This window comes from Meriones unguiculatus, chromosome 2, assembly GCF_030254825.1.
Source record: "Meriones unguiculatus strain TT.TT164.6M chromosome 2, Bangor_MerUng_6.1, whole genome shotgun sequence".
Classification (NCBI taxonomy): domain Eukaryota; kingdom Metazoa; phylum Chordata; class Mammalia; order Rodentia; family Muridae; genus Meriones; species Meriones unguiculatus.
The window spans coordinates 77,131,853-77,364,278 of NC_083350.1; the positions used below are offsets into that span (position 1 = coordinate 77,131,853).

General features: G+C 48.8%; 11 protein-coding genes and 1 non-coding gene across 28 annotated transcripts; 5 read left to right on the forward strand and 7 right to left on the reverse strand.

The window, feature by feature from the left end:
- Positions 1–14,397: 14,397 nt before the first annotated feature.
- Tsacc (TSSK6 activating cochaperone) lies at positions 14,398–20,356 on the reverse strand. Of its 2 annotated transcripts, XM_060377699.1 has the most exons (4): positions 20,273–20,356; positions 18,385–18,526; positions 17,624–17,746; positions 14,398–14,616 (listed from the first exon to the last, which is right to left on the reverse strand). In XM_060377699.1, the coding sequence occupies exons 3-4, from the start codon at positions 17,724–17,726 to the stop codon at positions 14,399–14,401; spliced, it is 321 nt and encodes a 106-aa protein (XP_060233682.1). In that variant the 5' UTR covers positions 17,727–17,746; positions 18,385–18,526; positions 20,273–20,356; the 3' UTR covers position 14,398. The 2 variants fall into 2 exon arrangements, with proteins under 2 accessions (XP_060233682.1, XP_060233683.1); XM_060377700.1 differs by lacking the exons at positions 18,385–18,526; positions 20,273–20,356 and having other exon boundaries at positions 17,624–18,074.
- A 486-nt stretch (positions 20,357–20,842) lies between these two features.
- Positions 20,843–20,949, forward strand: LOC132652681 (U6 spliceosomal RNA). Its single transcript, XR_009590258.1, has one exon. It is a non-coding gene; the product is annotated as a U6 spliceosomal RNA (small nuclear RNA).
- A 4,320-nt stretch (positions 20,950–25,269) lies between these two features.
- Cct3 (chaperonin containing TCP1 subunit 3) lies at positions 25,270–44,943 on the forward strand. Its single transcript, XM_021637727.2, has 14 exons — positions 25,270–25,426; positions 27,676–27,737; positions 28,757–28,807; positions 28,886–28,948; positions 30,404–30,500; positions 31,221–31,338; positions 35,382–35,568; positions 36,947–37,096; positions 37,895–38,027; positions 38,175–38,256; positions 41,721–41,901; positions 43,532–43,777; positions 44,145–44,276; positions 44,620–44,943. The coding sequence occupies exons 1-14, from the start codon at positions 25,396–25,398 to the stop codon at positions 44,722–44,724; spliced, it is 1,638 nt and encodes a 545-aa protein (XP_021493402.1). The 5' UTR covers positions 25,270–25,395; the 3' UTR covers positions 44,725–44,943.
- Positions 44,944–48,495: 3,552 nt separating this feature from the next.
- Positions 48,496–52,024, forward strand: Glmp (glycosylated lysosomal membrane protein). Its single transcript, XM_021637728.2, has 6 exons — positions 48,496–48,667; positions 49,162–49,416; positions 49,601–49,798; positions 49,896–50,114; positions 51,170–51,426; positions 51,540–52,024. The coding sequence occupies exons 1-6, from the start codon at positions 48,548–48,550 to the stop codon at positions 51,703–51,705; spliced, it is 1,215 nt and encodes a 404-aa protein (XP_021493403.1). The 5' UTR covers positions 48,496–48,547; the 3' UTR covers positions 51,706–52,024.
- A 456-nt stretch (positions 52,025–52,480) lies between these two features.
- Tmem79 (transmembrane protein 79) lies at positions 52,481–57,183 on the reverse strand. Of its 2 annotated transcripts, none has more exons than XM_021637693.2 (4): positions 57,077–57,183; positions 55,611–56,579; positions 55,181–55,394; positions 52,481–53,400 (listed from the first exon to the last, which is right to left on the reverse strand). In XM_021637693.2, exons 2-4 carry the CDS (start codon positions 56,368–56,370, stop codon positions 53,187–53,189), a joined length of 1,188 nt encoding a protein of 395 aa, XP_021493368.1. In that variant the 5' UTR covers positions 56,371–56,579; positions 57,077–57,183; the 3' UTR covers positions 52,481–53,186. The 2 variants fall into 2 exon arrangements, with proteins under 2 accessions (XP_021493368.1, XP_021493369.1); XM_021637694.2 differs by lacking the exon at positions 57,077–57,183 and adding an exon at positions 56,937–57,035.
- A 2,188-nt stretch (positions 57,184–59,371) lies between these two features.
- Positions 59,372–87,401, forward strand: Smg5 (SMG5 nonsense mediated mRNA decay factor). 4 transcript variants are annotated; one of them, XM_021637709.2, is made up of 22 exons: positions 59,373–59,617; positions 65,509–65,607; positions 66,098–66,221; positions 66,567–66,723; positions 67,881–67,970; positions 69,353–69,442; positions 70,339–70,417; positions 72,446–72,571; positions 72,677–72,745; positions 74,118–74,326; positions 74,834–74,971; positions 75,131–75,757; positions 77,412–77,587; positions 78,581–78,656; positions 79,258–79,433; positions 80,548–80,706; positions 83,604–83,663; positions 84,013–84,172; positions 84,476–84,566; positions 85,324–85,398; positions 85,745–85,883; positions 86,049–87,401. In XM_021637709.2, the coding sequence occupies exons 1-22, from the start codon at positions 59,544–59,546 to the stop codon at positions 86,130–86,132; spliced, it is 3,078 nt and encodes a 1,025-aa protein (XP_021493384.1). In that variant the 5' UTR covers positions 59,373–59,543; the 3' UTR covers positions 86,133–87,401. The 4 variants fall into 4 exon arrangements, with proteins under 4 accessions (XP_060233686.1, XP_021493384.1, XP_060233685.1 ...); XM_021637710.2 differs by lacking the exon at positions 59,373–59,617 and adding an exon at positions 59,982–60,002; XM_060377703.1 differs by lacking the exon at positions 80,548–80,706 and having other exon boundaries at positions 59,372–59,617.
- Positions 87,402–89,174: 1,773 nt separating this feature from the next.
- Paqr6 (progestin and adipoQ receptor family member 6) lies at positions 89,175–93,836 on the forward strand. Of its 2 annotated transcripts, XM_021637792.2 has the most exons (8): positions 89,175–89,498; positions 90,358–90,433; positions 91,022–91,149; positions 91,250–91,452; positions 91,526–91,652; positions 92,293–92,389; positions 92,582–92,732; positions 93,052–93,836. In XM_021637792.2, exons 1-8 carry the CDS (start codon positions 89,479–89,481, stop codon positions 93,324–93,326), a joined length of 1,077 nt encoding a protein of 358 aa, XP_021493467.2. In that variant the 5' UTR covers positions 89,175–89,478; the 3' UTR covers positions 93,327–93,836. The 2 variants fall into 2 exon arrangements, with proteins under 2 accessions (XP_021493467.2, XP_060233687.1); XM_060377704.1 differs by lacking the exon at positions 90,358–90,433.
- Positions 93,837–93,915: 79 nt separating this feature from the next.
- Positions 93,916–94,897, reverse strand: Bglap (bone gamma-carboxyglutamate protein). The gene is made up of 4 exons (XM_021637801.2): positions 94,739–94,897; positions 94,573–94,605; positions 94,363–94,432; positions 93,916–94,165 (listed from the first exon to the last, which is right to left on the reverse strand). The coding sequence occupies exons 1-4, from the start codon at positions 94,800–94,802 to the stop codon at positions 94,042–94,044; spliced, it is 291 nt and encodes a 96-aa protein (XP_021493476.1). The 5' UTR covers positions 94,803–94,897; the 3' UTR covers positions 93,916–94,041.
- A 1,472-nt stretch (positions 94,898–96,369) lies between these two features.
- Pmf1 (polyamine modulated factor 1) lies at positions 96,370–112,646 on the reverse strand. 2 transcript variants are annotated; one of them, XM_021637791.2, is made up of 5 exons: positions 112,394–112,646; positions 101,944–102,049; positions 100,989–101,089; positions 98,461–98,595; positions 96,370–97,118 (listed from the first exon to the last, which is right to left on the reverse strand). In XM_021637791.2, exons 1-5 carry the CDS (start codon positions 112,543–112,545, stop codon positions 97,079–97,081), a joined length of 534 nt encoding a protein of 177 aa, XP_021493466.1. In that variant the 5' UTR covers positions 112,546–112,646; the 3' UTR covers positions 96,370–97,078. The 2 variants fall into 2 exon arrangements, with proteins under 2 accessions (XP_021493466.1, XP_021493465.1); XM_021637790.2 differs by having other exon boundaries at positions 96,372–97,118; positions 98,461–98,656; positions 112,394–112,635.
- A 61-nt stretch (positions 112,647–112,707) lies between these two features.
- Slc25a44 (solute carrier family 25 member 44) lies at positions 112,708–127,709 on the reverse strand. 5 transcript variants are annotated; one of them, XM_021637748.2, is made up of 4 exons: positions 127,554–127,709; positions 123,386–124,023; positions 117,819–117,946; positions 112,708–115,101 (listed from the first exon to the last, which is right to left on the reverse strand). In XM_021637748.2, the coding sequence occupies exons 2-4, from the start codon at positions 124,008–124,010 to the stop codon at positions 114,910–114,912; spliced, it is 945 nt and encodes a 314-aa protein (XP_021493423.1). In that variant the 5' UTR covers positions 124,011–124,023; positions 127,554–127,709; the 3' UTR covers positions 112,708–114,909. The 5 variants fall into 5 exon arrangements, with proteins under 5 accessions (XP_021493423.1, XP_021493425.1, XP_021493422.1 ...); XM_021637750.2 differs by having other exon boundaries at positions 112,708–114,058; positions 127,303–127,705; XM_021637747.2 differs by having other exon boundaries at positions 127,303–127,705.
- A 13,321-nt stretch (positions 127,710–141,030) lies between these two features.
- Sema4a (semaphorin 4A) lies at positions 141,031–164,989 on the reverse strand. 6 transcript variants are annotated; one of them, XM_021637754.2, is made up of 15 exons: positions 164,874–164,989; positions 158,695–158,862; positions 157,076–157,236; positions 156,186–156,248; positions 155,860–155,958; positions 155,529–155,634; positions 154,714–154,830; positions 154,146–154,270; positions 153,858–154,030; positions 152,353–152,503; positions 146,277–146,457; positions 143,524–143,642; positions 143,272–143,429; positions 142,883–142,983; positions 141,031–142,333 (listed from the first exon to the last, which is right to left on the reverse strand). In XM_021637754.2, exons 2-15 carry the CDS (start codon positions 158,831–158,833, stop codon positions 141,741–141,743), a joined length of 2,286 nt encoding a protein of 761 aa, XP_021493429.1. In that variant the 5' UTR covers positions 158,834–158,862; positions 164,874–164,989; the 3' UTR covers positions 141,031–141,740. The 6 variants fall into 6 exon arrangements, with proteins under 6 accessions (XP_021493429.1, XP_021493430.1, XP_021493431.1 ...); XM_021637755.2 differs by lacking the exon at positions 164,874–164,989 and adding an exon at positions 162,893–163,040; XM_021637756.2 differs by lacking the exon at positions 164,874–164,989 and adding an exon at positions 162,724–162,747.
- Positions 164,990–188,989: 24,000 nt separating this feature from the next.
- Lmna (lamin A/C) lies at positions 188,990–210,051 on the reverse strand. The gene is made up of 12 exons (XM_021637724.2): positions 209,104–210,051; positions 196,331–196,487; positions 194,572–194,697; positions 194,270–194,440; positions 193,983–194,108; positions 192,710–192,930; positions 192,402–192,624; positions 191,840–191,947; positions 191,630–191,749; positions 191,148–191,240; positions 190,181–190,447; positions 188,990–189,944 (listed from the first exon to the last, which is right to left on the reverse strand). The coding sequence occupies exons 1-12, from the start codon at positions 209,457–209,459 to the stop codon at positions 189,918–189,920; spliced, it is 1,995 nt and encodes a 664-aa protein (XP_021493399.1). The 5' UTR covers positions 209,460–210,051; the 3' UTR covers positions 188,990–189,917.
- Between the last annotated feature and the right edge of the window lie 22,375 nt (positions 210,052–232,426).

Genomic DNA, 232,426 nt, shown 5'->3' on the forward strand with positions numbered 1-232,426 from the left:
ATAGACAGATGGTCTTCAAACACTTTAGAGATCTAGGGAATATGGCATTTAAGTTGTCTTAATAATTGAAGGCTTTTCTGACAGAGAGACACATTAGCTCCTAGCAGCACCCTCAATCTACCTCAAAGAAGATGATGGGCACTGAAGAACCTCCACATGGAGTTTGCTTCAAATGTGGCAAAGCTAGCCACTGAGCAAAAAACCTGCCCTTATCTTGACTGCTGACAGCATTCTCTCCAAGCTGTGGACAAGAAGAACACTGGGAAATCAACTGTCTAACTTTGCAGAGACAAGGTAGGACAGTTTTCAAAATTCCTGCTTCGCAGATGTCTGTCAGATATTCTGGGCCTAAAAGCCAAAGATTGGATGCCCCGGTGTTACAAAGGAATCTTGTATGACTGTCTAAGCAGCCAGCAGTCTCTGTCATTTCTGTAGATTTTAAAGCTGCTTGCTCTGCACTTCCTGTTTAACCTAGGTAATACTTATCCTTCTCAGGTCTCTGATAGGATTAAAACTATAGTTATAGTCTTACAGTTTTCCTTATTAAGATCTAAAACATAGAGCCTTGCACAGTGACACATCCCTGTAATCCCAGCACTTGGAAAGCCAGAGGCAGGCGGATCTCTGTGAGTTCAAGGCCAGCTTGGTCTACAAAACAAGTTGGAAGCTTAGCTGATGGAGTTTTGCCCTGAGGGTTCCCTCCCTTTATCCCCGTATGGATCAGGCTTAGTCCTTTATCTTTCAGCACTTAAAACTTATGTTTTAAGTTTAAATTACTGTGCTTAAGAGATCTATAAAATGGGACTGGAGAGATGGCTTGCAGTTAAGAGCACTGGCTGCTCTTCCAGAGGACCTGAGTTCAATTCCTGGCAAGCACATGGTGGTTCACAACCTCTATAATGAGATCTGGTGCCCTCTTCTGGGGTGCAGCTGTATTCACAGATAAGGCTCTCATATACATAAAATAAATAAACAAATTTTTAAAAATTGAAAAAGAAAAAAGATCTATAAAACAAAAAATGTCGGGGGCTGGAGAGATGGCTCAGAGGTTAAGAGCACTGACTGCTCTTCTGAAGGTCCTGAGTTCAATTCCCAGCAACCACATGGTGGCTCACAGCCATCTATAATGAGTTCTGGTGCATAATAAGATCGGGTGTATACATAATAAATAAATAAATAAAATCTTAAAAAAAAAACTACTTTGAAAAAAAAAATGTCTCTAACCTAAAAACTTCACTTGCCCAAGGACAGATAACTTCCTGGGATGCTGAGAACTGTGGTTTGTGTAAGATAACAAGCCACATGTTTTCAATTCTGTTGATAAGGCTGGTTGCCCTAACTGCACAGGAGGTGCTTGATCACACGTAGGCGGGAGGTACACAGGCAGGAAGCACATCAGGATGCATGCTTGCTCCTGATTGGACAAGGGCAGGAATTACATAGTCTTGTGGGGTTTGCCTTTATAAGCCTCTGAATATAATTCGTGGCCATTCTCTGGGAATTCTGAGTGTGTACCTAGCCAGTGTCCATCATCCTGGCCAGTATGTAATAAGGCCTCAAAGTTTGCAGCAGTGGTCTTATTCTCATCTTGTGGGATTAACAGAGAGCTGCACACAAGGAGTAAAACCAGCCTGTATTAGCTAGGCTTACCATTGTGATGAAACACCATGACCAAAAGCAAACTGGAGAAAGGGCTTACACTTCCACATCACTGTTTATCAAAGGAAGAAGTCAGGACAGGAACTCAAGGCAGGAGCTGACACAGAGGCCAAGGAATGTTGTTTACTAGCTTGCTCAGCCTGCTTTCTTATAGAACCCAGGACCACCGGCCCAGGGATGACACCATCCACAATGGGCTGGGCCCTACCCCATCATTAAGAAAATGTCCTACAGGTTGCCTTAATGCCTGAACTTACATTCTCTCAACTGAGGTTCCCTCCTCTGTTGACTCTAGTTTGTGTCAAGTTGATGTAAAAGTAGCCAATACAACAGGGCATTTTCTTTTTTTCACAGCTGAGATTTTATTGGTTGATGATACATACAGACATTTCAGCTCATATATTACTCTTAACACATGCACGAAACTCTAAGAAGCTGCCTGCTTCTTAAAACAGTTATTCCAGTGATGTTCCAGCCTCAAACTTGGTGACAGATTTTCCTCAAGAGAATCTCATGTTACATTGTCAAACTCTCAGACTCTTTCCTTCCATGGATCCACAGTTTTAGCTACATACAGTTACATATTCAATTTTTCCATCTTTCACCACACAAGAGAATGTTAGTGAAAAGAACCACCATGACCAGCCCTGACAGGGCAAGATTGGAGTGGATTTGTAGAAAACTAGAAACACGAACCCAGAAGAAACTTAAAATATCTCAGACACAAATGCACAACTGAGACTCCAAATTGCCATTTAGTATGCTTTGCGTTTCCATAGGACATAAAACTAGGTCCCTCCGTGAAATGTTAACTGACAGTCATGAACTGCCTCTCCTGATTTAGTATCCTACTGGCTTTACCAAAAAATAACAATTATTTCACCTCTTTTTTTTTTTCTTTCCCAAGACAGGGTGTTATGCCCAGTTTGTGAGACTCCCAAAGACCACCAGGAATTGACTCTGCTGCAAAACACATAAGGGTTTATTGGATACAAGCTCAAGCCCAGGTTGTAAGCTCCCTGAAGAAACAGAGAGGTATGTAGCCCAGAGGTCTAGGGGAACAAGGTTTTTAAAGGGCAAAACCGCAAGTGGTATAGTGGTGTGTGTGTGTGTGTGTATTGCTCAAAGCCTTGGTGTTACATGATTGTGTAAGGGAAATTGACTTTTGAAATAATTGGTTTACTTTAGGCACCAAGTTCATAAACTCTTCTGGCCTGGCCATCTGGGTGGGTTGCCAGGAGACAGTGTCTCTTTAAGTGGTTCTGGCCAGGCCATCTGGGCCAGTTTCCTAGCAACTGTATCTCCAGTGGGCAGGAAAAGAATGCTGTAGGGTGGTTCCTCCCACAGGTAGCTGGACATTCTCCACCTGTCTGGCCTTCAGGCTTGTGCTTTAAACTTTAATTCAATAACCCAAAAAAACTAATTTTAAATTCTTTGGTCTTTCAAGGGTTTCTCTGTGTAGCCCTGTCTGTCCAGGAACTCACTTTGAACTGAGGTCTGCCTTTCTCTGTCCCACCAAGTGCTGGAATTAAAGGCACACACCACCACATCTGGCTCATTTCATCCTTAAAAACCATTACACTAAAAGGGGGAGGGGTGAGGTGTGATTTCCTCCTTTTAAAATGTTTCTAGATCTATTAAAAACACTTGTATTATGAAATAGTTGAAAAAATATTCTTCTGGATTGCTCAAGGGGGAGAGGGCACACAGTCAGACATGGCTGCATGGCTGCTCAGACCCAGCTTCTCTGCCTCAGAGGCTCTCATTCTCTGTTTTCTGTAGGCACATCTTCTGAAGTGTCCTTCAGCCTGTTTTTCCTTTGGCTCCCTCTTCCCTTTTGTTAGCACAGTTTACCCTGTGGCCTTTTTGCCTTTGCCTGCACCTGGGTGGGGGTGGGTATGATTATTAATTGATGTAGGAGGGCCCAGCCTACTTTGGACAGTGCCGTCCCTGAGTAAGCCAGGAGGAGCAAGCCAGTGAGCAGCATTCCTCCAAGGCCTGTTTCATTTCCTGCCTTGGCATTGGTGACAGACTAACCTGAAAGCCACATAAACCCTTTCTCCGTTCAAGTTGTTTCTGGTCTGTAGTTTACAAGAACAGAAAGCAAACCAGAATAAGAATAATTAAGTGTTAGGTGCAGTAATCATGCAGGCCAGAGAAAGGCACAAGATCCTCTGGAACTGAAGTTAGAGACTGATGCCATGTAGGTGCTGAGAACCAAACCCAGGTCCTCTGTGAGAGCAGCCAGTGCTCTTAACTACTGAGCCATCTCCTCAGACCTGTTTTTATTAAAAAAAAAAAAATTTTTTTTCTTAAACTAGCCATTGATCAAACTAACTTTTTTTTCTTTTTAAGGCTTAACTTTAAGATTTAATTTGTCCCAATTTTTTAAAATATATCTTAGAGGAAATAAATGTGAATAAAAAGAGAACATTGATGGGGAACCAGAAGATCCAGTGTTACTTCAGTTGGCAGGTTTCCTTACCATTGCAATCTAGGACCCAGAAGTTGCCTGGGAAGCATCAGCTGCATGTAGCTTTCAATTTGGGAAATGGAATGACATGTTCCTGCAGTTCAGGAGAGATGTATTTGTCAGGGCCACTTTTCTAACCAGCAAACTGCCTTGTCAGGGATCATGCCTTTGGGGAGCTAGACTGAACCAAGATTTCCTCACAGACCCTGATAAAAGGACAAAGAGAACTTTGATTGTGTCATTTTCCAGGAAGAGACTTGGCAAAGCTGATCTGATCCTGGAGCTAGTGCTTCAAAAGAGTCAAGGTTGTGGCTTCTGGGGACCCTACTCTTGGCCCTAGGCCATGGTTATCATGTCTGAGGTATTCTGTGTTCTCATTGCCAGCATCGAATGACTCAGCTCTCTGCTGACCTTGGCCAGCCCCCTCCACCCCAAATAGTATGTAAGATGCTATACATCTTAAAAAACTTGCTTGGCATCAGTCATCAGCTTATGCAAGACCTTCTGGTCCCAGCTATTGCTTTTGTCTTCTTTATTTCTTATCTCCTCCTGGTGTATCTCCTGATACACCATTACAAGTATTTCTGACAAATTTTTCTGACCTATCCCCAACATGACCTCTATTCTTTCACCAGGACAGCCAGAAAGGAGAGAAACATAGGTCTTTTGCGATTTATTATGTGAGGGCTGAGCTAACACTGATACTCATGGATTTGAAATGTCATTTAAAAATATGTGGTTAGAGTGGGAACCTACGGGATTACAGGATTGAAATTCTTTGGTTGTTGCTGTGCTTAACAGTAACAGCTGGCTGGGAGCAAGGTGCAGGCCTGTTGTCCCAGGATTCAGGAGGGAGGATGACTGCTGCTGCAAGTTCAGGGTTACATAGCAAAATTCTGTCTCAAACTAAAAAATGAAATAAAAAAAGTAACAGCAAATATAAAAAATATTAAACACAGAATTCAAGTCTTTTTTATTTTCTCCACCTTGTGAGATTTTTTTTTTTTTTTTTTTGCAAATCTTTTTTATCCCCTCCACTTGGTAAAACTCCTATGCAATTACATTTTTTAACATTTTATTTTTACTTTATGTGTATGGGTGCTTTGCCTGCATGTGTGTCTGTGTACCATTTGTGTTCAGTGCTCTTGAAGGCCAGAAAAAGAGTTGATTCCTATGAAACCAGTTCCAGAGTAAGCCATGTGGGTGCTGGGAATGGAAACTAGATCCTCTGGAAGAGCACACAGCTCTCCAGCCCCAGCCCCTGCTCTTGATCAAAAGTTACGTTTTCTTTGGTTGGTACTTCAGTGGGAGTAGTCATCTTTTTCTTTGTGACCCTGAACTTCTTTATTTCTTTTTTGGGGGGGGTAATTTTGTTTTATTTTGTTTTGAGACAGGGTCTCATTATGTAGTTCTGGCTGCCCTAGAACTCACTGTGTTGACCAGGCTAGCCTCAAACTCACAGAGCTCCTCCTGCCTCTGCATCCAGAGTGCCTCCAGAGTGCTACAACTGAAGGCATGTGCAAACCACACCCACCTGACCTTGAACTTATAAACAACTGGAAATGATAGAAATGTGAGTCAGTCAGGAGCTAGGTATATACTCTACCACACTGTCACACTATACATATACATGCCAAATGAAGGTGGTAAGCCTGCATGTGCAGATTTGTAAGCATTACTAAGTCATATTAAGTAGGCAATAAAAGGACAAAGTAAAAGCGGGGGGGGGGGCTGTAGCTATAGCTTAGTTGGCAGAGTCCTAGTTTAGAATGCATGAGGCCTTGGGTTGGATCCCAGCACTTCACAAATGCATAAACTGGGTAGGGACACACATCCTGTAATTCCTGCAAGAAGTGAAAGCAGGAGGATCAGAAGTTCAAGATTTTATACATATATATATATATATATATATATATATATATATATGAAAGATACAGAAAAGTGTGTATGCACCTATAGTATACCATCATCTTTGGTACTTAGAAACTAACATTCTCCTCCAAGATGTTCACATTCTAGGTCCCAGAGTAGATAACTAGCTCTTGCCACTTAAAAATTACCTGGCAAAGGTAAATTAAGGTTATATGTGGAATTAAGGTGGCTATAAAACTAACTTAATAAAGAGAGATTATGAGAGTAGGCTCAGCATAATTACAACAGCCCTTAAAAGCTGAAGAGATGCAGCCAGGCATGGTGGCGCATGCCTTTAATGGCAGAACTCAGGAGCAGAGGCAGGATCTCTGTGAGTTCCAGGCCATCCGAAGCTTGTTGAGCTCATTTTTAAACTATTTTATTTGTGGTATTTAAGCCTTTACCTCCCTTACACCAACCTTTTAACCCTAGGTAAGAGAGAGAAGGGTAGTGGGGAGAGGGGACGCAGACCTCTTTACTTCTCCTGGCTGTTTAGGGTCGATGGGTTTTTTTGGGGCTATTCCAATCTCTGTCAAGAGCAAATGCAGCAAGCAGTCTCCTCCAAGCCCCTGTGCTGAAACATTTCTCTGGATCAGTCTCTGATTCCACCAAACTGCCACACCTTCTCTTTCTGCATTCTCGTATTTATCTCTCTTAGAGTCCTAGATCACGACCCTCTCCGTGCTGCAGGAGGCAGGCCATTACCAGCTGGCAAAGACCACACCCTGCAGGAAAGCAATTATCAGCTGTGGACAAACTAAAGCCCAAACTAAAATTCCACACTTGAAATTAAAACAAAAACATCTTAACATAATATAACTGAGTTTTTAAAGAAACCAAAACTTCTATTACAAGAGCTACATAGTGAGACCTTATCTCAAAACAGACAAAATGATGAAGAGGCCAGACAAAGGTGGCTCATGCTTGTTTTTGTTTGTTGAGACAAGGCTTCTCTATGTAGCCCTGGCTGTCCTGGAATTCACTCTGTAAACCCAGCCTGACACAACTATTTAAAAAAGCAAAGGCAATCTAATGGAGAAAGGGTGGTCCTTTCAACAAATAGTTCTGGGTATCACAAGGTGGAGGTGGTGACGCTCTCAAAAGTAGTCATCAGTTTACTAATACCAAAAACCCCTAGAATTCTGACTCAGGAAGCCAGAATCCCAAAATGGTTATTCCAGGCTTCAGAGACAATACAAGATGAGCCCGGAGCATCTGACCTCACTAGACAGAAGGAGCTGATGAAGCCTGTGGAAGTGTGTCAAGGAAGGAGTTAAGGATCTGCAGCACTCATTACTCTTGCAGAGAACCTGGGACTGATCCCCACTACCCACATGCTGGCTCTTGTGTAACCAGGAGGAGGAGGTGGTGACAGGGCTTAATGCTTAATACCAGTTGACCCTCCAGCTGGCCAGTCTGACTCCATGAGTTTCAGTTTTGGTTTCTAGGAACGTGTGATGGGCAGCCAATCAGCATCAGCCCCGGCACATGGATTGGGTCAGATATCGTTACTTAATAATCGCTTTGGAAAGTCCCTAAACCCCTGACCAATCCCAATTGACCCCATACCCCTTGGCTAGCTGCCCACCAATCAAAGTAAACGTTACCTAATCATTCCTGGAATTCCCTGTCTATAAATAGGGCCTAGGAGCCTGCTTCTGGGTAGTCGCCATTTTGTGAAGGTGGTGACCTCTGCATGCTGGAACTCTCTGCAGATTAAACAGTCTTTGCTTTTATATACCATCTGAGTCTGGAGTCTGTCTTCAACAATTCATGGACCCTAACAGAGGAGGAGGAGCAGCTGACATAGCCTCCACTGCCACTGCTGCAGCTCCTCTTGGGGCTCTAGCATTTACCTAATCCTCTGACAAGTTCCCAGAATTCCAAATGTCCCACACTCACAGAAACTATCTACAGCTGCCAAGACCAGACTCTTGCTAGAGCAGAAAGCAAATCATAGTCATGCTATGAAACAGGCTCTTATCCTCACACCTGGGATTAAAACAAAAACATGTTCCCATAACATTTCTGTGTTTTTTGTATGTGTGTTTGTTTTTGTTGTTTGTTGTTTGGTTGGTTTTTGGTTTTTCAAGACAGGGTTTCTCTGTGTAACCTCTACTGTTCTGGACTCACTCTGTAGACCAGCTTGCCTCAAACTCAAAGATCCACCTGCTTCTGCCTCCCAGAATGCTGGGATTACAGGCATGCGCCACCATGCCTAGCTTCATTTGCGTATTTTTTTAAAGAAAGCAATAACACAAAATTCCCACTATAGAGATCTGCCTGCTCTGCCTCCTGAGTGCTGGGATTAAAGGCCCCACCCCAGCACTGCTTTAAATGTGTTGTTAGCCTACAGTACTTACACATGATAACGGATTTCACTATGACATTTTCACACAAGTGGATAACTTTTTATTATATCCACTCCATTGTCCTCTTTTGTCCCCCTTACCTCATCCCTATTTTCTGCTTCCTAATCAGTCCCCTTCTGTTTTTATTTGTGTGTGTGTAACCAAATGGGTTAGTGTTGCTTACAGGACCGTGGATGGGGTTATTCACAGGATCAAGAGTACTTCCCAGTGGTTATACTACTGAAGAACGCAGTCTTTCCCCAGGCTTTATTTCTGCTTCTTTGAACTAGATCTACTCTTCTGTGTTTTTTTTTTTCCCCAGTCTGTTTTCTTTCACCAACACCACAGTGTCTTTATTGGTGGTGTTGAAGTTATATCAGTCCTCTAGCTTTATTCTGCTTTAATAGAGTATTCTGGGTCTTTTTCTTTTTATATAAACTTTCGAAACAAATTGTTAATGTCCACAGTATAGTTTTCTGGAGTTTTGGTTGAGATTGGATTGACTCTGTAGGCTTGTGAAGAACTGAAAGCTTAACAGTACCAAGTCCTCCTGTCCATGAACACACACTATCTCTCCATTGTAATTTACTTTAAGACATAGTGTGAATGGAGAAATCATTGGCCAAGTAGAGGAATTTAATTAATATCTTATTAAAATACTGATTTTTTTAATAATAATGACCTGGGGGAACAAAAAATAAACTTCTAGATAAAATTTCTCTTTCTTCATGCATCAAAACAGTCAGGTTCATGCTTAAAAGTATGGGACTTCTAGAGCTGAATTACCACATTCTCTTTCTCTATGTAACAGCCTAGATTGTCAGAGCTTATTAACACAGAATTATAAATCCTCAAGTTTATCTGCCAATCTTATTCTTACTCTGCTCTCCTTAATTGTGTAGAATAAAGAATTCTAAAAAAACCTTCAAAGACTTGAAGGCCAATGTGAAGGGCCCCTTCCCCCCATGCCTCTGCACTCAAGCTTACTCCCCTCTCTTTCTCTTTTATAGACAGGGTCTCAACGTGACTTTGAAGCTGGCCTGGCCTAGGTATCCCAGGTGGGGCTCCTCAGCCTTCTAAGTACTTTGAATGAGGTTGTGCCACCATGCTCAGCTATAATCCATCTCTTCCACATTCCACACAAAAACGGCTTTGTGGAAAGAGAATGGTCCAAGAGTGACTGGAGTGGAAGTTTGTGTTTCCTTAAAAACTCAGTTATGTTATATACATGGGTTTTTGTTTTAATCTGTGTGGGATATGGAGTTGGTTTTAAGTTTGTCCACAGCTGATAAACAAAGAGGAACAAAGGCTTTGAGGGGAAGCGTGGAGGAGACAGACGGAGAGAATGCTTTGACAACACCTTGAAGAAGGAAGACTGCTTACTGTGTTTGCTACTTATCACTGCTGGATATCCTGATGACTGAGGATATTGCCCCAAAAAGAACCTGACGACCCTACTCAGCCAGAAGAAGTAAGAGGACTATGTCCCATTTCCCTTCTAACCTTCTTTCTCTCCTCCCTAGGGTTGGGAGGTTGGAAGGGAGGTAGAGGTTTTAGGAACCCCAAATAACGAAGAGTTTAAAAAACAGCACCTACAAGTGACATCTCCAAAAGCCTTCAGGGAAAGACAGTGTTCTAACACAGACTAAACCAACCCTAGCTGTGTTCTCAAATGTTGGGAACTTTTAGATAGACTTTAACCCTCATTAAAGCTAATCTGACAAATTTTAGGACATTGCTTCTCGGTGTTTTGAGACTAATCCTCCACAAAAGAGCTCCACTGCCCACTGCCTGCGTCCTTGTGAGCTTGTTACCCAGACTGCAGCAAGTCCACACTAGCTATGGAGGTCTTTCAGCTCCTGTCCACACTTCACACCGAAATGCTCTGCCTATGACCTCTGTTATCACCTGTGTGTCTCGCTACCCTCTCAAAGTCACCAACAGCTCTCAGGTTTTAATAAGTGTTAACCAGAATAACCCCACAAGGAAAGTAGCTTGTCTGTCCTCCCTTCCTCTACATTCTACCTTGCATCATATATTTGGTGAGAGGGAGAAGAGGAGTGGGAGAGAAAAAAGATGGGGATTTTTGTTTGTTTTTGTTAACACACAAACTAGGGTCATCTGGGAAGAGGAAGCTTCAGCTAAGAAGGCCCGTGGCAAGAGTGGGGCATTTTCCTGATTGATGTAGATAGGCCCCACTCACTATGGTAGCTGGTCCTGAAGTGTATAGAAAAGCAGGATGAGCAAGCTGTAGGAAGCAACCAAATATAACAGGTATTTATAAGATTATGGATGGAAGATAGCCCAGATAGGAATGATTAAGGTGGATGGCATGGATGGGGGCTGGGAGATGGATGGTGAGGTTATTGAGCTAATGTAGGTAAAAATATCTGCCTGGCCCAAGGAAAATAAGGCAATTATAAAATCTAACAGGTGTCTTATTATTTGTGATAGCAGGTTAGATAATACAGCCGTGAGAATCATAGGGAAAAAATAAATAATATTTAGCCCAACACTCATTTTTATAAACACAGTTATACCATGTTTTATATTTTGATATTAATATTAATGACATCATGGGGACAAATGAAAAAGGAAAGGTTATAATTGAAAATTTTTGTGTCATGTTGACAAAGGGTCAATTGTGTTAGCTAGTTTTTTGTCAATTTGACATAAGCTAGGGCCATTTGGAAAGAGTAACCTCAACTGAGAAAATATCTCCACCTCAGTGGCCTGTGGGCAAGCAAGGCTGTGGGGCATTTCCAAGGAATGGACCTGACTGGGAAAGGTGAAGGGACAGAGAAAAAAACAATTACAGACAGATACACAGACCAGCAGCTGTGTGAACAGAGAGGGAGGGTTATTGCACACAGCTGAACAAGGAGATGGTGTTATCACATACAGATGCACAAGGCAGCGTTTACAGGGTACCCCTGGACCAAGGAGGGCGGTTTATCTAATCTTGATAGGCCCAGTCTCCATAGGGGAGCAATCTTCAGGCCATACTCATCCAGTAAGGGAGAAAGCTATGGTGGGTTTTCCATAGAGTGTCAGTTTGGCTCTTGTAGCGTGAGAGTGCCAGTGACAATGGAATCTTGGGTGCCCCAGAGCCTATGGTGATACCTAAGTGTTGCAGCTCTTGACTGAGCTGCTGTGAGGCCAGAGACTGACCAGAAGGTAGGGGTGAGACACAGGTCAACAGCTGGCTGCTGAGGCAGTGCCATGGGCTGGTGAATGGTGGAAGCCCACCACAGCTGGAGGCTCAAGAACTCACAGTGGGGGGCATATAGTTGCCTGGACAGGCAATCCAAGTTCGGGTGTTCAGCAGTGATCTTCCCTTGTAATTTATGAGTCTTAGGTGGTATTGAAGTGAGAAAGTGCAAACCTTTATTCACGTGAAATCAAGGGCAATATAAACCGTGGGCAGAGGGCAAGATTTCGAGGGTGAACATGTTTGATTCACTGGGGTCTGGGGGTCAGGGACAGTTAAGGGTCTTATCACAAGAAGGAAAATACAGTACTTAATTATCCTGTGGGTGGGGGGCCAGGATCTCCAAGTACGATTGAAGGTCACTGCTAGCCTAAGGTACTTAGCAGGGTGGGGCATTTCTAGGAATTCCTTATCAGGGAAGGGTCTGGCCTGTAACCTGAGGGCTATGTGACCTTCTTACCAGACCTGGAATTGCCCAGATCAGGGAGACATCAGAACCCCGCTGAGAAAAAGGAGTATCATCATAGACCAAGCACAAATGATTGGCTATCCGGAGATGAGTGACTTTAGCCTCACCCAGCAGAGCTCCACACTATCAACATCCACACACGGACCAGAAGAGAAGGCGGCTTTGCCACTTCCTTCTGAGCCCCTGAGAAGGCAGTGCCCATGTCAAGAGAACACACTAAAACTTCCTTCGCCCAAGGCTTTCTCTCCTTCCCACAGTGATGGATTCCAGGGGGTGCAGCCCATTGTGGGTAGTGCCACCCCAGGCTGGGTGGCCCTGGATTCTGTACAAAAGCAGGATGGGCAAGCATTCCTTCTTGGTCTCTACTTCTGCCACTAGGTTTCTACCTTGGGTTTGTTATGCCTGGTTCTCGAACCTTAAAAGACCAGGAATAAGTAGATTCCGCCATAAATACATGAGGTTTCTGTGGAAACAGAAGAGGAATGAGGCCCCGAGGTCTACGGGTACAGAGTTTTTAAGGGAAAAAAACATAAGCAGTGATGTACATGCTTTGGCAATACATGATTGGGTAAAGGAAATTGACTTTTGAAATGACTTTATGCACCAAGACCACAAACAGTTCTGGCCTGTCATATGGGTTGGTTTCCTAACAACTGTATATTAGAGGACAGGGACAGAATGCAGTAAAACAAGACGAGTTCTTCCCCTCAGGACATTACTGAACAAGTCTGCACCCAGGTAGCCTTAGATCAGGCCTTAACCTTTAATAATAGCCACTGATTTTTAATCTTTTGGTCTCTCAAGTTCCTTCTCAGGCTTTCCTTCATGATGGACTACAACTTTATAAAACCTTTTCTAACCAAGTTGTTAATCACAGCAAGAGAGATAAAATAACACATACACACATATTGTGTGTATTTGCATTTGTGAGCACATGTGTGAAGCTATACACACACATGTGGATGACAGAAACTAATGCTGGATGTCTTCTTTGATGACTAGATTTATATCTGGGGGTGGGGGCTTTGAGACAGGGTTTCTCTGTGTAGTCTCAGCTGTCCTGGACTCACTTTGTAGACCAGGCTGGTCTCAAATTCATAAAGATCCACTTTCCCCTGCCTCTCTGGGTGCTGGGATCACAGGCGTGTGCTACTGTGCCCAGCTTGATGACTATATTTCTAATGATTTCTTTCTTTCTTCTAGGTTTTTGTCTAAACTACCTGCCAAGGACCTATCTGCCCATGCCATCTCTTTACTCCTTGTCTTCATACAGCATCACAAAGTTAGTCTCTCCACTGAGGTCAAGATTGGTCTAGTTGTACCCTATAAATATCCAATGTGTCCCTCAACCTCCATGCTCTCCTCAGAATACCTCTCAATTTGGCAATGAATTATCTTGTCTCACCTGTCTTGGTAGAAGACACAACCCCTGAGCTGTGTCTTCTGTGATGGTTGTTTTTTGTTTTTGTTGTTGTTTTTTGGGTTTTGGTGGGGGGGGTTGTTGTTGTTTTTGTTGTTTTGTTTCCAGACAGGGTTTCTCTGTGTAGCCTAGGCTGTCCTGGACATGCTTTGTAGACCATGATGGTCTTGAACTCACAGAGATCGGCCTGCATCAACCTGCCACAAATTAGAATCACTCGATTAGGAAGTCTCACCTGAGAAATTGTCCTTGTTAGCTTAATAGATGTGGCTGGCACCTTCTGGCAGCAGCCCAGGTTCAGAAAGGGCAGAGCAAGAGGAAGATTATTCAACCTCTGCTTGTAGAATTGATTTCTCCTTCTGCTGCCACCATCAATTCCTTCACTGACGTTAGAACCATCATTTTCCGGTTGCCAAAACTAAGGACCAGCACCTGCAGGCTGCCATCACTAGGGCCCAGCATCTCCCCAGAAACCTTCCAGATAGCTGAGGCACCTGACCTCAAGGAGTAGGCTGTGACTGGGTTTGCAGTCACGCCTAAGTCACTATTTCAGTGTGAACCGGCTTAATCAGTTCTCTCTATAGGTATACACGTGTACACAAACATACATACCTGCACCCTATTGGTTCTGTCCCTCTTGAAAACAGTAATACACGTGGTGTTTATCTTCTAGTACCTTGTGTGATTATTTACATTCAGTGGGTGCCTATTGGAAAAGTGTAAACTACATTCGTAGAATATACATGCTTAGGGGCTAGGAGTGTTAGTGGCATGGCAAATGTTTGGCATGCAGAAGGCACTGGGTTCATTTCCTGAGTGCACACACACACACAGACTACAACAACAGATTCCACCAACAGCCTGAAGAGAAAAGAAAGCATACTCCATATCTTTGTTCCACAGTTCATTTATGGAGTTGGAGCGGGTGATTTAACAGCAGATTGCAATATATGGAAGGCAGAGAACAGCTCTTGGTCTCCGTCCCTGGATCCAGCTGTGATAGGAACACCTGCAAGTTTTCCAAAATAGCCATCTGTCGCTGGGTAAGCTGGGTCTGGAGCTGGAGGTTGGCATACATACATTCTAAGAGTCCTATGTATTTCTTGGGCTTCTGACCAGCTCCTGAAGGAAGTGGTGGAGGTGCGAAAGGACAAAGGAAAAAGGCTTTGTAACTGCAGTGAGGTCTGAGGACTCTGTAGGAGGCTGTCTTCCCAGATACATGGGAGCTCAGCACTCACCTCAGAGGCTCACTGGCCAGTTCCATCTTAATCTAAACCAGTCGCCACCCCCCACCCCGCCCCCGTTATACTTGTAGTATTTATGGTCGTCTGGCATACTCAGTGACAGCTCCTGTTTGTCTAAGCTCCTGCCAGAAGGCATGCTCATGGACTTGTCTGAACTGATCTAGTATCTCCAGAATGTAGAGAAGCCCCTGTTCGTAAGCATTCAAAACACATCTTAAAAAGCTGGGCGTGGGGGCACACGCCTCCCAGCAGTGGGCGACAGAGGCAGGTGAATTCCTACGAGCTCAAGACAAGCTCAGTCTACATACCGAAGTTCCAGGATAGGCAGAGCTGCATAGTGGGACCCCCTGGATAAAACCACTGGCTACTCTTGCAGAGGACCAGGGTTCAGCATCTAGAACCCACATGGTGGCTAATAACTGCCTGTGACTCCACCTACAGGGGATCATAGTCCTCCTCTGGCCTCCACAAGCATCGCATGTATGCAGTGCACAGACATGCGTGTGGACAAACACTCATGCACATAAAAAGGATATTTTAAAAATTATGGTGGCACAGCCAGCACACTGGAGGCAGAGGCCAGTGGCTCTGTGAGTTGGAGGCCAGACTGGTCTATAAAGTAAGTCCAGGACAGCCAGTGCTGTTACACAGAGAGACCCTGTTTTGGAAAGAGAGACAGAGACAGACAGAGACAGAGAGAGATAGACAGACAGAGAGACTAACTAAATATTACCTAGTGTTTGCCTATTCCAAGCTACATCCCCTTTTTTCAGTTTTATCTTATTTTATGTGCAAAGGTGTTTCGCCTGCATGTATATGTGTGAGGAACTAGAGCTACACACGATGTAACTCTATGCAGCCGTGTGGTTGCTGTAATTGAACCCGTGTCCTCTGGAAGAGCCTTCAGTGCTCTTAACCAACTGAGCTTCTCTCCAGCCAACTGAACGCTTTTTTTTTTTTTAGTTTTTGAAAGAGTCTGGAGTAGCCATATAGCTCATGCTGGCCTCTAATGTGCCATCTAAATGAAAATAGGTTTTTTAAGATTATTTATTTTTAAGATTATTATTATTTTTAAGATTATTTATTTCGTGGTACAGGTGTTTTGCCTGTACATATGGCCATGTACTATGCACTCACAGTGCCTGGGGAGGCCACAAGAGGGTGGTAAATCCTCTGGAACTGAGTCAGACACAGTGATACACGCCTGTAATCCCAGCACTCAGGAGGCAGAGGCAGGCAGATCTCTGTGAGTTCACGGCCAGCCTGGTCTACAAAGGGAGTCCAGAACAACAAAGGCTACACAGAGAAACTCTGTATCAAAAACAAAAACAAAATTCCTCTGGAACTGGAATTACAAAATAGTTGTTAGCTGCATGTAGGTTCTGGGAATTGAGCCATCTTCTCAAATAGCAGCCAATGCCTTTAGCTTCTAGCTACCTTTCCAGCTCTGATAGCCTTCCTGAACCTGCTCTCTTCCAAGTGCTGGCCTCACAGGTGTGCATCACATCTGGCTCCCAAGCTTTTCGTTGGTAGTGTTCCTGTTTTTAATTGTTTGTTTTTAGATTTTTTCATTTTATATGCATGAGTGTTTTGTCTGTGTACCCTGTTCATGTCTGATGGCCAAGGAGTTAGAAGAGGAGTTTGAATCCCCTGGCACTGGAGTTAACAGACGGTTGTGAGCCACCTGGGAGTGCTGGGAAACTAACCCAAGTCCACTGCAAGAACAACGAACGCCCTTTCTGGTTCTTTTTTTGTTTGTTTGTTTCTTTGTTTTGTTTTTCAAGACAGGGTTTCTCTGTGTAGCCTTGTCCATCCTGGAACTTGATTTGTAGACCAGGCTGTCCTTGAAACCAGAGATTCACCTGCCTCTACCTCCAAATGCTAGGATTAAAGGCGTGCACCACCACCAAGAAACTGCTATTTTCTTTTTAAGACAGGGTCTCACTGTGTAGCCTTGGCTGGCCTGGACTCACCAGGCTGAACTCAAACGCACAGAGATCCTCTTGCCCCTGTGGCCCTGAGAGCTAGGACAAAAAAGCATGTGCCACCATGCCCGGCCAAATCTGAGTTCTTGAGAGAGTTCTAATACAGTGAGTTCCAGGCTATAGACTAACTAAAAAAAAAAAAAAAAAAAAAAAAAAGTCCGATCTTTATAGCCCCATGCTGGCCTTGAGCACCCTGTGTAGCTGAACTCCTCCTGCTCCTCATGCTTCCTCATCCCAGGTGCTGGGATTACAGGCATAGGCCACTGCACCAGCTTGTGTGGTTCTGGGCCTTGTGCACATCAGGAAGCACTCTACCAGCTGTGCTATATTCCCAGCCTGACTTTTTAGTTTTGTTTTCTTTTTCTGACTGGGTGAAACCTAAGTCCCTTTAAGGGGCCCAAAGCTCTTCCCATTGGCTAGTTCCAGCTGGTCATGATAATCAGCTTATTTTTTAAATGTTTTCAACTACAACCACAATAGGTGGCATAGATAACCTCAGGAATTACACTGTCTGAGGCTGCGGGTTATGGCTATCTTGAGTTGACCTCAACTCAACTATCCACTGACTTCCCCAGGAGAAGACGAGAGAAACTCAAAAACGCTGAATCCAAGCTAACAGTTAACTATCTTTTTCCCTTGGTCCCTTTCAACTATCAGGAGCAGGGAGCGAAAAGACTGTGGTCTCACCCCAGCCTACTGAGTCAAGTGAGCCGAGAACACAGATTGATGGAACTGGGGAATAAAGTGAAATTAGCAGAACTAAACAATCAGCAAGTTACCCTGAACGTGGTAATAAGCAGCAGAGGCCTGAGAGGAGGGAGGAGGCACTGCGGGGGAGGCTGAGGCCTTAGCACCTGTGGGAGGCTGGAGCTGCTGGGGAAACCTTCCCCACAGCCTTACCTGAAGGCAGCTTTGTTGTCTGCATGTTCAAAAAAGTGGCTGACAGGGAGTCTGCTTGAAGATTTATATAACTGGGGGAGGATTTTGCTGGACAAAAACACATAGCGTTTTCTTCCTCTTTGGCTGAAAATCAAGTGACTAAATCAAAACTCATTCTAACAAGGATTAGCCTGCCTTGCTCTGTCCCTTTCTCTTGATCTTTCTCCTCTTTTCATTGCAAGACAATAACCCAGGCTAGCCTTGAACCCAAGATCCTCCTACCTTAGCCTCTCAAAGGTGGGATTGCAGAGGTAAGACTGTTGGGATCAATAAGCAGCTTCTCTACAGCCTGACAAATGGGACATCAGGCGTCTGAGAAGCCACCTCCAGAAACAGCGGCGACTTGACCACCTGTGGACCACCTGCAACCACCTGTTCATCCTGCGCATGTGCTGGGTCACCTTATAAGAGTACTCGCCCCTCCCTCCTTCTCTTCCTCTCTCTCTCCCTCCCTCCATGCCCAGAGACAGTCTATGTGACCCCCCCTTCCCCTAATAAAACCTCCCACGTGGAACCTGTGGCATGATTTATGAACCCAACTTATAACTCCGCTGATCCTAACAAACACTACTGTTCAAATGAAGTAGCTGCAACTGGCCTAGGAAAGTAGATGCCAGGTTCCTACCCAAGTATCCTTATGTATAAGAAAAGATACAGAAAGCAGAAATCAGTGTGCGCCAAGGGAAACGAGGCAGGGCAGGAGTAAAATTTCATTCACTTACTTGATGTGCACTACATGCCTAGCACCATATTAGACACTGAGAAATGCACGGACGGCTCGCACAACATGAGTTTCTTAGCCGCTCATCAATTTAGGGAGGCAAACTGAGTCAGGTGAACAGTCTCTTCAGGCACCGTGTTGCACTTCGGTAATCCCAGCATTTAGGAGATAGGCAAAAGAACCAGAGGTTTAAGGTCAACTCAGCTACACAAGCAGCAGCTCAAGAAGCCTGGCTGACGTGAGGACTCTTTCTGGACAACTAAAGAATCCGTACAGTGAGTCTTAAGACCTGGATAAAAGTAAGGTTTTTATTGTGATGTGCATGCGCAGTGTGTGACCAAATAAATGTAAAAGGAAGGGCTTAAAAGGGGAAAGAGAACACAATAAAATGAACACAATTAGAGGAGGCTCCATGTGGGGATATTTACTGGACTCTGGCGACCTGGAAAGCTTTTAAGGAGCAGAGCAGGAGAAAGGATAGTATAACATGAACACGGGCTGAGGTGAGAAGTCCTGGCCAGCGTAGGAGAGGAGGAGAAGGAAAGCAAGGCGGCCCGCAGAAGCCCCTCTGGATGCTAAGCTGGCTGGTGGCGCATACTTTACTCCTAACACCCAGATGGCCGAGGCCAGCGCGATCTGTGAGCATGGCGCAGCACTCACGCCCACTCAGCACTAAGAACGGACACACGTCCCAGCCTGGTCTACACCGGGAGTTCTAAGCCAGCCGGGAGCACGCAGTGATATTCGCCTAGAAGAGACTATGAATTGGCTGCTAACCTTAAAATTTTTATTTCATGGGCTGGAGACATATAGCTCAGCTATGTAACTGAGACTGGCTCTCTCTCTCTATATATGGTGACTTTGAACTCATGACAATCCAGCAGCCTCCTAAGTGTTGGAATTCTAAGAGTGAGTCATACCTTGCTCTAGAGCAGATTGTTACTTTTGGCCAAAAGAAAAAAAAGTGAAATTAGAAGGAAAACTGATTTTGAAGAGCTGGTGAGCTCCATCACAGACATCTGTTCTTTTTATCTACTGAGTAATTGTTCTTCTGGGAAATTATTCTTTTCCCAAAGCCCAGCTGGACTGGTGAGACAGAACTCAAGCCTTTCACCACTAAAAATAGGCATGTGTCCCAGCACAGGCCAATCCTGACATCTAGCTCTTTCTGCAACTGTGATGGCCAGCTGGGAAGCACAACTAAAGAAGGTTGGGCCAGTCATGTCACAGGGTCAACAGACAATGGTGCGTGTGACAGAGCATTCCTAGGCAAACACAGTAGCACGCCCACCTATAATCCCAACAGCTGGGAGGTAAATAGAGGACTGCAAGTTCCAGGCTAACCTGGGCTACGTAGGAAGACTGTCTCAGTAAATAAGCAAAGGCAACCCCCCCACAAAAGATGAAACCCACTTTCTTTGGTTTATTGTGCTGGGAGGACATAAAGTTGGGCCTAACAGAACTACTGAATTTGGCCAGCATACCATAAGAAGCAGGTACAAGCAAGGCTAGCAACAAGGGAGGAGGAAGACAGGTAGATGGACAGATTTCAACAGTCAGAATCCCCAGTCCCAGATGCTCTGGAATCCACAGCTCTTGAGATCTCATAACCCAGTACACAAGCTCTTAAGTTACCTTTGTACTGAAGGCAGCTTGAGTTGGGTTTCCATCATTTAATCACAATCACATTTAGATGAGCTAAAGGTTCTAAGGTGAAAGTAGGAAGTCAAACAGAAAATAAGAACAAGAGGTAGCACTAAGGTTAGGGGAAAAGTCAAATTGCTAGTCAGCCTCAAAAAGGGAATGAGGAAACTACAAAAATAAAAACCAAGCAATGGTGGCACACGGCTCTAACCCCAGCACATGGGAGGCAGAGGCAGGTGGCTTACCTGTGAGTTGGAGGCCAGCCTGGTCTACAGAGTGAGTTCCAGGGCAGCCAGGGCTACACGGAGAAATCCGGTCTTGAACACCACCCCCTTCACAAAAAAAAAAGAAAGAAAGAAAGAGAAAGAAAAATGTTAGCTCCCTATAGCAAAAAAAGAAAGTCTGAGTGACTCCTCAAGCATCTGAAGGATGTAAAGGAAGTGACAGAGTAGAATGAATGATCAACGAATGGCAAGCAGAAAAGCTAGGACCAGGAGAGACTGTGACCAAGAAATACAAGAGAGACACAGGTAAGGGCCAAGGTGTAGCTCAAGTGGGTGTTTGCCTACCATGCACAATGCACTGGACCCCAGAGCCACATAAAATAGGTAACATGGTACATGCATATAATCCCAGTATTTGGGAGGTGGAGGCAGGAGCAGCAGGACTTCCTTCAACTCTTGGCTCCATTTTGAGTTCCAGGCTATGAGACTATGGAAGGAGAAAGAAGCAAACAGCAGCATGGTTAAGAAACAGGCTAGCAAAGCCAATGCTACAGAATGAGACTCTTCTCTAAAAAAAAAAAAAAAAGAAGGGTGCTCGCTTCCGCAGCACATATACTAAAATTGGAACGATACAGAGAAGATTAGCATGGCCCCTGCACAAGGATGACACGCAAATTCATGAAGCATTCCATAGTAAAAAAAACAAAAAAAGAAAAGAAGGGACTGGCAAGATGGCTCAGAGAGTAAAAGCAATTTGAGCCAAACCTGAGGACTTGAGTTCAGTCCCTAAACTCACATGGTAGGAGAGAACCGACTCCAGCAAACTGACCTCTGACATGCACATACACCTCTGGCAGCACATACACCCTAGCTCTGGAGTGTACACACAAACAGATATGCATTTAGAAGTTTTTTGTTTTTGTTTTTGTTTTTTAAGATAAAGAAAAGATAGGGTTGGGAATTAGCTCAATGGAAGAATTTATTCACCTAACTTGTGTAAAACCCTGGGTTTGATCCCCAGTACTGAGGGGGGAACAGACAGAAAAAGTAACCTTTATACAGGCAGAAGATAGCTAAGTGCCTCTACTGTGTCACCTGAGCTGTGGACAATGTTCTGATGAATTACCTCCGGCAGGCGTCAAGGATGAAGAGGCCTCTTGTTACAGAGCAAGCCTGGGTCAGAGGTGGGACAAGTTGTAGGAACACTTTCCCTTTTTTAGACGGGGTCTCATGTGGCTGGTCTTGTACTCCTTGACCCTCCTTACGTCTATTTCCCAAGTGCTGGGATTACAGGTGTGTGCCACACATCTGCCATGTAAGATGACTTATTGTCTGTTTTTCAAAGTGCCACAGGGGGAAAAAAATGGCCTGTAATGTCCATTTCACAATATGCATGTCAAGCTGCACACGATCTAAACATCACTAATCTTATAAAATAGAGGTCTGCTCTTTGATCCCTGTCAGCTTCTTTTGTGTTTGTTTTTCTGTTTTTCAAAATAGGGTTTCTCTGTGTAGCTCTGGCTGTCCTGGAACTTACTCTGTAGACCAGGCTGGCCTCAAACTCACAAGAGATCCTTTGGTCTCTGCCTCCTGAGTGCTGGGATCAAAGGTATGTACCACTGATGCCTGGGGCTCTCTCTCTTCTTCTTTTTAATCAGATCATTTGTTATTTTTATATCTTTTGAGTGTTTTTCCTGCATGTATGTATGTGTATTAGAGAGCATTGGAAACTGGAGTTACAGACCACCGTGAGCTGACATGTGGGTGTTAGGAACTGAAGCCCAGTCATCTGGAAAAGCTGTCCTGGAACTTACTTTGTATCCCAGGCTGGTTTTGAACATGTGACTATCCCCTTGCCTTTGCAATATCACACATACCTACAGATTTCGTTTTTTAGACAGGGTCTCTATAACTCAGGCTGCCCTGGAATTCTCAGCAATCCTCAGACTTCTGAGGGCTGGGTTTACAGGTGAGGGTCACCATGTTCAGCCTCTGATACCTATGTATATATCATACATATACACACATACATATTTCTTTTGTGTTTGTGTATGTACATGTGTGTGGAGGCCAGAGGGCTCTATCTGGTATCTTCCTCAATTGCTCTCCACTTATGTATGTGTATGGTGCACTTGGAGGCCAGATGAAGGCATCAGATCCTCTGAAACTGGAGTTATAGTTGTGAGCTCTCACGCAGGTGCTGGAAATTGACCTTGTGTCCTCTGGAAGAGTGACCAATGCTCTCTCCCGTCCCCTTCAGTTTATTTTTTACTTTTGTTTGTTTGTTTGGAGGGAAGCAGGCGTTTTCTATGTAGCTCTTGCTGTCCCGGAACTCATCATGTTGACCGAGCTGTAAAAAGTCACAGGAATGCACCTGCATCCGCTTCCTCAGGCTAGCATCAAAAGTGTGCACCACCACACCCAGCCTCACTTTGTTTTTTGAGACAGGGTCTCTCACCAAACTTACTGATTCAGTTAGGCTGTTTGCCCAACGGCCTTCGGGGATCCACCTGTTTACGTTCCCCACCTCCACAACTACCGGGATACAGACCTAAGCCACCACCTTTTTATATGACCGGTGGGATCCAAGCTCAGTCCTCATGTTTGCACAGCAAGAACTTTAGCCACTGAGCCATCTCCCCAGTCCTCTTGATATATCTTTCGTAATGATCCTAAGAAGTAGGTAGTATTAGCAGCACTGAACTTGAGGAATACCATGTTAGGAAAATTTGGTCAGGATTCCACAACTGGCACATGGCAGTGCTGGGATTAAACCAGGGTCTCTAGACTGCAAAGCTGTGCTCTATAAAAATTATCTATCAAAGCTGGGTGTGGTAGTACATGCCCATCACCTCAGCAGCTGGGAGGATATGGCAAGACTCTTGAGTCTGAGCCCATGTTGGGCTATGTACCAACTCGCAAACAAACAAACAATCTGAATAGGCCAGGACTGTAATCCCAGCAGTTGGGATGGTGTGTGTGTGTGGGGGGGGGTGCTCTGGCAAGAGGGTTGTCTGCAGTGTGAGGCCAGCTACATGGTGAGTTCCAGGCCAGCTAATGGCAGCAAAGTGAGATTTCCCTCCTCCTTCACACTCCCCCCTCAAAAAAAATCCCACAAGTACTTTCCAAGTAAACAAGGAGCAGGCAAGAGATACACAAAACCAGAATAGGGCTAGTCTTTGAGGAAGCGGTGTAGGGCCTGTGACACACCTTTTTTGTTAGTAGGATTACTAGTATGCTGCTCCATCTCAACAGCAACAGTTATGGTGCCTGGGAAAGAATCACAGGACCAAAAGGTCAGAGAACACTGCTTTGCTTCCTAAGCTCTCCTCGGCAGATCCAAACTGGCTGCAGCTGCTCTAGTGTTGGGAGGTCGTGACAGCGTGCTCCCTCACACAGGTGCCTGTTTTTAAATTTAAGTATCTTTATTTTTAATTATGTGTATGTATGTATGTATGTATGTATGTGCATGCATGAGTAGATTCCCCAGCTTGAGTTGTAGGTGGCTGTGAGCAGCCAGACATTGGTGTTGGAAACTAGACTGAGGTTCTCTGCAAGAGCAATATATATATATATATATATATGCATATGCGTGTATATATATACATACATATATATGTATATATACATACATATATATATAACCACTGAAGCCTTCCTCCAGCCCACTCCTGGATGTGGTCCAGGCTCACAGAAGTCACTGACATTGCCATCCTCCTGACTCAAGTTCAGGAGCTCTTCATTACAGGAGTGTGCTACCAGACCAAGCAAATGATGGTCTTAAATTATTCATTTTCTCCAGTTGCCTTCAACAGAGTTATTTCTGTTACTGCCTTTTCACCAAAGACAGCAAAACAAAGCAAATCCAAACCTTAATCACAAACATGTCATGACTCTGTCTCCTAAGTGTTCAATTTCTACTTTTTTTATTTTTCTATAGAGTAGTCTGGCAAGATGGCTGTATTCAGTTTGAGCCAGCCTGGGCTACATGGTGAGTTCCTTGGGACTCTAATACAGTAATCAAAAAACTCTAGCTCCCTTTCCGTTCCGTTGTCACTAACCGGCTAGAAGATGGGTGGTCAGGGTGAGCGGTGGAAAAAAAAAAAAAGGCTCAAAACACTGAAACACTCGACTTAGAATATTTGGAAAAAATGTAAGCGATCCTCCTTTACATCTTACTGCCACAGGTTAAAAGTGCTTTTCTAAGCAGTAAAAACTTAGGGCGGGAGAGAAAGCTCAAGAGATAAGAGCACTAGCTGTTTCCCGCGGACACCGTGGGGTTCAGTTCCCAGCACCCACATGGTGGTTCACAACCATCCTCAACTCCAGTTCCAGGGAATGAGACTCACTCTTCTTAACTCCTCGGACACCAGGCACGCATGTGGTGCACCTACACACGCATAGGCAAAACAATCGTACACATAAAGTTTAAAAATAGAAACATATATAAAAAGGTTTCTTTCTTTCTTTAAAAAGAAAAACAGCGAGTCTAGAGGAGGTAAACTACAACTCCCAGCGTTCTCCGCGGCGGAGGGCCGTCGCCCCACCACCACCTCCCGAGGGTAACTTCCACTTCCACCCTGCCTCAACCCTTCCGGCCACCGGCCGCTTTTCCCGGCTCCTCTATTTCTCCCTGCTGCTAAAGCTAGAATAACAATTGGAAAACTGTCATGCCTTACTTGACCTTCATGGTCAAGAGAACCGATGGACAGAACAGCGCTTCGTGACCTCACCTGCAGCATTAATCCAAAGCCTCCACCCCAGCACCCACCCTGTAGTTGGCACGCATGCGCTCTAGCGAGCCAGCCAACCACCCGGGCCTCAGCGCATGCGCAGACTCTCCGTCCGCACGCGGTAGGGAGCGGCCACGCTACTACGCAGGCGCTTGCGTCTCCCAGTCTCCTTATCGCGTCCTCTCCATCTAACTTGCCTTACCTTTCTTGCGTGGAGGGCGGGGCTAATGCTGACGATTGGCCTGTGTTTGTGCCAATCAATGAAATCGGCTTAGTGATTGGCGGCCCTTCAGACGGTAGCATGTTTCGGTGTCAGCCCTGAGGAGGCAGCGTCTTCTCCGCTGCTCCTCTCTCCAGAAGCTTCTGCCGGTTCCCCCCAGCTCTGGATAGTCGGCTCTGCATCGTGCCGCCATGATGGGCCACCGTCCTGTGCTCGTGCTCAGTGAGTTCAGGGAGGCCCCGGTTCCCTCCGCCCCTCTCTCCCCGCGCTGGCCAGCGTTGCCCAGCTCCGTCCCGCCATGACTCGGCCCCATGCTTTCCAGTCGCCTCTTGGTCTCAGAAGCGCCTTCCTCGGTTTTCTTCTTCTGTCTTTTCCTGTCGCCCTCCTTTGCCAGAAATGACTATCCGTTCTTGGCAGTCGCCAGTCTTGACGTGTGCTTCATCCCACACGTGTTCCGTTCTTTAACCGCTGCCCTCCACGCCCCCGTGGCCTTCCCAGCGTGATTTCCAGCGTGTAGCTAGCGGAAGATGGTTCTTAACGCTAGGCCTTGCTTTATATCCTGGGTCCATCCCTTAGGAGCGGCGTGACTTAGGGCAAATCGCTTCATTTATGCCTTAACATCAGTGTTTAGGAGGCTGTAGTAGTTGTTTAGGGAATTGTGAGTTAAGTTGATAAAGCTGCCCTTACTAGCAGTCATTAGCGGTCATTCCGCGACCCTTGTTCTGAAATGAAATGCCATTCCTTGTCTCTCCGATCTTGGATGTGATCTTTCCCATCAGCCAGTTAAGTTCTCCCAGCTTCCTCTCCTGGTTTTTTTTTCCCCTTTAGGGAATGCCACTCATCTCTTGAGAAAAGAGCGCCAGTTCTTGTCTGTTTTCGGAGGATAACTCAGTAAGGCAGGTTCGAACAGTTAGAAACAGTAAATAGAAAAAAAGGGAAAAGGTTATTATTTGGTAAGGCCACACTGGGAGGAGGGACATAGGGGTTCAGGGACAGTACCCCTCCTACCCACGCACAGACAAATGCATGACATTTTGCTTAAAGTAGCAGGCCAGAGGCATAAGGAGTCCGTCATTGTCTCCTATAATCTGGGAGACAAGTTTACTGTCTGGCTCCCTGGCTTTGTCTTTTTCTTATTCTAGCATGAGATTCCTGGGGAATGCAGTTATTTGGGCACATTACGATTGATTTGTTTTTTGTTTTTGTCTATAGTCTGGGTTTTTTTGTTTGTTTGTTTGTTTTGTTTTTTGTTTTGTTTTGTTTATTGCCTGAATATATGTCTGTGTGCCACATATGTCCATGGGGAGGCCCTGGAACTCCTAGGTGGGGACAGCTGGGGGTTGACTCTGGATCCTGGCTAAACAGCCGAACCATCTTTCCACCCTTAAAATCAGACTTTCTTGGTCACTAATTAAGACTTCCCAGGGGAGTGTAAGGGATATGCACTTGCCTCTTCTACTCTTGAGAAGAATCACCATCTTGCTGAGGCCCATTCAGGGATCTCAGGATATGAACCCCTGCAGGAAGTATGTGACCATACAAGGCAAGCATTGATCAAGGTTCTTAGTTTCAAGCAGTTCAGGTTCTCTCTCAGTGCACTGGGGGCTAAAATAAAATGGAGGAGCAAGGACTACGCGTAAGCAGTTTTTGGTTTGGAGTGTTTCTTTTGTTTTTTAGTTATTTTTCCTCATTTTATGTGTTTGTGTGTGTATGTATGTCTTTGTGCCTTCAGGCGTCAGATCCCATGGAACTGTAGTTATTGATGATTGTGAGCTGACATGTTGGTGCTGGGAATAGAACCAGGGTTCTCTGCAACAGCTTCCAATGCTTTTAACTGTTGAACCATCTCTCTTGCCCCTAAACATGTTTTATTTGAGACAGGGTCTCACTTTGTAGCTCTGGTTGGCCTGCAACTCACTTTATAGACCAGGCTGGCCTTGAATTCATAGAAATCCATCTGTTTCTCCAGTGCTGCGATTAGAGGCATGTGCTACCGTGCCCAGCCCTAGACAGTTTTCTGAGATGTAATTGACAGCTGGTTATACACTGTTCGCTTCTATTTTCAAAAGTTGATAAATACTGGGTTGGTGAGATGGCTCAGCAGGTAAAAAGCACCTGCCACTGAACGTGATAACTGGAGGTGTCTTTTTGTTGTTGTTTGGTTTAGTTTCATGTGAGGCACATTCCCAGGCTGGCACCCAACTTACGGAGGTTCTCCGGACTGCCTCCAAAGCACTGGAGTCAAAGGCTTGTGCCACCACACCTGGCATGAATTGCCAGGTTTAATCCCTGGCACCCATGTGGTAGAAAGAAAATCAACTTCTGAAGGTTGTCTGCGACTTCCACAGTTGTGCCAAGCATTTGTGCACCTGACATACCACACGTAAACTTTTTTTTTTTTTAAGTTAGGAAATAAGTTGCTTGTGTAAATTGGTCTGTTGACATGTGTTCTGTGTTCTTATCTGTTTCAGGTCAGAATACAAAGCGTGAATCCGGAAGAAAAGTTCAATCTGGAAATATCAATGCTGCTAAGGTAGTACATATTAAGTGTTAATAGCAGTTTTTTCTGGCTGATTTTCCTAATACTTTATATTTGTAATAGTGTAATATGGATCTGTACTTCATAGTATATACTTGAGCAAAGGAAATACTGCTTTTCCAAGGCATTTCCTTCATGGTGGTACAGGAAGGGTATTTTGGTTTTTGTTTGTATTTAAGAGTTACTTATTTTACTTTATGTGTTTGAGTGTTTTGCCTGTCTGCATGCATGTATACATACCATGTGCATTCCTTGTACACAAGAAGGCTAGAAGAGGTTGTCAGATTCCGCTAGAACTGGAGTTACAGACTGCTGTGAAAGTTATCGTATAGGTGATAGGACTTGGGCTGGGTTCTCTGGAAGAGCCTCTGCCCCTCTTTGGAGACAAGAGTCTTGTCTGGTTAGCCTAGAACTTGATAGGTAGACCATACTGTTCTTGAACTCACAGAGATCTGTCTCCTAAGTGCTGGGATTAAAATCATGCACAACCACTTCAACCTTAGTAAATCTTTTGAATGAAAGGCTTGAGTTCATGTGGCTTAGAGGCCACTGTGTGAAACTGTCAAGGCTAGACTCATGTGTCTAAAGTAGTTGCCATTCTTAGTCAGGTGTCAGTGTTAAACCCTGACTCTGGCTAGAGAGATGGCTCTGCAGTTACTTGCTCCTTTTGCAGAAGACAGATTTGGTTCCCCACAACCTTCAGTAACTCCAGTTCCAGGTTATCCAACATGCTCTTCAGGCCTCTGTGGCCACCAGGCATGTATCTGGTGCACAAAGATGTACACTGGCAAAACACTCAAGCCTATAAAAACATCTTGAAGGCACTGGCTTTGAACTGGGCATGGTAGAGCCTGCCTTTATGTCCTATCACTTAGAGAAGCAGATGCTTCTGAGGTCAAGCCAGCCAGAGCTACCTAGTGAAATCCTATTTAGAACAAAACGAAACAATGGTATTCTCCAAAATACATTGTTCTCTGATGTGTACGCCTTGCTTTGTATTTCTTTACTAACAGACAATTGCAGACATTATCCGGACCTGTTTGGGACCTAAATCTATGATGAAGGTTGGATTATATTTCTTTTGAAACTCAGATTGCATGGCCTCCTTTTTTGTTATCTATAATACTTTTTTTTTTTCTTAGATGCTTTTGGATCCAATGGGAGGCATCGTGATGACCAATGATGGCAATGCCATTCTTCGAGAGGTGTGTGGTTTTGTTTTTGTGTGTGTGTGTGCTTTTTTTCCTCACCTCCTTTTGTAACGGTTTTATAAATGCCAAGAGCCTGTTCCAACATATTTGGATAATCTTGGTATGGTGTTTTGTACCTCCCAGCACTTTGGGGGCAGAGCCAGAACTAGGATCATGAGTTAAAGGTCAGCCTAGGCTGAATAACAGAACCCTGTCTCTGAAATCCAAGAGCTATCAAGGCATGATGGCAGTGTACTTCTAATCTCAGCATTTAGTGGGTGAATGTAGGAGGATTGGGAGTTCAGGGTTGAGTGCTGGAATTACAGGTGTGACCCATTACGCCTGGCTGGTCTTCTGTGGTTGGGTTAGAGATGGAAACTCCAGATGTGGATAGCCGTTATCTCAGCATTCAGGAACTGAGGAGATTGGAGAACAGCCTGGGCCACGTACCAGTAACTTGTCTCACAAACAAAAAACTGAAGTCTGGGGGAACATGTACCTCTGTGTTGGAATGTGTCTCTTGTTTGGAAGATCCTAGATTCAATTCCCAGCACCAGAAAGAAGAGGGAGCCAGGGAAGCACCAGAAATTTTCCCATGAGCTGAGACTGTAAGCCTGAAATCAAGGTATCAACAGGGCCTGATTCTGAAGACTAAGGAAGAATTTCTTGTTGCTTGTAGCTTTTAATAGTGTTTCTCATTACTTTGTAAGCCGGGGGTCTGTTTCATCATATGTAGTTAAAATTCTGTGTTCTTTATATGTAAAAGAGTGATAGGACTCACCTTAAACCAGTGTGACATCATTTTAACTTGAACACATCTACAAAGACCTACTTTCAAGTTAAGACATTCACAGGTCTGAGGGTTTAGGCTTTCGTGTCTGTCTTCAGAGGACACAATTCAGCCACTCTGGTGCTTGAATACTAAGTTGAAGAAACTGTTCCGTTCTCAAGAAGCTTCAATGGTTGAGTGATACTTTTTCCCACAGAAGTGATCCACTTAAGAGAATTGGGGAGGGGTCACTATGGGCTAGGATGTAGAATCTTCTAGAGGTAGAGTTTCAGAAGGTTGTGAACTTTCCAATGCTAGTGCTAGGAACTGAACTTGGGTGAGTCTTCTGAAAGAGCAACAAGCAGTTAGAATCACTGAGGCAACTCTCCAGGCCATGGAGTTTGGGGTTTTGTTTTGTTTTTTGAGACAGAGTCACTTTGTAGCTTTGGCTGACTTAGAGTGTGCTAGGTATGGGTGGCCTTGAACTAGAACTTAGAGAGATCCACCAGCCTCTGTCTGTCTCTTCTGGGATTAAAAAGCAGGAGCTACCATACCTGGCCTGGGGCTGGTTTTAATTTAATCTTAAAGATACAGTAAAGCAAAATGGAAAGGGAATATGTATGGGAGTAGAAGCTCAAGAGTTGGGGCTGAGCTAAGAGGCCTTTGAAGTCTTTGAGTACTCTTGGTTAATCTTTTTTCAGATACAAGTCCAGCATCCAGCAGCGAAATCCATGATTGAAATAAGCAGGACCCAGGATGAGGAGGTTGGAGATGGGACCACATCAGTAATCATTCTTGGTAAGAGGAAAGTGGAATGTTGAAAAAACCTTGTCTCATGTTTTTGGTCTCTCAGTCTTTAATGGCTGAGCTACCTCTCCAGCCCAAAACCTTGTCTTTGAAGAAAAAATAAAAGAACAGTAGCCAAAAGGTATCTTAAGGCTGGCCTTGAGTTCCTATTCTGCCTGCTCTGCCTCCCAGTGCTGGGGTTATGGTGATCTTCGCTTCTGTGTTTTGTTTTCACTGCCAGCAGTTTGGCTGTATCCCAAGGTATAGGGTTAATAAATGGTTCTGCTTTGTATTTTTCTTTCTTGGTGAAGAATATTTTCTTTTTAGGAAATTGTAGCACATATTTAGTTAGGTTAAAAAGAAGCCTGGTACAGTGATGCACACCTGTAACCCAGGAGAGGCCAAGCCTGGTCTACACAGAGAAAACCAAACAACAAACCCCAGCAGAGGCCAGCCTGGTCTACAACAGAGAAAACCAAAAAACAAAGATAGGTTAAAAGAAAAGGGAAAGCCCATAAGATCAATCTTTCATAATTTAAAATGTGTCTAATAAAGTTCTGATATGAAGTGTTTATGGAAGGTGTAAATTTTGGAACAGTATTTGCAGCTAAATGTATATTTTTAGTGAAATCTGTTTTAGGAAAAACTTTTTAGGAGCAAAAGGAAATTAAATTGCCTTTACATCCTGGTACTTTCCAATGCATTACTATGATGCCTGTGTTCTTTTTACAGCAGGAGAAATGCTATCTGTGGCTGAGCACTTCCTAGAGCAGCAGATGCACCCAACAGTGGTGATCAGTGCTTACCGCATGGCACTGGACGATATGATCAGCACTCTGAAGAAAATCAGGTATGGAGTCAGGCCTGGAAATGGGTAGTTGATCTGGCCCCAATGAAAGAAAGCCAACCACACGGGTTAAGAGCAATTAGAGGAAGATGCCCAGCATCACCCTCTCCTTCCACACTCACAAGCGCGAGGTGCTTTCCATTCTGGCTTTATTTAGTAAGGAGAAAGGAAATCTAAGTAGAGGAAAGAATTGAAAATTTTTCATTTTAGAAAATATTTCAAAATATAGAAATACTAAAAGAAGTAGCAGTGACCTGAGTTTGCTACTTGGAACCCATGTAAAGGTAGGCTCCATAAAGTTGTCCTAACACATGCTCTATGCACACACATACACAGCTTTAGAGGGAACAAAAGACAGTCACCAAAACATAGTATCTGTCATCCCAGTTGGGAAAGGTGAGACAGGGAGGATTCCTAGGACTTGGTGGATAGTCTTTTAGAACTGGCAAACTGTTTAGTGAGAGTCCAAAACCTTTAATAATATGTAGATACCAGATGTTAACCTCTGTCCCTGTCCTTTACAGATGCACTACATGCACATACCAAGAAAAAAAATTATTTTTGGTTTTCAAGACAGGGTTTCTCTATGTAGTCCTTGCTATCCTCAACTCACTTTGTAGACCAAGCTAGCCTGGAACTCACAGAGATCCTCCAGCCTCTGCCTCCAAAAGTGCTGGGATTACAGAGATGCACCATTGCACCCAGCTTGGGGGGGGACTTTCAGGTACATACTATCTGCAAGTTTTCCTGTTAGGTGCTGCCGTAGAAAATGTATTCTAAGTAAGATAGGTCTGTATTCTTAAATATTAAAATCCAGTAAGGAGCATAAGGAGTGAGATGGCTATAGTTACTCAAGGCTTAGTGTTAAGTTATCCTACTATTATGTATGTGTATAGCTAATTCAGCGCTCTGCTGTGAGGATAGTAGCCAGCAGTTTTCCACTAAAATGAAGAGGACCATACCTGAAAATGCTGCTTGAATGTAGAAAGCTACTTATTAGATTAAATTTGCTTGGTGCTAATAGTGCAGTAGAGGGAGTATAAAAGTGCCTTTAATTCCAGCACTTAGGGTGCAAACCCAGACACAAGAGAAGCAGAGGCAGGCGGGTCTCTGAGCTTGAAGCCAGTCTGGTTTATATAGTTCCAGGGCAGCCAGAGCTGCATAGTTAGACTGTCAGAAAAACAAAAACAAATTCCATGCTGTGATTAAAGGCATAGCCGTAATTCTCAGCTTACATATCCTCCCCCCTCTACCCCAGACCCTGCCTCAAAACGTCACCCTCTCAACTGTTTTCTGTTTTGAAAGATTTTATTTATTTTATATATGAGTGCTCTATCTGCATGTAAACCTGCATGCCAGAAGAGGGCATCAGATACTAGTATAGATGGTTGTGAGCTATCCTGTGGTTGCTGGGAATTGAACTCGGGTCCTCTGGAAGAGCAGACAGTGCTCTTAACCTGCTAAGCCATCTCTCTAGCCCTCAACTTTTTTTTTAAGTTGTTTGTTCCTGTTCGTACAGCCCCAGCAGGTCCGGAACTGGATATGTAGACCAAGTAGACAAACCTGCCTCTTGAGTGCTTAGATTAAAGACCTGGCTTCCCTCTACCCAAATGACCTGCTGGTTCCAGCTAGTGCTGCCCATATGGGTACAGGGTCATCCACCAGAGCATGCTCAGTCAGTGGCCACAACCCAAAAAAAATGACCGTCCCTCCTCCAGCAACTCCCAGTAGCTCTTCAGCTAAGTGCTGGGCCCTGGGGAGTCCTCCCCAGTATGTGTGGACTTGACTGGCTTGAGCTTGAACAGGTCACCACAGCTGCTGTGAGATGAGGATAGCAACATTGTCTTGTCCAGAAGATGGTGTTTCACATCCACCAGCTCTTGCAGCCTTTTTTGTCCACTGTTCTGACATGTCCATGAGTTTTGGGTGGGGTTTGATGCAGATACTGCATTTCCAGCCAAACACTCACAGACGCTTAGTGACTGTTAGACTTTGACCAGTGTCTGTATAACTGTTGCCCACAATGGAAAGAAGCTTTTCCGACTGAGACTGAAGGTAGCACACATCTGTAGACCCAGACACAATCTATGTCCTGCAGTCCACAGTAAGAGTCCTGCAGTGTCCTCGGTAGTAGGCTTTTATCATCCAGTTATGGTAGGCAGCCAAGAACAGTGGTTTCTGTTTGGGAGGCCTGTGGAACTTCCTGACCAATGGCTCATTGGGATAACTCCTATGCTTAGTACTGACTGTCTTCTGCAAGCAGCATTGTCCACCAGGCAGGGTACCTTCAGAAACACACCTCCCTCCTTTTTTCTTTCTTCCTCTTTGTTGTTTTTTTTTTTCCACAGCAGTCCACCTGCCTCTGCCACCTGAGCGTTGGAATTAAAGGCGTGTACCACCATGCCTGCTCCCTTTAGATTCTTAAGGGGGAGATTGAGAGAGGGTCTCTTAGTATGATCTGGCAGGCCTGTGTGAACCAGGCTTTAGAGACCATCCTGCCTCTGTCTTCAGAGTGCTAGGATCTAAAGGTGTGTTCTTCCGTGCTTACACTTTTGTTTAATCTATAAATTTTCACTTTATGTACATTCGTGTTTTGTCTGTATGTTGTATATCTATGTGAAAGTGTCAGATCTTGGAGTTGCAGACAGCTGTGAACTGCCATGTGGGTGCTGAGAACTGAACCAGTGTCTTCTGGAAGAGCCATTAGTGCTCTTAACCACTGAGAAATCTCTGTAGCCCTGTTTGTGTGTATTCTGTGTGCATATATATGAGTGCAGTTCCCCAAGGGGACCAGAAGTGTTGACTTCCCTGGAGCTGGAGTTATAGTTGATGCCACCTGATTGGGGCCTGAAAACCGGATTCAAGTCCTCTAGAAGAACAGCAAGTGTTCTTAACTGCTTAGTCATATCTTCATCCCCCACCTTTAGATTTGTTTGTTTTTTGGTTTTTCAAGATAGTTTCTGTGTAGTGTTGGCCGTCCTGGACTTTGGAGACAGGGCCGGCTTCAAACTCAGATCTGCTCGCCTCTGCCTGTGCCTCCCTGAGTGCACAGCTGTATGTCACTGTGCCTGGCTTGGATTTATTTTTATAAATTTTAAAATATGGGGTTTGAGGGCAGGTTATATTGAATATATGCCAACCACTGTACCACTGAGTTAGCCTCCAGCCCCGGAAGCTATTGTTTTGAGGCATGGGCTATTGTAGCACTGAAGATAACCTTAAACTTCTTTTTTTATTATTATAAACACTTTTATTATTATCACTTATTACAATTTATTCAATAACCTTAAACTTCTGATTCTCCTGTTTTGGCCTCCCAAGTGCTGGAATTACAGGCATTTACCACACATGAATTGCGCAGTGTTTCGGGTCAAACCTGGGATTATTAATTTTATCAAGCAAGAACTGCCTATCTAGAAAATTTACCGTAGATAATGCTTTTGGAAGTTGTGTTTTAGGAATTTTAGTAGTATGTGTATGAAGTTTAGCAAGGTCTCTTGTCACTTATTGTATGTATGGTGTAAGTGTGTTTTTAAAAACTTTTAATTATATTTCTTTTATCTCTTTGTCCCTACTCTACCCCAGTTCCTTTCAACACCCCTATACCTGTTAGGAGAGAGAAAGGGTTAGCTGGGAGAGGCGCCATAGTTCTTTCTTAGCTGCTTCCTGCTGGTTAGAGTTCCTTGGAGCCAGTCTAATCCTCGTTTCAGAAAATCTCCAACTTCTTGTCTCACCACAGCAACCAGGAGCAGCAAGGGGAAAGCAGGAGCAGCCTTGTTCTTTCTCAGACCTCCACACTCTCTGGGCTCTGGCATTTATTCTCTCTCCAGAGTCCTCAGGTTTAAACTATCTGCAGCTGGCAAAGAGCTCCTCTCAGAACCCACATGAGGCAAATAGTCTGCTGCTGTGGACCATCTGATTCAGTCCCACATCCCACACCTGGGACCAAAACAAAAACATGTTTATATCCACAAGTGTGGGTTTGTGTGTTCCAAGAAGTTTTATTGTGACTGCTGAACTATATTTATCTGGGTTTCTTTTTCCAGTACCCCTGTTGATGTCAACAACCGTGAGGTGATGTTGAACATCATCAATAGCTCTATTACTACAAAAGTCATCAGTCGGTGGTCCTCATTGGCATGCAACATTGCCCTGGATGCTGTCAAGACTGTGCAGTTTGAAGAGAATGGCAGAAAGGAAATTGACATCAAGAAGTATGCAAGGGTGGAAAAAGTAAGCTGGTCCAGTGTGTGCTTGAAAGTTAACTATCTGGCATGGTCATTCCGCTTCAGAGTGGAGTATCTTTAGTTAGAACTAGAAAGGAGAACTGGATTGACCTAGAGCCTGGAAAACAAAAGCCTGAAAGAGTATCAAGCAAGAATTCCTGAAATAATTTTTGTTGCTTTCATTGCCTTCCAAGTACTGGGGCTGAAGAAATGGCTCAGTAGTTAGTTACTGCTTGTGTAGAGGGCCCACTTGTCTCACAGCCATCTGTAACTTCAGTTTTAGAGAACGTAATTCCCTCTTTGACCTCTAAGGTCACCAGGTATATGTGTATTGCACATATGTGCAGGCAAAACACTGTATTAATTAGGGTTCTCTATACAATAGAAGTGATAAAAATTAATATTAAACGGGCTTTATGAGTGACGGTTGCAACAGTGGCTGCCTCCTGACAAAACACAAAATTCTTATAGTCACTCAGTCCCCTAGGCTGGTTGTCTCAGCTGCTCTTCAGTCCACTTGGAATCCCAAGGAAGTAGGCTCTAGTGCCTCAGTAGCAGGACAGATGAGATCGCCAGTGAGAATAAGCAGGCAAAGAGCAAAAGCTTTCTTCTTTGTCCCTTTATGTGGCCCAGATTTAAGGTATGCCAGCCGCTTGGGTTTTTTAGTTGATTCCAGATGTCAAGTTGACAACCAAGATTATCCATCGCATAAAAATAAAATATGTATAGGTGGTGGTGGTACACACCTTTAATCCCAGCATATGAGGTAGAAGCGGGTCTCTCTTGAGTTTGAGGCCAGCTTGGCTACACAGAAAACCCTGTCCTGAAAACACACACACACACACACACACACACACACAAGCTTTTCTAATGTAATAGCTTATAGCCAGCAGATGGAGCCCAAGTCTGAAAATCTAGGAATATCTTAACGAAATAGATCCTTTCAGATCTTTGTCAAGAAAATGAATTTCTGTCAGCTTAATCATCCTTCAAGTTGAATGTTTTGGCCCAAGATTAATATGCTTCCTAAGGGGATCAGACACTGGGTGGTGAACGCCTTTAATCTCAGCATTTGGTAGAACCACTTAGGCGGATCTTTTTTTTTTTTTTGGCTCACACTGTTTTCCTAAAGGACATGGAACTCTGTCTAGCTTAGGCTTGCCTGGAGCTTACATCACATGCCTGTTACTGCCTACTCACTATTTTGTTTTTTTAGCTTCATGAAAATTCATGGAATTTTGAAATAGTTGTCATTTGGGAAAGAAGCATATGGGGATGGATTTCAGATTGATTTGGCTTGGACCCAGGGAAGCAAGTGCTGTATGATATATAATCAGTCCCAGTTGTTGCCTCTTGATTATGTATTAAAGTAAGTCTTTTCTTAGATACCTGGGGGCATCATTGAAGACTCCTGTGTCTTACGTGGAGTCATGATTAATAAGGACGTGACTCATCCACGAATGCGCCGCTATATCAAGAACCCTCGTATTGTGCTGCTGGATTCTTCTCTGGAGTACAAGAAAGGAGAAAGCCAGGTAAGATTTCTATCCTCGTGGGGCATTTTGTTTTTGTGAGGTAAGTTCTCTTTACTTAACCCTGGCTATCTTGGAATTCACTATGCAGACCAGGATGGGAGATACATGTGCTTCTTCCCCCCGAGTGCTGGGATTAGAATGTCTGCGCCATTACCCCTGGTGTGGGCACAGTCCTGTCTGCTTAGGAAGGTGAAGGAGGCAGGGAGATCACTTGGTTCAAGACCAGCCTGAACACGTATTTATTTACTCACTTTTCTCTTTGTTTGACTTTGGCATATTTTAAACCAGCTCCTTTGACGTGAGTTTGAGGAATTTTTACGGGTTGGGTTAAGAAGGTTCAGACAGTGTTATTGTGTAGCTTCAGTGGTCTAGAAGTAGGCTATGTGCCCAGGCTAGCAGTGTGCCTGCCTCAGCCTCCTAAGTGCTGGGATTACAGTTATGACCCGCCTTTTCTAACGTATCAGCAGCACCCAGAGTCTGAGTTCCTATAACTTTGCTGCTGAAGGGAATTTGTAGAGTATAGGGACTTACAGGTTTGAAACCAGTGGATCCTGTTAAAAATGATTGGGAACCAGAATCCGTTCTGGAAATGGTCGCTTACACCTGTAATCCCAGCATGGAGGGGGCTGAAAATGAGATTAGCCTGGATAGAGAATACAGGAATGTGTCTATGCGTGCAGTCCAGAAGAGGGTGTTGGATTCCTTGGAGCTAGAATTCCTGGCAGCTGTGAGCAGTACCTGCTCTTGACTGCTGAACCATCTCTCCAGCCTTAGTCAGTGCCTTTTCTTCATTCACAGACGGACATTGAGATTACACGAGAGGAGGATTTCACCCGAATCCTGCAAATGGAAGAAGAGTACATTCAGCAGTTGTGTGAGGATATCATTCAGATGAAGCCTGATGTGGTCATCACAGAGAAGGGCATCTCAGGTAGGGCTCTGTCTGCTTTCTAAGCCTGCCTGTGAGTGGTATGGTTTGGTTTTGCCCCTTGGGTTGCAAAAAATACTTTGAGGATAAAACCAGTTCAGAGGCCAGGAGTTTGGGCATCCAGCTAACGCAGCTACTCTTGAATTTCAGATTTAGCTCAGCACTACCTCATGCGGGCCAATGTTACAGCAATTCGTAGAGTCCGGAAGACAGACAATAATCGCATTGCTAGGTAAGTAAACCAGTTAAAGGTTTATTCATTTAGTTTTGGAGACAATATCTTGCGCTGTACCCCTCAGTGGCGACCAGTCGGACCTTGAATTTGTAGTAATTCTCCCACCTTTCCCTCCCAGTTCTAGGCTTACAAGTGTTTTACCACTCAGTGCTGGTAATACGTATACTGATTCTGAATATAATAGAAGCATTAGTTTTCTGCTAGTGAATCCAACTCTATAAATGTCAGCAGTTGTTTCTCCACTGATGTCTACATTTTATTGCTGGCCATGGTGGTGCGTATTCATAACTCCAGCCCTCGGGTCACAAACACAGGAGAATCGGGGATTCAAAGTGATCCTTAGAGGCTATATGGGACCTTGTCTCAACATTGAAAAAAGAAAAAAAAAAATATTTAATGTGCCTATGTGAGTGCAGGTGACACAAGGGACCAAAAGAGGGCATTTGTCTCTTTGAGTTGGAGTTAACAGACAGTTGTGAGACAAATAAGTGCTGGGAATGGAGCTGAGGTCCTCTGGAAGAGCACTCTTGACCATTAAGCTGTCTTTTTAGCCAGTCCCCCTCCTGTTACAGCTGGCTGTGGTGATACACATTTGGAGGCAAAGATGAACTATTTGGGTTTGAGGCCAGCCTGATCTACATAGTGAGTTTGAGGCTAGAAACAGTGTCAGAAAATAGCAACAAAATTTATTTAAAAAGTAAATACTTAGGGATGGAGAGATGGCTCAGGATAAGCGCACTGGTTGTTCTCCCAGACATCCTGAGTTCAATTCCCAGCAACTACATGGTAGGTCATGACCATCTATAATGTGATCGCATGCAGGCAGAACACTGATAATAAATCTTTAAAACAAATAAAATAAAGACTTGGGGCTGCAGAGGTGGCTCAGTCATTAAGAGCACTGTCTGCTCTTCCAGAGATCCTGAGTTCAATTTCCAGCAACCACATTGTGCCTCACCGTCTATAATGGGATCTGACGCCCTCTTTTAGCATGTAGGCATACATGCAGACAATACTCATTAGAAAAAGTACATAAATAAATTTTATTTTAAAAGACAAACTTGATGCTGGATATGGTGACGTACACCTTTGGTCCTAACCCTTTGGAGGTAGAAGCAGGCTGATTTCTTTAGTTTAACGCCAGCCTGGTCTACAGAGCAAGTTCCAAGACAGCCAGGGCTGCACAGAGAAACCCTGTGTCAAAAAGTAATATAAAAATAAAATGATATAGGAGTGGTTAAATGGCTCAGGTTATAGAGACACTTGCCTCCAAGTCTGAGTTCAGTCCCTGAGACTCAAATAAAAGTAAAGAACTAACTCCTGACCCACACATGTGTACCCTGACAAATAACTAAACGTAACTCTTAAAAAAGTTAATACTGGGCCTGCAGTTCAGAGCACTAACTGCTGTTGCGGAGGATACATGAGAACCAGTGTGATATGGTATACACCTATAATCCCAGCACTGGAAATGGCTGAGGCAGGAGGAGCTCCATGAGTTTGAGGCCAGCTTTTGCTGTATAGTGAATTAAAGGCAGCCTAAAATAAGTGAAAATCCTGTTGGGTCTGGACATTCACAAAGTCCAGACCTGGTAAAGTATCTTTACCTTGGTACTTGCCTGAAAAACCGAAAAAACTTGCCTGATCCCAGAACCTATATAAAGGAGAAAAGGGAGAACAGACTCCAAAAAGTTGTCCTCTGGTTCCACATGTGCATCCTGATTATTCACATGTCACCATGCACATGGTATACATGCGTGTACTTTTTTTTTTTCTAAGCTGCCTTGGGATATGTATCTGTCATGTCTTCACTGGGGAGGCCAAAGCAAGAAGCTCTCAGGAGTTCAAGAGTTGAATGTAATTTTCAGTTAAGTAGGGAGGTTTCCACAAAGCTTGAGCTACATGAGGCATCTCAAAACACCAAGACTCAAGATTAATCTCAGCACTCTAGACTTCAGGAAGAGGATTGATTACCTTCTTCAGTTTGAAGCCAACTTGGGCAACTTAGTTCCAGGTTATCCTTTGCAACCGAATAAGATTGATGGAACTGTCTCAAGAAAAAGAGAGAAAACAAAATACTATCTGATGACTCTGTGGGTAAAGGCACCTGTTGTTAGTTAAGCCTAGGACCTGAGTTAGATCCTTGGTACCCACATGGTGGATAGAACTGACTTCCACAAGTTGTCCTCCATATACACACACAAAGTAAATAACTAATTTTTAAAAAAGCAAAAAAAAAAAAAAAAAACCTTCTGGATTAGTCAGTTCTCATCACTAAATAAATACCTGAGAAAAGGTTTACTTTTTTTTCTCAGTTGAGAAGGGTCTAATCTTGGGGTAGTTGATTTGGATCCTGAAAACCTCTTTCTACTGGACCAAAATCCTAAAGGCTCTATTATGCAAGTAGAAACACATTAGAATGTTGGAGCTTTGGAAGATACATGAGAATCAGCTATACCATCTACCAGGCACATAGCACAAATCCAAGTTGTGTTTTATGTCTGCTTGCTCCAGAATGGTTCTAGACATACATATTTATGCTTAGTGTTTTCCTTCCCGTAAGTTTAGACAAAGGATGATTAAGAAATGTCTGTGTAAGCTGGGCACACCTTTAATCTCAGCATTCAGGAGGCAGAAATGGGGAATCTGAGTTTGAGAGCAGTCTGGTATACAAATTGAGTTCCAGGGCAGCCAAAGCTACACAGAGAAACCCTGTCTTGGGTTAAAAAACAAAAAGAAATGCCATCCTAAGTTGGGTGTAGTGCTGTGGGCCTTTAATTCCAGCATTTGGGAGGCAGGGGCAGATGGATCTCTGTGAGCCTGGTCTACAGTCTACATAGTGAGCTCAAGGACAGCCAGGGATATATAGAGAAATCCTGAAACAAAAACCATGGTCCTGCTGAGTGCTCAGACACACCTGTTATCTTACTCTTGGGTGGTGGAGTCAACAGGATTAGAAGTTGGAAGCCAGCCTGGATTAAATGAGACTCTTATCTCAAAAGGAAAAAATGTTTTACATTAATTGAAATTGGGTGATGTTTGAGCTAGAAGAAATGGCTGAGGTTAAAAGCACTGGCTGCTCTTCCAGAGGTCCTGAGTTCAATTCCCAGCAACCACATGGCAGCTCAAAACCATCTATAATGAGATCTGGTGCCCTCTTCTGACCTGCAGGCAGAACAGTGTATGCATAATAAATAGTCTTTTAAAAAAAGAAAGAAAGAAAAAGTAATTGGGTGATGTTTATAATCTGGACTTGTTTGCAATTCCAAGCTGTACATAAACCCACAATCCTTCTGTTCTGCCTCCTGTGTTATAATTGTAGATGATTACCTCAGTTCGTTCTCAGTTTCTTGCTCCAGCCTTGGAGTGATTCTAGTAGCGTGCTTTAGTCTAACCTCTAAGCACAGACTGCCCTACTAGATGTGTGAAAGCACCTGAAATCACATCTTCTCCACCCATAGAGCCTGTGGGGCGCGGATAGTCAGCCGACCCGAGGAGCTGAGAGAAGAAGATGTTGGCACCGGGGCAGGCCTTTTGGAGATCAAGAAGATTGGAGATGAGTACTTCACATTCATCACTGACTGCAGAGACCCAAAGGCCTGCACCATTCTTCTTAGAGGAGCGAGCAAAGAGATACTCTCAGTGAGTGAGCCTGCTTTTGTGTCCAGGGGAAGACGTCATTCCATCCTAGTATTGATGGAATACTTTTCACCATAGTAACAAACTTAATGTGTGGACTTTAAAAGAAAAAAGATTTGTTTTAGCAGTTTGTATTTCAGTCCATGATTGTTTGGGCTATGGCTGCATGTCTGCATAAGTGTGTGAAGGAGCAGAACACTTGGTGGGGAGGTTAAAGGGAGCACTAAGTGCTGTGTTCTGTCCCTAACCCCACATACTCGAGCCTGGTGGCAGATAGAGAGGATGAGGCCAGCCTTGGCTTAAGGGAGGGTGTGGGAGACAGGCACAGCCTAGAAACTGCTGTGAGTTAAAGCTTATAGCTGTGATCCCAGCTGAGGCAGGGTCACTGCAGGTTGGAAATCGTGAGGCTCTGTTTTTTTAAAGATGAAAACACAAGTCGCAAAATGAAAATATGAGCAGGGTGGTGGTGATGGTGGTACAGGCTCACACCTTTAATCCCAGTGCTCAGGGGAGAGAAGCAGATCTCTGTGAGGTCAAGGCCAGCCAGAGCTATATAGAGACCATGTCTTAAAAAAACTACAACAGCAAATAAAAACAGGCTAGATGTGGTAGTGAATGCCTCTAATCCCAGCACTAAAGGCAGAGACAGGTGGCTCTCTTGAGTTTGAAGCAAGCTTGGTCTACATGAAGAGTTTCAGGCCAGCAGAGGATATACAGCGAGATGCTGTCTCAAAACAAAACGAAAACAGCTGGAGAAAGGCTCAGTAGTTGAGCGCGCACTGTTCTCCAGGGGATCCTCTGGCCTCCTGTGGCACCAACTGAGCAATATTCTTGGTGTGCTGTTGTGCGTGCACATGTGTGTGTATGTGTGCGCACAGCTGTGGATATGTAGAGATCTCACTTCTGTAGCTCAGTGTAGACTCACTTGTGGCAGTCCTGCCTCAACCTCCATTGTGCTGAGGTTAACAGATCCAGCATCACCACTCTTCCCTGCTTTTGTTATCCTCCTTTACCACATGGGTCCCAGGAATCAAACTGAGGTGCTCAGGCTTGTTGGCCTTGAACCACTAAACTACCTCTGCAGCCCCTCTTTGGTTTTTCCAGACAGGGTTTCTCTGTGGAGCCTCGGCTGTCGTTGACTCACTTTGTAGACTAGGCTGGCCTCAGACTCACAGAGAACCACCTGCTTCTGCCTCCCAGAGTGCTGGGATTACAGATGTGTAATTTTTAATTTTAAAATTGAGATTATAACCCTATTCCTACCCCAGAGAGAGTAACTTTCCCAAAATACATAGCTGGTGAGCAGTAGACAGTTTGTAGTACATCACGCAGTCTCCTGGAGGGAGCAACTGGGGAGGGGAGGCAGGCAGGCAGGTATATAATGTGTTCTCTCTGGGTGCAGACATAAAGATCTAACCTCATAGTTGAGGTGTAACATCCCTAATCCTCTTTTAGACCCTTTCCAGTGCCCATTACATTCCTCAGTTATGCTTCATAGAACATAACTTTGCCCTTTACCAGTAGCACTGATCTGCCTTATTGTTCCCCTTTGCAGTTTGCTAAAAGCTTGGCAGTAAGGAAATCTTTTGATGCCTCTGATTTTTTAATTTCTGAATTTCTGTGCTTCCCCAAGGAAGTAGAACGCAACCTCCAGGATGCCATGCAAGTATGCCGAAATGTTTTCCTGGACCCTCAGCTGGTGCCCGGTGGTGGGGCCTCAGAAATGGCTGTGGCCCATGCCTTGACAGAAAAATCTAAGGCCATGACTGGTGTGGAACAATGGCCATACAGAGCTGTGGCTCAAGCTTTAGAGGTCATCCCTCGCACCTTGATCCAGAACTGTGGGGCCAGTACCATTCGTCTACTTACCTCCCTTCGGGTAAGTTCTTTTCTATGCTTATACCTTGCCAGGGAAAGGCAAGCTGTGTTTGGCCTGAGGATATGTTTTTTTCCTGTTAGTCTGTGTGTAAGCTCATAAGCACACATATGCTTATGCTCATGTACACATTTGTGTAGGTGTGGCTTGTGTGTGTGTGGCTTGTGTGTGTCAACCTTCTGTGTCCTTCCTCAGCAGCCATCAACCCTAACTTCGTGCCCCAAGATTTTCTTACAGGTCATTTCTTTAAAATCTTTTAGTCTTTGCCCTGTTTGCTGTCAGTATTTAGTGTTTTTGTTTTGTTTTGTCTATTTTCTGACACTAGCATGCTTCATTGTATTCTCCTTACTTTTGTGTGCTCCACCTGCAGGCCAAGCACACACAGGAGAATTGTGAAACCTGGGGTGTGAATGGGGAGACTGGTACCTTGGTGGATATGAAAGAGCTGGGTATATGGGAGCCATTGGCTGTGAAGCTACAAACATACAAAACAGCAGTGGAGGTAAGATACCTGAAGGTGTGCATATGTTTCTGTCCAGATAACCAGCTATTAACACTTTGTCTAAAACAGAGGGGTCATAAAAGGCAGAATGTTCCCCAAAGACCTCCCAAGGAATTGCATTTCCCTACTTACCTTTAACTTATTTAAAAAAAAAAAAAATAGTGTAACAGGGGCAAGTTGTCTCCCTTGCTTAGGAGAAATGCATTCATTGTTCATTCAAGACTCTGAAAAGGAAGATTCCAGATAAAATGGTAATTTTGTAGGAGGAGCTAGGAGAGACTGCTAAAAGAAAGCAGTGTCTCTCCCTTCCCTGCTGACCTCTTTGGAACTGTTTTTCTCTTAGACTGCAGTTCTACTTCTTCGGATTGATGACATTGTCTCTGGCCACAAGAAGAAGGGTGATGACCAGAACCGGCAAAGCAGTGCTCCAGATGCTGGCCAGGAGTGAGTGCTGAGCGAGGCGACTTCAACACACAGAACCAGCAATCTCCCCTTTCCTGAGACGAGTTCAGGAACACTGTGGACATCTTTGTTTGCAACGGATCAGGTTGAGGGGCAGCCCTCAGTCTGTCCCATCTCAGTTTGCAAAAAGCACTGACATGTATCTCTTCTCTATTGTAAGCTTTCCATTTAGTTTGCTTCCAATGATTAAATCTAAGTCATTTGAGACGTTGTCATGTGTTTGTTTTTTCAACCTTAGGTCACATCTCTACCTCCTAGCAATGCAAGAAAAGGCAGAAAACCTTACTGGGAGCAAAGGAGATAATTGAAGTCACTATTTGCTGACTTTTTTTTTTTTTGTCTCACTGTAGACCTGGATGTGGTGTTTTCACTGTCTCTGCCTGCACGATGCTCCTAGTGCTGGTGTCGAGATTTAAAAGAAGGGTTCCATCACACCTGGCCTGGGTAGGATTTTTTTGTTTGTTTTGTTTTTGTGTAGGGAGTTATTTTTGTTTTTAAGAGGGTTTCTCTGTGTAACAAGACCCCTGGCAGTCCTGACCTCAATTTGCTCAATTTGTAGACCAGGCTAGCCTCTGACTGTTGGGATCACAGCGTGCAGCTTGGGTGGGTTTTCTTAATCAAGACCATCCCTTGCTCCAAATCCTGTCAGGTTGACCATCCACTAACCATCATAGCTAGCTACACAGCAAGTAGGAGACTAGTTGATCTTGTCTCAAAGACGAAAAAAAGACAATATATACAGAGCGAGTAAGACTGTCGAGTGGGCCAAGTGTTGGCAGCTAAAGCCAGTGGCGTTCACTCACTCCTCAGATCCCATCATGTGCACATTGGGTGTGTGCACCTACATCCACAGACCTCATACTAATTTAAAATAAGCTGGGCATGAAAGCCCAGCGTTTAGAAAGCGGAGACGGGGCCCAGTCTGGACTACAGAATAATGCCCTTGTCTCGGTGGGTAAGAGCTTGCTCTCCAGAGGCAGCAAACTCAATTCCTTGGTGGTTCATTGCTAACTCCAGCTCAGGGGATCCAAGTCCCTCTTAGCCTCCTCAGATGCTCTCACACATATAGTGTACACACAAAAATAAAAAATAATCCTCAAAACAGGAGTTCCCACCCTGCTCTACATAGCAAGTTCCAGGCTAGCCAGGGCTACGTATATTTTTTTTTTCTCCCACATGACCTCAGTTTGATAAGATACTTGAAAAGATATGGAAATGGGTTCTCAAACATGTAAATATAAACTGGCAAGCTTCATGAAGGTAAACTTGATCTAGCAAGGTTCTGCATAAAAATATACAAGAGAGCTAGGCATGGTGGTGCATGCAGGCCTATCTCTTGGGTACAAGGCCAGCTTGTTATAGCTGAGTGAGTTCCAGAGCTATATAGAGAAACCCAGTCTACAAAAGCCAAATTGTGGTGGGGATGGGACAGGGTTGCTAGAGTGCTCAGTGCCCTTCAAAAGGACCCAGATTCAGTTCCCAACACCCACATGGTAGCTTATAATCACCTGTAACTGCATTTCCATGGACTATGATACCCTCTTCTGGCCTTTTTAGGTACCCAAGTTCACGTGTCCATACAGACAGATGGACTTTGTTTAAAAAGTTTAATGTGTATACTGCTTGCTCCTTCAATTCCATGCACCTGCATGGTTACAACGTTTTGTAATTTGTAATCCCAGCAATTAGAAAGCTAAGAGTACATAGTAGAGCTGGAGAGATAGCTCAGCTCTTTACTGCTCTGAAATTGCTCTTTCAGAGGATTTGGGTTCAATTTTTAGCACCCCTATGGCAGCTTACAGCTCTCTGTAACTCAAATATCTGAAACCCTCAGACATACATGCAAGTAAAACACGAATGCACATAAAATAAAACTTTTTTTAAAAGTACATGGTAAACTCTAGGATAGCCAGGGCCACAATTGTAAAACCTGGTTTCAAAAGCAAAGTGTCCTGACTGTGGTGTCACATGTCTTTAATCCCAGCACTCCGGAGGCAGAGGCAGGTAGATCTGAGTTTGAGGCCAAGAAGGTTCCAGGATAGCCAGGGAGGGCTACACAGAAACTTCTTGAAAAGAAGTTTCTGTGTAGCCCTCCAAAAAGAAAGAAAAAGTGGTACTAGGTTGGGGTTGTAAGCTCTGTCAAATCACTTGCTTATTCTCAAGTAGCTTATTCTCTGATAGCTTTTTTGTTATTTATTTATTTATTTATTTTTGAGACAAGGTTTTCTATGTATCCCTGGATAGCTAGGATTAAAGGCTGGTGCCAAGACATCTGGTTCAAATTTGTACCATGTATATTTTATTAGTCTAATAGTTAAGACTTAAGTTGATGCTGAAGAGATGGCTCCTGCAGAGGACTCAGGTTCCAGCACCCACCTGGTGGCACCTCTGTAACCAGCCTCAGGGGATCCAACATCCTCCTCTGGTTTCTGAGGACACCAGGCACAGACATGCATGCAGGCAAAACATCAGAGAGGCAGAGGCAGGCAGATCTCTGTGAATTCAAGGCCACCCTGATCACCCTGATCTACAAATCCAGGATAGCCAAGGACAAGAGAAACCCTGTCTCAAAAAAAAAAAAAAAAAAAAAAAGAAAGGAAAAAAGTACATTTAGTCAAGTATTTGACTAATTGTAATTTTTTTTATCTGTGATAACTTCACAATAAAATTGTGAGTTCTTCCAGTAAGAAACCTTCAGACCTGAGAATCCAATAAATATTGCATCATCAAAGGAACTCTCTGGAGTGTTTTCATTTTATGTGTGTGTGTGTGTGTGTGTGTGTGGTATGCACACACGCCATAGCCAGAGAACAACTTTGAGGAAGAGTTGGTTCTCTCTTTCCATCAGGTAGGTCCTTGTGTTGAACTCTGATGTCAGGCTTGTTTATCAAGTACGTTTATCTGCTGAGCATCTCACTGGCCTCACCTTGAATTCCCGACCCTCCTACCTTCTTTCTTTCACCTCCTGGCTGAGATTAGGCTGTCTTGGCTCCATACCCACTTTTTTTATGGTGCTGAGCTAGAGATTGAGCCCAGGACTTCATGGATGCCAGGCAAGCAACCACCAACTGAGCTACATCTCTCTCTCTCTCTTTTTTTTTTTTTTTTTTGGTTTTCTTTTTTTTAAGGCAGTTCTTCATTCTAGCTGGAGCTGGCTGTGATCCAGGCTGGCCTCAAACTCATGGTGTTCTTCCTACCCCAGTCTTTCAAAAGCTGGGATTACAGAAGCAAGCCATCACTCCTGGCTTGGTTCTGTTTTTTAAGACCACCATGCCTGAGCATCCTTTCTTCTTATTATGTTATATTTTATTTTACTCATTTTATGTTGGCAGTGGGTGACACATGCCACAGAATGCATGTGTTAGGGTATAGCCTCTGGGAATTATGTTTCTCCTTCCACCCTGTTGGTCCTGAGTATCCAATACCAAGCTTGGGTCAAACACATTTACCACTGAGCATCTTGCTGACCCGGTTCTTTTATTTCAAACTAACACTCCAGTTCCATGCCTTTCTACCACAGAATAGTAATGCAGAGTTTAAATCTGGCCGTACTCACCAGAAAGTGTGGTGGGGCTGGCAGGGTATCTGAGGAGAGGCAGGGTTATGTTTGCACAGTTTGTCTGGAATGCCTTGCAGGTCAGCCTGTTGACCTTCAGCCATCCTGATGCTATTCCAACTTGTACTGAGATCTGGGTTAAATGGGAGCTGTCTCTTTAAGAACTGGTTAGTGGCCCGCCCTCTAAAGGGATCAGCAGGAAGGGAGTCATGTGACTGACGCTCCTCCACTGAATTAAACTTGCTGTGGCTGTATGTTCTGTTGTTGGGGCCCTCGCTGGGGCTGGGTCCCCTGTGCCCCAACCCCATGGCTCCTTTTGGGTCTACTTGTGTGTGTAGCTCCATTTGGCCTGCTGGGAGAAGAGACTCGCCAGGTAAGGGCTCGGGAACCAGAGTCATAGATGTTTCCGGAAATACTACCTTTCTAGGATGACTGGAATCTGGGGCAATGGGTGGAAGGTGAATGCAAGAGAAGTATCCACCCAGCGAGCCCAGTTTGGAGCCATGAGTGGTGGGAAGGATTGTGGAGGGCAGGCATGACTGCTTCCTGCTTTCTGGCGATGCCCGAATCATGGCTCAGATATTGCAGGAACAGGCAAGCCTGGGGACTTAAAAAGCCTACGTAGCCCCATGCCTTGCCCTCTTTGCCAGTGTGAGGGTAATTCTGGACCCGCCCCACCTCTTCTCAAACCTACGTCTGCCCCTGATTTCAACACCCCCTCAGTTTCTACACATCCCTCTTGCCTAGGCCTCAAGAACCCTTGCCATCCCTGGTGTGGTCCAGGGCCTGTCTTCCACCCATAAGCTGCTTCTGTGCCTGTGATCATCCCTGATCTTGCTCTCTGCATCCCACTACCTCATGTTCCAGGTGTCTATGAAGGTTATTTCTGGCTGGCCAAATCCCCAAAACCTGCTTCATATCCAGGCGGTGGGTAGCAACTCTACCCTGCACTACGTGTGGAGCAGCCTAGGGCCTCCAGCTGTGGTGATGGTGGCCACCAACACCACTCAGAGTGTGCTGAGTGTCAACTGGAGTCTCCTGCTCTCTCCGGATCCTGCTGGGGGTCTGATGGTGCTCCCCAAGAACAGCATCCAGTTTTCTTCTGCTCTTGTCTTCACCAGGGTGAGGGTCTTGGAGGAGCTCAGAGAGAAGAGCACAGGAAGAGAGTCCATCTACCCTGAGGGAGAGGGAAGGGTTTAAGACAGGGTGGGTGAAGTGGATGAAGTTTTGGGTGGGGTGACTGGGAGGGATATGCAAGAGAAGGCCAGAGGGAGGCAAGCCTCACCCCACTCCACCCTGTCCCCAGCTGCTTGAGTTTAACAGCACCAACGTGTCGGAAGGGGCACAACCCCCAGGAAAACCATACTCTCCATACTCCTTGGCCAAGTTCTCCTGGAACAATATCACCGACTCACTGGATCTTGCTACCCTGAGCACCATTTTTCAAGGCCACCCTGTAGAGGACCCCACTGGTGCATTCGCCAATGGCAGCCTGGCCTTCAAGGTGAGGGTATGGGGAAGGTACTCAAAAGGCTGAGTCATGAGCGTGGGAGGATCCCTCAAGCACCATTCTCCCCACATGGCTTCCTCTTTCTTCCTAGGTCCAGGCCTTTTCTGGATCTGGTCGGCCCGCTCAGCCCCCTCGCCTCCTGCATACAGCAGATGTCTGCCAGCTAGAAGTGGCCCTAGTTGGAGCTTCTCCTCGTGGAAACCACTCCCTATTTGGCCTAGAGGTAGCCACCTTGGGTCATGGCCCTGACTGCCCCTCAATGAAAGAGCAACACTCCATCGATGATGAATATGCGCCTGCCGTCTTCCAGGTCAGGTTTGCAGTGGGAGACAGATCGCTGGGAATATAAAGTGGGATCCTAGTAGCACCCCAGAAAATCCACCAACCACTTATTACTTTTTAAAAAGATTTGTGTTTCCTTGTTTGTTTTACGATTTATTTATTTATTTTTTTATGTATTTGGTGTTTTGCCTTCATGTATGTCTGTATGAGGGTGTCAGATCCCCAAGAACTGGAGTTACAGATAGTTGTGAGCTGCCACGTGGATGGTGGGAATTGAACCAGGGTCCTCTGGAAGAGCAGCCAGTGCTCCTAAACACTGAGCCATCTCTCCAGCCCGAAAAGATTTGTTTTTTTATGTGTGTGTGTTTGTGTGCATGTGTGTATAGGTTTCTATGAAAGCAAAAAGAGGGTATCATGTACCCTGGAGCTGGAATTATAAAGGGTTATAAGCCTCCTGACATGGGTGCTAGGAACTAAACTTTTTTTTTTTTTTTTTTTTGCAAGAGCAGTAAGCTCTCAGCTACTGAACCATCAGTCCAACCACCAACACCTATTTTTAAAAGGTTTTTATTTTGTTTTGTTTTGTTTTGTTTTGTTTTCTAAGACAGGATCTCCCTATATATCCCTGGCTGGCCTTGCACTCTTGGCTATGCAGACCAGGCTGATCTTGAACTCACAAAGATTCATCTGCTGCTGCCTCCTGAGAACTGGGAATAAATGCATGCACCACCACACATGGTCCCCGTTTTTTTATTTAACAACTTCTCTGGCTCCTCTTAGTGTTGGGTTGTACTAATTTGCTGCCTTCCAAGGAAGCAGACAAAACCAGTGCTTCATGATCTTTGGCTGAGATTCTCCTTAACCTGGAGCCCAGGGGGAGCAAAGGCAGGGTGGCAGCTCTGCTCCTCTCACCTTCTCTATAGAGTAGAGACCGGGCCCTGCTACAACTAGCATGTCAATTCTACAGCTGCTCTCGTTGGCCTTATTGCCTGCACTGTTAATGGTGGATAACTGTTAATGGCAGTCTGGGCGAGATGGCACAGGTTGCTCCACTCACCCTGCCTTCTTTGCCTTTCTCTCCAGTTGAACCAGTTGCTGTGGGGCTCGTCACCATCTGGCTTCATGCAATGGCGACCGGTGGCTTTCTCTCAGAAGCAACGGGCCCGGGAATCAGCCCTCCCCTGCCAGATTTCCTCTTTTAACCCTACCTTGGGATATTCTCTCCCTCACTCACCAATTGTCCAAGCCTTCTTTGGGTCCCAGAACAACTTCTGTGCCTTCAATCTGACCTTTGGGACTCCCACAGGCCCTGGCTACTGGGACCAACACTACCTCTCCTGGTAAGAACCAAGGGTCTGGGGAGGTCAGAGTGGAGAAAGGCTGAGCCCCTCAGCCTTCCTTTCTAAGCTTGCTAACCTCTCCTATTTTTATTTTTTTAACCTTCTTGTTCCAGGTCAATGCTTCTGGGCGTGGGCTTCCCTCCAGTGGACACCTTATCTCCACTAGTCCTTGGAGTCATGGCGGTGGCCCTGGGAGCTCCAGGCCTCATGTTGTTGGGGGGAGGCCTGTTTCTGCTGCTGCGCCACAATCAGTATTCTGAGTATCAGTCCATAAATTGAAACCTGCTCTCCAGAGGGAAGGGCAGGACCACATCTGCCTTGCTGTGCCTCAAACTGTCAGAGCGTGGAGGATCAGCATTGTGAACTGCTTTTCTGCAGCCCCTCAGAAGCCCGCCTCAACGTACTGGGGCCCCTGAGTACATTGTCCTTCCTAACCCAAGGAGAGGTAGAATAGCTGGGAGAAGGAAGGTCCCCACTGGCCCTTCCTCCTTTTGTCATTCGCCATTCCCATTTTCCTTGGATGAAACTTGAAGGCCTAAGTGAGAGTGACTGTTGTCTTCCCTAAGGGGAATAAAATAGACTTTTTTTTTATACAAGAGTCCAATCTGTCTAAAGTATTTTATTACATTTGAGAGTGTTTTGCTTGCTTGTGTGGCTATGCACAGTGTGTGTGTGTGTGTGTGTGTGTGTGTGTGTGTGTGTGATACCTGCGGAGATCACTAGATCCCAGTTCGAGGATGTGGTTAATGGAAACGGAACCAGAGTCCTTCGCAAGGGCAACAAATACTCTTACTTGCTAAGCCATCTTTCTAGCCCAGATTCCAGTCTTAATGTGTGAATGCCGTAGGACTGGTTTGGGATGGTTTCAGTAAACAGGAAGACCCAAAGATAGGCGTGGAAGGCAGTTTCTCTCTGAGGGCCTGTTTTCTCACCAGTCCTAGTGGTCTCTCTCCAAGGCTCCTGACAACCACCCTCCACTCTTTGGTGCTAAGAGGTGACTTGTGCCCTGGGGCAGCAGGGCATGGGGATGTAGCAGAAAGAAAGAGCCACGGGAGACTGGCAGTGATTTATTACATTCTCACATACATACCCTGGGCTAACAGCCACTCCACCATCCCAGCCACCATGTAAGTACATACAGTTCTTCTGCAGGTTTCATCTCTCTGCCCCTTCCCGCCTTTACAGTACGACAGTGGGACTTCTCTGAAGTTTGAAAAGTGGAAGGATACAGAGACCCATGAAGGTTGGGAGAGGGAAGGCAGTAGCTATAATAGTCTTGACTGAGGCAAAGAGTCTTGAGGCCAGTGGTACAGGGTCTTGAACTCAGGCCCCCTAGGAAGGTTTTCACCAAATGTCAAAGTCTTTATATGATGTGATACCAACCTCTACCCTTGGCCTTTGGCAGTTTTTCCATCTCCTTGACTCTCACCTAGACAGCTGGCAAGGATAGTTCACGAGTGTGGCTCTAGCTCTTCACCCCTGACCCACAGGAAGCTGGGGAGTGAGGTAGCTGTCCAGCTTAGCTCCTGGGGCATGGTGTGAAGCTGCAAAGGAAGGGTGCTTCTCCAGTCTCTCCCTGGGGCACTCATGCTCTAGGCATAAAGCAGCAGCTAGGAGAGAATAGGGGTACCTGGGTCCCCCTGGGTGGGGACCCTATGGGGAAGGTTCCTCACATCAAAGGTCCATTGCCTGGGCAAAGGCCAGGCCTGCAACTGTTTCAGGGAAGTGCTTAAAAGCCCCCTGCACAGCTCTAGGATGGTTCAGCCCCATGAGCGGGGCCTGTAGTCAGAGATAGATCGAACATGGTCCGGATAGTCCAAGCGGCTCTCGGAGGCAGTGAGCATGCGTTCTGGCTCCACCATGAACATGTAATAGAGGTTCCACACCAGCATGGCCAACAGAGGCAAGAAAGTCAGCCCATAGCCAAAACCTCGGAATGAGCGGCCCACCGCAAAGGTCAGCCAGTATATCAGCCTGTGGAAACATGACAAGGGCCCAGCCCATTGGTCAGTAGACAGCAAGAGGCAGATGGGAATGGCTGCCAAGGCTGGTTCTGCCACAAAAGCCCAGTTTATATGTTTGTTTACAACGTAAACTGAGCTACACCAATGCCTCACCTTACTCTCAACTGTTTTGTTTGTGACTTTTTGGTTGGTTTTTGAGTCAGAGTCTCACTGTGTAGCCCTGAATGGCCTCCAACATACACTGATTCTTCTGCCTTAGCTCCCTAGTACTGCTGGGGTTACAGGTCTTCGTGAAGGCTGGTCTCATTCTAAGACATGGCCAGTGTGTTCCGTATTTACCCTTTGCAGATAAGAAACCAAGATTCTGATGGGTGTCCTAATCCCAGCACTCAGGAGCCAAAGGCAGGCGAATCCATGAGGTTGAGGCCATCCTGGTCTACACAGTGTTTTCCGGGCCAGCCAGGGCTGTCTATGTACAGATTCTGTCTCAAACAAAACAAAAGCTCACTTTTAATATTCAACAGGCTGAGGCAAGCCTGATTTACACATCTTAAGGCTACTGTCTCTGTGAAATAAAATCAAATTCCCTGATAACTCCAAACCAAATGAGAAGAAGAAAGCCATGAGACTGCCATGAGAGTGAACTGGCCTCTTTGTAAAGAGGTCAGTGATCTTAACCCAGGCTCTGTTCAAGCCCATTTCCTCTCCAGAGAGCAAAGGGATCAGAGCCATTCAACCTCTAGAGGAGGCTGTTTTCCTTGCAGGACCTGATCTGTTGTCCAGTGTCTGAATCAAGAAGGTCAATGTCAGGGCAGTTCATTTATTTGTCTCATTTCGTGCCCTGAGACAAGGTCATAGTTCCGCCGTGCTGTGCTGGTTGAACACGCTATGCAGTTCGGGCCAGCGTGAACTCTTGGCAGCTTTTTGCCTCAGCTTCCCAAGTACTGTGATTGCAGGCCTGCGTGAGCCACTACATCAGATTTTAGCACTGTCTAAGGAAGAACTTCCTAGTCGTTAAAACTCAACACTGATGAGGGAGGGGACTACAGCTGGGATAGAAAGTGAATAAACTGTAACTTACACAAAAAAATAAAATTAAAAAAACAAACAAACCTCAAAACAGGAAAGGGGTGTGATGGCACTTGAGCAGCTGAGACAGGAGGATTGCCAAGAGTTTCTCTCTAGGCTGCACGGTTGAGATGGTGACTGTCTCAAACAAAATAAAACAGAAAATGCTCCACATTTTGTGTTCAGCAAATTTTTTTTGTTTGTTTTTGGGTTTGGTTTTGGCTTCTCTGTGTTATAGTCCTGGCTGTCCTGAAACTCACTCTAGACCAGGCTGGCCTTGAACTCACAGATCCACCTGCCTCTGCATCCCGAGTGCTGGGGTTACAGGCACGCTCCACCGCACCCCACTGCTTTCACCAATTTTTAAAGCTACTTGAATGGAATGTTGTAAGCTAGGTGTTGCCTCAGTGGACACACTAAATGACAAATGAGGTTAGGGTGGTTGGTGCTGTGCTTAGATGTGTGAAGCAATGGATTCAGTCCTCTGTACTAGAAGAAATTACAGTCAAAAGCGCCCCACTGCCATGCCTCTGAAACCAACTTCTGAAAGAGAGGAAGACAGGGGCCACCACCACCACCCAGTGAAGCTCAAGAGACAGAGTGGACTCATTGCGACATGGTACACAGCCAGAACCAGCCCCTACGCCACACTCCCATCCCCGACCTCAGGCCTTCAGAGGCCATGGAGAGGTACCCCCATGCCTACCCTCGCCCCAACTCACCGAGATATGGCGAACAGACCGGTGAGCAGGGGGAGCAGCTTGAGCGTGTCCTGCGGCAGGTAGGTGGACAGCACGGCCAGGTTGAAGAAGTAGAGGATGAAGAGCTGCACGGACTGAGCCACGTACTGCCGGTGAATCTCCACTTCCCGCCTTGGCTCCCCGAACGGTCGAAGAGCGGAAAAGCACAGCAGGCTCAGCCCATACACAAGGAGCCCTGGCAGGGAGGAAGCACGCAGGGTCACAAAAGGCAGGAGGGCTGGGATGGGTCTCTCAGAAGATGGCTCTTGGGTCAGGGCTACAGAGAGGACACAAGTGCTCCCTGGAGAAGAGGCAGAGAGTGGCAGATTGGGGATGCCCCGAGTGGTTCCAGCAGAATGAAGAGAAACCATCCCTATCCTCTCTAGTCCATTTCTTCACAGCCCAGACTTACCTAACACGATGGGGAAGGTGGCAAAGACCCCACAGCGTAGGGTGTAGACCAGGCGGGAACTCATGGTGGGCAGCCTCGGGGCATCGAAGGGCAGGAAGGCGTAGGCTCCGTACAGCAGGCAGGGGAAGAAGACGAGGGCGGCCACCACGGAGGCTACGGCTCTCAGCACCTCGCGGCCCCCACAGCTCCCACAGCCCCCGCAGGACCGGCTAGGTGGTCTCACGACTACCTCAGCCCACTTACGCTCTGGGGGCTCAGGGTGGCTGAGTCGGGCCGGCAGGAAATTCCTGTGCTCCCCCGGCGCCTTCTCCCGATGCACGATTCGCTCCTCCTGGGGCTCCCGCTCGATGCAGTGCAGGTCAATGGGCACGAAGGCCCTAACCGTCTTCTCAAGGAGCAGGTTGGTGTCATCTTTGAATGGTTCCTCCGACTTAGTGGGTGCTTCCGACTCCAGGGGCTCTGGTTCAATGTCTCGCCAACCCGGGGGATCCGGAAGTGGGGCGCTGGGATGAGGGTCAGTTCCCCAGGGCAGAGTGGCGGCCTCACTTATTGTACTGTCTGGACCATCCTCCGGCCCCTCTCTGACTATAGGAGAACCAACTGAAGACCCCACTCTGAGGGACTCGGCTCCAGGGGACTCAGTCCTGCCCTCTTCCTCTGACTGCCGGCCAGGGGCCACTAAAGCCTGCGGTGGGCTCTTCTCTGCAGCCTCCTCCGGTTCCTTCATTTCCAGCAGGGCCAGTGTCTCCGGTTCTGTCATTGTGAAGCTTCAGTTCTGAGGTCTACCACAAGGCGAAATCATCCTAAAGGGAGTGGGGGAAGCTCTGGGAAAATACCTTGTCTTCTGGCCTTAGGACAGTTTCTCAGACGTAGAACTGGCCAGAGCAGCCGAGCAGCCGTCCTTGTGGGACTCTTGGGAGCACGCAGTGTGGAGGAAGGTGTTGAAACAGAGAGGCGGGCAGCAGAGGACTGAAATGGAGGCACACTTTCAAAATAAATGTCATCCAGCAGGACAAGGGTGAAGCAGGGGCCACAAGCCCTGGCAGCTGTGGCCACACCTGCCTTTACTTTCTCCACCAAAACTCCTGGATTCATGGCCACCCTAGCTAAGAGCTTCTTTACAAGGGAGGATCATCCTACAGAGAAACTGTCCCTTCACCCTTCCACCTGCCCTTTGCCCTGCAGCACCCTGCCTGGAACTCTTGGCGGCTGATACCAGTTGCCAGACGCTGGGTTCCTTCGTCTTCATTCCAGGAGCCAGTCCTTTTCTAAACCTCCCCCCTTGCCAGTCTCCCGCAATTCAACCCGGCCAGGCTTCACTCAGACCGTCAGTCTACCGTGGCTGTCCTCTTGTCTTTCTTCCCCACCAACCCTCCAGCTCAGTGCTTCTGGATAGGGCTCTTTCTCTTGGTCTGCCTCTAGGGCCCCTCCTCCCCCTGCCCTTTGGACCCATGATACCCTCTTACTTTACATCAGCAGAGAGGTGGAGGATCCCCGGAAAGGAACTGCCTAGCTCCTGGCTGGCTCTGCAAGTATTTCCCAGTCTCCCTCCTCTTACCTGTGTCTCCAAACCTGTCTGACCAGAGCAGGTGGGGCCCAGATTAAAGGCGCAGGCCCTGCCCTACAGAATCTGCCTACTGGGAGAACTCTACATGAGGACGTCATCCTTTTTGAAAGTAAAGGTGCAGCTGGCCATAGAGGTGTGGACTTGAGGTATTCCGGGATGTGTAAGAGCTTCCAGCTCGGGAAAGCATCAGGGTAAAAGTGGGTTTGTGTGCCAAAAGAGTGTTTCGAGTAAATTGGGAAAAAGATGACATCTGCAAGTTTGTTCATTCAGGAAATGTTTATTGAGTATCTGTTATTAATAACAAGCTATTTTTGTGGTGGCACATGACTTTAATCCCAGCACAGGAGGCAGAAGCAGGTGGATCTCTGTGAGTCTGAGGCCAGGCTGGTCTAGCAGCTAGAGTTTAGAACAGCCAAAGCTGCATAGAGAGACCCCGTCCCCAAAACAAAAAAATTCCAATGGACTAAAAAGTGCTAGTCTAAGCCAGGTAAGGTGGTGTGTGTGTACCTCTGTGAGACAGAGGCAAGTGGATGGCTATGAGTTCAGGGCCAGCTGTCTACCAAGTCCAGGACAGCCAAAGCTACACAGAGAAACCCTGTCTGAAAAAAACAAAAACAAAAGTGCTATCCTACTATCCTAGGCAGAAGAGAGCAAAGTGAAAATCAAAGTTTCTAGAGGTTGGGGTAACAGACATTAAAAGTTCACACTAAATCAGTAAAATAACTTCAGCAGGGAAAGCCTCTTTAAGGTGATATTGAAGCTGAAATCCAGTGGGAGTTCCTTGTAGAATGCAAGTCAAAGGGCAACAGAGAGAAAAGAGTTCAGGCTGCTTTAGGAAGCGTGGTGGCTGGAGCCAGGAGGATAGTGGTCTATACATTGCCATTATAATGTGCATCCATACAGGACCCCGAACACCCTTTTACCTGACGTTTATGTTTAAGAAAGCAATAGGGCTGGCAGGAGGCTCAACAGGTACTTAGTACCAAGCCCGATTTCCCCCCCAAGGAACCACACTTCGAAAGAGGAAAACGGATTCCCAAGTTCTCTGACCACCACATGTGTCGTGCAATACACGCACCCACAAATGCACACACATAATAAATAAATCGTCTCTGGCGAGGAATTCCTTTAAAAAACAAACAAAACAAAAAACCACCTAAAACCCGGCTTTCCCCCAGTAGCCATCAACTTCTTGTAGCTGCTCAAAGTGGAGTACCAGTCTTCATGAGCCCTACCCACATCCACGCTGGAATTTCGGCTCATTTAATACTGTCCATGCAGTAATGTGCAACAGTTGTCATGTCTCGCAAATACTGTTCTGATGCAGATCTCCATTAAAATCTTTTTTGCTGCCCCTCTGAGTGTTGGGAGTAGCTGTCCCATTTATTTTATGTATTCTTATTTTATGTGCACTGGTGTTTATTTTTTTAGGTGTGGTGATAGATCCCTTGAAACTGTCATTACAGACAGTTGTGAGTCACCATGTGGGTGCTGGGAAATGAACCCAGGTCCTTTGGAAGAGCAGATAGTGTTCTTAACCACTGAGCCATCTCTCCAGCCCGTGCAGTGGTGTTTTGCCTGAATATGTCTGTATGAGGGTGTCCGATCCCCTGGAACTGGAGTTACTGGTTGTGAGCTGCCACGTGGGTGCTGGTGTTTGAACCAGCGCTCTCTGGAAGAGTAGCCAGTGTTCTTAACCGCTGTCCCATTTAGGGCGAGCATTCTACAGTTTCTTTTTCTCTCCCCTGAAAACTTTAATTTTTTAAAAATTAACTCTGAGTGTGTGTGCCGTGGGACGCGTGGCGCGGAGGTCAGGCCAACTTGGCTGGAGTCGATTCACCTTACGCCACGTGAGTTCCAGGGGTCGAGCTAAGGTTGGCGGCCAGCGCCTTTACCCGCCGAGCCACCTCGCTAGCGCGCCCTTTTTAAGTTTCCGTATTATTTGAGACAGGGTCTCGCTGTGTAGCGGGCTGGGGACCTGGCGCAGGCTGCCCCGCTCCTGACGTGCTAGGTGGCTAAGCCTGCGCCAGGACGCCCGGCTCCTCTGACGTCATTGACAATGAAGTTCTCCTCAAGGACTTAAGAATAGCCCGGCGGAGCGCAGAGTTAGTTCCTGTAACTTCCCGGAGAGAAAACAATCCTTCGCGAGACTTGGTGGCTTGGTCACTCGTCCGGGGCTTGGCGGCAGCTATCGCGAGATTTGGTAGGTGGAGGAGGGGCCATCTCAGGCAGGCGCCTCACAGCGATGGCGGCCGAGCAGGGCCGGCGGCGGTGGCGGCTCCGGGTACCGCTGGAGACGGCAGTGGAGGAGCCAGTGGTGGGTGGCGGGGGCCTGTGACCAGGCGGTGCCCCCAGGCCCAGGCACCATGAGCCAAGGCCCCTCTCCAGTGGAGAGCAGCGAACCCGAAGCAAAGGTCCTCCACACCAAGCGGCTTTACAGGTGAGAGGGCCGGGGCGTGTGTGCAGCCGCGGCGGGGAAGCGGGGCCGGCGAGGGGCGGGGCCTGCGGCGGGCGGGCCGGACGGGGGCGGGGGTGCAGCCCGGAGCGGGCGGGCGAGCCGGGAGGAGCTCCGGAGAATTGGGTGGGTGGGAGGTTTGAAGCATGGAGCACCTTGCCGCCGTGAGCGTGGCGCGGCGCGGCGCGGTGCGGCGCGGCGCGGGGCTTTGCGGAATTGGAGAGATCCGGTGGGAATGGGAGGCTAGAAGGGTTGGCTAGGCGAGGATGGGGGTCACAGGTGGAAAAAGCCGGAAGGGGCTAGTGCTCAGAACCCTACTGAGCACCAGTGGGTTACTAGAAACAGCATTGACTGAAGGCCACCACAACAGGTTCGTGTCCTTGATTTGCCCCTCTCGCTCTGTGACCTTGGGCCTCAGTTTCTTCTTCCTTAAAAGGAAGGATTTGAGTTTGGAGATGTGGCTTGGCCATTCAGAGCACCAGCTCGTCTTCTAGAGGACCTGTTTCAATTCCCAGCATCCGCATGGCAGCTCATAACTGTAACTACAGTTCCAGAAGGTCTGAAACTCTGACACAGACATATATGCAAGCAAAACACCAGTGCACAAAAAATAAATCTCTTAAAAAAAGGAATTTCAGTTTATATTTTAAAAAAAAAGATTTTATTTGAATACACTCTGAAGCCCTTTGTGGCTCAAATATTGTGGACCCTGAAATGATAAAAAGGGCCAAAGACTGGTGTGTTGGCTAGGAAGAGCCATGAAGGATTTTGGGTCCCTAGTGTTCAAAGCACCCAGTGACTCAGTTCTTCCTTCCTTACAATCTATGTCCACAGTCTCTTGTGTAGGTAGAACATAGATCCAGGAGCTGAGTCACAGTAAGATGAAGAGACCAAGCTGAGTTTTCTGCCTTCTAGTAGGAAGTGGAGCTTGGGAGTTCCCGTTTCCCTCAGGCCCTGCTGAATGAAGGGTGTTTGCCTGAGAAGAGAGCTGGCACAGTACTTGGTAGTGAAAGAATCAAGAGCTGGTTGTGTTCATGTGCCCTGCCTGTTCTGGCCTTGTAAGCCAGAAGGTGAAAGGGAGGACAGGCTCTTCCGGAAGAAGAAAGGTGATCCCCTGCCAGCAGCCCCTGGCCTCCCGCTGTGGGTCCCCAAGCAGACATCCCCAGGCTGAGGAGTTCCCTGGAGATGGCTTGTGTAACTAGTAATGCTAAGTGCAGAGCTGCCTGTCAGGCACAGCGTGGGCAGTGTATGTGGTATTTCTTACTTGTCTCCAGCCTGGGGGTGGCTCTGGACAGTCTTCTGATTGTGTCAAGCCAGCTTTCTCACACCTTTCTTTCACAGGACTGACAGGTTGAGCTGGTGTGTTTGCAGTATGTGGCTTAAATGTATGTATGTGTGTGAATGGCTTATCTGTGATTGTACTGGTTTTGAGTTGGGTAAATAATTGAGCCAGTTTGGGGTTTTTTGGTGTTTTGTTAGGCACTGTTAATGACAGTGGTGTGTGTATGTCACTGGTGATGACAGTCTGACTTCTGATAAATATGTGTGGACTGTGGAACTGACATTGAGCTTCAGTAAACTGGGAAAGCCCCAAAGCTAGCTGTCTACAAATAGAGCATTTTCATATCTTTTAAGGCTGTCAGAAAAAAAAAAAAAAGAAGAAGAAGAAGCAGGAAAAGGGTTGCTGGGAAATCTACAAACGCCAATAAACTTATTAGGTAGTTAATTCTGTAGTTGTTTTAAAAATAATTTCTTTATACAACAGTGATTTGAGTCAAGACTAATTTCCATGGCTTTTCAAGGGGAGATTATAGTTTCTTGAGGAAGCTTATGGTCTGAATGGAGAATGGGAAAGGGGTGCAAGGTACTCTCAGATTTAAGCATTTGTCCTTGGAGCTTTCTGAGACAGGGTCTCTCTGTGTAACCTTGGCTGTCCTGGACTCACTGTATAGACCAGGCTGGATTCTAACTCACAGATCTGCCTGCCTCTGCCTCCCTGACTGCTGGGATTACAGGCATGCACCATCATGCCCGGTGTCCTCGGAGCTTTTTAAAGTGCTAAATATTAAGGTTTCTTTAAAAGTTGATAATGTAAGGAAATCTCTGGAACCTGTTCATAAAGATACAATACTTGGACTGAGGGTATAGTTTAGTGGAGACCCTGGGTTCAGTTTTTTTTTTTTTTTCCTCTTTTCATTTTCCTGGGTTCAGTCTTACAGCAACATCAACAAAAAATAAAACACCTACACTCTTATTACATCTTTCTGTGGCACTGAAGCCCCTTTGGGCTCAGGAGATGTAGATAGGACGATCACTTGAGCCCAAGTGTCTGATGACAGCAAGATTCTGTTCCCAAGAAACAAACTCACCCTATCCATAGGACTAAGCTGCTGCCCTTGGCATTGACGTCCAGCTTGGCAGGAAAGGCTTGGCTCTCCCCTTTAGGTAGCCTGAAAGGTGACTGAATTCCAGAATACTGAGTTATCAAGCTTGCCTGTGAGAAGGCTTTGATTTCCAACCCCCACATTCAATGAGTCACCTGTCCCTGTATAGGTCACCTTCTAGCAGTGTGCTGCTGGGTCATACCGAGTGTAAGCCTGCTGTGGGCCGCTTTCTCTGGCCTAAGAGCACATCTTGGTTTGTTCTGGCATCATCAGTCTGTTTTTAGATTGCCTCTGTGTCCACAGCGGCAGAGCTTACTCTCCCTGCCTCCACAGCTGCTACCTGTCATCATGTGTTCCCCTTCTACAGAAGAGCCTACTTCTGGGGCTTTTTGGCCATGGGTTTGTTGTAGTTTTTGTGGCTTTGTCTTTGCCATGATGACCGACTTGCCTCTTAGCTTCTGGTATCAAACACCTCAGTTATGTAACAAAAAGGAGGGAGATTAATTCTTACAGAACGCTTACCAAGCATTGTCAAGCATTTTATTTATTAATAAAAGTAGGTAATTATCACATTCCCATTTTATAGCAGGGTGAGCTTTTGCAGCACCACAGCTGTTATAAATGGAGATGAAATTGAACCCATGTAGTGTGGTTCCAAACCTACAATCTTTGTGGGGTTTTGTTTTGAGGCAGGGTTTCTCTTTGTAGCCTTGGCTGTTCGAGAACTAGGAGATCCACCTGCCTCTGTCTTCAAGTGCTGGGATTAAAGGCATGCCACCACTGCCCAGCTGTTTTTGTTTGTTTTGAGACAGGGTCTCATTGTGTTTCCTTGGCAGGCCTGGACATGGCCTTGATATAACTGCCTCAACTCGTGAGTGCTGGGATGAAAGGTGTGTATCATAATGCCTGGCTAAGCCTACAGACTTTGATGGTGGACTTGCTCTATAACCTGGGCTGGCACAGAACTTGCTATAACCCAGGGTATTCTGGAATTCAAAGAATACAGTTGTAGTGCTGGGATCCCATGGGCCTACACTCATTCCGAAGTGTCTTTTCATTTGTTTTTTGTTTTTCAAGACAGGGAACTCACTCTGTAGACCAGGCTGGCCTTAAATTCAGAGATCCACCTGCCTCTGCCTTCAGAGTGTGGTATTAAAGGTATGAACCATCAAACCCGGCCTCTGAAGTGCTTTTTTAAAAAGTTCTGTTTGTTTTTTGTTTGTTTGTTTTTGTTCTTTGTGTGTGTGTGTGTGTGTGTGTGTATGGGAATACTTGTGCTATAAATACCAGAGCCTGTGGAGGTTAAAGGACAACTTCTGGGAGTCAGTTTTTTAATTTTTTAACCATGTGGGTTTCAGGGATAGAATTCAGGTCATTTAGGCTTAATGACCCATAACTGAGTCATCATGTCATGCTTCCTTCTCCCCTTTTTGAGACAGTTTTTTGTACTTCATGAATGCTGGGATGCTCAGTTTTCTTTGCAGGTTTTTACATTTATTTATTTATTTGTGTATATGCACACTCTTGGCATGCTTCACATTAAATTTATACACTGTCAAAACAAAACAAACTCAGAATTAGAACTAGAAAAATACTTACCTTTATATTCTCTTTGATAACTTATTACCTGTGCTTGGTAATGAGTTCCTCGTTCCCTCATATTTAACTTTTCTTGTTCTTTTTTTATTTTTAATTTTATATTGTGCCCACAGGTACATTTGTTTACATGTACACACACACACACACACACACACACACACTCAGATTTCCAATGAGAGAGAATGTGTGTTTTGTTTATTTTCTGAGCTTGTCACTTCATTTAGTAGTCTGAGTCCATTTTCCTGAGAATTTAACTTCATTTTTCTTTAGAACTAAATAATATTTCTTTTGGGGAGGAAGTTGGTTTTTTAAGACAGGGTTTTTCTGGGTAACAGAGCACTAGCTGCCCTGTACTGCCTGTAGGCTGGCCTTGAACTCAGAGATTCTCCTGCCTCTGCCTCCCTATTAAAGGCACGTGCCACCATGCCCAGTGGTATTCCATTTTATTTGTGTACCTAATTTTAGTTACCTGTTCATCTGTTGGTGGACAATGAAGCTGATTCCAGTTCTTTGGAATAATGAATAAAGTACCAATAAACATGTACAAGTATGTATGTGTGTCTGTGAACCAAGAGATAAGTGTACATATTTTTCTTCCAGAGGATCTTGATTATAGAGTTTGATTCCTTAGAACCATACCTCAGAATTGGCTGTAATAGCTCCATCCTCTTCTTGCCTCCAAGGGGGTGCGTGTGTGCGTGCATGCGTGCGTGCATGCATAATGGCCATGACACCTGGAGTCATGGACAACTTGTGGGAGTCTGTTCTCTCCTTCCACCATGTGGGTCGCCAGGGTCAGACTCAGGTTATCAGGCTTGACAGCAAGTATCCCATGTGCCAGCACCAAATGCCTGATTTAATTAAGATGTTTTTAACTTATGTATACATACGTGTATTTATGTGGGTTTGTCATGTGTGGGTTACAGTCATTCGTAGTCGTGCCCACTTTATATGTGTGCTTGCCATTCAAACTCAGATCCTCATATTTGCACAGTAATTGTTTTTATCCATTGAGCCATCTTCCCAGCCCGAGAATGTCAGAGATAATGAACACTTATATAATAGTCCATTCCACCATTCCTTATTGAATGTTTACTGAATGCTAAAGCTGTAAATAGATTGTTACATCTAAATCTTATAAAACTATTCTAAGTATCTGTATTATGAGAGCCATTTTTATTAATATGGCGACCTTTAAGAGGCTAGGTAATTTGTCAGGCATTCTGTGTCTGGTAGCCTGTACTCTTTGCATTGGGAGGGTTTCTCTACTTAACACTGTTGACATTGTGGGTAGGGTAATTTTCTTAAACGGGGCCTTGCTACTTTGCTCTGGCTGGTTTTGAAGTCCTCAATGTAAGTAAGCGTCCTGCTTCAACCTTTGAAGTCCTGGGATTACAAGTATACCATATACCCCAGGGGGTAGTTTTTCTCATTTGTGCATCAAAAGATTTCTAGCAGCATCCACTAAATGCCAGTAGTACCTCTCTCAACTCAGACAACAGATAGTGGCTCCATCGTTGCCATTAGTCCCTTGAGTGGGACTGCTGTATCAGAATGAAGTCTGCCTTTGTGTTTTACACAGCCTGCCTTTTCATTTTCCTAACCCTCTGTCTCCCTTCCCTTTTTCTCCCCTCCCCTTCCCATTTCATGTTTTGTTGTTTGTTTGTTTTTCAGTAGGGTTTCTCTGTGTAATAGGCTGTACTGGACTCCACAGCGATTTGTACCTTTGACTGGTCTTGCACTTACAAGAGTTCTGCCTGCCTTTGCCTCCCAAGCTTTATAAGTGAAGGTGTGCATCACCACACCTGGCTTTCAGTGTTCTCTTTAGAATCAGTATCCCAGCACCCAAAGTGAACTATGCATCAGGCTCAGGGGCTCTTTCTTTCCCTGCAGGGCTGTGGTGGAGGCTGTGCATCGGCTAGACCTCATCCTTTGCAACAAAACTGCTTATCAAGAAGTGTTCAAACCAGAGAATGTTAGCCTGAGAAACAAGTAAGCGGGAGGCTCCGAACTACAGAGTCTTACTGTTTCCCTGCCTGTTTCTCCCAGGAGCTGTGCTGGGTATAAATAGATATACATTACCTTTAACCTCCTGACCTCATGGTACACTAATGATCCATGAAGTCTCTGGCCTTCCTAAGAGATGGGAGTTCTTCATTTCATCAGCAGCTTGTTCATCCACTAGATTGATGCTATAAAAATGGCATTTGAGGTGAAGGGGGGTTGGCCGTGTGACAGGAAAAAAGGAAATACAACGGAGAAGAGAATATAGCTGTAATGAAAACTGTTAAAATTGTAATTACTTCCTGCTGCTGTCTTTTGGAGATCTTGCCTTCCTAGGCTATGTTCTGAGTCATTGATACTGATGTCTCTTGGGAGGCAGAGATCTGTTGGTGTTGGTAATAGCCCATGCCTTGCCTTGGCTCTTGTATGTTCTTTTTCAAGGGATGACAGTGCCTCATGCTTGCTTATCCCTCCCCAGGCTGCGTGAGCTCTGTGTGAAGCTTATGTTCTTGCATCCAGTAGACTATGGAAGGAAGGCTGAGGAACTGCTGTGGAGAAAGGTATACTATGAAGTTATCCAGCTTATCAAGACTAACAAAAAGGTAAGGGGAGGCCCTAGGACTTGGAATGAAACTTACCTAAAGAGGTGAAGTTGAGGAACTAAGAGAGAACTAGAAAATTAGGTCCAGATCGTGCTTGGAGGTAGAGGAGCGGGGGGGGGGGTGGGGGGGAGACAGCAGAGAAGAAAGAGGGAGTTATGCAAAATTGAAATGGGAGCTTGTCACATGAGAGGTTCTGAGAGGTAGCTTTAAGGCTGTAAGGGTACCTTGGGGAAGAAAGATGTGCTTGAGATCTAGAGCCAAGAACGGAAGCTTATGTCCTCAGATGAACAGGTTGGGGTAGAGGGAGTAGTACTTTGAGCTTATTTCTTTATTCCCTGATCTCAGCACATCCACAGCCGGAGCACCTTGGAATGTGCCTACAGGACTCATCTGGTCGCTGGCATTGGCTTCTACCAGCATCTCCTTCTTTATATCCAGTCCCACTACCAGCTGGAACTACAGTGCTGCATTGACTGGACTCATGTCACTGACCCCCTCATAGGTCAGTGACACTTAGAAGGACTGAGGAGTAGGTTCTTGTGCCTCATTGTCTTCAACTTTGAATAAAGTAACCAGCCAGGGAAATGGAACACCTTCAGATACACTTTGCCCAGCCATGTGTCAGGGAACCCGTGAGTGAGGAAACCCTCAGTGTAGCATGCCTCTTTGAATATTTTTGTTTGTTTTGAGATGGAGTTTCTCCGTGTAGCCCTGGCTGTCCTGGAACTTACTCTGTAGACCAGGCTAGTCTTAAACTCGCAGAGATCCACCTGCCTCATAAGCGCTGGGATTAAAGACCATCATCCTGCTGCCTCTTTGAATCTTAAACTTAACTTTGTACCATCGTAGCTAGACTTTTCTACTTTGTGGGTTCCTTTTTTTCACCCTTTATTCCCCCAGTTTTACCCCCATCACTAGATAGGAAAGGGGTGGGAGAGAGGGTAAAAGGATAGAGATCTGTGAATCTAATTTCCTCATTTCTTCTTTGAACATGACTACTCAAAAACTACAACCAACCCTACTGAGCATCCAACAACCACCTATTGGGGCGTTAGCATTTATGTTCCCAGAATTCCAGATAGCACACAGTTGCAGAAACTATCTGCAGCTGGCAAAACCTCTGCTAGAACAAGAGGCAAATCATAGTCAGCTGCTGTGAACAGTCCAAAGCAGCCTCATATCCCCATACCTAGGATTAAGGCGAAAACCTATTCCTTTTTTTTTTTTTTAAAGATTTGTTTATTAATAGTGTTCTGTCTGCATGTATGCTTATACGCCAGAAGAAGGCACCAGATCTTATTCTAGATGGTTGTGAGCCACTGTGTGGTTGCTGGGAATTAAACTCATGACCTTTGGAAGAATAGCCAGTGTCCTTAACCCCTGAGCCATCTCTCCAGCCCCCACAAAAACCTATTCTAGTCTAGTCTCTTCTCTTAACGCTGGAGCCTCATCTTTTCCTATGTTGACCTTCCAGGTAGCCTTCCTCAGGCTGTCCTGTTTTGAGGGCCTTTCCTTTGTGTCTCTGTGTCTCTACTTGCTTGCTAAATAAGTGTCTTTTCATCTCTTCTTTTCTTCACTTAGAAGGCATTTCTTCCTAGGTGGGATAGAGGAATGGGTTCATAAATTAATATCTATCTTTCTGCCCCTGACCTCTTTTAGGATGCAAGAAGCCAGTATCTGCTTCAGGAAAGGAGATGGATTGGGCACAGATGGCATGCCACCGATGTCTGGTGTACCTGGGGGATCTGTGTAAGAATCTTCACCTTTCATTTCCTCTGCTTTGGGCTATGGAAAAAGTCCATTGTAAACTACCAGGGTTTTTTTACGTCCACCCTAGCTCCCAAATAATGACACAGAGACTTATTATTTTTAATAAATAAGCTTCAGGTACTATAGTTGGGCAGATACCGAGCTGTTCTAACCCAATTATGCTGGCCTGGCCTACTTCCTAGCCATGTGCCATCTTGGTCTCGCTCTGGCATCTGCTTCTTTATCGGTATCCTGATGTCAACTCCTCTCTGTCTCTCTGTGGTCTCCCCTGAGACCCTCTCCCTGTATTGGAAGTCCTACTTTATCTTTCCTGTCCAGCTATTGGCTGTTCAGCTCTTTATTAACCAATCAGAAGGTGATGGAAAACAGTTTTTAGGAAACATTGAGACAGGAGATGCTTCATAAAAATGACAGTGCCAAAGTCTGGACTGCAACAAGGTCTCTGGGTACAGAAATCAGCATTTGAATATACAGTGTACAGAAGCATCCTCTGACAGTCCCGACTGCTTCAGTTATCGGTACCATCTTTTACATATTGGAGTGCTGAAGAAACAGTTGGTAGGTAACAGTGCTCTGTCTTTCACTGCCTGTGAGTCCCTATCTCCATAGGGATGGGGAAATACCTTTGATATTTGCTGGGAATTGACCTTTGGAAGAGCAGCCAGTGCTCTTAACCTCTGAGCCATCTCTCCAGCCCTACCTTTGATATTTGAAGTAGTCAGGATGATCACTATTTCAGGAGCTCAGGAAAATTCTAACCTGGGTCCATCTCCTTCTTGGAGGCTTTCTATTATCTCTCTGGACTCCTAGGTGAATAGGAGCTTGAGCATCAAGAAGCTCAGAGAGCACTTCCTGCATGGTATATGTTGCTGAGACTGGAAAGGTGTGCTCCTGCTTTTCAGCCGTGCATCTCTATAGCCTTGCTAGAGTGGACTTGCTGGAAACATTACATTTCACTGCTCCTCTGGCTCTGTTCCCACTGTACTCCTGGTGTACTCACTGTCACTAGTGTGCAGAGAGTTCACTGTTTTACATTAGCTAGACTGGTGTCTTTCCGTAGAATCATCCAGTTGCATTTCAGGACCAAATACCAAAGGTCTTTGCAAGCATTTATATTTGCAGCAGCTCCCTGCATTAGGAAGACAATCAAGATGACCTGCTCTCTTTACAGATGCTGATTCTTTACATTGTGAATCGTCAGCAAGGAAGAGAGTCAGGCACTGTATGTAGTCACACAGACTTAGGACTCTGTCAGAGACTCTGCAGCCTGTGCCTTAGTTCATGTCCCTGCCTCCCAGGCTCTGATATGGGGAAGAACTTTCAAAAACAGAATCGTTGAATTTCTCTTCTTTCTCATATAGCACGATATCAGAATGAATTGGCTGGTGTGGACACTGAGCTGCTGGCTGAGAGATTTTACTATCAAGCCTTGTCAGTAGCTCCCCAGATTGGTAAGTACTAACCAGAGCGTTTTGGAAAGGTAGACAGTTCTGTTGGTCATAGACAGACCTTGTGATCATTTCTCCCGGCCATTGATTCTCCTGCTGTCATGTTTCACCGTGTGTGTGTGTGTGTGTGTGTGTGTGTTCTCCCCTTTGTGAAACACACAAGGAAAGAAAAATGAAAACAAGTCTTAACTGAGAAGGAAATGTCTGCCCTATCTGTGGGATCGCTGTAGAAAGAAGAAATCATGCATCAGCTTGCCCACAGAAGATGTAGTGGGAGAAGGGATAAGATTCTGTCTCAAGGGCTGGAGACATAGCTTAGCTGGTAAAGTGCTTGCCAAGCACGCATACAGGCCCTGTGTGACCCTTAGCACTGCAGAAGCCAGGCCTGGTGGTATATACCTAACAGTCCTAGTGCTTGAGATAGAGAATCTGGAAGATCACAACTTCAAGGTCATCCTTGGCGATATGCCACGTTTGAGACCAGCCTGAGCTATAAGATCCTATCTGGGGGGAGGGAGGGAATATATATATGATGGCATTACAGATAGGAATGGGGATTGACATGTAGGCTGTAGTAAGGAACTTACTTGATGTTGAACAAACGTACTGAACTGGAAGAAAAAAGAGGGGCCCCACTGAAGAGCTGCGGTATGACTGAAAGGGTGCAGCCCAGGGTTCAGGAAAGTACTGGAAAACCAAAATGGAATGATAGGGGAATAGGCTAGTGATTCCTTGGAGGAGTGAGACTGACGTGCCAGTCAGCTGGAACTGAGGTTCCAGTTTTTCCTGCAGGCCCAGCATTTTCCCCCTGGAGTTGTCTGATGCTTTAGTGTTGGTTGGGCTTGACAACCTTGACTAGGGATTGTGGACTTAAATTGATGAATTCTCTTTGACTCCAGGAATGCCATTCAACCAGCTGGGCACCCTTGCAGGCAGCAAGTATTACAGTGTGGAAGCCATGTATTGCTACTTGCGCTGGTAAGTGTTTACCAGCTCTTTCCCAAGCCCTGTAGTCCTGCTTTCACATTTATTTCATCCGTGCTTTCTCTCTTCCCCATCTTTATTTTTTCCATCTTTCGCCAGTTTCTGGCTAACATAAAGGCATGCTAGATTGAGGGTCTCTTCATTCAAGGGTATCTTGACAATAGTCCTTCTTAATTTTGCAGAGCCACGTGGATTTATAGTCCTTTGAGATGTTAAAATATGATAAATGTTTTTATTTTGTTGTTCCTGTGTTGGGTTTTTCTGAGACAAGGTCTTGCTATGTCCCTGTGGCTGGCCTAGAGTTCACTGTGTAGCCAAAGCTGAAGTCAAGCTTGCAATGGTCCTCTTTCCTCCATCTCTCAAATGCTGGGTTATAAGTGTATAGACCATAATAGCCAGAACTGCTGGCTTTCTATAGAAGGAAATTTGTTTTTGTTTTTTTTTTTTTTTTTTTTAAATTTATTTTATTTTTATTTTATGTGCATTAGTGTGAAGATCCCTTGGAATTTGTGTTACAGACAGTTGTGACCTGTGGGTGCTGGGAATTGAACCTGGGTCCTTTGGAAGAGCAGACAGTGCTCTTTACCACTGAGCCATCTCTCTAGCCCTTTTGTTTTGTTTTTTAATTCATTATTATTATTATTACTGTTATTTTAGGTTTTCTTATTTTATGTGTGTGAGTCTTTTGCCTGCATGTATGTTTTTTTTTAAATGTATTTTATTTAATGTACATGATTTCTCTATCTGCATGTACACCCATATGCCAGAAAAGAGCAACAGAGCCTAGTATAGATGGCCCAGAGGTACCATGTGGTTGTTGGGAATTGAACTCAGGACCTCTAGAAGAACAGACAGTGCTCTTAGCCACTGAGCCATCTCTCTAGCCCCTGCATGTATGTTTTTACCTCTCATGTAAACCTGGTGCTGAAGGATGTCAGAAGAGGGCATTAGATCCCTGAATCTGGAGTTACAAATGATTGTGAGCTACCTTGTAGGTACTAGGAATCAGAAACAGGAGGATCAAAAGTTCAAGGCCAGCCTTAGCTACATGAGACCCTATCTCAAGAAAGCAAAAACAAACCACAAAGACAAACACATCCCAGCTGGAGAAATGGCTCAGTGGTTAAGAGTGATTAATTCCTCTTCCAGAGGTCCTGAGTTCAATTCCTGGCGACCACATGTTGGCTCTCAGCCATTCATAATGGGATCTGGTATCTGCTTCTTGTGTCCAGATGTACATGAAGACAGAGCACTCATATACATCAATAAATCTTTAAAAAAAAAAAAAAAAGACATGTTATGGAGTGCCCAAGTTGTTGGTTTTGTAATGAAATAGGTTTGCATTGAAGATTCAGCACTACCATGTGCCAGCTGTGTAACGTGGGTAGCTCATTCTTACAGGCTCTTTTATTATAATATAGTCTTATGTGCCTAACCCAGGTTAAGTGTAGAAGCATTAATAAATAATGCTTGTAAACACACTTGGTTGCAGGAAATGTTTGTACAGTGCTACCCACTGCAAGTTAAGATTGTGTATTTCAGGGAGAAGTTAAGCTTGTAACAAAGTACCCCTTTTACACAGAGAGGAGAGTACAGATGATACCGTCTTTACTTGGATGCATCTGTGTGTGTGTGTCTGTGTGTGTGTGTCCCTCCCTCCCTTCCCAGGAAAGATGGCTCAATAGTCTTTACCCTGAGTTTGTACAAAGAAATTGAGACTGGAACACCCCTTATTTAATAGTAATGTTTTTTTTGTTGTTTTTGTTTTTGTTCGTTTGTTTGTTTCGGATTTTCGAGATAGCGTTTCTTTGTACAGCCTTGGCTGTTCTGGACTTTCTTTGTAGACCAGGCTGGCCTCGAAATCACAGAGATCCACCTGCCCCTGCTTCCCTGAGTGCTGGGATTAGAGATGTGTGTCACTCTCCCCAGCTGTAACAGTTTCTTTAAGCCCCAGCAGGTGACCTTTCCCATTTCCTCCTATTCCCCTGTTCAGATGTAGTAGCTTACCCGTTTCTCCTTCAGCATCCAGTCAGAGGTATCCTTTGAGGGAGCCTATGGAAACCTCAAGAGGCTATATGACAAGGCAGCCAAAATGTACCACCAGCTGAAGAAGTCTGAGACCAGGAAGTTGTCCCCTAGCAAAAAGCGGTAAGTGGGGCTGATGGGGAGGAAGGCTCTTTTTGCAGTGGCTGCAGTGGTACCACAGGGACTTTAGAGCCATTCCACACGTACCCTGTGTTTCTTTCATTTCAGATGCAAAGACATTAAGAGGTTGTTGGTGAACTTCATGTACCTACAAAGCCTGTTACAGCCCAAAAGTAGGTGAGTGTGAACAGGAATGGTATCAGGCAAGCCCTATTCCTTAGGCGCCTTATATGGGTCAGGGAAAGAGCATTTGCTAAACTGTGCTTTCTGTGGAAAGGGCCACTACCTGGTTATCCTTGGCATCCCTTACAACTGTGTCTGGGCCGTCCTGGCTAACACAAGGTGAGTGCTTACTGGATGCAGAAGGAGCGACTGACCCACTGAAGAGACACCCACATTCTTTCTTGTGGGTTTTTTTCTTTCTTTCTTTCTTTCTTTCTATCTTTCTTTTTTTTTTTTTTTCTGTTTCATGTTGAGGCTGAAACACACTCAACCATTATTATTTTGTTTGTTGTTTTTGTCAGTTGAAGAAGAGCCTTGTTTATACTAGGCAACCTCATTGACATCAGCACCACCCCCCGCCCCCACCCCACCTCCTGCAAATTCTACACAGTCTGCTTGTAGTGGAAGGCCACCTGTAGCGGTCTTTTTTAAAATTATACTTTATTTGGGGGTGTTTAGGCCTCTACCTCTCTACCTCCCTTCTACCAATCCCCAGCCTTAAGCAGGAAAAAAGGTTAGTGAGAAGAGGGGCCCAGACCCCTTTACTTCTCCCGGCTAGTTAGGGTCAAGAGGTTCTTTTAGGGCTGTATACCAATCTCCATCAACTGCAAACCAGGCTAGCAGGCCCCTCCATGCTGTTGCTCCCCGAAGCGGTTCTCTGTCTCTCTGCTCTAAACCATCACACTCTCTGGTCACTGCAAACTACTGAACATCACCGAATGCCACCTAACATCACACCAACTAGGTCTCATATTGAGTCCTAGAACACGCCTCTCTCTGTGTGGCACGTAGAAGGCTGTTACCAGCTGGCAGAGATCATGCCTTGAATGTGACAGTTAACAGGTGTGGACAAACTACAGCCCAACTAAAATCTCACACTTTGGATTAAAATGAGCATTTTTACATAACACACAAAGAAACCAAAGCTTTCATTACAGGCTCTATTCTAGGGTCCCTTAGTATTTCCTTTTTTGTTTGTTTGTTTGTTTGTTTGTTTTTGAAACATGGTCTTACTGTATGACCCTTGCTGGCCTGAAACTCTGTGTAGCTATGTGGATCATGCTAGCCTTGAATTCACAGAGATCTTCCTGCCTCTGCCTCATAAGTGCTGGGATTAAAGACATATGCCATCAGCTGATTCGTTTGTTTGCTTGCTTGCTTGCTTGCTTGCTTATTTAATGTGCTAGGGGTTGAACCCAAGGCTTATGCATGCTTGGCGAACACTTTACCCTTGAACTACATTCCTAGTCTCTGACTTTTGAATTGTCAGTTATTTACCGTTCCCACCTCGTCGCTGACATCCCTTGTTCTTCCTGCCTTTCCACAGCTCCATGGACTCAGAACTGACCTCACTTTGCCAGTCAGTCCTAGAGGATTTCAACCTCTGCCTCTTCTACCTACCCTCCTCACCCAACCTTGGCCTAACAAATGAGGATGAGGAGGAATGTGAAAGTGGATATGCTTTCCTCCCTGACCTACTCATTTTTCAGATGGCCATCATCTGCCTCATGGGTGTGCATAGTCTAAAGAGAGCAGGTAGGCTTTACCATGTTCCTTTGCTCCCGTGTGTCCACAAGACTTCCTTCCACAAGTAATCCCTTCCTGCCTAGGGAACTGGGAGGACTAGGAAAGCTATTAATAGGACCTTCTGTGAAGAAGCCAAGGCAGCTGTGGGTTCCTACTTCTCCCCAAACCCCCTCCACAGGCAACCATATAGTCTCCAGGGTCCAGGCTTTGGTATCTGAGCCCTTAAGCAGTTGGGAACCCTTTTTGGCAGAGATTGTGGGAGGCTAGGTTCCAAGGCTCTTGGGTTACCAAAGCCCAAGAAAGATGAGTTAGGATAAGAGGGTACACCTACATGAAAAAGTGTAGGATGAGCTGGTACATTCTAATTTTTGGGAAGGTAGATACTATTCTAAAACCTCAAGGAACCTTTTTTTATCATAGAAACAGCTTTGAAGAGTAGTTGGGTCATTGGATGAGTTGAGAGCAGGTAAAACAGGTTGGAATTGATGATGCTTACTCCTGCTCTTCTGGTTTTAGGATCCAAGCAGTATAGTGCAGCCATTGCTTTCACCCTGGCCCTCTTCTCCCACCTTATTAATCATGTCAACATACGGCTGCAGGCGGAGCTGGAAGAGGGCGAGAACCCTGTCTCTGCTTTTCAGAGTGATGGCACAGGTTTGAGGCTGGGGTTGGTTATGATTGGAAAGTGTGCATGGAACTTGGGGGATAAGGAAGGAAATTCATACCTAGTGGGAGGTGTTGTGAAAGGACATGTTTCAGCTTACAAGCCATAGTTTTTTCCATTTCTCACCCATGGCTTTCCTTCTTACACAGATGAGCCAGAGTCAAAAGAACCACTAGAAAAAGAGGAGCTGGAGCCTGAGCCTCCCACTGTGGTGCCCCAAGCTGATGAGGCCAGAAAGAGCCGTAAGCACTCCCGACTCTCTTGTCTCCGTCGCCGTCGCCGCCGCCGCTGCCGCCGTCGCCGCCGCCACCATCCTCCTAAAGCTGGTGATGACAGTGACCTGAGTGAAGGTTTTGAATCAGACTCAAGCCATAACTCTGCCCAGGCCAGTGAAGGCTCAGACAGTGGCTCTGACAAGAGTCTAGAAGGCAGGGGTACTGCTTTTGATGCAGAGACAGACTCAGAAATGAACAGCCAGGAGTCCCGGTCAGACTTGGAAGATATGGAGGATGAAGAAGGGACACGGTTGCCAGCCTTGGAGGCCCCTCAGGCCAGATCAGAGGCTCCTGATTCCCTCAATGGCCCTCTTGGCCCCAGTGAGGCAAGCATTGCCAGCAATTTACAAGCCATGTCCACCCAGATGTTCCAGACCAAGCGCTGCTTCCGACTGGCTCCCACTTTCAGCAACCTGCTCCTACAGCCCACCACGGAGCCTAACAATGTAGCCAGTCACAGGTCTTGTGTCAATGGGGATGTGGACAAGCCTTTAGAACCAGGTATGTGGGTCTCTGTGTCCTGCTTGAATACATGAGAGACTACTTTCTCTTAGAAAGTAGTCCTTGGTGCTTCACTGTCACCCTGGATCCTTTCCCTGTGGACATACTCATTTCCAGATTACGAGACATTTGTTGTCTTGCTGCTTTGGGTTCTTGCCTCCTCACACTGGCGGTAGTAGACTTCCCTTACGGTGTCCAGCTCCCCCCAGGGCTCCAAGAAGCTGGGCATACTCTTTTGTTAGAGCAGTAGGTTTGAATGACACTCAGGTGTCATCACTGTGGAGCCTTTTTTAAAAATTTATTTATTTTGTGTATAGGAGTGCTCTGGCTGCATGTACACGTGCATGCCAGAAGACGGCATCAGATCCCAGTATAGATGGTTTTAAGCTACCATGTGGTTGATGGGAATTGAACTCATGACCTCTGGAAGAGCAGATAATTGCTGAGCCACCTCTCCAGCCCCCTGTGGAGCCTATTTTATATCAAGTACTAGGCTAGATTGTTCTAGAGTGTTGTCTTCTCTTTTGCTACTACTGGGGAGCCAACCTAGGGACTCAGGCAGGCTGCCCAAGTGTTACACCACTGAGCTGCATCCTCAGTGGTTAGGGTGTTGTCTTACCTTCAGCAGTCTGTAGTGGAGGAGCTGCCTTCCCTGTTCTAACTCCTGTTTTTAACCTCAGACTTTGTACAGGGTGTTCCCCTTGTCTGGAGCATGCAGAAGCGTGTCCTTTCTTGCCTTAGTAAGCCTACCACTTGTTTGTTTTTTGTTTTGTTTGGTTTTTTGTTTGGTTTTTGAATTTTCAAGACGTGGTTTCTCTGTGTACTCCTGGCTGTCCTGGACTCACTTATAGACCAGCCTCTGTAATCCCAATGCTTTGGGATTATAGACGTGCCCCACCGTGCCTGGTTCCCGTTTGTGTTTTTGAGACAAGTTCTTTCTGTGTAGTCTTGGCTGTCTTGGAACTTGCTCTGCACACCAGGCCTCAAACTCAGAGATCTGCCTGCCTCTGCCTCCCGAGTGCTGAGATTAAATTTGTAAACCAGGCCTCAAACCCAAACTCCGGGATCTGCCGCTCTGTTTCCTGAGTGCTGAGATTTCCTTGTAGGTTACATGTGCCATCTGTCCCACTGCAGCCTCCACCTTTTGCTGTCTGACTTACTTGTCTTGAGACTAGACTGAGCTTTAGGAGAGCGAAATAATATGTCTTCTCTCTTTGTATTCCTAGTGCTTAACACAGTGCCTGGCATGGGAGTGGAACTTTTGAGATTTAAGAAATTTTAAGTGGCCGGACACGGTGGCACACACCTGTAATGCCAGCACTCGGAAAGGCAGAGGCAGGTGGATCTCTGCGAGTTTGAGGCCAGCCTGGTCTGCAAAGTGAGTCCAGGACAGCCAGGCTACACAGAGAACGTTGTCTCAAAAAAAAAAAAAAAATTTAGGTGAAGTCAGGTGTTGTGGTACATGTCTTTAACCCCAGCCTGAAGCTCTTGGTTTAAAAGTTAGTGGGCCTGGAGCAGTGGGGCAGAGGGCTGACCATGAATGATATCAGAGTCTAGGTCAGCTGGAATGGGTGGGTAATGCTCCCTGAAAGCACTGGAGCCTGTTGCCAAATGCTGTTCAGTGCTTACTCCTGTTTTCTCTCCTTTACCCCAGCCTCTGAGGATGGCTCTGAGTCAGAGGGGAGTGAGTCCAGCAGCCGCTCCTGTCGCAATGAGCGCAGCCTTCAGGAAAAGCTGCAGGCCCTGATGGCCGAGGGCCTCCTTCCTGCTGTGAAGGTCTTCCTGGACTGGCTTCGGACCAACCCTGATCTCATCATCGTGTGTGCTCAGGTGTTTACCCATGCCCTACGTCTTCAGGTCCCACAAGGTTGGGAGGGAGATGACATAGGAAGGGGCCGAAGCAGCCCATTTGGTGGTCTGTCAAGAACCCAGTTGCCTTGTAGGCATGACCTTTTTCCTCTAAATGCTATGGCCAGGAGACAGAGAGGAAGCTGCTCATTCTGCTTTGTTTTCCCAAAGCTGACTTAACAACTGACATTCTGAGTAATGTTGGGGACCAGACTCGGTACACATGGAAGAATACAGAGAAGAGAGACAGCAAAGTGGAAGGCAGCAGCAGAGATGGAAACTTAGGTCATATTTGAGGCTTTCCAGTCAGAGCCTGGGGCTTCAGGAGAGGTACTCTTAGAAGCCAGTATTGTCAGGCTTGCTGCAATAGGGCCTGGCTGGGGCCATGCCTGTACCACCTTGGGATCAGAGCCTCAGTCTTAAGCTTTTTTTTCTTTTAAAAAAAACAGGGTTTCTCTGTGTAGCCTTGGCTTTCCTGGACTCTCTCTGTAGACCAGGCTGGCCTCAGAGTTCCGTCTGCCTCTGCCTCCCCAAGTGCTGGGATTACAGGAGTGAGCCAATGCACCCAGCTCAGTCTTGAGCTTCTTGTTGTAGGCTCTTGTTCAGTGTTGCAGTCTTGTTCTGCTGTGTTCACCCTTACGAGTTTCTATTAGATAAGAGAAGCCGGCTCCTGGCTTTCACTTTCGAAGTCCAGAAAGCCTTTTCTGGGGCCATACTATGTTTTCTTTTATGTTTTTTGTTTGTTTGTTTTTATTTTTGTTTCTGTTTTTTAAGACAGGATTTCTATGTAACAGAGCCCTGGCCACCATACCTCATCCAGGTCCCATTTTTCAAGTCGTCTGTGAACTCTTCCTTTTTCTAATCTGCCTATCAAGTCCCTCTGGGTCTCATAACATAAGGTCCCAGGTACACCTGCTTTGATGGCTGCTGTTCTGCATTGTCTGTAGCTGGAGGACTTCTCCTTTTTCTCCCCAGAGCTCTCAAAGTTTGTGGAACCGCCTGTCTGTGTTACTGAATCTGTTGCCAGCAGCTGGTGAGCTTCAGGATTCTGGTGAGTGGGGACCTAAGACTATTCTCTCTTACTGGCCCACCAAACTGGTTAGACCCCCTCATGTAACTTAGCTTTTGGGCAAGGAGCCTCCCAAGCATGTAGCACATATGGTCCAGGCCTCTTCAGTCTCCACACCAACACTGCTGCTTCTGAGCTGCTGTCCTGTGTGTAAGGAGGTGCGCTTCCCGAGGAAGAATGGAATGGCTAAGAACAGAGAGGAGTCTCAGAGCCAGGCTTGTCACTGTCTTCACTGTGCTGCCTGCAGGCTTTGAGGATTGACATACAGATTTCATCATCGGCTCGGCCCATCTACCACCTTCCAACTAGTAAGGTGGAAGGTGTTCTTCCTCCTGAGACTAACCAAGAGCCTGCCTGGGTTGACTATCTTTGTTCTCCTTCCCTGCTTTCTCCAGCTTCCAAGTCAGATGTCCTAAAGCTCTGCCTTCTTGGCTCCTTGTGCTGTCTCTCTTCCTTCCCTTTCTGTCCATCTGTCATAGGGCTGTGTCCTGTTTCATCAGCCTAGTAATTCGCTTATAGGAGGTTTTTATCTCCTGGTCATTCATTCCCCAGGGCAGTGGTCTGATATTTTCCTTCTGCCTAGGCCTGGCCCTCTGTCCTGAAGTACAGGGTCTCCTTGAAGGCTGCGAGCTGCCCGACCTCCCTGCTAGCCTGCTGCTCCCAGAAGACATGGCACTTCGTAACCTACCTCCTCTCCGGGCTGCTCATAGACGCTTTAACTTCGATGCAGATCGGCCCCTGCTCAGTGCTTTAGATGAGGTAAGGGACTTGCTCCCTGACACGAGAGCCAGGCCTTCACACATGGCAGCGTTTCTTGGCTGGGGCAGGACACCCTCATGCAAACAGGGGGCACCCTCAAGGCTACAGGCTTATCTTGACAGGTGCCCCTCCAAAGGGGTGCTATTCGTAGTGGCTCCTCCTGCTGAGGGCAGAGCAAGCTAATCAGGACTTGGAATTCTCAGCTTCTCTAGGCCGGAACTGAACATCAGTCTGGCTTGCAGAGCTAGAAAACATATGGTACGCTTTGGTCAGCAGCTTTCTCCATTGAGTCTATCACCATATAGGCCACCTGGGGGCAGCAGAGGAAAGCCAGGCTGGAAGGCTGCTGAATTGCCTTCAGCCTTCTTCCTGGCTGTTTCCTTTACAGCAGAGAGGCTTGGCTGTTTTTGTTTTATTTTGGGTTTTTTGTTGGGGGAGGTTTTTTTTGTTTTTTTTTTTTTGTTTTGTTTTGTTTTGTTTTGTTGTTTTTTTTTTCCAGACAGGGTTTCTCTGTGTAGCCTTGGCTCTCCTGGGCTCAACTTGTAGACTAGGCTGGCCTTGAACTCCCAGAGATCTGCCTTCCTGAGTGCTGGGATTACAGGCATGGACTGCTGCGCCCAGCTTTGGTTTTATATTTTAGAGTTTTAGGTCAAATTTCTCTTTGTGGGGAGGAGGAAGGGTTTTACTGGCTAAAAAAAGTTGAGAAGTATGATCCTAGTAAGTTGCTCTTATTTTACAAGTGAGAGCTAAGAGCCTGAGGAGAGATGGCATAAGAACACAAGTCTCCTCTCTTGGACCAGTGCTCTTTGTCCTTTTTTGCAGTACTGGGGATTAAACCCATGGACCCTTACCTGCTGGGCAAATGCTGTACCACTGAGCTACATTCAGCGCTCTCTGTTCTCTCTCTCCAGCCTAAGACAGGGCCTTCTGCTCCTTCTAGGAATCTCTGCCCCCACTAGCTGCAGTTAGGGGGACTGCATCTTGGTGCCCTTTCCCACTCTGTAAACCACATGCCTTTCTAAGGAGCCCTTGGTCCTGTGAGGGGCTGGGTTAAGCATGGTGGCAGGAGGGCAAGAGCATCTGCTCAGATCGGCTCGGTTTCCACTCTCCCCAGTCGGTGGTCCGCATCTGCTACATCCGCAGCTTCGGGCACTTTGTTGCTCGCTTACAAGGCAGCATCCTGCAGTTCAACCCAGAGGTTGGCATCTTCGTCAGCATTGCTCAGTCTGAGCAGGAGAGCCTGCTGCAGCAAGCCCAGGCCCAGTTTCGTATGGTGAGTCAGCCTTCCCTTCCCTGGAAACTCCTTCCGTTGGTCTCTCTGAAGAACCAGAGTCAGCTGCACAGGTGGATCTCCCCTGAAGAAGTAGGAAGCCAGTTTGAAGGCCCAGCAAGGCCTAAGAGGTGGTGCTGCTAGTCAGGGTGTGAGAGGTACTTTGAGCAGAGGCAGTATGGCTCAGGACCTCTCCTCAGACTAACTTAGTCTTGAGGCCATCTCTGTCACCACTGAGTCTGTGAAATAGACAAGTCACTGAACCTCGCTTGGCTAGCTTCCTCTCACTTACAAGTACAGGGATACACAGAATCAGCTTTGGGTAGGTGAGAAGATAGAATGACAGTACCTGTCAGTCACCTTGCACACTGTCCTGGAGAGGGATGCTTACCAGGTGTTCCCGTGCTTTCCTTTTACAGAGGTTAAGACTGGGGAATGGAATAGACTGTGGGGCTTAAACATGGAGGAACTTTCTTGTTTGAGACATGGTCCCATCTAAGAGCAAGCTGTGTCCTGTGCTGCCCAGCACAAGCACTGACAGTTGACTCTGTCCTGCCTGTCAGGAGCTTGGACACTGGAGTTAAGGAGTAAAGGAGGCACTCTCTTCCCTTGTTGGCCTCTTCTGGGCAATAGTTGCTTCTCTGTGTGCACCACAGGAGTCACAGCCCTTGTGTGTCAGCCAGCCTCAGGCCCCTTCTCCCACACCAGTCTCTTCCTTGATGCACTTCTTTTCTCCCAGCCATGAGCCATCAGCTTCCTGATTTCTGAGTCCATTGGTGTGAACGTTTTGACAGGTATATGAAGGGCACATATACCCTTCCTTGCTGCCTTACAAACAAGCACATTCTGTTAAAAACGAAGCTTTGTGTTAAGGGTAGAGCTACAAAAATAGTGATGGGGAAGTGACGTAGCTTCAAAATAAAATTTTAGAATTTTTTAGAATTTTTGCAGGCCTTTTCTCTAACTCACAGCTCTCAAAGAGGTAGGGACAGAGGACAGTGAGTGCCTGCTCATGTGCTTGATGCTACAGGCCACACTACTTTCTGTTCTGCCGAGGTCACAGACTTACCCCAAGTAGCTCACTCCCAACTGCCGTCTCCTGTCATGCACTGGAGCATGCTGTGCTTAGTCTGTTTTTGCAAGTGCCCTGACATTCATCGACAGCCTCTCTGTGGCATTGGGTGTTCATGTCCTCATTTCATGTCTGAGGAAACAAAGGAAGGTTCCAAGACACCAAGTCAAATTGGAAGACAGGGCTCTGATGTTGTTGGGAAAACCTCAGTAACTTGATTTTAGTCTTTTTAAACAATGATTGGATTACAGGCATATGCACCATGCTTGGTACCAACCTTGAACACTCATCCCAATTGTTCTGTGCTGCTTTGGGGACTTAATTTCTGTGTAGCCCATGTGATCGCCAGGAGCTGCTGACCCACTACTAAGAACTCTCTCACATGTACTTCTGAAGAAGGATGTCTCTCTGAGGCCAACAGACCCACACCTGTCTGAGCTGCTAGACTGCTGGTGCCTTAGCCTTCAGCTGGCATGGCTCTCTCCTTCCTTTGTTCAGGTGGACTCCACACACTTGCACTGATCCCTGAAGGGAATTACAGAGGGGCCTTGATCACCTCTTTGGATCTTGGAATTTCATAGTGACGATTTAGCATAAAAACTCAGGTTCATAGGCTCAGTTTCTTCAGAGAGAAAAGAGGGAGACTACTTTGCATTCTACGTTTCTGTAAGGGTGTGACCTTCATCAACTCTGCTTTTCTGTTCTTTCCTTCTCTGCCAGTGCTCCACAAAGGGGATGGGTTGGCATTTGGGGCAGGGCAGTTCTTAACTGTGCAGGAGTTTGCAGGGGAGAAGTGGGTCTTGCCTAACCTTGGGATAATTATCAAACTGAGCAACTGGAATTAGTTTATACTGTGGACTGTCCATTTTCACCAATTCTGTGTGACACCCTGTGTTACATTTGGTTAAGTCTCTTATTTGACAGCTCCTCAGCTTTTCCATATTTTTCACCTCTGACTACTTTGAAGAGAACCAAGCAGTCGCTTTATAGAGTTGTCTGGTTTGGTCTCATTAGCGTGACATCTGAAGAAATACTTGGCTCAGCTAAGAGCCTTCAGTAGTACCAGTTACTTCACAGGACAAAGTCTATGAAGGGCTTGGAACTTCATTTTGAAAACTGAAAACATTCCAGATAAGGTGATGATGGATGCTGGACAGTTTTGGAAAACTGTGGCTCTAGTTAGAGAGCAGGAATGAGTCAGGGAAACAAGAGGTGTGTATTAGAGCTACCTGAAGGGTTCTTGGGCTAAGCCCAAGAAATAAGGGAAGGATGCTGGTGTGCTGATTAGAGGATTCACTTGACAAGGCTGGCCAGGTGACGTGCAGAGAGGGGAGACAGGACCAACTCTGAGCATTCCAACTGTGGCACTTGGTGGTTCATTTACAAGTAGAGGAAGGCTAGGTGAAGGAGGAAGTGGATAGGGCTGCCGAGTAAGCAGGCGCACATGTGCCTGGACAGGATGGCGGGTCTAGGCTAGGTCTGCCATGGGAAGACACTGGCAGGTTGAAAGCAGGCCAGGGTGTGTATGGTTGTTTTCCCCTGAAGGGGACCAGCTAGGAGGAACAGAGGATCAGAGGTGAGGGCCTAACACACGACAGGTAGTGTCCTACATGGTAAAAATGCTCGCTGTCTTCTCCCCATAAGGCTGTGCCAGGCATGACCTATCATTTCAGTCATGGGGGTTGTAGAGTGAATCACAAAAGAGTTACTTTCCATGTCTCCCTCCCGTCCTGTAGCAGGGGGACTTCACTCACACAAACCACACCTCGTTCTCTGGCTCCATAAGAGGTCCCTAGTCCTGCTTCTTGTGACTGTGGTTTCCTTGTAGGCAGAGGAGGAGGCGCGGCGGAACAGGCTCATGAGAGACATGGCCCAGCTGCGATTACAGGTGGGCCGCGTGCACATCCTCCTGTTCTTCATCTGGCTTTTGCTTAAGCTGCTTTCAGACACTACGTGCTAGGATTTTGCACCACTCTTGTGAGAACCCTTTCTTGGCCTCAGCCTGTTCTCCCTGATGCTTCCTTCTGCTTTCCATGTCTAGTTACCCCAAGCTTTATGTTCACCCACTTTTTCCCCAAGGTTGCTGGTGGAAAGACTCCTCTGTCCTCATAGCAGTAGGAGGATCCCTGTCCTTTAAGAACTACCTTGGCACTGGCTGCTTAGTGTCTTCTTGCTGTCCCTTTAACCCATACTGCTGAGCTCTGTGCAGCTTCAGCCACTCAGCCTTTTCTTACCAGCTCGAGGTCTCTCAGCTAGAAGGGAGCCTGCAGCAGCCCAAGGCCCAGTCAGCCATGTCTCCCTACCTCATCCCTGACACCCAGGCCCTCTGCTACCACCTTCCTCTCATCCGCCAGCTTGCCAGCAGTGGCCGCTTCATCATCATCATTCCGAGGACAGGTAAGTTTATCAGGAGGTTAGGTGCTTGGCATTGAGAAACCTTATTTGATATCCAGAATATATGTGGTCTTAGTCAAGTCCTACCACTGTAGACTACAGCCTCAACAAAGGCTGTAAACACTTCTGCAGAAAACATAGGGAAGTGGATGAGAAACTTTAGTGGAAGTGCTTGGGGAGCTGCTAAGTTTATTGCTGTCTGGTCACATTTTTGACATCACAGTCCTGCCTACATCTCCCGTACCATGTAGACCTGCAGTCTGAGCTTACTGTCTTGTCCTTACCTACTCCTGCTCTGCCCACCAGTGATTGATGGCCTGGATTTGCTGAAGAAGGAACAGCCAGGGGCCCGGGATGGGATCCGGTACCTGGAGGCAGAGTTTAAAAAAGGAAACAGGTGAGAGTCCAGCCTTGGCTGGGACCTTTGTGCAGCCTGGGTCCATTATCCAGCATACTTAGGTGCTCTCTGCCCCCTTCAAGTGAGAGGCTGCCTGAGACGTCACTCACATTCACGTGCCTCTTTGGGTCCCAGTTGCTGGGGCAAGGAGGTTGTCTAAAGCCCTGGAGATCTGAGCCACTGCCCCGTGTCCCTGAGGCAGACCTGGGCAGCACCTGCCGGGAGAAAGTAACAGATGGGGCCTACCCCTAGGCCGGGGCTCCCTTGAAGGACCTGTCTTGCTTCATGTGGTAACCAAGGACCAGGCTTCTTGTCTGCCCACTAAGGAAGCTGTTGAAGCTATCCATGGAGAAGCAAGAGCGCACCCTTACCTACCCCCTTCTAGCCTTTAGGACTGAGGGAGCAAGAGAGGAAGAATGAGCTCCCCTCTACCCTCTTCTGGCCTGCCTGGTCAGGAAGCTAGCTGCACAAGGCCTGCTTTGTTTGGAGGTCACCTCCAGAAGCTCCAGTTTGAAAGTATCTGCTTCTGCTGCCTACCTAGCTCGTCCCTTAGGAAAAACCAGAAACTTGATGTTATCAGCAGAGAAAGCCAGCCCAGTACCCAGGAAGCTACTTTAAAATGGCTCCCAGCAGCCTGATGGGAGGGATGCAGTTACCCTGTCTCCCTGAGCTGACACACTCTGCCCAACCACAATGGCCTGCTCAGTGTAAAGCATCCTCCCTGTCTCCTGTCCCACCTTCGTCATCTCCTTTGCAGATACATTCGGTGCCAGAAGGAGGTGGGAAAGAGCTTTGAGCGGCATAAACTGAAGAGGCAAGATGCAGATGCCTGGTAAAGTGTCAGCCCCCCTGAAACCTGTCAGGAGCAGACTCTGCCAGCACCTCTGTGAACTGCCCCTACCCTTGGAGCAGCATGGGCCAGCATAGCCTACCAAGACCCTCCCATAATTCCAAAGTTGCTTTAGTCCAGAGCCCTTTCCTACCTTGGCCAAAGATACCTAGGCTCAACATCTGTGTCTACATCTAGCACCAAGGCCAGCTTCTAGAGCCCATTCCCAGCTGCCTGTCTTCTCTGTCTCCTAGCACTCTCCTAGGCTCTAGCCTGCCCTGTCCCCTGAGAGTCTTATGTTCAAATTATTGAAGTGCTTGGCCTTGTTCCCTTTACCTCATATTCCCAGGACCCTCTATAAGATCCTGGACAGCTGTAGACAGCTAACTCTGGCCCAGGGGGCAGGGGAGGAGGACCCAAGTGGCATGGTGACCATCATCACAGGCCTTCATTTGGACAACCCCAGTGCTCTCTCTGGGCCCATGCAGGTGAGTCTCAGGTGAGGTGGGGGTGTGTGGACAGCTGGGAAGAGGTACCAGGGAGTACTCAATTTCAGAACCTCCAGACAAGCCACTCTTCCCACTGTTACCCTTCCCCAGCCTGCTATTTCAGATTAGGCCCTGCTTCATCTTTTCTCCCCTGTCATTCCACAGGCTGCCCTGCAAGCTGCTGCCCATGCCAGTGTTGACGTCAAGAATGTTCTGGAGTTCTACAGGCAGTGGAAGGAGATTGGTTGAGACTGGCCGCAGGCTGTGCCGTGGGGCTGACTCCAGATTTCTCCTGTTCTCCCTGGCTACCAGGACCACCACCTGTAGTCCCCCACCACATGCAGATTCAAGCACGCAAACAGGAAGGAAGGCCAGCTGCACTGAGGCTGCAAGGAGGGCCCAGGAGCCAGCTGGGAGGATGGGGGCCCCCTGTTGCCAAGGCGAAATCAGGAAAGTGAGGGAAGTGCTTGGTGTGGGAATGAATGGCTTGTGGACCCCTGGCCAGCCTTCCACCTTAACCCTTCTGCCGTCCCCAGGGGCAGGGGCAGGAGCAGGCATGGCGTCTGCATTTCATGGGAGCAGTTCCTGGACTGTGAGAGGAAAGGATGCCAGAAGGGCCCGGTCCTCACCCAAGATTAAGGGTGGGTAGGGCTGGGAGTTTGGACCCCCTAGCTCTCAGGGAAGAGTTGGGAGATATTGAGTGTCTGCATGGTTCTCTGCAGACCCCACCATCCTCAAAGACCCCTCCCCCATCTCCCATGGGGGATAGGGCAGCTCTGTAGCCAGCTGTGGGGGTTCTTAGGAAAGGAAGGCCTCAAATGGCCAGTACCACAGAGCAGGGCCTGCACACTCCAAGGCCCCATTTACTTTCTGCTGTTGCTCAGCTGCCAGGCCACTTAGGGTGTGGTCTGGCTGGCTGTATGCCAGCAGTCATCCCTTCCCCACCAGTTCAGTCACTGTGCTTTGTGCTCTTGGATGCTATGCTGGGGTAAGGGGTGCCAAGGAGCAATCGAAAGCCAAGGCCACCCCTCTCACTCTCCAGGGAGGGCTGGAGAAAGAGTGGCAGAGAGGCAAGATCCCTGGAAGCTGCTTACTCTGCCCTCTGTCCTGGCCTACCCCCCTTTTTGCCCATCCTCAGGACTAGAGCCCTGGTGGGCTGGGCACGGGCTAGGTTTTGGAGTGTCAAATGACACTAGAGCAGAGATCATGAATAGCTGGGGGCGGGGCCAGAATGGTACCCTGAGAGCAGAGCTATAGGGGAGGCTCTGACCAGGGCTACCCCTGTTCCACCCCTCAGGCCGGAAGCAGAGCATAGCCGGGGCTGGGTTCTTTTCTTCTTCCCTCTCCTTTCCCCGACTGGCCTAGCTGCTTTGGCTGTGCTTAGAGGAGCTGGCTTCCTGCCTTCCACTAAGACAGAAGGTCTGGGAAAACCAGGGGACAGTTGGTGTTACCACATTTCCAATTCTGGCAGACTTGAGACTCAAGCATCACTTAATAAAGATCCCCTCCCCAAGCCCACTCTGTCTACTGTGCTTTCTGTGCAGGAGCTTTGCCGGGGTGAGCCTTGATGTGCTAGGCAAGCACAACATGGTTGGAGAAATAACACGCCTTTTCAGTGAAAAATAAAGAAAGCCACTTGAAGCTAAGGCTCAAATAAGACCTTGATGAGGCTGGAGAAACAGAGTTCAATTTCCAGCACCCATGTGGTGCCTCACAACCATCCATAGCTCCAGATCCAGGAAACACATCTCTCACTTCTGACTTCCGCATTGGTGTGGACTCATCAAAACAAAGCACTCACAAAACCTTGAATATTTAGCTGACATTTTATGCTTTTGAATGCCACAAAGAAAGAACACATACTGCCAAGAATTGTTTGAAGGACACCCAGGTGTTAGGTTTCATTTGGTTTTGGGGTTTTGTTATTGTTTTTCTTTTTTTGTTTGTTTTTGGTTTTTTGAGAGGGCTTCTCTGTATAGCTTTGGCTGTCCTGACTTCGCTTTGTAAACCAGGCTGGCCTCAAACTCTCAGAGATCCACCTGCCTCTTTACTCCCAAGTGCTGGGATTACAGGAATATGCCACCATGCCGAGCAGATAGACCTTAAACTCTGACCTTTTGAGTGATGGGGAGTAAAGGCATGTGCCACTATGCCTTGCCAGTGTTCTTTTGAATAGTTACTTGATTTTGCCCACCTGGCAAATTCTGCTTTTCCTGATAAGAGTGCAGTGGATATAATGGTGCTTGTGACTGACCCTACATTGTCCCTCTGAGCTGCCTGTAAGAGCTTTGCCTTCGGTTGGCCATAAGAAGTCACTGTCTCCTTTGTTAAGAGAATCAGCTTGGGGGGCAGGAGGGATGGCTCAGAGGTTAAGAGCACTGACTGCTCTTCCAGAGGACCCGAGTGCAGTCAGAGCACCTACATGGCAGCTCTCAACACACAGACACGGTCAAAACACCAATGAACATAAAAAAAGATCTTCTAAAACAGCTTACTGGCATGTTCGTCTTGGTATGTAGTAAATATTTACACCCTAGCACCCACTTGCCTCCAACAGGCCTGGTTAGACAACTTACCTTTGTGGTATTACGGAAGCATGCTTAGTTAAATTCTACTCATGTGACCTGATGTCTCCTAAGTCCTTTGTAACGTCAGTTCTGAGTTTCACTACAACTGAACTCATCACCAGCACATGCAGTTGAGCAAGTTCAGGAACTCAAGCAGGCTTTCAAATTGCTATTGTAGCCAACCTGGCCTCGGACCTTGGTGGTTCCTTCCATCTCTGCAGGGTTGAGATTTCAGGAAGCACCACCACATCTGGTTTACAGAACAGTGTTCAAGGAATATGCCTGTGGCTGGTTTGGTGTTCCCAGCAGGGTGGTGTTCCTCCGGGAGGAATGGGGCTTGAAGCCAAGGTTTTTAATACTGGCCTCCTGGACTGGCAATTCAGTCAGACTGTTGCATCCTTCTCAGGCCGGCCAACATTCATTCACCAAGGGCGAAAGAGGGTTGCTTGTGAGATGGAGCTAAAATTGGTTTTGGAGCCTCCTGCTTAGCAACCTTGGATCCTGGGAGACTTGGACCAGGTGTCCTTGTCAAGGGAGATTAGATCCCAGCTTGGGCCCCTAACTTAGTCTAGACAACACAGAGAAGTGGGCCCAGACACCCTAAAGGGCTGGCTGTGTGCTGGAGGCCAAGTGAGCTGCCTGCTAATGGGACTGGGCCACCCTGCGCTGCCCCGTGACAGCCACACAAGGCTAAGGATTGTTCCCCAGCTCCTCCAGTCTCTCTATTCTGCCAGGCCTGGTGCACGTCCCCTGCCACTTTTCTCTCTGTCAATCTGACTGGCAGGAACCAGACTGCCTGTTGAGTCTAGTCAACATGGCTGGGAGTGTGGCCATGGAGTAATGCAGCCTACACCTGGGCAAATGGAGGTGGATCATCTGCAGAGCCTTACATTCCTCACTGCAGCAGAAATCTCCAGGCCGTGTTGCTGAGAGCAGAGGGACCCCTTCCCGGCTCATCTCAGCCCTTCCCGGGGCAGCTGGACAGCAATCACTGCAGGCACCTTTCCTACACCGCTTCTTCACCTGGGATGAAGGGTCTGGGGACCAGGTTTGTGTTGTCAAGCTGGGCAAGGCCCTCAGCACCAAGCTCAGAGGAGAGACTAATAGTGAAGTTTCCTACCTCCCTGGAGGACAGGCGGGGCTAGAGGCAGGAGTTGCTGGGATGTTTTAGTCTACAGAGAAGAATCGGTTCTATAGGTCCAGGTCAGTGGCCTTGCCCATCTCATTTACCCTGCCCTCGCCGTGTTTTCCCCCCAACTCCTACCTGTGCCAAGGAATGTGCTGGGCGAGGCAGCTGAGAGTTGGTCGAGGCCACCCAGGATGCAGCGCACAGGTCTGGACTGAGGGGCACTGGACCCAGGAGGCTCCAAGTGCCCCCAAGGACACAAATGGTGTCCTTCGACAAGAGGAGGGCAGCCCCTAATTCCTTGCCCCTTTTAAGCAATTTCCTCAAGGGCCCCCATTTTCTTTTGTTTTGGTTTTTCCAGACAGGGTCTTGCTGTGTAGCCTTGGCTGTCCTGGACTCCCTTTGTGGACCAGGATGGCCTTGAACTCACAGAGATCCGACTGCCCCTGCCTCCCTGCCTGCCCCCAAGTGTTGGGATTATAGGCCCAGCGAGGGCACAGCGAGGGCACCAATTTTGTGTCTCCGTCCTCTGCTGGGACCCTTCTGCAGTAACGGTTCTGGCTGAAGCCCAAATGGGGTTACTACCATGAGGCAGTCTCCCTGCTTCACTACAGACCCACAGAGACCTCCGACCTTTCCTCAAACCGGATGCCCAAGCTAGGGCCAGGAGGGGAAAGGGGCCACCCATGTGGGAGCCCATCGTGGGCTCAGAGGCTCACTCTAGCCTAAGTCTGGTCATAGGAAACTGGATGGGTGCCAATCCCTGACCTTCTGTCTCCAGGTCAACGTGGAGGTATCCAGCTACAATGCCCAGCTTCAAGCTGCCTCGACTCCTTCAAGTCCATCAGGTTCCCCGGGTGAGGACTGGGCCCCAACCAATCAATCTTGGCCCTCTCCAGAGTACTCACTGGGTCAGAGATTTTCCTCATGTTAGCTATTGGGGAAGTTCCTCCTGCAAGCTAACTTTATCTTTCCATTGCAGTAAAGAACCTGTGACCTCTCCACAGCTCCAAATATCCGTTCATGCAGACTCCCTTTCTGCAGAACACTGTGTGTGAGTGTGCGTGAGAGAGAGAGTGCGTGTGTTCTCCCATCTTATCTGATCCCACTGCTCTGGTTCTGTTGTTTGCGCTGTGGCTTTGGAAGACTTGGTAAGAAAGGGCTTGGCTTGGGGCCACTGTGATCTCCAGTGCATCTTCTATCTTATTCCCAGACACTTTTTCTTTTCTTTTCTTTTTCAAGACAGGGTTTCTCTGTGTAGACCCAGCTGTCCTGGGAACTCCATATGTAGACCAGGCGGGCCTCAAACTCAAGAGATCCACCTGCCTCTGCCTCCCAAGTGCTGGACTTGAAGACACCCCCAGCTGTTAGGAGACACTTTTCACGGGGGGCGGGGGGGGGAAGGCCTGCATACCATGACGCCTCTGCTCCCCGACTACCCACAGGTGTTCTGGGAAGATGGCATCATCTCTGGCTACCGATGCCCCACAAGCTCCGCCTTAGACTGTGTCCTCAGCTCCTTCCAGATGACCAATGAGACGGTCAACATCTGGACTCACTTCCTGCCCACTTGGTGAGCGAAGGCTCTGCCTTTGGTTCAGATGGGGTTGCCAGGTGGGGGCCAGGAACGGGCCAGGCACTGCTTCCGGGCGTCTGATAGGTGCCTGGCCCAGGTACTTCCTGTGGCGCCTCCTGGTGTTGGGGAGCCCCGGCTTCCGCGCAGAGCCCTACCGCCTTCCGCTTCTGGTCTTCCTCCTGCCCGTCTGTCTCTATCCCTTCGCCTCTTGCTGCGCGCACACCTTTAGCTCCATGTCGCCCTGTGCGCGCCACATCTGCTTCTTCCTGGACTACGGGGCGCTCAGCCTCTACAGCCTGGGTGAGCTGAGGGCAGTGGGGTGAGTGGGGGTGCAGAGGGCGAGTCCCAAGCCTCAGCTCGCACCTCGCCGCAGGCTGCGCCTTCCCCTATGCTGCCTACTCCATGCCGGCCTCCTGGCTGCACAGCCATCTGCACCAGCTCTTCGTGCCCGCTGCTGTGCTCAACTCCTTCCTGTGCACCGGCCTCTCCTGCTACTCACGGTGGGTTGTGGGCCTTCCCAGGGCTGGAAAGGTTAGGCAGGGCTCAGGGTTACCCCACTGCTCAGGAGCCACCCAGTACCTTATCCAGTACCAGGCCTTACTGTTATGACATTGTCTTTATGGACACTTAACAGATGTGGCATTTACATGGGGGAGGGGGGAATCCTGTGTCCTGAGGGCCTTCCCTTTTTTCTTTTTTATTACATGTATTTATTGTGTGAGTGCCATACTGCTGAGCCACCAGCCCCTATTCCTTTCCCTCTCCCTTTCCTCCTTGATTCCCCTCCCTCCCTCCCTCCCTCCCTCCCTCCCTCCTTCCTTTTGTTTTGTTTCCCAAACAAGGTTTCTTTGTGTAGTCCTTGAACTCATTCTATAGAGCAGGCTTCAAACGCAGAGATCCGCCAGCTCTGTCTCTGCAGTGCTGGGAGTAAAGGAGAGTGCAGGCAGACGCCACCATCTTGAGTTGCATGGCTGATCTTCCTGCGTGCACCTCGGGGGTCACAGGCACGCCTCAAGACACCTGTCTCCTGAGCGCTCTCTTTGCCACTGAGTTCCTTCACCCCTTTTGGCCCAAGATAACTTCTTCTTGACCTATACTCGCCCCAGGGGAGGAGACCAACCTGCTTTTCTTGCCCCTCAGGTTCCCAGAGCTAGAAAGCCCCGGGTTCAGCAAGGCTCTCCGCGCAGCCGCCTTTGCCTACCCATTCTTGTTTGACAGCCTCCCGCTGTTCTACAGAGTAAGGCTACCAGGGCCTTACTCCTCAGACCCCCCTCTACCTGCCTTCTTGACCTCATGGTGTCCCTCAGGCTCCAACCTCAGCTCTCTGGCTACTCTCCAGGCACAGGCCCCCTGCCCCCACCAGTCCTAGATGTCCCCCTTGTTTCTTCTCCCAAAGATGCTCCCTGGCAGCTCTCTCTTCTCTTACCAGCTGTGGCTGTGTTGGGGCAGGGCCCACAGCTGTGGGCAGGACATGCTGAGCTCCAGCCACGCCTACCACCTTCTCTGTGCTCTGCTCGCAGGCTTCCTTTTTGCAGCCCGTCTGCCAGAGCGCCTGGCACCTGGGCGCTTCGACTATATTGGTGAGCACAGCCTGGCTCAGACTGGCCTGGCAGAGCAGGAAGACTGATTCCCCAAGTGCAGAGTGAGCTGGGAACAAGGGGTATTCTAGCCTGTGGGTGGATGATAAAGCCAAGAGGGCTATCCCAGCCCCCAGCCCCTCGGTAATGACAGAATTTAGGGCTCCATGCAACTCAGTCCAGTCACTGCTTCAGAACCTCTAGGGGGTCAGGTTTTCTCCTTCTTAGGCCCAAAGGACAGGTGGCCGACTGCCTTGCGCCACAGGTGAATCTGTTCAAAACTGGGACAGGTCTGTGCCTGACCAGTCTGCCCTCCCTTCAGGCCACAGCCACCAGCTGTTCCATATCTGTGCAGTGCTGGGCACCCACTTCCAGCTGGAGGCAGTGCTGGTTGACATGGGAGCCCGCAGAGCCTGGTTGGCCGCGCAGGAACCCATGCTGGGCCTGGAGGCCGCAGTGGCCACACTGAGCCTGGCAGTCATTGGGAACCTGCTCATCATCGCCACTTTCACAGCCCTCTTGCTTCGGAGCCCGGGAACCTGCACCCTGCTGCGGGGGAGCCCACTAGAGGAGGGACTGCAGACCAAACAACAGTGAGGTCCGGCTCTGCTACTGGCATGGAGGGGGCAGAGGCCAGGCCTCAGAACTCTGGAGGAGCCCTGACATGGGCCTGAGCCTAAATGGAGTGGCTAAAGAGACTGTGGGGAACTGGTGGAAGAACAGAGAACCCAAGAGACACGTGGTGAAGGCCTGTGAGTGGAGACAGCTACCCAGGCAGAGGCGGAGAGGAAGGTGTGAGCCCCCACATAGCCTCACCCCGCTGCTCTGGAATCGGCTCAGTTCAGGTCATCCTTAGTGCTTGCTCCATCAGGCCACACGCCTGCCCTGCCCCAGGGCCAGCCACTCTGTGTCCACACACCAGCTGCCTGCCGTGCTCACCACTGTGACCAGGCCTTTCTGGTTTGTATGTCTGGATATATCCCCAGTGAGAGAATGGCTGCGGTGGGGGTTGCTGTGGGGAGGGGGCCCTGCAGGACTTTAGGAAGCCACCTCCAGTGCTGTCCCTCACAAAACAGTCTAATAAACAAGCAAATGACCTGGACCGTAGCTTTCTGGGACTGAGTGTGAAGCCTTCCCCCGCCCCTATCCCCACCACAATGGACAGACTCGAGCCCAGAGCTTCCTCATCTGGACTTTATTTTGGAGCAGCTGTGCCACCCATACTCGGAGGGCAGAGGGAGGGAACAGGGAAGGTTGAATCTTGGGGAGGGGCCATAGCTGAGGCTGCTGTTTGCTCCAGGCCACACGTGCCCTAAGCAGTGGTGCCGTAGAAGCGGTTGTAGGCATCCTGGAAGCCAACTTGGTCCGCTAGTTCATCACAGCTGGGGTCGAGCTCGCATATCTCCCTCTTGGGCTCCAGGGTATTGGCTGAGGCTCTGTGAAACATCGTGCAGCGGCATCAGCCAACACGGGGTACACACCCCCTCTTCCCGGGCACAAGAGGCTGCGGGGCCCAGGTCACAGGGCCGCTCTGCACCGCACAGCCCTCAGCAGTTCACGGGGCCACCTCGGCACGACTCCTCCCTGCCAACAGGGAAGGCAAAGGACCCTAGCCCAGCATCTTCCCACTCACCCAAGCCCTTGGTCCAGGTAGCGGCGGACTCGATTCACCACCTTACTGCCCTCCTGCTTGGACATGAAGGCTGTGGAGCAGAGGGACAGGATCAGATAACTTGGGGTTTGGGAGGAAATATGGGGAGAAGGCAGAAGGCAGGGGGACCTGGGGGCTTATGGGACAGGGTGAAGGGCAGGGCTGAGACTCTGCCATGCTCCCTTTTAGTACCTTTGTCAGACTCGGGGCCACTGGGCTTTGCATCTATAAAGAAACAGTTCGTTAGTTCTGATCTCTCCCACCCTGCCTTTGTCCCTTCCCCTCTACTGTCCCTAAGCAAAGCTTGGGACCTTCAGGAGGGTGGCTATCCAAAGAAATGAACAAGGAGGACACGCACCTGCTGGGCCAGAGAGGCACAAGGCAGCCAGTGCCAGGAGAGTGAGCAGAGAGAGGGTCCTCATGGTGTCAGCTCTGCACCAGGTTGCTGTGTGGGACTTATCTGCTCTGTGCCCTTCAGCCTCCAGTTTATATCAGCTGCCTGGGCCCCAATATGAGCAGGCGGGGCAGGGGATGTGGCCAGGGCTAATTGGGGGTCATGTGCCCTGGCTCAGTAGGTCAAACCCAAAGGATGCTGTGGTTGGTGACTGCAGCTGTCTGGGTTGGGCCTTGGGAGAGTGGAGGGTGGGGCGCAATCAGTGCCAGGCTCTGACACGGCCCTAGACCTTTTTTCCCCCCAGGGGATGTTCCACCTCCCCTAGTGTCTGCTACCTCCCTCAGCCTCAGCTGGAGCACTGGCTGGGCCCTATGAGTACCCTAGAGATTGCACAGAGATCTAAAATAGGTTTGAGACAAACTGGGCTCCAGCTCTCATAGCCTGTGATTTTCAATGTCTGCCACGAGGGCAGGAGCCAAACCCCAGGGATGGAGTGGTCAGTAATGTCCTCATTTGCCCAGGGCAGGGCATTTCAGCTCATCAAGTGGGGAGAAGGGTGGGGTAGTGTGCTAGTCAGTTTTATGTCAACTTGAAAGGAGAAAACCTCAATTGAGGAAGTCCCACCATAAAATCTTTTTAATTAGTGATGTCTGAGGGCCTAGGTCACTGTGAGAGGTACCATCCCTGGACTGGTGGTCCTGGGTTCTACAAGAAAGCAGGCCGAGCAAGGCAGTAAGCAGCCAGTGAGCAGCACTCTTCTATGGCCTCTGCATCAGCTCCTGCTTCAAGTTCTGCCCTGCCTGAGTTCCTGCCCCGACTTCCTTTGATGAAGTGATATGGGAGTATAAGGCAAATAATCCCTTTCCTCAAGTTGCTTTGGTCATGGTGCTTCATCTCAGCAATAGTAACCCTAACTTGGACAGCATGAGAACAAAGAGCCAAAAGCTCACAGACATGAGGCTGCCTCTTGAGTTCCGGGACAGTGCCAAACAGAGGAGCACAGGTCAGGAAGGGCACTGGTGGGCAGACCTGCAGGAACCAAGGGTCCTGGCCCTGTGGTTCTCCTCCTGCCGGGGCCACCTCCTAGTGGAAGCCTTAGAAAGGGGCCTGCTCCCCAGCCAGGTGCACAAAGGCCTGTCTTCACCGGACCGAAGAGCACTGTAGCTGAGCCCGAGTCAGAAGGCGACCTGATATTATGACCTGTCTGACCCTGACCATTTTGTTGTTATTGTTTGTTTCAGACAGGGTGGTTCTGTGTAGCCACAGCTCCTCTAGAACTTGATCTTTAGACCAGGGTGGCCTTGAACTCACAGATCCACCTGCCTCTGCTTCCTGAGTGCTGGGATTACAGGTTTGTGTCACTGTGCCTGGCAAGGCAACTTTTTTTTTTTTTTTCCTGAGATGGTCTCAGAATGTAGACCAGGCTGGCCTCAAACTCAGAGATCTGCCTGCCTTTGCCTCCAGAGAGCTGGGATTAAAGACCTGTTCCACTACACCTCACCGTGGCTTGTCTTTGGTCACCCACCCACCAATCTGAATTCAGAATGGTTACAGATGACAGCACTAGATGACATGAGCCAGGTAGACAGGAAGCAAGGCATCCAGAGGCATACACTTTCTTTTTTGTTGTTGTTTTTTATTTTTTGAGACAGGGTTTCTCTGCCCCAACGAGCTGCACAGGGGCAGCGCCAGCCACACAGTGACGGCTCACCCTGACCTCAGGGAACCCAACGACCCTGGTTCCTGCTGCCGTCTGCACAGGGTGATCAAAACAACCCACTCCTGGCCTGTAGGCTTCCAGAGTCCTCAGACTGCCTTAACTGCAGACAGAGCTCGGGAGCCCAGAAGTGGTCTTGACTCCAGACGTCTGGCGAGGAAGCATCCTCACAGATTACAGTGCAGTAGAGGAAGTTTATTTACAGATGTGGGGAGAGCATGGCAAGGGCCCTTAGGCCAGTCAACAAGGCGGCAATCAGTTGGGGAGAACATGGCAAGGGCCTGTGAGCTGGCCAGCAAAGCAGCAATCAGTAAAGACCGATTCTCCAGCTTGGTCCAGGGAGGGCTGGGGAACCAGGAGGGTGTGGGGCAGTGCTGGCTGCAACTCCAGGAGACAAAGCCTGGTTTCTGATGCCCAGGGTGGGAGTTCCAGGCAGAAGATGGCGGCAGGGATCTGAAGATGGTGTATGGGTGACCCTACCAGAACCTAACTGGTTGAGGGGGGCCTCGATTACTGCCTGGGAACTGCCTCCACAGGACCATGACGTCTTCTGCTCTAGGGCCCAGTGGCTCCTCACTCAGGTGCCCTCAGCACTGACAGTAGCTCCCTCTGCTCTCTGTGCAGAGCCTAAAACCAAAGGAAGAGAATAGTCGTGTGGGTGTGAGAAGAGCAAACCCTATGTGCCAGCCATTGCAGCCCTGGTTCCCCTAGAACCCTGTGGAGGGGTCAGTGGCTCGTGTCACGGTCCTAGCAGGATGTGCCAGGTCAAAGACAAGCAGGAAGTCCCTACCACCCAGTAGGTATTTATGGCACATCTGAATGCCCTAGCCACCTCTGCTGGGCCTTTCCACATTCAACCAGGAGTCCCAAAAGTAGCTCCAGATCCTTTGACGGCCCTGAAGAAACTTATCCCCCCCAGAGCTGAAAGTGGAACCCAGGACTTAGGCATGCTGGGTAAGTGCTTACTCAGTCACTGAGCACCGAGAGTGAAGAGAGGCTTGGAAGCTCCCACAGAGGTCAAGACTGAACACCAGTCCAGCTGATAGTTCAGGGGAGCATGGTTTGGACAATTTGTTATCCATGGAGATGGGAGTGCTAAGGAGCCTCATGGGGATGGATGGGCTGAGGATCGAGAGTGGCTCCACGCACCAGCGCTGGGAGACTGGCTGCTGCCACCTCTCTGAGACCGGGGCAGGTTGCTGCTAACTGGTCACAGGAAGAGAAAGCCAGAATGAACCTGGGAACCACGATCCTCAGAAGCAGGCTGGGCATCCATGTGACAGATGAAAAGGGCCTGGCAGTAACCCTGCCCCTTGGGCCTTCCTGAGACCCTTGGAACTGTATCTGGAGCCACTAAGAAGCCATCTCACTACTCCAGTCACTCCTACCACCCGCACTCCCCAGCTCCAGTACCTCAAAGTCCCTTGGGAGCAATTTCAGACATTGACTTTTCCCTCAAGGGACACAAACTTGCTGACACCTGTCCCATGCGTCAGAGGCTCTAGAGCCCTTTATTTTATTTTTGAAATGTGCAGAGGCCAGAGGAGGGTGTCAGGTTCCTTGGAACTGGAGTTACGACAGTTGTGAGCCCCCATGTGAGTGCTAGGAACCAACCCATGTCCTGGAGAACAGGGGTGACCTCTGGGGTCATTCTGATGCATGCTACTGAAGGACTCTGGCCGTGCCTGCACGCAGCAGTAGCTGCAGTACTGCATTCAGGGGGTGGGCTCCACTTGGACAGAGGCCCAGGCTCGGTACTCTCTGTTTACACTCTCTCAGCAGCTGCACGGGAACACATGCAGTGACTGACTTCAGCTCTGAGAAGCCAACCTAACACGTCCCAGCAAAGGTGCTGAGGGACTGCACTGCTGTGGACACAGCCTGCCCCCAGTGGGCTCCCTCAGGCTGGGAGAGAAAGCCACCGGCCTGGGCCGGAGACAAGAGAAAGCAGGCAGAGCCAAGCACTTGCCTGCCATGCCTGCTGGAGGACCTGAACCTGCTGCTCCAGCTCTTCCACCCGCCTGCGCCCGACCACGACAGCGTCAGCCAGTTCCTGGTTCTTGGCCTCCTGTTTCCGCACTCGGCGACATAGGGTGTCCTGTTGCTTCAGGAGGTAGGGTGCCATGACACTGCACAGGTCCATCTCTGGGATTCCACTGGGTCGCCTTGGGGGGAGAGGCACACATGGGCCCAGGGGACAAAAAGGGAGGAACGTGAGTGGACAGGAGGCTTTACCTCTAAACCAAATCAGTAACAGTACCTTCAAGTCCTGAGCTAGGCTAGGACTCTTCTTGGATCCTGTTTACCTCCCAAACCTGTTCCTGATGCAAACTCAGGCTTCCTGCCCCATGAGCCTCCCTGCCTAAAGGCGTATGTCCATGCCTCCTCAGTCAGTGCCTCCACACTCATCCATCTTCAGCACCCTAGAACTTTCTAGCACTCACCTCTGTCCTTATGACCATGTGTGTCCAGGCTAGCACAGTACCCCAACAGACTGAGTTAGGGAGATCAGGGATGGAGGCAGAGTGACCTTTCCCAGATTGGGTGGCTCCTCAGAGAGGGCCCAGACTCTCACAGAGCCCTGTGAGAGCTAGTAGGTATGGATGGATGTTTTAGAGAACAAGGTTAGTCAATGAGCAAATATTACTGTAGGTTCTACAAATTTCAGTTATAAAACTTCAGCTCTCCTCTGGCCCCTACACATGTACTGTGACACACACACACCCCAAGAATAAATAAATGTAATTTCAAAATTTGAGTGGTGTCCCCAGCAGAGGACCCTGAGCTTGGAGCTGCTGTGCTGGCTGCTTGGGGGTTCTCTGGGCTGAGTGAGCCAGAGGACCCTTAGCCAAGCATCCTACATAGAGCTACTTGCCTGGAAAGTGAGTTCACTCTGCTGATGAGCCCATCACAGGGGAAAGGCCTACAGACACTTTAGTCCCAGGCCCAGGCCACCTACTGATCCCCAGTCTTCTTCCCTTCCTGCTTGTGGGCTGGCTGCCTGTGGGCTCCATCCTGAGCCATGTCATTAGCATTAATTTTTTTAAGGTCAATCACAAAAAAGGATATCCACAGTGGGCCTGGTAATCTAAGTACCCTATAGTACCTGAGAGGCAGAGGTGGAAGGTCGAGGTTCACAGCCTAGAGGCCAGGTGTGCTAGTGCACACATTCACCCTAGACACATCTCTGTGAGATCTTGTCTACACAGCAAGCTCCAGCCAGCCAACATGACACAATGTGTTGTCTCAGGGGAAGGAAGCAGTGGTGGCCCACACCTTTAATTCCAGCACTCAGGAGGCAGAGGCAGGCAGATCTCTGAGTTTGAGGCCAGCCTGGTTTACAGAGTGAGTTCCAGGACAGCCAGGCTTATACAGAGAAACCCTGTCTCAGAAAGCCAAAAAGAAAAAAAAAAAAACCTTTTATTAGCTGGGCAGTGGTGGTGCACACCTTTAATCCCAGCACTTGGGAGGCGGAGACAGGCACATCTCTGTGAATTTGAGGCCAGCTTGATGTACAGAAGAGAATTCCAGGACAGCCAGGGTTACAGAGAGAAATCCTGTCTTGAAAAACCAAAAACCAACCAAACAAACAAAAAATCAAACCAAAAAAACCAAACCAAACAAACAAAATACTATATTTTGTATTTTATGTGTATAGAGCTTTGCCTGAGTGTGCATGTGCGTGCACGTGAGTGCCTGGTGCTGACAGACTCACAGAGGACACTGACCCTCCTAGAACTGGAGTGAAGAGTGCTTAGAGTGCTTATGAGCAGTTACATGGCTGCTAGGAGCCAAACCCTGGTCCTGTAACAGGACCAGGAGTAACAGCCAGTATTCTTGACCTCTGAGCCATCTCTATAGCCCCTGGCTGAGGGAAACTCAGTGAAGAAAGAGGGCTAAGGACATAGCTCACCAGTAAAATCCTGTCTAGCATGCCCGAGGCCCTACACTCAGTGCCTAATAGAATAAAATACTATTATTACTAATAATAACAATAATAACAGAAAATAAAAGGTATATGCCAATTCTAGCCTGGGAGCTATAAGGTAATGTAAGGGCAGGAAGTGGAAGGTTCCTGGAGCCCAGGCCACCCTGGTCACTCCTTAACCCACCTCCACTTCCTTCTCCTGCACACAGCAGCTCAGGTGACCATGGTGTCCAGTGAAATGCCAGCTGCAGAGGGCAGCCTGTTCATTACTGAATCTCCAGCCTCTGCTACCACACTGAGCAGATAGTACGGGCTTCCTGATTATTTGTTGAATAAACAAATTACTCAGGCCATGTGTCTGGTCACCTAATCTGTCCACGAAACCAAATCTCACTATCTGGCACCTCCCTGAGCTCTCCCTTCTACTTGCCCTTATAAAGCACCATGGGTCCCAGGAAGGCCTCAGGAAGTGCTCTTTTAGAGGCCAGGGTCCAGGAGCTCAGCTACAGGTGAGAATCCGTCTCTGTTCACACCCTGATGCGCCCTGAAGTACCCTCTACTGCTCTTACCAGGCTGGCTCTCCGTGAGCTTTGCCTTCTTCTACAATCTCATCCAGGGAGTTCAGGACAGCTTCCAGGTTCCCCTCCTGTTTTATTTCTGAGATTTCCTCCTGAGTAGAAAGGAAGAGAGAGCTGTGATGACTTCATGCTTGCCCTCAGTGGAAGTATGCAGAACTGCTAACAGCATTTAGGAAGATTTAGTCTAATTTCGATCAGCCTCCTGAGTAGTCTACAGTATGTGATTTTTACAATTAAAACAATAAAATATATATATAAAAAAAAATCAAACACTGAAAAAGAGCCTACACGCTAGAAATGGTAGCAGATGCCTTTAATCGCAGCCCTCCAGAAGCAGGGGTGGGCCAGAGGCAGACAAGTCTCTGAGTTCAGGGCAGCCAGGGTTACAAAGAGTAACTTGGGAGAGAACGGGGCAGGCCTGTTGCTGACTGGAACAAGACCGCCCTGCTGCAGGAACACAGACAACTGACTCTCTAGGAACAGCACGGAAGCTTTTTTAAAGAAGGCTCTCACTGTGTAATCGTGGCTGGCCTTGACCTCCCACAGATCCACCTGCCTCCTGAGTCCTGGAATTAAAGCTGTGAGCTACCACACTGGGCAATCATCTCGGTGACTGTGGAGCCCTGTCCTTTTTGGCATTTCCAGGAATACTCAGTTTTTAAAATGTCTCTTCTGAAGCTGGGGTACAAAAGTCAGTCATGTCTTGCCCTGATTGAGCTCCCAGGCTGGCAGACAATGAATAAACACATATTACAGGGCAGTGAGAGAAGGGGCACTCAGGGCTCACCCTGTTTGGAGGGCAGGGGTGCCTGGAGCTGCAGCCACTGCCCTGGGTGACCGTCTAGGAACCCAGCAACAGCGACGGCCCACAGGCTGCCACCTCTAAGGAACTGAATGTACAGAGAGACCTACACAAAAAGGACCTTCTGGCCGCTGTGCCACTCACCCGGATGGATGTCTGCAACTGAGCCACAAACTTGTCATAGACCTGCCGTGTCACCTCAGGGTTCAGCTGGTAGAAGTGTTTGTAACAGCTGGTGAATCTCTCGTAGCTGTCAGGAAGGAGACAGGCAAAGGCAGAGGATTAGCACCCAGCCACTCCTCTCTGTTTTATTACAAGACTCAGTTTTGTCATTGAAACCCAGATGATGTCGGTGGGTGCAGATCTGCCCCCAAGTCACATGCTATTCTCAACTAGAGCTCTAGCAGCATTCACAGACAGGTTATGGGGCTGCAGATGGAGTTCAGTTGGCAGAGTGCTTGCCTAACATGGATGAAGTCATAGTTTCATTCCCAGTGCTGCATAAAACCAGGAATACACTTGCAATCCCAGTACTTGGGAGATGGAGGCCAGAAGATCAGGAGTTCAAGGTCACCCTCAGCAACATAGTAAGTTTAAGACCAGCCTAAGTTACAAGAGACCCTGTTGAATAAGCACAATTAAAAAAAAAAAAAAGCAGGTTATTGGGTGCTTTGAATGGTATCTTTGTTAGTGTTTTATTGCTGTGAAGAGACACAATGACCAAGGCAAGCCTGAGAAAGTATTTAATTTGGGGCTCATGGTTTCAGAGGGTAGTAGAGTCCATGACCATCATGGCTAGAAGCAGACAGTCATGACACTGGAGCAGTAGCTGAGCGCTTTACATCCTGATCCAAGGACAGCAGAGAAAGAAACCTCAAAGCCCACTCCTAGTGACACACCTCCAACAAAGCCTCACCTTCCAATCCTTAACAGTTCCACTAGCTAGGGCCCAAGCATTCAAACCACCATGACTGAGAATGACCCCCACAGGCTCCTGTTTGGATACCTAGCTGGTGCAGCTGTCTGAGAGGATTAGGAGGATTAGGAGGTCTTGTTGCAGGAGGTCACTGGGGGTGGGCTTGAGGTTTTAAAAGGTTCTCTCATTCCCAGGTTCTCTCTCCTGCTTCCTGTTTGTGGATTAGAGTGTAGGCTTTCAGCCACAGCTATAGCAACATGCTAACAATTGCCACACTTCCTGTCTTGATGGCCATGGACTCTCACCCTCTGGAACCATGAGCCCCAAATTAAATTCTTTCTTTTATCAGTTGCTTTGTCACAGCAACAGGAAAGTAACTAAGATATCACTCAAAACCACAATGACCTGCTTTTATTAGGAGTTTTATTGTTTACTGATTTCAACAGGGTCTTGGGTAGCTTAGGCTGTTTTCCCCCGCCCACATATGAGGGAGAACATATATACAACATCTATGTTTCTTGATCTGGTTTATCTCATTCAGTACTGTCTCATAGGAACAAATCCTAATGGCTAGTTCCCGCTGCTGGATTGTTTCTTTCCACGGAGTTGCAACCAAAGCACCTTCCTTCCAAAGGGAAGAAACTTCTAAGCCCCGAGAAGCCAGCTGGCTGACTCTTCTAGGTCCCTGCAGCAGTGGGGGCTATTTGGGGAGGTGTCTATGTGTGAGGCAGGCATTCGTACTTCAGAGATGTAGTGGCATTTAATCCTTAGAGCAATTTAGGCAGTACCGATGCTGTTAAGTGCTTGAGAAAGGAGGAAACCAAGGCTTATGGTAGCAACAAAGCTAACAATGATCCGTGAAGGCAGGTCTTGAACCCAAGCAGAGTGTCCTTAAGAGTTGGCATGCTTTCCCAGTACAGAGCTGGCTGGCCTCCTATGAGGGCAAGGCCAGAGCCTGCTCTGTCATGAGGAGAAAGGAAGCATAGACAGAGAGACCATGGGAGGCTCTAGTGGAAAGGCTTCGTCACCCAACCTGAGGCCCTCAGTGGGAGAGGCAGCTAGAGTGGAACAGGCCTACAGCTTGGAACCCACCTCCATCCTAGCTGCCTGCTTTGCTTAGATTCCATGCTGTTTTGTCCCTAACACTGCTGTGGGGTATTTGGGTTCCGGCATCCCTTTCCACAAGGATATTACAGCCTTTACAAGAAAGCATAAGTTTACATTTGGCCAACATATGGCTATGGGAGTTTTCTAAAGCATCATTTTCCTTTCCTAAGTATAGCTCTCAAGAAATCCACAAAGCATTCAAGCCATTCCCACACTGGCACTGGCTGACTGACATAGCCAACATCAACCTCTGGCCTCCACAGGCACATATGCACACATAAACAGGCACGCCCGCGTGCACGGTACGCGTGCACACGTGCGCGAACACGAACACACACACACACACACACACACACACACACACACACTACAAAACAGTATTCCAGTATCTTCCTGTTCTGTGAGTGCTGGTGCCTGGCCTAACTACCTTTCTGCCTACTAGGCTACCTGGGACTCTGTAGAAAGTGTCTCTTCTTGTGAAATGTGCATATTTTGTTTCTGGGGTCCTTCACATTTATAGGATTCTCAGCAACGGGAACCCCAGGAGGGCTCTTAAGGGACACTTGTGGGCAGAGTCGGCTTCACCCTGGGTCCTGCCCATTCCTGGAGCTGAGACAAGATGTTCCTGGCTTGAACCGGATGCCTGAGTGGGCTGTGAAGATAACAGGATCTCTGATGTTTAAGCCACAGTTATCCCCATTTCGACTCCAGCCCACTCGGGCAGGCATCATATATCCTTCCACATTCCTCTTCATGGCCACAGACTGAGTGGTGGCTGGAGCAGGAACAAAGCAAGATGCCTGGTACTCTGCTGTGGGTTGTGGATTGGAAGGGCTCCCAGCATCTGCCCTTTGAATTGTCCTTTTGATATCTGAGTGTAGCCACCCAAGTATACGAAGACAAAATGTTTATGCTTAGATGGGGGGAGTCTGTCACACTGCTCACTGGCACAGTCATGTGAGCATCTGTGTTTGCTGCCATCTTTCCCTCCCTATTGGGAGCTGCAGTGCCTACTGGGCTACCAATTTACAGCGAACATCCAGAGAAGAAATACACCTTGAAGGAAAATGTCTGAGAAGAAACAAAGAAAAGACTTTGGATGTAGCTCAGTAGTAGAGTGTGCTTAACATGCTTGAGGCCCTGGCTTCACTGCCCTGCACTGAAAAGTAAATAAGTAAGTAAATAAATAAGGGCATGACAGTGTATGACTATAATCCCAGCACTCAGTGGATTTCTGTGAGTTCGAGGGCAGCCTGGTCTACAAAGTGACTCCAGAACAGCCAAGGCTACACAGAGAAACCCTATGTCAAATAAATAAATAAATAAATAAATAAATAAATAAATAAATAAATAAATGGAAAAAAGTTGGGGGGAGTTGGGTAGGGAAGGGAGGTGAGACTTCCTAGCCAAGCCCAGGAAGCCTCGGAGAATGTACTGGGTAGTCTTTGTGTGTGCACATGCGATGTGCGTCTGCTTCTATCACTCCCCCCGCCTCTTTTTTTGAGATTTTATTATTTTCATTTTAGTATGTGTATTTTGCCTGCATGTATGTGTTGAAATGAAACTAATTTGCTATTAGTAGAGCCCAACATGTATGTGTGTGCATTATGTCCATGCCTCCTACAAAAAGAGGCCAAAAGAGGATATTGGATCCCCTGGAACTGGAGTTTCAGATGGCTGTGAGCTGCCATATGGTGCTGGGAACCAGGCTTGGGTCCTCTGCAAGAGCAACAAGCCATTTCTCCAGCTCTGGTTGGTTTGTTTTCTATACAAAGTCTTTGTAGCCTTTCTGGTCTCAAGCTTCCGGGCTCCCAGTACTCCTCTGGCTCAGTCTGAGGAGCAGGAACTGCAGGTGATGCTATGGGACTTTGCTTCCCAGGCCTGTTACTTCAGTTGGTAGAGTGATCGTGTGGCATGCATAAAGCCAGGTTCAATACCCAGATTACAAGATCCTGCTGTGCTGGTACAGGCATGTAATCCCAGCAACCAGGAGTTAGGAGCTGGAGGATCAGAGGTTCCAGGTTATCCTCAGCCACCTAAGAAGCCTGAGGTCAATCTGGGGTAGATGTCACCCCTTTGAACGAGCAAGAGAGAAAAAAAGGCTCTCCTAGCAACGTCCTCTAGGAAATATCGCATTTATTTAGTTTAGAAATTACTAAAAGTTTAGTAATTTCTAAACTAAATAAATGTTTAGTAAAAAAAATAGAGACAATTTCCCTGTGATTATGTAAACGGTCACCTCTCCCCTATGGCTTTTACCCAATCCTGTAATATCAAGGCATGAACCCCCTGCTTGCTGTCATGGAAACATGTATCCCCCACCCCACTTGCTGTCATGGAAACCCCCTGCTTACAGTCTTTCCCTTTAAAAACCATGCTCACTCAGGGCTCAGGGTCCCACTTCTCTGCTGCTGTGTCAGTGAGTCTTAGGTCCCGAGTTCGATCGCTCTTGTAATAAAGCTCTCTTGCGCTTGCATCGAGTCATCTCCTGGTGGTCTCTGAGGATCCCATGATCCTGGTATTACAGGCACAGTTGCTGTTTGTTCTCTTTCCTTGGACTCAACTTTATAAACCACACCCTGCTCAGAATATCCCAGGCCACAAGACTGATCAGGACATGGTAAGACCTCAACTCCCTCAGTTCTCCTCTCATGGGACCTACTGTCCTGTGCCGAACTGAGGAAGCACGGGAGGGAGACCTGGCTTCTCTCTGAACAGTGCTAATTACCTCAGCCTGGGCTCCACTAACACCGCAGGTTCAGACTCACAAAACACAGAAGAGAAGCCCCTTGCTTGCTGCAGCTAAAGAAATCGGCTGTTTCAGAAGGTCCAGGGGGCTGTGAGGACAGAAAAGATTTCACTTTCAGAGAACAAGGCAGGAGAGTACAACAAATAGCAGGGCCACAGGTAGCTAAATTTCTACAGTATGAAGCCCAAGAAGGACAGATCTGGCAGCTGGGCCTCAGCCAGGCCAACGAAATGAAGGACAGCAGGTCCCGGAAGCCCAGCACGTCCAGTCTTCCTCTACTCACTGTGGACCTAACACACAACCTGTTCTCCTGTTCAACCTAATATTTACATTAAGAATATGTAAGTGGTGGGGCTGGAGAGACGGCAGGCTCGAGCTACATGAAAGCCAGGCACAATGTGCACACACTGCAACTCAGTGCTGAGAAGGTCAGGACTCCTGGGGCTTACTGATTGCAGGCCAAGCTGAGAAACCACAAGCTCCTGGTTCAACAAGAGAACCTGCTTGGAAGCTCAAGGCAGAACTATAGAGAGTATAGGACACCTGATGTCCTCTGGTACCCAAACATGCATATGCACATAAACCCTTGTACACATATACACATTTTTTTTAAACCTGTTGTGGATATAAATATGTTTTTGTTTCGGTCCCAGGTGTGGGATGTGGGACTGATTCAGATGGTCCACAGCAGCAGACTAGTTGCCTCAGAGCTCCAGCTGCAAATAATTTAAACTTGAGGACTTTGGAGAGAAAATAAATGCCAGAGCCCAGAGAGTGTGGAGGTCGAAGAAAGAACACGGCTGCTCCTTCCTTGCTGCTCCTAGTTGCTGTTGTGGAAAAAGAAGATGGAGATCTCCCGAAACGAGGATTAGACTAGCTCCAAGGAACCCGACCACGACCAGGAAGCAGCTAATATAGAGATCTGCAGCCCCTATCCCATTAACTCTTTTTTCTCCTATCTGGTATTGGGGTGTTGGACAGGATTGGGGTGGAGGAGGGAGAAAAAGATAAAAAATGTAAATAAAAGAGTTCTTAAGAAAGTAACACCAACAGTAGGGAAAAGCAGTCTGGGCTTTAAGGAATACACTGTTAAGGGCCTGGAAAGACAGCTCAGTTGAGGAAGGGCTGGTCCAGCCAGCATGACGATAAAGGGGTTTGGGGGTATAATTATTATTTTTTCTGGTTTTTCAAGACAGGGTTTCTCTGTGCAGCCCTGGATGTCCGGAACTCACTTTGTAGACCAGGATGGCCTCAAACTCAGAGATCCTCCTGCCTCTGCCTCCTTAGTGCTTGCGCCACCACACCTAGCTTGGTTATGTATAATTATTTTTATTTCTCACTTTATGCGTATGTGTGTTTTGCCTATATGTATATGTATGCATCACACACATGCCTGGCGCTAGTGGAGGCCAAAAGAAGGTGCTGGATTCCCTGGAAGTGGAGTTACTAATGGTTGGGAGCCATTACTTGATGGTGGAAATGGAGCTAGGGGAGGGCCTGAGTTTGATGCCTAGAACACATGTAAAAAAGCCTGGTGTGATGGTATGTGCTTGTTATACCAGCACAGCGAGATGAGGGAAGCCACTGGCCACACAGTCAAGCCTAACAAGTCTCATGCCCTGGTGATGAGGAACCCTGTTTCAAAGAACATGGTGGAAAGTTCCTGAGGAAAGACACTGGAGGATGACCTCTGGATACACACACACACACACACACACACACACACACACACAGATGTGGTAACTCACACTTGTCATCTCAGCAGTGCTAGGCTGTCAGAGGAGTTCAATGAGTCCCAGGGCAGCCTGTGCTACGTGGTGAGTTCCAAGCTAGTCTGAGCAATGGAACCAACGAAAATTGTTTCAAAACAAACACAAACCAACCACCCCATAACCTTTAGATGACTGACATATGAATAAAGAAACAATATCTGTGTAATAAGTTTGGGAGGAGAGGTAGCCAGGAAACCAAATAACTGCATCCTCCTTATATATCTGGAGCACAGCATTCAGGAGGCTGAAGCTTGAGAATTTTGAGTCTGTGGCCAGCCTGAGCTATACAGCAAGACTCTGTCTCAAAAATAAAGTCTGTATTTGCAAAGGACTTGCGCTTGCCAGGAAGTGTCTAACTCATTCTCCAACCTCACTGTTCCAAAGTAGTGCAGTCCTAACCTCACCTTTCAATAAATACGGAGACCAACTGATGTGCATACTTAACCAATGAAGGGAAGAATGTTCTAGTGAAAAGTAACAGGAAAAGGCATCAAGTTTTAGGCTTTCACCTTTGCATGCAAGGTGTATGCTTTGTACCCAGAAGCAGGCCTGAGGTTAAAGATGTGGGCAGAGCAGGGAGTGAGGCAGCCCCAATTGTAGACTGGTGAGTGGGCAAGACTGAAGTACAAGAGGGGTTTGAAGACTGACGCTGCATCTGTGACTAACAGTGGTGTCAAGGCTGGAAATAAGATCAGAAAGGAGAGATGCAGGAAGGGAGTCAGGTGAACTCCCAAATAGAATTGGAAGGTACTTAGAAAGCAGCTGCTCCCAACCATGAAAAGGACCCAGGAAAAGAGGGTAATTCACGTATAAGTTGACTGTTCTGTGGGATACAATTGTAGTAATAAGTTGTTGGATATAGGTCTGACATTCAGGCGATGACCTGGGGCTTGTTTATTCCGGAACTACTTATTGAGTATGCAAATGTGCTGGTTGATGCTGTGAACACCATAAGCCAGACCATATGTGCCATATGAGAACTTCACATCGTTTGTGAGGGAGACGGACCGTCATAGTTTAAACAGCAAATGACCCCTAAATGTCCATGTACTGAAAGTTTGGCCCGGTCTTTGCTACTCGAAGGTGTTGGACCCTCTAGGGTGGAAGCCTAACAAGGAAGTTAGTGTACTGGGGCTGGATGGCTGAAGGGTATCTTGGACTCTGGCTCCTCTTCTTTCTGCTAGCTAAGAGGTGACCTGCTTTTGTGCTTGAAGCCAAAGCAACTGTGGACTAAAACCTTTAAACAGTGAGTGACAATAAGCCCAGGTATTTATGAGAGACAGAAAGCTAATACAACTACAGGCCACGTGGAATGACAGGACGCTGAGTCTTCAGTGTTCCGGTGCTGGGCTTTCTGACCTTGGTTAGGGGCTTTCTGACAACACATTGGTAGACATCACCTTCTTCAGAGATTGAAAAGCTTTCAGATTCTTCCAGCTCCTTTAGAGCCCAGCTGCTAAGACGCAGTAGTACCTGTGAGTCCAGAAATCTCTTTTATTTTTACAATAGCCAAGTTGAGGACACTCAGATTGGCATCCACAATGCATCTGCCAACAGACTTGTATTTCCTCTCCCCAGTTTTCCTTGTTCTATAACAGGAACACCCGTGATGCAACAAGAGCACTCTGCTGTGGAGTCAAAGACACCTTGCTCCACGGGAAAGCCTTGTGGTTCCTAGCACCAACTGGACCACACAACTCTTCACTCTTCACTCCTGCCTCCAGTCCCCAAGTGCTGGGATTACAAGTACCTGCCACCATGCCAGGCCTGGAGTTTTTCTTTATATTAATACCAAGTCTACTCCACCAGGGCAGGGGCCTTGTGGGTCTCCGCAACTGCTGTATCTCCAACAACTCTAACAGTCTAGATACCATCACTAACCAATGATTATTTCTATTATAAATACCTTGAAGACCTACAGCCAACAGAGAGGCTTTGAGAAGACCAAAGTTTGGAAAACTAAAGGGGAGGGGAGCAACGATACTAGTTGGAAAGAGTGAGAGTGTGTGATGACTTGCACAAAAAAATATTTACAAATTATTTTATCAAACTGCCATAAGGACTGGGGCTGGAAAGATGGCTCAGCCATTAAGAACACTGGCTGCAAGCCAGGCACAGTGACAAACAGCTGACAAGCCCACCACTCAGGGAGGCAGAGGCAGGCGGATCTCTGTAAGTTCAAGGACAGCCTGGTCTGCAAAGTAAGTCCAGAATAGCCAAGGCTAAACAGAGAAACCCTGTCTCAAGAAAGGAACACTGGTTGCTCTTGCAGAGAGAACCCAGGTTTGGTTCCTAGAACCAACATGGAGGCTCACAATCATCTGTAACTCCAGTTCCATGAGACCTTGAAACCCTCTCTGGCTTCTGATAGCATCAGGAACACACGTGGTGCACACACACATACAGGTTAACCACTCATACCTCTGGGGGAAAAGAAAATCCTTTTTAAAAACTTCATCATGCAAAACTGGGCTCTAATTGAGAAAATCAGCCTATCCTGGATTTACTCTCCCTTTGATCACTATATTATAGCCAAGGATACATCTACCACAAAGACCGGATCATCCCAGGGCCTGTATACTTTTTTTTTCAAAAGCCAGTTCCTTCCCATTTTTCAAACTTCAGCTCGGTTATCACTTCCTCAGAGTAGATCCCTCTAGCCATCTTACTTAGTTCTCTGCACATCACCAGTCTATTAACTGTGGCTTTTAATTTGTTTTCTTATCTGTGTTCATTATGCTATCAAGTCCTGTGGTTATCTTGTTTATTGTATGCTACCCACTCAATAGTAACTTGGCTGCTTTATCATATCTGTAGCGCCAAATACTGGGAAGGCAGGAAGGTGTTTGTTAGGAGGGAAGCCAAGAGCCACAAGGTCCATGGTCACAAGGTCCATGAGAAGCAAGCACTGCGGGTGTCATGCTGTGCACCCATAATCCCACAGCCCCTTAACAGGCTGACCATCAGTCCAAGTCAAGCCTTATGGACCACTCATTGAGACCCTGCCTCAAAAAGGTCAAACAAGTGTTTTTTTAAGACTATGTACGCTGTGAAACCTGAGTCCTAGGAACTGAATCGAGGTCCTCTGGGAAAGTATAGAGTACTCTTACCCACAGGGCCACTTCTCCAAGCCCAAAATTTATCTTTTAAATTCTATCAGCGGGGAGGGGGAGTATGTGTGCATGTGTGAGGAAAAGCAGGTCTCCCAACAGTTGGAAATCGCTCCTAGATCGAGGGGTCACAGGTAGACAGACGTGAACTCCCTGACTTGGGCACGGGGTCTCTAACTGCAGTCCTCCGCCAAGTGCAGTGTGTGCTCTTAACCTGTCCATCCCCCCATCCCCCTCCAGACAAAAAAGCTTTAAAAAGGCCTGGCGATGCAGCGCAGTGGTGGAGCAGTTGCCTAGCACACAGAGGCTGTAGGTTCAATCCTCGGTTCTGCAACACAGACACACGAACTGGAAGCCAAGATGGCCAGGCTGCAAAAAGGGACGGTCTCTTGGGTTTTGGTATCTCACTGTTATCCAGGCTCCCTCAGCCTCCAGGGTGGCTGTCGTTACAGGTGAGGTTCAGGGCTGGCTCGGCAGTTAGGGGCACCTGTTGATTTTGCAGAGGATCCAGATGGTGTTTCACAACCATCCATAACTCCAGTTCCAGGGGAATCTGAAACCTCTGACCTCTGTGGGCATTAGGTACGTCTGTGCTCGGGAGAGCATAAGTTTCTCCTCAGGACCGCAGGGTTAGCCCTGGCAGTATCTTTCCACCACAGCGCTGTGTGTACACACTGGCGCCCGGCGCCCCTTCAGGAGGCTGCCCCACCCCACGGCTGCCGAGCAGCTCCCAGGCGGGTTCTCGCCACTCCGCTATTCCCCTCATGCCCTGCAGCCTAGCCACGGGACGACCCACTGGAGAGCTTCTGCGAAGCCGCAGAGCTCAACCGCACCTGGCTGCCCCAAGTGACCGAGCCGACCCGGCCGATCTCGCGGGATTTGCGGCCGCGCCCGGCGACAACCCCTCCCGCCCCTTCTCGCTCTCGCTGCCTCCACCTACCTCCTGGCCGCGACTAGTTTCTGGAGAAAAGTGTCCACTATGGTGTCGAGGAGCTTCACCCTGGAGACGGTCGCGTCAACTGGCACAGATTCCGGAGAGGTACCCTCAGGCCCCTTTTCCACAGTTTCATTATCACGGCTTACCTCAGCCATGTTGAAATTTAACCGCCAAAATGAACAGCCCTGCAGCCCCTCCTACCAGGACCTCCGATTGGAGGCAAAGGAAATCCGTCACCGAGCCGGAAGGGGCGGGTCAGTTTCCGGAAGACGTAGTTAGTTTGCAGCTCATGGGAGAAAAACATTCGCGAGCCGAAGTTTAGGGACTCAATAAAAACTTTTAATTACATTTCAAAGATTTCGTACAGTGCAACAGTGAATATTCGCAGCTACGATCCTCAAGAGTCCATTTTTATCAAATGATGAATGTGCATTTTCTTCCCAGGTTCCTCCAGCTTTCCTGTCTTGCCAGAGTTTCTAATTTAGATCACGATCAACAGGTGAAATTTTCTAGCCGTTTTGGTCTCCAGTCTTGGAAAATCAGGCGCCCTCTGGCTCATCCTCACCAAGGCAAATGGCTAGGGGGTCAGGGCAGGCAGGCGTTGTCCATTCAAACAAGAAGGAAAAGGAGGAGAAAGGACAGGAGAGGGAGACACAAGTACACAGTACAAGAAAATGAAGTCTGGAGGAAGAAATAGCCTAAGGCATGAAAGGCAGGAACCTCCTGTGGTGTCCACACTCTGCCCAGTAAGGAAAGACCAAAGATGGAAGAGACAAGTCAGGGTCGCGAAAACCAATCGCAAGGGTCTTGAGAAGAAAAGCTTGAGGGGCCCTTGCTTCCATTGTATTGGTAGTTCTTATGGTAGAGGTGAGGAGCAAAAAGGTTTAAAATGTTCTGTGGGCTCCACCCTTCAGATGACTATGGACAAAATTGAAGGGCTCTCTCAATAAAGTGCAGGAAGTGAGGCCTGTAAACCCAGAACTCAGGAGGTGGGGGAGGATCAAGAGTTCAAGGTCATCCTCTGCTACATACGGAATTCAAACCCAGCCTGGGATATGTTTGAGACCCTGTCTCAAAAACAGCCAAAATGCTGAGACAAATAAAAGGGCTCAAAAGGAAACAAGTAGAGACTACGATGAGCAGTGAGAGAGGTAAGTACAGGGACAGGGTCTAGTCAGGATGGAAGAATGTGGAGCAGCTGTGAGAAGCATGAAGGCTTCAGTTAGCTAGCACCTTCCAAATTGGCACCATGGCATTTTCCCAAAGCATGGGACCACTAAAAAAGGTTGAAAGTATCACCCAGGCCAGACATCTTAAGTAGGAAGGCAAGATTTGACTGCCTTCTTCCCATCCATGAGCTGTGCCTCTCTGCCTCCATCACAGGCTTAGTGGAGGCAGGGAAGAAGGAAGCTCCTGAGGGGAGCATCAACGATTTTGGCAGTATGAGGCTGGTGACCAGGTGGCCCTGGCCTTGGGTGCCTTCCTGACTCCTTTTTTCTGCTGCCAGCACAGGGTACCATGACTGGGGTGACACTTCACAACCAAGGACAGGAAAAACAAAGGCAGTTCATATTCCAGGGTCCAGCTGTTGCTATTCCTCTGAGTGGCAGGTATGTGTGCGGCATTGCTTCCTGGGGCTCAGAACCTCCTGGGCGTGGCTCAGCTGGCCTGAGGAGATGACAGTGAGGAACACACACCCTCTCATTACTTTCGAAGCCCACTGTACTCCGGTAAGCCTGATCCACTTAGAACTGTGCCCTCGACTGTAGTTACCTGGGCCGGTGAAGCCCAGCAGTCCATTCTGTTTGAAGGTTCCCAGGCCTGAGGGACAGGGAGGGGATAAAGAATTGGGATTGATGTCACAGTTTTCCACTTCTCCAAGGAGTGGGTTCTGACAGCAGGACTAATGCTAGTTGCCTGATTCACAGATGTCCAACCACAAACACAAGTAAAGCCTTAGGATTCCTCCCTCCTAATAACTCCCAGAGAAAATGAACACTCTGCAGAGTGTTTGCTGCTCCGATTTATCCCCAAAAGGCAGGGCAAGGCAGAGCTGTCCAATGAGCAACTCGGTCCCAAATTTAAAATAAGCAAGCATAAAAATAAATCACAGGCAGCTACTTAGAGCCTTGGCCTAAAGACTCAAGAGCAACAAGCAAGGGGGTAGGCAATCTATGAGCAGCTCTTTTCCAGGCCTGAGGGATGGACAGAGGGAAAGGGGCACTAATGAGGGGCCAACAGAATCCTGTGGAGGGTGATCCTCAGGCCATAACTGAGTACAAGCACTGAGTGAGGGGCCCAGATCTGCAGGAGAAATAAAATTACAGGGAACAGGGAAGCCAGGCACAGAACCTCTGCAGCGAGGGCAAAGTCTCTTCTCTTGTCCCTGATAGGCCATCTGGCCTGGAGCAGGATGGGTGTGTGGAGGTGGCATTCACAAAGGTAACTATCCTCCCTGCTCTGCCCTGGCCTAAAGTAATGTGTGAAACCACAGCCTCTCTCTCTCTGTCCACCGCTCGCTACCAGTGTCTTGAGTCCACCAGCTCAGGTCGGAGGCTGAGTTTCTTGAGGCTCTCGTAGCCCACCACGATGACGATAGTGGAGGGTGTGGCTGAGATGATTCGGGCTGAGAGGCCCTTCATTAGGCCCCAAGGCCCCTCTTCTGCCATCAGCTGTCTGAAGGTCAGGATGATGGAGCTCTTGCCTTCAACCTGGAAAAGTCACCACAGTGAAGGGGCACCAACTATCTTCAGTCACAACTATCTGCTCACCCTTATAGTGCTGCAGGCTCAAGTGGGGACGCCAGAGCTACACTCCGCTTCTGGAGACAGCACAGTGACTTCCTCCAAGCTCTGGTGACAGACTACCTGAGTTTACTTAACCCCTCCTACCCCAGTTTTCTCAAATAGAAAATGGTAACAAGAGTCCCTATGCCACAGGTTGTTACAGGCAAGAAGAAAATAATACTTAATAAGTGCCAACAATAGACCTGGGCGTGGTGGCACACATCTTTAATCCCAACACTGAGAAGGCCAGCCTGCTCTATGTAGCTGGTTCCAGGCCAGTTGGAGTTACCAGATGAAACCCTGCCACAGACTGCCAACAGCACTGCCTGGCAAGATGGTGCTCACTGCACATCAGCTCTCACCACCCTCAGGCAAGCTAGCCAGCTGGGAGGTTTTGGATTAGGTGCTTTTCTCTGTCTCAGGAAGGCTACAGTCAATTCCCGAAGAGGCCCTCAAGCAGCTCTGCCCATCCAGGGGCTGGGCTCTGATTATCTCAGTCCCTCTAAGGCTTCAGGGCTAGAAGCCTCTCCTCTGTCCTTGCTGGTCACATACCCAGTAGTCCTTTTCTCTCAATAGTCCTGCCTCCTTCCCCCTACTCCCAAACCACAAATACAGAGCCCACATCAAAGCACCTCTACCAATGCAAGGCAAAGGACTTCTTATTCACATCCTCCTGTCTGGTGCAGCCTCCACAAGGTGATGCTGGCTCTACCTTCCATAGCTCCCTACTCTACCCTGTTTTCTTCAGCACATCCTCTTCAGCTCTTCTTCCCTCTAACATCTTCTGACTGCTCTGCTTCCACAAGCTCCTTTAGCCATGTCAAGGGCATTTTCAGTTTAGCCATAGCCTCTGGCCTACAAGCTCCTCAAAGCAGAGATCTGTCATTTCCCTAGGCCTGCCTCCTAAGACACCCAGGCAAGGGTAAGGAAAGAATGGGGCCTACCCTGGTTCTCCACAATAAAGACATTACAGGTCCAACCGCATCCCAGTGAGATGCCAGAGTATTTATTTCAAATGTTGGAAGAAGCACTCTTTCCTAGGGAGGAAAATGCCTGTATCTGTTGCTCCTCTCGTTTAGAATCTCCAGTGGCACAAACCCAACTTTACTTCAACCTGTTAAGGTTCCTTTTCTTCCTTCCTGTCCTCACCAGACCCCAGTGACCCTTCTCCCATATATCTTTCTTGATTGTCCACCTTTCTTCCTGGGTTACCCTATTAACTTTACACATTAAAAGTCCCCCTTGCTGCACACCTAAGACTTGATACAGCAAGACCTGCCCTCTGCATACCATGTACCACATTCAGATCCCATTCCTCAGTGCTAGCTAACTGTCTTCAAAGCTGACTGTAGACAGGGACTGCAGTTTCTGAGCAACACCAAGAGCTGTCAGTGTTGTGGATGAGTCTACACAGCATAACCTGTGAAACCTATTTAAAAACTACTTCAAGTTAACCCCTGACTTCCACAGGCACACACACACACACACAAACAAAACCCATTTAAGTTTCTCAGCTGGCATGGTGGCATGCACCGTTATCACAGTACCTGGAGGGTGGAGGCAGGAAAATCAAGAATTCAAGGTCATCCTCAGCTACACAGGGAATCTTAAGGCCAGCCTTGCTCAACTATGACACTTTGTCTCAAAAACAACAAAAGACGAAACACCAGGTACCTTCCTGTGACCCCAGCACTCCGGAGGATCGATCAGGAAGTTAAGCATCGGCTACAACAGCAGCTTTGAGGCCAGACTGGACTAGACACCCAGTCTCAAAAGTAAACTTGCTTGGAAGTCCAGCACCTTTAAAACCAGGTGTAAAAGTGCATGCCTCTAACCCCGTTACTCTAGAGGGACAAGAGGGTCAGGAGCTCAAGGCCATCATTATGGAGCTCAAATCCAGCCTGGGATACATGAGAAGGTGTCTTTAAGGGGGGAAAAAAGGACCAGCAAGATGGCTCAGCAAATAAAAGCTCCCACTGCCAAGCCTGACAACCTGAGTTTGTCAAAGCCCAGAGAGTGCAAGGAAAGAAACTCACCTACTCACAGTTTTCTTCTAGTTTCTGCTCAGACCATGTCAATCATGCCCACTCATACACACACAATAAATAAATGTAATGATTTTGAAGGGAACATTTTGTCTCTCTTTTCCCATTTTTCTTCACTGTCCTCTTGCTCCTCTCTACTCTGAGATCACATTTTTAGAGACCACCTCTCTGATTTCAGGCTTTCATTCTGTGTGGATTTATGGCCTAGTGGGAAAAAAATCATCGACTTCTGAAACTAATAGGAAATAAATCATTCTAACCACCCCACAAGCCTGGAGGGTGAGGAAGGAAGATGGCTTAAGGCTAACAGAGTACAGATTCCAGCTGAAGGCTAGAAGAGAGCAGTAAGAGTTCCTGTAGGCAATGGGTGGATATGCAAGGTGCAGACAGAGGAAGAAAAAACAATGTAGAGACTTCCAAGTGCTCAGCTGGTATCTGCAGAGATAAGCACAGCAAGGAACTTGGCCAATCACAAGGCTGACTAAATACCACGTCATGTACTGAGGTCACGAGGACACTACAGGCCTACAGGTCTAGCTTCTAGTGTCATCTCTGAGTCAAGGGTGGGGAGGGGACTAGGAGGGAGGCCAGTATTACCTGCACTCGGGTTCTGATGACATCCATGGGATTGGTGAGGATGGAGGCAGTGGCTGCAGCCAGGGGCCCAGAGACGGCTTGAAAGACAATGTGAGGGCACTCCTGAGGACACAGGTACGACAGTTGCTCTGGAATCCAGGGAAAGACAACACCTCAAGATACAGGGTACCACCCATCTAACCCTCATGATGCCTTTCCAACCACACCAAGCCCTCTGCCCTTTGCCATCTTCGACCTTTATACTTATACCTTCCTCTTCTCTGCTTCTACTGCATTCACTAAAGATTCATATTATTTATCTCTGGAGCTTTCCCTGAAGTCGTTCTGGTCATATCGTTTGTTTAAAAAGGACAAGACTTAGGAAGGGATTTAAAAACACCTTTACCTGCTGTATCCTTTAAGCTGATGGACAGAAAACCATTTCTGATATAAAAACAATGGCACATACTGCATGTTTCCTATGTGGCATTCTTGTAGGATACATTTAAAACCATATGATTAGCCAGGGCACCTGTAACCTGTAATCTCAACACCCTGGAGACTGAGGCATGATTGCTATGAGTGTGTTACCTGGTGGGCTACAGAGTAAATTCCAGGTCAGCTCGAGCTTCAGTGGGAGACCCTGTCTCAAATTATTTAAAAAAAAAAAAAAAAAAAAAAAAAGCCGGGATACAAAGTGAATAAATTATAATAAATAAATAAATACCTTAAAAAATTGACACCATACACAATGGTCTCTATGGAAGGGACTGCATGAGTGCTGTGGGTAAGAAGGCTGATCACTGCATACTACACACCAGGGCTGGGGGAAGACAAAGTGTCATGTAGCCCACACTGGCCTTGAACTTAGTATGTGGCAGAGGATGACCCCTGATCCTCCTGCATCATCTCCAAGTTCTGGGATTACGGACATGTGGCACCACAGCTGGACCACACACTAGAGATGGCTCCCAGGGCTTCATTCACGCAGGGAAGCACCTACCAATTCAGCCACATTCCTAGCCCTTTAAAATTCATTTGGACCTTTAGAGTATTTAAATATTTTTATAAGTAAAAGCAATTAATATTAAAGTAGGCAGTCTTATCCTATAGTGAAGACCGGCTTATACCAATAAAGAAAAATGGGTAGGCACGGTGGAACGTGTCTTTAATCCCAAGAGACAGGCAGATCCCTGAGTTCAAGGCCAGTTTTGAGACAGCCAGGGCTACACAGAGAAATCCTATCTCAAAAAATGAAATAAACAAACAAACAAAAAATGCAGTTATGCATAGTGATGCATTGGAAAGATGAAGGTAGGAGGGTCTGGGGTCTAAGGTCAGCTACATAATGAGTTCCAGGCCAGTTTAGACTAAATGAGACTCAGTCTCAAGAAAATAAAAAGGAGCTAGGCATGGTGCACACGCCTGTAATCCCAGGACCCAGGGAGGCAGAGGCAGGAGGATCTCTGTGAGTTTGAGGCCAGCCTGGTCTACAAATCAGGTCCAAGACAGCCAAGGCTACACAGAGAAACCCTGTCTCAAAACCTAAAAATAAAAAGGGTTTCAGTTAGCTGAGTGCTCACCTAGCATGCATGGAGCCTAGAATGCATAAAGCCTAGCATGCATGGAGCTTTGGATTTGATACCCAGCACATAAAACCAGGCATGGTGGTACACATCTGTAATTCCAGCACTCTGGAAGTAGACACAGGAGGAGCAGAAGTTCAAGGTCAGCATCAGCTACACAGTGACTTCAAGAAATACATGGCATTCTGTTAAATGTTAGAAAAGAGAAAAAGCCAGACACAGTGGTGCATGCTTGTAATTTTTATAAGGCCAACCATGTCTCACAAAACAACCACAAAAAGTCAAATATAAAAGGACTAGGGGTATAGTTCAGTGATAGCACTTCCTTAGCCTGTGTGAGTCTCTAGACTCAATCACTAGCACAAGAGAAGAGAACCCTGGATTTCAAAATGCTAATGACTGTGGAATGCTAGGCACCAAGGCCTATTTTCTCACAGTGCCACTGGGAAGTGTGCCTGTAAATAAATTCTCTGTTTTACTCTCTTTTGAGGTACAAAACAAGAGTTCATTCATTTAGTCAACAAAGATTCAGTGAGTACTATGAGCTAGCTACCCTGGGTCCTGAGGTACGTACAGTGAATTTCAAAAAGGTGCCTCACGTTCCTTTCCTCAGGAAGTGTGGACATTCTAGTAGAAGAGAAGGGACAATAAGAAGTAAAACACATAGCCACGTCAGAAGGTTCATACTAAAGTTAAACAGGGAAAGCCAAGGGTAGGGGTGAAGCAAGTTGTGATCTTAAACAAAGCAATCATGGCACTTCCCAAGAAAGTGAAGTTCAGAAATAACCTGATGCTGAGAACATAAGCTGCACGTGCCTGGGCAAAGTGCTTTCCAAGCACAAGATAACATCTATCAAAAGAATTGAGGCAGCAGCATGCCTCAGTCACTGGCATGTCACTGGCAGCAAGAGCAGGGACTTAGAACACAACAAGCGAAAGGAGCAGTAAGTGAGATTTGAGGGGAGTAGCCAAGGGCCTTGAGGATACTATGCAAATGTAGGCCAAGATAGGAGGTCACACTGACTCAAAATCTCCCAGGTTTCCACTCAGAGAATAAGAGAATAAGCTGAGAGTGGTGGTGGGAACCTGTAATTCCAGCAGCAGAAGACACAAAATAAAACTTAAGCTGGGTGTCCCCACTTGTATCCTGGTGCTTGAGAGCCTGAAGTCCTTAGGAATTCTCTTTCATGCGCTTAGTTTTGGTAGTCTGTGATCAGGGAAGTAAAAACTAGAGATTTAGAAGATGGGGTTGGCAAGGCAGAAGTCACACCTTCAAATGCCCAGTTCCATGGCAGAATTCAGTACTTGGGGCAGAACCACCTTCCCCTCAGTTCCTAACTATGCTCCTCCCTGGAGTCAAGAATGTCAGTTGAAGCAGGGTGAGCTGCCGTTTGCCTCGTGGGTGCCCTTTTTCTCCTGAAGAAGGCATTTTGCAATCAGACTGCAGCCTTGGGACGGGCACTGCCTGCCTCTTGGGCCTGGATGCACTGGCCCCGGGCCTGCAAGCTGCACAGACCCAGAGTCCAACTCTACAACTGTACCGCTTTCCTGGAGCGCAGAGTGGGAACAAAGAAAGGTGAGGGGGTAGGACAAACAGCCCATGTCTTTCTTCCCTCTTCACTGTTCTTTCAACAGGCAGAAGATAAACCCAGACTGACCCAGACTATCTTCCAGCTGAGTGACTGTGGACACCAGCAACATGAATATTTATTAATATTTTCTATATGCCAGGCATTATGATAAACATTAGACTTGTCCAGAGAAAAGAGCCAAGCATGGTGGTGGACACCTCCAATCCCAGCACTCAGGAAACTGAGGCAGGTGGATCGCTTAAAGTTTAAGGCCAGCCTGGCCTACATAGAAAGTTTCAGGCCAGGGGTTCTACAAAGAGAGATTCTGTCTCAAAAATAAAAAAAACAGAGAAAGAGACAGAAATATCTTCATGGATATTATGATTCCAATTAAGGAGCTAGAAGTTGGGGGTAAAATAATTGCAAATTGTGCTGAGAAAGAATAAAGGAGCTAAAACAGAAAGCAGAGACAGCCTTCTTTCCAAAAGGGTAAAGAAGCTCTTGCCGGGTGCAGTGGCACACATCCTTAATCCCAGCAGAAGCAGGCGAGTCTCTGTGAGTGCGAGGCCAGCCTGTACTAGATAGTGAGTTCCTAGACAGCCAGGGCTATACAGATAAACTCTGTTGGGGCGGGGGGGGGGGGCAAGGTTCTTTTTACAAAGGTCACATATAAGCTGAGGCCGGAAGCATGAGAGGTCAGCCACATAAAGAACAGAGGAAAAGGTATCCCAGGCAGAGAGCGCTGTCACTGGGCTTTTTACCCAGCTCTGTACCTAGAACTTCACAGACTAATCCATTAGGAACAAGGCATGATAACACACACCTATAAACCCGGCTCTTTGGCAGCAGAGGCAGGAGGATCACAAATTCAAGGCCTGCATGGACAAGTTCAAGTCCAATGTAGCAGTGAGACACTGTCTCAAAATCAAACATATGAATGGGAGCTAGAGATGTGGCTCAGTTGGTAGAGCTTATCTAGCATAGCTCAAACACTGGATCTGATCCCTAGCACTGCATAAACCCAGACATGGTTCAAGCCTTTAATCCCAGCACTCAGGAGGCAGAGGAAGGAGGATTAGAAATTCAACGTCAAGTAGCCCTGGCCCACATATCAGGCAAGCCAGGGCTGTATCTCAAAGAGAAAGGGAGAGAGAGACAGGCAGAGGGAGATGCAGAGGAGAAGCAAGGTCATCCTCAAGGACATAGAGTTGGAGGTTAAGTGTAGGATACACCTTGAGAGAGTGACAAAAACAAGCTGGGCACAGTGACATGCACTTGCCATCCTGGCACTGGATGAACGGTAGAGGTAAGGGGATCATGAGTTGAAGTCACTCTTGGCTGCATAGAAAGCTCGGGGCCAGACTCAAATAAAAAATTAAAAGGTACTCAGTGGTGGGCACATGCTGTAACCCCAGCACCAGGCAGGCAGAGGCAGCGGGAGCAGTAGTTTAAGGCTAGTCTGAGTGCCAATCTCAAAAACACACGAACAAACAGAGAATAAGCTGAGAGTGGTGGTGGGAACCTGTAATTCCAGCAGCAGAAGACACAAAATAAAACTTAAGCTGGGCGTCCCCACTTGTATCCTGGTGCTTAAGAGCCTGAAGAAAACTGCTGAGAGTTCAAGGTCAGCCTGAGCTACACACTGTGTCTCCCGCTAGCGTGGGCTATAGAATAAGATCCTGTTTTAAAAACAAAACACAACTAATCTTTAAGTTTTAAAGAGCTGGTGGTGCAGCTCCACAGCCATGAAGCTGCCTGTGTGTAAGCTGGGTGCTCCATGCCTGGGCCCCCCTAGTGCTTCAGGTGAAACCTCTGGGTGCAGAGAGCCACAGTCAGAATGTCGCTGAGACCTCTGGACAGGTTTGGCTGGCATTGCTGCAGAATGTGGGCATGAGGGGAAACACAAATCTCAGTATTCATGAGACCAAGTGAGGGCAGAGGCAAACTGGAGAAAATGCCCTCCTGGGAGCTTGCCTTAGCTTTATTTAGTTTGGCCTTTCTGCAGTGCTACGGATTAAACCTCAGGTCTCACGCATGCTAGCTAAGAGCTAACTGAGCTTCACCCTCAGCTTTCCCAAGAAGTGTTTGCATGGAGTAGAAGCATTGCTGTTAGTTCTAGGTTGTGTTGGCTACAGTGAGTTTAAAGCCAGTCTATGCTATACAGGGAGACCCTGTCTCACAAAGATTGCCAGAATGTACTCTCAGAGGGTCAGGGTGACAGTACGGGGTCCAATTTTACCACAAAGTCTAGATGAAATACTGCGCAAAGTAGGAGAAACAGAGCTAGCAAAACTAGGGTTGAGCCGGGCTCAGCGGGGCATGCATCTGTGATCCCAGCACTCAAGTGGGGCCAGTTTGATCCCCTCTCTGTACTCATCTCCACACAGAAAGAAACAACCGTGTCCCTGCCCCCTTCCCAGCCCCTGCTTACCTGCATAGAAGTGATAAAAGGGCCACCACACAGCACTGTTTGGGATATAGGTTAGCAGCGAGGCCACATAGCCTCGGTAGAAGCCTCGAAGCCCATCAGCCCGGAGGATCTGTCTGATGATGTCCTTAGTTTGACCAAAGGCAATCAGCCCTTGTCCCTCTAGGTTCCCGCGAACTTGGAAGCGCCCCATTTTCTCACCCTTGCGCTGCATCATCAGGTGCTGGGAGACAACGTCAATCGGCACCGTGATGCTTTGGGCCACGAGGGAAGCGGAGCCACCGGCTACCAGGGATTTGACTGTGTTACTCTGGCTGTAGTCAGCTACAAACTTCCGGGTAAGCTCATAGGTGGTGACGTAGCACTGGCCAGAGATGAGGGTGAAGGTGTTGACCAGGAAGCCCCGGTAGAGGCCAGCCACTCCGTCTGCTCGAAGGATCTTGACGAAGGCGTCGAAGGTCCCATGGTAGAGGCTCCTACCCTTCTGAACCTGCAGCCGGGTGCGGATGAGGGTGAATGGGTACACGCTAACCCGGATCATCATGGTCATTGCCACACCAAACACGTAGAACTTCTTCTTGTCCAGGTGCTCCCACTCGATGATCTGGATGTTCCGCTTGTCCTCCATAGTGCCCGAAGACCTGGGATTTGGGCAGGCAGGGAGATGTGAGTCCACTTCACAGGCTGCATCAATGGGGTGCTCACCTCAGCAAAGCCTAGCCTTGAGCCTGACACTCCGCCACAACCCAGAGCATGCCCTCTGCACTTCTGTCTCTGACAGCCCTTTCCAACTCAGATTCCTTCCTCCAGAAGTCATTCCTCAGGCGACGGTGCTAGACCACCCCGACCTCAGCCCTACCCAGCTTGTGGGACTGTCCGTCCTGAATCTTGTCTCTTCCTAGGTCTTGGCATCACAGTCCTGAACAGGGACCACGCTCTATGTCTTCCTTGCCTGGGTATGTTTAGAATGCTGTGGACAATCCATGCGCCAGCATGATTCAAGGCCCATGAGGCTAATGGGATGTCCCTAAGTGACATGGAGGAGCTTCCTGGAGGCTTGGCTGCTCCTGGCGCTCTGAAGAAGCAACCACCTGTGTCTTTTCATCCTTACAAACCTTTGCTGTCTGCTGACCTCACTTCTGTTCCCTATGCTGGCTGCTCTGACTACCTCTGCCCCGCCCCCACCATAATTTATATTTTCTCCAGTCTACATTAGAAAGGAAATGTAGGGAAAAGTGCAGACAGAGATTTCATCCCACATGGCATCCCCACCCACTGCCCCATTCTCCAGGGAATGGAGTCTAAAAGTCAGGAGCAGGCCAAAAGGTCAGAGTCCTCTTTGGCCATAGCTAACCCCTGAGAGAGAAAAGAGCTACCTGAGCTGGTTTCCCTGAAGAACTTACTGCACCAGGACCTGCTTGAATTTGGGCTAACTTAACAAACCACAAAACAACAGGAATACTTCTGGAAAATGAGCAAACTGAGGTCTGTGCAGGTGCAATGTAACCAGTCCAGAGTCATGCAACTGCCCAGCAGTGAAGGCAAGACTCCACAATGCCTTCTGTGCCAGCGAGCTGGGAATGTCAGCACAGCTTTCACTGTTCAACCTAAAACTAAGCCCTCCCATGCCAGGCAAATACCCTTGCACCTGCCATTCTTTCAGCTTCATTCCAGAGAAAGCTAGGACTGCCTCCTCTTTCTCAGTGTTTTTGGGGAGTGACTGGGCATATTGGCTGGGCAGGCATGTTGTCATCACAAGACAAACACAGCAGGGCTCAAGCAGGGGCCTCCTGCTGGCCACACACAAACCCACTGACAGGGCAGAAGGGCAGAGCAATGGAGTACTCTGTTCCAAGACCTAGTTTTCTGGACACCTTCTTAACCTGTGAAGCTGAGTCACCCATCACAGACATCTCTACTGAAAAATGCTGAGGCAGGAGGCACCACTAAACTTCCCCTCCCACCTGCATCTCTCACATGTGTTCATCTTCCGTACATCCCCTGAAGGAAGCCAGAGTTCCCCAAGGCAGGTAACTCAAAGGCAGGTAACTCCTACCAATACATGGTAACAGGAGGCGCCTCTAATGGTCATGACTCAATCAATAAGGCACCATATTAGAAGGCTGAGAGGGTGCTACACCCTTGGAAAAAGATAAGTTTCTTCCTGAAAGTGGGATTTCAGTTTGTTCACTGTCCTATAACACCCAGAGGGCCTGCTGAAATAATTCAGCTTCTCTTGTTTCATCTGCTACAAAGTCTTCTTTGTAGAAAGGTGAATAGAAACAATGCTCAGCCTTTGTCTTGGTTCAGCCAGTCCAACTTCCTTATGGTCCTTTGTTAGACCCTTGAGTACCTGCCTCCAATTCTGGATTTTCTGACACCTTTAAAACTGTTCATGGGGCCAGGGATGTAGCTCGGTTGACAGAATGCCTGCCTCCCATGTACCCAGCCCTAAATCCAATCCCCAGCACAGCATTTAAAACAACAGGTGTGCTGGCTCATGCCTATAGTCCCAGCATTTGGGAGGTAGAAGATCACAAGTCTACAGTCATCTTTGGCTATATCACAAGTTCAAGGCCAGCCAAGGTTACAAGAAATCCTGCTTTAAAAACAAAACATTGTTTGTGAATTGCTAAGCACTTTCTGTGCATCCCAACAGATCACCCAGATCAGGGAGCATTTTATGCTCGAAGTTATCAAATGATATGGAGAACAGACTACCCCAATTATGCCGTCTGTCACTTCCACTCTGCTCCACACATAAACAAAACTCTCAACTAGACTATTCTCTTGGTTTTGGTATTGCTGCTGTTTTTGTTGTCTGTTTGTCTGAATTTCATGTGGCCCAAGCTGGCCTTGAACTCTTGATCTTCTTGCCTTTACCACTTCCTAAATGCTGGGATTACAGATGTGAGCCACCATACCCTTGCCCAGTTTACTCAGCACTGGGACCAAGCCTAAGGCTTCCTGCATGCTATGCAAGCATTCTACCAACCGAGCTAGATCATCAGCCCTTAGAACATTAGGTATTATTAGTATTTTGTTAACAGTGAAGCATCTCTCTTACTGCATAAAGTTCTACGGAGCAGCGATGCTCTAGGTCCTCAGTGCCCAGAGTGGTCCACAGATTAGCAATGTATGCATGACCTGGAGCTGCCGATAAGGAGCAGAGCCAGGTGTGGTAGCCAAGTGTGTCACCTCAGCACAAGGGGGCTGAGGAAAGAGAAACAGGAGTTTAAGGTCAGCCTTGGCCACACAGCAAGGCCCTGTCTTGGTGGGGGATGGGGACTTAGGGCCATACTGTTAAACCTGCTGATTAAGAAATAACACTCTATCATCTCTAGATGGTTTATATGGATTGTCAAAATGTAGGAAGCATGGCATTAACTATTAGAGATTGTCAGTTTTGTAAGAGCTGTAACCATTCTCAGAGTCCGACATCACTAGGACCAGGTAAGGGGCCCTCTGACCCCATCTTGGGCCTGGACATAATGATGACCAGCTCATCCATTCAGTCTTTCCTGCCGACCACTCCCACATCAGCTCACCTTGTGCTCAACACCTGATCCAGGCGCTGCAATTCTCACACAGAGACGAATCCTAGCCAGCACCCTCTCCTCTTTCTGCTCTCTCTCCCCACCACATCAGGCTCTGCACTCTGGGAGCTGTCACCCACCCATTATTCACATGAAGTGAACGTATCTGTATGCTGGAACACCTGTCCTGCTCACCATTCACTGCTCTTCGCTAGTCCTGGCGACGCCTCCTCTCAAACCAAGCCAGCTCCTCTCTCCGGCATGGTGAGATTCCCCCGTCCCCAGTCTTTATTGGTCTTCAATAGGTTTCCACGTGATCCCTCATCACAGACACCACATGACAATGCCCTCCACACACTCCACGTGACACCCTCCTTTATGCACCTTCCGTCCGGCTCTTGCAAGGCCAATTCTGGGTCCTCGGGCATGCCCCTCGCCATGCTTCTAGTTGTCAGCCTCTCATGCTCCTCTGCCAGGACGAGATGCCTCGCCGAATTTGCCTTTCGTTGCCAAAATTGCAGGGCGGCCTCCCATAGCGATGCAGCCCCGCAGAACTGACATCCGCTGTCTCCTCGACAAGTCGGTCCTCAGGTACCTCCGATCCCTCAAGGCACCCTAGCACCGTGGTCGCTTACCTTCTCAGACCCCGGCGGTTCAGCCGCGGCTGAGAACTCCAACCCCGGACTCCTAGACCGCAGCCTCCGCACTACCCTCCATTCCCAGCGACAGCCACACTCGGTTGGCATCTTCCTCCATCTCGACTGGGATCCCGGTACTGCCGGAACCGGAAACGGGGGAGCTGTCATTCCCTCCCACTGCGAAGCTGCAACTCCACCAATGGTATTCTCAGCCTTTGCGCCTCCCTCTTCGAGCGCCTCCTCGGCCATCTTGGGTTAGGGAAGTAGCCTCGCCTACTTTAGCTTCGCTTGCCCTCAAGCCGACCACGCGTGCGTGTCCTGCGTGGGACTCGTGATTGGCTGGCACACAAACCGGAGTCCGCGGCCGCCGCTTCCTCCGTTGCTTCTGCGCACTTTCTTCCTTTCTCTTTTTTCTTTCTTACTTTACTGTTATCTTACTTCTCTTTTCTTATTTTTTTTCTCCTCTCTTATTTTATTTTCCGCCTGGGACAAGTCCCGCCACGAAGGCCACTAATCCCCCTGCGCTAGGACTTCCAATGAGCTCGGATACATTCTCCGGAACTCTTCTTGACAATACAGTTAAAATGAGTCACCTTTTGTTTAAAGATCTGGTAGAATCTTTATATTCAAATCTAAATTTTAGAATTCGATATTCAATAGAGAGAGGAGTGGAATCTAATCTTTGATTTTTCCGTTTTTCCATTTTTGGAGCCCAAACAGTGGAGGTCAAAGTGCCACAGAAAGGGAGGATAAGATAGCTGATTTTCAGACATAGGAACTCAGGTTGGAGAAACAGAATCTGGTTTTACCCATATATAGGTTTTCAAAAGTTGTTCATTTATTCTGTGCGTTCAGTCTATGCTGGTTAGTTGGTTTTTGGTTTTGTTTTTGTCAACTTGACACTGGCTAGATTCGTCTGGGAAGAGGGAATGTGAACTGAATAATCGTTTTCAGTGGACTGGCCTGTAAACTAGTCGGCTGGCATTTTATTGGTTGATGATTGAAGTGGAAAGGCCCAGCCCACTGTGGGTTCTGCTTCTCTTGGGCAGGCCAAGCAAGAGCCTAGTCTCATAGTTTCTGCTTCACTTCTGTCCTCTAGGTTCCTGCCTTGAGTTCCAGCCCTGATTTTCTTTTATTATGAACTGTAATCTTTAAGACTAAGTAAATCCAGGTTGGGTGTGGTTGCACTTAGGAGGCAGGAAGGAGAATCTGTGCATTCAAAGGCCAGACTGGTCTACACAGTGAGTTCCAGGACAGCCAGGAATACATAAAGAGACTCTGTAGAAGAAAAGAAGACAAGAAATCCTTTCTTTCCCAAGTTGTTTTTGGTCCTGATGTTTCTCACAACAATGGAAAGCAAACTAGAGCAGTTTCCTTTTTATCTTTGTTTGCAATCTTACTGATACATAAAGACAAACTTTGAGTGTGAGTGCCGTGTGGTTTGGTTTTGAGATAGGGTCTCACACTGTAGCCCAAGCTATTGAAACTTATGGTCCTAGGGTGGCATCAGATTTACAGCAGTAATCCTACCTCATCCTTGCATGTTCTGGGATCACAGGCCTTCAAATGTTCACTTCTTTCTTCTCTCTCTCTTTCCTTCCTTTTATTTTTCTTGGTTTATTGAGACAGGGTTTCTCTATGTAGGCCTGGCTGTCCTGGACTCGATCTGTAGTCCAGACTGGCCTCAAACTCACATTGATCAACCACCTTTGCCTCCCTGCATGCTGGGATTAAAAGGGTGCACCACTGCCCCTGGCTAGAACATTGATTTCTTCATGGGGGAAACTCAGACCCCCTCCTAGCTCTGGGGAATATACAGCATATCATTGCTGTCCCTAATGACCTTTCTGTGCACAGAGTTCCTTACTCCCCTCTCTAACTCTCTCTACCCTTCCCTCCCCACCTCTTCACAGCCTCCTGTGCACTGTTCTCTCAGCTTCCAACGTTCATTCCAAGCACCTGTATCAGTTGACTCACAAACACCTGTAACCCCAGCTGCAACTCTCTTCTAACCTCTGTGGGCACCAAGATACATGAGCACATGACAAACACCAAGACATAAAACACTAACACACATGCACATATACACAAATAAAAATAATCTTTAAAAGCAATAAAAAGGCCCTTAACCTCTCACCATCTCTTTAGACCCCCACTGTTTCTTTGAATTTTATGGGTGTGTTGTTTTGATTTGGTTTGGCTTTGGTTTTCAAGACATGATTTCTATAACTAGCCCTGGCTATTGTGGAACTCATTCAATAGAACAGGCTGGCCTCAAACTCAGGAATCCCCCTGACTCTGTCTCTTGAATGCCAGGATTAAAGGTGTGCACAATCACCACTTGGCAACTTTGAATTTTTTAAATACTTTTTTTGAGACTATAGTATAATTACATCATTTTCTCCCTTCTGTTTCCTCACTTTAACCTCTTGTATGCACCTTGATTTCATTCAAATCCATAGACTCTTTGTGTGTGTGTGTGTGTGTGTGTGTGTGTGTGTGTGTGTGGTGTGTAAAATGCCTGCTCAGTTCATATAAAGTTACTCGTGTATTTTTTTCAGGGCTGACCATTTGGTTCTGGATAAGCAGTTGTGTACTGTTTCCTGGGGAGACTGAATTGGTTGATTTTGAAGCCAGAGTGTCAGTGTGTAGCAAAGGCAAAGCCAATCTTATCCCAAGCACAAGCCAATCTTACCTCCTTCTTGGTTGAACTTGGTCAACATTGTTCAGACTTTTTTTTTTACCAGTGAGTTCTAGCCCAGAATCATGTTCTACTCCCAAACTCTTTCTTCAGATCTTTTTGTTTTGTTTTTCAAGACAGGGATTCTCTTTAGCCTTGGCTGTCCTGGACTTGATTTGTAGACCAGACTGGCCTCGAACTCACAGCAATTTGCCTGCCTCTGCCTCCCAAGTGCTGGGATTAAATGCAAGCACTGCCACACTCAGCTTTCCTCACATTTTATTTACCACATTTCACCATTGTAATGAGCCTGTAAGACAGCAGAGCTGTCAGGAGCAAAATTAAGAGACACTTTTGGTGATAGTGACTGGGTAACACCCTTAAGGCATTGAGAGCTTGTAAGACAGCAGAGCTGTCAGGGTTAGATTAGAAAATATTCTTAGTAAAGTAACTAAGTAGCACCCTTAAGGCATTAAGTAGTGAAATTAAATAATGTCAGCTGATGAGCAGCTGGTGTGTGTGTGTGAAAGAGTAGTAGGCTAAGCGATGTTTTAGAATAAAGTATAGAAATTAAAGTAACACCCTTAAGGCACTAAGTAATGAAATTAGGTAATGCCAGCCGATTAGCAGCTGGTGCGTGTGAATGAGTGATAAGTCAAAGCTATGCCCTGAAAAATGTATAAAAACTGGAGCCTGAGCCCATGTGGACTTGGCTGGCTAGACTTTGGTGAGTAAGCCAAGAGACCACCAATAACCAGCCAATTCCCAAACGGCTGTTTGAAAATCCCAGACCACCTTAACAAACTGGCCCTGTAAGGACCACCTTATCAGACCAGCCCTGGAAGGCAGATTCCAAGCAACTGCAGCTTCCTTTGCATCCCAGGCCTGGCCAGACTCCGAGGCCTATCAAGTCATCAGAAGACACAAGAGGTCCGACTGGAACCTCGAAGTTGCGGGACCTAGAAGATACCGACATCAGGGACAAAAGTGTCCGAGCCCATACCTGTGGCCAGGTTGTGTTCCCCGTAAGATTTAATTCTTAGATATCTGTGTGATTTGTGTGATTAAAGCAGCATTCAAAAATCATTCTGGCGTTGGCTTTTATCACTACCTTGCTGCCCTTTGTGGCGTCTCGGTTAAAGTCCTCCGGCATAATCAAACGCTCGTGACAACCATCTATCTGTCCTATTGTCAAAAGGCAAAACTACAACAAAGTTAGCTTAAAGAGCTCTGATTGGCTTTAATTCTAGCATCAAATGCTGCTCAGAACAGAACAAAGGCTACAGACGGGGCTGTGCTCAGGCAAGATCTTCTAGCAGAAGAGAGTGCTGCAGACAGCCTCACTGCAGCAGTGCTGGGGCTTGGTCTTGTTTTCATCAGCTGCTTGTGCTTGGCAGTGCTTGTGTTGATGACTCAGCTGTGTCGCACAGGGACTCAAGCAGGACGTGTCCTTGTGCCCACCTGAACTGCATGCTGTTCTGTCTGTGTGTGCTCTATGTCTTTCGTGGTCCACAAAGGCAGGAATGGGATCCGGTTGCTCATTGATAGTACTCAGAACCTCCCAAACGCTGGCCGTATTATAGTCCTCAGTAACTCCCAGTGACTAACTGAATGGATTTCCACGATGGGAGAGCTCCCTCCCGGCTCACAAAGCAGCACTGTATCAAAAGGTGTCGGGATACTAACTCCATGGGGGCACTGGAAAAGCACCTGTGGAGGACAATGGTCAAAGCGTAAGATGCTGCATGCCCACAGCACCCTCCACACTCGTTCACTAAGGCCAGCTGCCTGTTCCTGTTTGCATCACCACGGAACAGGACTCAAGGAAGGCGGAAGAGAGTAGCCAGTGGGCCATTTGCAAAGGAGCTGGAAGCAAAACACACAGTCCCTGAGGCTCTTTTCATTTTATTGTGAATTTAATGAGAAGATGCTTGGGCACTGATTGGAAATTGTGTTTAGAATGCTCCTCTTATTCCAGCATAGCTGGGAAGGTGCTGTCTGGGCCCACCCCTTCCTGAGGAGCTATTGGCAGCTCACAGCCTCTGAAAAAGACAGAATTGTATGCACAGTTTCTCTCTCTCACTCTCAAAGATTTATTTATTTAATGTAGGTGAGTGCTCTATCTGCATGCCAGGAGAGGGCATCAATGTCAGTATAGATGGTTGTGAGCCACCATGTAGTTGCCGGGAATTGAACTCAGGACCTCTGGAAGAGCAGACAGTGCTCTTATCTGCTGGCCATCTCTCCAGGACTACCCTCCTTAAAAAACAAAACAAAACAAAACAAAAACATGTAACCACTGATCAATTTCCCATGTCCTAGTGGATTGCCACACAACCGTGGGCACTGCCCATGGTTACCAAAAACAGGACATAAAGTTGAGAGGGGGCATTTTGGAAGTAATTTAGGGAAGCTGGAGAGAGAAATGGACGTAGATATGATCATGTTGTATTAAATTCTTAAGAGTGAAGAAAAATTAACAAGAAAGAAGTCTAAATTTGTGATTGGTTTGAACACATTGATTCAAAACAAAACAAAATAAAACAAAAATGATGTAAATCACCAATAATGAGTTGGTGTCATATTAAGGAACTTAAGTACTTCTGTGCTGGCTAAAGGAACTCCATCTCATGCTAGGGACCCATCTTGGTACTCACTAGCTGTTTGTCTCTGATAAGTCCCCAGTTACCCTGACCCAATGATCCCCACCCAAAAATGTACGGTTGTGACCATCTACTTGTGATGCTATGACTAACTGCAGTTTTCCCTCTGTAATTTGCTCACACAGATACCCAAAGATTGTTTTGAGTTGCCTTAGCCACTTAACTATGTAGAACAGAAGAGTTTTTGCTTGCTTGCATAGATACTGAAGGTCTTCTGGTGGTTTTCCCCTTTAAAATCTCTTCCTTCTGGGCTGGAGAGATGGCTCAGAGGTTAAGAACACTGCCTTCAAAGATCCTGAGTTCAATTCCCAGCAACCGCATGGTGGCTCACAGCCATCTATAGATGAGATCTGGTGCACAGGCACACATGCAGGCAGGATGCTGTATAAACTAGAAATAAATAAATAAATCTTTAAAAAAATTTCTTCCTTCAACCCCATTCTCACAGCAATCTCAAATTTGGCTCAGAGACTGTTCACCCTGCTAGCAGCTAGTTAATAAATCTTGTAATAATAATTGGATTGTGTCTATGCCATAAACTCTATGGGGTTACAAATTCCATAACACTTCCTCTTGGTGACACTTAATGAAGAGCAAGCCCATATTTGTATTCTCTGAGTAATATTCACTGTGTCTTTAGTCTTTCTGTCTGTCTGTTGCCTGAGTCTGAACCTGTGCCTGCCTGAAGGCTGCCCTGTGAATCTATTCGTTTATCTGTGTCTAAGTCTGAATGAATATGTCTGTGTGTATTTGTCCCTGGCAAAGGGCTTTGCTCTGTCTTCATTGAACAACACAGAAAGCATCCCATGGGGAAGGAATGGGATGCTTTTGTTGGGATTGGTCTGGTGCTATGTATGCAAATGCTAAATTCTGGATCCAAAGATCTGGTTGCAGTCAAGATGAGTGAATTCTCAGTACACCAGTCTTTATTGTCTGGACTTTGCTCCCCAATTATCTCTGATTGGTTAATGAAAAAGGCTGGACAGAAGAGAAGTAACTGGGCAGAAGAGAAATAGGAGGAGCTTTGTTTTCCAGGCTTGGGGTCTTGGGTAGGGACCATGAGACCAGGAGGAAGAGAGAGAGAAGAGAAGAGAGGGAAAAAAAGGAAGAAGAGGGAGAAAAGGGATATAAGCTGATGGAGCAGATCCAGCCCAGACCAGACCCATATTGGCAAGTAATTTGGGAAGTGTGGCTGGGAGGTAAAAGACTAGCTTAGAAAATGAGTTTAAATCTTTCCTGCCCAGTTATTGTGCTTAAAGCTTGTTTATCTAAATCATAGGTCTCTGTCTCTGTTATTGGGGAGCTAGCCAAGTCATAAAAAAAGCCCTCTAGAATTCACACATATTTAACAGCACTTCACAGAAATCTTCAACAGAGTTTTACAAGGGATTAAGTCACCGACTCCAACTGACCCAATGGCAAACAAGACTACCAACATCACTGTTTATCAAGCAGTATCCACATGTTGTGTGCAACATTTACGGTGGGTATTCACTCTACAAGATTGCTTCCAACCTCTGTTTTTGCTGTACTCAGCAAATAATTATTAGAACACACAAACATATTACTCTAGGCCAGGGACATGGAGGACTACGTAATTTAAGATTACAGCTATGCATTAGCTCAGGGTGTAAATGTTGATTACATGGAAATCCAAGCTAAGCAAAGCTGATTGTTAGGTTATTCTCTTAAAGGCGGGTTAAACCAACAGGCTGAGGGCGCAGCAGGTTATCAGTGTTGAGTCTTAAGTGACTTCAAGGTGTATTATTAACTTGCTGTGAGGTCCAGAAAAACTCCAGTCTCTTAGATGGTAAGACATGTTGTTATCATAATACATCACCACATAGCTCCTCTTTTCAGGAGTGATGGTGCAAGCCTGTAATCATGGGTACTTGGGAGGCTGAGGCAGGAAGGTTACAAGTTCAAGGCCTGCTGGGCCTACAGAGTGAGTTCAGGGATAGATTTAGTGAGACGCAGTCTCAAAAGTATAAATTGCCTGGTGATCTAGTTCTGTGGTAGAGCACTGACTGGCCTAGCATGCGCCATGAGGTCTTAGGTTTACTCTAACTAGAGAGAGGTGTAATCTCACTTGGAACACTGAAGCAGGTCATTTTAATGGGTCTGAGGCCAGCCTGGGTTCCAGAATACATAAAAAAATAAAACAAGATGGGAGTTTGTTCCTGGTGTTTGGATTAGCATCAAATTCTATGTTTTGGCCTCTTATTCAAAGAATTGGAAACATGAGCTGGAGATGGCTCAGCAGTTAAGAATGTTTATGGTTCTTGCAGAAGGCCTGAGTTTGGTTCCCAGCACCCAGACTGCATAGTTTATAATCCCCTGCACCTCCAGCTCCTAGAGAGTCAACTACCTTTCCTGGACTCCTCAGACACCTGCCCTCATACATGTATATACCCAAACACAAAACTAAAAATAAAATAAGTAAGGTTTTTGTTCTGTTTTTTGAAACAAGGATTCTCTATGTAACAGCCTTGGCTGTCCTGGAACTCACTCTGTAGACCTGACTGGCCTTGAACCCACAGAGATCCGCCTGCCTCTGCCTCCCAAGTGCATGTGCCACCACACCCGGCTAAAATAGTTTTAAAGGGGACTGGAGAGATGGCTCATCAGTTAAGAGCACTTGTGTTTGCAGAGGGCCCCAGATACATTCCCCACACCACATGGTAGCCCACAGTAGTCCTTGACTCCAGTTCCAAGAAATCCCAGGCCTCCTTCTGGGTCCATTGGGCATGGGGCATGCACATGGTGCGCCCACATATGTGTGAGCAAAATGCTCACACACAAAGAACAAAACAAACAAAATGACTAAAAAGGCGGCTAGAGCCATAGCTCAGTAGATAAGAGCACTGTCTGCTCCTCCAGAGGTCCTGAGTTCAATTCCCAGCAACCACACGGTGGCTCACAAACATCTATACTGGAATCTCATGCCGCTTCCGGCATGCGGGCATACAGGCAGATAGAGCATCCAGACATAAAATAAATAAATAAATAAATCTTTTTAAAAAGATTTCTAAAATGACAAAAAGAACTGAGGCTCTGGGGAGACGCCTCAGTGGTTAAGAGTGTATCGCTCCTGCAGACGCTGGAGTTTGGGTCACAGAGCCACAGGCGCTGACTCACTAACATCTGACTCCTTTGGCCTCTGTGGGCACTTACAGGCACACACGCAGGTACACACAACACACAGGCACAATAGACACAGGCACACAAATACACACTTAATTAAAGAAAAAAAAGATGCCTGTTCCCCAAGCCTGATGAGTTTGCGCCCCCCGATCCACATGGTGGAGAAAGAGAATGGCTCTCCCGTAAGTCCTCTGACTTCCGCTTACGTGGTGGCACTCACCCCCACACACACTCAGACTTAAATCAATAGATGTAATAAAGAGCAAAGCAGTAGAACATACAAGAAAGAACTATGCTGTGAAGAGTGAGCAAAGGCCACACGGCGGAGAAGTGCTCAAAGGCCCTGGGGACTGTTTGAAGATTTTTTTTAATGGAGTTTAAAAGACAGGTGTTTGGTGGTGGTTCTGTTGTTTCCTAAGCTTTTTAAAAAGGTGTGTGTGTGTGTGTGTGTGTGTGTGTGTGTGTGTGTCTGTGTGTCTGTGTGTATGTCTGTGTGTGTGAGCGTGCCTGTGTGTGTGTGTCTGTGTGTGTCTAAGTGTGTGTGTGTGTGTGTGTGTGTGTGTGTGTGTGTGTGTGTACAAGTATGTGCACACGTAAGTGAAGGTCCCAAACAAACTGGAAGAGAGAGTCAGATCCCCTTGACATACGTGCCAAATCTGGGTTCTCTGCGAGAGCGGCACATGTAAATAACTGAAGGGGACAATGGAGCTGGGGCTGAAGAAGTGGCTCAGCTTCAAGCACCCACATGGTGGCTCACAGCTACCTGTAACTCTAGTTTCAAGGGATCTGACACCCTCGTGAACTCCGCAGGCACCTGACATACATGTCTGATACATGTAAGCAGAACAGTCCTGCCCATAAAAAAAAAAATTAAATCTTAAAAGCCTGCAATGAAGCACCTTATGACACTTACTAGAATGGCTCTGAGAAATTAAAAAAATAATAATAACAAGTTTTGGCATAAACGGATGTGGAGATACTGGAGCCCGCGTTAAGTGGTGGGAACACAGGGCAGTCCTTCTAAAGACAAACAGTTGCTACTGTATGACCCATTAGGTCTGTTTCTGGGAGCATTTGTAGTTCTGTGTTCATAGCAGCATTGTTCACAGTATCTGAAACATGAGAGCAGTGAACAGACAAGCAAAGTCATCATGCAGGGGTGAGGGCAGTCAGAGGGGTTTATTAGGTATGGATCTCCACAGCGGAAAAAAAAGGATGGATGGATGAATAGATAGATAGATCCACTGGTAGACAGACAGACATACAGACACATACATACATACAGATACATACGTACATACATACATACATACATACATACATATATGATAGACAATGATAGATGATTGATACATACATACATAGATGATAGATACATACATATAAACATAGCTCATAGATGATAGATAGATAGATAGATAGATAGATAGATAGATAGATGATAGATGGATGGCTAGATAGATAGATGATAGATGGATGGATAGATGGATAGATAGATGGATAGATAGGCAGCAGGAGACAGGTGGATAGGGGATTATTGGAGAAAATGGTTCACATGATTATAGAAGCTGAGGCATCATCCCATGATAGGCCGCTTGCAAGCTGGAGGCCCCAGGATGCAGCCAGGGTGGGTAAGCACAAGTCCTAAAACCTAAGGACAAGTGTGACTCTCCACTTGAGTCTGAGAAGCTGGGGCACTGGTGTGAATACTGGTGTCCGGAAGGTTAGCTAGATGGTGCCCGCCACAGCCACCCAAGGATGGGCCAGCCAATGTGCTGTCTGTCTGCTCTAGAGACAGCCTCGCAGAAGCAATGCTCTGCCAGCTTTCGAGGTATTCCCTAGCTCAGCCCAGTTGGCCCCTGGAATTATCCACAATTATCCACGACAGAAAATGGTTCAAGAAGCCTCTGGGTGAGTCACGTAATGATGAGCAGCAGTGTGAGGGCCTGCTGGGGCAGGAGAGGAGGCTAGGCTCTGGGGTGGTGAGGGATCCACGATACTGAAAAGCATGACCGTTTCCTTACCCATGCCTTCAACAGCTGGAGAAACTGGGGTCAACCAAGAAAGGCTGCCCAGGTGCCCAAGCAGCACAGGACAGCCCCTGGAGCCCTCCTCTCCAGGCTCCACGAGAAAAGCACCTTGTTCTAGCACCTTGGGAGCAGCAAGACCAGCTGGGGAAAGGCCAGGGTGGAGAAGGCATGGCCCTCAGCTAAGTTGCTGTCAGGGTATGAGGAAGAAAAAGAGTACACAGTGAGAAAAGAAATGGAAAAAGCCAAATTGCTCCAATAAAAAATAAACAGCTGGACAGTGGTGGCGCACACCTTTAATCCCAGCACTTCAGAGGCAGAAGCAGGTGGATCTCTGACTTTGAGGCCAGCCTGGTCTACAGAGTGAGTTCAGGACAGCCAGGGATGCACAGAGAAACGCTATCTGGAAAAACAAAACAACAGCAACAACAACAACAAACAGCTGGAACACCTGGAATCCCAGCTCTGGGGAGGCAGAGGCAGGCTGATCTCAGTGAGTTTGAGGCCAGCCTGTTCTACATTGTCGGTGCCATGACAGCCAAGGCTACACAGAGAAATACTGTCTTAAAAAAACAAAACAAGGGGGCTGGAGAGATTGGCTCAGAGGTTAAGAGCACTGGCTGCTCGTCCAGAGGTCCTGAGTTCAATTCCCAGCAACCACATGGTGGCTCACAACCATCTGTAACGAGATCTCTTCTGATGTGAAAGCATAATGCAGCTATTGTATACATAATAAATTAAAACAAACAAACAAAGAAAACAACGAGGGGCTGGAGAGATGGTTAAGAGCGCTTGCTGTTCTGGCTGAGGACCCATATCAAGCAGCTCACAACCGCCCATAACAGGTCCAGGGGATCTGACACCTTCTGGCCGACTCGGGCACCTGAGCATGTGTGGCATGCACGCACCGTAGACCATATTCTCATACACACTTGCAAATGCATCCAACACCGGAGCACAGTGAGCAGGATCGGAAAGTCCTGCAACTGTCTGTTCAGTGCGGCAGCGTTGCTCGCAATAACCAGGGGCAAACGCAACCCGGATACTCTCTGTGGATAACTGGAGCCTGAAGAGGCGGCAGATGCACATAGTGGAATATGATTCAGCTTTCACAAAAGAATCCTGTGTGGTCGCTCGCTGCCCAGCCTGACAACCTGACTTCAAAGACACACACAGCGGAAGGGAACTGACTCCATGATTGTGTCATGATTGTGTCATAGCACAGGCATGCCCCTTGCTGCACACAGAAAGTCAATAAAATTAAACTGAAAAAGAAAAAGCAGCAGCAGAGTAGTAAATGCCAGGGAGAGGGTGGGGGGAGCCATGAGCCACTGCTGTTTTTTGTTTTGTTTTTAAAGATTTATTTATTAATTATGTACACAGGGTCCTGCTTGCATGTGTGCTTGCATGCCAGAAGAGGGCATCAGATCTCATGATAGATGGTTGTGAGCCACCATGTGGCTGTTGGGAATTGAACTCAGGACCTCTGGAAGAGCAGCCAGTGCTCTTGACCTCTGAGCCATCTCTCCAGCCCCAACCACTGATGTTTGCATGTAAAGTTTCCAAGATGAAAAGGGCATAGAGCTGTCACACAACAGTGTGAGTGGTGTCATACAATAGCTAGCGTCACCTAATATTAGTATCACACAATAGTGTGAGTGAATAACGCCGAATCCCATGTGAAAAGTGGCTGAGGTGGGCTTGCCACAATTTAAAACAAAACAACAAACCCTTATTTTTTTTTCTGTGTATGTATGTTTTGCCTATGTGTATGTGACTGCAGAGGCCAGAAGAGGGCTTCAGGTCTCCTAGAACTGGACTTCCTGGCTGTTGAGAGTCACCATGTGGGCACTGGGATTTAACCTGGGTAGTCTGCGGTACAGAAGCAGGCAGACAGTGCTCTTCACTGCTGAGCCATCACCCCAGCTCTCACAGTTAAAAACTTAACAAGCTTCTAAATTACGCCTATTCGTGTATGTGTGTGGACACGCAAGTGCTACAGCACATGTGTAGATCTCAGGTTTCAGTCCAGCGTGTGGGTCCCGGGAATTAAACCCGGGTCAGGCTGGGTGGCAAGTGCACCTCTCCGGCTCCATAGTCAAAGACTGGTGAGGAAGGGTACCCGTGGTGGCTGAGCAGAGGCCAGCGAGGCCGCTGTTAGAAACTTCATGGTGATCTTAGTGAGGCCATGGAGCAGCGAGGTGGGGAGAGCTAGCCCATAGGGGCTTAAGGAGAGCTAGAGAAGGGGACAGAGAGAGGCCCAGTGGACCCTCTTTGCTGTTCTTGGCAATAGGAAAGGGGAGCCAAGCACAGACTGGATAGGCACAGACTGGGAAGGTGACTGGCTTTTTGGTTTTGGTGTTTTGAGACATTCTTATAGTCCTGGTTGGCCTCTGTCTTACTATATAGCCACGGCTAGTTTTCATCTCTGTGTTCTCTTGCCTCTGCCTCCTGTGTGCTGGGATTACAGATGGCTACCCCTAAATTTGTGTGTTCTGTTTTGCATGGCATGAGCACTCCTGTGCTCAGGAGGAGGGAGCCAGGTAGGTGAGGTGGAGCCCTGATGAGGGACAGGGGGCTGATGTGCGCCTCCTGGCAGAGAGAGGAGAAGGCAGTGCAGGGAGGTGTGGATAGAGCCTGCCTTTTCAGCTGTGTAGACAGACAGGGCCAGATTGGGGGTGGCTGTGGAACACCTCCAGAAACTCTGCTGCTGGGGCCAGAGCCGAACTGGAGTCACGATGAACGTGGGCGTGCCGGGGACAGCAGGTGTGGCAGCCAGAGTCTCTGGAAGGCACAGCTGAGGCTGGTCCACACGATCCTACCCCTACCCGGGACACAGGGAAGGGCTGCCTGGGGCAGGCTGGGGCTGGCAGAGGCAGCAGGGCGCCACCACAGACCTGGTTCTCCACACAGACCCTCCTGTGGGAACTTGGCCACAGAGGAAACAGCACACAGTAAGCTTTGCTTAAAGCTTATGTCTTTTTTAATAAAAAATAAATTGTCTGTGACAAGCAGTTTTCTGACTCCCAAAACAAAGGGAAGAGGAAGGAAGAGTTCAAGAAGGGGTCAGCCACACTAGACAAGTGAACAAGGCTCAGATTATGCCCCCCATTCCAGCCAGGGCAGACACGACAACAATCTGTCCAAACTGAAGCAAGAAGGAAGGTGATCAGACTTCAGAAAAGACTTCCCAAACAGTAGGGCATGATTGGTAAGGGAAGCACAAGGGGCCAACTCCCTAAGGAGTCCTGGAGACCCCGGGAGAAGGAAGGGCTGGTGTTCGAAGCAACAGCTGCTTCCAGAGCAGCAGCTGTGAGGATGGAGTCTGCAGGAACAGCCCCGGCTTGGTCTGATGCTTGGGTCTGTCGTCGCAGAATCCTGGGCAGCCACACCTTTCAGGGTCTTCTGGAGTGGGTAGGTTGCCAGAGGGCTCTTGGGGTTGATCAAACCTGAAGAATCCTGTCTGGCTCTTCCTGTCATGGCCTGGGTGCAGGTGAGGAGACAGCCCACGTGCCTGCAGAAGAGAGCCCCTCAGGGGAGGCCCTCCGGGGTGCTGTAGGTGCCACAGGCAGCAGGAGAGCCTCCTACCCTGGTCAGAGCGGCACTGTGCCTGCCCCAGCCAACATTGCCGGGTGACCGCTCCGCTCAGCTCCCCATCTGCGCTCTCACTTTAAGCCACTTCAGTGCCTACATGGTTGTTGTCAGCATCTACGTCACTGGCAGAGGTGCTGCGGTCCTTGGAGGTCTGGAGGTTCTTCTCCCTACTCAGCGGGGCCTTCTCCAAGGTGGGCAGCATCCCACAGCCCTGAACCTTGCCCCGAGCCCGAAGCGCTCCCAGGGGGGAAGCCAGGAGGAGAGTGAGCACTCCTAAGAGCACTATGGCCAGGAGGACAGTGACGATGAGAAAGTGGGGCCAGTAAGAGCGCTGGGCAGCCGCAGAAGCGCCACCGCTGACCCTGGTCAGTGGGACCTGCACGCGCTCCCTGGGAATGCCGGCCAGCTCAGGATCCAGGGCCAGGGGCTGGTCCTGGCTGTCTACCCAGTAGGAGACCACAGGGTACGAGTAGCCGTTCTCAGTGGCCACACACTGGTAGAGGCCCCCAACGCCATCCTGAGGCAGCAGCAAGAGGGAGCCGTTGTAGACAGTGGAAGCGGCTTCTGGGATCGTGGCTCCGCCGTGACTCCAGTGGTAAGAGGCCAGTGCGGACAGGTGCGGGCAGGGCAACTCCAGGATGGAGTTGGGGACTGCCAGGACTTCTTTAACTGGTGGGCAGCAAAGACATGACACAGTCAGTCCGGGGCGGGGGGGGGGGGGCAGCCTTACTTGCATCCAGTCTCACTTTGTAGCCCAGGCTGGCCTTGCTTTCTCAGCAGTCCTGGTGTCTGGGATGAGTAGCATGGACCACCATGCCTGTCTGTCTTCTGATTCTATTTCAACTCCCAAGCTCAAGCTCAACCCTTCTCCATCTCCAAGCTAGACCCCAAACAAGCCCCCGATCTTTCTCCCATCTAACTTCTAACCAGGTCAACCCTCAGCTTCTGATATCAGCCAACATGGGGCCTGCTCAAAGAGGCATGGCTATAGGCAGCCTCCAGTATTTCTAATTTCAACTCAGACACCAAACCCACATTGACCTCAACCTGAACCCAGCTCAAAATTCCTCGGAGCTGTCCACAGGCCGCTTCTGATCCATCCTGACTCAGAGACTTAGGTCTCAGCCTAGGCAGGTGCTGCAGAAGCCATGGGGCAGAAAAGCCAGCCCTGCCGGAAGCCCCCCAGTGCCTTGGCACCTCCTCTGACCCCACACTCACTAAGTTGAGGTGGACTCTGACGCCGGGGGCTCCTGGCCTTGGGGCCTCGGGCACATGCCCACTCCGGGTTGCCGCGTTCCATGTCCTGCTTCCAGGAGGTCCTGAGAAGACAAAGCAAGCAAATGCAGCTCTTAAAACAGACTGAAGTGTGTGTGTGGGGGGGGGGGAATAAAGGGAAGAGGATGGGCTAGCAAGACCAGATAGAGGAAAAAACAAGGGCAGCTTCAAAACTGCCCTGCAGAAGGTCATGTGCGAGAACTAGACCCAGAAGGGTGGAATCTGGAAGTGAATGTGTTGGTGCCCTTTGAGGGAGGAAAAATAGAGGCAGAAGCCGGGGAAGGGGAAGCCTGGCAGACTGTCTTCAGCTGCCCCCCAGGACCGGCGCTCACAGGGGGGAGCCAGGCAGAAGGCTGCAGACGCTTGACTCGGGGTCCCAGGCGCAGTGGGGATCCCTGGCAAGGACACAGTCCACGCAGCTCTCATAAACACCGCAACTGGCCCGGGGAACTCTCCAGACGCCTCCCGAGAAGCCTGCAAACACTGCGCCCTGGGAGAGAGATGGATGGTGTCAGGAGGGTGTTACCCTGGCCCCCGCTCCCCAGGTCCTCCCCACAGAAAGACCATGAACTGTCCCTTCTCACCTGGGTGGGGGCCAGCTGCAGGTTCCGAACAGGCTCAGGGGCAGGGCTCAGCTGGATCTCCTCCACGAGATAAGCACTGCCGTTCTCAGGCACCACAGCCTTGTGCAGGGACCCCGTGGCTGCAGAGACAGGGTAGAGCTTACTGCCCTCACACACCTCCCCGGCCAGCTGGGCACACGCTCTGTCCCTTCACAGACAGGGGTGGAGGGCTCCGACAGCCAGCTTTCTTCCCTTGTGCGTGTGATGTGTGTGCCTCTCAGGTGTCTGGGCCCGCACCCGTGTGGAGGACAAGGCCACTCTACTGTATCTGCTGAGGCGGGTCTCTCTCTCTCTCTGATTGAACTTGGGGCTCATCGGTCATCTAGACTGGCTGCCCGGTAAATAAGCACCGGGAGCCTGTCTGGCCCTGCCTTCTACCCCTCAGTGCTGGGTTTAGAGATGCCCAGTGCAGACCCAGCTTTTACGTGGGTTTTGAGCATCTGAATTCTCCCCAGCCTCTCTAGGGAAGTGCTCTCCCCTCCAGCCATGCTCCCAGTCCTCTTTTTACTTTCTTGAGACTTTGTAGCTACTCGGGACTAACATGTGCCCCTCCTGACTCAGTTTCCCGAGTAACCAGGGTTACAGGCCTGCAATACCAAAGCCCTGCTTCCGACCACCCTTTTAACAGTTGCAACTTCCCAGCACCCAGCAATCTGAGGCAGGAGAATTACAAGTTCCAGGCCAGCCTGGTCTATAGAATGACACCCTGTCTCAAGAAAAACAAAACAAAACAAAACAAAACCCAAAAAAATCCCAGCACTAGGGAGGCAGAGGCAGGCAGATCTCTATAAGTTCTGGGTCAGCCTGGTCTACAGAGTGAGGGTCAGACCAGCCAAGGGTGACACAGTGAGACCCTATCTCAAAAATAAAATATTTTACAAAGTTGGCACCTAGCCTGAGGAACAGAATGAGAGACCTTGTCACTAAAGAAGGCAGACTCCCCTGGCAGGATCCCCTCCCTCTGCTCTACTTGGCTTTCTAATCATGTAGCTAATGCATTGTGCAGTTTTCTCATTCAGAAAAGTTATACTCTGCATCCGCCAACCCCGCAAGCCTGGGAATTTTGGTCTGTGTTTTTCCTACTGCACGCTCAGCAAAGGCACGGCAGAGATACACCTCCTAGCAGGGTCTGGAGGAGCGAATGAACCCAGTGGCTCCCTCCAGTAAAGCACAAGCCCTTAGTCTGCTCAACAATCTACCCACATTCCCCAGCTGACCGTCCCTCTCTTTCCAGAACAACTGTTAGATCCACTCCTGTTGGTATAATGTTCTTGTGGAATGTATACAATTTACCCTTGTTCATTCAAATGCTGATTTCTCTGGTTTCAATCTGGACATTGCATTGTGATGTTTATTCAAAGCATCACCAGTCTCGAGTTTGTGTAAACATGCCACCATTTGTTCTCCGTGTTATCAATAAACAACCAGCCAGTGCTGAGCAATGGAGAGATAAGGTGGGACATCCTGGTCCAGAGGGAAGGAGAAAGAAGCAAGTGGGAGGAGTTAGGGAGGAGAGATCCGCAGGACAGGACTTGGAACCATGAGGAGAGATGAACTGGACCTGTGAGATATGACTAAAAGCAAGCATAGTGTGGGAAATCTGAATGGGAGGAAACCATGCGGGCTTGGAGGTTTAGGATGGAGTAACTATTGCCCAGCATTGTACTCTAGGTTAATTAAATAAATCCCAGTCTCTGTGTGGTGATTTGGGTATACAGATGATTTAGGAATAACTACAGCTTAACTAAAAGATAAATCAATAATAAACATTAATAACCCATAACACAAACCCTTCTTCCTGAGCCCACCCTTATTCTTGGCTTGTGACCCTGATCCTCCTGCTTTCTAGAAGACACAAAGGCCTGAGGACAGGAGCTCCCTGGATGGCCCAGCCTCCTGTTCCCTTCACAGCTTGACCTGCTGAGGGCCTTCTCTCTTGCCATCTTTGCATCACCCTCTTTACTGGCTCCTTTCCTGTATATTGAATGGTCTTTTCTGTCTATTGAAACATGGTGGGGCTAAGGTGGTAAAGTCTTGCTGGCAGCATGTGCAGTCCCGAGTTCAATCCCCAGAACCACATAAAACCAGGCTTGAGGCATGGTGTCGTGTACTTGTGATCCAAGCACTTGGGAGGTAGAGGCAGGTGGATCAGAAGTTTAAAGTCAGGGAGGGAGGGTGGGACTGGGAGGGAATAAGGGAAGGGGCGACAGCTGGGATACAGAGTGAATAAACTGTAAGTAATATAAAAAAGAAAAAGTAAAATTAACCCCCCCAAAAAAAAAGAAGTTTAAGGTCAGTCTTAGCTACACAGTAAGTATGAGATCAGTTATGGGCTGCATGAGGCTGTCAGGGCGAGGACGGGGGTGGGAAGCCTGGCCCTACCCCTTCTCCAGGTGACCCTTGATGGCCCCTTCAGTCATGCTGCCCTGTCTATCCAGTCATCCCTGCTCTGCTATGCCTTCCCTCAGGAGGCAGAGCCTTCTGAGATCTGAAAAGGTCCAGCATGTGTTCCCCAGCAGACAGAAAGCTCAGGAAGCTGGAGCCTGGATTGTCCTGCTGCTTCACTGTCTCCTGAGCCCTTCAGGGGCTCCCCCGCTAAACAGCTGTTAAAGGAGTGAACTGAACAAGTGGATGAGCTCACAGGCTTTCTGCCTCAGCCTGGCTTCAGTCCCTGTTCTGCTCCTCCCAGGTAGAGTCTGGAAGCCCATACTCACATGTGCCCAGGTACATGACCACGTGGCTGCTCCCATCAAGGCCACGAGCTGGCTCCACGGCAAGCTGTGTGTACTCGACCCCAGACTTCACCAGCAGCGGTGTGCCTGCCACGTGCTCATCCATCAGGAAATGGTCCTTCATGAAGGTCAAGGCTTTGTCAGAGGAGGGGCCTGCGGAGCACTGGAGGAAGAGGGGAGCAGATTGTACCACCTGGCTCATACATGGGTGCACCCCTCCCTCTCCATCTCCACCCTTCTTTGCCCTCTTTCCTCAGGGCAGACATCAGTTCAAGGTGGTGGGTAAAACTCAGACCCAGGGCTCCTAGGCTCTCTGTGACACTGAAATGCACTAAGACATGAAAAGTAACTGGTAGGAGAAGGGCCGTCGTGCCCTGTGCAAGTGTGAGCTGTTTCACTGCCCTGCCCTCCCATGCCCACATCGATGCCAGGACAGGGCATGCTGAAGGCTCCTTCAGGCAGGCACTCGGCTTTGCTGTGTCTGCGGTTCCTGGCGAGGCACAGGCCCCAGTACAGCCAGCGCTGAATCAGTACCGAATGGAGGTGTGACAGGACGGGACGGTGTGGCAGTTCGACATGAACTTGCTGTGTGACTTGGGGGAGTTCTTCCGTTCTGAGCCCTCTTTCCTCACTCATACTCGAGGGTATTGGACAGGCTGTTCTGTCAAGGCCCTGTCAACTGGAGAATGGCTTTGCTCAAAATAACTGTCCTTCCTATCCAGCAGCGTCATCCTGAAGCCACTCCCAGCTGTCACCTACAAGCTCTGTGGTGTGGTCACTGCAAGGTGTGGTAACACAAGTTACCTCACCTCTTCGAGCCACAGATTCAACTGTGAGAGGACATCTATATCCAGGGCCAGCAAAGAACATGTGCACCTACTTTTTGCCTCCTTCTATGGAGATTTTTTTAAATGTATTTTTAAATATTTAATTTTACTACCTTTTCTCTATGTATATATGTGTAGAAGCCAGAGGGATCAGAATCCCTGGAGCTGCCTGACACGGATGCTGGGAACTAAATTCAGGTCCTTTACACAACCAGTAAGCACTCTTAACCACTGAGCCACATCTCCAGCCCCTCCTACGCCACAATTCCACACATGACCTTGTTGTGTAGCCAAGGCTGGCCTTGAACTCTCAATCTGCCTCAGTCTCCTGTGTACTGGAATTATAGGTGTGAGCCACCTATGTACATTCTATGTACATAGCCAAGGACACCAGATTCCTGGGTCCAACTGTGAACAATACAAACTAAACCACACAGAAAGAAAAGAAACACAACCCCAAGATGAAGCCAAGTGTGGTGGCACATGCTTCTAATCCAGGACTGGGAAGACAGGCTCTGTGCGTTTGAGGCCAGCCTGGTTTACCTAACAACTTCCAGGTCAGCCAGGGCTACACGATAGAGAGACCTGTCTCCAACTCCCCTGTCCCCCAACAATATGTTTTATTTAAATTTCTTTTTTGCATATGGGTGTTTTTCCTGTGTTCGTTGGTCAGTGTACTCTGTGCATGCCTGATGCCTAGGGAAATGAGAAGAGGATGTTGGGGTCCCTGGAACTGGAGGTACAGACTGTTATGAGCCACCATGTGAGTGCTAGGATCAAATCCATGTCCTCTGGAGGAGCAGCCAGTGCTTTTAACCACTGAGACATATTTCCAGGCCCTGATTTTTTTTTAAACTAGAGAGAGAGAGATAAGAGAGAGTGAGGGGAGGAGGGAAAAACAAAATGAGCACCTATGAAGAAACAAAAACAATTCAAAAAGAAGAAAATGTCACAGAAAATCCCATTCCTCTCCTGAAAGGGCAGGGGAGAGGGAGCTGCCTCCTTCCTGAAACTAGAGGAGTCCTCACCACACAGGAAGAGAACAGGCAGGAACCACACTCTTATCCTAAGGGAGGAGCCGCCGACCACAATAAAGCAGCCAGCTCACCTTCAAATCCCAGCCGACTCTGACCAAGTCTCCAGTCTAACAAGTGCGTATTTACAAGAGTGCTGACCTGGACGTGGTGACCCAAGCCTGTAAACTCAGCACTTGGGTAGTAAAAGCAAGAGGTTCAGGAATTCAAGGTCAGCCTTAGCTAAGACAGAGTCCCAGGACAGCTCAGGCTATGTCGAAACCCTGTCTCAATACACATGCACACACTCACAGACACAGACACACACACATCCCAGGTAAACTACCTCACAAAAACAGGATCTAGAAACAAGGATCTAGACTAGACAACGATGTAAGACATAGAGGTAAATTGCGAGACAAAAGGGGATGGGGGAGGGAATGGCTCATCGGTTGAGAATGCTCGCTCTTCTTCCAGAGGCAGGGCGGGTTCCCAGAACCACTGTTGTGTGGCTCACTCATAGCTCCAGCTCGAGGGGACCTTACACCCTCTTCTGGCCTCTGCTGGGTCCCGCACACAGGTAGCCATGCAGAAACACACACGCATGTATACACGTAAACAAAAATAAGTAGCCTGGCTACAAAAATAAATCTGAAAAAGAAAATAAAATCTAGATGAAAGAGGCTTACAAGAACAATCTATCCTAATTTGTAGATCTCTGTGGATCTTGACTCAAGTAAACAAACCAAAGTTTTAATATTTGGAGGCTGGGTGGCCAGATGGTCGTGGCACATGCCTTTAATCGCAGGTGTTTATGTATTGGGTCCCCAGGATCCTCATAAGCCGGGTCTGTTTGTGCCCGTGATCCCGTGTTGGGAGGTGGAGACAGAAGGGCTCCCTGGCCAGCTGGTCTAGCCAATCAACAAGCCCCAGGTTCGATGAGAGATAAACCTCAGAAAACAAGACAGAAAGCTGGGCATTGCAGTCTCCGCACATGGGAGCCAGAGGCAGGCAGAGCTCTGTGAGTTCTAGGTCAACCTGGTCTAAATAAGTTCTAGGCCAGCCAAGACACCATAGTAAAAAGAAAGAAAGAAAGAAAAAAAAAGATGGTGAAATAAATAAGGAAGAAACAGAACATCAACCTCTGGCCTGTAACATTCATGCACACACATATACACATATACATACGCACACATACACACACATACACACAAATATGTGCATATATATATGCACACACAGCAAAAAACCCTTTATAACAGAGGCTCTCAACCTTCCTAATGCTACGACCCTTTAATACAGTTCTTTATGTTGTGGTGACCCCCAACCATAAAATTATTTTTGTTGCTACTTCATGACTGTAATTTTGCTACTGTTGAGCCAGGCAGTGGTGGCACACGCCTTTAATCCCAGCACTCAGGAGGCAGAGACAAGCAGATCTCTTAGTTCAAGGCCCAGCCTGGTCTACAGAGTGACCAGGACAGCCAGAACTACACAGAGAAACTCTGTCTTGAGAAAAAGAATTGCTACTCTTATGAATCATAATGCAAATATCTGTGTTTCCCAATGCTCTTAATGGCCCTGTGAGAGGGTCATTCAACGCCCCCCCACAAGGAGGTTGCAGCCCACAGGTTGAAAAATCACACTGCTTTCCGATATCTGTGACAGTACCAGAAGTCCAAGTCGTGAGTGGTGGCACATGTCTGTCAGCACAGCACTTGAAAGACAGGCCAGAGAATTGCAACCTCGAAGCCAGGCTGAGCTACACAGCAAAACCTCTTTCAAAAGATAAACTAAAATAAGGGGCCTGGTGAGATCATCCAGTGGCACACAGGATGATCTTGACAGAGAAGGTGGGTCACTAGGGTGGGCTTTGAGGTTTTGAGCCACGCCAGACTCAGTGTCTCTCTCTTTACCTCCTGCCCACGCACTGATGTAAAGCTCTCGACTACTGTTCCAGCACTATGGCTGCCTGCAGCCACGCTTCCTGCCATGCCGATCATGGACTCACCCTCTGAAGCGGAAACAAGCCCCCAGCTAAATGCTTTCTTTCACAAGCTGTCTGGGTCATGATATCTCCTCAAAGCAATAAAACAGTGACTTAGAACCAACCACAAGATAATTTTTTAGAAGTGAAGAAAATAAATGAAATTTCCAGGCTACTAAAATGGTCCACTGGGCACCCACTTCAAGCCAGAGACTGTGCAAGCCCAAGTGGAGTATGTGAGCCCCAGGGACTGGCCAGGCGGTTCAGCAGGGAAAGGCGCTTGCTGCCAAGCCTGAGAGCAGCCGGTGCTGTGTTCCTAACAGAAGGAGAGAACTGACCTCTGACCCCCTCACACCAAACAAACAAACAGACGGATGCACAATATAAACGTTAAAAGAGTCCAGTGAGAGAAAACAAGTCACATCCAAAAGGTCGGGCACCCAGAGCAGCTTAGGAAATCTTCAAAACGGAAGTTACAGGTCACAGAGTGAGCGTTGCAACTCATTTTCAGGAAATGGCTGCAACTCTAAAACTACGTCTTCCTAGCTAAACCATCAGCTGTAAGAGAGGAATGAAAGTGGTTTCAAGCATTCAACATCTCCAGAATCTTATCTGCCTGTGTCTTTGCTTTATCGGGGATCTACTGAGGATGGCCTCCACTAAAATGAGGTCATTAATGTGGGTGGTGTGTGGCACACATCTTTAATCCCAGAACTCAGGAGGCAGAGGCAGGTGGAGCTCAGATTTCAAGACCAGCTACAGAGTGAGTTCTAGGACAACCAGGGCTACCTACATAGAGAAAACCCTGTCTTGAAAAAAAAAAAAAAAAGGAGGTAGTTGAAGTGAGGTGAAGGAATGGGGACAGCTTTGGTAATAATAGAATGTCTGTCAGGCCCGCTCATATACATAGAATGAATTTAAAAAGACAGACTCATGAGGCAAATCTGACCATGGTAGAAGGGAACCGACTCCTCAGAGTCATTCTCTAACCTTCACACATACACCGTGACACATGTGCACCCACACACATTCACAGAAATAAATAAATAAAATTAATTTTAAGAGCTGGAGAGATGGCTCAGAGGTTAAGAACACTCACTGTTCTTCCAAAGGTCCTGAGTTCAATTCCCAGCAACCACATGGTGGCTCATAACCATCTATAGTAAGTATACTAAGTATAGTATGTGGGCAGAATGTTGTATAAATAATAAATAAATCTTTAAAAAATTAATTTTTAAAATTACTAGGGGTGGAAACTGTGACTTGGCGTTCGAGCCCTTGCTGGGCACTTGTGTGGTTCTGGGTCTGATTCCCAGAACCAAAAGAAAAAGCCCCCCTGTTAATACTCACACGTGAATAGATTAGAACATTGGGAAGGGAGGAAATGGAAAGCTGATCTGCGGAATCTGCTAATTTCCAAGATGCTCACCACCTTTTTAAAAATAATTTCAAAAGCTGGGTGTGGTGGCGCACAACTGTAATCCCAGCACTCAGGAAGGCAGAGGCAGAGAGATTGCTGTGAGTTTGAGGCCAGCCTGGTCTACAAGGCCAGTCCAGGACAGCCAAGGCTACACAGAGAAAACCTGTTTCAAAAAACCCAATAATCGCAATAATAATTTCAAGCTACCAATGCTGTGACACAGACCATGAGTTTGAAAGATCTGCAGGAGAGAAGAGAGAGCAGTGGTGCACGTCTGTAATCCACCGGTTGGGTAGAGACAGGAGGCGAGTTTGAGGCTTGCCCTGAATTTGCATTGATACCCTGTGTCTGCTTCCTCCTGAGGGCTGGGATTACAGGTGTGCACAGCTGCGCTCAGCCTGTTTCTTTTTTTTCAGTCTGTCCACACATAATTCAGATTTTAAAAAAAAGTTACAGGAAAGCATGCAGATGAAAAGCTGGGCATGGTAGCACCTGACTGAAAGCCAAGCATTTGGGAGGTGGAGGCAGGGCAGGAGTTCAAGGCCAGGGTGGGTTATGTGAGGCTCTGTCTCGGGCGAAGCTGCCAGAGACTGTGCCTGGCACCCAGCCCATGCGCTTCTAATTCTTTGGTGATGTAGCCAGGTATGTGGTGCTCACTTAGCCCTGGGAAAGACTGTTCTTTCTGGATATAGGGCGGTATTGACCATCTGTGGCATATGGGCAGCTGGGCTGGGTATGTGGGCATTTACCACACTATGATGGTGCTTTTACACACACTCCAGGAGGCTCTGGAGCAGTGGGTGGTACTCACGCTGCCAGGCCTTGGGTTGGCCTCTGGGCCCCTGTAAGTGGTCCAGCGGGAAGTTTCCTTGTTCAGCTCCTTGTACTTTCCTTTAAAGACGCGCTCAATGTCCGTGAGAGAGAAGGCACAGACTGCTGAGCTCCTGGTCCCACCAACCTGCCTGAAGACAGCGAGAGACGTTCACTGGCTCTCCAGCCCAGCAGAACTCAGTGGACTCCCGCAGGCCTGGAGGATAGAGCGAAGCCGACCAACCTCCAAGCTTCTCGCCTCCTTGCTTATGGTGATAAGGAACTGAGAGCCCCAGAAAGCTCCCTCGCTCTGGCCTAAGGCCTGGCTAGAAGCCCATCTCGGGATCTGAAATATGATTGTTCCTAATGAGGATTAATTGGGGCATAGGCCCTGGGGTGGCCCCTACCTATCCTGCCCAGGCTGGGCTGTGCCCACAGGAAGAGTGGTAGAACCGGCTCCAGGCTGAATTTGCATGTAACCTTCTTTGAGTCCTTCCATTTGTGGTCCTCAGAGAATGAACTCAGCCCTGTTTCTTCTGCTGGTCTGTGTGAAACCATACGTCTCTCACACTCTCTTTAACCCACTGTCTAGGTTCTCAGTTCTGCATTTGACTGACATAAGACCACATACACCTTTGCTTCCTGACACACGGTTGGCAGGTACCTAAACACGGTGATGCCAGGCCACAGCTGTGGGACCTTTGGACCTTTCTTGGTTCCTGTTTTCACAGTCATCACAATCTCCCTCTTGGCCCTGACCTCTGACCATTCGGATGCTGCTGCTAGATTTGAGGCTAGTTTTACAACATCATTTGTGCTATACTGACCCTCTCCCTACCTTCTGGTAATTTCCTTTTGCTTCCATTTCCTTTTCTAGTTGAAGGGTTTTGTGTGTTTGTTTTGAAACAGTCTCCAGTAGCTGAGGCTGTCCTCACGGTAGCTGAGAATGACCTGATCCTCCTGCCTCTTCTTCCCATGTTCCACCTGACTTATGTCGTGCTGGGGGGGTCAAACCCAGGGCTTTGTACATGCTAGGCAAGCACTCTACCAACTGAGCAACATCCCAGCCCTTGTTTACTTTTTGAGACATTAGTCCTTGAACTCCTAATCTTCCTTCTCATCACCATGTTTAGTTTTGTTACATCAATGTCTTGTTTTGTTTGAGACGAGCTCTCTCTGTGTAGCCCAGCCTGGCCCCCAATTCCTTAGCCTCCTGCCTCCACCTTCCAAGTGCTGAGAACACAGGCCTGCATGACCAGGCAAGGTCTTCTGCTGATTTTTGGTGCCTGCCTTCTGTAAACTTCCTTCCATCCTCTTTGGAACCGGGCTGAATAAAGCTAGGTGGAGCTTTGTTTCTTTCCCATGTGCATGAAAGGTAGCAGAATCTCTGGAGTCTGGTGATGCTCAAATGCCTTCCTATGTAAAGCGCAGAGTATAAAGTAGGCTCTCATCAGCTCCCGCCTCCCTCGGATCCGGACCAGCCCTCCTTTTCCCTGCCATGCTCACCACTGGGAGGTAAAGACTGCGTAGACGCGGGAGGCAGAGGGAGACTCGGCGGGCAGCAGGACCGCGTGGCGGATGATGTTGAAAGGCAGCTGACCGGGCTGAGCACAGAGCAGCTGGGCCTTCAGGAAGGTGGTCCACTTCTTCTGCAGCAGCTTTTCACCACCTACGTCGTTCTAGGGGGATCAAGGCCTTGCCGCTCAAGTACCCGCTCCACCTACCTCTTCCCGATTCCCATTGGCTCCTCCAGACCTGGAGGTGGAGGGGGCGCAGGGCGGGGGTGAGGCGGACCTTGCAGACTCTAGCCACCCTGGATGTGTGCAGCTCCTCAAAGAAGTCAAACTCGCTGGCTGTCTCCTCGAAGAAGAAATAGACGACCTGGGTAGACGGAATGGCTGCCACGAAGGAGGCATCCGCTGCGGAGGCAGGACAAATAGGCTTAGGGACTGAGCATCTGAGTGCTCAGAGTTCCCTTGGTGACAGCGGTGGGTGGGCTCCAAGGCCAGGACACAGGTTGCCTCCCATCCTACATCATGTAGAGGTGTGTGTGTGTGTGTGTGTGTGTGTGTGTGTGTGTGTGTGTGTGTGTTTCCCATTTTTGAAATAGGATCTTACTGTAGCTCTGGCTGGCATGAAACTCACTATGTAACTCAGGCTATCCTCCCTCCCTTCATGGAGATTCACCGGCTGCCGCCTCTGCCTTCCAGATGCTAGGATTAAGGGCATGTACCAACCCAGCCAATTGTGTGCACTACTTTAATTCATTTTTTTCCAGAGAGAGTTGAGTGAATTAAAGCGATGCAGACCCAGTGTCAGGAAGGGGTCCCAAACTTGTGCTGCCTGGGAGGCAGGGCCTTACGGTGCAGCCAGCGCAGGAAGATGTCCGTCTTGAGGACAGGCTGGGGTCCCAGCGTCCGCATCAGGATGGGCTCGCTGCCCAGGAAGTTGTTCATGGTGCCAGAATAGAGCATCCCGTCTAGGACCAGGGAGAGGGAGGAAGATCAAGGGTATCAGGGAAAAGATGCCTGCCCTCCTCACACATGCCTTCCTTCTGTTCTGTGCCCTCTTGCAGAACCGCAAAGCCGAACTCATACTGCCTCCCCAACACACAGCAGACACCCCTTTTAGATCCCTCTGCCCACAGACAATGGCCTGTGTAGCCTTCTGTGCTGAGCACTTGCCAGTCTTTTTCTGGTCCTTTTTCAAACACCAATCCCAGAAAATGACTGTCCTGTGCTCACATATCTTGGGCCCCTGCTCATCTTTTAAGTCTGCTCAAAAAGCAACAGCCATCTCCTGTAGGAAGCCAGGGTGAGAAGTCTGTAATAGCTTGTGTCTGGGCAGAGGCACATGACTTTCAATATCCGGCTCAGTGAGCATCAGGAGAGGTATTTGCCTGTGTATAGCGGTTAAACAACTGGCTGGACCTCAGAGCTCACCTCACACCCTCCTAGGCCATTAGGCCTTGTATCTTCCCACATAGATTTCCTTGCACTCCTTTGGGAACAGTTTCAGGAAGGATAGTGGCTGGGCTGACTGGTTCTCTCTCTTAATTCTGCCCTCCGAGGCTCCTGGTTCCCTCTGTCCCTTTCTTTGGAAAACTATCATACCTCGCTTTCCCAGAGTGGCTAGAAAAGGCAAATTTTAGGATAGCTCAAGAAGACAGATACTCACCGACCAAGACAGCTGTGTGCTTGTGAACAGGGTCAAATGGACTTTGGCCCTTCCCATCCTTGACCTTGTCCTTCAAGATGGGCAGCAGGTAGGAATCTTGGAGTTCCTAGAGGGGGGAAGAGGCTGGGAGCCCAGAATGCCAGGGTTGCACGCTGAGAGACGAGAACATGAGGAAGGAGTGAAAGGGACAGAGGGGGAAACTGGTCTAGGGCTAGAAATCTTACGCGGGTCCTCAGGGACCGGAGGTTCCCAAAGCTACCAAGGATAGGCTGGGGCGGGCATGAGAAGAGGTGTGGGGGCCTGTGGGCAAGTGGGGGATCGGACAACTCACAATAAAGGTGCAAGCAGGGCTGAAGGCAAAGGTCCCACAGCTATAGAGGTGAGAGGCGTTAAACGAGACCAGGACACGGATGAAGTTGAAGCACTGCGTCTAGGGAGAAGCAGAGAAATCAGGCTGTCAGACACTTATCCCAAACTCCTGGGGTCTTAGAGGCTCCCCATTCCCAGTGGAGAAAACAGCTGAGGTCAACACCAAGAAACTTGCCAGAACATGATCCAGGCAGCAACCACAGGAACAGGCCCTCCTGTGGCCACGCTCGGGTCATCAGTGCTGGTCTTAGGTACACCAGGGTCACCTCTGCCCTGACCTGCACTTACCTCACTGCTCTTCTTCTTAAAGGCACATTCACTCTTTTTTCTCTCACTAGCTGGCCAGGGTATCTAAAGAGGACAGTTGAGAGGAGTAGATGAAAAGAAACGATGTCTTTGCTTTTTCTATAATCCACCCCCCACCCCCCCCACCCCCAGCTCTGATGTAAACCACCAGTAAGTGGTTAGTGGTGGTCTGGTAGGCAGTCATAGTGCCAATTTGATTTGGACTATAACTTTCATAATATCAGGGTTCATCAGGCCAGGGTAGAACCTGACAGATTTGAGTTGAGATTTAGGGTCTGCCACCAACTGACTGTGCACTGTTGCTCAGCTTCACAGCCTGCTGGCGGTTGCAGCCAGGGAGCCTGGGTAAAAGTCTGGCATACTCAGCAGTGGTTATAAACCACACGTTTCCTGGGTGAGATTGTCAGCCTCTGCAGAGGAGGGGTGCAGATCAGACTTAGGGCCTTCCGCGCTCCAGCAAAGTGCTCTACCACCAAGTGACACTCCCAGGCCAAGGCTCTGGAGTTTTGATCCATACCCCATATGTGCAGGGGCTAAGATACCACACGCCCATGGAATGAGCCTTCTTCCCCCTCACAGTTGGGTGATGATGGCGCAAGAATCAGGGATTTCTCTAGGAATCTTACGAGGGTCCTCAGCACATCAAATTATTTGAGTCAAAGTTTTTCTCCCATGCCAATGAGTTCCATATCAGCCCTTTCAGTCCCTGGTGTTACTCAATAGGTATTCATGGCCTCAGTGAGGCCACAGCAGCACATCCACCTGTCACAGCTGACTCAGAGTGACAGAGGGCTGTTCATAAGGAAGCAGGGCTGGTCCAGGGCAGTTGCTGCCCTCTCTCCCAGCTGGACCCTAGTCCCTGGCCTCCTCACCATGTTCCTCAGCCCTGGGATTCCTGGATTCTGGATATTCAAAGCCAGGATGGCCTCTCTGGCCCCCACATAGAGAGTGTTGCCATCGCCGCTCAGGAGCAGCGTGTCGAAGTCTCGGAGGCCTTTCTGTTGGAAGAAGCTGAGGGCCCTGTGCCCATCTCCTGTTGGGAAGCAGCGATAAGGAGGGGATGAAGAGGGACCATGAGCAGCAGCTGATCTCTGAGGCAAAGGTGGGGGAGGGCTGCCAAGCCTCAGCTGGATCCGCTCTTCATTGGCAGCCCCTTTCTCTGCACCCCAATAGCAGGCATCTGAACTTCGTGTATTGAGTCCCCAGAATAGAAAAGTTTCAAAGACCGGGTATTGATAGCTTGGGGATGCTGGGGGGTGGGGAGCCTGCTCAAGACACAGACAGGAAACAAAGAGAGGTTAGCAGAGGCACTCTGAGGCCTGGGGTATGGGGGACGATGCAGTGAGGCAGCATGGGCGAGAGAACGGGGAGACACAGGAAGGGGCTCTCAACCACAAACAGCAGAGGTAGCTACCCACCTGCCTCAAGACTTGTCATAGTTATAGATTTCTGCCCCCTCCATTTCCCCCCTTGCTCTGTTACAGGAATTTCCCACCAAGAGCAGTGCAGTGACGAGAGAGGCTGCTTCCTCTGAGCGCCATCAGTGCGGGCATGCCTGACTGCCACCTGGACAGGCTAAGTATGTCAGTTAGCAGGGCAGGCCCGCCACCTAGCATGGTGGTGCGTGTACCCTAACACGTGTGTGATTGTGGCAGCTCCTGCCGCACTGGCACGTCAGCCAGGAGTAGGGAACGCTCCAGATCCTCTCTCACAAGCACATTTGGACTATGTAGTCAGAGGACAACCCGGTTGTTACCGTTCGGGCCTCACGAGAGATCTGAAGACAAAGTGGGAAAGGTACTCATGGGCTGGCCCCCCGAACTCTGTGCACCCCACCCTAAAGAAGGCTCACTCTGCTCCCCCTTGAAGCCGAGCCTTGCTTGTGTTTGTCACCCCACCCAAGGATGCCTCTCTTTCCACTATTACATCTCCTTTGCCATTCTGCCTCAGAAGGATGCCAAGCTATAGCCTAACTTCTGTGTGTGTGTGTGTGTGTGTGTGTGTGTAGCACTTCCCCTTGGGCATTTCCTGAAACTAAAGGGGTCATAAGCTCCACAGCCTCTTCAAGAAACCATTGAAGCTGGACTACAGGTTCCAGCCCATCCCTGGCACGCTGCCGACACCTTCTCCTGTGCGCATTCTACTGGAGACTGCCTGGCCTGGTGTGATCTTTGCAGTCACCTTGGGCTCCCCAGATAGCCTGGCATGGGCTTTGGCTTCGGGGCTCCCAGAGCTGTTGAAAGCAGTCAGGAACTTAAGGTGCCCTGCTTGGTGACAGTGACACTTGAGGGAGAGAAAACCACTGACAAGAGTGGCCCTTTCTTCCCTTCCAGACCAATCTGTGCCTCAAGTACTGTCCTCTTCTCCCGGGCTTCTGATGCTCCCTGGCATCTCTGCTTCTCCATTCCAGCCCCCTCCCCCTGGCACACCCTCCTCCTTCCTCAGCCCCTTCGTCTCTACAGTCCATATCTCCCAGTTACCAGACACTTACCTGCATGGTATTTTACTCTGGGCACGGGCCCCTGCCCACCAGTCCCGGTAGCCGGTGGCAGTGACGGCAGCAGGAGCAGTTGGAAGAAAAAAACACCCAGGAGACTCCAGGGGTCCTGGCCCAGGGATGGTAGGGCCATGGTCAGACAGAGACTGTCACCAGATGGCTCTGGGGAAACAGGCACTTTCTGGGTAAGCAGTGCTTACCACACCCTTCCTGAGGGCCAATAGGAGAACCCCAGGGGGCAGAAGTTCCTCTCTGGAAGGGCCCTCAGAATCTCACTTCCATCCCACTCCCAGCCTCCAGGTTGCCTCCCCCTGCCCTCTGCATAGTGGTGCTGGGTTGGCCTAGGCTGTGTCTCTGGTCTCCTACTATTAAAAGCCCACCTTGCCGCTTCTCAACCTGACTCATGGTGAAGTGCCTTTCCACTCTTGCCCTCAGCATCTCCTGGCCCCATGGTTCAGAGTCCTGATGATTCCTGCCCTGGGCAAAGGGCTTCTGGGGAACTAGTTTCTTACTGAATAGATAGATTCCCCAAGCTGGCCTGTCACGCAACTGTGCTGACACCCTGTGCCTTCTCAGCCCAACCCGGGCAGGCAGCCCACCCTCTCCCCCAGGCCTCCGGGGCTCTGACTCTTGCTTAATTGGGGCTACTGAGCCTTCTTCTTTGGGCAGGGGCATTCCAGCTTATCTACCAGCTTGGCTGTCTGGTTTCCTGAGAGGGGCCTGGACAGGAGTCACTGGCAGACACCCAGCTTCTGCAGTGCTCCCCTCTTTGTGTCTGTGCCTCTGCTGTCTGCCTCCCAGGAGCTCGGCACCACCGCCCCCTCCATGACCACAGAACGCATGTCACCCACCCCACCTCACATACCCTTGAGCCAGCCACACTGAGAAGTCCTGTGTTCAGACCCTGAAACAGGGTGCCATCCAAGGCAAAGAAGAGGGTCCAGGCAAGGAAAGAAGGCTCAGCCCGGCTGGAATGGGAGCACAGCCCTCCAGGCACCCATCCTGCCAGAGCCAGTGTGGTTTCCAGGCCAGGGAAACCAGAATTTCTACCTCGAGTTGTGACAGATCCTGGCTTGGGCGGAAGTTAGTGAATGGTGGATCAGGGCGGGGAGGCTGGAAGGGGGGCAGTGGAGGTGAGGCTCATGGGCCTTGCAGGAGACACGCCTCCCTCTCTCTTCAGTCTATCCAGAAATTAAGAGTTCCTTCTAGGCCACTTCAGAGGTGTCCTTGTTTCTCTAGCACATTACCTCCAGCCTAACCAGCCTAAGCTGCAGGCTCCTCTTGCTCTTGCTTTTCACTGACCCCGTAGTAGGGTTCCCCCACTACCCTGTACTGAGACCTCCCAAACTCCCACACCCAGTGGGACCACATCCCTGAAAAACATTTAAAGTCAGGCATGGTAGTGCACGCTTTTAATCCCAGCATTTAGGAAGCAGAGGCAGGTGGATCTCTGAGTTCAAGGCCAGCCTGGTCTACAGAGAGCGAGTTCCAAGAAAGTCAGGGCTACACAGAGAAACCCTGTCTCAAAACAAATAAACAAGCAAGAAACAAAAAACAAAACCAAAAAACCCCTAGATGTGTGTTTGGTTTCTATCTATGGCTTTGCTGAGGAAGTCCTCGGAAATTTACTCTCTCCCACACTTAGGACACCATCAGGCCAATGGGAATTTCAAGAAATTTCCCATTTGAGCTCATGCTTAATGGGGTACACGTTGGAGAAGAGCCACCCAGCTGGAATGGTGGCTGCTTCCTCCTCCTCCCCAAAGGCGCTAGCAAAGACCTCATAACGCAAGGTTAATGAGTAACTGAGGGCTCCTGGGCTAATAAAGAGTGGCTAGGCCCCTGCCCACTCACCCAGGGCAGCTGACTTCAGGTTAAAGAGCACAGCAACCCAGGGCTGATCTTCCTCCAGAAAGCAACCCCATATCTCCATCCTAAATGCGCTTCTCGCTGCCAGGACTCCCACTGCAGGGTAACCTCCACCCCTCCATAGAGCCTTCTTGGCTTTGCCTTCCTGCCTCTCCCTCTGCTGCCATTCCCTGCCATGGCCCAGGAGCGGGGCTCACACTGACCCGCCAGGAGGCTGTATCTCTCAAAGCTCGCTAAGACTCCCCCAAACTCTGATGTTCACTGTAAGGACTCTGCCAATCTCTCTGTTCTCCTGACAGGTCCTCTAAGTCGGCTTGACCTCCAGCTCAGGCTTGGGAAGCCGCCACCCCAGGGTCTCCCTTTGGAGACACTATCTGGGTCACAGGAGGAGCAGTGCTAGGGGAAGCCAGGGGAGCAGGCTCCAGTACCTCCCTCTCTACTCCACTCCTGTCCCTGGGCCTCTGCACAAGACACAGTGCCCTCCCAGCTTCCCCCCCCCCCCCCGCAATGTGAGGCTGTGAGGAGCTGCAGCGGGGCTTCGGGCTTCCTGACTCTAACAGGCAGGCTACACTACAGTCTTCTTGCCCAGGGAAAGGAAGTGAGGCCAAGGAGGCTGGACAGCCCAGTGCCCATCTGCCTCAGACCCGGCTCACTGGGAAGTTCTGCCTACACGGCTGGCTCCTTCAGTCCCATCTTCTGCCCTAGTGGGTTAACTCAGCTTAGAACGGCTCAAAGGATGGCGTGAGTAAGCGTCAGGGTGGGAGGATCGGGGGTTCCCTCTCCTCCAGCCAGGGACCAGTCACTCTGGGATGATTCCTGACTCAGAAGGAACAAAAATCTCCCCAAAGAGAGACCATCTGATGGCAACGTCAGTATAGGTGCGTCCAGCCCCTGGGGGCCACCCACTCTCTTCCTCACAGTGCCTTTCAGGTCAAGCTCAGACAAGAAGCAGGTGGGAGAAAGGCGCATGAGCCCAACAGCACGTCTCTCACACCCCTGGACCTCACAGGTATAGCCACACAAGATCTTCAGAGGGGGCAACGCTGAGCCTACCATTCTGATGCTGCTGTCTCGAAAGCCTTAATCGTTTTTTAAAGGAGGACTACATTTTTGTTCACGCTGGGCCCCACAAATTATGTAGCAGGTTCTGCCCCCAGGAAGCTCGGAGCCGGCAAGCCACACACCCTCCATCACTGCACAAATGAGGAAACCAAGGCCAACAACCCAAAGCTCCTGAGCCAGGATTGATGTCAGGCCGCAATCTATAGAGTAGTGGTTCTCAACCGGTGGGAAGTGACCCCTTTGGGGGTTCAAACGACCCTTTCACAGGGGCTGCCTAAGACATCGGAAAACACAGACATTTACATTGCGAGTCATAACAATAGCAAAATTATCGTAGCAGTGAAATAATTTTATGGTTGGGGTCACCACCACATGAGGATCTGTATTAAAGGGTCACAGCATTTGGAAGATTGGGTACCGCTGCTCTAGAAACAAATGCCATCAATTCTTCAGAAGCCCTGCAGCTCAGCCTGGGGAATCCCCAGGACCATGTCTGCCCCTGGAAATCACAGCATCAAACTTAAGCTCCCCCTGATTCCAATCCTCCCAAGTCCTCCCCACAACCCCTACACCACAAAGGAGAGTAGCCCCTTCCTGGGAGACTTGATCATCAGACGTGGAGGGGGGAGACAGGGATGAGGAGAGAGGGACCCTGGAGGGTCAAGCCCCTACCCTACCGCTGCTGCCACTCTTGAGCTCCTGCCTTGCACTGATGCTTCACAGAGGGAGCCAGCACAGAAGCCACCCCTGGCTTCCCAGTGACCTGGCAGGTCCAGTTTTCCCACCCTCCTCTCTTCCTAGCCTTAGGAGCAGCCCTTCGGAGAGCAGGGTCTTGGGAACGGCCTTTTCCAGCTCCCCTTTCAGCCCACGGCCTTGCCCTTTTTTCATGATATAGTCAGTCAAACCAACTTACATGGATTGAATACCTACTCTCTCTCTCTCTCTCTCTCTCTCTGTGTGTGTGTGTGTGTGTGTGTGTGTGTGCACTAAGGATGCCCACAGTCTGTGTCCCTAGCACCCCCGTCTCTTCCTATCTCTGCAGGTCTCCAGCATTCTTGCCACCCACCCCACTCCATCCACCTAACCCCTTACCCAGTGCCTCTTGGGTTCCCTCTCCCAGTCTGGCTAGCGCTGGAAGCTGCGCTGAGCATTACACACAATGGTCTGACTCCTCAGCCTGCCCCTCCTCAGGGCAGAGTCAGCGCCAGACAATGGCCCGCCCCTCCGTTCCGCACCGTCTGTCGGCCCTCCTGTTTCTTACCTGGATCTCGGGATTCCGCTGGGCTTCCCTCCCCCTGGAATGCCAGGCGGCTTGGCTTTCCGGTCTCCCAGAGCCTCCTTCCCGCCACCCTCCCACCCCATCCTCAACCCCATCCCACCTCACTGGTCCTTAGTCACCATGGCGACCGCATCTCTAAGTGGGAGGGACTAGAATCTCCCCATATTCTTCCTCCTCCTCTCCTGTCCCACTGTGCCCCACTTCTGTGGCTCCCGGATTCTCAATTGTGGAGGCAGGACTCCAGATGTGGCAGGTGGGGCAGGGCACCCTCGCCCCTGTGTCCCTGCTCAGCTCCTTTGCCCACCCTCAGGAGGCACCAGTGTGCGGATAGCGCCTTTAGGAGACCACTGAGGCAATCCCTTTCATGGCCAGTTTCTCTTCATCTCTGACTTTCCTAAGTACTGTTCATAAGGAAGATACGCCTGCGTGCTAGCCAGCCACCTACAACTGGAGTTTACCAACGAGGATGTATGCGAATATGTAAGCAGCGGTCTCCACCAAGGTTCTTAGAAAACCATCTTCACTAATACCCTAACCTCTCAGAGAGGGGCTGCTCTTCTCGGGTTCAGGTCCTGAGTTCCCCTCCTAAGCTATCTTACCAAGAAGGTGGTGTCTCCTGAAGCCCACAACTGACACCCCGTGACCCAGCAGAAGGGGGAAAAGTGTGTTGTAAGAGGCGGATAAGAGGCAGACTTCAGAAAGAACTTCCCCAAAGTCTAACAGAAATAGGAACAGAAGATTAGAAACAACGGTGATCTGGATTCTATCTCACTTGAGACACGGCAGAGGCGAACAGAGGTTTGGGGAGTTTGAGAAGCTGCCCTGCTCCTGAGGAGCCCTGTCACCAGCACTCCTTCTGTCCCCGGAGGGCCTCAACCTCTTCAAGAAAGGGAGGAACAGAACAAAGATAGATCCTGCAGGCTGGCTTCTGAGGGGTGTAGGACTGCCCACTGGGCACCATGGGTCTAAGAAACAGGGTCTCTGGATGCCAGCCTGGCAATCTATAACTTGCTGTGTGATCCCAGGTTGGGCCCTTGCCCTCTCTGACTTTTTGGGCCACCTACGACTTTGGGCCTTCTACAGACTTCATAGTATTTTTAGGAAAAAGGAAGTGAGTGCCCTGGAGGGGCCAGGCAGGGCAGAAGGCATTACAGGCCAATCCCGGTTCCCTTTCAAATCTAGGTTGAGATGGGGGCAAGCACTTCCCTCCAGGGTAGGGTGACGAGGACAGGCCGTGTGCTGGCGTGTTCTAGAAGCAGGTAGAAGTGGATTCGGCAGGATCCCCTGCATGCCCTGTCCCTGCATACTAGGCATGAGGCCTGTATCCACTTGCTCTGGGTGTTCTCCCAGGCGCTTGAGAAAACGGAGTGAGGTTGGTGCAGAAGACTCCATCCCCCCTGAGGCCCTTGACTCCCTGCCACCACCACCTTCTTTCCAAGAAAAGGGATGCCTACAGGTCTCCTTGGCTCCATGGCATCTGGTCTTTTCAGCCTTACCCTGGAGCTAAGTTATCCGAACACGAGAACAGGGTGGCTGTGGCTGTGGTTGGAAGGGGAACCAGCCTGACACCCGTCTCTCTGGTTTCCGACTCACACAGGAAAAGGAAAGAACGTTGCCTCTGCTGCTCTGAATGCCCTCAGTCTCTAGCTGCCTAACCTCAGTTTCTCCACCTGTGGGGAGATGTGGCAGCCAGCAGTGTTGATGGTGGGAGGGGGCAGCTAGCGGCTGATGGAGTTTAGTAGGTCCCTGGGCAAAATGAGTGTGAGAGGGAGGTGAAGAGACCCAGGCAAACTGTGGCTGAGGAATCATTCCTAAAGATTGCTGAGGAGGCCCTGCCCCTGGCAGAGGCCACAGAGACACCCCCCCACCCTCCTTGGTGCCCTGAAGCAGGCACACAGGCACTCTATGTCCACGCCGCCCCCAGGGATCATGGTTCCCATCCCCAACCACTTTTACACCTTACCCCTAGCCCAGCAGTACAGACCCTAACCCAGGCGTCCAGAACTTCCAGCAGAGTCTGTACCCGGCAGGGGCGGAGCAAGGGCAGGCATGGTAGGGGAGAGGGCCTGCCAGCCCCCTCCAGTGCCCCAGTTCCCAGGCAGCTCTTAAAGAGACCAGGAAGAATTAACCAGGGGCAGCTTAAGGGGTGAATGTAGAGGGAAGGAGACGGAAGGGACTGGGCAGCAGCGTGAGAGCTTGACCCCGCTCTACCTGCCCTGAAAGACCCCAGACTTCACCTGCCCCGTTCCTCACTCCATGAGGACTGCCATGCTTGGCCACCAGCTCTGACCACCACCTCCCACGGCCTGGCCCTTGTTCCCCTTGGGCTCCTGCCCACTTCCTCCCCTCCCCCATATTCATGCCACCTCAGTCTCTAGTGAGGGGTGCCAACTGGCACTGACTGGAACAAGGTATGGAGAACAAACCCAAGAAGTGGGAGGACCGAGACTGAGCTGGGATGGGGGACATCTCCCCCTAATGAGTCTGGAGAGGCAGAGGGGGGAGGACCCTGGACACCCTCCCTTCCTGACGGCCATTGATGTTGGGACAAGGAAGGGAGAGGTAATCCCAGCTTCAGACGGAGAGCCTGAAAGAGTAGACGTTCAAAGCAAGTGTGTGTGGCAGCATGGTGCTCTAGTCTCAGCAGACACGGCCAGATCTTTGTGAGTTCAAGGCTAGCCTGGTCTACTTAGTAAGTTCCAGATCAGCCAGAGTTGCCTGGTGAGACACTGTTTCAAAACAAATAAACAAACAAAGCTAAACACACAACAAACAAAAAAAAAGGATGTTCAATGCCAGACTGGGCTACAGGAGACCTTTTTTAAATAACATATTTAATTTTATTTTATGTGCATTACTGTAAAGGCGTCAGATCCCGTGGAACTGTTGTTACAGACAGTTGTGAGCTGCCATGTGGGTGCTGGGAATTGAACGCAGAGAAGAAGAAGGAGAAGAAGGAGAAGAAGGAGGAGAAGAAGGAGGAGACTGCTGCCCAGCCAGTCAGCCCAGTTGGTGAGCTCTAGGTTCAGCGAGACTTCCAGCCTAGAAAAATTAGGAGGACTGCGGGGCTGGCGAGAGGTTTCAGTGGCTAAGCTCACTGGCTGCTCCTTCAGGGGCGCAGGTTTGATTCGCAGCACCCACAGCTCACAACTGACTGTAACTCCAGAGCTAAGGGACTCTGATGCCCTCTCCTGGCTGCCACCGGCACTGCATGCGTATGGTCACAGACAAACACAGGCAAAACCTCATATACATTTAAAAGAAGAAGAAGAAAGAAGAAAAGAGACAGAATGCCTGGATCTGTCCTCTGCTCAGGCGGTTAATTCTGGAACAGAAGAGGTTTTAAACTTCCTACCTGAGGAGACCGGCTGTAATCTGTGGTACTCAGGTCCACTCTGGTCCTGCCTTTCTTTAAGTTCCCATTATGTCCCCGAGCAGTCACGACACTGCTTCCCTCACCCACTTCACACCTTGCCCAGAGACCCCCTTCCGCTGCTGGAAATCCCCCATGACTGTCCTGTGTACTTTGAATCGCCACAGCGTTCTCTGCAAGGCAGCAGCCCCGAGTGACATCGGCGAGCTGCCCTCTGCAATGCATCCCTGTGGCCCTCTTAGAAGCAGCAGCCTGACTAGGACAGCCTTTTCTTTCCTTTTGTTTTGTTGCTGTTCGTTGGTATGAAGTCTCTCTCTCTATTGCCTGTTTTTTTTTATTTATTTATTTTTGTTTTTTACAATTTATTCATTTCAAATAATGAAATGCTCTGCAGACCAGAATGGACTCAGACTCACAAAGATCTGCCTGCCTCCCTCTCCTGAATGCTGGTATTAAAGGCGTGCATGAGCATGCCTGGCCAAAGACAGGGTTTTTTTATTTGTGTTTTGTTTTGTCTTGTTTTTTGTTTGTTTGTTTTTCCTAGACATGGTCTTTCTGTGTAGCCCTGGCTGCCTTGGAACTTACTCTGTAGGCCAGGCTGGCCTTGAACTCATAGAGATCCATCTGCCTCAGCCTCCCCAGTGTTTGGATTAAAGCCATGCACCAGCATCACCTGGCCAGAGGCAAGTTTTTATGCAAGGCTTTGCCTACTGCTGTAAGAATTGGGGCTTTTCTACTGTGCATGTCTAAGAGACATTGAGGGCATTGAGCTGAGCAGGGACAAGTCCCTCTGCTGCCCACAAAGAATGAAAGGCACAGCAGGAAGTCCAGGGACAACTTGGGAAACAGGAGTGCTAATTCAGGCAGGAGATGGTGGCAGCAAGACAGTGGCAGCAATAAAATGGAGTCCACATAGATTTAAAAGATTGAAAACGGCTTTTTGAGTGTTGGCCTTTCCCTCACTAACCCCCATGCCTACAGGTCCCAGCTGCTGCCAGGAGGTTGGAGTAAGAGGGTCTGTTGAGCTTAGGAGACCATTCTGGGCAAAAGACAGAAACCAAATCTAAAAGGTGGAAGGAGGGCCGGAGAGATGGTTCAGTGGTTAAGGGCACCGGTTCCTCTTCTAGAGGTCTTGTGTTCTAGTCACAGTACCTACCCGGTGGCTCACACCTGCCTGTCTCAGGGAATCTGACACTTTCTTCTGGCCTCCAAGGGCGCCAGACATGCATGTGGTACACAGACACACGCAGGCAAAACACCTATACATCCAAAAGATTAAAAATAATAAATCTTAAAAATAAATAGAGAAGGAGAAAATAAAATAAGGAAGGAACGAAGAAAATAAGTCCCGGGTAGAATGCTTTCTTAGAGTTCATAAACCCTGACTTCGGTACCGGGTGTGGTGCTGCACACCTTTAATCCAGCACTCAGGGAGGCAGAGGCAGGTGGGTCTCTGTGAGTTCGGGGCCAGCCTGGTCTACACTGTGAGTCCAGGACAGCCAAGGCTACACAGAGAAACCTTGACTTGAAAAAACAAACAAACAAAAAGACCCTGACTTCAGGATCTAGACTGACGCTTACTCAGTGAGGTGTTTGCCTCAGACACACGAGCACCTGACTTCCACCTCCAGAGTCCACACAGAAGTTACAGAGGGTGCATTCTGGGAATCCCAGTGCTGGGGAGCCGAATACAGGAGGGTCTCTGGGCTCACTAACCAGCAGGCCAGCCTACGTGGGGAGCTCCAGGCCAACGCCAGACCTTGTCTCAAAGGAGAGCGACTGTCCTTCCTGAGGATGATGCCTGAGGGTGTCCACTGGGTCTATGTCTATGCACATACATGCACACACAGGTGACCCTACACGCACACACAGACTTCCCAACATGCTGCATGCTGCTCTTACAGAGGACCCAACGCTGGATCCCAGTACCCACAACTGGTGGCTCGCACCACGTGTCTCTCTAGCTCCAGGATCCGACGCCCTCTTCTGGTTTCCAGAAAAACCTACATGCGTGTGCACACACATACCTGCAGATGCATACACATAAATCAAAACAAAATAAATATTTTAAAAAACAGATTTGCTTCTCTAATGAACTGAAGTGGGATAGAAGAGACAGCGGATGACTCTGGGCTTCTGGGCTGGGTAACTGGACAGCGGGTGGCATTGGTACTGATGGGGACGATTACAAGAGCATTTGAAAGCTGAGGACCAGAACATCACCTAGGGATCACAGACACCCAACATTCCTATTTGTTCAGGTTTCTCTTTGGTAGGGAAGTGTCTCCTACAGCCCATGCCGGCCTCAGACTTGCCGTGTAACCAAAAATGACTTTAAACTCCTGATCTCCTGCCTCCACCACTGGGATTATTGGTAGGAGCCACCATGCTTGTTTGGTCACATTAACTTTGAGATGTCATTAGACTTTCAAATGGACAGTGTAGGTCTTCAAGTGAGTACTAAGGCAGAGGAATGGCCTGTGGGCTTCTGCCCCAAGCATGATATTCATTTAAAGCTGCTAGCTGAGAGGAGGCCTCTTGGATTTGAGTGCAGACAGAAAACTGAGCCCGAGGTGCCCCATAGCCCATAGCCAGAGAAAGAGAGTGAAATTGGCTAAAAACGATGAGTCATGAGTCACGTGGGGCAAACGAGGTCACGCACACTGAGAACTGAGACATGGTCATTGGATTAACAATATGAGTAATGGAGCACTGGGGACCTTGGAAAAAGAGCCGGTGGTGTAACAGGAAATACAGCAACAGCTGTGAGCCAGGACCGGGAATCTGAAGAGAGGAGTCTAGGGGTCTCTACTCTTGACTCGGTAACCACAGTTACGAGAGTGTGGTCATCAGTTTGAAAAATCAGTCGGGTAGCCATTGTTCGTGGTGATGCCCATTTTAATGCCAGCACTTGAGAGTAGGTGGGTAGGTGGATCTCTGCGGGTTCAGGGCCAGCTGAGTTCACAAAGTAAGATTCAGGCCAGTCAGGGCCAAAAAAAGGAGGTGGGGACAGGATTCTGTCCCGTATGTAGACATATGTACTCGTGTGTGTGTGTGTGTGTGTGTGTGTATCAGAAGCAGAGAGAATGTAATGTGCCCGTCAAACACCTCCTTAACACTTGTGTTTCCATCATAGATTGCATAGATTACTGCTGCTGTAAAGCCTCTGGTCGGTCCTAGAGCGACATTTTCTTCCTGTAGTGAGAAGCGTCCTGCAGACTGACCGATCTCCAGCCAAGTGACGGATGGTGTTGTGTAGCCCTCTTCCTGCGGAAATGTGAAAAGATGTCTACTCACCCCAAACAGGGAATCAAAGACAGGTCACGGAATGGAGCCTGCCAAAGTGCAGCTTGGTGAACACGTGAGCTTTCTGGGAGGTTTCGGGGTCACTTAAGGAGCAAATAGCCAATGCAGCATGGGTGACAGGTTCCGGGCACCCGAAGCACACTCACAGCCTGTGCAGTGTGACGTCCTGGAGTGTCCTTTCCGCCTATCAGTCGCTCTGAGCTTCTTCGGGGCAGTGGTGCTGGGCTCTGCTTCTAGGCCGCCCAGCCTCTCTGAGAGCGTCTCTCAGCAGTCCTTACTGCCCGTTACATGCTTGCCGGATGAGGTCAGTCAGAGACTGCCTGTTTACTTCCTGAACCGCCAGAGGTAGCTAACGAAAAGGCAACTTTGTTGTGTAGCAATATCTTTCAAATGGAAACATTTCCATCTTGGAGGGAGGTTAACTAAAATTTAGGAAATCCCTGAAATTTACAAGATTCACCAGTTGCTCCCTCCCAGAGATTAGGTAACAAGGTAACCCCTCTCCAATTTGGGACAGCTGTCTGCAACGCAGAGAGCTCCGTGGATGCAGTTTTCCTAAACTGTCGCCCAGATCGTGTTGGGCTTTTCAGTGATGTAGGTGTCTTTGAGTTACCCATGCTCCTGTAAATAACGCCAATAAACTCACTGGTTGGCCAAGTTGGGCTCGGGTGGGACAGCGTGGATGGGAGGCACTAGTCCACCTAGCCTCCATAATCTATGAGCATGTTCCACAAGCCATCTGGCCTCCTCCTCCTGCTACAAGCCGCTTCACATCTCCCTTTCTGACGGCCTCCACAGGGTGAGCACGGGCTGCTCAGCTCAGCTCAGCTCAGGCCCAGAGGCCTAATCCAGGCTGCTGCGCTTGTCCCTGGAGGCCCAGTCCTGACAGACTCTGGCCAGCTAGCTCTCTAGCCCTTTCCTTTCCAACAGCGACACCTGGCTGTTGAAAGGGTTTCACCCCAGTATGCTCTCTTTCAAAGGGTCACTGCTGCTTTATTTTATATCATTTTCTGGGCTTTATTTACTGTCCGTACTGTCCGTACCTTGTGCTCATGGAGGAAAGAACAGTCCTTCAGATCCCATAAAGCTATGGTTTTCCAGATCATTGTAAGACACTGAATGTGGGTCCTCAGGAAGAGCAGCATGTGCTCCTAACCACTGAGCCATCTCTCCAGGGCGCTCCCTCCCCTACCCGTGCAGCCCAGGCCGGCCTCTGCCTCTCCAGTGCTGGGATTAAAGGTGTGCGCCACCACACCTGGCCAATACACTTTCATGCATTTAGAAACATACACTGCCTCCACTGGGGTGATAGTGGGTCAGCCTCACACACACTAAGTCTTTTTTTCTTAAGATTCACTTTGTTTAATTCTGTGTACACGCGTGTGTCGGGATGGATGGATGCATGCATGGAAAGATGGATGGATATGGACACATGAGTGCAGGTGCTAGAGGAGGTCAGAGGCATTGAGATCACCTGGTATTGAGTTACGGTCGGCTATGAGTTACCTGATGTGGGTTCTGGAAATCTGATTAAGGCCCTCTGCAGGAGCACTATATTTTCCTAACCTCTGATCAGAGGATCATCTCTTCACACCCTACCCCCTCACGTCTAAGTTTGTTTTTTTTTTAAGGTTTATTTATTATGTATACAATGTTGTGCGTGCATGTACACCTGCATGCCAGAAGAGGGCACCAGATCTCATTACAGATGGTTGTGAGCCGCCATATGGTTCTGGGAATGAACTCTGGAAGAGCAGCCAGTCCTCTGAGCCTTCTTCCCAGCCCCCAAATCTAGGTTTTTTTGTTTTGTTTTGTTTTGTTTTTAATGTGTATGTGTGTCTCAGACCCATGTGTGAGGTACATGCACACGATAGTGCCTGTGTGGAGAAGAGAGGACACTCTGTGGAGTCAGTTCTCTCCTTCCCCTCTCATGTGGCTTCCAGTGATGGAACTCAAGGTGTCAGACTTGTGCAGCAAATGCTTCGCCCACTGGGCTGTCTTGGTGACCCAAGCTTACTCTTTTTTACCTGTATTGCTTTATTGTTTTAGATGTATTCATTTTATGTCATGTGTATGAGTGTTTGGGCTACATGTGCGTACGTGTACCGTGTGTGTGAGTGATGCCCTCAGAGATCTGAAGAAGGTATCAGACGGCCTGCAAGCAGAGTCAGGGCAAGTTGTGAACTAGCATGTGGGTTCTAGAAACAAACCCAGGTCCTCTGTAAGAACAGCAAGTGCTCTAACTGCTGAGCGTCTCTCCAGCCCTGGGCTGGTTTATCTTACTCATCTGTGATCTGCTGTGCAGGAAATGAAGCCATACAACACTCACGGCATCTGCATGTTCATTAGTTCCACCCCTCCCCCATAGGAACTCCAGCTTGATGCAAACCTTGCCACATTTCCTTCTAGGTGATGAAGACAGCTCCCTTATCTGTGTGGCCCTTCTCTGACTCCTCTGATTGCATTCCCACTCAGTTTTCCTTTTGCAAGGCATGGTGGCACATCCCTTTAATTCCAGAATCCAGGAAGCAGAGGCAAGTGGACTCACATAGCAGTTCCAGGCCAGCCAGGGCCACTGCCACACGGTAAGACTCCATCTCAAAAAAGGAAAGAAGAGCGATTGCTTATCGGGGCTGGTGACACGGCTCAGAGGGTCACAGCAGCACCTCCCGGCTTGTCCTTCCTCCCTTGTCTTCCAGTCTCTCATTTCTGTGGGGAACTCAGTAATAACTGCTTTCTCTACGATTCCCGTAAGCCAATCCATTTGCCTCACTTCAGTCCAGGCTGCCTTTGTCTTAGGAATGGATGGGTAGGGCTGGAGAGATGGCTCCATGGTTAAAGGCACTGGCTGCCCTTCCAAACGACCCAGGTTGTTCAAATCCCAGTACCCACATAGCTGTTCACAACTGTCTGTAACTCCAGTTCCAGGGGACCTGACACCCTCATACAAACATATACAATAAGGCAAAACACCAATGTAAATTTTTAAAAAAATTAAGAAAGCTTGTCGTCCATAAAATGGGGAAATCTAAAAGAAATGGATAATTAAAAAAAAGAGAATGGACGGGTATCTATTGATTTCTTCACTTCGATAGCACTCAGACTGGTCCCATCCACAGCCGCGTCCTACAGCCTCATGCCCAAGCCATGGGAGCTCTTGCAATGCTTAAGTTGTTTTATTTCAAGCAATTCAGATTGCTTGAGGTCTCCCTGATTAACATACTCTGCTGTACTGGGGCCACTATCAATGTCTTCTTCTCTATGCTGAAACATGAGTGTCTCTTACTCAGTGTTAAAGGTTAGACCGGAGAAGTTGTGACAAAACATTCCCCACGTGTTTTCTTCTTCCTCATCATCTTCATATGTTACTGTTGCTATGACCAAAAGCATCTTGGGAATTAGAGGTCTTAATTGGCTTCCACTTCATGTCACAATCCATCAGAAGTCAAGGCTGGAACTCAGGCTGGAACCTGGAGGCAGAAACTGGTGGGAACCGTGGAGGAATGTTCCCGTGGAGGAACGCTGCATACTGGCTTGCTCCTCATGGCTTGCTTAGTCAGCTTTCTTACACAGCCCAGGACTACTTTCCCCAGGGATGGTACTAACCACAGAGTGGGCTATGCTGACCTGAACCAGCAGGCATAAGGGTCCTGAGTGGTTAGCTGTTGACTGGGAGGAATTGGGGTCAGAATAAGGACAAAAGTAATACCTAGAACCAGGATATCTGACTAAGCTGATGACTAATACCAAGCAAGTTTATTAAGACAGCATCAGCCAGGCGGTGGCGGAACACTCCTTTATGCCAGCACTCTGGGGGCAGAGCCAGATGGGTCTTCTTGAGTTAGAGGCCAGCCTAGTCTACATAATGAGTTCCAGGACAGCCAGGGCTACACATCAAAACACTGTCTCCTCTGGGCGGTGGTGTCACATGCCTTTGATCCCAGCACTCAAGAAGCAGAGGCAGGCAGATCTCTGAATTTGAAGGCTGCCTGGTCTACAGAGGGAGCTCCGGGACAGTCAAGGCTACACAGAGACCATGTCTGGAAAATTTTAAAAGAAGAAGAAGAAAAGGAGGAGGAGGGAGAGGGAGAGAGAGAGGGAGAAGGAGAGGGAGAAGAAGAAGAAGAAGAAGAAGAAGAAGAAGAAGAAGAAGAAGAAGAAGAAGAAGGGCATCTTATATACTATTGCAAGGGGGAAAATGGCCAAGGTCAGCAGAGAGCTGAGTCAGAAAATGTTTTCAAGGATAACACCAAGATACTGCAAACACAGCTGTCTATGGACTGATACCCACAGTCTAGGGAGAAGAGTTGGGTCCCCAGAAACCATAACCTTGACTCCTACAAGATACTGGCTCTGGCATCAGTCAGGCCTTGCCAAGTCCATACCTGGATGAGGGCACAGAACTAAAGTTCCCTTTGTCCTCTGAGAGAGTCTTGAGTCAGTCTGAGTCCCCACACTGGACCATCCCCCATCAATCATTAATCTACCAAATGTGCCATATAATTGCCTACAAGACAATCTGACGGAGCCATTTTCTCAAGGGAGGTTCTCTTCCCAGATAACTCCAGATTGCTTCAAGTTGACAAAAACCAGCCTGGATCTGGTTCTTTTCGAGTTCTTAGTTTGAAGTCCCAGGACTTCAGCACCAGTTTAATTTACAGCCTGTCACTTGCATCCTACTGGCTGTAAGAATTGGCATGCACTATCTCACACTGCCCTCTCTTTCCCCATGTTTCCTGCCACATCAGAGGCACTTGCAGTGGACAGCCTGCACAGGTCCTTTCCTGAAGCAAGCCCTCCCTTACACGGGAGTACATTAAAGTCTCAATCTTGGAACATGTATTTTTTTATTTTCTATTTTTCCTTTCTATTTTTGTTTTTTCTTGTCTTTTCTAAATTTGCTTTTTTTATCTTATGTGTGTGTGTGTGCATGCGTGTGTGCGTGTGTATGCATGTGCGTATGTGTGTGTGGGGGGGGGGTGTGTGTGCGTGTGTATGTAGTGTACCACATACATACATTCGGGAACCAGCAGATGTTGGAAGAAAGCATCAGATTCTCCTGGAACTTGAGCTATAGGTAATTGTGATCTACCATGCAGGTGCTGGGAACTGAACCCAGGTTTTCTGCAAGAGCTGTAAGTACTCTTAACCTCTCCAGCCTGTTTCTGTTTTGTTTTGTCCCATGAGACAAGGTTTCTCTGTGTAGCCTTGGCTATCCTAGAGCCAGCTCTGTAAATCAGGCTGGCCTCAAACTCACTGAAATCCACCTGCCTCTGCCTCCTGAGTGCTAGGATTAAAGGCGTGCACCACCACCCCTAGCTGTTTCTGGTTTCTTGTTTGGTTTTAATGTATATTTTATTATTTTTTAAGTGAGTGTGTGTGAGAGAGAGAGAACGCACATGCATGTACATTAGAGCCCCCGTAAGCTGGAGTTACAGGCTGTTGTGAATCCATGTCATGGATGTTGGGAACTTGTTCTAGTTTGCTTTCTGTCTTAGTTAGGGTTTCTATTTCTCTGAACAGACACCAGGACTCCAGCAACTCTCATAAAGGAGACATTTAATTGGGGCTGGCTTACAGTTCAGAGGTTTAGTCCATTATTGTCATGTGGGAAGCAGGGCGGCCTGCAGCAGCATGGTGCTGGAGAGGGAGCTGAGAGTTCTCTCTCTGGATCTGGAGGCAGCAGGAACTGAGAACAGCACTGGGCTTGGCTTTAGTATTTGAAACTTCAAAGCCCATCTCCAGTGCCACACTTACTCCAACAAGGCCAAACCCCTTATAGTGCCACTCCCTATGGCATTATGGGGGTCATTTTCATTCAAACCACCACACTTTCTATTGCTGGATATATAAGGATCACGAGCAAAAGCAACCTGGGGAGGAAAGGGTTTATTTGGCTTACTCATACAGTCCATTCCCAGAGGAAGTCAAGGCAGGAACTCAGCAGGAAACTGAAAGCAGGTAGAAGCAAAGGCAACTGGAGACGCTGATACTGTCTTAGTCCTCATTGCTTGTTCAGCCTTCTTTCTTCTATCACCTAAGATCTCCTGCCCACAGTTGACACTCCCTACAGTGAGCTAGGCCCTTCCATATCAATCAGCAATCAAGAAAATTCCAATATAATACAGGACGATATAAGACAGGCAATTCCCATCTTCCCAGACCTGTCTAGGTTTGTGTCAAATTGACAAAACCAACCAGCATAGAATAGGATAGAATAGAACAGAATAGAATAGAAAGACCGAATAGAATAGAAAGATAGAATAGAATAGAATGTGGTTCCTCTGCTAGAGTAGTCTTAACCACGAAGCATTTCCCCACCATGTTTTTCCTTTCGGAGTAACATATTATGTCTTATTGGTCCCAACTGCTGCCGCTGCCTACCATGATCCTGCCCCATACGTGTTACTTTTAGCATGGTAATATGTTCTATAGTCCACTGGTGGCTAAAGGGATTCCCCATAGTGACATGGTAGCATCAAGGAGTCATCCTAAGTAGAGGACAATTGCCGCTATGGGGTACCCACACACACATTGCTGTTACCCTATCATTGGCTACCGGTCCCATCATACCACTCCATACCATATGGAAAGGGAATGTATCTGCAGTGTTTGCAAAGATGTTTCACCCTCACATGGCTCAGCCTCAGCTTCCTATAGGATGCAGAGGCCTTTGTGCTCACAGAGAAGCACTGGAGGCACTGTTAAACACACAGTTGTTGATTCAAGGGAAGGAACGCACAACCTTCTCTGCCCAGAAGGCTGGGAGTTTTCTTTTGTATTTGTTTGTTTGTTTGTTTGTTTAAGATTATTTATTTTTTATACAGTATTCTGTCTGCATTTATGCCTATATTCCAGAATCAGGCACCAGATCTCATTATAAATGGTTGTGAGCCACCATGTGGTTGTTGGAAATTGAACTCAGGATCTTTGGAAGAACAGCCAGTGCTCTTAACCTCTGAGCCATCTCTCCAGCTCCGGGAGTGGACATGTTTAATAACCTGGTGACCTTTGCTCTATCTGTGTGGCCAGAGACTTTTCCAGTACCAGATCCTCCCCAAGACCCTTACTATAAATTTGTTTTTCTCAGTCAATCTATAGAATCTATCTTCATGGACCTTACAAAGAATTTTGATGGAGTAATTTTGATCTGTATTTAACTTACTTTTTTTCCTTAAGGAGATTTATGAATGCTTTGTTGTGAATGTGGGTGTGAGACTGAGTTAATTATCACCAGTTTTCAGCAAATTGTGCTGTGCTTCAATATGCAAAAAATAAAAATAAAAATAAGTACTTGGATTTAGACTCCTGAGGTTTGAACCAACACCAGCTGTTCAGTTGTGTTGAATCCAACTAGTTTCCTTCCTCCCTTGAACCATTACTCTGGCTGGCTGTAGTGGTCAAAGAGACCCCCATGGCTTCCTGTCCCAGCACTCACTGCAGGGCCTTTGCAATCACTTCTCCACAATTCATCGAGTGTCAACTGTTGTGTGGCTTCAACTGGGAAGACACAAACGGAGGACATGCACAAGCTTCCGTCAGCTGTAGGCTGGCATTTGCTGCTTTGTGGGCGCCTTTCTCTCTCCCACCCTATCCACCTTTTCTTCTTCCCTTTCAACCCCCTAACATGAGATGGGGGTTGGGGGAGACAGAGGGGAAAGGGGACGTTGTTATTGTTAGACTTCTTCCTGCTGATTAGGGGCGCTGAGCTCCATGGGGCAAGTTTGATCTTCACTGTCAGGTTGTCTAATTTCTTTTTCTCATTTCTCTGTGCATGGCTGCAGCCAACAGCATCCAATCACCAACCATCCACACCCATCAAGGCTCTACCATTTACATACCCTCTGAAATCATGGAAAGAGAGAAGAATTCCAAAGGTCACACACTCCCAGAAACTATGTGCAGATGGAAAAACCAAGCCCCTGCCCGAGGACGAGGCAAATCATAGTCACCTACTGTGAGGCAGCCCTATATCCCACTCCTGGGATTAAAATAAAAACACATTCCCATAACATTTCTGTGGGGGTTTTGTTGTTGTTTCAAAACAAGGTTTTTCTGTGCAGCATTGGCTGACCTAGACTCACTTTGTAGACCAGGCTGGTCTCACAAAGATCTGCCTGCCTCTGTCTCCCTGAGTTAAAAGTGTATGCCACCATGCTCTCCCCATTTCTGTGTTTGTGTTTTTTTTTTTTTAATGTATTTTTATTTTATATACATTGGTGTTTTGACTGCATGCATGTCTGTAAGGGTGTCATAACCCCTGGAACTGGAGTTATAGATAGTTATGAGCTGCCATGTGGGTGCTGGGATTTGAACCTGGGTCCTCCGAAAGAGCAATCAGTGCTCTTAATCTCTGAGCCAGCCAACCCCATTTCTGTGTTTTTAAAAGAAGCCAAAATTACACAATTCTCACTATATTCACCCCAGATACAGCAACAAGGACAGATCAAAGAAATTGCCAGGCATGGCGATATATCCCTATAATCCTAATAATTGAGAGGCAGAGGCAGGTGAATCTCTGTGAGTTCAAAGCTATCCTGGTCTACATAACAAGTCCAGGCCAATATGGGCTGCAAAAGGAGACCCTGTTTCAAAAAGAAAGAAAGAAAGAAAGAAGTTATTTTTTCCATGTCCAGCTCAGTGAGCCAGTGAGTTTATTGAAGTTACCTACTTGAGAGTCACTCACACCACCTTGCGGGACACAAAGGCAGCCGCATAAATTAAAGCCACGCCCAGCTGGGCAGAGGACTCAAGACCACTGTATGCCTAGAGCTCCATGCATAACTTGCAGGCAGCTGGAAGATCTCCAAGTATCCACTAGCCAGCTGCTGTTACTGCTTATAATATCACCTGGCTAATCTTCTCAATTTCAGGAGCTTCCTGAGACCCATGGCTTTGTTTGATGCCTGAGCCTCATTTACTTCCTCAGGAGTAAGGAGCCTCCCTTTAGTTTGGAAAAAATAGCTGAACAAAAGTTAATCAGCTTGATAATTGTTTTACAATGATCACACATCTTAAACATGACAGTGCCTGTCATAAATATATACAATTATTGTCTGTCGTTTATACCTCAATAAAGGTGAGGGCACTTCCGTAACAAGCATTCTTCATGAAATGTTTGCATGTGTGAAGCTAGAGAGAAAGAAACTCCAGAGGAGAAAACTCTTTCTCTCTCTTTTTTAAAGATTCATTCATTATGCATACAATGTTCTATCTGAAAGAGGGCACCAGATCTCATCATAGATGGTTGTGAGCCACCATGTGGTTGCTGGGAATTGAACTCAGGACCTCTGGAAGAGCAGTCACCACCCCCAACCTCTGAGCCATCTCTCCAGCCCGAAAACTCTCTCTTAATCTGAAAACAAATATGTTTATCATGGTGGCTCTTGATAGTAATCCCAGAACTCAGTCTGCTGAGTTCTGAGGCAGGAGGATCACCATGAGCTCCAGACCAGCCTGGGCTACAGAGTGAAGTTCTGCTTCACAGAACCAACTGTATTAGCTACTTATGTGGATTTGACAAAATACCTGATAAAAACAACACAAGACGAGCCTGGTGTGCTGACGCACATCTATTATCCCAGCTCTTGGGAGGAAGAGGCAGATGGATCTCTGTGATTTTGAGGCCAACCTGGTCTACAGAGCAAGTTGCAGGATAGCCTGTGCTACACAGAGAAATCCTGTCTGGAAAAACAAACAACAACATACAATTTAAAGAAAAAAGGGTTTACTTTAGTTGGGAGTTTAGAAGGGCATATACAATGACAGCTGGAGGAGAGGGGTTCATGATATGAAGCTTTCCGTTTGAGGCCAGACTTCCTTATGGGTGGAGCTAAGTTCCCTCAGGGCAGAGAGTGGCTGCTGACAGCTGTCAAAACACCAGCAGACTCAAAGGAAACAAAAAAAAAAAAAAAAAAAAAAACCCAGCTGCACAAAACTCCTGCTGAAAAGAATTGGCAGACACAGCCCACGGCACGGAAGCCGCACGCAGATGCCGGCCGCACGAACTGCAACAGTGCATGGCAGAAACTTTTAAGTTTGACGGCTCATCCCCGGGTGGTCCTGAGTCTCTTCTTATTTGCATACCCCGCATACCCCATTCAGCCAATCAGGACCCAGACGGTGTCTCAATCAGTTCAGGCATGCCTGAGGCTTCAAGACCCTTTCCCTACTGAACTTTTAGGGTAAGGCAAGGGAGACTTCAGAGCCCAGTCCTCACCTCACAGACATCCCTGCTTCAAAGCTCACCAAAGACAGACCAGCTTCCAGGACTCAACCAATAGCTGTCGCAACAGAAGGACTCATTCCTCTCCTGCCTCAGCCACCAGAGACCTAAGACTTCAAGACCTGCCGTGATGCTTTTCTCGGGCCTGTTGCGCAGGCATGCTCCGTGAGGGACTGACTCAGCTGGCACCCCAAAGCCCTCGGAGAAGTTTTGAACTGTAAGAATCCCTCAGTTGGCACGTGCCAGCTCTTGGCTGGCATACCGGAAGCTTGCTGGTGCATGGACCTGGCTCACCATCAGGCTCCTTCAGCTGTCATCTTGTTGCCATCCAGGGTCTCAGTTAGAGGTTCTCCTACTTCTGCCTCCCATGTGCTGACGTTAAAATGTGTGGCATCATGCCTGGCACTCGGTTTTCTGTTGACATTGTTTTTCTTGCATGGCAAAAACTGACAAAAGTTCTGGCATTGGAAAGACTTACGGAAAGTGTGATCCCTTTAGTAGCAACCACAGAGCCGTTTTTCTTATAGGATATTCTGGGTGTCCTGTATTATATCATCTTTACATGCGCATGCCCTCTACCAGCTTTTTCTTGGACTCTATTTAATGCAAATGCCTACAGATGTCAAAATGTATGGAGATACACATCTCAAAAAGCATTTTTGTTTGCTTTCTAGAATTTGGGATGGATCCTGTGATAGTAAATCCTCTCTTTCTCATCTTTTGTTTTTGTTTGTTTGTTTGTTTGTTTTGAGGCAAGGTTTCTTTGTGTATTCCTGGCTGTCCTCAAACTCAGAAATCCTCCTGCCTCTAGCACTGCAATAAAAGGTGCACACACACACACACACACACACACACACAGCTTCTTTCTTTCTTATTTAAGACAGGGTCTCACTATATATTTTCTGGCAGCCTGGATAAGGTTGATCACTAGATAAAGTAGGCCTTTAACTCATGGACATCCACCTGCCTCTGCCTCCCAAGTGCTGGAACTGAAAGCATGTGCCACCACATCCAGCGTGATGATGGCCATCGCCCACCTGTCTGTGTTTGGCGTGGCCTGCCACACACTGGGGTATGTCTGGGGTGGAGCAGGTCTAGAGATGTTCAGCTAGGGTGGGAAGACAGCCCCTCCTAAAGTGAATAGAAAGGAAAGGAACGGGGAGTGGCTGCAGTCTGCAAAGTGCTTGTCCAGCCTGCACAGGGTCCTGAGTTCGACTCCCAGCACCGGTGTGGTGGTGCGGTGTCTGGCTGGAACCCCAGCACTCCGGAAGGAGTAGGAGGACCAGAGGTTCGGGGTTAGCCTCAACTACACAGTGAGTTCTCAAGGCTACGTAAGATACATGAACCTCTGTTCAAGACATGTAAGGGGAGAGGGCAGATGACTGCCTGCCATGGTTTCTTTCTGCTTTTTGGTCCAATTTGACCCCCTGCCTCCACCTTCTACTCTTCTTACCTTACTGCACTGGGAAACAGCACTCCAAACCGAACCAAGGATAAAGGTAGATGGCTCAGAAGACAGAAAGACAAACAGATAGATGGCAGATGATAGATAGATAGATAGATAGATAGATAGATAGATGTTGGGGGATGGTTTTGTGCACTGTATATTCAGATGCTGATTTCTGTGCCCAGAGATCTGGTTGCAGTCCTGAGGTGGGCATTGTCATCTCTATGAAAAACTTCCTGTCTCAATGTGTAAAATTTTTCTCCATCATCTCTGATAGGTTAATAAAGAGATAAATAGCCAACAACTTGGCAGAAGAGTCGAGCTGGTACTTGCAATCCTAGGAAGAGGGTCCCAGGTGGAGGAGAGAGAGACGAGGAAGGTCAAAGAGAATATCTCCAAGAGAAGGTCAGCATGAGGAAGGAGTGGCTATGAGGACAAAGATGGAGCAGGAGCAGCCAAGGTGAGGCTAGGTGGCAGATAACAGGGCATGTGGCTAGGAAATCATCCAAACCAGCATAGTTGTGTTAGAACAGATGAGTATCTGTTCAGGTATAGTGTTTTGAGGCTTATTATTAAAAGCAATAAGTCTCTTGGGAGGTAGAACAGGTGTAGATACCCCATACTTTATTTTTACAAACGAAAATAAATAAATAAATAAATGTTTAAAACAAACAAACAAACCTAGGAGGGGCTGGAGAGATGTCTTGGTGGTCACGAGCACTGTCTGCTCTTCTAGAGCACCCAGGTTTGATTCCCAAGATCCGCAGAGCAGCTCACAATTGTATGTAACTCAGTTCCAGGGGATCCCTCTCCTTCTTCTGATCTCTATGTGCACCAGACACACAAGTGGTGACAAAGGCAAAACACTCATACAGAAACTAAATTTTTAAATAAATAAAACCCATTAGCCGAAGTAAACCTATTTTCCTACAGCTTGCTTCCTTTGTTGCTCCGTCTCGACAGTGTCTTCTCAGAGTCCAGGCTGCCATCAAGCTGCTATGTGGGAAGCTGAGGGTTAGTGTACAGGCATTCTCACTAGCCTGCCTTTCGGGGCCCTAGCAACCTCATCGCGGGCCACCACTACCAGCTGTGCTCCAGCTGTGTGCCTGAGAAGGGGGCCCTGCCAGCCTCCCAAGCATTCTTTCTCTGACACTCTTACTCTGTCTCTCTGTCTGTTTATCTTGGTCTGTCTCTCGGTCTTTCTTTCCGTCTCTTTCTCTCTCCGACCTTAGGCTCACTCAGGCTCTAACTCCTCTCTCCTTCCCTTCCCCCGTCCCAATAAATCTCGCTGTACCCTGTTGTTTCATGGCGTGCAATTCCTCACATGTATTATAATACAACATTGAGGATGCCTCATACCCACTGCTGAGATCACAGGGAGGTACCATTCTGTACGCCCAGCCTTAAACTGCTGCTTTTCAGGTAAGTAACTAATACGGAACTCAAGGCCTGGACCCTCCTAACTGGGCCCTGTCCAGGAAATATTGATATCAGCCAGCAAGAACTTCTTTGGTGTGTATGTGTACTTGAAACTTGAAAAGTAAGTGTACATAAAATGATGAAATAGCCATTACTTTTTTTTTTTTTTTTTTTTTTTTTTCACTTTTCTACTCTCACAGCTAAGTACCATGTGGACAGAAAAAGTTTAATAAATTGAAGCTGGGCAGTGGTGGCTTACACTTTTAATTCCAGCACTCAGAAGGTAGAGGCAGGTGGATCTCTATTTGAGGCCAGCCTGGTCTACAGAGTGAGTTCCAGGACAGCCAAGGCTACACAGAGAAACCCTGCCTCAACACCCCTCCCCCCCAAAAAAAAAACCAACCCAAAATTTAATGAATTGTTGAGGAGTGTTTTTGTTTTCTTTTTGTTCTTCTGTTTTGAGTCAGGGTCCCATGAAACTCAAGCTGGCATCGAACTCACTCTGTACCTGAGAATGACCTGGAATTCTAGAAACCATGCCTGTCAATATTTTAAAATCATGTTTATAAGGGTTTTTTGTTTTGTTTTGTTTTGTTTTGTTTTTAGCCCTGGCTGTCCTGGACTCACTCTGTAGACCAGGCTGGCCTCAAACTCACAGAGATCTGCCTGCCCCTGCCTCCCAAGTGCAGGGATCAAAGGCGTGCGCCACCACCACCCGGCATGTTTACAAATTTTTAACTAGCACTCCAAAAATGTTTATCCCTGTTAACTGAGAAAAGGAAAGTCGAATTTACACCACACTGAGACTGACACAGTGGGTAAGCCTTGACCCCAGCACTCAAGAAGAAAGGGCACCAGGAGTTCAGAATCAGACTCTGCTGAATGAGAGTATGTGGCCAACCTGGACTACATGATACCCCACCTGGAAAAAAAAACAATTAAACCACAATAAAACCAGGTATGGTGGTACATGGCCAGCAGCCCCCACCAGACTGATGGTCCACTGCCAGCCTGAGCTACACAGCCTTCCTCTGCCAAAACAGAAGCTGGGTTTAGTGGGTATACACCAGTAACCCCAACATTAAGGAGGAGCAAGGGAAGCAGGAGTTCAAGATCACCTTCACCTACACAGCCAGCGTGACGCCAGCCCGAGCTCCGTGGGACCTTGTCTTGAAAACAATCACTACTTGGAAATACAGACATTGATTAAAAAACAAACAAACAAAAACCCCAGTACCCCAAACTATACAAACAGGACAGAAAAGAGAAGCCAGTGAGCTCTGAAGGAAGTACAAAGCCCTGAGAGGAGGCCATCGGTGGCTTTCGAAGGATAACTGACAAAGATTTCTTTACAAAAGATTTTCGTATTTATTTATGTGTGAAAGGAAAAGTATCGGCTCAGGCCTCCAAGACCAAGTTCTCAGCACAAAGGAGACTGATTTGCCCCAGAGAGACAGGGGGCAGGGAAGAGGAGAGAAAGAAGATGAAGGATAAGGGAGAAGGGAAAGGAGTATTTGTCCCAGAGTGCGACAAAGGACTGCCCTGGCTAGAGAGGGGACAGACGCGGCACATAGGAAAATGGCCATTTATAAAGGCACCAAGGGAAGCCCCTGTACTAGGGTGAGGTGTTTATTTTGATTGGGCATGTTGATCAGGTGAGCCAAAGGGGGCTTTTGGTTGCTGGACTTCAACGCTTTCATAGCTGGACCATGGTGTTCAGCCTTAGGAGGAAGAAACGGCCAAGCAAGGGAATAGGCCTTGGTGGCTGGCATTAGGAATGCAATCTAACAGTTTTTAACAAGGCAGAGGGATGGGGGAGAAGGGCAAGCCAGCCAGAGCTGTGCTCGCCATGCTCCAGCTGGCCAGAGCCCTTCATCAATGGTGATGTAGTATCTTTGTGAGTTTATGAGCACCATGTTTTTGAAGGTGTGCATGTGAGAGCATTTTATTTGTAATGAGAAAAAGAAAACAGAAAAAGAAAGTGTGTGTCAGTTTTACAAGCATGCATTGGTTTTGTTTTGTTGTTGTTGTTGTTGTTTGTTTGTTTGTCCTGGCTGTCCTGGACTCACTTTGATTTGTAGACCAGGCTGGCCTTGAACTCACAGAGACCCTCCTGCCCTTCCCTGCCCAAGAGCTGGGATTACAAGCATGTGCCACCAAGCCTGGCTTACATTATTTTTCTTTTTCTTTGTTTTCTTTTAATAATTTTTATTTTTTATATTAATCACAGGTTATTTACTTTGTATCCCAGCCATAGGCCCTCCCTCATTCCCTCCCAATCCCACCCTCCCTCCTTCATCTCCTCCCTGACCCTCTCTAAATCCACTGATAGGGGAGGTCCTCCTCCCCTTCCATCTGACCCTAGCTTATCAGGTCTCATCAGGACTGGCTGCAATGTCTTCCTCTGGGGCCTAGCAAGGCTGCTCCTCCTCGGGGAGGTGAGGGGTCAAAGAGCCCGCCACTGAGTTCATGTCAGAGACAGTCTACATTATTTTTCTTCATTTAAAAATATTTATTGATGTGTGTGTACTCATCTAGAAGGCGGAGAACAACTTTTGGGAGATGGTTCTCTCTCCCATTTGGGCTCCAGGGATCAAACTCAGGCAGTTAGGTTGGCAGCAAGCGCCCTTACCCCCTGAGCCATCTCGCCAGCCCTGTAACACATTTTTAATAAAATTATGGACAAAGTATTCCTTTGAGGCCTGAATGCAAAGTTGTGTGTATATCAAGAAAAACGGAGAGCAGGGAGAGCCTCAAGGCAAGTTTGCTAGGGTATTTTAGCACTTCCCTTACTGGCGCTCAGCCCTCAGCAAGAGCCGAGGCATGGGTGCAGGTGAAGGTGGCTCTCTACCTTCTCACATTCCGGGTTTGCTCTGAGCCCTGCCTCGGGGCGTGTTGGGACTCTTGTCGCCCCCTGGTGCTCTGATTGGAAAGTGCTTGTATGGACATCCTAGAGCTGTTCCCTGCCCAAGCCCTCATACCTGCTGGGGCTGCCATTGCACAGCGGGGGCAGAGGACGCACACCCAGGCTAGAATCTCACCAGGCCCTACCTCTTCCCATCCCGTCCCTCAGGCTGTGGGGCCTCAGCCTAGAAGGATGCCAAGGACTTTCAGTGTGATTCCAGAGTCCTTTCTCCTTGCATTAATTTTTTTCCTCTACCCACCCCCAACTCATAAATTTATTTATTTATGTTTGGATTTTTTTGAGACAAGGTCTCACATTGTAGTGCAGGTTGGCCTCAAACTCATGGCAATCCTCCTACTCCAATCTCCTAAATGTTGGGATTACAGGCATGAGGACTACATCCTGTTCTGTCTTTTTCTTTCTTTTTTCCATGCTGGGAATGGACCAGGGCAGCCAGGATGTTAGTCAGGTGCTCCTGCCTACAAGCGGTGCCGTGGCCTTCTCAACAAATTAAAGTGACTTTTAAAATTACACTTATTTATTGTGAATGGGGGTATTGTGTAGCAGTTTCCTTCGAGATTAAAACTCTCCCTCTTGGGGCTAGAGAAATGGCTCAGCAGTTCAGAGTTCATACTTCTCCTTGCAGAGGACCTGAGTTTGATTCTCCACATCAAGCTGCCTGTTAAGTCCAACCTAAGGGATTCAACTCTCTCATCTGGCTTCCGTGAGGACACACGCATGTGTCCAAATACATGTAAAATTACCTTTTACTTGCCTGTCTCAATTGTTGTCTTGGAGCTTATTGGCTCTGTTAACCTAGGCCTAGTCCTGGGAGCTTCTAGCCTCTGTGCAATCTAACCTTAGGCCGAAAACGTTTTCAGCCCCTAAGACTTACTCCTTAATAAGCTCACCCTTGTCCTTACTGAGCTCTGGGCTGGCTGGTTCAACTCAGCTGTTCTTGCTCAAATTCCTCTACCAGCTGACTTATTCAATCTCATTTTTTTTTCAGCCTCTGAATAGCTCTGTTTGGCCTCAAAGTAACTCTTTTCTAATCTTCTGGCTCCTTCTCGTTCTCTGGCTCCTTCTGCCTTTACATGACTTCTCTCTCTGCAACCCATCTCTCTATTACTGTCCTGGTAAAACTGCCTCCTCTCTCTCTGTATTGCTCCTAAAGTAGCTTCCTTTTCCCTCTCTCTTCTCCAAAGATGGTTGGGTGTATCCTATTCTGCCTTTCACTGTTTTTGCCACTCAATTACTTTAAAACATGGGTGTTCCCTTCTACAAACTTTTATCTTCATAGTTTGGGATTTAGGGCATGTACCACCATGCCTGGACCTAAGCTTTTCTTTGCCTAAAACTTGCTGGCTGGCCATTCCTGGATTAAAGGCATGTTTGTATTCCAGCCAGATCGCACAGACCTAGGTCTCTGGATTGCTCTTTCCAGAGCAGCTATATTCTGAATTAACATTCCTCTACACATACACCCACAGTACAGATTTCAAAATAAAAATAATTATTTAAAAACAAAACCTTTCATCTCGAACGGAAGTGACACAGGATGTTAGTTGATCCACACCTTGACCCCAGCACTGTCTCCCTAGAGACAGATAGATCTCCGTGAGTTCAAGGCCAGCATAGTCTACATAGGGCATTTTTTCCCAGAGATACAGAGTGAGACAGTGTCACAAAAAGGGTGGGGTAAAACAACAGAACGTTCAACTTGTCTAACAGAAGGTGAAACACTCCATCTTGCTGCCATAACTTAAGCTCAGGAAGTAAACAATAGTTTCAGGAAGTCCCTGAAACTGACCGGGTTCACTGGGTGCTTCCCTCCTGAAGCAGTAAGGACTAACCAGTAACACTCAGTCAAACTAAGCTACCTAAAAGCAGAAACTAGCTGAGCTGCCTACAAGCAGCTTAGGCCAACTGAGTCATGTAGAAAGGGCACCTTCCCACCCATCACGCTGCCTGCAGGTTATGCAATGTGTTCCGGGTTTCCAGCTTCCAGCAGCTGTCATCCAAGCTGAGGCATTAGTGAGGCAGCCATCTTTGATTCATTAACCCCTCACTCTACTCTGTAAGTTATCCAATAGAACTCACCAAACTGGGCTTTGGTGGTTCTCTGCTTTTATCTGTAGTCATTTGTTCATTCTCTCCAAGAACAGTATTACACAACAGGTATGCACAGAGAGGTCAGAGGATAATGTGCAGGAATTAGTTCTCTCCTTTCTCCACGTGGGCTCTCAGGGATGGAATTTAGACTAGCAAGTGCCTTTATCAATGAAGCCATCTCACTGGCCCTCAATCACTTGTTTTTTGTTTTTTGTTTGTTTTTTTGAGACAAGGTTCCTTCTGTACAGCCCTGGCTGTTGGAACTTGTTATGTAGAAGTCTGGCCTCAGACTCAGAGGCCTCCACCTCTGGAGTGCTGGGATTAAAGGCATGCCTCACTCAGAATTTCTTTTATTTTATTGGGGGGAGGGTCAAGATAGGGTTTCCCACTGTAATCTTGGCTGTCTTGGATTCACTTTGTAGACCAGGCTGGCCTCAAACTCAGAGATCTGCTGCCTCTGTCTCCCTGAGTACTGGGGCCATGCCCAGCTTCTCAGTAATTTCTTTTAAGATGTTTAATTGTGGGTAAAGGGGGAGAGGGATATATGCATAGATGAAGCAAGTGTACTTGGAGTCCGGAAGACATGTTGGTTGTCCTAGAGCTGAAGTTACAGGCAGTTGTGAGCCACCTGGTAGGTCCGGGAGTCAAACTCAGATTCCCCTGTAAAAGCAGCGCATGCTCTTAACTTCTGAGCCATCTCTTCAGCCCCGTCAATTTAGACTGATGCCCAGCTCAGCTACTCAGGAAAACTTATATAAACATGTTGTTTCTGAAACAGGGTCTTATGTATCCCAGACTAGCCTCAAAGTCACCGCACCTCAGCCTTTTTTCTTTCTTTCTTTCTTTTCTTTTTGTGACAGGGGCTCTAGATGGCCTGGAACTCGCTATGTAGACCAGGCTGGCCTTGAACTTGCAGCAGTCCTCCTGCCTCTGTCTCCCAGGTGCTGAAACTACAAGTGTGAGGCACACCTGACTTTTTTACTCCTTTCTGGAGACTGTCTTGGCCCACCAAGGCAATGGAAGCATCCAGAGTGCTGGGACCAGATGTGGCCTCCGCAGGGCCCACACTCGGGTCCCCCGTAAGAGCAGCGCATGCTCTTAACTTCTGAGCCCTCTGCTGCTGCTACGCCCTACTCTGCCCTCCCTCTGTCTGCGTCCTTGTGTCTTCTGATTCACACCTTCCTGTCTTCCTGTGTCCCCAGATGAGGGGCGAGGCTGGGACACTGAATATGCAGCGAACATCTGGCCCCTCAAAACCACATGACGCCCACAAAGAGAGACAGCACAGCATCCAGGATGGAAACAACTAGTGTATTGACTAGAAGGAGAGCAGAGATGCAGACGGGAAATGGGGCGAAGGGTTCCTTAGTGTTTCAGGTAACCACAGATCACCACACCCTCTCCGTTCCCGACGGCCCCAGCAGGCTCTCCTTTCCAGTAGCCTACATTTCTCACTCTTCCCCGTACCCTACTTGACTTTGCCTTCCAGTGACCGACTTGACTTCCTGGTGGACAGGGCCCACCAGGCTCCAAAGCTGAGAAAAGGTAGGCTCAAAATCTTCCCTCCTCCTTCCACCTCATTCCCATCTCTTGTCTAAATAAAATATAGAAAAAGCAAGCACAGCAGAGGTGTCTGGGAGAATCCGTTGGCCCCAGGTTAGGGAGGGGCAGGGAGAGGACAAGGCAGGCAGAGGAGCCTTAGCTATGTGTAGTGGACCAGGAGGGGCTCGGCCTCTCTCAGCCATCCTCTCTGCACCACCTTTTAGTGCAGCTGGCATGGCAGTGGGCCAGCTGACTGGAGGAGGCTGCTGAAGAGAGCTCCATGCCTGCCTTTCAGGCACCATGTCACAGGGTCCCAGGATGAGGGCAAAGCCAAGGCAGCAGGACAAAATCTAGACTCTATAAAAAGCGGTCCTTTCCCTGGGCTCCTAGGAAAAGCCCTTTGGTTTTAAGGCAGATACAGGGAAAGGAAGGGGAAGGGCTTAGGATGAGATAAAGACTTTTTTTTTTTTTTTTGGCTTGTGTTTTTCCTTCAGTATAAAATCACTGTAGAAAATAACTTCTCTTAGAAAAAAAAATAGAAGAAAAAGAACCAAAGGCAGCAGATAAGTTTTTCTTTGGCTTCAGGCCTGCTCCCATAAGGTGCAGAACAGGAGATACACATGAGTTGAAGAGGGAGCAGGTGGCCTCTGCCCCCACCCCTGCCTGGCAGGTGCCAGATTACATGATGCTGCAGTTCTGGGGGCTCTAAGAGAGAAGAGAAGGCAGAGGTGTAAACAGCAGCACCGGCCCTTCCTTCCCCTCCCTGACCCCAAAGCGGGGATGTGTCTCCCCAGCCCTCACACTCTGGCCCCCACCCTGCCCTTGAGTCTGGGGTTCAGACAGGAGGGGCAGGGTGCAAGAGGGGCTGCAAGGGGGAGGATCCCACCCCCCTGGACTGCCCTGCCCGCTGCTCAGCGAGCAGAGGTGAAGAGATGACTCACCTGGGTCCGGGGACTGGAGCTGCCCAAGAGGTAGGAGCGGGTGACTAGGCTGTCCCCGAAGCTGCCGCCCCCACTGCCCCCCACACTGCGGTAGCTTCGAGTAACTGTGACACTGGAGGCAGAAGAGCCTGAGGAGACGGATCCGCCCGCCTGGGCTCCTGAGCCACCGGCAGCCTTGTCGGCAGGCTGCCCACAAGCCCCGCACACCACGGTGCGCGAGCGCAGGTTGTACTCAGCGGGGTCCCCCGAGCTGCTGCAGTGGGAGCCCTGGGGAGGGAGACAAGGCTCAGGAGGGACAGTGCCCTCTGGGGCTGGCTGCTCAGGGCCAGCACCCAGGCTCTGGGCTCCTGGAGTTGCCTGGCCATTGGGCAGGAAGGGGGCCTCTGTCTGTAGCCAGAGAGCCAGTCATAGGGACTTGGAGGCCTGTGGCTGGGAGGAAGGACATGACAGGGGGAAATGGCCAGGAAAGGGTCTGAGATGGAGAGCTGAGGCTTTCTGTCTCTCCTGAATCCTAGAAACTTCCAGGGCAATCGGGAGGGAGACTGAAGACAGAGAGGTTTGCTTTGTGAGGGGACAGGAATGAGAGAAAATACTGTTGCAGGGAAATCTGAGGAGAAGCATGCAGTAGGGCTGAAGAGGAGACAAAAGAGGAATGCATGCAGCGGGAGTACGGAAGAGAAGCAGGGCTGGGGGCCATCTCTGTCCTCCCATCCCCTTCCCAGGAGACAGATCCAGATCCTTGGCCACCGTGGAATAGTCCGTGGCATCAGAAAGTTCCCACTCCCTTCCTTACCAGACACCTGGTTCCCTGTTAAAGGTAGAGGGAGGAGAGAGAAGAAAGGCCAGGGCAGCAAGTGGCATTCCAAATCACTCTTTAATGAAAAGACTTTGGCATGGAGGTGGGAGAGCTGCCCTGGCTGGCAGGGCTGCCCGGGGAAGCTGGGCCTCAGCGGCGGCTGCCACTCACGTGGTGCTGATGGAGCAGATCATCATTACTTTCTTCGTCATCGTCAAAGTCAACCATTGTCAATGAGCGCACCAGCTTGCGCATGGCCACTTCCTGTGGGGACATAGACCCAGGCCCGAGAGTCAGGGGGCAGTGAGGGCTGCGCAGCCTGGCTACCAATGATAACCACCTAGAACCTTCCCCGGCCCCTATCTACCAGGCTCTTCTCTCCAACCTGCAGTTCTGGGGCTGCGGATGTGCTTCTGTGTGCACACACGCAGGAAGGACACTGCTGAGAGAGAGCTCAGCGCCCTTTCGCCCGGAGTCTGCTGCTAACAGGCTCACTGGCTGCCTGCCACGCCTCCTCCTCCTGGGGAGACTTCTGGCTTGCTTACCGGATCGGGACTTGGGCTCAGGAAAGTGACTCTAAACGGGCAGAATGCCTTGGGTTGGCGTGTAGCTGGATCCCGTTACTCCCACCAGGGGGAGCCTGGCATACTCACTTCCCCAGTGGAGTTGATGAGAGCTGTGCGCAGGCTGTTCCCAGTCCCCCAGGAGTTCTGCGCCTTCCACACCAAGTCAGTAGGGGGGCTGTGGGTGGCCCCAGCTCCTGCAGCCCAGATCTGGGGAAAGATGGTTTAAGAACCATGCTTACTCTTAATGCTCCTGAGGCCAATTTCTCCATCCCAGAGCCCCAAGCACCCTCAGCTCACCGTCACGGCCTGCCCCGCCTTCAGGGTGAACTTCGGAGGGAAGCGATATGTTATCAAAGGGTCATCACCATTTTGACGCTTGATCTGCCAGTTGCCCATGGACTGGTCCTGCAAGTGGGATGGAGAGAGGAGGACAGAGAGGATCGACCTGGCTCTTGGCTCACCTCACTCAAGAGCTCAGGCCGGCGAGGTGCCAGTGTACACCAGCAGTTCCAGCTTCTATGGAGGCTGAGGCAGGGGAATAGCTTGATCCCAGAAGACAGAAGTTCGAAACCAACCTAGGCAAGACCCCATCACCAAAACAAAACAAAACAAAACCTACAAAAAGGCAGGCCTGCCATCGAGACCTCTGACATTCAGACCTAGCCTATTCCCTCAAGGGTCAGCCTGAGCTGTGAGGACATGTCTGCCGTGCCACATACGCCGGTATCTTCCATCTTCCTAACAATTTAGAGATGCGGGGACTGCCACACACTCAAGATTCCCAGACAGGGAGACAGATGCTCCGCGAGAACCAAGATCTCCCAGCCGCTGAGTACGAGACCCTGATCAGGACGCCCACCTCGCTGGACTTGTTGCGCAGGCGCACGAACTTTCCCTCTTCATCTACTTCCTCCACCGCCACACGGCCGCTGGTGCGGGCGTGCTGCGAGAAGCTGCTCCTGCTCTCAGTGGACTCCAGCTTGCGCTTCTTGGTGGTGCTGCCCGCGCCCTGCGACTGGGAGGAGTGAGAAGAGGTCCGGCCCCGGCTGCGCTGGGAGGTAGGGCTGGGGGAGAGGCGGAGCCTGGGGAGGTGGAAACAGGCGCGGTTAGTCATGGTAGCTGCGGGCCAGAGGCCCCTGCCAGCATCCCCGGCGCCTCCTAGCGCACCTCTCCTCCTCGCCCTCCAGCAGCTTCCGATAGGCATGGATCTCCATGTCCAGGGCCAGCTTGATGTCCAGCAACTCCTGGTACTCATCCAGCTGTTGCTGCATCCTCGCCCGCATCTCGGCCATCTCTCTCTCTTTCTCAGCTAGCAGCCGCCGGCTAGTGTCCCGCTCACGGGCCAGGGAGTCCTCCAGGTCGCGCAGCTTAGCCTCCTTGGCTGCCAGCTGGGGTGGGGAAGGTAAGGGGCGGATGAGCGCCCAAGGGCGGATGGTGATGTAGCGGGAGGGGCACAGGGAAAGGCACGGGAGCACTCAGGAGCTGCAGGCCCTCACTGGAGCCGCCATGGCCTTAGCCAGTGACCGGAAAGCTCTTCCTAACAGCCAAATGAAACCCCTCATTCCGAGTGACACCCTATCTCCTCTTGTCACAAATAGCACAGCCAGCTAAACTAATATTGATGCATGTGACATTTCACACTAGAGTGTTATGGCAGGTCTGTAAGTTGGGGAGGACAAGAATGGCCACCATTTTCCATCCTTTCTGTTTTTAAAGGATTTTCTTTCTTTTGTTCTTTTTATTTTCTTTTTCTTTGTTTTATTTATTTTTTTGTTTGTTTGTTTTGTTTTGCTTTTCGAGACAGGGTTTCTCTGTGTAGCTCTGGCTGTCCCAGAACTCACTCTATAGACCAGGCTGGCCTTGAACTCAAGAGATCCACCTGCCCCTGCCTCCAGAGTACTGAGATTAAAGGTGTGCACTACCACAGCCTGGCTTTTTTTTTTTTTTTTAAGACAGGGTGTCATGTAGTCTAGGCAGGTTTCAAACTTTAGATAGTTGAGGGTGACCTTGATTCACTGAGACTTCAGCCTGGGATGAAAGGCATACAACACCATGCCCACTTAGATCTATGTGGTCCTGGGGATAGAACTCAGGGCTTCAGGCATGATAAGCAAGCCCTTAGTAGCCAGGCTACATGCCCAGCCCAAGGGAATCTCCATTTTCAAATAGGAAATGAGGCTGGGTTTGTAAATCCGTGGTGACTGTCTGCCATGCACAGGACCTCTGGTTCAATCCCCAGCATGCACTAAACAAGCAGGAAAAACCCTTCATATACTGATGGTAAAAAAAGAGGCTCTGAGGACCAAGGCAAGCTAAAGGGGAACACTGGAACGCCAGGCAAGCCTCAGACTCCAAACCACAGTGTGGTCCTAGGGTCCCTCTCGCTCCCCATCTTCTCTGTGGAGTTCTGCCTTGGTGGGAAGGGCAGAGGGAGCATCACCTGCTTCTGAAGCTGGCTGAGCTGGGCCGAGAGGCTGTCGATGCGGATCCGAGACTGCTGGAGCTCCTCGTGGGCAGCCCCCACCAGGTTGCTGTTCCTCTCAGCAGACTGCCTGGCGTTATCCAGCTGCAGGGAGCACACAGTATTAGAGCAGAAACCTGGAGGTAGTGATCTGAGGATGGCGTCACTGCTGCAGCCTCAGGACCCGGGCTACCCAGCCCCCAGCTACCACCCACCCATCCTCAAGGCACACCCAGCATGGGCAGGAGAGGCTGCCAGGGCAGCACCTTGGCAGAGTAGGTCTTCTCCAGCTCCTTCTTATACTGTTCCACCTGGTCCTCATGCTGGGCCCGCAGCTCCTGCAGGGCGTCTGCCAGCCGGCTCTCAAACTCCCGCTGCTTCCCGTTATCAATCTCCACAAGCCGGGTCTCATGCCGGCGCTTAGTCTCACGCAGCTCCTGAAAGGTTCAAGTGAAGACACGGGACGCTGAGAACAGAAGTCCACATGCCCTGTCTTGTCTTCATCCCACAGCCCTCTGTTAGCCCAGTGTCCTCATCAGCTCTCAGGCACGTACGGCGTGGTGCTTACCTCACTGTAAATGTTCTTCTGGAAATCCAGTTCCTCCTTCAGGGTCTGTAGCCTGTTCTCAGCATCCACGCGCCGCAGCATTTCATCCTGAAGTTGCTTCTTAGCCTCACCAAGGGCTGCCTCAAGCTGAGAGGGAGAAAGCCAGGGTTATGGAGAGGTTGCTCAGGATATGCCAAAGGAGCCCAGGGATGGCTGTCCCTGCCCGCAAGGAGAAGAATATTCACATTCTCAGAGTGACTACCCGGGATGGCCGTGGCACTAAGATGAGGCCCAGTGAGATGGCTCAGCAGATACGGGTGCTTGCTGTTATGCTCTGACAACCTAAGCTCTGTCCCTAGAGAGAGCAGGTTCCTGCAAACTGTCTTCTAGTCTTAACATGTGAGCTGTGGCATGTCAGAGACCACAAAATTTAAATAAACAGATGAAAAAATATACATTCAAGCCAGGTGCGGTGATACACGCCCAGAATCCCAGCACTCAGGGAGGCAGAGGATCTCTGTGAGATCCAAGGGCCAGCCTGGCCTACAAAGTGAGTCTAGACAGCCAAGGTTACGCAGAGAAACCCTGTCTTGAAAAACCATCTATGTATGTATGTATGTATGTATGTATGTATATGTATATATACATAAACACACACACACATATATATATAGTCAATAATAAACTCCCCTACTTAGGCGCTCCCTTTCTTGGCACAGCACAGCAGTTACTATGAAGGAGCTCCACACAGAGTGTAGCAGGAACAAGAGGAAGGAAATAAAGTATGGCGGGGGTACAGGCTAATGGCGTCTAGGGAGGACCATGAGTGGCTGCAGGAGCAGGGCAGATACAAGCACCATCTTAAGTTGTCAGGAAGACTGGCACTGTTGGGGCTGAAGTGCTGCTGGGGAGAGGGAGCAGGCCCAGCAGGCAGGAGCTGGACCAGGAGGAGATACCCTTAGCTGCCCTGGAAGAAGTTCCCATAGGGAGCACCAAGCTAAGGCATTGGCTGCTCTGAAGACCTGGAAGATCAGGGGAGGGAGATGGAGGGAGGAGAGGCCCAGCAGTGGCTTTGGAAGCACTAGACTGTCACTAACTTCTTCAGTCTTGCTCCCTGTCGTGCAACACGAGAAACCAGAGGAGCAAGAGCAGAGAGGAGTGCTTTGAAAGTGACAGACAAACACAAGGCAGTACTGACCCACACCTAGTTATAATTAGCCACCAGTACTCTGTTAGAGCTTCAGCAGACACTTTTCCTCTGAAGTGTCTCTAGAGGAGACAGGCAGGGAGAGATCAGAGCAAGGCACAGCACGTTGTGCAGTTAAACAGAACTAGTTGGATTGCTTTAAGTTCACTGTGCAGTTCCTTGGTGGCCGAAGGATGAGCAGTGTTCTAGACCAGCTAAGTGATGCTACACAGGTGCATGACCTTGGGACTGAGTGACAGGTCAGACCAGGTACCTCCCAAGAGCAGGCTAAGGAAGAAGAGTCAGTATCCACTCATCAGGTCACTGGTGTTAGCTTTTAGGCAGTCTGCTTCTCGGTTGCCTGGTAACCTATGATGTCAGCTGCGCAGGAGCTGTAAATGGACCCCTGCCTCTTACTTCTCTCTCTTGCTCTTGCTTTCTTGCTCTTACCCCTCTCTCCTAATCTGCCCTTTCTTTATCAGGGTGCCCCTCCCCCTATCATGTCTCTCTCTCTCCCCATCTCCATCTTTCACACGATATCTGTTGTATGCGTGATTTCAGCCGGGGCTCCAGGGGCGCCAGAGGGCGGCCTACCTTGGCTACCTGCCCCCGCAGGTCATGGAGCTCGCCCTCTAGTGTACGCTTCTCGCTGAGAGCAGTGCTCAGTGCGGCTTCCTTGGAGTTGAGAAGAGCCTCCAGGTCCTTGAGGCGGGCCTGGGCAGCCAGCAAGTCACCCTCCTTCTTGGTATTGCTAGGAAAAAGAAGAGCAGGTTTCAGGAGTCTGTGTAGCTGGGACAGTGCTGGCAGCCGTCACAAGAGGGCATCCTTACATTAGGTTTCTTGGCATCTACCAGTTTCTGGGGCTGGGTTCTCACCTCCGTAGGATTTTCCAAAGCCCCTTGTTGCTTCTCTATCCTTCCCATGACTCAGGGCCCAGGAACGTGCCCAGGGCCAAGGGCAAAGCTAGATCTCATGATATGAATGCCTGGCCCTCTTCCCCTCTTGTTCCCTCAAAAACAGGGCACCTTTGTCTCACACCCCTTCCCACACAGGGCCTTAACCTATTCCTCCCCTGGGCTCCACCCAGTTCCCCATTCAGTTTGCTTTCCTCCCCTGGAGCAAACAGACAGGCCCACAAACACACCCTAAGAATCTACCCTTGTCCTCTCAATTTGAGTTTCAAAGTAGTCTAATCCCTTTTTCCCAGGTGGGACTTTGATGGGGAGAGAAAGTCTGACTGGTGAAACCAGGGACAAGGAGAAGGATTTAGTGTTAAGACCCCTGAGCCTCACAGCCAGCCTCCTCCATCAGAGACCTCACAGGAGGCCTAACCCTCCTTGCACATGAGCCTTTTGGCATCTGTTCCAGATGTCTATCCCAGGACTCCAGATGCATGGGGCTGCAGTCCGGAGCCACACCCTATCCCTAGCTCCTTAAAGCAGACAAAGTTATTTTGGAAGACTCTACCACCCAAGGCTGCCTCCGCCTCCCCCACATTCCTCATTCTTTCTGTCAGTGAAGTAGAGAAGCAGAGAAGTCCTGAATTCCTGAAAATCTCTGGAAAGCCTGAGAACTGTCCAGACAAAATCCCTTCATAAGCGCAGGGGCGTGGGTGGGGGTGGGGGTAGGAGCGGTAGACCCTGGGAGTGGCCCAGAAGGCCCAGGGGCCCAGGCCACCTGCAACATCATCATTTCTCAGTGGGAGCCCAGCACAGTAACAGGAAGACCAGAGGCTGAGAAGATGGTTCTGCCAAAAAAGCATGAGGAGCCGAGCTTGGGTCCTCAGCCCCATAAAGCTGGGTAGGGTGGCGTCTGGAGCCCCTGCGTTTCTAAGGCAAGATGGGAGGCTGAGGAAATCCCCAGGGGCATGCAGCTCAGTTACCTTGGCTGTGCAGCTGCAAACAAGAAACTGAGTTTCAAACCAGGTGAAAGGTAAAGGACCAACACCTGAGGCTGTCCACTGTCCTTAGACCTCTGCCTCCACATCCCAAGGTTAAAAAGGGAGATAGGTGGGACGATGAGGCAGGGGCCCCACACCAGGAAGAGCAAACCCTGCCAAACACTTTTCTTCTGCCACAAACTCTCTAAGCAATAACAGGCCTAGTAATTCACCCCGAAGCAGGAGAGAAAACACTAGACTTGGGGAAACTACAGAGAGAGGAGGCACTCAGATTTCAAAGTGTCACGCCCTCCGCCTGGGCTCCTCTGGTCTGGGAGAGGGACAGAGGGTCAGGGAAGAGTCTAGAGCCTGGAGGCAGCTCTCTGGGCTTTGTGTTGCTCTATCCATACTGCAAAACAAGTTGTTTAATGCAATGGTGTCTGTCTCCTACAAAGGCCCTTCCAGAGCCAGGGACTATTTCTCTTCCTCCATCTTAGCACGAAAAGCTAAAAATAAAGTCAAAACCCAGCTCAGGTTTTGGCTGCCATCCGGCCCAGCCCTGGCGAGAAGCACAGCCCCAACTTTCCATGACTTCAGAACTTTTCCGAAGCTGAGGCAGCTGCAGGGGAGGAACGAAAATGAAGAGAAAAAAAAAAAAAAAACAGGGCGAAGCAAGTTGCAGACACAGAATCCAAGCTCCTTGGGCCAGCTCCAAGGCTGGCAGGGGCTTCCTGGAGGGTCCCCTCCACTCTGAGGGCCACTGGCTAGACTGCTGCTGGTGGTGTGAGGAGACTCGGAGTTTAGAGGACCAGCTCTGAGGTCTTCAACCTCCTCCTTTTGTAGACTAAGGTGCAGAGGAGGGAGGAAAGCCCTAAACCTCAGGTGTGGAGAAAATTCAGAAATAATCCAGGATGGTTAGACCAGATCCGTGCCAACAGACCCATTTCTGACTGGGCTGAAGATGCTCAGCCTCAAGGACATTTCTTAGTCCTGCCTCCTTGGACACTAGAGGGGGAATTCCCAGGGTTTCCCTTGTCCTTGGCTGTCCTGGGATGCAGGGCAAACATCCTGTTCTCCAGGAGTGGCCAGTCTAACATGCACAGTGCTGAGTTTTTAGGGTGAGACAGCCATGCATCCAGTAACAACCGAGTTTCGTTGTGAGGGTTTATCAGTTTCATCATTACGCAGCCATTGCAGTGTGGTTACACAGGTGGCAGATGAAAGCTTTTGGGACCCTCATTGTCCATGACTTGCCACAGACAGAAGCGCTGTTATGTGGCACATGACTGTAACAGCAAATACTTCTCATGAGCTTATTTCATGCCATGTTAATGCTGTAATGACGACAGCATTAATTCATCTAATCTTTATAGCTACCATCCAAGATGGGTGCTATTACCAATGTGATTACAGAGAGGGAAGGCGGCGGTGACAGCTCCTGGCCCTGTAGAGTTTTACTTCCTCTGTGCCAATTCAGCACATGCCTTCAATGAAAGCTGGGGACTGTTTCCCCTCTCCTCCCTTTCTATCCAGTGCTTTACCCAACACCAAAGAGACTCCATTACAGGACTAAGACACACCCTGTAGCTGAGGAAAACCTCAAGCAGACAGAATCAAGGAAGAGCTTTTGTGGTTTCCTTAGTCAAGTATGGGGAGGCCCCATCTGGAAGGAGAAGCCACTGTCATCCATGGGCTCATGACTCAGATCTTGGGAGCTCCTTAGACAGAGCCACAAGCACACCCTAAGAAATGTGTGGGGGAAGGGACCCAAACCCAGGCTCTTCTCCCTCTTCTCTGCTTTTTTTTTTTCCTGGTTTTTGAGACAGGGTTTCTCTGTATAGACCTGGCTGTCCTGGAACTCACATTGTAAACCACTGCCTCTGCCTTCTGCCTGCATAGTGGTGTGCGCTACTATGCCCAGAAAAATCTCTCGTTTTTAATTAAATTTTTTTGTTTTCAAAGCCATGCTTTAAGCCTAGTGTAATGATGTACAATTTTAATGTCAGCACTTGGGGAGCAGAAGCAGGCATATCTCAGTGAGTCCAAAGCCAGCCTGATCTACAAGAGAGCTCTAGACCAGCCTGGGCTACATAGTGAGATACTACTCTCAAAAAAAAAAAAAAAAAAAGGCATAGTTTGTGTATAACAATACTAGTTACATATTTAACACTATAACAGGAAATTATTTGATATCATTTAAAACAGATTTCTAAAAGGGAGAGCAAAAATTCGAGTTACATAGCCGTCCGCTACCGAACACCATTTCCTTCCTAGGAGAGGCAGGCCTAGCCCAGCAGGCCTTGCCGACACGGGGCAGGACCAGGCGGCTGTCTGTGTGGCCCAGCTCCAGCCCACTGGGCGGGGTAGTGGGAAAGCTGGATTTGTGCTGGGTTGGTAGGGAGGACTGGGTGGGGCAGACCAGGGGAGCTAGGAAGGGCCAGAAACCTGGGCTTCTCCTGTGACTCATGTTCAGACCCACAGTGCCAGGGCAGGGGCCGGGAAGTTACCCAGTGCTCTCAGGGGGCAGAGAGGCTGCCTGCCTATGTCCTGCTCCAGGCCCGGTGCCGTGAGAACGCTCTGCGAGAGCAAAGGAGTGGTTGCATCCTCGCTGCCTCTGGGGCCAGGGGCAAAAAGGGCCGGGTATCCGGTTTAACTCATCCCAATGGGCTCAAAGACCGGCGCGGGGAGGGGAGCCGAGCAGTCAGGGACGAGGTAAATGAGAAGCCGCCGCGGGTGGGGGTGGGGTGAGGCTGGGGGTCCCCGGGCTGCTTTAGGAAAGACAGGCAGCAGAGGCAGAGGGGCCGGATGGGCACAGGGCCAGGCGCTGACCGGCCCACTGAGTCATCCTCCTCAGCCACCTCAGACGCCAGATATGGAAGCCGCGCTGCCTGTTTGGCCTGGTTGCCGGGAGCAACAGCCTAGGTCCAGAGGGAGTGGCCTGCATTTCCTCCCCGGTCCTGGGGGAGGGACCTGCCGCTCAGACTCTACACAGGGCTAAAAATAAGGAGCGGGAGGGGATGACAGACCGGCCCGCGCCCCGCCCGTCCGCAGCCAGCCTCACCGGCCCTCGACGTTCCCCATGGCTAGGCCAGAGGAGCGAGGCCTCCTCGCGCCCTCAGGAGTTCCGGAGAGTTCCGGTGGCCGTGACCCCAGTGGCTGGCCAGGGTCTGCGGGGCTGCCCCCTGATCCTCCTCGCCGGCGAGGCGGCCACCTTTTACCTTGCTAACTTCCTACCCTGCCCAAGCTGCTGCACCTAGACCCTTATGGGTTTATTTATTATTAATTTTTACTCATGACAGGGACTCAAGTATCCTAGGCTGCCCCGAATTTGCTAAATCGTCAAGGATGATCTTAAATTCCAGATCCTACGGCCTTCACCTTCCAAATGCTGGGATTATGTGTAGGTTATGGGGGAGGGGGGGCAAACCCTAAAGTTCCTAAATGCTAGGCAAGCTACATTCGCAGGCCCGACTCTTTTTTAACATTAACATGCAGTTTCTTTTCTCTTAATTACGTAGACATGAATGATGCATGTACTGCATATTAAACACACAGAGCTTTCTATATCTGACCTGCCTCAGCTACCCCACCCATTCTCAACACTCCACTGCGCTGCACCTCAGCCCAGATTTTACCTGTGTTCAGTTGTTCTGGGCCTCTAGAGTGACCTTTGGACTCATTTCTGCACTTTCACAGGTGCAGACACAAAAGCCTAAACAAGGTCAGATCCAGACACTAAAAACCTACCCACCAGAGTGCAAAGAAAAGGAACTGGGGAAGGGCATAGGAGGAGATGAGGGAGGGTGGGATTGGGAGGGGAGGAGGGAGGGGGCTGCAGCTGAGATACAAAGTGAATAAACTGTAATTAAAATAAAAAATAAAAAGTTAAAAAAAAAAAAAGAAAAGGACATGAGGGTTGGGGTGTAACTTCCTGGGTTCAACTCCCAGCATAAAAAGAGAAGGGAAGAGAGGATTTGGGAGTGTGAAGAAGGAGAAAGAGGAAATGTCGGGATGCAAGTGGGCTGCAGAGAGTAGCAAACAGAAAGGTAGAAGGGCAGATCTGTGTTGCTGGCAAACCCCAATCAAAATGGCTCCAGATTCTGCAGCCAACCACTGTCCACCACTTGGTTTCTTGGCTGGTCTGTGGGTCTGTGACTACTTTCAAATACTACTGGCAGGATGAGGGCCGCCCCACTCCGGCGGCTAAGCCAGGGAGGAACTGAGCAGGGAGAGTGTTCTAGACACTCAGAAGCCTCCTAAGCCTTCTCCAAAACCTGCCCTGTGGAACTCTGGTTGTCTGAGCAGTGGTGGCATATTCGTTTAGTCCCTGCACTTGGGAGGCAGAGGCAGGCAGGTGTCTGTAAGTTCAAGGTCAGCCTGGTCTACGGAGCAAGTTCCAGGACAGCCAAGCCTACACAGAGAAAGAAAAGCACATGGTAATCATCACAGTATGGCCTCCCCATGCAAACACATGTGCCAATGCTCGACTTCCTCATGCTTCTCTTAGACTGCTAAGCAGGCCTGGAATCTGAGACCTCTCAGATCCACACTTCCAAGGATCTCAGTGGCCTTCCCCCAAAACAAAGACAAGTCTTAATTCCAGGATGGGGTGAGCCTGGTAGGGTTCTGGTGCCCAGAGCAGGATAGGAAGCTGCTGACATGCTCAGACTCAGCTCCAGCAGAGGCACTGAGCCTGGCAAGGGGCCAGGCATGAGTCACAGCTGCTGGGTATATCAGCGTGGCATTGTACAAGAGAGAGGAGCCGGAGGCCAGAGCACAGGGGTCCTAGACACCCAGCAACCAGTTCCCTCACAAATGGCCACTTTTCACTCCCTGCTGAACTTCACTCCTCATCTTTTCTTTTCTTTCTTTCTTTTTTTTTTTTTTCTAATGTGCATTGGTGTGAGGGTATCAGATCACTTGGAATAGAGTTACAGACAATTGTGAGCTGCCATGTGGGTGCTAGGAATTGAACCCAGGTCCTTTGGAAGAGCAGTCAGTGCTCTTAACTGCTGAGCCATCTCTCCAGCCCCCCAGTTCTCATCTTTCTAGCCTAATACTCCAGAAGCCAAGCTTGCATTGTCACAAAATGTCAGGGTGGCACCTAGGAACAGACAAAAGTAAGAGAGCAGAAAGATAAAGAGGAGTGGCCTAAGAAGATAGAATGTCCTGAGGGGAGAAAGGGTAGGGGACCTGAGCAATGCCTCACAAAATCTTACTCAGCAGTGACTTCCTGGGATTTATCGGCCCTCCATCTGATAGCACATACTTAATGACTCTGGCCATCCCAGGATATGTCCAAGCCACACCCCAAGTCAAGAGAGGAAGTAGAGGAAAGCTTTGAACTACATTTTAGCTAAACCTGGAAAGATGCGATGTGTTCTCCCAGCTGGCGGAGGCTGCAGCCACACAGCTTCTTCGGGAAGAAAAGGGAGCCTTTCAACCTCCAAAAGCTTCCTCGCCATGGTCCACTATGTCGAGAAGCCTTACCCCTTGAAAAAAAGGGCTTTGAACTCTCTGAGGTGGCCCTAAACAATTTGTATGTCCCCCACTAAATCCAGATGTTGTTCTTGCTGTGGTTAGATGTAAGGAAAGCCTACCTCAGCAGCTTCTTCCCCAACTAGAGAAGCTCTGGGGCTCCCACCAGTCTGCACTCTGTACTCCGTTATGACTCAGCTCCCCCTTCTAGGCCGAGGATCCCTGCCAGAAGTATCCCCAGCTTCAGCAGGCAGGATTCTGACTCCTTATCCTATAACTAGACAGTGAGGTAGGGAGAACCCCTTCCCTAATAGCATCCCTTTTCTTAAGGGGTTTGTAAGAGCCAAGGCCTATTCACTGCACATTGGCTGGGGAGGGGACACCAATGAGTGGCAAGTGAGCAGGTAGGGCCACTGGGCACCACTCATTAGCTCCTGGCATGTGATATCTGAGCCTGGCAGTTGGTGAGGTCAGTCCTGTCTTTCCCAGGAGCCTCTCTTTCCAGCCCTTAAGCTGGTCACTCAGTATCAAGCAGATTATCCTGCTACATGACAGTGCCCTTTCTATTGTCCTGAAGGTAAAAACACTGAAATGAACTTTATTTTCCCAACAGCAGTAAAAACAAAGCCTATGCCAAGACAGTAATGTCATAATAATTAACCATTTCCAACAAGCTCTCTTTGAGAAACAGGAAGGAGACTAGTGGTTTTAGGCCCACTGCTGTGGGAAATGGTTCTATAAAAACTGTGCTGGCTTATTAACTCTACTCCAACCGATTGTGCTTGGTTTTATTACTTCTCCTGTGGTATTTAGAGAACTTTTCCTCACTTTATGGGTCATTGTACTGCGTTGAAACCCAAGATACTAACTGGAGATCTGTTCTAACTTCCTTTATTGTTAGGGATTAATTCAAGGTCACACAGCAATTTAGGGACAAGGATGACCCTAGAGTTAGGGATACTAGGGGCCACAGCTGTTTTAACTATGGCCTTACACTATTTGTCATTTTGTTTGTGAACATCTTACTGAGAGGGCAGATCCTGTAACTTCTCCAGTGTCTCTGTGTGTGCTAGCACTTGGCCCCTTCAGGCCATTACTGGGCTCAGGAAGGGGAGGATAGAAGAGACTGCAGACAGTTTCATGTCCGGCTACAGCTGTTAGAGCTGGGCAGGGCTGGGAGGAGGAGGGTGTAGGAGAGCAGAGGGCACAGCTGTAGGTGGAGGATCTACTCCCAGTTGTCCTCCCAGCTGTCCTTGGCTTCAGCGTTGACAATAGCTACTGAGTCACATGCAGGAGTGTCACTGACCCTTGATGCCAGGAGAAGGCAGTAGGGGACCCTAGGGAGCAATGGCTTTTATGTTTCCCTTGGGCTCCTTATGCACTTTTCAAGCCCCCAGGTTTGGCTGCACCTCTTCTTTCCTTGTAATCAGAAAATGGATGGGGGCAATGAGGGCCTGGTACCCTAAAAGACACCCATCTCTGTCAGTGTAACAGTTCTGCAGACGGGCACAATCACCTTCCAATCCAGGCAGCTAATTCCCACCCCAGGTCTCAAGACTGAAGATACAATCACCTGGCTCCCAGAGTTACTGGGTTCTGGGTCCTTCCACATACAGATGGAGACAAACCTGACATTGACCTCAGAGCAGATGTCTAGGCAAAAGTAAGCCTCCGTTAGACTTCCAACCTGTCTTTCAGGCTAGGGAAGGCTTAATAGAGTAACCACCGGAAGTCAGACTCATGACCCAACCCTTCACCCCTTGGGGTATGGGACAAACCTCTGCTGTTCTGTAGCCTGTGCTGTTCCTGTGAGCACAGCCTCCACATGCTTAAGCCTGCCTCTCCTTACTCCTCTGCACTGAGGTCACAGAAGCCAGTGCAGGGGGCATCAAACATGAAGGCCTTCTGGGGGAAAGAGGCGTCTGGAATCGTGGTCACTTCTGACCCAGCCTCACTCTGTTTCTCAGGAAAGCATGCTCCGATCACACTCTGCGTCTCCGTATAGCCCAGACTAGCCTTGAATTCACCACACTCCGCCTGCCTCAGCCTCTCAAGCTCTGGGAACTGCAGGCTTGTGCTGCCACACTTAACTAATACTAGAGACTGAACATGCTAGGACAAGTGCTTTTCCCCTGAGCCTTAGCTACAGCCCAGTATACTGTGTGTGTGTGTGTGTGTGTGTGTGGTGATAGGGATCAGAGGGACCAGAGCCTGAGGGTGCTAGGCAGGCACTGTGCCACAGAGCCACACCCTAGTTCTTATGCCACTCTAATTTTATATGTACATTGCTGGTTCAGAACCGTGGCTCCAAGGTTTGACCAGTCTCTCTCTCTTTTTCCTTTTCCTTTTTTTTTTTTTTTTTTTTTTTTTTTTTTGGTTTGCTTTTGGTTTTTTTGAGACAGGGTTTCTCTGTGTAGCCTTGGCTGTCCTGGACTTGCTTCATAGAACCAGGCTGGCCTCACACTCACAGCGATCCACCTGCCTCTGCCTCCCTCAGTCTTTTATTTTTTTAATAAAAAAATTACAAATTTGTGTGTGTGTGTGTATGTGTGCGTGTATGTGTGTACAGTATATTGTGTGGTGCCCACAGGCCTGTGGAAACCACAAGAAGGTGTCAGACAGCCTGGAGCTGGAGTTACAGGTGGTTGTAAGTTACCATGTTGCTGGGAACTGAACTCACGTCTTCTACAGAGCAGTCAGTGCTCAGAACTGCTGGACCACCTCTCTAGTACTAGTTAGCCGTTCTTACAAGTGTAGGCGATGGCCTGGCATGGTGGCACATGTCTTTAGTCCCACCACTCCAGAAGCAGGGGCAGACAGATTTTTGTAAGTTTGAGGCCAGCCTAATCTACATATGGGGTTCCAGGGTAGTCAGGGCTACAAAATGAGACCCTGTCTCCAAAAAAATAAACAAACAAAAAAGCTTCGGGGACTGCCTGGAGAGATGTCTCAGTGGGTAAGAGTGCTTGTTCTTGCAGAGGACACGGGTTTATTTCCCAAAACCCACATGGAGGCTCACAACCATCCAGCTCCAGTTTCAGGGGAGCTGATGCCTTCTCCTGACCGCCACAGGTACCAGGCATGCATGTGGTGCGCATACACATATCCAGGCAAAATACTCATGCATACACAAAATGTAAAGATCCAGAGAAAAATAAAAGAGTTTACTGAGGGCCAGCGAGCTGACTCAGTGAGTAAAAGCACTCGCCACCGAGCCTGACAAGCTGAGTTCTACCCCTGGGACCTGTGGTGGAAGGAGAGAGTCACCTCCTGCACACGATCCTCTGACCTCCATTTGTGTCATTTTTCACAAAGAACAGAGTACTGAACACTAAGCAAGAGGGCAGCGAGTTGAATAATATATACAGTCCAGCCTGCATCCTTTTGTTTGCTTGGCTTTTGTTACGCTTTGCTTGAGCCTGGGTCCCACTATAGCCCTGACTAACCTTGTAAGCAAGGCTAGCCTAGCCTAAACTTACGGTGGTCCTCCTGCCTCTGCCTCCTGAGTGCTAGAATTACTATCAGAGGTTTTAAGCAAGGAGGCAAGAGACTATCAAGAAGGTTTTCTGGGTAAGAGTGCTTGCTGCCAAACCTGATGACATGAGTTCAGTCCTCAAGCCCCACATTAGGTAGGAGACAACCAAACTCCCCATGTGTGTTCTGCCTATGTACGCTGTGGCGTATATGCACATACACACTCTCTCACACACTTCAATAAACCTAAAGAGGGAGGCAGGCCAGGGACCCCAGGATGCTGGAGAGAGGACAGAGGTGCCAACGTCTGTGGTCTACGGTCTCCCGCTGTCTCTTATAAAGCCACTGGGGCAGGAGGGGCTGCCTCTGAGTCATTCATGCAGCTGTCCTGCTGGGAGCAAGGCGCACCCAGCCCTAAGCCTGGGGTGAGCTTCCCTGGCTTCCAACTGTCCCCTGCTCCAAGCTAACATGTCTAACCTCTTGAAGAGGGGGAAAGAGGGAAGGAGTGTTGTTTTGTTCTCTCTCTCTGGAATTTACAGTTCAGCTGAAAAAGAAGGGATCTGTGAGCCTGTGAGTGAGGTTAAGAGACTCAAGTTGGTTGGGCTGTGCCAAAGATTGTCACAGGGTCTCATAGACAGTTGTGTCTAACTCCAAGCCTAACCTTGAACTCTGAGCTCTAATTAAACATTAAACTGGTCACCTTTCCCCGCTGGCCTGGTGGGAAGACTTGGACAATGCCTGTCTTCCTCCCCAAACTTTGTTCAGGTCATTTCTCCAACTCAGCCTGAGCTCAACAGCCACGAAAAGAGCAGCAGCCATGCCTCTTCCTACAGTGGCCAGAGAAGGGCCGACGGCCTGCCTCAGTTCCCTTGGCCTCCACTCCACCAGCCTGGACGAGTGTGGTGCCCACCCCCATTCCGGAAGCCCAGCCTCCTCAGTTAGCAGCAGTAAAGACTAGAGGCAGGTGGCTAAATTATAAAAAGTCCACACCCCACCCGGCCCCGGCACACACCACCTGGTGTTCAGGCCTGGACAGCTGCACCAGGAGGCAGAAGATGAACAAGCTATAGGCTCTACTGACCTGTTTCCCATCAACACTCTCCCCAGATATGCTACACAAGTTCTTCACAGGGATCTGCAAGAGCTCTGGTGGCTGATCTAACTAGTTTAGATAGCTCACTAGATAACCCACTATGCTCCTCTAACTTGCCTCATGCATTTCTTGGTAAGTTGTTCATATCCCTGATGGAAAGAAGACAGGCCAATTCTTTTAGCAGAAAGAGAGGCTGGACCCATCTGCTCACACAACTCTCATTTACACTTGAGAAGGCGATGGGTGATGGGTTTGCCATATTCACCACCTAGGGATGGGGTAGAATGACCAACCACAGACACACAGTGGGTTTTGGGAGATGATAGAAAAAGAAAAAAGAGCTACCAGCCCCTTGGGTATCCACAAGCACTTTCAATGCTCTTTAGCTTGAGTCTAGCATAGAAGAAAGGACCAAAGAGCAGGGAACCAAAGGGAGACTAGGAGGCCTTAAACTTCCAGGCTTTGGAAGGCCTTTTTACAAAGAAGGTGGAGTCAAGTAGGGTGGGGCCGGGTGGGGCAGGGGTGGATGGAAAGGGAGTGGTTTGCAGTTCCTTAACGGCTGGATTTCAAAAATGTCATTGTATTCCAGCAGTTAAATAAGGCGAGATCAAGACATCAGCAGCTGAGAGGATGGGCCAAAGTCAAGTCTGGCTTGGCTAGGAAAATGAAAGTGGCTCACTGGCTGAGGGAGGAAAGGACAAAGCTTCCAGACCTTGAAATCACCACGCAGAGAGGGCTGGGATTCGGGTGTCCCAGACCCAGACTCAAGAATTTCTTGAGCCATTATCCTCTGTGCCCAGTCTCCCCCGCCCCCTTGCATTCCTAGGCCAGGCAGGCCAAGGACTGTGGGATCTGCAGGGGAACAGATCTTCTGGACTGCTTCTGGTGGGCCTGAGAGTCTAGGAGAAGTCCCAGACATTCCCAACTCCTAGAAAGAACCAGGAGAAGGTCATGGCACGGGGGAAGATAGCCATGCTGCCTTAATGACCTCTCTACAGTACCACTGGACAAATGTCACTGTGGGAGCTGTGTTTTAGCGGACATCATGTGTTCAGAACCACATTGGGCAAAACTGGCAAAGTGCCAAACCTGCCAAGACAGTTCTAATGAAACCCTTTTACCCATTCCGAGCTGTCCCGGGTGTTGAGAGTTCCAAGACCTGGTAGAGCCAGTTTTGCGTTCCTCGGCCCATCCCCCAAGCTCCAAATGGCTGTAAAATCCCACCTTGACAGAGTGGGGCCCTGTCGCCAAACCTACGTAATCCCAAGGCCCCGCCAGTCTTTACAATCCCCCACTCTGTCACAGAGACTCCCTCCTTTCTGTGTCCTATCTTAACTATTCCCCTTGGCACTGCCAGTCACCCGCGGGAGGCAGTTCCGGGGAGGGAGAGGACTAAGTGGCCAGTTACTGCTGCCTCCCCGGTGCCAGCCGGGCCTCACTCACCGTGCCTTCAGCTCCTTGAATTCCTCACGCACTTTGCTCAACTCCAGCTGCAGGCGAGCGCGCTCCTTAGCCACAGAGTCAAGGGTCTTGCGGGCGTCCCCCAGTTCGGCCTCGTAGGCCGCCTTGATGCCGGACACCTCGCGGCTGACCACCTCTTCAGACTCAGTGATGCGAAGGCGCAGCCCCGCGTTCTCCGTCTCAAGAGAGCGCACGCGATCGATGTACACAGCCAGGCGGTCATTGAGCTCTTGCAGGTCCTCCTTCTCCTGCAGCCGGGTGATCCGAGTGGGCGACAGCGGGGTAGAGCTGGCCTGCGCCCCACTACGGGTGGTGCGCCGCTGGGACGGGGTCTCCATGGCCGGCAGGGTGGCAGTGCTGCCCGCTGGGCAGGGGTCCCGAGAAGGGCGCGGGACTCAACCAGGAGAGAGGCTGCTCAGGGGCAAGGCGAGCCGGTGACGGGCTCTAAGCTCGTCACTGGCAGGCGTGGAGATCTGGGCCGGGAGCTGGCGCACCTCGGGATCTGGGTTGGCTGGTGTAGAGGCTGAGGCTGCGTTCCCGCGAACACTGAGTCACTGACAGCCGGGCAAAGGCTCTAATAGGCCCTCCTCTACAGGGGGTGGATCCACCGCTCTTAAAGGAGCCATTCCATACCCAGAGGGGCGGGGGCAGGCATGGTGAGGAGGGGCCAGGACTGCCAAGCCTCACCCTCTTCAGAACACCCCTTTCTGGCCCAGGGCTTCACAGAGTTGGTTCCTGCCTACTCAACTCCTTCAGCTCCAAGCTTGCCTTTGGCCTTCTGTAGTAAAGGGCAGAGCCAAGGAATGTGAGTGGGTGGGCAAAGGGTAGTGGTGAGAGACCAGGGTAAGTAGGTGCAAAGTGAGGGAGAGGGCCAGGCTTTGCCATGGAGCCAAGGAAGAGGGGGGAGGGCTGAGGATGGCGCCCATCAGTGACTCACCCCTCTTCCACCACTGGCTCCCCTCCCCTCGGTAGTAATAGTGAGTCACCTCTCCCCCGCACAGGGGCGGCCCATTCAGGGCTGCATTTCAGTAGGCCGGGAGCGGGATGGCCAAGGAACGTCTGGGTTTTTAGGTGACTGAGGAATTACTTTATACCCTCAAGTTTGGTGCAAAGATCAAGGACGTTTTTTACAGACACAATTCCTTTATATTTCTGGCTTTAAAACCAAGCATTAGGCGGGCATGGTAGCACACACCTGTAATCCCGGCACTCAAGAGGCAGAGGCAATCAGATCTCTGTGCAATCTAGGCCAGCCTGATCTACAAAGGGAGACCAGGATAGCCAAGGCTACGCAGGGAGACCCTGTCTCTAAAACAAAACAGAAAAACAAAAAACAGGCATTGGGCTTTAGATCTAAGCCACAAGCTTTAGTCCCCAAGAGATGGCCAAGAATAGAAGCCAGGAGCCAGCCCTTCCCATCTCCCGCCCCTTTCATTTGAACCCAGACAGTTGGAAAAAAGGGGCTGTTGAAATCTCTCCTCTTCAGCCCCTTTTTGCAGCCTACTCCACCCACCCAACTCCGAGACTGTACTTTTTTCCAGGACTGTACTTATTTTAATGGATAATTTAAAACAGATACCAGAGCTGTACGTGCATTCATCACATGGCCAGGACACCGGGTTCCAGATTTTTGTGGCTGCAAGGGCCTGAAAAGGGGAACAGATGGAGTGGGAAGGACAGTTAAAGCAGGGTCTCCATCCTGGTTACAATGCAAAAGAGAACAGTGGGAGCAAGAAAAGCAAAGCTACCCCCTCCTCAGCCACTGCAAGCCAGTTATTGGTGGGCCTAGACCATCTCCCAAAACAGTTACCCTGGTCCCCCAGGTTCCTTGTCCTAGGTTCTTCAACCTCCATCAAAGACTCCTGTGATCATCTGTGTAGTCCTCTCCTGTAACCCTAGCCTGAGTTGGACTAGCCCTTCCTCCTCTGCTGCAATGGTGCCTTCCCCTTTACTCATGAGGCACTCAGGGTGTTGGTTAGCTTGCTAATTCCTGCAGTTCCTGGATATCAGGGCTGACCAGGCTATGGGCTTGAGTTGGGATTTTTTTGGTTTTTGTTTGTTTGTTTGTTTTTTGTTTTTCAAGTAGGGTTTCTCTATGTAGCTGTCCTAGAACTTGCTAGGTAGACCAGGCTGGCCTCAGACTCAAGAGACCCGCCTGGCTCTGCTTCCTGAGTGCTGGGATTAAAGGCGTGCACCACCACCGCCAGCCAGGCTCTATGAGTTCTTATTTCTGTGAGGGCGACTGGGCAGTATGGTGAAGACGCAGGATGCATCTAAGTGAGGAGACTTAGAACACGGCTTCCTTTCGCTGCAGTTACCCTCAGGCTGTGCATTGCCACTCAACTTCCCAGACAGAAAAATAGCAGAAGACTCTCTTCTGCTTCTCCACGTCCTTCCATCCTAAACCAGAAGCAGAGGCGAGTGAAACGTGAGGGCTGAGGCTCATGCTGTTCCCACTGCCTCCGCCCTTCCTAACCCCCCCCTTCCCTTCCTGGCTTCAGTGACAAACCCACAGTTAACCCTTCTTATCCTGCCAACCCCCATTTTGTGGAAAAGGTACAGAGGAGTGTTTTCACCCCAAACTGCAAACTGCAAACTGCTTACCAAAGGTTCTATGTCACCACTACAGTCAAGATGGCCTCAATCCCAAACCTAAACTTCAGAGGGGGGTTTTTGATCGGAGTGTTCCACCCTAATTCTGTGTCCCAAAGACCTGAATCTACTCTTCCTCTGTGAAAGCACAGATCATCAATGTGGAAAGCTGCAGAAGAGAGCTGGGGAGGCTGGGGATAATGGCGGACAAACAGCTCTCAACCCTGCCCTCTCGTTTGATGTGTGGCATGAACTCTGAATCAGCCTTCTCTGGTCCTCAATTGTCACACGAGCAAAATGGCCATCAAAGACCTGAGGACCGAGCTCCCAGGCTGTGGAGTTCTGCAAACCATGCCTCGGGACAGCAGTAGGACCCTGCTTGGCCTCAAGGGAGCCTCTTCCAGTTGGCAGAGAAGGATCAAAACCAAGAAGAAAGTGTGGTTAAAGAGCAGCCTGGAACTCCAAACTGGATAATGAATTCCACATGAAACTCAGAAGTCTGAGAGCTGAAGAACTGCTGGAATCTAGTGATGGAGCCTAAGGGATTGTTTGGCACTTGCCATCACAACCAAGGGCCTTAAGGAGGGTGCTGCTTGGTGCACCTGACCTCCTTCTGTAACTCCCCACCCTGGGAGTGCTGTGAGGGACAGGAGGGACCGAGCCTGGGTCACCTGTGTACTGGTCCACAAGAGGAACTCCGTGTCCTTCAAGGAACAGATGCACCTGGCCCTGTCACTTTCAGCTGAGCGACTTGGGTAGGTTATCTCATGTCTTAGAGTCTCAGTTTTCTCCACCTGTAAACGAAGCAGCTGTGAAAACGCAGGTAACACACATTGCAAGGAAAGCCCCTGCTGAGGGTGGACTCGGGGCTGCCACAGATGTGCCTCAAGTGCAGACGGAGAATTTACTTGTTCAAACAAATATTTATTGAGAACCTACTATGTACCAAGTTTTTTTCTAGGGACTAGAGATACAACAATGAATAAAACACATTAAAAAAAAATGGAACTGGGAAGCCAAGTTTGGTGGCGCACACCTTTAGTCCCAGCACTTGGGAGGCAGGGACAGGAGGATCTCTGAGTTCTAGGCCAACCTGGGCTACACAGTCAGATCCTGCCTCAAAATAAATAAATAAAGTAAAACAGAATGGGCTGGACATAGAGCTCAGCAGTAAGGCGCTGTATAACATTGGCAAGGCCAGGAGTCCACACACATACATGACAAACAGCTAGACAAACATGCATGTGAACAGCCACACACTGCAGATACACACACATGTGTACAGATACAAGCACACACATACATTTACACAGACAGACAGGCAGATGGACACACATAAAAGCAACAACAACCACAATAAAAACACCGAAAAGCAAAAAACAGTTAAAAACTCCTGCACTCCTGGAACTGCCATTGTGACATTTTAGTGGAGGTAAGACGGTAAACGAAAGGCAGAATTCCAGTGTACTAGAAGGTGGTGACTGTTGTGAGCATGAAAATACAAGGCAAAATAGTGCTCAGCGAGTAACTCACACGTCTATGGTCTATGAGCTTCTTTTACTTAACCATGTCATATGTAGCAAAGGATGATCTTGAACTTCTGACCCTCCTGCCTCTACTTTCAAAGGGCCGGGATTACAAGCATTCTTTACCATGCCTTGCTTACACAGTGCCGGACCTTGGACCCAGCGCTATGTGCTCGGGAGGCAGTACTCAGCACATAGAGCTACACCCCAGTACCCCTTCTGCAACTGTTGAGATCCGCCTACCTACCGAGTGCTGGGATTAAAGGCATGCCCCACCACACCCAGCTCACAATTTTTATAGTTAATTTTGTGTCTGTGTGTGTGTACTGTGTATAGGTGGTTATACACGCACAGCATGAGTGTGGAAGTCAGAGAATAACTTTGTGGCACAGGTTCTCTTCTGTCCTTGTGTGTGTTCCAGGGCTTGAGCTCAGGTCACCAGGCTTGTGCGGCTAGTCCCTTTCCTTGTCACATAGCCAGTCCCTCTAAAACCCTTATCTTCATGTTTTCATGCAGACTTCTAATGTGGATTAAGTAAATGCATGGGTTGGAGAGCATCGCACCCTAAGCTTCACGGAGCCTGCTGTTCCCCTATTCAGACAGCAAGTAGGCAGCAGGAAGTCAGCTCAACCCACAGCCTTGTGCAAGCCTCGGGCAGGCTTTACTACCTTCTGCCAGCCCTTGTGTGGGAGGTGCAGGGAGGGGACCGCTGCCAGAGGAATTCTGCGTAGAGGTCTGAAATGAGAAAAAGCAGATGTGTGGCCTGGCCTCGTCCGTCCGGGTAGCAACTGGGAGGTATGAATGAAGGGACAGGACTGAGAGGTGGGAGGTGGAGGTGGGATCTCACGCTGAGAGAGAGTCCAAAGCAGTGGATTCTAGCTGCTGGACAGGGCTTGATAAGGAGATAAGGAGAGCACTGAGAACAAGAAAGAAGGAGGGGCAGGTGCGTAACCCAGGCCTGTAGGTTTAGCTACTCAGGAGGTAGTAGCAGGTAGACATTTTGAGGTTGCAGCCAACAAACAACAACAAAACACACATACTGGCCTTAGCAAGAGCTGTGCTCAACTGGGTGGCGTGGGCTCAGCAGAGGGCTGCAGGCAGAAGGTTGCAGAGGCGAATGACGGATGCAGGGGTGTTGATGAGTGCCTCCTGCTGCTGGGTACCAGCTATTCACGCACGTGTCTAGGACAGGTCAGCAAAGCAGACACATTATTAGTTCTGTTGTGCAGATGAGAAAAGTGAAGCCCAGAAATTTAAGTTATCCATGTAACATAGGGCTTGTCAACCCTGGCCCCATAGCTGTTTCCAGCCAGGCAACTCTCTCTCATAGGAGAGACTGCACAGAGTGAGATATTTCCAGCATCTCAGAATATTACTGAATGCCAGTAGCACTTCTGTCCCCAGTTAGGGTAATCAGAAAACATCTGCAGACACTGCAAATACCCCTAGGGGAGGACCACATCACCTCCATCTAAGAATCACTTGTCTAATGTCATATGGTTAGTAGCAAAACTGGAATTTTAATACAGGTTAGTCTGGCTCCAAGGCTGAGATCTTAACACGAGGCTTCGGTCCTGGGGAGGGAGAGGGAGGGAGAGGAGTCAGGCAGAACCTCACCACTGGAAAGGCAGTTTTGCTCCCTCTTGGGGTGGGAAGGGTTGGCTCCCCGGAGGAGAGAGATGGTGCTGATTTGGGAATCCCTTCAGAGTAAGCTCTTGAGGGCTGTCCTTGACGTCACTCTGTCTTTGATTACAGGGTCCAGGACCAAACACTGCTGGACTGATGAATCATGTGTGCACAGTGATAGTCACTGCCACTACAGTGGGAGAGCGCACCCATTCTTCAAGTGGCTCCCCATGGCAGGCGCCCGGCCACTCGGAGGTGGATCTGCCTAACCTTCACCTTGACCTTATGAGGCAAGCATTATTATCTGCACTCGGAGTGCCAGGAACCCCAAACTTTGAGAGGTTGAGAAACTGGCAGGGAAAATCAAGGGGAAAGTTCCCACTGGGACTTAGGAGTGATGCAAACTCCTTGCTGGCTCCGGCAGAGGAGGGCTGGGACAAGGGTGGTCCTTAGAGGTGACTGACAACTATTTGTAAAGCTTGCAGGCCTCTCATTTGCACGAAGTCTCATCAGAACTCCAACATATTAAGCAACAGAGGCAGAAACCTCACTAGTTGGCCATTTGGAGTCCCTTTCTGGTAGTCCCTTGCACCTCCCTTAAGAGGTCTCAAAACCCTGAGGAATAAGCCCTGATCTTCATAGATGGGCGTGGTGGCACAGCTGTGTAATCCTAGTGTTTGGGAGGTGAAAACAGAAGGATCAGAAGTTCAAAGTCATCCCTGGCTACATAGCAAGTTTAAGGTCAACACAAACTAAATGAGACTATAATTGTTGTTGCTATTTTGTTTTTTCCGAGGTAGGTTTCTGTTTGTAGCCCTGACTGTCCCATAGACCAGGCTCCAACTCCCAGAGATCTGCCTGCTTCTGCCTCCTGAGAGCTGGGATTAAAGGCGTTGAGCTATCACCCTGGCAGAAAACTATCTTAAAAAAAAAAAAAAAAAAGGTGAAAAGCCAGGTGTAGTGGTGCCTGTCTTTAAACCCAGCACTCCAGAGACAGATGCAGGCCAGGAAGCCACACAGAGAAAGCCTGTCTGCAAAACACACAAACAAACAAACTTGACACCTGAGGGCTGAGAATCAAAAGACTTGACCAGGGTGGGCCAGACTTCCCCGGGATAGGCTCCGAGCCTAGACCTCACGGCCTGAGCAAAGAGGGCAGCTGTCTGGAGCCAGTGCACCGCCAGGCTGGCACTGCCCTCCCTATGAAATTGGAGGCAGCTGAGCTCGCTGCTCCAGCCAGGAGGGTAGGTGCAGCTGGAGGAGAGTGGCCCGTCCATTCACACCTCACACTTAATCAGGTCTCCAGATTGGCGGCCCTTTCACAATCAAAAGCCTCTCTGAGGAGCATAAGCAAGCACCACCATTTCCACATTATAGATAAAAGAATGGGAGGCTTGGCCAACTTAACTGATTTGCCCAAGGCCACATAGCTCACAGGTGACATAAGAAAGCTGCAAACACTAGGCAGGCACCAAACCCAAAGACAAATTGTAGTGTGCCCAGGAGCTAGCTCCTACCTAGGAGGCGCTCCATGTCCGCATTCCAAATCACCTCCCCCACCCTCCACTTGGGTGCCTCTCGCTCTCCTGGACTGTCTCGGCACTCACCACTCTACAGTACACACCAGACTAGACCAAAATAAAGATCAGGCTGGGGGCGGAAGGCTTTCCTCAGCGCCTGCTTTTCTCTCCATCCCCAGTCCCTGCAGCACCAGCTTGGGGGCGGGGTGGGGGTGGGGGAGACTCTGAACGGAAAGGGCAGGACGGGGGCGGGGCACGTGATTGCCCGTCCTCCAGCGACTGGATCGGGGCGGGCATCCCGGCTGCTCCTCGGCGGGCCGCTCCCTTCACTGCCTGCGGCTGCGGAGCAGAAGACGGGTGACGCACGCTACTGCGTGTGGGCGGCCACATGTGAGCCTCTGTGTTTCTGTGTGTGTGTGGTTGCTGGGGCCTCCCCGGCCTCCTAAATGGGGGTTTCCTTTCCCTGTTGCCAAGGAAACAAACAGAAGCGCCACAACTGCACGATGCCAGCACAAAAAAAGGGTCGGTTCACCGCAGCCCCCAACATTTCCAGGAACTTGGGGCTGGGGGTGGGGAGAGGGAATCCTTGTCTAGGTAACCAAAATGTTTGTGAGGCCTAGAACGAGGGTGGAGGGTGGACAATTCTGTTCTGCTTGGGACTTGAGGGGTTTCCTAAGAAAAGGGACATTTAGTACCAATCTTGGCGTGGCTGGTCAGTTTACCTGAAGCACACGGTTTTGTGGGAGAGGTCTCTTTTACCTTCTTAAATACAAGCTGAGCCCGGTGTGGTGGCACACGCCTGTAATCCCAGCACTCTGGGAGGCAGAGGCAGGCGGATCTCTGTGAGTTCAAGGCCAGCCTGGTCTACAAAGTGAGTTCCAGGACAGCCAAGGCTACACAGAGAAACCTTTGAAGGGGGTAGGGGGGAAGAAAAAGAAGGAACAAAAGAAAAAAAAAATACAAACTGAAGCGGGGTGTGGTGACACACACCTTTAGTACCAGGGCTCCAGAGTCCAGGCAGTGGCCCTCTGAGCTCAAGCCCAGCCTGGTCTACACAGCGAGTTCCAGGATGGCTAGGGCTACACAGAGAAAACCAAAAAATAAAAGGAACACAGACTGTCTGAGCATGGTGGTACATGTCCTCGAGCCCAACAGTCCCCAGGCTGAGGCAGGTAGATCTCTGTAAGGTGGAAGCCAGCCTGGGCTACACAGTGAGACCCTGTCTCAAAAAAGAAAGAAGGAAGGAAGGAAGGAAGGAAGAGAAAGAAAGAAAGAAAGAAAGAAAGAAAGAAAGAAAGAAAGAAAGACAATGATGCCTGGCATGGTGTCATAGTCCAGCAGTCGGGAAGGTGAGGAAGGAAAATCAGAAGTTGAAGGCTGTGCACAACCAGATGAATTGGATTACATGAGTGAGATCCTATTTTGTAGTTTTTGTTTCTAAGGCTTGTGTGTGTGTTTGGGGGTGGCTGGAGAGATGGCTCAGCACTGGCTGGGCTTGCAGATGTCCTGGGTTTGAGTTCCAGCACCCATGTGGTAGCTCACAGCCATCCATAACTCTAGTTCTACAGGATTGGATGCCCTCTTCTGACATCCACATGTATCAGGCAGCCATCCAAGGGCAAACCATTCTGACGAATGAAATAAATGAATCTTTTAAAAAATGTTCAAAGAAGGAAGGATAAGAAAGGAAAGCCAAGCCTGGTGCAGTGGTGCACACCTGTAACTCCAGTACTCAGAAAGGCAGAGGCAGGCAGATCACTGTGAGTTCAAGGCCGGCCTGGTTTACAAAGCAAGTCCAGGACAGCCAAAGCTACACAGAGAAACCCTGTCTCAGAAAAAAAAAAAAAAAAAAAAAAAACAGAAAAGAAAAGACAACTGTGTCATCTTGAGTTTCACACTGACATATGATCGCACAGGCAGGCTTCTCTCAGAAGAGCCCGGGCAGCTGAGAGGCTGAAGTTTTGTGTTCTAAGTTTCAGGGTACCCTCTGTAACTGTCTTCAGCCCCCAAACTCCTCAGGATCTGCCTCCACAGCTCTTTTCCTGGGAAAAGTGACAGAGCAGAAGGGTTTTTGAGGTTGAAGTAATGCAAGGGGGACATTAGGAAGTAGTAGAAAAGAGGGGTTGCCAAGTAGGAGAGGGGACTTGGTCCCTGTGAGATCAGAAGCTGCCGGAGAGGGTGTGTGTGAGGTCGGGACAGACTGTTTGAGCAACAGTCACTTCTCAAAGCCAGAAAGAGCTTCAGAGTTAGAGGAGCCCAGGTGTCTTGCAGCAAACCCTTCCTTTCTAGATCTTCATTAGTGCAACCCCCCAGATTGCCCTGTCCACTGTCCCTAAGCCAGCCCACAGGCCTGCCCCTGAGGGATGCCCACTGGTCATCTTTGTCCAGGAAGCTCAGAACTCACGGGGTACCCTCGAGCAAGTTGGCCTGAAGTGCTCTTTATCACAATGACAGTTAACCAGAAAAACATTGAAGAGGTTCAGACCCTAAGCTGAGAGTCAGGTCACAGGTGAAAACTGGCTCTCTCTGGCTGTGAGCACCAGGCTCAGGGAGGTATGAGGTCGCCTCTTGCCTGTGATACCCCCAAGCCTACCTCAGAGGAGGTAAAATGGTGCTGGCTTCTTAATGGGAAAATTCCTGGCCTAGTTGGGGCTTGGTGCCTAGATGGAGCTTACTGGAGTTGAGGGACATTTGGAGGCAGGACATACTTCCTGGGAGAGAAACCCAGGCCCCAGTGAGTACCAACAGTGTCAAAGGAGCCACAAGCAGGAGATGAAGATAGACATCCAGAGAGATGTACAGGGCCAGAGAAGCCTCTGACTTGGAGTAAGCCCTTTCTCAGTCTCTTAGAGGATGGATGGGTCAAGAAGTAGAAGGTGGACCAGAGAGAGCTGAGCACCTGGTCAGAATGGGGAAAAGAAAAGGCTGTGGGGTTGTCTGCTGTGAGGGAGTGCTGCACCACACGTGGAGTGCAGGCCCAGACCCTGGAGTGGGGATCTGGGTAGACAGGCCATGGAATTGAGGAGAGGGGCAACCACCCTGGCTGACGGCAGTACATCAACCCCGGATCTTGGTGGGGCAAATATTTACCAGATGACAACAGTTGCTAGGCAGGCAGGAAGGAGGATGGAGGCCAATAGCTGGAGGCTCTTCCAGGCTCCTCCTCATCCTTCATTTAAAAAAAAAGAAAACAGCTTGGAAGTTGAACCACAGACTTTCCTCTGGCCCTCACCTTGATACTGGAGGCTCTGCTCTGCCCCCAATGAACCATATAGCAACTGGCAAAAGGCAAGAAGAGCTAGACAAAGGAGAAATTTAACCCTTGTACTGCAGGCCTTCCCTGAACCCCAGAGAGTCCTGGGGAGCAGGAACTGCAATGAGTGCCCCCTCTTAGACTACTGCTTAGTCAGGACTGGGGGGAGGAAGCTGCCAGGCCAGGATTCAGTGAGGGAGGGTGTGCCGAGGGGCAAGTCAGGATGGTGGGGAACTGATTAGGCAGGAGGGAGGGAGAAGAGTACTCCATTAGAGGCTTCCATGGGTTGGGGGAGGGGTCCTAAGAGGTCTGGCCCCTGAGAAGAGGGAAAAAGAAGGGAGGGCAGGGTAGGGTGTGTCAAATGGAGCCAGATGTAGTCCATGTGATGTAGCCTGTGGCTGGCATGGGTACAGCAGGGGCAGGATGTGCCATGCAGGCTGGGAAGGATTAGTCAGACACTGGGAGGAGGGGAGTGACAGCTAGCCTCGGACCCCCCAAGGAAGCATCTAAGAACAGAGAGGGGGGCTTAGGGTCTACAAACCCCACTGACTTGGGACACAGGCTGACTGCCTTTCTGAACCTTCTTGAGAAAACCACCATCTTCTCACTCTCCTCAGGTGTCCCTGCCTCCCCACTCACCCTTTTGCCACTTCCCCAGCTGAACCATATGCAGAATGGAGCTCCTGACTCTTCCTAGGGCTGAGGGAGGAGGTGCAGACACAGGCTATGCCCAGCACTGTGGGGCTCAGGCCCCAGAGGGACCTGCTGCAATCCCTCTTCTGTGCCCACTTCCTCAGGGTGAGGAACAGGGGTTGTGCAAGGCTTTTCCAAGCAGCAGCCTGTTCTCACCATCGGTACCTGGCGTTCTGCAGACATGGCAGAAAGGATTGCTAGGAAGCACATGCGGAGGAAACTCCTGAGGCTAAGACTTGGTGATCTTCAAGATTTGGAGGTTTGGATAGAGTGACTCCTGGGGTAAAGCCCCCAACTCTACTCTCAATACCCACGTCTACCCAGAAGCAGGGAGAGACTAAATAAAACCAGACCAGAGGGACTTTTCAGAACCCTTACCACAGCACAAATCTACAAAGGGAGGGGAAGGAGCGAAAGGCAGAAATGGGTACAGATAAATAGTTAGGATTAAACCTATAGAAACAGGGCATGGGCCAGGCATGGCGGCACATGCCTCTAAACCTAGCACTCAGGCAAGCAGTTCACTAGAGTTCAAGGTCATGCTGCTTTAGGCCTTGAGCTGCAAGCAAGCCAAAGCTAGAGGGAGACCCTGTTGGGGTGGGGCTGGGATGGGGGGAGAGGATGGGCACACTGCTGAAAGGCAGATCCAATCTGGCAACCAAAAGGCTGCTGTTCTCCAAACTCCCATTGGAAAATTTGAAAAATACCCATAAAGACGTGACTCACTATCCCCTCCCCTGGGGCGCCTTTTCCTGCTTTCTGTGATTTCTCTCCCAAGAGTTAATCCATGGTTCATTTTCACAGGCACCAAAGCCTGAAGAGGGAGGGCGAAGGGTTGTCTGCAGGAGGCTGAGAGGCTCCTGAAGAGGGGCTGGAAGTGAAGGTGTGTTCCTGGCAGGCAGGCAGGCAGGCAAGCAGGCAGGCAGGGTGTGGCAGCCGGCTGCCATGGGAGGCCTTGGGACTGCCAGAGAGCAGAACTGTGGCACTGGAGAGTAACAAACTTAAGGCTTCAGTCATGAAGGACTAGCTAAGCAAAAGGCCTGCCTAGCCCAGCGGCAGGACAAGCATGAAGCTTGCGGTGTCCACTCTCCAGATAGCGTAGGACTAAGCTGAAGCCTGGTTGTTCCATGGGTAAACATTATGTCCACAGCACCTTGCTGCCCTGTGTCTCCAGCCCAGAAGGCTCTCTCTTGCCCCTCAGAACCTATCCTAACAAGTTGGGGGCGGGGAGAATCCACAGATTTGCTTACCTGAACTACTCCAAAGCAGTGACATGGAGCCTCCCTGCAGGCTGCAGAGTCCACAAGCCTCCCAGCAGGCTGCAGAGAGTCCAAACAGGCTTGCCCCACCATAGGATCCCAGACAGACTAAGGAACTGGGAGGCTTGGGACTGCCCAGAACTCAGTTCCCTTTCGAACTCTTAGAGGAGGGCCCATGGATCCCCAAGCCCAGGGCTTGCCCCTCCTCAGTGTCCTACATAAACTTTTGTTTTATTTGTACTAGAGTTGGAGCTCAGGGCCTCACATATGTATTTTGTTTCACTAGAGTTCAAGTTCAAGAACCTGAGACAGGTTCTCTTTATGTAGCCTTGACTGTCTTCGAGTTTAATATATAGACCAGCCTAGCCTCCAACTTACAGAGCTCCACCTAACTCTGCCTGCAGAATGCTGAGATCAAAGGTGTGCACCACGCCCCATATTCATTTTGTCATATGGTTCCTCCTCCAAAATGTTTCTCCCTCTGAGCACGTCTCCCGCTTCCTGATTTTGATCCCTTTGACCCTGTCTAGGTGATGTTCCCTCTCCTCCACCTTTGCATCTGCCCCATCCTTTTTTTTTTTCTCCCCATGAACATCTGCTACAGAAAAACTCATTCATGTTTCTACAAGACTTCAAATCAACAGTAGGTTCTCCCTGTATTTGGGATGAAGTCCAAATTCCCTGACCTGGCTTGCAAATCCCTGTGCTGTCTGAACCACTAGCCTTAGCACCTGCCTCTAAATGCCAACCAGCCCAGCCTCTTGTCTCGGTCTAAGCCAACATTCAGGATTGAGCATTACTTTGCCCTTAGGCCAGCGGCTCTCAACCTGTGTGTCTTGACTTCTTTGAGGGTTGAATGACCCTTTCACAGGGGTCACATACCATATATCCTGCATATCCAATATTCACATTACAATTCATAACACTAGCAATATGACAGTTCTGAAGTAGCAACAAAAATAATTTTATACTTGAGGAACTGTATTAAAGGGTCGCAGTATTGGGAAGTTTGAGCAGTACCATAGGCCAGCCCTTGCCCATCAAGCAAGCCCGACTAAAGTGTCACAAAGTGTAGGCTCACAGTCTTCACCAAGCTTCAGCCATTCCTTGTCACAGGATAGTAAAGCTACTTGTTCACACCCCTTCCCCTATTAGGGTGCCTCCTTGAATGCTGAAGGTGTGCAGGCCTGAGGCTGGTCCAGAACCTGGCATCATGTGTGGTGGCTGAAAAGAACCCTCTGAGCTTGGCCACCCCACCAACCAGCCCCGCCAATGCTCCCTCCCTTTTGCCACACATCCTGTTCTTCACTGCTGTTCTCTCCCAGAGCCCTGTCCTTCCACCCCACGGGGCCTCGCTCCACACCCAGCCCAGGTGTCCTCACAGGTGGGCAACAGTCACAAGAGCCATTTCTGTAGCAAGGCTTGCTCTAGGTGCTTTCAATCCAAATCCAGCCAGAGGTTGGCCCCAGAGCCCCACTGACCTGGTGATTCCGGACTGCGTTGTGTGGTACACACCACCATTGTACCTCCATAGCCACCGTGGGAAAAGGAGATGGGGATGTGATGCCAGGCCTTCAGTAAATGTTTACCGAGGGAATGAGCAATACAATCGCCTCCTCTTACAGCAAGTCCTATTGCCAGTAAAACAAAATCTCAGGGCAGCTTTGGGAAGTAAACATGACCCAGGGAGTATTCTCATTTTATACAAGACTCTGAGCGAGTAGAGAGAGACCTAAGGACATAGCTCACCATTAAAATCCTGTCTAGCATGCCCGAGGCCCCACACTCAGTGCCTAATACTATAGAATAAAGCAGGTGGTAATGAGCTGCTGTTCAAACTGTGGGCAGAGGAGTACCTCCCGGTGCAGGACAGAGAGGAGCTTGCCAGGCTTGGGGATCCTTCGGTAGCATTCGGAGCCTCACCCTTCACTGATCATCAAAATTGCTTGAAGAGAACTGGGGTTTGCGGATACACAACGGGGTTCAGTTGATAGAGTGATTGCTTAGCATGTGTGAAGCCCCGGCTTCAACTCCTGGCACCAGGTAAACTTTTGTGGTGGCATATGTCTGTACCCCAGCACTCATTAGGAGTTCAAGGTCATCTTGAGCTCCGTAAAGGCCAACAGGAGATCCTGTCTCCAGGAGGAGGAGGCTTTCAGGCTGCCAATATAAATGTACTTAACCACGCTTGAGGTTCCATCCCCAGCAGCACACACACACACACACACACACACACACACACACACACACGAGCGCGCGCACATGCGCGCACAGGCACACAATGCACCCACCAGTGCACTGTATATTTTGTATATATAATATTTTGTATATTTCAGGATCTTGCATATTCTGGTGTAGTAATTATCATGAGGCTGGAGGACTTCTTGGTACACAACGCTTTTACTTGTCACTGTAAAATGAAGAGGTGGAGTGGGAATGTTAACAGCCACGTTCCAGAATGTTCTGTCGGCCAGGGGCCAGGCACTGTTACAAATGATGTGTGGCACTTGGACCCCTCCTCAGCAGGAATGTCATCAGCTCCGTAGTTCAGGTGAGTAACACACAATGGGACTAGGCTTCAAATCTCATTCCCCACCTTCACCCCGTAGCCATCAAACTCAAGAGACCAGTTGTCCAGCTGAACCCAGAGCCCAGGCTCTTCAAGTCAGGGAGCATGTAGGTGAGTAGCCAAGGGTTAGAGAGGGGTCAGTCCAGGGGAAGGCCTCCAGCTCCATGGCTCATGCACGGAGCTGGGCACTGGGAGCACCTCCCCTGGGGCCACTCTTCTATCTCTCTACCTTGCTAAAGGGCCCTGTATAAGGGCGGTGGAGGGGGAGAGTTGTCACCTCTCAGTGCTAATTGCCCAATACAAAGAGTCCATTAAGCCCAATTAGGGAAGCACGTGCTAATTAGCGCCCGCAGCCCCTGGGCACCCCTGTGGTCCGCCCACCTCCCCTCCACCCCCCGAGGACTGTGCTATGTGTGGAGCACGGGGAAGCTCATACACCTTTGGTGCTCAGGAAAGACAGGGCTTGGAGACCCTTCCACCTTTATCATCCATGTAAGGGGTCTCCGGGGTCAACCAGGTAAGACCTGCCCTCCATGACAGCCAGTCACCCCCAGTTCAGCAGAACTTGCTTCCATCTCGGCAGTCCTCCCAGAAAGCCTGGGGCATCTTCACTAGGCTCAGAGGTGGTCTGGCCTCTTCGATTTAACCACAGACCTGTGCTACAGCATCACCTCAGGTGCTTCCTCTCCCTCTGTTCTCAAGCCCTTTCCTGAATCAGAGAGCCTAGACTCTGCAGGCAGGACTCTAATTCATTTTTCTAATAGTTTTCTGTGACCTTGAAAATTTGTTTCCTTCCTATGGGCCACAGTTGCCATTAAACAAACATAGACAACCAATAAGAAAGCATTTCACAGGTGGAAGCAGAGGGATTGCTGTAAGTTTGAGGCCAGCTCAGTGTACATAGAGTTATAGACCAGCCAGGGCTACGCAGTGACCTGAGTCCCAACCAACACCATGTCAAGGTAGAAGGAGAAAAGCCACTGCACACACATCCACGCTTGCTGTGAGGCGGGCACCTCCTCACCATCTCCCCAACACACCATGTACCCACACACAATAATGATAAAGCAAAACAAAAATTTAAACCAGCTCATGCCTATAATGCCAGCACTCAGGCAGCCGAGTCAAGAGGACTGCTAGAAGGTTGAGGCTAGCCTGGTTTACATAGTGATACTGTGTCTTAAAAACAAACAAACAACAACACAAAATAAATAAAAATAAAGATAAAGATAAAAGGGAGGCAGAAGCTGAGCGTGGTGGTGCACACTTTAATCCCAGCACTCAGGGAGGCAGAGGCAGGCGGATCACTGTAATTTCTAGGCCGGCCTGGTCTGCAAATCCAGCCCAAGACAGCCAAGGCTACACAGAGAAACCCTGTCTCAAAAATAAAGGGGGAGGGCAGGAGCCAGAAAAATGGCTCAGCAGTTTAAAGTACTTGTGACCAAACTTGAATGACCTGAGTTAGATCCCTGGGCCCCACAAGGTAGAGGGAGAGAACTGACTCCCACAGACTGTGCTCTGACCTCCACACCTGCAATGCAGTTCGTGTCCCTCCTAGCAACAAGTAAATAAATGTATTTTTTAAAAGCACAACAAAAACAGTCGCTAGTGTGACACTTCTCCTGGCTGTAATGTTTCTAAGGCTCTTCCTGCCTTGTTCAATTCTCCTACAGGGAAAAGGTACTGAAGGGCTAGCCTTCTCTCCTGCAAGCCCTGGGGTGGGATGAGGATACTCCTCTTGTTCTGAAACAATGGGGGTTCAACCTATGGCTGAAATGAATGAAACTATCTTGACAGCAACCAGGCAATCCTGGGAGCTCCCAGTCCTATCTCTCAAGGGCTGGAGGTTGGTAGCCTAGGATAGGATAACCCCTCTACCTTACCATCAGATAGAGGACTCTGGCTGGACCAGAGTTGGAGTGTGCTGTCTCACGCTCTCGGGATATTTGGAGCCTACACCAGGCTGGGAAGTTTGCCTCGCTCAAGATGGTGCGCACGTGTAGAGCAAGCGCCCTTACCCCCTAAGCCTTTAATGTGTATTGGCATCTTGCCTGCATAGGCATGTGCACAACATGCGTGAGTTACACATGGTTGTGGGCCGCCAAGCCCTGTGGGTGTCGGGAATGGAACCTGGGTCCTTTGGAAAAGCTTCGGTGTTCTTAAGAGCTAAGCCGTCCTCCGCCCTTTATCATTTTTTAAATGTGATGTTAGAAATAGTTTGTTCAATACATCTCTCCTTTAAAAGGACACCTTTATTTCTGAGCGTCTGCCTGCATGTATGTATACACACCGTATGTTGCCTGGCCACCTCCGCAGCCCCTTGTTGTGATTATTTATTTTGGGTTTTCTTTCTTTCTTTTAAGAGGTTTTTATTTTCATGTGTGTTGGCATTCTGCCTGCATGTCTGCAAGACTGTCAGGTCCCCTGAACTGGAGTTCTTCAGGTCAGGCAGCGAGAGCTGCCATGTGGGTGCTGGGAATTGAACTCAGGTCCTCTGGAAGAGCAGCCTGTGCTCTTAACCACTGAGCCATCCCTCCAGTTCCAGCTCTTGGGCATCCTCACAACAGCCAAGCCCTGTTCATCCTTGTCTGCTCTCTGGAGTTTTCTAAATATGGTCTGAGTCACACTGTCCTGGACTCTAATCCCAGCTTTACCACTTACATCCTCACTGTGTCGGTATAGGCCAGGGTGACCATTTCTCTCCTGTCCAGTGGGACAGTGATTCTATTTTAATTAATTAGTTAGTTAATTAATTTGGTTTTTCAAAGCAAGGTTTCTCTGTGTCGCCCTGGCTGTCCTTGAACTTGTTCTGTAGACCAGGCTGGCCTCACTCTCAGAGATCCATCCACCTCTGCCTCCAAGCGTTAGGATAAAAGGTGTGGGCCGCCATGCCTGGTTCCTGTCCCAAACTGGTGAACCGTGGGCTGTAGAGTGGCTGGCAGGCAGAACACCAAGCCTCTGCTTTGCCTAAGTTCCTCCGAGCTTCAGTTTCTTTCCTAGTACCAGTCCTGGGGACCAGGGTGGGGAAGAATGCAGGAACTACGGGGCATCCGGTCCATAGTACCAGGTCCCTTTACAGCCTTCCCTTCCTGTGCTGAGTCACTGAGACGGAGACCCAGGAGTCCCAGCTTGCCACAAACAATACTGCTGCCATGGAAACGGGGCCTCCCCTTTCCTCTTTCACTATTGATTTCACCGCATCATCTCCCACAAAGTGTCTGTTTCCTAGATCTCAGTTTTTGACTCACACTGATTGAGGTAACCGCCTCTCATTTCATGTCCCCAATAGAGCCAGCTAGTCGCTTGCGGATTCTCGAGGTCTGTCTGTGCCCCTTACTCCCCAGGATGAAATCTTCCTTCAGCAGCACCCACTCTCTTTCTGGGCACCCCGTTGCTGCTCTCAGGACCCCATCTTTCCAGAGCAAGCTAAGAACACACGCATAAGGGAGTTGGCTGGGGAAATGGACTGGCAGAGGCTGGCGCCACCTGCTGGCAGGGCTTGGAGAAGAGACACCGTTGAAGAAGTAGGGAGCTATTGTTGAGAGGGTGGAAGAAGGAAGGGTAGAGACCAAGCCCCTTGCCTATGGAAGGACTAAGCTGAGGTTTGAATAATAACGAACACAGGGCCAGCAAGATGGTTGGTGGGGTAAAGGCTCCAAGCCTGAAGACCCGGGACTCCCACAAGTTATCCTCTTACCACGTGCGGCACCCACATCCACAAGCAGAAGAAACAACCAATGAAAAAAAAACGTTTGAAATAGCCAACATAGCCAGGCCTGTAGCTCACACCTGTAATCTCAGCATTTGGGAAGCGGAAGCCAGCGAAACTCCTGTCTCAACAACGAAACAAAACACAAACCAACATTTTTGGGGGAGTGGGGGAGAGGGTCGAGACAGGGTTTCTCTGTGTATCCTTGGCTACCCTGGACTCACTTTGCAGACCAGGCTGGCCTCAAACTCACAGAGATCCGTCTGCCTCTGGCTTTCTGAGTGCTGGAATTATAGGCGTGTGCCACCATGCCTGGCCACACTTTATTCTTTTCCTTGCCTTTTTTGTTTTTGAGTCAAGGTCACGCTGTATAGCTTTATCTGGCATGGAACTCACTGTGTGTACCGCTCTGGAACTCACAGAGGTGCACCTGCCTCTGCCACCCGAGTGGAGTGCTGAGATTAAAGGCGTGGGCCACCATGCCTACCTTACTGAGCACGTTCTTTGTACTTGGTGCCGTCAGGACTTGCATGTTGCTTCTCAGTGGCCACAGAACTCCTCCAGAGTAATTGCTGCTATTATTTTCACTTTATAGACATGGAACTCAGGCTCGGAGATGGGGAGCAGAGTTTTCATGGAACATGCAAGCATTTGCTTGAACAGGCACACAAAGAGGGAGAAGAAAAAAAAAAAAAACGATGGGCTATGTGGGCAGAGGAAGGAGAGGAAAAGAAAAAAAAAGTTAGGGAAGGAATGAAGCATTCTGAGGGGATGCATACTGACATCAGCAGGGTTAGAGGTCAAAGGAGTCAAACTGAGCGTGAACTCCAGCCTTACCTACCAGGGTAGGCAGGCCAGTCCCAGAACACAGAATTCCAAGTTGTTAGTCAGTATCTGCATGCCTAGCTTTTAACATCAGGGCTTGGGCCAACCAACAGGCTTCAATTAGTCTAAGAGTGCTGCCAGAGACATGTACAGTCAACTCCCTGGAAAGCATGCAAGCGGCCTGAAGGTACAAGCGATAGAGACATTGGCAACCTTTCTGACTTCTGGAACTGTGTGCAACCTGACCTCTAACCCTCAGCTCCTCAGGAAACTGTAGCTGAGGGACTAGAGAAGAACGCAGAACCTAGAAATTCCCCAGAGCCTGTCTCTGGCTGGAGCCACGTCCCTGCAGTGTGGCGCTGGAGGTGCATGGCCTGTGTGTGCTGTGACAGCCCATTGCGCACTCTGCAGCTAGTCGCAGGGACGGAGCCTGCAGCGGCCACCGAGCTCCAGAACACCAGAGGATGTCCCATGCTCCTCCTATCTTCACAGAAGAGGAAACTCAGGTCCAGGGCTGTGAGCTCTGGCCAGCCACAGCTACGCAGTGAGACCTGTCTCCAAAACAAGAAGAGTGCTTGCTGCTCACGTTGAGGACCTGAGTTCACATGTCCAGCACATGTTAAAAGCATGCCTGGAACCCCAGGGCTGTGTGAGCAGAGACAGGAGGATCACTGCTGCATGCTGGCTGCCAGCCTAGCTCAAGGCTAGAGATAAGGTATATACATAGAGCAGGACACTGGGTGTCTTCCTCTGGCTCTCACGTTGTGCATACACACCCACAAACACGAGCGCACTCACACACACCCCTGGCCAAAAGATGAGTGAATTGTTCAGAATCACATGATCATTTCTCCTTTTATTCATTCATTGATTCAACACATTTGTCGGTAGTCTCTGCTGTGTCCCCTGCCAGACTGTGGACACACCCAGGTGTCCCAAGACTGAGTTTACACTGGTGTGGCATGCAGAACATGTGAACTGTTCTTTTTTTTAATAATTTATTTTTATTTTATGTGTATTTGTGTGAAGGCGTCAAATCCCTTGGAACTGGGGTTACAGACAGTCATGAGCTGCCGTGTGGGTGCTGGGAATTGAACCCGGGTCCTTTGGAAGAACCAACAGTGCTCCTAACCACAGAGCCATCTCTCCAGCCCCTGAACTGTTCTTTTTTCTTTTCTTTTTTTTTTTTTTTGAAACAGGGTTTCTCTGACAGCCCTGGCTATCCTGGACTCACTCTGTAAACCAGGCTGGCCTCACAGAGAACAGCCTGCCCCTATCTCCTGCCTCTGCTGGGAATAAAGGCATGTACCACTACCACCGGCTATGAACTGGTTTTTAAAGCATAGGCCGAGAGCAAAAGAAGAGCACACACAGGTACTAGGGCCAATTCAGAGGTATACATGGTCAGGCCGTCCCAAAACATGTGCTTCTGAAGTAGAGGCCTGAAAGGGAAATGAAGCCATGCATACTTAAATCTCTTTCCCTGTTGGAGCTGAGGGGAAGGGTATTTGAAGAGATGCCTTCTGAGTCGTCAGCCAGAGAATGAACGCCATTAACAGCATTCATACTGTCGAGGAGCTCCTAGTCCAGGGCTGGAGAGCAGAGGAACCTAGTGACACCAAATGCCAAATCTCATGCAGACAGTGGCCCCTGTGCAAGAATTCGAGGTGTGGTGGAAAGCAGCAGCTGAAGAACTGTAGTGGGTATGTGATAGGGGATGCTCAGAGGGATGAACAGCTTCTACAGAGTCCACCAGACGCCGGGAAGACAGCAGTGCACCCGACCTAGTCCCAGTCTTCAAGGGTTTCCAGCACACTGGGGTGACAAATGAAAGCAGTTACCATGCAGTGTGGCCAATGGTAAGGGACACCCAAAAGTGACAGGGGGGGTTTCTGGGAGCTGTCATCCAAGGCAGCTTCTGTCCAGCAAGATGGACATTTTCCAAGCAAAGGGTTGAGAGTGAGATCAAGAATAGCAGGTCCAGGTGGACATGTAGACAGCGACCAGGCCACAAAGGACATTCTAACAACATCCCAGGGAGCTGGATGGATAAATGGCAACAGAGAGCATTTAAGCAGCATTGTAGGGTGTGTTTTGATGTTTTTTGACAGGGTCTCATGTAGCCCAAATGGCCCTCAAGCTTGGTATACAGATGCAACTACCCTGAAACTCCTGATCCTTTTACCTCCACTTCTCAAGTGCTGGGATCACAGATTACACTACCATGCCTGGCAGGAAAAAATTTTTTTTTCTATTTTAAATGTATGTTTGTTTTGCTTGCATGTATGTCTGTGCAACACGTATGCTTGAGGCCCACAAAGACCAGAAGAGGGAACTGTATCCTCTGAAACTGAAGCTTGTGAGCCACCATGTGGGTGCTGGGAACTGAACCCAGATCTTCTGGAAGAGGAGCCAGTGCTCTTGACCATGGAACCATCTCTCCAGCCTGGCAGGAAAAATTTTAAGGGTTAGTTAAAAGGCCTTGTTGAGGCACTGTGTGCGAATTATAGGAAAGGCAGAAATCCCAGATGGCTCCATTTTCAGGCGTGAGCAACCAGGTGGACGGAGATGTCATTTACTAAAGTTAGGGAAACGGGGTGGGGGAACTTTGGGGATAGAGGCAGAATTAAAAAGCTAGGACTCTTAGGTCCCAAGCCAGTGCCTGTTACTCTGTAAGGCTGCTGGGAGGTCAAAGGATTTCAGACAAAGAAAGGGGAGCATGGGGAAGGAGAATGCAAAAAGAAACCACCACCCTGCTGCTTTACAGGCATCCAGAAAAATGCTTAGTGACCATCCTGTCTCAGGCAGGTGTGCTGGAACATGCCAGTGTCTCAGCATTTGGGAGGTCAAGAGTTTGATGTCCTCTTTAGCATGTTCAAGGTCCGATGGGGCTACAGGAGAACCTCTCAAAATAAAACAAAACAACACACCCCGGTGGGTGGTGTACAACTTTAATCCCAGCACCCCTCAGGAGGCCAAGGCAGGCAAATCTGAGCTGGAGGCCAGCCTGGTCTACATAGTGAGTTCCAGGCTTGACAGAACTACAGTGAGATGCTGTCCCCAAAACAAACAACAGAATTCCTTCCCCTCTCAACCCCCCCCCAAAAAAAACCCAAACATTTTAACTCCTTCTGCCTCTGTCCCCTGCTTTATTTTCTTCACCATGACTGTCACTACCCACAGGACATCACCAACTTGTTCATGCTAAGCTCCCTGACCAGAAGGCACACAGGATTCTGGTTTCCTACAGCGAGCCTAGAACGATGCACTGCACAAGAAGTGTTCAGTCAATGCTCACTGCATGAAAATTTTCAGATCTTTATGAGGTAGTCACTATTTCCCTGCAGACCCAGTAGACTCAATTGCTTGCATCCTCCACAATTCCCTGGAACAGTATCTCCAGGGGACTTGGGAAGGCACTGGAAGCTGTTGAGAGGCCTCTATCTTGGGTTTCCATTCTGAATTGGGAATAAACTGTCTTCTACATGTTGGATGCCATGCCAAAACGGAGGTCCCAGTGGGAGCTTGAGTTGCGCAGGGCAGCTTCTGAGCAATGCTTCCATGAGAAGACAGACTTATGTCCTGGCCCTCCAGACCAGGGTGAGGCAGAAGTGACTGTCCTGCAGCGCCACCTCGTGGCTGCATGTACCCAATGCTCCCCGGACTGGGTGAAAGGCAGCAATTGCCTAGCTAACAAGCCTCCCTAGCGACTCCCCACACAACCTCCAGAAAC

Bases quoted from the DNA above. Each gene is read 5' to 3' on its own strand.
- Pmf1 (XM_021637790.2), bottom strand. From the start codon at position 112,545: ATGGCTGAGGTAAGCCGTGATAATGAAACTGTGGAAAAGGGGCCTGAG. The intron at 102,050-112,393 runs GTAGGTGGAGGC...CCTTCCTGACAG, and splicing joins AAACTAGTCGCGGCCAGGAG to CTACGAGAGATTCACCAGCT. The intron at 97,119-98,460 runs GCAAGTGCTTGG...CTTTGGTTTTAG, and splicing joins TCCTCCAGCAGGCATGGCAG to GCTCTGCACAGAGAGCAGAG.
- Smg5 (XM_021637709.2), top strand. From the start codon at position 59,544: ATGAGCCAAGGCCCCTCTCCAGTGGAGAGCAGCGAACCCGAAGCAAAG. The intron at 72,746-74,117 runs GTGAGTGTGAAC...GCCTTTCCACAG, and splicing joins CTGTTACAGCCCAAAAGTAG to CTCCATGGACTCAGAACTGA. The intron at 75,758-77,411 runs GTATGTGGGTCT...CCTTTACCCCAG, and splicing joins GGACAAGCCTTTAGAACCAG to CCTCTGAGGATGGCTCTGAG.
- Sema4a (XM_021637752.2), bottom strand. From the start codon at position 159,375: ATGCCCCTGCCCAAAGAAGAAGGCTCAGTAGCCCCAATTAAGCAAGAG. The intron at 158,863-159,080 runs GTGGGCTTTTAA...CTGTTTCCCCAG, and splicing joins TCAGGTTGAGAAGCGGCAAG to AGCCATCTGGTGACAGTCTC. The intron at 143,643-146,276 runs GTGAGTATGGGC...CTGTCTCTGCAG, and splicing joins GGTCATGTACCTGGGCACAT to CCACGGGGTCCCTGCACAAG.
- Slc25a44 (XM_021637747.2), bottom strand. From the start codon at position 127,358: ATGGCGAGGGGCATGCCCGAGGACCCAGAATTGGCCTTGCAAGAGCCG. The intron at 124,024-127,302 runs GTGCATAAAGGA...CCCAAATCCCAG, and splicing joins TTGCAAGAGCCGGACGGAAG to GTCTTCGGGCACTATGGAGG. The intron at 115,102-117,818 runs GTAATACTGGCC...TGACTTTTCCAG, and splicing joins TCATCAGAACCCGAGTGCAG to GTTGAAGGCAAGAGCTCCAT.
- Tmem79 (XM_021637693.2), bottom strand. From the start codon at position 56,370: ATGACAGAACCGGAGACACTGGCCCTGCTGGAAATGAAGGAACCGGAG. The intron at 55,395-55,610 runs GTAAGTCTGGGC...CCTCCCTGCCAG, and splicing joins CACCTTCCCCATCGTGTTAG to GGCTCCTTGTGTATGGGCTG. The intron at 53,401-55,180 runs GTGAGTTGGGGC...ATGTTTCCACAG, and splicing joins GGTCTGTTCGCCATATCTCG to GCTGATATACTGGCTGACCT.
- Bglap (XM_021637801.2), bottom strand. From the start codon at position 94,802: ATGAGGACCCTCTCTCTGCTCACTCTCCTGGCACTGGCTGCCTTGTGC. The intron at 94,606-94,738 runs GTGCGTGTCCTC...GTTTCTTTATAG, and splicing joins GTGCCTCTCTGGCCCAGCAG to ATGCAAAGCCCAGTGGCCCC. The intron at 94,433-94,572 runs GTACTAAAAGGG...TCTGCTCCACAG, and splicing joins TGGCCCCGAGTCTGACAAAG to CCTTCATGTCCAAGCAGGAG.
- Paqr6 (XM_021637792.2), top strand. From the start codon at position 89,479: ATGAAGGGTCTGGGGACCAG. The intron at 89,499-90,357 runs GTTTGTGTTGTC...TTCTGTCTCCAG, and splicing joins ATGAAGGGTCTGGGGACCAG to GTCAACGTGGAGGTATCCAG. The intron at 91,653-92,292 runs GTGGGTTGTGGG...CTTGCCCCTCAG, and splicing joins GGCCTCTCCTGCTACTCACG to GTTCCCAGAGCTAGAAAGCC.
- Tsacc (XM_060377699.1), bottom strand. From the start codon at position 17,726: ATGTGTTTTTGTCCAGCAAAATCCTCCCCCAGTTATATAAATCTTCAA. The intron at 14,617-17,623 runs GTAAGGCTGTGG...CACTTCCTTCAG, and splicing joins GACAACAAAGCTGCCTTCAG to GAGCTGGTCAGAAGCCCAAG.
- Lmna (XM_021637724.2), bottom strand. From the start codon at position 209,459: ATGGAGACCCCGTCCCAGCGGCGCACCACCCGTAGTGGGGCGCAGGCC. The intron at 196,488-209,103 runs GTGAGTGAGGCC...TCTTTTTCCTAG, and splicing joins TTCAAGGAGCTGAAGGCACG to CAATACCAAGAAGGAGGGTG. The intron at 192,931-193,982 runs GTGATGCTCCCT...TCCCCACCCCAG, and splicing joins TCAGCCAGCTTCAGAAGCAG to CTGGCAGCCAAGGAGGCTAA.
- Cct3 (XM_021637727.2), top strand. From the start codon at position 25,396: ATGATGGGCCACCGTCCTGTGCTCGTGCTCA. The intron at 28,949-30,403 runs GTGTGTGGTTTT...ATCTTTTTTCAG, and splicing joins GCAATGCCATTCTTCGAGAG to ATACAAGTCCAGCATCCAGC. The intron at 30,501-31,220 runs GTAAGAGGAAAG...TTCTTTTTACAG, and splicing joins CACATCAGTAATCATTCTTG to CAGGAGAAATGCTATCTGTG.
- Glmp (XM_021637728.2), top strand. From the start codon at position 48,548: ATGTTCTGTTGTTGGGGCCCTCGCTGGGGCTGGGTCCCCTGTGCCCCA. The intron at 48,668-49,161 runs GTAAGGGCTCGG...CTCATGTTCCAG, and splicing joins TGGGAGAAGAGACTCGCCAG to GTGTCTATGAAGGTTATTTC. The intron at 51,427-51,539 runs GTAAGAACCAAG...TTCTTGTTCCAG, and splicing joins GACCAACACTACCTCTCCTG to GTCAATGCTTCTGGGCGTGG.